This window comes from Phyllobates terribilis, unplaced genomic scaffold, assembly GCF_046119375.1.
Source record: "Phyllobates terribilis strain yellow unplaced genomic scaffold, ASM4611937v1 Scaffold_11__3_contigs__length_659146591, whole genome shotgun sequence".
Taxonomy (NCBI): domain Eukaryota; kingdom Metazoa; phylum Chordata; class Amphibia; order Anura; family Dendrobatidae; genus Phyllobates; species Phyllobates terribilis.
This window is the reverse complement of record NW_027362771.1, coordinates 163,069,132-163,316,936: the sequence shown is the minus strand read 5'-3', so window position 1 is coordinate 163,316,936 and position 247,805 is coordinate 163,069,132. Positions and strand designations below refer to the sequence as shown.

General features: G+C 43.6%; 2 protein-coding genes across 7 annotated transcripts; one reads left to right on the top strand and one right to left on the bottom strand.

Annotated features, from left to right (window-relative positions):
* Positions 1-7,937: 7,937 nt before the first annotated feature.
* Positions 7,938-184,236, bottom strand: CPM (carboxypeptidase M). Of its 3 annotated transcripts, none has more exons than XM_073651763.1 (9): positions 184,214-184,236; positions 95,056-95,215; positions 35,922-36,019; positions 30,745-30,917; positions 28,209-28,393; positions 24,294-24,434; positions 13,754-13,906; positions 8,536-8,684; positions 7,938-8,316 (listed from the first exon to the last, which is right to left on the bottom strand). In XM_073651763.1, the coding sequence occupies exons 1-9, from the start codon at positions 184,214-184,216 to the stop codon at positions 8,089-8,091; spliced, it is 1,290 nt and encodes a 429-aa protein (XP_073507864.1). In that variant the 5' UTR covers positions 184,217-184,236; the 3' UTR covers positions 7,938-8,088. The 3 variants fall into 3 exon arrangements, with proteins under 3 accessions (XP_073507864.1, XP_073507863.1, XP_073507865.1); XM_073651762.1 differs by lacking the exon at positions 184,214-184,236 and adding an exon at positions 110,723-110,921; XM_073651764.1 differs by lacking the exons at positions 95,056-95,215; positions 184,214-184,236 and adding an exon at positions 40,402-40,506.
* Positions 184,237-184,292: 56 nt separating this feature from the next.
* Positions 184,293-226,364, top strand: CPSF6 (cleavage and polyadenylation specific factor 6). Of its 4 annotated transcripts, none has more exons than XM_073651759.1 (10): positions 184,293-184,480; positions 188,445-188,654; positions 192,268-192,371; positions 192,749-192,894; positions 194,391-194,561; positions 210,168-210,654; positions 210,729-210,844; positions 212,592-212,745; positions 213,166-213,359; positions 225,983-226,364. In XM_073651759.1, exons 1-9 carry the CDS (start codon positions 184,421-184,423, stop codon positions 213,353-213,355), a joined length of 1,638 nt encoding a protein of 545 aa, XP_073507860.1. In that variant the 5' UTR covers positions 184,293-184,420; the 3' UTR covers positions 213,356-213,359; positions 225,983-226,364. The 4 variants fall into 4 exon arrangements, with proteins under 4 accessions (XP_073507860.1, XP_073507858.1, XP_073507862.1 ...); XM_073651757.1 differs by having other exon boundaries at positions 194,388-194,561; XM_073651761.1 differs by having other exon boundaries at positions 184,294-184,480; positions 213,169-213,359.
* The last annotated feature ends 21,441 nt before the right edge of the window (positions 226,365-247,805 follow it).

Below are 247,805 nucleotides of genomic sequence, written 5' to 3'. Positions count from 1 at the left end.
CCTCTTAAAGGGGCTGTGCGTGCCGTCCTAAGGAGTCCCCGGCCAATGGCCGGAGGATCTCTCATATAAAAGGCATCTCCAAAATGGAGGTGCCAGTGCAAGGTTGTAGCTTTGTGTGTAAAACTCTGCTTCAGCCCTCGGGTCCAGTCCGCCAGCCCGACTACCAGTCCTGTCCGCCAGCCCGACTACCAGTCCTGTCCGCCAGCCCGACTACCAGTCCTGTCCGACAGTCTGTCTATGGGCCCTGCCCGCCTGCTTACCTGGAAGCACATGCCTGTTACCTGCCGTGCCTACCAGCCAGCCTACCTGGAGGCTCCTGCTTGTTACCTGCCGTGCCTACCTGTCAGCCTACCTGGAGCCTCCTGCTTGTTACCTGCCGTGTCTGCCAGTCCGTCGACCCGGATCACCCGTCGAGCCTGCCTGCCGTGCTCATCTGCTGTACCGGTCAGTCCCTGCCTTCTGACCCATGGGAGTCACCTGCCCTCATACAAGGTCAGTCCCAGAGTAACACCTGGTCCCTCTGCTCGGTCCCTCCCTGGTCACGGAGTCGATTGAGCCGCCGTATGACCTTGGTCGGTCCGAGTTGACACCTAGATACGCCCCTCTGGTCCCTCCTTGCACCACAGCACAGAGGTTCCACCACCCGGATCCATAACAGTCTGCAGTCACTGTGGTTGACTGCAGACCTTTGAATCCCCACAGCACATGCACTGCAAGGATTTGGAGGTTTCTGAGCCAGGAACGGCAGTGATGCATGCAATATGCATACTCCCAGCCAGAACTCGACTAGTTGACGCGACCTCACTCCATACACTTGACAGCTTCTGCCCTGGAGTATGCATATCACATACAGTACAGACCAAAAGTTTGGACACACCTTCTCAGTTAAAGATTATTCTGTATTTTCATGACTATGAAAATTGTACATTCACACTGAAGGCATCAAAACTATGAATTAACACGTGGAATTATATACTTAACAAAAAAGTGTGAAACAACTGAAAATATGTCTTATATTCTAGGTTCTTCAAAGTAGCCACCTTTTGCTTTGATGACTGCTTTGCACACTCTTGGCATTCTCTTGATGAGCTTCATGAGGTAGTCACCGGAAATGGTCTTCCAACAATCTTGAAGGAGTTCCCAGAGATGCTTAGCACTTGTTGGCCCTTTTGCCTTCACTCTGCGGTCCAGCTCACCCCAAACCATCTCGATTGGGTTCAGGTCTGGTGACTGTGGAGGCCAGGTCATCTGGCGTAGCACCCCATCACTCTCCTTCTTGGTCAAATAGCCCTTACGCAGCCTGGAGGTGTGTTTGAGGTCATTGTCCTGTTGAAAAATAAATGATGGTCCAACTAAACGCAAACCGGATGGAATAGCATGCCGCTGCAAGATGCTGTGGTAGCCATGCTGGTTCAGTATGCCTTCAATTTTGAATAAATCCCCAACAGTGTCACCAGCAAAGCACCCCCACACCATCACACCTCCTCCTCCATGCTTCACGGTGGGAACCAGGCATGTAGAGTCCATCCGTTCACCTTTTCTGCTTCGCACAAAGACACGGTTGTTGGAAACAAAGATCTCAAATTTGGACTCATCAGACCAAAGCACAGATTTCCACTGGTCTAATGTCCATTCCATTCCATTGTGTTCTTTAGCCCAAACAAGTCTCTTCTGCTTTTTTCCTGTCCTTAGCAGTGGTTTCCTAGCAGCTATTTTACCATGAAGGCCTGCTGCACAAAGTCTCCTCTTAACAGTTGTTGTAGAGATGTCTGCTGCTAGATCTCTGTGTGGCATTGACCTGTTCTCTAATCTGAGCTGCTGTTAACATGCGATTTCTGAGGCTGGTGACTCGGATAAACTTATCCTCAGAAGCAGAGGTAACTCTTGGTCTTTCTTTCCTGGGGCGGTCCTCATGTGAGCCAGTTTCTTTGTAGTGCTTGATGGTTTTTCTACTGCACTTAGGGACACTTTCAAAGTTTGCCCAATTTTTCAGACTGACTGACCTTCATTTCTTAAAGTAATGATGGCCACTCGTTTTTCTTTACTTAGCTGCTTTTTTCTTGCCATAATACAAATTCTAACAGTCTATTCAGTAGGACTATCAGCTGTGTATCCACCTGACTTCTGCACAACACAACTGATGGTCCCAACCCCATTTATAAGGCAAGAAATCCCACTTATTAAACCTGACAGGGCACACCTGTGAAGTGAAAATGATTTCCGGTGACTACCTCTTGAAGCTCATCAAGAGAATGCCAAGAGTGTGCAAAGCAGTCATCAAAGCAAAAGGTGGCTACTTTGAAGAACCTAGAATATAAGACATATTTTCAGTTGTTTCACACTTTTTTGTTAAGTATATAATTCCACATGTGTTAATTCATAGTTTTGATGCCTTCAGTGTGAATGTACAATTTTCAAAGTCATGAAAATACAGAAAAATCTTTAAATGAGAAGGTGTGTCCAAACTTTTGGTCTGTACTGTACGTACCCTCCGTTCCCAGCTCACAAACCGGCAAATCCTTGCAATCAAAAGTCTGCAATCACACAGAGTGAACAAACCCTTTAAAATGTCGATTGAATAGTTTATTCCGGCAAACAAAAAAAAAAAAATCATTGACCGCTGTGAGGCAGTGACGGGGATCATATACGAGGGACGTTATATATCCCCCAGAATGTCTACAGAGACCTATTAAATCCATTGGAGTGCATTGCAGTCACACACACAGCTGCGGCTGCAATGCAGGAATGAAGGTGAGCAATCACCTGGTCAGACTACCTGGCTAAGGCAGATTAAGTAAAACTCGGCAGGGTCTTCATTTCTTGGAGGAGGTCACAGGAGGCAGTGGGGCGGCCTCCTCCCTCCAACCCGGATTTTCCAGTGGCTCTTTCCACAGGTCCATTAACACTCCTTCACTAAGGTTTAGTGTTGTTCTATGTTGGAACCTGCTAAGAACATAGCAGGAAAGCTCAGCAGGATTGAGACTGGCTGAACCCTGCCTGGGAAGGCTCTGCACCTGTCAGGCTCTGATCGGCCCGGCGTGGCCCTTGTCCCCGGCAACCATTGTATTATGGACTCATGTTAACCCGGCTGCGAACCGGAGGACTTTCTGTTAACCCGTGAGTTGCTGAATAAAAGCTGTTTATGTTGGACTTGCTTGGGTCACTGCCTCAGTTACTGCACGGTGTGAACACCGCCGCCTTACACCGCACATTGCCTCATGTAAACAGGAGATGTGCTATCGATAACATGATAATGAATGGGGACAGAACGATCATATTTGTAATGGTTCTGTTCCCATTATTAGTTTACACAAATGAGCACTAGATAATTTGTTATATAGTTGATGTGCATGTGTTAAAAAGAACTTATCAGCAAGATTTTGTAAAGTATAGACATGGCTTTAATACTGATTACATTGATACCTTTAGTGAAGAAATCCGCTTTGTGGTTCTTCTTTAATCACCAATTTACATTTTCTGCTAATTAGGCTTTGGTGCACAGGGGCCGGAGTGTGCACTGAGTCTTCTCCCTGTCTTTTCCCCTCGCTTGCCTCCTCTGTTTAAAGAGGATATTTCATACAGGAGGCACGTTACTGAAAAAGCAGTGACCCGTCCTTCAAAGACTGGAGTGGGGGGAGGGCAGGGAATCACAGACAGGGAGGAGAAGACCCAGTGCACAGTCAGGCCCCTGTGCACCGAAATCCAATTAGCAGAAAACTTCAAATGGTTAAAGAACCACAAAGCGGATTTCTTCACCAAAGGTATCAATTTAATCAGTATTACAGCGCCATTAGATATGTCTTGCGTTATATTACAAAATCGTGCTGACAGGTTCTTTTTAAGATGCATTAATGTGCCAATATTGTCAAATTTTATTATTTACATTCACATGTACTTTTGGCCTGAAAGCAGTCCGTGCAAAAAACTGACATCACGTGGACAGCATTAGGACCAATGTAATTCAATTGGACTATCTTAAATTACAGTCATGGCCAAAAGTATTGAGAATGAGACAAATAGTAATTTTTCCAAAGTTTATTGCTTCATTTTTTGTAATGGCAATTTGCATATACTCCTGAATGTCAAAGAGTGATCAGCTTAACAGCAATTACTGTACTTGCAAAGTCAATATTTGCCCAGAAAATTAACTTTAACCCCCAAAACACATTTCAACATCATTGCAGTCCTGCCTTAAAAGGAGCAGCTAACATCGTTTTAGTGATTGATCCATTAACACAGGTGTGGGTGTTGATGAGGACAGGGCTGGTGATCAATCAGTCATGATTAAGTAAGAATAACATCACTGGACACTTTAAAAGGAGGCTGGTTCTTGGTATCATTGTTTCTCTTCAGTTAACCATGGTTATCTCTAAAGAAACACGTGCAGCCATCATTTCACTGCACAAAAATGGCCTAACAGGGAAGAGTATTGCAGCTACAAAGATTGCACCTCAGTCAACAATCTATCGCATCATCAAGAACTTCAAGGAGAGAGCTTCCATTGTTGTCAAAAAGGCTCCAGGGCGCCCAAGAAAGACCAGCAAGCGCCAGGACCGTATCTTAAAACAGTTTCAGCTGCGGGATCGGACTACCAGCAGTGCCGAGCTTGCTCAGGAATGGCAGCAGGCTGGTGTGAGTGCTTCTGCACGCACTGTGAGGCGGAGACTCTTTGAGCAAGGGCTGGTTTCAAGGAGGGCAGCAAAGAAGCCACTTCTCTCCAGAAAAAACATCAGGGACCGACTGATATTCTGCAAAAGGTACAGGGAGTGGACTGGGGCAAAGTCATTTTCTCTGATGAATCCCCTTTTCGATTGTTTGGGACATCTGGAAAACAGCTTATTCGGAGAAGAAGAGGTGAGAGCTAACACCAGTCTTGTCTCATGCCAACTGTAAAGCATCCTGAAAACATTCATGTGTGGGGTTGCTTCTCAGCCAAGGGAATCGGCTCACTCACAGTCTTGCCTAAAAACACAGCCATGAATAAAGAATGGTACCAGAATGTCCTCCAAGAGCAACTTCTCCCAACCATCCAAGAGCAGTTTGGCGCCCAACAATGCCTTTTCCAGCATGATGGAGCACCTTGCCATAAAGCAAAGGTGATAACTAAATGGCTCATGGAACAAAACATAGAGATTTTTGGTCCATGGCCTGGAAACTCCCCAGATCTTAATCCCATTGAGAACTTGTGGTCAATCATCAAGAGACGGGTGGACAAACAAAAACCAACAAATTCTGGCAAAATGCAAGCATTGATTATGCAAGAATGGACTGCTATCAGTCAGGATTTGGTCCAAAAGTTGATTGAGAGCATGCCAGGGAGAATTACAGAGGTCTTGAAGAAGAAGGGGCAACACTGCAAATATTGACTTGCTGCATTAACTCATTCTAACTGTCAATATAACGTATTGGTACTCATAATATGATTGCAATTATATTTCTGTATGTGATATAAACATCAGACAAACACTAATAAAAACCAGAGGCCAGCAGATCATGTGAAAATATAATTTTGGTGTCATTCTCAATACTTTTGGCCATGACTGTACACTTTCAGATTGTCCACGTGAAACAAAGAAGCATGCACTAGTGTCTTGTGTATTTTGGATGAGACTAGCCTATTCAAGTCTGAGTGAGCAAATAAAAAAAACGGATCCCATATGGATCAACCGTTAACAATCTGATTTATTTATTTTTTCCGGATAAATTTAAATTTTATTCTCTGCTGAGGTTTTAAAAATAGATGACAATGCAGATGAAAAATTTGGCTATTTTTTTTTTTTTTTTTTTCAATAAAAATGGGATGATTTTTTAATCTAGTCCTAATGAACTTGGCTAAAGAGTGATAAACAATGTGGGAATAGACAGCTCTGGAATGACATGATTGAGATCCCAAAGCAACACTTGCAAAGAGATAATCTTCCTTCATTTGAAATAAAAAATATAAGGATATGTTTACACAGTTGTTGAAGCCACTTTACTGTTTATATCAGGAGTTTTGAACACTTTCTCTCCTGAAGAAATTTTGAAAAAAGTTCATGTTTCTTGAAGGTATCCGCGGCAAACTAGGCACTGTTAAATGTAAAGGCGGAAAAAAAAATAGTCTTGAAAATTGCTTCAAGAAAAACTTCCCCCAAAAAAGACGCACTTCCTGAAGGTGATTCAACTTTAAAGACTCATCATTTTTGAGCAACTCAAAAAAACTATCTGATCATTGCGTAGTGTATGAAAATATAAAAACAAGTTAAATTACAGCTAATTAGAACTGGTAATGGCTCCTGGTGCTGCCAGACAACCACTGTTATTGAGACTGGTGAACAGCTTACTGTCAAGGAACATTTCCTTTTTAAAAGGAAGCAGTCAGCAGATTTCACATCCCAAACTACTTCTGCCACGTGCAAAGGTTGAGTATTTGGTCAGTATTTTATTTCCAGTATTTGTAAGCCAAAATCAGGAGTGGGTGATAAATACAGAATTGGTGACTTATTTCTATTATACTTTTCCTCTGATTGTTCCTCACCTGGTTTTGTCTTACAAATACTGATGTAAAATACTGACCAAATACTCAAGGTGTGCACGTGGCCCTATATGTTCATGTAGCTCTTTCAAAGTCCAGCAATACCTTTACATGGCCATTCCATTCTTCTGTTACTGAGAAATCAGCAATTTAATTGATATGCAAATGAGGCTGAAGAGCTATGGTAGATCTGAAGCCTCTTTCACCCCCCACTCTATTCCCCACTCAGTTCTGCCTTGAATGATGACTCTTGCATGAAGCCACACAGCACAGAGGCGGTCAGTCAAGTAGGAGGAGGCAGTGCTGGGCAGGGAATAGAGCTGGAGTGACAGAGACTTCAGATTGACCATAGTTCTTCAGAATCATTTGCATTTTAATTCAAACACTGATTTCTCAGTAACAGAGGAATGGACTGGCCATGTATGGCTGTGTGCTCACAATGAGCTTTTGGCGCTGCATCAGAATAACAGCGTCTTACATTTCCAGCAAAGTGGATGTGATTTAGGGTATGTGCCCACGGTCAGGAGCCGCTGCTAGTTTGACGCAGCATGTCTATACAGCGTCAAACCCACAATGGCCAGATGTTACAGCATAGTGGATGGATTTGTAGAAATCCCATGTCTACTATGTATCTCTGGGCACCTGCGGATCACCCACGGAAACTGACATGCGGCGCGTCTTTACAGACCTGCAGCATGTAAATTTCTTTTGCGGGTACACATATGGACTTTCCCCATAGACTAACATCTATGAGAAAAAGCTGCATGTGAAAAAAAAAAATCACGTTGCTCATTTGCACAATGAGGGCGAAATCCGCGCGGCTATACAGCAGTGTCGGGGCCGCTGGCGTCTCCTGACCGTGGGCACATACCCTTATAGATCTCTCATGCCCCTGTGCTGATTTTTTACTAGGCATAAGCTGACCTGTTTCAAATCCGCGTCAATTTCTGTTGTGAGTACGCCGAGTTCTATGTGGCACATTTTCCCCAAAGAATTGCATTAGATGCGAAAAATCCATAAGTGAAAACACATGCGATCCGCACATGACTGTAGCAATAGTTTTGTCAAAGCCAAATACCAGAAAGTATCAAAAACAAAGCAGCGTAATTTAAATCATAACATAGCAGACAGGCAAAAATGCACTGAAAACCGCAATGAAAAAAATGCAAGTAACCTAATTTACATAAGTGCAGAAAATCTGCATAATCAAAAGCTCATTGTGGGAACGTAGCCTAAAGGTATTGCCGGATTTGTCTTTGAAAGAACTACATGAACATATAAATAGTTCTGGGGTGAAATCCTGCTGATAGTCTGCTGCGGTTTGGCAGAGATCCACATGGTCAGACCCCTAGGGATCAAACATTTAGAGCTTATTCTAGGGAGACAGCATTAATGGGAAAGAAAAAAAAATCACACACATTAGTACAGAATATATAAAATATATTTATCCCTGGTCATAAACACAGAATAACATTCCTGCACAGTAGTTTTGTGGCTTGTCTGACAGTTGTCATTTTTTAAGTGAATTCCATCCAACACATTCGGGACTTTCCTCCAGACGGTCTTTTGGCATCCTAAAGTGTGTTATGTAGGAGCACCAACACCGTTCTTAACAAGACCATCAGCAGGCATACTTGTAATGTGCTGCCATTGTTACTGCCTCCAGTGAGAGTACATGATCCTGTTGCTGGCATAGGACTGCTTGTCGTTTCAATGAACTGGAAGTTGTAGGTCATGGCAGATAGGGTCGATGACTGTTGTATGGTGATTGTTTTTTGTATCGATTTGTCCGACATCTTAACCTGAATTATGAAAAGGGAATCTCAGATAAGAGTACAATCGGTGCAACATGGAAGAAGAAGTATAATCTATACATTCTAGACAGCACGGACTAATTGCTGGCTATCATTCTATTGCCTGTCCTATATGCACCCACCCAGAAAGTCCATAATATTACTCCTCAGATTACTGTAGACGACATTAAATATTCAATACATATACAGTACATCGTTGTTACTTACATCGAATGTGTATGTTCCTGGAAGAAGCAGAAGGTAATATTCCCCATTTTTATTAGTTCGGTACGGACATATGCGTTGTCTGCCCTGGACATCCACTACAGCATTTTCGATGGGTACTCCATTTGTGTCTAGCACTTGCCCTTTTATTCCTGCCAGGTCATTGAGAGGGAATACAGAGTACAAATCTCAGAAGCCTACTCAACAACGAACGTGTTTGCATAGTTTCACTGAGTTCACTTAATGATCTCTATACCATTGACTATGGCGTTTGGAAAACCTTTAACCCCTTCATTTAAGTCACATGTCGTGCCTCTGACTTTGATGCTGGCTCAAAGTCATCATCTTAAGTCAGGCATCATCTGCCTTTAACCTGTTAAATGCCGCTCGAGGGTCGGACTGACCTGGCGGGGTATCAAGGAATTCCTCGGTGCGCCCTTGCTGCAGAGGAGACGGGGAAGAAAAAAAAAAAAAGCCTGCAGTTTTTAGGGACACGGGCCCTTTAAAAGTGTAGGCAGTGTATGTGCTGGGGCACATGCATGCAGCGTTCATTACCTGAACCGCCGCGTCGCACATTCCAATGAGCACTGACGATTGTGCGTCTGACGTCGCCGGCATATGACGTCACTGTCATGTGCCGGCTGCCACAGGCGCACTCATGTCAGCCGGATCTGTAGAGAAAGACTCCGCATGGCGCAGGAAGGTAAGAGCAATCTTTTTTTTTTTTTCCTTCTGTGGAAGCAGCATGACGCGGGGGCCAGGACAAGGGACAAGGATGCACATATGGTGGGGGGGGGGGTCAAGACAAGGGACCAGGATGGATATATGGGGGAGCCAGGACAATGGACAGATGGGGACCAGGATAGCTATATGAGGGGGGGGGGCAGGACAAGGGACCAGGATGGATATATGGGGGCACTAGAACAATAGACATATGGGGACCATTATGGCTATAAAGGGGGCAGGACAAGGGATATGGGGGAAGGATGGCTTTATGGCGGGTGCCAGGATATATGGGGACCAGAATGGCTATATGGGGGGCAGGACAAGGGATATGGGGGCCAGGGTGACTATATGGGAGACAGGATGGCTTTATGGGGGGAGCCAGGACAATGGACACATGGAGACCAGGATGGCTATATGGGGTGGCAGGACAAGGAGCATATGGGGGCCAGGCTGGATAAGGGTTATACGGGCCAAGGCTGGACATATGGGGGCCAGGCTGGACATGGGACATATGGGGGCCCAGACTTGACAGAAGGGGACATATGGGGGCCAGGATGGACAAGAGACATAGGGGGCCAGGCTGGGGGACATTATTAAATAAAGGGGATCAGAATGAGGGACTTATTTACTTTTTGGGGGGCAGATTGAGGAACATACATTATTAGTTTATGGTAGCAAGTGAGGAACTTAATTACTTTTTAGGGTCCAATTTAGGGACATTATTACTACTATAATATAATTTACTTTTTAGGAAACTGTTTTCCATGGGGGTGAACATAAAGGGGGTACTATTACTGTGCAGGGCGGCACTATGTCACTTTTTTTTTCAACTGGAGTAGTGTAGAAGTTGGGGAAAAAGTGGGGAATGTGCTCCAGAAGAGATCAGCTATTGATAACTGTGTGTTATTTTTCTGCAATGACGGGTCCTGCCTGGAAGAAGTGATGGCGGTCTGTGCTAGATGCAGAAGAAAAGCGAAGATGAAAGGCTTCACCTAGAGACATCACTGGTGAGTCAGTGTGTTACATGTGCACGCACACTATACATTATATACAGAGTTCCCCTGTATAATGTCACTAGTGATCACTGTATTACCTGTACACTATACACTATATACAGAGCTCCTGTGTATAATATCACTGGTGATCCCGGTATTATGTGTACACTGACACTATAAACTGTATACTATATACAGAGCTCCTGTGTATAATGTCACTAGTGATCCCTGTACTACCCATACACTATACCCTATATATAGAGCTCCTGTGTATAATGTCACTGGTGATCACTGTATTACCTGTACACTATACCCTATATATAGAGCTCCTGTGTATAATGTCACTAGTGATCACTGTATTACCTGTACACTATACACTATATACAGAGCTCCTGTGTATAATGTCACTAGTGATCCCTGTACTACCCATACACTATACCCTATATATAGAGCTCCTGTGTATAATATCACTGGTGATCACTGTATTACCTGTACACTATACCCTATATATAGAGCTCCTGTGTATAATGTCACTGGTGATCCCTGTATTACCTGTACACTATACCCTATATATAGAGCTCCTGTGTCACTGGTGATCACTGTATTACCTATGCACTATATACAGAGCTCCTGTGTATAATGTCACTGGTGATCACTGTGTTACCTGTACACTGACACTATATACAAAGCTCATGTGTATAATGTCACTGGTGGTAATAACAGTGTTGTTAGTATCGTGGTTTGTATTCATGATTAGTATTGTAGTAGTTGGTCACTTTGTGGGGGTAATATGCTGTCTGACCAAGGTGTGGCGGTATTTATTCCTTGTATGTAATATTATTCAGTCACTATGTGGTCTGGTCATGGTGTGATGATGGTATTTGTCCCTTGTATGTGGTATTATTCGATCACTATGTTGTGGTAATATGAGGTTTGGTCATGGTATGGTGGTATTTGTTCCTTGCATGTGGTATTATTTGGTCACTATGTGGTGGTAATATGTGGTCTGGTCATGGTGTGGAGGTATTTGTCCCTTGTATGTGGTATTACTTGGTCGCTATATGCTGGAAATATGTGGTTTGGTCATGGTGTGGCGGTATTCTCCCTTGTATATGGTATTATTGGTGTTGGTATAGTGGATTGTGTTGTGTATGGCGTCATTTGTTTTCTCTGATATTAATTAGGAGACGATTCTTTATTTCCATTAGCGATACTTAGAACACAGGTAGAGATGCACTTACAGGGCTTCTCCGGTGAAAAAAGTAATCACCTCTCCACAGGATAAGTGATAAAGTATTGATTGGTGGAGGTCTGACTGCTGGGACCCAAGCGGCAAAATTTGGAGCTTTTCTCCCCATTAGACTGGAGCGGCATGTGCGACTTAACCACTGATCCATTCATTCCCTCAGTGGCTGCGAGCGCTGCGCTTTTTTTTTTTCTGGAAGCCCCAAAGAGAATGAATGTTGCTGCGGTCAGACATCCCACCTGCCGCTCCACTATAACTGGGATAACCACTAACAGATATTTGCATATAGCTGTAGGATGGACCCTTAGAGTCAATTCCCCTGTGGGCCCCAGACACCCCAATCAATGCAACCCTCTTCTCCCACTCTTGACACACTGATAGCAACACCGCAGAAGAAATGCTAGCACAGGCTTCCAGTATCCGTTGTTTCAGATGCTGCACATCTCGCATCTTGATAGTATGGTGTGGTATATGGGGTACAAAGATAGTGGGGGCCATTCTTCATCAATAGAAACCTCAATGCCACTGGATATCTGAAATTGTCTATGCTGTGAAGATACGAGATGTGCAGCATCTGAAATAACGGATACTGGAAGCCTGTGCTAGCATTTCTTCTGTGGTGTTGCTATCAGTGTGTCAAGAGTGGGAGAAGAGGGTTGCATTGACAATCCAACACAATGGGCAGCACTTTGATCACATTTTATAAGTGGTCATAAACTTGTAAAAAACTCATGAAAAAATAAAGTTACATTAAAACCAAGCACACTATTTGTTTTTCTTATGAAATTCTCAAGAAGTGTGATGAGTCACATGACCCTCTTCCCTTTGGAAAAAAAAAAGTTGGATCCAAAATGTCCGACTTCAAAATGGCCGCCATGGTCACCACCCATCTGGAAAAGTTTTCCCCCTCCCATATACTAATGTGCCACAAACAGGAAGTTGATATCATCAACCATTCCCATTTAATTTAGGTGTATCCATATAAATGGCCCACCCTGTATATTTTATTTACTTTTTTTTTTTTTTTTTTAAAGAAATTTCTCAATTTATTTCACCATTTTAAATAAAAAAAAACTATACGTGTTTGGTATTGGTGTAATCATACTGCCCTGGAGAATCATATTGCCAGGCCAGTTTTACCATATAGTGAACATGGTAAAGGAAAAAAAAAAAGAAAAACAATTGTAGAATTGCACTTTTATTGCAATTTTAACCCTTTGAATTTTTTCCCCACTTTCCAGTACATCACATGATAAAATGAATAGAGTCATTCAAAAGTACAACTCATCCCGCAACAAACAAGCCCTCATACAGCTATGTGGACGGAAAATAAAAAAGTTATGGCTCTTGGAAGAAGGGGAGGAAACAACGAAAACAAAAATGGAAATTGATCGTTGTGTGAAGTAGTTAAATTAGCTATGAAGTTAGATGTTCCAAACGCTTGTGGGATTTAATTTTTTATTTTAAATTAGCCATTAGCAATGGCAGGTGAATTTAATATTGATAAATGTAGAGTAATGCAGCTAGGATGGAGTAATCCTACTGCTGCATATACATTAAATTATGTATGTAACTAAATCTGAAAGTATTCGGATACTGTTGTGAATTTCATCTCATTCATTGTAAAGGGTGATATTGCCAGTGAAAACGGCACAAATAAGGGGCATGCAGTGTATTTGTACAGTACGCAACACCGCTCAATTTCCATACGGAAATAATCCGCAGTGTGGGAATGAGATTCTTGAAGTCTAATTCACTTTGTTGCTACTTAATTATGCTGTGAATTTCCCGTCTCTAAATCTGGACGTAAAATCTGCTGCAAATCTGCAATGTGTGAACAAGCTCTTAGTTTATTAACTACACTTTTCCTTCTTTTCAGATCAATTGCTGATTTCATGCGGATTTTGCTGCAGATTTTATCTCAAATTTCTATTGCAGAGTGAAATCCGCGCACAAAGATTTTGCATTTAAAAGCCTGCGCAGAAATGTTGAGCCACGTTCGATTTGATAAAATGTCATCTGCAAATTCACAACGTGTGAGCTTCCCGTAAATGAACGCCTACAGAGAAGCAACACCTACTATCTTCATTCACAGCTGAATTTCCATGCTGTTCCATTTTGTACATTTAGTCTAAATATGCCACATTCCTGCAATTTACGATCAGTTGATTGCTTCTTGTTTTTTTCTCTTAATGATATTTTAAGTCACTTTGATTTCTTTTCTCATCATTAACTTAGATGATTAGTCACGTACCCATATGGACTTGCTTCATGTAATCCATAACCGACACTTTGTTGTCATTCCAAAACCCCTGAAGTGCGGAGGCATCTGGATATTTACAGCATGACACCTCGAGGGTGATTTCCATGCACTGTCTGAAGATGTAGTTATAATCTTGCATGCCACCTGGAATCATCAAGGGTGTAGGTCACATATGTCTAACCACACAGGTGAATATAGAAGTATCATGCTCAGAATACACCAAATATTAACTCTCAGTTTCATTATTAGTTACATAACCTCCAACTGTAACCTCCGTCCAACAAGTTCTAAGAATTTCTAGTCAATTTAACATGCAAGAGAAAAAAAATGTAATGACGAACTGAAGAATATACATGAGTGGGAATGGCATGTAACATAAAATGGAGGTTTGTGTTTCATGAGCACACAGAAATATGTGCGTACGTTTTATAATTAGTAAGAACCTGTCACGTGAATAAATGCTATTAACCGGCAGATATAGGGTTAATAGCATTCTGAACTTGCCCGGCGCTCACACTTAGATCCCCGGGACAAAATTAACTTTATTTTCCCCGGTAGTCTTCTAGTTTCAGTCACGAGCGGCGCTGGTGCGTGGGTTTAGTCACCGCTCTGTGTATAGTGGGCAGCGGCTGTAACCGTGCCCCCTGCTCTGACTGACAGCGGGTCCTAATGCTGATCAGTCAGTGTCCGTCAGTCCATTTAAAGCTGCAAACATTTACGTTTTTCTACAGAATATTCTGATCACCATTAGACTATGTTCACACTATGTTTTTTGAAGATTTCAAAAACTTTAAGTTTTTAAAGCAGAAATCGTTTCAGGAAACTCCTTTTTTGGGGGGGTGTTTGAGGAGTTTTTGTTTTTCTGTAGAGTTTTGGAAGTGTTTTTTTCCCAAACCATTTTTTTTCACAGCCCTTTAATTGGACAGTGCTCAGTATGGAGAAGTTTCCTTTGGGGTCTGCTTCAAAGAATTGACACTCGCTTTCGTTTTTCCGTTTGGTGTTTTTCAAAACCTCTTCAGAAAACAAATAACCTCATATAATAGCAAAGTGGATTATCCCTTGAAAATGAACAGTGTTATAAGCAGTTTTTGAAGAGGATTTTACAGCTGATCCACTCCTCAAAATACTATGTGAACATAGCCTAAGAGTGTGTTCACACTGCATTTTTTCAGGGTTTTTTTCCCCACAGAAAACACAGCAAAAAATGCTTTCCAAATACGCCAATCATTTAAAAGAAGTGACATGTATATTCTTCTAGCGTCTTGCGCTATGAAGACACTCAATACATAATAATAGAAGTCAATGGGAAAACTAAAAAGATGCCCAGAAGACGCCAGACGATTTTCTGAGCATTTTCCACTGGAAAAAAAAATGCTAACATTTTCTTGATCACTTAATGGAGTTCAAAACAGTCCAGAAAATGCAAAAAAATACAGCAAAAAAGAACTAGTAAAAACTTTTTAGAATTCAGAGAAAATAAGTTTCCTGAAGCGTCTTCTGCTTGAAAAACGAACATCTTTAAATGGCAGAAATAGAAGCAGTGAGAAACCCTTAGGGCATATATTTCAAACTCTGGCCAGTGGGCGGCCAAATCTGGCCCACAGGGTGATTGTATCTGACCCACGACACCAGAACCACCACCCCTATGTGGGGTCATTATTCTGTATCGAGTACCTTGTGGGGTCCATTATACTGTATAGAAGGCAATGTAGGGTCCAAAATGCTATAAGGACTATGTAGGGCCCAATTATACTGTATGGATGACTATGTGGCGCCCATTATACTGTATAAAGGCCCATGTGGGGCCCATTATACTATATGGAGGCCCATGTGGGGCCCATTATACTGTATGGAGGACCATGTGGGGCCCATTATACTGTATGGAGGACCATGTGGGGCTCATTATTCTGTATGGAGGACCATGTGGGGCCCATTATACTGTATGGAGGACCATGTGGGGCCCATTATACTGTATGGAGGACCATGTGGGGCCCATTATACTGTATGGAGGACCATGTGGGGCCCATTATACTGTATGGAGGACCATGTGGGGCCCATTATACTGTATGGAGGACCATGTGGGGCCCATTATACTGTATGGGGGACCATGTGGGGCCCATTATACTGTATGGAGGATCATGTGGGGCCCATTATACTGTATGGAGGACTATGTGGGGCCCATTATACTGCATGTAGGACTATGTGGGGCCCATTATAATGTATAATGGGCCCCACATAGTCCTCCATACTATATAGAAGGCAATGTGGGCCCATAATACTATAAGGAGGACTATGTGGAGCCTATTATACTGTATGGAGGACTATGTGCGGCCATTATTCTGTATGGAGGACCGTGTGGGGCCCAAAATACTATAAAGACTATGTAGGGCCCATTATACTGTATGGATGACTATGTGGGGCCCATTATACTGTATAGAGGCCCATGTGGGGCCCATTATACTATATGGAGGCCCATGTGGGGCCCATTATACTGTATGGGGGACCATGTGGGGCCCATTATACAGTATGGAGGACCATGTGGGGCTCATTATTCTATATGGAGGACCATTTGGGGCTCATTATACTGTATGGAGGACCATGTGGGGCCCATTATACTGTATGGAGGACCATGTGGGGCCCATTATACTGTATGGAGGACCATGTGGGGCCCATTATACTGTATGGGGGACCATGTGGGGCCCATTATACTGTATGGAGGGATCATGTGGGGCCCATTATACGGTATGTAGGATCATGTGGGGCCCATTATACTGTATGGGGGACCATGTGGGGCCCATTATACTGTATGGAGGATCATGTGGGGCCCATTATACTGTATGGAGGACTATGTGGGGCCCATTATACTGCATGTAGGACTATGTGGGGCCCATTATAATGTATAATGGGCCCCACATAGTCCTCCATACTATATAGAAGGCAATGTGGGCCCATAATACTATAAGGAGGACTATGTGGAGCCCATTATACTGTATGGAGGACTATGTGCGGCCATTATTCTGTATGGAGGACTGTGTGGGGCCCAAAATACTATAAAGACTATGTAGGGCCCATTATACTGTATGGATGACTATGTGGGGCCCATTATACTGTATAGAGGCCCATGTGGGGCCCATTATACTATATGGAGGCCCATGTGGGGCCCATTATACTGTATGGAGGACCATGTGGGGCCCATTATACAGTATGGAGGACCATGTGGGGCTCATTATTCTATATGGAGGACCATTTGGGGCTCATTATACTGTATGGAGGACCATGTGGGGCCCATTATACTGTATGGAGGACCATGTGGGGCCCATTATACTGTATGGAGGACCATGTGGGGCCCATTATACTGTATGGAGGACCATGTGGGGCCCATTATACTGTATGGAGGGATCATGTGGGGCCCATTATACGGTATGGAGGATCATGTGGGGCCCATTATACTGTATGGAGGACTATGTGGGGCCCATTATACTGCATGGAGGACTATGTGGGTCCCATTATAATGTATAATGGGCCCCACATAGTCCTCCATACTATATAGAAGGCAATGTGGGCCCATAATACTATAAGGAGGACTATGTGGAGCCCATTATACTGTATGGAGGACTATGTGCGACCATTATTCTGTATGGAGGACTGTGTGGGACCTATTATACTGTATGGAGGGCTATGAGGGGCTCATTACACTGTATACTGGTTGACCCACAGTTTAGTCCAAGTTTTTCATTTTGGCCCTCTGTGTGTTTGAGTTTGCCATCCCTGCCTTAGGGCGTTTTTGAGGAATCTTTTGGAGTTGATCCTCTCCAAAATCTTCTTCAAAAACTTGGAAACTCTTCCAATTCATTTCTATCAGAAATCCACTTTGCTGTTCATGTGAGGTCTTTTTTTAGTTATTTTTTTTCCTTTAAAGGTTCTGAAAAACGCGTGGTGGAAAAAAGAAACTGCACATCACTCTTTGAAACTAATACTGAAGGAAAACCTAAGTTCTGTTTAATCAAAAAGCTGCTAAGAGCTAAAAAAAAACAATTTTCCAAAACCTTTAAAACCTCTTCAAAAACACTTAAGGAAAAGAAAAACTCCCCCCCAAAAAGAAGAATTTCCTGTAGCTGTTTCTGATTGGAAAAACTTGTGGTTTCTGAATGTCTCAAAAAACTTGGTGTGCACATACCCATATCTAAATTCTGTTTAAAAGAATTGCTGATTTTCAGGTATTGCAGCTGTAATATTTAACGTAAATGCATTTCAGCTTATTGAAACCACGCTGAAGGCCAGTTTCCCACTGTTGATATTTATGGTCCAAGTGTAGACTAAAATGTCCAGAAATGCTAAGGGTCTTTTGACTCAAAGTCAACAAGTGCATGTATGTATATGAAGCTGTCACGTTCGGGTCAGGAGCCAAGTGGCTGGTTTAGACATATATACAGTGGGTACGGAAAGTATTCAGACCCCTTTAAATTTTTCACTCTTTGTTTCATTGCAGCCATTTGGTAAATTCTAAAAAGTTCATTTTTTTCTCATTAAAGTACACTCTGCACCCCATTTTGACTGAAAAAAAACAGAAATGTAGAATTTTTTGCAAATTTATTAGAAAAGAAAAACGGAAATATCACGTGGTCATAAGTATTCAGACTCTTTGCTCAGACACTCATATTTAAGTCACATGCTGTCCATTTCCTTGTGATCCTCCTTGAGATGGTTCTACTCCTTCATTGGAGTCCAGCTGTGTTTAATTAAACTGACAGGACTTGATTTGGAAAGGCACACACCTTTGGCTGAGCTCCAGAGATGCAGTAGGGAGGTGGGAGAAAGTTCCACAAAGTCAACTATCAGGGCAGCCCTCCACCAGTCGGGCCTTTATAGCAGAGTGGCCCGACGGAAGCGTCTCCTTAGTGCAAGACATATGAAAGCCTGCATAGAGTTTGCTCAAAAACACATGAAGGACTCCCAGACTATGAGAAATAAGAGTCTCTGGTCTGATGAGACAAAGATAGAACTTTTTGATAATAATTCTAAGCGGTATGTGTGGAGAAAACCAGGCACTGCTCATCACCTGCCCAATACAATCCCAACAGTGAAACATGGTGGTGGCAGCATCATGCTATGGAGGTGTTTTTCAGCTGCAGGGACAGGACAACTGTTGCAGTTGAAGGAAACATGAATGTGGCCAAGTACAGAGAGATCCTGGATGAAAACCTCTTCCAGAGTGCTCTGGACCTCAGACTTGGCCGAAGGTTCACCTTCCAACAAGACAATGACCCTAAGCACACAGCTAAAATAACAAAGGAGTGGCTTCAGAACAACTCTGTGACTATTCTTGACTGGCCCAGCCAGAGCCCTGACCTAAACCCAATTGATCATCTCTGGAGAGACCTGAAAATGGCTGTCCACCAACGTTCACCATCCAACCTGACGGAACTGGAGAGGATCTGCAAGGAAGAATGGAAGAGGATCCCCAAATCCAAGTGTGAAAAACTTGTTGCATCATTCCCAAGAAGACTCATGGCTGTACTAGTTCAAAAGGGTGCTTCTACTCAATACTGAGCAAAGGGTCTGAATACTTATGACCATGTGATATTTCAGTTTTTCTTTTTTAATACATTTGCAAAAATGTCTACATTTCTGTTTTTTTCATTCAAGATGGGGTGCAGAGTGTACATTAATGAGTAAAAAAATGAAATTTTTAGAATTTACCAAATGGCTGCAATGAAACAAAGAGTGAAAAATTTAAAGGGGTCTGAATACTTTCTGTACCCAGTGTACACTACTCAACGCATCAAGAAGGAATAATCAAGGAATTATGCAAATCACAGGATGGATGGACATGTTAATGATTTGCAAATGATGACAAAATGAAAACATTTTCAAAACTCTTTGATGTTGTGCCACTCTAAATGCACTTTGGCATGTAAATCATTAAGATCCACTGCCAGGAGCTGCCTTTGCAATTGCCAACCAATGACATTCCACGTGTGCTGGGATGTCATAGGTTACCTTACTGAATACTAGTATGTTGCATATAACAGGAATGATCAAATCATACAAATAAAGGATATTTCAAATACTCACCATTGTCTGAGATTCCCATCAGCCTGCATTATGTGAATGAGACATACAATAAAAGTTGTAATCAAGTAGCCTGTAATCTGCTGACAGGAAAAGCTGCAGGAGCTTATCTACTATTTATAAAAGTATGTGCAAACAGATATTTTATTAGGCGGTAAAAAAAAAACGATCAATTTTTTAATGGAAAAAGCTTCAGGAAACATTCCTCCTTTCGGGAATTTTTATTTTTCTGAAGCAGTTTTGAATAGTTTTTAAGCGTGTTTTTTTAGAATTTTTCTTCTAAAACCTTTTTTTGCAGCATTTTGAACGGACAGTGCCTTGTATGGATTGTTTTCCATCAGAAAATGCTTCAAAGAAGTGACATGCACTTTCTTTTTTCCCACCAGGCGCTTTTTAAAACTTGAAGTGGAAGAAATACCCTCAAAACAGTGAACATACAGTACAGACCAAAAGTTTGGACACACCTTCTCATTTAAAGATTTTTCTGTATTTTCATGACTATGAAAATTGTACATTCACACTGAAGGCATCAAAACTATGAATTAACACATGTGGAATTATATACTTAACAAAAAAGTGTGAAACAACTGAAAATATGTCTTATATTCTAGGTTCTTCAAAGTAGCCACCTTTTGCTTTGATGACTGCTTTGCACACTCTTGGCATTCTCTTGATGAGCTTCAAGAGGTAGTCACCGGAAATGGTCTTCCAACAATCTTGAAGGAGTTTCCAGAGATGCTTAGCACTTGTTGGCCCTTTTGCCTTCACTCTGCGGTCCAGCTCACCCCAAACCATCTCGATTGGGTTCAGGTCTGGTGACTGTGGAGGCCAGGTCATCTGGCGTAGCACCTCATCACTCGCCTTCTTGGTCAAATAGTCCTTACATAGCCTGGAGGTGTGTTTGGGGTCATTGTCCTGTTGAAAAATAAATGATGGTCCAACTAAACGCAAACCGGATGGAATAGCATGCCGCTGCAAGATGCTGTGGTAGCCATGCTGGTTCAATATGCCTTCAATTTTGAATAAATCCCCAACAGTGTCACCAGCAAAGCACCCCCACACCATCACACCTCCTCCTCCATGCTTCACGGTGGGAACCAGGCATGTAGAGTCCATCCGTTCACCTTTTCTGCGTCGCACAAAGACACGGTGGTTGGAACCAAAGATCTCAAATTTGGACTCATCAGACCAAAGCACAGATTTCCACTGGTCTAATGTCCATTCCTTGTGTTCTTTAGCCCAAACAAGTCTCTTCTGCTTGTTGCCTGTCCTTAGCAGTGGTTTCCTAGCAGCTATTTTACCATGAAGGCCTGCTGCACAAAGTCTCCTCTTAACAGTTGTTGAAGAGATGTGTCTGCTGCTAGAGCTCTGTGTGGCATTGACCTGGTCTCTAATCTGAGCTGCTGTTAACCTGTGATTTCTGAGGCTGGTGACTCGGATAAACTTATCCTCAGAAGCAGAGGTGACTCTTGGTCTTCCTTTCCTCATGTGAGCCAGTTTCTTTGTAGCGCTTGATGGTTTCTGCAACTGCACTTGGGGACACTTTCAAATTTTTCCCAATTTTTCGCACTGACTGACCTTCATTTCTTAAAGTAATGATGGCCACTCGTTTTTCTTTACTTAGAATTTGTATTATGGCAAGAAAAAAGCAGCTAACAGTCTATTCAGTAGGACTATCAGCTGTGTATCCACCAGACTTCTGCACAACACAACTGATGGTCCCAACCCCATTTATAAGGCAAGAAATCCCACCTATTAAACCTGACAGGGCACACCTGTGAAGTGAAAATCATTTCTGGTGACTACCTCTTGAAGCTCATCAAGAGAATGCCAAGAGTGTGCAAAGCAGTCATCAAAGCAAAAGGTGGCTACTTTGAAGAACCTAGAATATAAGACATATTTTCAGTTGTTTCACACTTTTTTGTTAAGTATATAATTCCACATGTGTTAATTCATAGTTTTGATGCACTGAATGTACAATTTTCATAGTCATGAAAATACAGAAAAATCTTTAAATGAGAAGGTGTGTCCAAACTTTTGGTCTGTACTGTATGACGCGCAAAGTGGTTTTACAATAAAAGTGAATAGGAAATGTATTTCAAGTATTTTTTTTTTAGCGAGTTTTCTTGCATCTTTTGGATAGTAACCGTTCCAAAAAGCTCTGTGCACATACCTTAAAACTATATGATGATACCCAAAGGTGAACCAAAGCAGATTTTGCAAGAAATAATCCAGTAGACAATATTCCTATGTTTGGTATAATAGACCAATAAATCTGTCACTTTAAAAGAAAAGGACACCTTGTAGGGGTGAGAGGGTGTATTCTTTTTCTTAAAAGTCTGTGCTTGTGGCTTTTTTGAAGCTTAGCTTCATTAAAATGTTGCACTGTTTGCCTTATGTAGTCTCTGTGTTGTTTTGTCTACTGCTGGCTGCAGAATGATTTAATTGAAAATCCATCAGTGAGCCAAATACATGCGTTTAATTTAATTAAAAAGTAAAAAATGCCATTGAAGGTGTACATATCCTTTAAGAGTATGCTGTAATTAAGTTTTTCAAGCAGGATACGTCAGCAAACATTGACATTCAAGGAAGAGACTTCAGTAAACTCTTCTTTTGTCTGGTGTTTTATAATCCTTAAGCTTTTTTTGGGGGGTTTTTCACTAGCATTTTTTATCAGCGTTTTTTAAGCCTCTATTGGTTGACCTTGCAATGGGGTTTGCCCCTTTTTAGAAGTTGCCCTCCTTCTCTCCATGTGACTCTGATGTCAGTAACCTCTTGCTGCTTCCTCATTCTGTATGTCAGCTGTGAGTGCAGGAGATATTTATCTATGTTGACTCCCTTGTTATGTCCATCTCCTCCTTCATGAAATGGAGACTGACTGTGTGTGTTTAGATTAAGAGTCACATGCATTGCTTTGTCTAACCTGACTTAGAGATAACACATAAGAAAGTACAAAGGTAAAAGAGTAGACACACCTAAGACCCTTAAAGGTGGGTGTAAATGATATTAACTGTAGCCAATGAGACGTATGTAAAGATAAGCTGAGCCTATTATATCTACATTGTATGTCCAGAGAATGCCAGATATATGAGTGACCATGATGTAATAAACAGAGATCTGCCTTGGTGCTCAATATATCAGATGTGGCTCTTCCGTGCATGTATTTGAACTTTACAATTTAATTTGGAACAGGTACGTCCAACACTAAGTGGCGACTATACAGTTATCTTAAGAAGTGCATGTGTCTACATCTCTGTTTCAGAATAAGTTCTTTTTACCTACTGTATTTATACATAACTACGAGAATTCAACTGGAAAATAAACCTTCCTCTGGAATCTTCACGTGTCTCCTGCGGTTGAGTCAAGCTATCTGATGATATATCTAAGTGTAAGTAACAGTACGTAGAGGCAGCCTAGAAACGGTGTCTCAAGCGCCTTACACACCAGTGAGAATAACCACTCAGTCCGAGGCAAAAATCTGACATGTGAACAGCCCCATAGACTATTATAGGTACGAGTGCTATCTGTGAAAAAAATGAATAGCACTCGCACGTAAAAAACTAACGTGTGAATGAGCCCTAACAGTTAGCCATATGATGCTTTACTAGTGGATCATGTAATTTATACTAGAGCATAGACACTGAGATGTAGGACTCAAGATGGTGTCTGATGGAAAGAAAACAAGAGACTGTACTACATGGAAGTGAGCATATTATAGAAAAAAAAGAAGTGCTGAGTGTAAAGGTGCTGTGCTGAAAAAAAAGCTTCTTTATTTTAGACAATGTGGCTTATAATGTTCCAAATTAAGCCAACATTTTGGCACAAAAAGCTGGTCTAAAGTAAGTCAATCGGGAAATTCTGTAATTTGTATAAGGTTAGTCTGAATATAGGCTAAATTTGTCATCCAACATGAGTCCCCATGATAAATTTGCTGCATCTAGTCTAATGCTATCGGTTTTAATACATCTCCCATTACGTCTTGGAGATCTGCGTATCTATATGTCTTTTAATATCAAAAGTGGGTTTCGGTCATTAAAGAGGATAAATTCACAAAAGTAGAAAATGTTTTTCTACTCTTTTGTACTAGGATTCATTCTTTCTTTTAATCTAAAACGGAATACAGAATAATAGATCTCCTAAATATAATGTAAATGTTGCCTAAAACTGTCCATAGACATAAAATGCATAAGATCCTAAAGAAAATTTGATGTGCATTGTAAATATCCCACAATGACAAGTGTTAGTACAAAAGAGGATTGGGCATTATAAATTATAAGAAACTTTATCCTTTGTTACCTGCAAGCCAACTAAGAGCGTCTTGTGTATGGGCAACTTCAGACCGATAGTCTCAACCAGTTTGTCAAAACTTCCTTTAGTACTTTACACAAACATTATTTAAAGAGTATACAATGCTATATAATAGAAAGGCTTTCAGCCCTGCATACATGAGTGTCCTCACCTTTAATTTCGTACCAGGTAGCACCATTGGTGACGCCATTATTAAAAACTGAGCTAGAACAAGAGTGTCCACTGTATATATTGGCATTATTTTTGGCATAGAGCTGAGCTAGGTAACTCAACACATCATTGTCTGGGGGTGCTGTATAAAAAAAGATGTTAAAATTAGTGAAATGTTCTAGTAAGGTCCCATTAGTACTAAGGTCTTAGCAATGTACACATGACACAGAAACATATCTTTCATTTAGTACCTTTTTGTCTAAGGCCATGTTCACATAATGTTTCACTCCACATTCAGTGGCTGCATCTGGGCTTATGTTCAAACCCCCCAAAAATTGGATTCAGGCTTATGCACTAATGGGGCCATTGATGGTAATGATGCAGACTGAGTTACAGTGTGGTCAGTCATTCATAATTTTCGGTCGTATATATGCCTATTGGAGGCGGGCACCAAAAATGTAGTAGACTATGTCTTTCTGCCAGCCTTACAGAGAACTTGTCACCAAAAATCTAGTTTTATTAAAAAATATAGTTATATGTGTGTGTATTATTATTATTTTAGATATTGACTGCTTTAAAATTCAGTATTTACCTAAAAATCTTTGTTTTTTTGTACCTATATTTCAGTGGAAGCGCTCTGCCTTCTTGTGGACTGCATGGTCACTCAATGGTCCCTCTGCACCACGCATGTTTCTAATGCACATGCAAAGGCAGAGAATGGAAGCACGCTTCCCCCCAGTCCATACTACTACTTTATTAAAGACCTTTCTCAGCGTACCTGCAGCTTCACTACCTACTAATGACACAGTGGTCTGTGCTCTGATCGGAGTGAGAACGCTTTGATCGGAGCAAAGACGAGTGTGATAGTGATAGACAGAGAAGCTGCTGACAGGCAGGGACAACTGTAATATACTCATGGCTGGTGGGGATCGATCTTTCCGGAAGCCGCAAGTATGAGAACACTTCCTGGCATCTCTCTTCACTAAGCAGTAAGATCTCACCAGTTATCGCGCGATTACACTGGTCTTAGCTCTGATCAGATTGTTTTCACTGGCATTAGAGCACACACCAGTGTGACAGTGATAGGTAGTGAACGGCAGACACGCAGAGAAAAGTCTTCTAATAAAGCAGCAGTATGTTCCTGGGAGCTGCACTCACTGAATACACAACACTGAAGATGGTATCTGCTCAGAATAGCAAGACCAACGCTGCTCAGAACACATACACACGTGGTCAAAATTGTTGGTACTCCTCGTTTAATGAAAGAAAAACCCACGATGGTCACAGAAATAACTTGAGTCCGACAAAAGTAATAAATTAAAAATCTATGAAAATGAACAAATGAAAGTCAGTCATTGCTTTTCAACCCTGCTTCCACAGAATTAAAAAAAAAATTAAACTCATGAAATAGGCCTGGACAGAAATGATGGTACCCCTGAAAATAATGTGACAAAAGGGACATGTTAAATCAAGTTGTGTCCACTAATTAGCATCACAGGTGTCTACAATCTTGTAATCAGTCAGTGGGCCTGTATATAGGGCTACAGATACTCACTGTGATGTTTGGTAACATGGTGTGTACCACACTAAACATGGACCAGAGAAAGCAAAGAAAGAGTTGTCTCGGGAGATTAGAAATAAAATTATAGATAAGCATGTTAAAGGTAAAGGTTAAAAGACCATCTCCAAGTAGCTTGATGTTCCTGTGACTACAGTTGCACATATTATTCAGAAATTTAAGATCCATGGGACTGCAGCCAACCTGCCTGGACGTGGCCGCAGGAGGAAAATTGATGACAAATCAAAGAGACGGATAATACGAATGGTAACAAAAGAGCCCAGGATAACTTCTAAAGAGATTAAAGGTGAACTTCAAGGTCAAGGAACATCAGTGTCAGATCGCACCATCCATCGTTGTTTGATCCAAAGTGGACTTCATGGGAGATGACCAAGGAGAACACCATTGTTGAAAAAAAATCATAAAAAAGCCAGATTCGAATTTGCCAAACTACATGTTGACAAGCCACAAAGCTTCTGGGAGAATGTGCTATGGGCAGATGAGACAAAAATGGAAGTTTTAGGCAAGGCACATCAGCTCTATGTTCACAGACAGAAAAATGAAGCATATCAAAAAAAGAACACTGTCCCTACTGTGAAACATGGAGGAGGCTCTGCTCTGTTCTGGGGCTGCTTTGCTGCATCTTGCACAGGGTGTCTTGAATCTGTGCAGGGTACAATGAAATCTCAAGACTATCAAGGGATTCTAGAGAGAAATGTGCTGCCCAGTGTCAGAAAGCTTGGTTTCAGTCGCAGGTCATGAGTCTTGCAACAGGATAATGACCCAAAACACACAGCTAAAAACACCCAAGAATGGCTAAGAGGAAAACATTGGACTATTCTGAAGTGGCCTTCTATGAGCCCTGACCTAAATCCTATTGAACATCTTTGGAAAGGGCTGAAACATCCCGTCTGGAAAAGGCAACCTTCAACACGAGACAACTGGAGCAGTTTGCTCATGAGGAGTGGGCCAAAATACCTGTCGAGAGGTGCAGAAGTCTCATTGACAGTTACAGGAATCGTTTGATTGCAGTGATTGCCTCAAACGGTTGTTCAACAAAATATTAAGTTAAGAGTAACATCATTTCTGTCCAGGCCTATTTCATGAGTTTAATTTTTTTTTAAATTCTGTGGAAGCAGGGTTGAAAAGCAATGTCTGACTTTCATTTTTTCATTTTCATAGATTTTTAATTTATTATTACTTTTGTCAGATTCAAGTCATTTCTGTGACCATTGTGGGTTTTTCTTTCATTAAACGAGGGGTACCAACAATTTTGACCACGTGTGTATGTCACTTCCATGCTGTGGAGTGACGTAGCGCCACTACGTAGGTTGCAAAATGGCAGTGACTTTTTACTGATTTGCTGAATTAGCATATAATTTACATATTTTTCCTCACTGCTCTTTTAATTCTTATATTTAGAATTTAGTTTATTTTTTACTAGTAATATATTAAAATAAAAAACTCAGAGGTAATTTTTGGTGATGGGTCCGCTTTATCTAGGAATATACGACACTTAAAATGATGTATGACAGTGCAGACTGTGACTCTGTCAGCATAATTACAGTCAATGACACTGTGCTTGACTGATACATTCACTGCAGGGAAAAGTCAAAAAAACATTTGGGAGCCTGTCTGGATTTCATTCCGCGAGCAATTCAGGCTGCATAAAACAGCTGACGGTCCCCTTAATACAGAATTAGTAGAAGCAGCGCCAGCTTCTTCTCTAGTGCACTCCCAGTTAGTACAGATACTGAACAAGAAACTCATCTTATTTTACAGCCTTGAAGAAAACACTCTTCTATGGAAAATACAAATGTTTACACTGAGTATTTTTTTTTAAGATGTATACTACAAAATTTCTTAAAAAATCAAGTTGTTTTTTTTTTAGTATAAATAAATATACAGTACATATTGTTTGTAGCAACATGGTGCAGCATTTCACTGCAATACTACTGATCCAAGTAACATGCTCTAAAACAAGATATTTGGCAGGATGCACACAGAGGTGCGCGCTACTCGTCCGATGCTGCTGATTTATGAAGAGACATGCTCCTCTTCAGGATACAGGGGCATATGACTCCAGCCCATCTCTTCATCAAGATCAATGTGAACAATGCTGGTCTTGATGAATCAGGCCCTATGTTAATAGCTGAGGACAACTCCTTCACTTTTCCTCTGCATAACCGCAGAAGGAATCATTAGAGACATTCTGCGGTTTATAGGTTTTGTTCGTATCTAAAACCATTCTATTTTCCTGCGTTGAAGGCATTCACATTATATAACAAACCCAATGTGCTAATTGTAGATCTGTCTCCCTGTATATCAGAGATCTGTGAGACATAAATAGAATCTTACTAGTATACGAGTTATCATACGGATAGCTGGCGACCATAGCACCACCATGGAAATTAGCAGACAGCACAAAACTTTCATTGGTAATCCAGTCCATAACTGCTTTTGTTTCTGGCTGAATCGGATCCGTGTTCTCTTCAAATGCATCAGGAAAATTCCTGTTCAGATCATAGCCGTTTTTATTCATCCTGAATATTGAAATTGGAAGGTATAAATTGAATGTGAATTTACAAAATTTCTTTAGATGTGCAAAAATAATGACACTAAGTATAGTACATTTCTGGTGCAACATACTGCTTATATGACATAAAGACAGGGAATTCCACAGCAATACATTTCTTCTGAAGTCTAATCACTTTGTATGATGGGTCAGTACCCTATAAGAACAGTGAAAAGGTTGTGCATTCATATAGCGCACCAGTATCATAAAATCATCATTAAGTTCATATATGATACCTAGTGTTACCTTGTATAATAAATTCTTATTCTAGCAGGTGTTTCAAAGACTGTGGGCAGATATGATTGGAGGGGTATTCCAGTCTTAGACATTTATGCCATGAATATCTAATACAGGCTGGTCCAAACTCTGGGGCTTGCACTTATTTCCAGAATCATGGTTTCCAACCTCTCTGTAGAGGAAACTGTTTGATATGCTTCCAGCTGTAGAGTACACAGAAAGGTGATCACACATGTGCTGGGTCTCTCCATTCATTCTTAAAGCCCCACTCCAATGGGTTTTTTTTTCAGCGCTGGAGTGGCGCTTTAAATGTAAGCCTTTTACTCCTTTTCTTATACTCACCTTCCGGTGGCTTCACCTTTTACCGACGTCGCGGCGTCATCTTGTGCCTGTAACTTCTGACTTGGCAGAAGTCAGAAGCTACGTCACAAGAGCTTAATGCAAGTCTATGAGAGCTAGAACGAGGTTCCCATGGACTTGTATTGAAAAGTCACCTCTGGCATGCTCCATGAAACACTGCAGCTGCCGGCAGGGCACTTTTCGCCGGAGACCAACGGGAGCAACATGGGAAAAGGATGAAGACAGCGGAAGATGAGTATATGACCAGGGAAAGGGGAATTACATTTGAAGCACCACTCCAGCGTTGCAATAAAAAAACACTGGAGTGGTGCTTTAAGGGAGGTACAAAATCAAATAGGTCTTCTTGCTTGGATATTTTAGTTTTTTTCATAGGTACAGGTCTGAGATGTGAGATACTTACCTATTAGACATTTATGGCTTGTGGATATATCCGTCAAATATTTTGCATATTTAAAACCATTTGGGAGGCATCATTATCTCAGACCCAGAAATATTGCTAGAAGTGCACTAGCCAAGGTAGAGTGGCTTGTTAGCTCGACCTGGGGTACCCGAGAATATGCTCACCAGCTCTACCTATGCTCACTTCATCAAGCATACAAAGGTTGTAGAGTAACCTATGGATGCACCTTGGTTAAATTAGAAAGAGGGTGCAGGAGTTATTTGAAAGCTGTAACTAGATAACCTAGCTGTATTAGTTTTTGTCAGAATTTAACACTATTGTATTTTTCTCCAATCTTTGATTTCCTAAATATTGGTAGAACTGAGCTACTTATTATACTTCTATTTACATCAGTGTTACCGTATATCTTTTTACTCTCCCAAATCCTTTACGGTATATATTATAAATAATAGAAATAATTATCTTTGATCATCATACAAAAGTAATTGAGTATCTCTTTGAAAAAAACATATTTAATGTGTAACAGTTGTTTTAATTTTAATTTTTATAAATCAATAGTACACCTAAAAATAGGAAATAATATTATAATATATCTTATCAAAGAAATTTGATTCTTTCTTCTAGTTCTTTCACTTTCAAAATTCTCAATTCAAGTGTAAAATCTGTATTCGGTGAAGACAAATGATTACGTTACTGAGATAGGAGATTGCAGTTGCTACTGAAAGATTCTATCAGAGGGGAGGAGCTAGAGCACCTCCCCCTTCCTTCTACATAGAATCGTATCAGTAGCAACTGCCAGCTCCTATCTCAGGGATCCAGAGGGGTAACTTTTCTCCTTGTGGAGAGTGACATGTCAAGCCTGACATGCCAAGGTGAGAAGACTTTTAAGCCTCTGTGAAATATGCAAATTGTCTCTTCAGGGAGGAAAGGACTAGAACTCTAGTGCCACCTATAGGAAGTAGCAATCCTAAAAGTCAATAACGACTCTCTAAGAAGCTTTGTCACATGACTTAGGATAATGGCCAAAACCAAAATCTCAATTTGCAGACACTGTGTTTCGAGGTACTGCCCATCGTCAGTGCAAAGTGTGAGATCTGGTTTGGCTGGGTCTCAGTAATGTAATAATCTGTCTTTACCGAATACAGATTTTACACTTGAATTGAGAATTTTGAAAGAGAAAGAACAGTCCAGGAGGAGAAAGAAATAGATTTCTCTGATAAGTTATATTACAAGTTTTTCATTTTCGTGTGTACTATTGATTTATGAAATGAAAATTAAAATGACGGTTACTCTTTAAACACTAGAATGTTTGGGTTACTTGCCTGCCATTAAGAGAGTCACAGTCAGGAGGCGTTGAAGCTTCAAAGCCATCTGGGTTCATTGATGGCATAATATGTATTCTGGTATTGGTTATCAATTGTGTAATATCGGCATCACTTTGATAATTTGTCAGTAGGTACTCAATCAGATGGAGAAGTATCTCTCTCCCCACTGGCTAGATTAATCAAGACAAGAACATATATTTAATACTCCTTTATCACTTTATTTACTTATTTCTACCAATTAGTGTCATTTTAATCAAGGTTTTATAAAGAAGTTTTCTACTTCACACAATCAGTGTATATGGGTGGGGTAGGATACTGTATGTAGAAATATATGATTTATGGGAGTGTGACCATGAAGACTAGGAGAGTTGACTCTCCCTTAAATGAGTTATGTCATGAAAGTAACTCCTTTCCATTTGTTCTTTAAGACATATGCTGTATGAGTCATAGTATACAGAAACTTATCAGTGGTTCCTGCTCTGTTTCAGCTCACTCATGTAGAGACTGAAACAACTAATGAAGCTGGTCACAGATGAAACTGTTGATGGTTTCAAATAAGGCTTAGATGCTTTTTAAAAGAAAATAACATAATTAATTATGTACATAAGTAAAGTTATTTTCTGAACGTTTGGTCTAGTGGATCGACAATTGGGATCAGGAGGGAAATATTAGTTCTTCTGGGATGGACCAGATCATGCCTTGTGGTTGTACCAGGGACATACATATCACTAGTGCAACATGTGCAGTCGCATAGGGGCCCAAGAGGCAAGGGAGCCCGTTACCACCTCAAAAGCAGCAAGCAGCTTCTGTCACAGGCACATTACTGGACCGCAAAGTACCCATATACTTTTCTTGCACAGGTGATCTCTTCTGTCTGTGTTCTTCCCTAGCATGTAGATATACCCCTTCCTTTTATCCTTTTTCATCCTTTGGTTGAACCAGTATGGGCATTTACTTTTTTTCACAACCATATTAAAGTGAATCAGTCAGCAGGATATCAGCCCCAAACTATTAATATGCGCATGTTGATCTTTCAAAAGTAAGTACAGGAAAACCTTTACATGGCCAGTCTGTTCCTCCATTACTTAGAAATCAGCGTTTCAACTGATATGCAAGTGAGACTGTAGATCATCTGAGACCTTTGTCACTCCGGCTCTATTCCCCGCCCAGCACCGCCTTCTCCTGCATCACTGACAGCTACTTTGCCTGAAGTCACCCAGCATAGAGGCTGTCAGCCAGGCAGGAATAGGCAGCTCTGGAGGTGGGAAAAAGGAAATAGAGCTGGAGTGACAGAGGCTTCACATCTACAGCTTCATTTACATATTAGTTCAAATGCTGATTTCTCAGTAAAGAGGTATATACTGATCACTTAAAGGTATTGCTAGACTTATCTTTGAAAGAACAACATGTGCATATAAATTGATTGGGGGTGAAACCCTGGTGACAGATTCCCTTTAACTATGTAACTAATAAAGTGTACAGCTCATTGCAAGAGAGAGCAATGTACTAGTGTAGGCTTCATATAATTGGATAAGACCTGGGCAAAGTGCTGCCTGAGACAGCCAAAGGGCTGAAAACAATGGCCCACGGGTCGCACCATGCCCTCCCCACTCGCCACCTCCCCGATATCACCATAAGGCCACGGCCCCACTATCAGTATTTGGTCAGTATTCGGTCATTATTTTTTCTCAGAAGTGGGAGCCAAAACCAGGAGTGGGTGAAATGCAGAAATGGTGCATTTGTTTCTATTATACCTTTTTGTTCCTCACCTGGTTTTGGCTCCCACTCCTGAGAAAAAATACTGACCGAATACTTACCAAATATTGATAGTGGGGCTGTAGCCTTAACTGCAACCTCAGGATGCAGACAGCGGTGAATACATTGGTGGAGGACGGAGCCGGCTCCTTTTTCTACCAATCAGCATGTGCCAGTAGACACGATGACGTCACTATATCGTTTCTGCTGTGAGGAGAGTCAGTGCAACGGAGACCAGAGCAGAGAGCCGGGGGAATGGGAGCGAGGTGAGTATGCGTTTTTATATTTATATATACAGTATATATATATATATATATATACATATATATATATATATATATATATATACAGTGGTGGCCAAAAGTATTGGCACCCCTGCAATTCTGTCAGATAATACTCAGTTTCTTCCTGAAAATGACTGCAATCACAAATTCTTTGGTATTATTATCTTCATTTAATTTGCTTGCAAGGAAAAAACACAAAAGAGAATAAAGCAAAAATCAAATCATTGATCATTTCACGCAAAACTCCAAAAATGGGCCAGACAAAAGTATTGGCACCCTCAACCTAATACTTGGTTGCACAACCTTTAGCCAAAATAACTGCGAACAATCGCTTCCGGTAACCATCAATGAGTTTCTTACAATGCTCTGCTGGAATTGTAGACCATTCTTCTTTGGCAAACTGCTCCAGGTCACTGATATTTGAAGGGTGCCTTCTCCAAACTGCCATTTTGAGATCTCTCCACAGGTGTTCTATGGGATTCAGTTCTGGACTCATTGCTGGCCACCTTAGAAGTCTCCAGTGCTTTCTCTCAAACCATTTTATAGTGCTTTTGGAAGTGTGTTTTGGCTCATTGTTCTGCTGGAAGACCCATGACCTCTGAGGGAGACCCAGCTTTCTCACACTGGGCCCTACATTATGCTGCAAAATTTGTTGGTAGACTTCAGACTTCATAGTGCCATGCACACGGTCAAGCTGTCCAGTTCCAGAGGCAGCAAAGCAACCCCAAAACATCAGGGAACCTCCGCCATGTGTGACTGTAAGGACCGTGTTCTTTTCCTTGAATGCTTCTTTTTTTTTCCTGTTCACTCTATGTTGATGCTTTTTCCCAGAAAGCTCTACTTTTGTCTCATCTGACCAGAGAAAATTCTTCCAAAATGTTTTAGGCTTTCTCAGGTAAGTTTTGGCAAACTCCAGCGTGGCTTTTTTATGTCTCGGGGTAAGAAGTGGGGTCTTCCTGGGTATCCTACCATACAGTCGCTTTGCATTCAGACGCCGATGGATAGTACGGGTTGACACTGTTGTACCCTCGGACTGCAGGGCAGCTTGAACTTGTTTGGATGTTAGTCGAGGTTCTTTATCCACCATCCGCACAATCTTGCGTTGAAATCTCTCGTCAATTTTTCTTTTCCGTCCACATCTAGGGAGGTTAGCCACAGTGCCATGAGCTTTAAACTTCTTGATGACACTGCGCACGGAAGACACAGGAACATTCAGGTCTTTAGAGATGAACTTGTAGCCTTGAGATTGCTCATGCTTCCTCACAATTTGGTTTCTCAAGTCCTCAGACAGTTCTTTGGTCTTCTTTCTTTTCTCCATGCTCAATGTGGTACACACAAGGACACAGGACAGAGGTTGAGTCAACTTTAATCCATGTTAACTGGCTGCAAGTGTGATTTAGTTATTGCCAACACCTGTTAGGTGCCACAGGTAAGTTACAGGTGCTGTTAATTACACGAATTAGAGAAGCATCACATGATTTTTCAAACAGTGCCAATACTTTTGTCCACCCCCTTTTTTAGGTTTGGTGTGGAATTATATCCAATTTGGCTTTAGGACAATTCTTTTTGTGTTTTTTAACTGAAGACAAATTAAATGAAGATAATAATACCAAAGAATTTGTGATTGCAATCATTTTCAGGATGAAACTGAGTATTATCTGACAGAATTGCAGGGGTGCCAATACTTTTGGCCACCACTGTATATATATATATGTGTGTGTGTGTGTGTGTGTGTGTTTATGGGATATATGCCTGTACATAGCACCTATGTAAAAACTCATATTGTAGAGGCCATGTGGGGGCTCACACTGTATATAGGGAGCTATGTGAGGGCTTTTATTGAATACAAAGAGGCTATGTGAGGGATCACACTGTATACAGGAGGCTATGTGAGGGCTCATTTTGCATATACAGAGATTATGTGGGGCTCACAATGTATATAGGGGGCTAATTTTGTATATAGAGAGGCTATGTGGAGCCTCACACTATATAGGGGGCTATGTGGGGGCTCATACTAAATATAGGGAGGCTATGTGGGGGCTCATACTGTATACAGGAGGCTATGTGGGGGCTCACACAGTATATAGCAGCTATGTCAGGGCTCATACTGTATATAGGGAAGCTATGTGGGGGCTCACACTGTATATAGGGGGATATTTGGGGGCTCACAATGTATATACAGAGGCTATGTGGAGGCTCACACTGTATATAGGGAGGCTATGTGGGGGCTCATACTGTTTATAACAGGCTATGTGGGGGCTCACACTGTATATAGGGGCTATGTGGGGGCTCATACTGTATATAGGAGGCTATGTGGGTGCTCACACTGTATATAGGGGCTATGTGGGGGCTCATACTGTATATAGGGAGGCTATGTGGGGGCTCATACTGTATATAGGAGGCTATGTGGTGGTTCACACTGTATATAAGGGGCTATTTGAGGGCTCATATTGTATATAGAGAAGCTATGTGGAGGCTCACACTGTATATAGGGGGCTATGTGGGGTTTCATACTGTATATACGGGGCTATGTTGGGGCTCATACTGTATATAGGGTGCTATGTGCGGGTTCATACTTAATATAGGGGGGGTATGTGGAAATGGTATGAAATTGAGAAGTTTATAGTATGAAATTGAGAAGTTTACTAGAAATTTTCATTTTACAGGTATGCAATATTTATTTACATTAATAGTGTGTTCCTTCTTGCCGCTAACTTTCATTGTGAAAATACAATATCTACCTATTTGTTTTAATATATTATGTACCATAAGGCATTAGCATGTGACATTCTAGTGTTATACAAAGATATACAGTGTATTCTACCAGCTTTCCACTAGATGTCACTGTTACTAGATGGTAGTCTAGCTAGATTGAAAAAGAAGCCCTTGTGATCTAACTAACACTACTGTTACTAACCAACAGCTTCCTTGGCAATGCACAGACATGTTATAACCATTAGGCCAACTGTAACAAATACAATAAAAAATTAATATATTTCTGTTTATTAATTTCAGAATTGACCAAGTCAGAATTTTCATCACTTACCTAGTATCCAATTTTCCTGTTCCAAATAATGACATTTAAAGTGAAAAAGGGTTATTTATAGATATAGGATCCTTACAGGAGACACATACCTCATTTCCATGCATATTTGCAACATACTTAAATTCGGGAATTCCAATTGTATGCTTGTTTGGGTATTTCCCCACAACCAAAACCCAAAGATCTCTACCTATAGAAAACAATACATAAAAACATATTAGAAATACTAAATATTTAACATTTATTGTAATAATAATAATAATAATAATAATGTAACCATAGTTTACTAGAAAAGAAGTGAGAGCTTACCCCAGACAGTGCCAGTGCAAGTAAATCAATACTTAGGGGCATAGTTGTAAAGCTTGAGGCTTGAATATAAATTCCATTAAAGTCATCTGAACTTGTCAATTATGGCAGCACTAGATGAACATGTAATGTGTATTTTCTTGGGAGACTAAATGATTGGACAATTTCATTTTTGTTCATCTGGGAGATAAGCCACCACTAAAAGTGTCATAAATATTCGGCTGAGCATGAGAACACACCCTTGCACCTCTTCTGCTTGTGCCTATTGCACAGGCTCAGTTGAATGCCCAAAAAGCTGAAGTCAGAGACTATCATACTATTTGGTACTTTATGGACTGGAATCAATACAGATGAGCCTATTCAGAAAGCCTGACAGCATGTATACTAAACTATTTTAGAGGGGTTACCCACTACTTGGACAACTCCTTTTTAAATTTCTCTATTAATCATTGTAAAATAAAAGCGGCCGCTAATGGGCTACTTCGCTCACACTTCCCTTGGACAAAACCTGGACATCCAAACAGAGGCATACATAGATATCATGGGACCCCATAGCAGAAGTTTTAATTGCCCCCTCCCAAAAAATAATTAATATTCAGTGAGGTCACAGCATATCTAACAACGTTGCAACCTTTACAAAGTAATTTTCCTTCTACTGAAGCCCAAGATTCCCCTCTTATTGCACCCATAAAGTATGATGCCAACAAAAGTGCTCCTCAAACACTATATGATACCCCCACAATTAATTCCTCCACATTACCCTCCATATGCACAGTATGATGACCCTACTGTATCCCCCTTTAACTTACCCCGCAAAGTATGGTGACCCCAACACAGTATGATCCCCCAATTGTGACCCTCCACACAGTCCTCTATGCAGTATAATGGGCCTACATACAGTATAATGGCCCCAAACCTCTCCACACTGTATAATGGCCTGCACTATCCCTCTAAACAGTGCAATCGAATCACAGACAGCCCTCAACACAATACGATGGACCCCACACAATCCCCCACATAGTCCTCCATAAAATATAAAGGCTTCCACATATCCCTCCAAATATTATAATGCCCCCCATGTAGCCTTCCAAATATTAGAATGTCCTCCACATAGACCTCCAAGCTTTATAATGGCCCCCACATAGCCTTCCATATAGTATAATGGGCCTCAAATAGCCCTCCATATAGTATACTGGGCCCCACATTAACTTCCATATAGTATGATGCACCCCCTGTAGTCCTCCATATAGTATAATGCACTCCCTGTAGTCCTCTGTACAGTAAAATGCACTCCCCATAGTCCTTCATAAGGTGTACTGTACCCCATAGTCCTCCATGCAGTATACTGTACTTCCCATAGTCCTCCATATAGTATACTGCACTCCCTAAAGTCCTCCATACAGTATACTGCACTCCCCATAGTCCTCCATACAGTACACGGCACTCCCCATAGTCCTCCATACAGTAAAATGCTCTCTCCATAGTTCTCCACACAGTATAATGCTCTCCCCATAGTCCTCCGTACAGTATACTGCACTTCCCATAGTCCTTCATACAGTATAATGATCTTCCCATAGTCCTCCATACAATATACTGCACTCCCCATAGTCCTCCATACGGTATACTGCACTACCCATAGCCCTCCATAAGGTATAATGCACTCCCAATAGGCCTCCATAAAGCATATTGCACTCCCCATAGTCCTCCACACAATATAATGCACTCCCCATAGTCCTCCATACAATATTCTGCACTCCCCATAATCCTCCATACAGTATGCTGCACTTCCCATAGGTCTCCATACAGTATACTGCACTCCCCATAGTCCTCCATATTGTATAATACACCCCTCATAGTCCTCCATACTGTATAATGCACCCCATAGTCCTCTATATAGTATACTGCACTCCCCATAGTCCTCCATATAGTATAATGCACCCCGTAGTCCTCCATACAGTATACGGCACTCCCCATAGCCCTCCATATAGTATACTGCACCCCCCATAGTCCTAGATACAGTATACTCCACTCCCCATAGTGCTCCATACACTATACTGCACTCCCCATAGTGCTCCATACAGTATACTGCACTCCCCATAGTCCTATATACAGTATACTGCACTCCAAATAGTCCTCCCTATAGTGTAATGCACTCCCATAGTTCACCATACTGTATACTGCCCTCCCCATAGTGTTCCATACAGTACACTACACTCCCCATAGTCCTCTATACAGTATACTGCACTCCCCATAGTCCTCCATACAGTATACTGCACTCTCCATAGTCCTCCATACAATATTATGGCCAACACTAAGAATTCACTGATTTAGAAAAAAAAATACAATACTCACCTCTCCTCCTCATTCCCCAGCTGCTCCAGTCTCTGCAGCGAGTGCTCTGAAGCACCACATACCTCAGCGCAGCGGGCGCCATGTAGTGACGTCATTGAGCCCGCTGTGCTGAGATGTCAGACACTAAGAAAGAATGATGGAGGAGGAAGCGTCAGCTGACGAAGCCACTGCATCCCAAGGAAGTGTGAGAACTGTAACTCACTAGCGAAAACTGATTGGCTGCAGCGCTCATGTCGTATAGCAGAGAACTGGAGTCGACACTGCTGGAACCGCACCAGTGTGAGAGGTAAGTACCTGTTATTTTTATTTTACAATGGGGAATACAGTATTTAAGTTTGGACAACCCTTTACAGATACTTTATGGCTAATCAGAAAATACCTCTTTATAAACTAGGAGAGGATACCCATCCAGGACAGCTGCATGCTAATTTACACCAACTTTGAGACTATTTTATCATAGACTACTGAATAGTGGACAACCCCTTCTTAAATACTACATTCCCCAATGTAAAATTAAAACACCTTGCACTCACCTTCTGTACAAGCGCCATTCTATTGATATCGGCGCCATGTCACCTGAGGCTTATGTTACATTTTTAAGCCATGTGAGCTCTGTAACCAATCAGCGACCGTTTTTGGGCTACTGTGATCTCACTTCCTTCGAACAAACCGCAGACATCTGAAGGATGTGAGAGCACAGCAGTCCAACTGCAACGTCAACCGAGCCTCAGCAGACATCACAAGAGTGGCGCCGGTACTGGAAGTGAGAATAAGGTGTTTTTATTCTACATTGGGGATTGTATTAATTAAGAAGGAATTGTCTGAGAAATAGAAAATCCTTCTAAGGGTATGTGCACACTGTCCGGACCTGCCTGTGGCTCCTGATCGTGTGCACGTACCCTAATATGGGTTTGATTAAAAAAAGGTTCAGGCCTGTGATCCCTTATCCATTCACGTTGTCTCAATTCCACCATCCCCTATCAATAGTCACATATTGAGTGACATATGTAGCTTCTATTGAAATGTTGGGACAGTATAGTATGTATATAGTAGTACATCACATACATTATTTGACAACGACTATTGTAAATAAAGCAATTTTAATCAAAATCAGTGATGTCTACAGATGGGTGTCTGGATTCACAGATAGCCCTAGTTCATTTTTAAGGTTCTCTAATGGGCTGGCTTATGTGACAGTTTCCTGTAGGTGGCACTAGAAAGCCAAATTTCTTCCTTCTCGAGTTGAATTATTTTGAACGCTAATATTTTTTTTTATTTTAAAGGGGTTGAGAAAAATTTGAGGCATTTTTGCAATTATATTTCATTACAAATTTTGGTCCATTTGGCTTTTACAGGCTCTTTGTTTCCTTGTACATTCAACTCTTATTTAGTTTGTGGCTGCATTTCTCTTAGCGGAGGCTGATGGACTGGTCTGGTCACATGTTCTTCACCAGCAGCTATTTTTTAGACAGAAGTGCTGGTCGGTTTTCAAGGAAAGCTGCACTAACAAGTAAAAGTGTCCGACCTCTTTACCTGAGAATCCATCATTGAGCTCGTTCTCACAGTCTAATAGGAAAATTTGTAACTTTTTTTAATCTTTATTTTTCTGAGCTCCTCAGCTGATGTATGGCCAAAGACTATATTGAAATTGAATGTGCAGAGAAGAGTCTGTAAAAGCAAAATGGTGCACAATTTCTAATGAAACCCAGTAGCAAAAATTATTTTTAGCCCAAAATACATGTATATAGTTTAAATGAAAAAAACTGCCCCAAAGGTGTGCTGCTTCCTGTTTGCTACATTAGACATATGGAAGCACATTCCATAGCCTGACTAACTGGTTAAGTCTGTTATGATAAAAATACACATATGGTTTGTTAAAGGGAATCTGTCACTGTGACACTAGTCACTACTCACGGGAGGCTGGGTAGTCAAGAGGTCCAAGGTCAAAAAGCCAAGAGAGTACGTCATTGACAGAGGAGTGAGATGAATACGTAGTCAGGAAACAGTCTGAGGTCAATATTCCAAGAAGGTAGCAGATCACGACAAAAGGGCAAGGCAAACAGATGGTCAAGACAAATCCTAGGTCGAGCAGCAAAGATCAGAATACCAGATAAGAGCAAGCACACACCTCATGAGCAAAGCTACAATTGGCAGCAATCAAAGGCAGAGAGCTGGTTAAATAGCCAGGTAATTATTCTGGACAAGAGACACATGGATGAAGACCCAGAACACCCTCGTCCTGATTGGACAGCTAAACTATCACTCCGGACAGTGACAGGTCAGCAAGCCCCATTCCTAGATTGGACAGCAGAACAGTCATTCACTGTGTCCAGACATTCAGATAGGAGGAATCTTGACAGTCATCAGGTTTTTGCTACCCCACCTGAAAGCAGCATAATGTAGGAAAAGAGAACCTTATTCCAATGATATATTACTGAGTTTACTGACTTGAACTGAGTTTTTAGATGTAGCATGTAGCAGAGCTCAGAAAGCTATCCCATCTACACCCTTGATTAGCAGCCTTTTGGGTACATCGTACATCAGGGGTGGGGAACCTTTGGCCTGTGGCCTGATTACCTTTTCTGAGGCCCTCGGGCAGATTTCCGGGGACTGCAGTGCTCGGGCCGGCAGCCAAGCTTTGCTAGCTGCAGGCCCGTTAAACCCCCTGCTTGCACTGCGCGCACGCAGAATTCACTACTGAACACTGAGTGCGCATGCACGGAAGGATTACATCCTCACGTTGGCCAGTGCCAGTGTGAGGACTTACTTTGTGGGTGGAGATAGCGGGCGATGCGCTCCCGTTCAACAGATGAAGAGAGCGGCAGCCCCACCGTCCCCAGTGATGTCTATGCCTCCCAGCCCTCCTCAGTGATGTACAAAAAAATAAAGGGAACACTTAAAAAACAGACTATAACTCCAAGTATATCAAACTTCTGTGAAATAAAACTGTCCATTTAGGAAGCAACACTGATTGACAATCAATTTCACATGCTGTTGTACAAATGGAATAGACAATAGATGGAAATTATTGGCAATTATCAAGACACACTCAATAAAGGAGTGGTTCTGCAGGTGGGAACTACAGACCACATCTCAGTACCAATGCTTTCTGGCTCATTTTTTCGTCACTTTTGAATGTTGGTTGTGCTTTCACACTCGTGGTAGCATGAGACGGACTCTACAACCCACAGAAGTTGCTCAGGTAGTGAAGCTCATCCAGGATGGCACATCAATGCGAGCTGTGGCAAGAAGGTTTGCTGTGTCTGTCAGCGTAGTGTCCAGAGGCTGGAGGCATTACCAGGAGACAGGCCAGTACACCAGGAAACGTGGAGGGGGCCGTAGGAGGGCAACAACCCAGCAGCAGGACTGCCACCTCTACCTTTGTGCAAGGAGGAACAGGAGGAGCACTGCCAGAGCCCTGCAAAATGACCTCCAGCAGGCCACAAATGTGCATGTGTCTGCACATACAATTAGAAACCGACTCCATGAGGTATGAGGGCCCAACGTCCACAGATGGGGGTTGTGCTCACAGCCCAACACCATGCAGGACAGTTGGCATTTGCCACAGAACACCAGGATTGGCAAAGTTGCCACTGGCGCCCTGTGCTCTTCACAGAGGAAAGCAGGTTCACACTGAGCACATGTGACAGACGTGACAGAGTCTGGAGACGCCGTGGAGAGCGATCTGCTGCCTGCAACATCCTTCAGCATGACCGGTTTGGCAGTCGGTCAGTAATGGTGTGGGGTGGCATTTCTTTGGAGGGCCGCACAGCCCTCCATGTGCTCGCCAGAGGTAACCTGACTGCTATTAGGTACCAAGATGAGATCCTCAGACCCCTTGTGAGACCATATGCTGGTGTTGGCCCTAGGTTCCTCCTAATGCAGGACAATGCCAGACCTCATGTGGCTGGAGTGTGTCAGCAGTTCCTACAAGATGAAGGCATTGAAGCTATGGACTGGCCCATCCATTCCCCAGACCTGAATCCGATGGAGCACATCTGGGACATCAGGTCTCACTCCATCCACCAACGTCACATTGCACCACAGACTGTCCAGGAGTTGGCGGATGCTTTAGTCCAGGTCTGGGAGGAGATCCCACAGGAGACCATCCGCAACCTCATCAGAAGCATGCCCCGGCATCGTAGGGAGGTCATACAGGCACGTGGAGGCCACACACAATACTGAGCCTCATTTTGACTTGTTTTAAGGACATTACATCAAAGTTGGATCAGCCTGTAGTGTGTTTTTCCACTTCAATTTTGGGGGTGACTCCAAATCCAGGCCTCCATTGGTTAATAAATTTGATTTCCATTGATGATTTTTGTGTGATTTTGTTGTCAGCATATTCAACTTTGTACAGAACAAAGTATTCAATGAGAATATTTCATTCATTCAGATCTAGGATGTGTTATTTAAGCGTTCCCTTTATTTTTTTGAGCAGTGTATATGACCCCCAGCCCTCCTCACTGATGTCTATGCCCCGAGCCCTTCCCAGTGATGTATATGACCCCCAGACCTCCCCAGTGATGTCTATGCCTCCAGCCCTTCCCAGTGATGTATATGCCCCTAGTCATCCTCAGTGATGTATATTACCCCCAGCCCTCCCCAGTGATGTCTATGCCCCCAACCCTCCCCAGTGATGTCTATGTCCCCCAGCCCTCCTCAGTGATGTCTATGCATCCCAGCCGTCCTCAGTGACGTACATGCCTCCAGCGTCTACTGTGATGTATATGCCCCCAGTGTCTCCTTTGATGTATATGCCCCCAACATCTCCTGTGAAGCATATGCCCCCAGTGTCTTCTGTGATGTATATACTGCAGTCCCAGTGTCTCCTATGTGATCTACATGCTTTACAAAACTTATTACCACAAAGAGTTGACTGCTCTCCAGACCGATGCAAACCTGAAAAGGCATATGTGAGAAGCAACATGCTTAATATCACCTAACATCAAAGCCGCACCAAAGAGAAGCAGTGCCAGCCGTCACATTAGGGGTGAGTTAATCAATTGTTTAACCAAATATAGGGTGATTTTTCAGTTTATAATTTTGAGCAGCCCCCAAATGATGGTAAAAATTTCCAAATGGCCCTTGGCAGAAAAAAGGTTCCCCACCCCTGTTATACAGTAGTATTCAAAATAATAGCAGTCCAATATGACTAGCAAGATTAATCACTGTTTTTGGTATAAATTATATTACCACATGTCAAGCAATTTACCAGTTGGTGCAGTAGATTCTAAGAAAACTAACAGACTCGGCATTCATGATCTGCATGTTTTTGAGTCTGTGTATTTGAATAATTACTTGAAAGGGGATGTGTTCAAAATAATAGCAGTGTGGAGTTCAATTAGTGAGGTCAATCATTCTGTGAAGAAACAGGTGTGAATCAGTTGGCCCTTATTTAAGGGTGAAGTCAGCACATGTTGTACATGCATTTCTCCTTGAAAGCCTGAGAAATATGGGTCGTTCGAGACATTGTTCAGATGAATAGCGTACTTTGATTAGAAAGTGGATTGGAGAGGGTAAAACTTATAAAGAAGTGCAGACAATGATAGGCTGTTCAGCTAAAATGATCTCCAATGCTTTAAAATGGAAAGCAAAACCAGAGAGAGACGTGGAAGAAAACGGAAGACTACCATTCAAATGGATCGAAGAATAGCCAGAATGGCAAAGGCTCAGCCAATAATCAGCTACAGGGAGATCAAAGACAGTCTCAAGTTACCTGTGATTACTGTGGTAGTTAGAAGATGCTTGTGTGAAGCTAGTGTCTTAGCAAGAAGTCCTCGCAAAGTCCCACTGTTAAACAAACATGTACTGAAGTGGATACAATTTGCCAAAGAACAGATCAACTGGCCTAAAGAGAAATGGAGAAACATTTTGTGGACTGATGAAAGTAAAATTGTTCTTTTTGGGTCCAAGGTCCGCAGACAGTTCATTAGACGTCCCTCAAACTCTGCATTCAAGCCACAGTACACTCTGAAGAGAGTGAAGCATAGTGGTGCAAGCATCATGATATGGGCATGTTTCCCTTACTATGGTGCCGAACCTTTTTACTGCATACCAGGGATCATGGACCAGTTTGCATATATTAAAATACTTGAAGAGGTCATGTTGCCTTACGCTGATGAGGATATGCCCTTGAAATGGGTGTTTCAACAAGACAACGACCCTAAACACACCAGTAAATGAGAAAAATCTTGGTTCCAGTCCAATAAAATTGAGGTTATGGAGTGGCCAGCCCCATCCCCGGACCTTAATCCGATAGAACACTTGTGGGGTGACATCAAAAATGCCGTTTCTGAAGCAAAACCAACAAATACCAAAAGATTGTGGGATGTAGTTAAAGCATCCTGGGCTGGAATAACAGTTGACAGGTGCTAGAAGTTGGTTGACTCTATGCAACATAGATGTGAAGCAGTTCTAAAAAACTGTGGGTATACAACTAAATATTAGAATAGTAATTCACGGGAATGCTAAATCCTCAAAAAAGAGTACAAATTGTGAGTTTGTAAAAACAAATGCAGACACTGCTATTTTTTAGAACAGCCCAATGTTCATTTTTTGTTATTTTCTGTAGTTAAAAATTATATACATTTCTCTTCATGTTTTGAATTAGAAAACAGTGTGCAATGTTCCCAATGCATGGAAATAAATACTAGTATAAAGATTTTGTCTTAACTCATGTTTTTGAACACACTGCTATTATTTTGAACACTACTGTACATTGACAGTAAGCTGCTAATCAGTGCTGGGGGCCAGGATTTATGTAAACTGTAGACCTATCGTTTTAATCACCTGCTGATTGTATTGAAACAACAGCACACAGCCTAATAAGTGACACATCTGTGGAATCAGTGTCTCACCCCCTATATCATGCTGTCTCAGGTTAAATAGAAAAAACTTGCTGAAAGATTCCCTTTACCCTCAGGTACCATCAGCACCCACATCAGAACAATTTCACTAACATTAATTTGTTGAAGACAAGGTCATTTTTGGCCTGTGGTCACACTGTTTTTGTAGACTTGTCCTACCGTACATGATCATGTGACCAATGAAATAAAATCCCTGGCCTTTGCTAATCCCTGCATGTACAGCAGAAGACAGCGGAAACCAATGATTTGTGGCAGAAGTCACATGTGCATGTACAGCACATCACAACTGCAGGACAAGTGAAGACTGTCATAACCACTGGAGCAATAATGTCAAAGTGGCAGGATGAGTATGTTATCTTAGCATATACCCTGTTTTCAGTATTTTTTATTTTGGCCAACCACTTAAAGAGTAAGTAACTCTTGTATAATTCTCTATATGTTTAATTCTGTGCAGCTCATTAGGAGTCCAGATTGTAAGACCCTCACCGATTGCCCAAACAACCCATTAGAAGTGCTCAGCTCCTGCCTGATCGTGTACTCATAGCTGAGTACGGATGCAGTAAAAAGCATAACTACTGCATCCGTATTCTGAATCCGTATTCTGCTGTGTGTACTCCAGTCTCCTGAGCTGCGCACTGCTAAGAGCTCTTTTAAGTGATCAATGGCAGTATCTAGACCTCCACCAATCGCACAAAATGGTTAAAAAACATATTATACAAAAGTATATTTCCTTTTTACAAAAGTCTAACAATTTTGTTAATGCAAGCTACACACACACAAACGCATTACAGTTCTAAAAAAAAAAAATATGGATAGTAACAAGTCTATGATCTCGGTTATGCTGGTGGAAGTGTCCAGTTCCACTCGGTGGGTGCCCAAATAAAAGCATGGCATATGTTATGCATTCTGAACACATGGTAAGGATTTTATACTAGAGGTTAGGATCATCACAATTGGGTATACCTTGACGCTGGTAGGATGGCTTTTATCCTTTTTGTTTAATCAAAAATAGTGTTTACTAAGTACCCTGTGTTATTTATATGCACTATTGCTTTTTTACTTACTTACAGCAGGGTATATGCTTTGTTTTTGTATCTTAGGTTATGTCTGTTTAGTAGCCAATGTGAACATGCTCCTACACGCTGTATGTATACCAACTTATGCTCCAGTACATTTCTTTGTTCTTTTTTTTCCCCCAAAATATGAATTAGCAACATCTGAAATATTCCCAGCAATAAATCTACAACTATAATCCAAGTAACTAAATCAAGCTCATAATGAACAAATCATATGTCAATTAGTATTTTAACAAGCATTGTAAGGAATAATTAAATCAGTGTTGTGGGGTGTGGGGCTACCACTCCTCACTCATAAAAAAACATTTACTCAAGTTCTTTTCTGTCATTACCAGGTATTGGGTCTACTTTCCAGACAGTTGTTTAATGTAATACTGTATATATTGTAACAACTCATTTGTTGGATTTATTTATAGGTTTGTAGATGATAACTAATAATGCTTCAACATCCTAACAGCAACAAATAATATGCTATAAATGACTACAAACACCATGAAATATTTACTAACAATGCTCCCAGAGCCACTGTGCTGTATATTACCCTTAGGGCTTGTGCAGATGACCGCAGTTTCGGTCCAAGTGTGATCCGTCAGAACATTGGCTCGAACTAATGTTATTCTATGAGGCCATGCACATGTCCTACTTTTTCCACGGACCAAGTGGTCCGAGGAAAAAAGTTGAAGTGAATCCCAGCATTTCTGCTGTAAAAAAATGCAAAAAAACCCCACAGCTTCAAATCTGTACCAAATGCAGAAAAAAAGAGAAAACAAAAAAATAGCAGCAATCAGAGCAGATTACTTTTGCGTATTTTGGTGCTTACATCTTCAACAAAAAAAACAGCAGCATTTTTTCACATGGGAACATAAACATAGTCTCTAAGTACTCAACAATTTTTAAGAATATTGGTCCTACTGGACAACGTCTGTCCATATGCTCCACTCACTTGTGGAGGTTAAAGAAGTTATCCACTACTTTTTACGATTGCCCCAATGTATTTACCCTGTATTTTTGTAATTACCTTTGGTAGTCTTTATTGCCTGTGGCGGCGCTATTGTATGCCGCTCACAGGCATCATGTGACCGCTGGCGGCAGCCGGTTCTTCCTTCCGCTGATGTCACGTCAAGTGAGACGTGACATCAGTGACGCGGTCCCCAATGTGGATGCTGGACTGTAGATGGGGTTACCCCCCGCATCACACCCAGCATCCATCGCGCGCTTTCCCAATGAATGAGGAGAGAGAGAGCGCACGGTGGATGCTGGGTGTGATGCACGGGGTAACCCAGCCCACAGCCCAGTAACCACCGTGGAACGCACAAGTAGGTCACCCCCGGCTGCATCCGGAACTTGACGTGACATCAGCGGATGTCGGAGCCGGCTGCAGCCGGGGTCATGTGATGCTTGTGAGCGGCCAGTGATAGCGCCACTCACAGGCAAGAAGGACAGCAGAAGGTAATTACAAAAAGACTTATAATCACAGGGTAAATACATTGGGGCAATCGTAAAAAATAGTGGACAACTCCTTTAAGGTTACAGCTCCATCTCTAGAAATCTGACATGAGAGCATGAGTATGTACCAATCAGCCATAACATGAAAAATTCTGACAGGTGAAGGTAATAACATTATAATTGTATAACAATGACATCTATTAATGGCTCAAATATATTCAGCAGAACATTCAATACTTGAAGATGATGTGCTGGAAGCAGGAAAAACTGGGTGTTAGGATCTGAGTGACTTTGACATGGGCCAAATTGTGTTGGCTGGATAACTGGGTCAGGGAGTAAAAAAAGACATGTGGATGTTCCCAATATACATTAAAGGGACTTTGTCAGCACAGAATGACCAGGGCCTCCATCAGGAATTTTTGGGGCGCCATACTACTGGCAACATTTTCGGGCCCCCTTGAGACTCCGCCCAGGCTCCACCCCAGCTCCGCCTCCATCCCTCGAACCTTCCACAGTCCCATCGCCCATTCTTGGAAAAACTCTACTTTCTGCGCCACGTCTTCACCAATCACACATCAACAGTTCCCATCGAACACCTTATCACACACATAGCCAGCAGCTTTTGTTTTGGCCAAAAGATTTTTTAAGCCACCACCACGACAAGGAGACTCTTCTGGCCGGACCCTACTCTTCTCTAACCTATTAAACATTTCTTATCATACCCAATACTCTTTTAGGTATATTTTTATTTATGGGAATGTGTCACATACATTTTTTAAATTTACCAATAATACCACATACAAGGGACAAATACCACCACACTATGACCATATCACATATTACCACCACATAGTGACCGAATAATACCACATACAAGGGACAAATACCACTACACCATGACCGGATCACATATTACTACCACATAGTGACCGAATAATACCACATACAAGGGACAAATACCGCTACACCATGACCAGACCACATATTACCACCACATAGTGATCGAATAATATCACATACAAGGGACAAATACTGCCACACCGTGACCAGATCACATATTACCACTAGTACCCTACAGTAATAATGTCCTACATCCTGCCCTATGTCTCCATCCTGCCTCCATTGTCTACATAATTAGCCCCTATAGTAATAATGTCCCACATCCTGACCCCATGTCTCCTTTCTGCCCCCCATGTTTCCATTCTGCCCCATGTTTCCATTCTGCCCCCAATGTCTCACATTCTGCCCCCATGTTTCCATTCTGCCCCAATGTCTCACATTCTGCCCCAATGTCTAACATTATACTCCCAATGTCTCACATTCTGCCCCCAATGTCTCACATTCTGCCCCCAATGTCTCACATTCTGCCCTCAATGTCTCACACTCTGCCCCAATGTCTCACATTCTGCCCCCATGATTCCATTCTGCCCCCAATGTGTCACATTCTGCCTCCATGTTTCCATTCTGCCCCCAATGTCTCACATTCTGCCTCCATGTTTCCATTCTGCCCCCAATGTCTCACATTCTGACTTCATGTTTCCATTCTGCCCCCAATGTCCCCTATTTTACCCCCATGTTTCCATCCTGCCCCATGTTTTCTGCCCCCAATGTCCTCCATATTTCCATCCTACCCCCCATGTTTTCTGCCTCCAATGTCCCCCATCTTTTCTTCATGCCCTCATGTATTCTGCCTCCAATGTACCCCATGTTTTCATCTTGCCCCCATGTTTTCTGTGGCTGCCCCCATGTTTTCTGCCCCCAATGTTCCCCATCCTGTACTGGTGCGTCTTAAAAAAAAAAAAAGTCTCATCTTACCTTGGTCTGAGGTCGCACACTCACTGAACCGGCAGAATGCTGCCGCTGGGGCCCAGTGAGCAGGAAAACCAGGCCCCGACTGGACCCTCTCTGCTCACCGGGCCCCATATGCCAGTAAGGGCAGTAATGCCCTGATGGCAGCCCTGAGAATGACAAACCAAGTACAGGAGCTCAGTGTACCATGACGTGGCCAAATATTTAAATACACCTTCCTACCTGCTTGTTTTCCCTCTATCTCCACCCCCTCTTTTTTTGATTGACAGTTATGACTTCATAAAGCAAGAGAAGGGTGGAGACAGATAGAAAACATGAATTGGGAAGGGGAAATTAAATGGAAGGTTTGTACTTGGTTTGAACTGTCATTCTGTGCTGTCAGATTCTCTTTAATGAGAACCTATCAACAGTGGTTCAATGAAGATCAATCAATGAACAAACATTAGAGTCAGGGCATTCAAGGCTCGTTGATGCTCATGGAAAAAAAGACCAGCCCATCAAATGCAAAAGAAGACCTACTGTAGCTGCTGAAAAAGTTAATGCTGGCTAGTAATGTGTTAGAGCGCAATTTATTATAATTGTTGAATATGCTGTCAAAATATCCAATATGGTCTCATGTTAACTTCTAAAAGCACGCAAAATAAGCACAAGAGCATTGATATAGAACAAAGGAAGATGGTGATCAGATTAATCAGTTTTTGGTTGGGATTAAAGTACATAATAGAGATACTCACTAGCCTCTGAATTCTCATCTTAATCTGATTGAGTAACTGTGGGATGTGTTCAAAAAACAAGCCAGCTCCATGTAGGTCCCACCAAAACTAACAGCACTAAAAGAATATGTGGCTAATGTTTTGGTGCCAGATATCATAGGGCACTTTTAAAGGTCTTGTGGTGTTTATGGCTAGAAGGATCATAGTAGTTTTGGTGGCCTGAGTGGGATTTACAAATTCTAAGACTGCTTTTGATTAGTGTATATTACATGGTTGGACAATAATTTCAACATGCACCATTGTAATACTGTGCGGCGGCTGCCTGCAACTTCCCCAGCAACTACAGATATTCATTAGATGTTTCAGAAGCCAGACCAAAGTTGATCAGCTGATTACTTGGATAGTATGTCTTTAATGACGGTGTTATGAAGATCATTGACTCTAGAGCATTGAAGCCAGCAGGTGCCTAAACATCCTTTCTTCCTATATGAGGAGAGGAGAAGGCCATGTTGCAAGTTCCGCATTTGGGCCCACATGGTCCAGGATTGATGTCTCTGAGCTTTATAGAAACAGTTATACATGCAATTTAGCTAGCTCCTTCATAATTGTCTAACTCAAATAAAATATGTTCTATTGTGTGAAAATAAAACACTCTCTAATTTTCAAAATGTCACAGAGCAACAGATTTCATCCACGTCCTCTGGTCCCAGAAATGTGGGGCTTCTGCCATAAACTTTAACCATGGAGTTTCCTCCAGCCTCGCTGTCTAGTTCATTAGCTAATCCAGCCCCCTTCTCCCTCATGGATTATGTTCATAAAGCTATAATGCCTATATCTTTTTTTCTTAATAATATTATTCATTAATGTTTCTTTTTTTAACTTCTTACATTATTAAAACCATATAAATGATAATGTATCTAACTGGCCTATAGCAGGCAATCAGAGGGCAGCTTTCAGTTTGTCAGAGCAGTTTGAAAATGAAAGCTAAACTCTAATTGGTTGCTATGAGAAATAAAGGGTATTACTTTTAGCCAGTTTGCTGAATAAGTTATTTTGACATTGATTCATTAAGTCCGGTATTTTGTCTGCCAGTCTTAATGAGGGTCGTGCAGGAATAAGGTGCACCAAAATCATTACAGGGGTTTTCCACTACTAGGATAATTCCTTCTCCGTATATTCGTCCCCAGTAAGATACCATTTATACTCCCCTCTGGTACTGGTATCGTTCCAGCAGTGTTGGCACTGTCTCTCCAGGGGAGCACGTAACAGTGTCATGTTACGAGAGCCCTGAGGCCAATCAGTGGCCGCCTTCAGACAAATCACTTCCATTCGGAGAAAGTAATCTCTGCTGCTCTTGTGCTGATTTTATTAAGTGGCATACACCTCTTAAAGGAGTTGTCCAGTGCTAAGACAACCCCTTCTCAATCAGCATGTTTTCCCCTAGTAAAATAACACTTATACTCACCTATGGTGTCTGCGCTGTTCCAGCAGTGTTGGTGCTGTCTCTGCCAGAGCTTGTGTAACAGTGTTACGTCGTACAAGCCCTGCATCCAATCAACAGCCGCTTCACTCTGTCCACCTTCAGACATGGTCATGGTTGATGGGCACACATAAATTGGCCAAATTATGCGCAAAAAAACTTCATTTTTCAAAGTGACATTAGTCTAGATACAATATTTCTTATCTATTCATGTATGGAGTGCCGAAGTTCTTTTTGCAATTGAGATTACTTTTTTCGTCAGAGCACCCGAATAGACCAGTGAGCGACCCCTCTCTTTTTTCTATTAATCATTTTTGGGATCCCGCTCCTGGAACATTACAGCAGGTACGTGTTCACACTATTAGAAGTTTGACAGCTTTTTTTTTTTTTTTCTGACCATGTGTCCCTCCCATTCAGTCACAGGTGGTTTTAACTAGCTCTACCAGCCCATACATTGTAGGTTAAAAGCCCAAGCAGAGACATATTGTTTATACAGGCTTACAGCCCAAGAGTGGCATATCCAGTGGTAGCGTAGCGTAGTTTCCAATCATACGAAGGTGACCTTATCGTGGTTGATGGGCACACATAAATTGGCCAAATTATGCGCAAAAAAACCTTCATTTTTCAAAGTGACATTAGTCTAGATACAATATTTCTTATATATTCATGTATGGAGTGCCGAAGTTCTTTTTGCAATTGGGTTTTATTTAGTTTGCAGAGATTGTTCCCAATTTTTACTGGGAATTAGTGAGATCATCTTTTGTTTCGTAAAGAAATAAGGAACAGGAAGTTGACTGTTCCTCAGAACTCAACTGAATAAACTTTACATCTTCCAGGTTGTGAGTTCTTTTAATGTTGGCAAGACTACTTTATTTATCTTTTATAAAAGACAAATATGGCGTGTATAAAATCCTTAGAATACCCCATTTGTCCTGTACAAATTGCTTTCTGGAAAGCAGCCAACTTCCCTGAAGACGCATATTGGAGCACCATTGTCAGTATTACTCACTAGTAAAACATGTCCCACCACAATAAGGATTAATAGAAAATTAAACTACTATTTTAAGAAGAAATATAAAAGATTCTCTGAAATCCAAAGCTTATTTTTCCATTTATGAATAACTTCATCAAACCACTTTCTGTAGAAAAGTTGATATTGAATTTTTTTTAAGAGGATGATGACATGTATTGTGCAGCTGGCCAATCACAGCTGAGGGTTTGTCACTTTGGGTTTTTCAAGGTGCCATTGTTCAGCAAGTTCAGTCAGTTTCTGGCCTTACGTTATGCGTACCTGCATTTTATGTACACATATAAGTAACATTATTAATCCTACTGCTTTGAAACAAATCTGGAACACCCATGTCATAGATTGTTCTAGTCTGTAATTACCACTCCCGAATTTCTTCTAGATGCTATAAAGCAGTAACAGAATCCCACCCAAACTAATCCTGCTAATAATCCTGTTATAATATAATGCATTTGTAACACTTGAACTCTCCATCTGAACATCCTTTTGTTTTCATAAAAGTACAAATGTGATTTTTACTGACTAATATGGCAGGTTTGGTAAAGTGCCTCATACTGTTTATAAGTAAGAAAAAAACGCTTCTAACCTGATTTAGCATGTCAGCAGTTGAAATTAAGTGATGTTAAAGTAAATCTGTAAGTGCGTCATGACAAGGAAGAATACATAACTGCGTATGTTCTATCCTGAAACTATCAGTATTGGGTAACACATGTTGTTCACCTACCCAATTTTACCTAAGCAAGTCGAGCTATGATGATTATAGCCCTCAAGGGGAAATTCTATATACAGGCAGGGCCGGCTCCAGGTTTTTCTGGGCCCCGGGCGAAAGAGTCTCAGTGGGCCCCTTTAACACATACCACGATTCATGATGCAGAGATACGGCGGAGAAATATATAAATATATATATATATATATATATATATATATATATATATATATAGTACAATGCAAAGATTTCACTTCTTACATTACATGAGTGATATCTATTGTAAATTCCACAATAGCTCAGAAACCGGTGAATCGCTCCACACAGAATGCTGCCCCCCATATAAGGCTCCATACGGAATACTGGCCCCCATATAACGCTTCATACGGAACACTGGCCCCCATATAAGGCCCCATACAGAATACTGGCCCCCATATAAGGCTCCATACGGAATACTGGCCCCCAAATAAGGCTCCATACAGGATACTGGTCCCCTTATAAAGCTCCATACAGGATACTGGCCCCCATATAACGCTCCATACAGGATACTGGTCCCCTTATAAAACTCGATACAGGATACTGGCCCCCTTATAACGCTCCATACAGGATACCGGTCCCCTTATAACGCTCCATACAGCATACTGGCCCCCATATAATGCTGCATGCAGGCTGTTACCCCCCACATAATGCCCCATACAGGCTGTCCCCCCCTTATAATGCTCCATGCAGGCTGTTACCCCCCACATAATGCCCCATACAGGCTGCCCCCCCCCCTTATAATGCTCCATGCAGGCTGTTCCCCCCCACATAATGCACTATGCAGGCTGCCCCCCCCCCTTTATAATGCACTATGCAGGCTGCCCCCCCCTTTATAATGCCCCATGCAGGATGTCCCCCCCCTCTTTATAATGCCCCAGGTAGGCTGTCCCCCCCTCTCTTTATAATGCTCCATGGAGGATGCCCCCCCCTTCTCTTTATACTACCCCATGCCTCCATACATTAAAAAAAAAAAAATCAAATACTCACCTCCCTTCTCCTCACCTGCTGCCTGCTGCCCGCTGCTCGGGTCCGAACTCCAGCGTTGTCGGCGTCTTCCCGCTCAGCGCTCCCTGTGACGGCTCAGGGGAGGGCGCGGTGTAAAGACGTCACCGCGCCCTCTGACCTGAGACGTCACAGGGAGCGCACAGCAGGAAGACAGCTGATCTGCGGAGGCACGGGGAGAGGTAAGTATCCGGCTGCCGGGGCCCTGAGCAAGCGGCGGAGAAGGGCGGGCGCTGACACCGCTCTCCTCCGCCCATAGCCCAGCGGGGTGCGTGACCGCCAGTGGGCCCCTCTGCCTGCTCAGGGCCCCGGCATTTGCCCGGGTGCGCCGGGTGCTGACGCCGGCCCTGTATACAGGTATATAATTCGTTGTCGAGTTCAGGTATTGAGACCTATGGCTAGTCTGTACATCGCAGTGCAAACACAGTCCCAGAAACTAGGGTGTCATAGTAGACCAGCCTTAGGCCACGGCCCCACTATCAGTATTTGGTCAGTATTCGGTCAGTATTATTTCTCAGGAGTGGGAGCCAAAACCAGGAGTGGGTAATAAATGCAGAATTGGTGACTTGTTTCTATTATACCTTTTCTCTGATTGTTCCTAACCTGGTTTTGGCTCCCACTCCTGAGAAAAAATACTGACCAAATACTGATAGTGGGACCATAGCCTTAGAGAGGTTTACAATGTGATGCTATGATCCTGGCAACATAATAAGAAGCAGAAAGCATTTTAGCTACAGAATGTCACCCAATTACTTATTGAATGGCTAACAACGGAAGACATCTAAGGACCGAATTGTCCTCAGGACTGTAGAATGTAGCTGCTGGGTGTGGGCTGTGATCTAAAGATCTCATAATGATACACCACAGAGAATGAACAGCAATTCAGACTTTGGGATGCAAAAATAAGTAGGTAGTTATTGGGTCATCAGAGTTTTTTCACACAAGAACAGGAGTAGCAATGTTTCTAACAATTTGGGTTTCTTTGGGTTTCATAGTGGCTGACGGAAGACAAGGTAAAATCCATGCTGTGGGAGTGTGCTCCATCAGCTTCTTCCCAGACTGAAGAAGAGCATAATTTTCCAAAATTATGTAATTGCAAAGTCTGAAACACTTTAAATTCTGCTTGGTATACCATGATTAACAATCTTCTATTGGGGTTCACATATCTATCTATCTAGAGCAAAAATGGAGGCAGCACATCCTTCAATATAATTTAGAAAAATAATTATTACGTTTCTATTTAATAGCAAACTTTGGGCATGGAATAAATATTTTTCTAAGTTTTATTGAAGGACGTGCTGCCTCCATTTTTTCTACTTGTATTTTAGGATTTGATTGCCAGCGGATCCGGAGGTCTGAGCCTGCATAGGTAGATCGGTGCTGCTTTGTTAATTTCATATATACATGTATATATATATATATATATACACACATTTATGATGGACCTTTTTGACGTACTCTTTACCATTAGAAATGATGAAAAAACAATGACCCCAAACACAAATTAAAGTAACTCAAACCTGCAGATTTCAGTAGGATCTGCCTACTCTACTATATCCAGACAGTTTACGGTATGTCATGGAAAAAGCGCTCAAGCATACTGGATTACAAAACCCAATCCTTCTGTTTTCCAAGAAGATAAGAGGTGTCTGGCAGTGGTTTACTCCACTTTCCAGATTGAAAATAAATGCCTGAGTGTGCACATGTATAGGGAATTCAAAAGAAATAGCTATTAGGAAAACATTCATTCTAACGTGTTTGGGCAATATACCAAAAAAACAAAGCAAAAACAAAAGTAGCCTCCACATTATGTATTCATAACACAGACATCAGACAGTGGTAGGCCAAACACACGCTTGACAAACAGCTGATCCTCTCGACTTCCCTCCAACAACCATACACATGCACATTTGGCGGGTCTCCGATGGGTTAGCATGACACCCCGGGATCTGCAGGAGACCCCTGCGGTTGTCATTGCCAGGATGCTATTTCCTTGTAGAATGTAAGCTTGCGAGCAGGGACCTCACTCCTAATGTAACTGTTTAAACTGTCTTAAATTGTATTGTCTTTATTGTCTGCACATGTCCCCGCTTAATTGTAAAGTGCTGCGGAATATGTTGGCGCTATATAAATAAAAATTATTATTATTATATGAGCGCCGCCCAGCGGTGGGCGCTGATAGCAAGTGAGCATTTCTGCTACACCCAGCAGGGCTGAAGCCCTGCTATGTGTATCACAGGCAGTCGGATGATCGCAGCTTATAGTCTCCCATGGAGACTACTGAAGCCAGTGTAAAATGAAAAAAAAATGTTTTTAAAAATACTAAAAAAATTAAAAAAATATAAAACTTCAAATCACCCCCCTTTTGCCCCATTCAAAATAAAAAATAAAACAAATCAAATATACACATGTTTGTTATCACCACGTTCAGAATCGCCCAATCTACGAATATATAAAAAGAATTAAACTGACCGGTAAAAAGCGTGACGAGAAAAAAAAATCAAAATGCCAGTTTTTATGGTCGCCGCAGCATTGCAATAAAATGCAATAACAGGTGATCAAAACATTGTATCTACTCCAAAATGGAATCAATAAAAATGTCAGCTCAGCGCGCAAAACATAAGCACTCACCCAGCCCCAGATCCCGAAAAATGGAGACGGTACGGGTCTCAGAAAATGGACTTTTTTTCACCACTTAAATAAAAAATAACCGATACATGTTTGGTATCTGTGAACTCATAATGGCAGGTAAGTTTTAACATTTACTGAACATGGTAAAAAAAAACAAAAAAAACAACTGTGGAATTGCAATTTTTGGCAATTTCACCGCACTTGGATTTTTTTTCCAGTTTTCCAGTACATGATATGGTAAAACTAATGGTGTCGTTCAAAAGTACATCACGTCCCACAAAAACAAGCCCTTACATGGCCATATTGATGGAAAAATAAAAAAGTTATGGCTCTGGTAAGAAGGGGAGCAAAAAACAAAAGCGCAAAAAAGGAAAAGGGTCGTGGCATCAAGGGATTAAACAGGTTGTCCAATACAATCCAGCATCCTCAAGATAGGTTATCAATATCAAATTGATGGGGGTGCGATCAGTTGCAGAGCAGAACAGCAATGCTCCATGGCCAGGTATGGAACCTCTGTCCCTATTTGAATAAATAAGGGTGGATCTGCAGTACCCCGCTGCGGCCACTATATAGTTGGTAGAGCTGTGCTGTTCTGTTCTGCAATTGATCACATCCAGCTGCCACGATTACCAGGAGCAGCTGATCAACGGGGGTACCGGATGACATGATGCACTTCCATCGATTTGATATTGATGATTTATTCTAAGGCCACGTTCACACGATCAGTATTTGGTGAGTTTTTTACCTCAGTATCTGTAAGCCAAAACCAGGAGTGGGTGATAAATACAGAAGTGGTGACGTGTTTCTATTATACTTTTCTTCTGTTCCCCCCCAGCTTACAAATACTGAGGTAAAATACTGACCAAATACTGAACGTGTGAATGTGGCCTTGAATATAATAGTACTGGACATTCCTTCTAAAAAATTATACACCTGATCATTTTTTTTCTCCTGACATAATAGATAGATAAATAGATAGATAAATAGATGGATAAATAGATAGATAGATAGATAGATAGATAGATGGATAAATAGATAGATGGATAAATAGATAGAGAGATAATCAGATAGATAGATGGATAGATAATCAGATAGATAGATGGATAGATAATCAGATAGATAGATGGATAGATAATCAGATAGATAGATGGATAGATAGACAGACAGACAGACAGATAGATAGATAGAGAGATAATCAGATAGATGACAAGAAACATAGGTGCAGTGGTTTGAGGGGACACAAAAGTTCTAGCAGCAGTTTCTTTTAGTTTCTTTTAGTCACAGAACAAGCAGCTAAGAAATGGGTTACAGCACAAAGCTCACTTTGATACATTGATCAAGCTAAAGGTACAGGTCAGATTAATATCTGCCATACTGAATGCGAACAAAGGTCTAGAGTTTACTTCCCTCATTAAAAGGTAACTTATACGACAGTGTGAAAGCAGAGCAGAACTTCAGCTACTGTACAACATATTACAGTGTAGTTACCTCTGCAAGACAGAAAATACTTTATTTAGAATAACCATTTAGGGTGCTTTCACATTGCATTTAGGCAACCATTCATTGGCCCTGTCAGGGCTTATGTCCGAACCCCCTGCAAAATGGGATTCGGACATAATCGCCGATGGGGCCTCCAAACGGGTGCCTGAACGCAATGTAAACGTACCCTTAGTGTCACATAAAGTGACCGCAGACTTTTTTACAAGACATGACAACCCCTTTATCTTCTCGGACTACTCTCTGGACAACCCAAGAATATTAGTGAACTGAAGGAATGGGCTAAGGTTCCTCGGGAATATTATGTGACTGCAGAGCTCGGAATCCTGATAGCATGCATTTCACACACTGTCAGGATTCCCCAGCATTACCAGTGATAGCGGGCAGTCACGTGGCTGTAAGTATGGGCGATTTGCATACCTCCAGCAATATTCCCACTAGATGTGCTGCTTCTTCAATACAAGTAAATTGAGAAAAGCCGAGCACATATGGTCTGCACGTGACCAGATGTAGGCAAATTGCATACTTGTGGTCACATGACTACCTGCTCTCACCGAAAATGTTAGTGAGAAATTCTGGGTGTTTTTTTATTTACATTTTGACTTATAGACGCCCCTCCATTACTAACCCCTGAGCTTGATGTCAGCTGCCAATACAAAGCTATCAAATAAAGTAGCACTCTGCAACACTAAGTCTGCATAATCTTATAAGTATGAGATAATCTTATAAATGTGCCCCTGCTGTGTACTGTGTAATGGTCGTGTCTGACCATACAGGAACATGGTCTGATCATACCACATCTCCTAGGCAGGGGAGGAAGCAAAAGATTATACAGATATTACAGCACGGGATCAGAGATGATTCTTTTTGTGAGGTAAAACATTTCTCTGTCTGTTTTTAAACAATGTTTTACCTCACAGAATACGCTGCTGTCCCATGCTGTCTCGCTGTCCCTATATTCTTTTGCTTCCTCCCCTGTCCAGGAGATGTGGTATGATCAGACCATGTTCCTGTACGGTCAGACACAGCCATTACACAGTACACAGCAGGAGCACATTTATAAGATTATCTCAGAACAGGAACATTTTATTTAAACGCATCCAATTGTGGAACTTATTATTATTCCAAGATCTAGTGAATACAATTAACTTTAATTTGTAGGGAAACCCCTTTAAGTGATTTAAATTGTTCTTGTAGGATTGATTGATTGATTGATTGGTTGATTGATTGCAAATAGCAGAAAGTTTTTACATTTTGCTAATCAACCTAATTTACAATGGGGCTTGAATAACTTCTATTTTGTTTGTATGGGAACAGTTTCTGCATACAAAACTGGGAAAATTAATGGCCCTAAATAAAATGTAACATTAGTTTTAGTGAACTTACATAAAAACATGACACTGGTTTTAAGTCACTGCTGCTTTGATTTTAAAGGTTTGTACCGTTAGAACAAAACTTATTAATTTGACTTAAGAATATCACACAGTCCCTCCTTGAACAGGACCCCCTCTATTAGCCAAAGAAGAATGCTAATACAATGGACAGTTCTCATTCTGGAGAACTCAAAGTAAACATGCATTATATACTACCACATATAGCGTAAATGAAGGGAATGAGTGGGATGGAACTGGGGGGATGACCTGGAAAGAGCATTGTGAAGACAGAAATTAGCCGACTCCACCCCCAAGTCTGTTCGCAGGTCTCAGGGAATGGGAAAAATGCAAACTGCCATGAGAAATAGCGGCAGGGGAGACAGTCAGAATCCTGAGTCCAGGTTTCAGTGAGGACCAGCAGATTGACAGAGTTGGTCAGAAAGTAGTTGTGCAGGAAAGGAAGCTTGTTGCATACAGACAGTGGATTCCAGAGTGCACAGTTAAAAGAGGGAGATGAAGGAGTACAACTGATGTTAATAAGGTTAGCAGGGTTTCGATGTGAGGTGGGGGAGGGGTTGAGGTTGGCGGAGGTTGGACCGGGAATAGGAGAGATATCCCCTGAAATAAGTAGTAGCAGTAAAAAAAGAAAGAGCAAATCGTTTTTGGATTTGTGACATGGTTTATTGTGCAACTTCTTTGAATAAGATAGAGTGAGATTTGTGCCAATGTCACTGTGCAGAGTTTTTTCTGATCCAGTGTTATCTATGTGTAGTTGCAGATATTACCTTACACTGCGAGAACTGCTGAAAAAATCTCTACAGAACAGGAAGTGTCAGTCTAATAATATGGTCAGAGTGAAAACAACATTTCAGGATTATTTTTTTTTAATAGAGATCGTGACTTGGGAAATTAAAAGTACAGGTCACCAAAAAGTCTTAGAAATATGTTTAACATAAACACTTGCCACTCAAACTGCCTCAAAGTGACATTCTCACTAGACAAAATGTTACATTTTAAGGGTAAATTTGCAGGGCATTATTAAAGGTTTATTCTCATGACTGATTTTCAGGAGCACCCCTCCACTGCCTCCCGACTTCCTGCTTGCTCCGGAATGATTGTCAGTTGACTGCTAGCCCAAACTGTGCACTCTAGAATGCGAGTAGCAGGCAACCTTGCCTATGCAGCATCAGAGGAGCACAGGGGCACTGATGTCCAGCAATCAGATAGAGCAGAAGGTTGTATTTTTTAATTACATTCATTAAGATATTGGCATTTTTCTGTGGTAGTAACGTGGCTTCCTTCTTGTTCCACCTTTACGCCCCCTGTACTCATGATCTATTGATCTATTAGGCCACACCGATAGAGAGGGAGATGAGGTATCCTTTAACCATGACACCCTTTATGTGTTAGTCCTTATGAGTTATGATGTACAATACAAAATTATATTATGGTACCGTGTTAGCCAGAAAAATCTATGTAAATACTTTAATGCCCAGAAATGATAAAATATTCTCGGAGTGATGCCTTTATTTGCTAACCAGAAAAAAAAAAAAAAAATATATATATATATATATATATATATATATATATATATATATATATATATATATATATATTGCATGTATTTTTTTCCCAGTTAGCCAATAAAGGTATCACTCCAAGAATACTTTTGTCATTTCTGGGCATTAAAGTATTTGCATCCTTATGAGTTAGTAATAGTCTTACTACTTAGCATAGTTAGTGTCAATTAAAAAAAAAAAAAGAAGAATTACTGAATTATTCTTTACCATTACTAGTGCAAAATGAACGAATACAAGAGACCCCTCTGTGTGTAACCAGATAATGAAGTGGAAATATCTGTGAGATGTGTTTTCATTAGACAATGTCTAACAGTTCACACTAGTGAGCACAGACCAAACAGATTTGGGAGCAGAATTACGGTGTTTACATTGAAAGAATATGGGATATACAGAATCACATATTTGTCTTCAAACTGGATTCAGTCATGGTAAAGCCTGCAGAGAACTGAATTCCTATAATTTTATCATTTAATAGCCTAGCATTTATATAACAAGGACTGTATGCAGATATGCAAAACCAGAAGCAATCCCTCTCACCTGATGCTATAGTCCTTCCTATAAATCTAGATGCATCACAAGGGGTGCCCGTGGCATGGGATGCATGCATGTGTCCTCTTCAGCAAAGTGCCCTATTCGACAAGTGTCACTGACAGTCATTTCAATGGCAGTTATTAAGGGCAGGAGTCAGGTAACCCACACTTTGTACTCTCTTCTATGTACTTTATTCCTGCGTCCATATTCCTGTGTGCTTTTTTCATCCACACTTAACCTCTTCCTAACACGCCATGATTACTCCATTATTAAAAAAGCCCTCACTTGAACCTTCCTTCACAAACAACTACAGACCAGTCTCCAATCTCCTCTTCATCTCTAAACTCTTGGAGTGCCTGGTCTACTCCTACCTTACACATTACCTCTCCATTCCCTCTCTTCTAGACCCATCACAGTCCGGCTTCCGCCCCCCACATTCTACAGAAACTGCACTCATCAAAATAATCAATGACCTTCTGACAGCAAAACGTAACAGTGACTACTCTCTGCTCATTCTTCTTGACCTCTCTGCAGCTTTTGACACCATTGACCACCACCTCCTACTCTCTATGCTCTACTCAATCGGTATAAAGGACACTGCTCTCTCCTGGATCTCCTCCTATCTATCTGACCACTCTTTCATTTATAGTTTGCTCGCTCCACTTCTTCTCCCCTTCATCTCACTATTGGGGTTCCTCAAGGTTCAGTCCTTGGCCCTCTTCTCTTCTCTCTCTACACAGCCCCAACTGGACAGACCATCAGACAATTTGGCTTTCAGTACCATCTTTATGGTGATGACACACAACTATACACTTCATCCCCTGACCTTACCCCCACTGTGCTACAGAACACCAGTGACTGTCTGGCCGCAGTTTCCAACATCATGTCCGCTCTCTATCTGAAACTCAACTTTTTCAAAACTGAACTTCTTCTGCTCCTGCCGGCTACTCACCTCCCTAAATCCGACATCTCCCTCTCCGTGTATGGCACCACAATAACGCCGAACTAGCAGGCGTTGTGTTTGACACCAATCTTTCCTTCACCTTACATATACAATCTCTTGCCCGATCTTGTAGCTTGCACCTGAAGAACATCTCTAGAATCCGCCCCTTTCTCTCCTTGGAAACAACAAAAAAAAACTCATTGTTGCCCTGATCCATTACCGTCTTGACTACTGTAACTCTCTATTAATTGGCCTCCCCCTCGCTCGACTTTCCCCTCTCCAGTTCTTCCTTAAAGCAGCAGCCAGGGTCATCTATCTGGCTAATCGTTACTCGGACGCTTCCGCTCTGTGCCAGTCATTTCACTAGCTGCCCCTACATTATAGGATCCAATTTAAATTGCTTGTTCTCACCCACAAAGCTCTCCACAGCGCGTCACCCCCCTACATCTCCTCCCTCATTTCTGTTTATTGGCCTACCCGTTCCCTACGCTCCGCAAGCGACTTTCGACTAACATCCGCACTAATCCGTACCTCCCACTCCCGGCTTCAAGACTTCTCCCGAGCTGCACCTATTCTTTGGAATGCTCTACCCCAAGAAATTAGGATGAACCAAAACTTACACAGTTTTAGGCTCTCCCTAAAAACACACCGGTTTAGGGTGGCCTTTCACGTTCCCTAATCTAAGTCCTTTTATATTTTTATAGCCCATTCATTATTTCTCCAAACATAAGTCTCCACCAAACTCCACCGCACCCAAAAGCACTACAAATACTTGCTGGTGACGAGCTCCTGCAGCCTTTATCTATCCCTCATCCCCTCAAGATGGCTGGACCTTCATTGTAAATAAGCACATGTCACCCCCACCTCATTGTAGATTGTAAGCTCTTACGAGCAGGGTCGTCATTATTTTTGCTTTAATTATTGGATTATCTTTAGCTATGTTACTTATGACTGTTGTATATGAACCTTTCAATTGTAAAGTGCTGCGGAATATGTTGGCGCTATATAAATAATAATTATTATTATTATTATTATTATTATGGGCTCTCTTAAATGTACCATCCTCAATGACAACCTCTACTCTGGACGAAGACTTTCTACTGATCAACTGATGGAAGTGAACGGTTGACTAGCTAAGTCACTATCAGAGAAGTAGCTGTCTCTATGCTGTAATAGGGTGCATAAACTTGGTTAATATTCTTTTCTCATTTACAGAAAAATAGAGTGATAATGGTGAAACTCCAACTCTGTCCTGATACATGATGAAAAAAAAAATTAAGCAAAACCTATTTTTACAATGTCATCTTTCCCTCAAGAAATGACAATGATCTAAGCACACAGAGAAAATTGACAGGCACATGACTTCACAAGACGAAACTCCCTTCTACTGTTGTATGACATGAATAATTGAGCTAGAGAAAAATCTACTGTTTCTAGCAACAGTATTCAACAATCCTGCCGCATGCTGTAATCAAGACTCATCTCAGTAGTAATGGTGTATTCACTATTCCTTGGTTCGGTTTGTATTTGCAAATAAAACAAATTACTTTTACATCAAATAATATCAACCAGCAAATCAATAAATACAATGAAAAAAAAATCTTTATTAAAAAGCTTCACCCTTTCCTTCCTGTTTTTCTTCCTTTCCACCCTTTTTTCTTCTTTACACTTTACTATCCTTTGTAATAATCTGTATGTAGTATACATTTTAATTACCTTATACTATTTTTTTTTACCATGAGTTTTTGAATTAATCGATCTGTATAATTAATAACCTATAAGATTAATTTATTTACATCTTAATGTCTATGAATTAATTTATCAATATGATCTTTTTAAATATAAATGATCATTTTTTTTTTAATTGATGTTTAATAAATTCTCTGTTGGTGTATTACTATTGCTAGAAACAATTATCGGTGCATCTTTTATATATGTCAAGATTCTCTAACCTATTATCTGTCATACTAGGTCCGTACAGCACTAGCATGCTAGCATTCATGCCTTTCTATTAGAATTTGGTTGGGGGATTTTTGAGAAATCTCTTTTTCAAGTTTTACTCTCAAGTGCATCAGGGTGGGCACTTCACCCATAAGCTCCACTGGACAATGCAGTTCACCGCCAGCCTGCGTTTGTTGATTGACAGGTCACTCTTCCCTCGGTGACCTGTTTCCCCTGTGCAGGCTCCATCATTGCCTGGGTTCAATTTTTCCGAAGGGGCAGAGCCTGTGCAGGGAGCTCCAGCTAACATTGCGGGATCAGTGTACCAGCTCTCACAATGTCATTAGGAACTCACAGAGCAGGTGCTGTCATTGTCATGGTTCATTGCAATGATGGTGCCTGTTTCACGATTGATAGACATGTTAATTATATGAAAATGATGAACAAATGGAAACAAAATTTTCAAAACAACTCTTTATTCAGTATTGAGAAAGAGCACCACGCGCAGAAATACAAGCATTTACACATTTTGGCATGCTATCAATGAGGTTATTAATGGCTGTCTGAGGAATGTTCTGCCTCGCTGAATGTGCTTGATCGCACAAATCATCAAGATCCACTATTGTTGGCTCCGTTTGCATTTGCTGATCAATGACGTCCAGGATGTGCTTGATGTGAGACAAGTCCGGAGATGCTGCAGACCAAGGTAACATATTTAGCCCACGCAACCTGCTCACAGTAGCACGAGCAAAATGCGGCCTGAAATGGTTGTGTTGGAAAACAGCTCCTGGGACACTTTTACATTCTCTCGTAAAGGCCTCTTCGTGGAGTTTCCCATGTGGTCTCAGGCTATCTTTGCTTCCAAAACAAAAGTGGGACTCATTACTGAAGATAGACCTCCAATCCAGCCTCCATCACCGTCTTGGTTTGCACAATAGGCTTTGAGAGCGATGGTGTGAGATTAATAGAACACATGTAGCTGAATATCTGCCTTTTACTTTAATGTCATGCAAATGCTTTCTGATGATTTGTAGAGACACTTTTTAAAATCTTAGGTTTAGATATGTGAATTTGAATTTCACTTGCAGTACAGAAAGTGTCTTTACGTGCAATTCTAATCTGACGAGATCACTTGGGAAATGCCATGAAGAGGCCTTCACCAGGGGAAATCACACCGATCCTGCTCCTGGGATTATGGTGAGGGGTGGTATAATGTATGGTAGCCACATCCGTCTAGCCTTCATTCCAGCTCAGTGTTAAGTTGATTTGATTGAGAAACTAATGATACTGCAATTTCTCCAAAGTGTCTCAGGAGCCACTTTTCAACACAATAACAGCAAGCCGCTTCTTGCTTGTCTGGTGAGCAGCTTGAGTAATGTAAATGTGCTACCATGGCCTGCAGTGTCTCCAGACTTGTCTCCCATCTGGAACATCATTTGTGGACAATTTTAAAGGGAGCTGCCAGGAGTGGATCTTGATGATTCGTGTGCCGAAGTGCACTCAGCGTCACAGAACATTCTTCAGGCAACCATTAATAACCTCACTGATAGCATGTAAAAGCTAGTAGGTGCTTGTATTTCTGAGCGTGCCGCTCAGACATACTCAATACAGAATAAATTGAGATGTTTGAACATTTAGTTTAATTTTTCATCATTAACATGTCTATCCACCCTGTGATTTTAATAATACCACATTTTTTTCTTCTTGGTGTTGCAATTTCAATGCTGAGGAGTGACTGTATACATACAGTACAGACCAAAAGTTTGGACACACCTTCTCATTTAAAGATTTTTCTGTATTTTCATGACTATGAAAATTGTAATTTCACACTGAAGGAATCAAAACTATGAATTAACACATGTGGAATTATATACTTAACAAAAAAGTGTGAAACAACTGAAAATATGTCTTAAATTCTAGGTTCTTCAAAGTAGCCACCTTTTGCTTTGATGACTGCTTTGCACACTCTTGGCATTCTCTTGATGAGCTTCAAGAGGTAGTCACCGGAAATGGTCTTCCAACAATCTTGAAGGAGTTCCCAGAGATGCTTAGCACTTGTTGGCCCTTTTGCCTTCACTCTGCGGTCCAGCTCACCCCAAACCATCTCGATTGGGTTCAGGTCTGGTGACTGTGGAGGCCAGGTCATCTGGCGTAGCACCCCATCACTCTCCTTCTTGGTCAAATAGCCCTTACCCAGCCTGGAGGTGTGTTTGGGGTCATTGTCCTGTTGAAAAATAAATGATGGTCCAACTAAACGCAAACCGGATGGAATAGCATGCCGCTGCAAGATGCTGTGGTAGCCATGCTGGTTCAGTATGCCTTCAATTTTGAATAAATCCCCAACAGTGTCACCAGCAAAGGACCCCCACACCATCACACCACCTCCTCCATGCTTCACGGTGGGAACCAGGCATGTAGAGTCCATCTGTTCACCTTTTCTGCGTCGCACAAAGACACGGTGGTTGGAACCAAAAATCTCAAATTTGGACTCATCAGACCAAAGCACAGATTTCCACTGGTCTAATGTCCATTCCTTGTGTTCTTTAGCCCAAACAAGTCTCTTCTGCTTGTTGCCTGTCCTTAGCAGTGGTTTCCTAGCAGCTATTTTACCATGAAGGCCTGCTGCACAAAGTCTCCTCTTAACAGTTGTTGTAGAGATGTGTCTGCTGCTAGAACTCTGTGTGGCATTGACCTGGTCTCTAATCTGAGCTGCTGTTAACCTGCGATTTCTGAGGCTGGTGACTCAGATAAACTTATCCTCAGAAGCAGAGGGGACTCTTGGTCTTCCTTTCCTGGGGCGGTCCTCATGTGAGCCAGTTTCTTTGTAGTGCTTGATGGTTTTTGCAACTGCACTTGGGGACACTTTCAAAGTTTGCCCAATTTTTCGGACTGACTGACCTTCATTTCTTAAAGGAATGATGGCCACTCGTTTTTCTTTACTTAGCTGCTTTTTTCTTGCCATAATACAAATTCTAACAGTCTATTCAGTAGGACTATCAGCTGTGTATCCACCTGACTTCTGCACAACACAACTGATGGTCCCAACCCCATTTATAAGGCAAGAAATCCCACTTATTAAACCTGACAGGGCACACCTGTGAAGTGAAAACCATTTCCGGTGACTACTTCTTGAAGCTCATCAACAGAATGCCAAGAGTGTGCAAAGCAGTCATCAAAGCAAAAGGTGGCTACTTTGAAGAACCTAGAATATAAGACATATTTTCAGTTGTTTCACACTTTTTTGCTAAGTACATAATTCCACATGTGTTAAGTCATAGTTTTGATGCCTTCAGTGTGAATGTACAATTTTCAAAGTCATGAAAATACAGAAAAATCTTTAAATGAGAAGGTGTGTCCAAACTTTTGGTCTGTACTGTATATTTATATATATGTATATTATATTACATATATATATTATATTACATTATATTATGTATATATACAAATAAAAATACAGAATATGTGTGTATTGTTTTGAAGCAAAAAGTTAAATAAAATGTACCAGAAAAACCTTTAGTCTTCCTTGGATAAAAGAGAATGAATGGGCCTAGAGCCATTCCAATGCTACCGGGAAGTCATTTTGCTAAACATTCCTATAATGAGCTTTGGTTCCACAATAATGTGACTATGCCAATAGGCTGTGATCAGTGCTTTTACACTTTTAATTGTTGGGAAGTATGAAAAAGAATCTACAGATTCTGGGAGCAATTCATTCTAAAGCCAATATACCTGATTAATTGTCCAGACCTCAAGTTATAAATAGGAAATGCAATCCAGGATCCTATAGGTGAGATAAGATTGATGTATTGAAAAAAAGAATGATAAAGGAAAGGAATAAATATGCAAAATGCAGCGTGGTAATTGTGTGCCACAATATAAAATTATTTTATTGAAACCAATCATTTTAAAAATGGTCTATTTCTTGTCCCAGTGCTAAAGTACGGGCAAAGTACAGTAAAAGTACACATCAATCTCTTACTAATCCGTTGATGCAAGAAGAAAAGTAAACATCAGACTGGTCAGAAGTTTTAGTTACAAGCACTTCATCTGAAAGAGGGAAGTCTGAATTTCATTTTTTCTCTGAGAACTGATGCGTTGGTTGGTAATATTGGATTTTTAATTTCTTGCTGGAAGGCAATAGGTCTCAGGGGCAATAGCAGAAATACCATTCTGTCTCAATAAACAATGATTGGTGCTAATCAGTGGGGATCCTCCTTTATGTCTGTCATCTGTATTAGTGTTATAGTCACATCCCTGGGCTTTTTGTAGCTGCTCGGAATAGTGAACAAGGGAAAGACACTTCCACACTGAACTAAATATTACAACCCATTCTGGATGCAATATATTACTGTAATTCCTGTTCAAAGGCTTTTCACTACTTTCAAAAGATGAAGATATCTGGAAGTAATTTACTACAAAAAGGTAAAACAGGTTAAATTAAAATACAAAAAGCTTAAATACTGATCTGGGAAGAATCAGAACAAAAGCATTGTTTTAACTAAAGACTATGCACTTTTTCTGCATCTCAATCCATGTCCTTCATTATTAAAAAGAAATGTGTTTAAAGGAATTTTAATTCATTTTTTATGTTAAATGCATGTTTTAAAATTGTGTGATATCTTGTTAAAAATTTCCCGTATCGCTAAATTAAAACAAACAAAAAATAACATAAATCTTGCAATTTTCACACTGGCCACTAAAACTAAAATTAGACTCACACTTCCTTTTCTGTTTAGCAGCCACATAGGCAGCAATAGGCTGGCTTTAGCTCATGGACTGATAGGAGAGTTTCTCTAAACATGCTGATTTGGGCAGAGGTAATTGTAAATGGAGAATGAGGTGCTGAATTGCGGTCATCGCCTATTGTAAACGGAGGATCCTGTGTTATACGTTATCACTGTTATCTGTCAATGTAATTATGCCTGTAATATAATGACTGCTGAAAACTGTTTGCACAGAACAGGAGGCATGAGTCTAGCGTTAGGCTTAGAGGCCAGTGAGAAAATTGCAAGGATGTAGATTTTTTTTAACATAGATAGTGATATGGAAAATTAATACAAAACATTATTTTCGAAAATATGTTTAGCATACAATAGATGCACAATCAATGAGCACCGTATACTGACTGCATCTGCAAATGATTCTCATTGTTATTACTCTACACTGTCACACGGATAGGTCCAGCCCTATAACATTGGAAAATAACTTTTAATTGCACACATTTTTTTTACTACAAAATGCTGCAAAAGTATCACCAAACCACTACATCCGCCATGTGATGTCATCATCTTCATGACCGTTCCCTTTGATTCAATGGATACTTTTGTGATGCCTTTATTCACGTGAGAAAACCTGTAAAATCTCAATGCTTTGTTGGCCACTCTCTAATAGGCCTATCTATCACACTAATTGTGTAAGGTGTTTATTTTTTACTAGACAGTTGATCGCCCATGACAGCTTCTCTATTATACCAGCCCCTTTTAGAACCCTGTTACGTTTATATATTTGCTTTGAAAATTCTGTATAATAGCTTTCATATTACGCAATATTTATACTCTACGTATATTGTGTGGCATTCGTGTTGACGCCAGTTTTCTGATGTGGTGTTTCCATTCTATCCACTGCAGATGTGCTGCGACAATAGGTGATACTGACAAAGAAACAAAAAATTACTAAAGAATAAATGGTCTCTAAATGAGTATGCACCTAACTCAAAACTTGCAGTGAATACATTTTAATACAGTGAAATTGAAGTGTTGTTGTATCTACATAATTTTACATATAGAAATGTCATCGTATTTCAACATATTTCCATCAATTTAGGGAAATTCTACTTTTTTTCTTTATGGAAATATCGTTCCATAAATATAATTTTTTTATATGTTTTAAATGTTATGCTGATCAATTTTGTAATGTATATGTTGTAAGAAAGCAGGAGGTAAGGACCTGGATGGCATATATGTGTCACCCAGGCCGCGTTGGCCCCAGAGACACTAGGTTATACAGACAGTTTTAATTTGACTGGATTTTGAGTCCAGGATTTAGAAGCAAAGAAAAGAGCCTGGGTGGGAAAGATCATTTTGATAATCCCACCCAGGGCTTGCAGGCCTAATAACAGCAGCTGAGTTAGCTCAGCAGAGTGGAACTGTGCTGGAGCTGAAAGGAGGGATGCTTTTTGGTGAACATGTTTAAAACTGCCTGGGATACTGTGTTTGGTGAGACTGCTACATGTACTTTGTTGCATTGGGCTGAAGAAAGGACTGTTTATTGTATGCATTTGGGTTGAAGAAAGGATGTTTTCACTTTGGAGTTACAAGGTTTATGAAGGACAATAAAATTTATTCTGTTTTGAAATAAAAAGCCTGTGCCTGTGTGTATCCAAGTGGCTACCAGAGAGCTGAAACCCCTACAATGTATGCAAATATTAATACAGGATAAATATACACATGTTAATACTGGATCTGCATATGGAGTTCATACAGAGCTACAAATCCTTTTTCACATAAATTTTAATGTTGTATTGTTTTTTTGTTACATGGAAAAATAGGGAAATATATAGTTGTTATTATTAAACATTTTGTTGCTGTAAAGTCTAAGCAATTTCTTTAAATAGCTGGCTGTACTGCTACTTCTGAAAGAAATGTCAACAGTTCATGGCTCCTTACTCCTGTTATGCTAGGTGAAACAGGAATGAAGCTTCAGTATATGATGAGCGCTAGTGCAGACAACAGCTTTCTGGATTCCTAGAACATTTGTTAAGGATGTATTAAGCTGCTTTTACGCTCTGTTTGCATAGTTTGTTGCTGCATGCACCGGGAAAGCTTGCAGTGCATTCATTACATTTATTCATAGCTCACATTTAATTAATTGGCAGATATTTGTCACCTAGGTATAGCTGTGCAATACTAAGGAAATTCTGAAAACATAACCTGTTGGTGGCTCTTGAGGACCGGAGTTATGAACATTGGGTTAGGGGATAAGTTGGTGATTGCTGGGATCTACTCTGATCATTAAAATAGGAGTCCGAAGTCACCTTTCTGAATATAGTGGCAACGTACATACCAAACACTTGATTCAAAACAAGGGATGCCATTCCTAACATTGGTGGAGGCAGGGTTGGTCTGGCCTGGCGGGAAATCGGGAAATTTCCCGGTGGGCCCCGATATGAGAGTGAGAAAATTGGTGTAGGGGGCCCTTTAAAAGCGCAGCTGAAGCAAATGTAGCATTGCCACACGGCACATTCATTGGTGACAGCGGGCCTGCAGTGAAGTGCATGCAGCATACTTACCACGTGAGTCCCTGATACTAAGAGGATGGATTCTTTCTGGGTGGTGACACGCACTGCGCTCTGCTTTCCCGCTGGCTGGCAGATTGTGGTGTGGTGTCAGGTGACACTGACGCCGCTTTCTTCTGGCCTCTGATACGCCGCAGCCGCGCTCTGCAGTGCTTTCTCTCTGCTCCGGGGCTGTCCTATGATACGCCGTTGCCACCGAACCCGACGTCTCGCTCTGCTCTCCCTGCTCCCGGGCTTCTGATACGGTCCCATCCTGGCTCCTTACCTGCCCTGGCCTGCTCCCCTGTAGTAATACCGGCTCCGGACCGGGTGGTGGCACCGGCACCGGAGCACCGCCCCCTTCTCTCCTGCTCTGATGCTGGGCTTTTTTATACCGGCTCCGGGGCTGGCTATGTGGACGGTGACCGTCCTCTACAGTTCAACTCTCCAACCTGGCCTGGAATTGGAAACAAGGCTGCAGGCCTACAGCTCTCACTGCTTCAATTTCATGCCAAGGGCACTGTGCCAAATATTCAATAAAGTTTTTATGGGTGAGTGTTCCCAGCATTGGCCAACAATAATATAATTTACTTTATACATTATGCATTGCACTCTAGGCCTCCTATATGAAATGTAGATCATACTCTTGGCCTCCTATATGACATATACAGTGTATATGCCATATAGGAGGCTGAGAGTGCGATATACATTTTATATGAGGCCTAAAGTGCGGGCCTACATGATGTATAACGCACTCGGCCTCCTATATAAAGTATAGACTATAGGAGGCTGAGAGTGCGGTATACATTTTATATGAGGCCTAAAGTGCGGGCCTACATGATGTACAACGCACTCTGCCTCCTATATAAAGTATATACTATAGGAGGCTGAGAGTGCGGTATACATTTTATATGAGGCCTAGAGTGCCGGCCTACATGATGTACAATGCACTCGGCCTCCTATATAAAGTATATACTATAGAAGGCTGAGAGTGCGGTATAAGTCATATGGGGCCGCCGCCTATATGATCTATATTTCGCACTCTCTACCTCCTATATGAAATATAGATCACACTCTTGGCCTCTTATAAGACATATACAGTCTATAAGGGGTTTTTAACACATCCGTGTTTCTAGTTCCATGTGGTGACAGTTTCCACACGTACCGGAGACACATACACACGTAGACACATTCAAATGAATGGGTCTGTGCACATGTCAGAGTTTCCACGGACCGTGTGTCCATAGGCAAAACATGCTGTCATGTCCGTTTTTCATACACTGCACGGGCCGAAAAACGACCCACACACGTGCACACAGATGACATGCGTGTGTCGTCCATGTGACACATACCGGCACCTGGGAATCAGCGGTACAGCTCATGCTGTTCCCAGGTGCTTAAGGAAACAGCGATCAGCGCTAGCAAGGGACAATGTTGAGAGTAGTAGGTTCACCTCCCGATGTCGCCAAAACCTGTACATATAAGAAAATAAAAAAAAACATATTCACCTGGCTTGAGGCGACCACACACGCCTGCAGCGAGCAAGCTCCTACGCTCACTGAGCTCAGCATAGGTTGGGGGACCGCTCACTACATCAAGTCATTCTCCTCCGCTCCTCAGCGTGTGTGGTCACTTCAATCCAGTTGAGTATATTGTTTTTTTTTATTTTAGTATTATTTTTACAGGTTTTGGAGACATTTGGAGGTGAATACTACTCTCAACATTGTCTCTTCATTGTACCTTGCTAACACTGATTGCAGGGGACAATGATGAACAAACTGTACCGCTGATTCCCAGGCACCGGTACGGTATGTGTGATCCTGATGCAGCACAAGTATGCCACACAGACACGGATATCTCCGGTACTGTTTTCTCCAGTACCGGAAATATCCGGATGTGTGAAACAGCCCTATGCCATATAGGAGGCCGAGAGTCTGTATGTCACATAGGGAGAACAAGAGTGCGGTATAAGTTTTATATGGGGCCTATATGACATAATAGATCACACTCTCTACCTCCTATATAAAATATAGATCACACTCTTGGCCTCTTATGAATTATACAGTGTATATGTCATATAGGAGGCTGAGAGTGCGGGTCTATATGAAGTATACAATACACTTAGGGTATGTGCCCACGTAGAGTTTTACAAGCATATATGCTGCGGAATTTCCGCAGCGTAAACGCTTGTGAAACGCTTGTTAATCCGTCCCCCATGGTCCCCAATGAGAATCCGCAATTTCAATGCCCATGCTGCGGATTTTTCCGCAGGGTTTATGCTGCGCTCAAAAGTCCACAGCATGTCCATTAATTTTGCGGACACGCATGCAGAATTGCCTTGTCAATGCAATAAAAAACACAAGGCAATTCCGCATGTTCCAAACGCATCATAAACGCGCGAAAAACGCTTGCAAAATTCCGCAAGCATTTTTCTGGGAGAGGACATGCCGAAATGAAGCAGAAATGTTCTGCTTCATTTCTGCAACGTGGGCACATAGCCTTAGCCTCATATATAAAGTGTATATTATAGGAGACCGAAAGTGCGGTCTGTACGTCATATAGGAGGCCGAGAGTGCGATTATATGCCATGTGTGGGACCAACATGATGTATACCAAATAGTACTGAAGTATGCCGGCACCAGTTCCCAAATCTTGCCTGTTTAGTCAAAAAAACCTCTCTGACGGGTTTTTCAGCCCTTGGCTATCCACATCAGGAGGTGCAATGTCTGAATAAGCAGTGCTAATCAAACATCCAAGGAAGTATGAAAAAGACAGCACTCACCAATGTATGCCAAAAAAAGATTCTTTTATTTCAGATCCAGCATAGAGACGTTGCGGCTGGTTCAGGGGTGCGGGGGTGAAAAAAGGACGACGGCCGCTTCGCGCACAAGCAGCGCCACCACGGTTCCAGTATAGTTCACCCCCGCACCCCTGAACCAGCCGCAACGTCTGTATGCTGGATCTGAAATAAAAGGATCTTTTTTTGGCATCCATTGGTGAGTGCTGTCTTTTTCATACCTCCTATATGATGTATAGATCGCACTTTCTACCTCATATATGACAAACAGACCGCACTCTCTGCCTCCTATGTGACATATACAACGCTTTCGGCCTCCTATATAAAGTATATATTATAGGAGACTGAGCATGCAGTCTGTATGTCATACAGGAGGTGCTGCATACATCATATGTAATCTCGCTCTCTCTGTCTCCTGTATGACGTATAGACCACAGTCTCGTTGTTCCCTATGTAATGTATACAGCACAATAAAGTGTATAGTATGGTGCTGTGTTTATATAGTATATTATGTAGAGTTGTGTATATAATAATAATAATTTTTATTTCTATAGCGCCAACATATTCTGCAGCACTATACATTACAAAAGGGACTTGTACAGACAATAAAGGCATTACAGAATAAACATAACTCAGATACCAAGAGGAGTGAGGGCCCTGCTCGTAAGCTACAATCTATGAGGAAATAGGGAGACACGACAGGTAAATGATAAAATGTGCTTATATTGAACCATTATAAACTAAATACGGTCTGCACATAATGCTGCATATAACCGGTCACCAGCCAGTATGTGTACAGTACAGACACAGAAGGCTATTAAGTGCATGGATATAAGTACACAAATTAGGACAACTAGGTTCATCACGGTTATTCAAATCAGTACACATAAATAATGAGAAAAATCCAAAACTTCATAGACTAATTCTCATTCCCCATCACAGTAAATCAAATACCAAAAAGTTCAATAATTAAATTAAATTTTATTAATTACAACATTTATTCAACAAACAACAGACAGCCCAAAAAAATGCCCCTAAAAAAAGACCCATTTAAAATTTGAGGCAATGCGGTCCATGGTATGATCTAATACATCCAGTTATAATAAATACATGGACATGATCCAAATTAAGAGTAGCAGATCTATAGATATACAAAGAATCCAGCGATAACATGTATGTATGGTTATTATATTTTAAATCATATACATCATTGATAACAGTCTCCACCATCAGGAGATTTAACAACCAGTTTCTAAGTTGATGGTAGCAATATAACATACATATTTATCACAATGTGTCATTAGATTAGTTCGTTGTATGGTAACCTATCTGAAGTAGGTCAGAGAGATGAAATATAAACAATTATATCATAGACCACTATATAAATATCTGTACACATAAATATTATACAGACCATGTGCCATTGCTCATAGACCTGCACTGCCTCGTACCCCAACGCGCGTTTCGCGTTCTGTACCCCCCGACGAAGCAGACTTTATCACCTCTAATATTAGCCTGATGAAGAGACCTGCGTAGTCTCGAGAGCTTGCTATTTGTTACCATCTTTTCAGTTAGCCATTAAAAGGTATCAACCACTGAGGACTCTCAAATCTGAATATTTTACTATCTATTCCTAAATGCTATCCAGTCTGCTTTATGTTTATAGATGTGACGGTATAACAAAGGGCTGTGGTTATGTCAATAGACTGTCATAAAGCATTACACCATATCCTTGGTCATATGGCAAGCAACTTACATAAGATCAATAGAGAAAAAACGCTTAACAGAGGAAAGATGAACACATGCTTGAAATTCATTGTTGTCAAAATCCCCTCTGATCTATGACTCGGTCAGTATATGTCACGGTTATACAGGTGTGCACCACCAAACAAATGTCAAAACATCGAAAGAGAAGAGAGGGTTAAAAAATCTGAAATGCATAACCTTAAAATATTACTTTTATTATGATTCAACTAGAACAGAGCAAAAAGGGGATTCAATCAAAGGTTTAACTTAATATCAAGTATGACCCACTAATAGAGAAAAAAACAAACCACTCCGTTACTTCTCTACTTCACTTAGGCCGTGTGCACATGTTGCGTTTTTTGTCAACCAAACCTGAAGGTAATCCTAATGCCAGCAAAGTGAATGAGAATCTGAAGTGTCATGCACACGTTGCTTATTTGTGACTTGCAGATTTGGGGCAGAAATAGTCTGCAGCATGTCAATTCTTTCAATGTTTTTGCAGCGTTTATCCACCCACTGACTTCAATGAAGTACAAAAACGCAGGTATAAAAATGATTGCAGACTTGTTGTGTATTTGCTGCGTTTTTCTAGCGTTTCTGCTTGCGTTTTTAGACAGCAGTGAGTGCTATAGAAGTAAATAATAATAACCTATTTGACAATATGTCAATATGAGAGTTAAATGTTCTCCCATGGGCGTCTCTGGGGCACTATTCTCCTGCATTGTTTACAGGTGCAATTAAACATATTATGGTTATTTGTTGCAGTTATTTCCTCTGCCCATTTGTTTGCACTGGCTAAGTTCTCCATTTGTGAGACTCCCATACTGTCCCACCTTGGAGCATTATTTGCACATGTATATTCTATGTTCGTATACCTTTCCATCTTATATTTACAACCAATGTGTTTTTTTATATTGTGCCCATGGTTTGTTTTTTGCATTCTACACAATCCCCTATTTTCTCTTTCAAAATGGGTTTAATATGTGTATCTCTTTGAATTGATGTACCAATAAAGGATTTTTACATTAATCATTGGAGCAGAGAATATCTTTTTTCTGTCGGATCTATAGAGCTAGATAATAGATAGAGATAGATAATAGATATAATAATAGATAGATAGATACATTAGATTGATAGACACAGAAATATAGACAGAGCAATAGACATATAAACAGAGCGGCAGACATATAATTGAACAACTCCCCGACATATAAAGTTTCACCCTGCGGAGCTTATTGGATAGCTTTTTACTAAATAAATGGAAAAAAAAAAGATGTGGAGTTATTTTTGACAACCAGCAAAGGCAAAGCAGACAGCTGTGAGCTGATATTACCAGGCTGGGAAGGTCCATGGTTATTGGGCCCTTGCCAGCCTAAAAATACCAGCCCGCAGCCGCCCCAAAAGTGACGCATCATATGATATGCGCCAATCCTGGCGCTTTTCCTCGCTCTTCCCAATTGCCCTCTTGCAGTGGTAATCTGGATAATGGGGCTTAGGGCCGATGTCACCTGTGATATCTTTGTCACTAAATTATCCCTAACCCAAAATGCCATTTGTGCTGAGGAAAACATCCAGACCTTTTTTAATGTCATTACAGCATCTGCCATTACTACCTTTTGCAGTAGTACATTCCACAGTCTGACTGCTCTAACTGTAAAGAACCCTTTCCTATTTAGATGATAGAATCACTTAAACTCTACACGTAATGAATGACCCCTGGTCCTTTGTAAGATCATTGGAAGGAATAAGCCATGTGCCAGTCCTTTGTATTGATCACCCACATGTTTATACATATAAATGGGATCTCCTCTGAGACATCTTTTTTTTCTAAACTAAACAAGCCCAACTTTTCCAACCTCTCATCATATGGGAGGCCTTCCATCCCTTTTAATAATCTTGCAGACTATAAGACACACCGGGCCATAAGACGCACCCCAATTTTTGGGGAGGAAAATTTAAATAGATTTTTTAATAAACCAGTGGTGTGTCTTATAGTTCGATTTTACGGTAGCTTACTGGGGAAGGAGGCTGCAGTGGAGCGGAGTTACAGGAGGCAGGGTTGCTGCTGGTGGCGGTGGCAGGAGTGGGGCAATGTTATGAGCCAGGGCCTGGGAGGAAGGGGTACTCGGCAGTGCTAGGCTGCGGTGGGCCCCGGGCTTTCAGAAAATGTCGGCGGCGTCCGCGCACTTCCCTTTGTTTTCACTGTGGTGGACTTCGGGAAATGGCAGCAGGAGGTGGCAAATGTGCAGATTGAGATCTCGGGAGCATCTGGTGGCCGAAGTGAAACCAAAGGGAAGGACAGGGACTCCGTCAACATTTTGTGAAAGCCAGGGCCTGCTACAGCCTAGCACCGCCAAACACCCCCTCCTCCCAGCCCGCGTCCCGCTGCATCACCCCACTCCTGCCTCTGCCACCAGCTTCCTGCAGCAGAATTTTTTCTAACGAAAATGTTAATGTAGCCCCAAATTTTGCATTTTTACAAGGGTATCAGGAGAAAATGGACTATACAATTTATTGCGCAATTTCTCCTGAGTACACCGATACCGCATATGTGATGGAAAACTACTGTTTGGGCGCATGGCAGGGCTTAGAAGTGAAGGAGCACCATTTGACTATTGGAATGCAAAACTGGCTGGAATAATTAGCGGACTCCAGAGCCCCTGATATGCCTTAACAGTGGAAACTCCCCAAAAGTGACCCCATTTTGGAAACTACACCCCTCAAGGAACTTATTTAGAGGTGTGATGAGCACCTTGAACCCACAGGTGCTTCACAGAATTTTATAATGTTGAGCCGTGAAAATGAAAAAATAATATTTTCCTGCAAAAATGTTGGTTTTGCCCCAAATTTTTCAGTTTCACAAGGGTAACAGGAGCAAAATGGACCATACAATTTGTTGTTGAATTTCTCCTGATTACACCAATACCCTTTACTGTTCTGGTTTGCAGGTGCCAAGACCCACTGGAAGAGCCAGAATAGCAGACTACCCCCCCCCCATAAGTGACCCCATTTTACAAACTACATATCTCAATGGATTCATCTAAGGATGCAGTGATCATATTGACACCATGAGTGTGTCACCGAATTTTATACCATTGGACAGTGAGGGAAAAATAAGGACATTTTCACAATAACAATTTTGTTTTAGCCCCAGATTTTACATTTTCACATGTAGTGCCCAGTACGTTATAATGCCCAGTACATTGTGCCCAGCTCATGCTTCTAGAGACATGCATCCATAAATTAAGCGGGCTCTCATCACTACAGAAATGCCAAACATGTGAACGCTAAATGTGGTTTAGACACACTGCGGGGCTCAGAAGGGAGAGGGGGATTTGGATTTGAGAGCCCAGAATTCGCTGTATTTCTTTTTGGGGGAGCCATTTCGCTTTTCCAGAGTCTTTGTAATACCAGTAACGTGGAAGCCCCCTATATTTCTGTTAACAGATGACGGACCTGAGTTGGGACTTGCATTTTTGGTGGATTGAATTCAAACTTTTATTGGGAACATTTTACGTAATGTTTGATCACATTTATCCTACGCTCTTCACTGAGCACTTACATGAGAGTTTCCATCTAAATCTCCAAATGAAGTGATTCATATGCAATCGCAGAGGGATCCATTCACGATAATGAGTCAGCAGAGTTACTATGGACTCTGTCTGGCCTCTGTTCAGTGGTGTCCTTTTCAGAAGTGCACAAAACTGTGGCCGATCGCACTTTTACGCACGCTTAAAAAGATGGACACCGCCGGATCACAGGCCAGACAGAGTCCACAGTACCCCCATATTCCTCATTATAGGGAATTTTCCGCTGGGTGTTCTGTCTGAGTCACATATTTCAGAGATTTACAGAAAGAACAAATCAATAGTAGGTCAAGAATTGGTTTTATTTATTTTTTGCGCTGTTCACCATGCGGTATAAGTGATTTCACAACTTTATTCTTTGGATCGGTGCAATTACAGTGATACCAAATTTTTTCTGTTTGGCTGCTGTCAAACACTAAAAGACGCTTTTTTTTACAAAGACAAGTTTTTGAGAGGTATAATTTTTCATATTTCTGCCGACAGAGTCATGTGAGGGCTTGTTTTTTGCAGGACTAGTTGACATTCTTATTTGTACCAATTTCAGTCACATAACATTTTTTGATTGCTTTTTATTCTTATTTTTCGGAGGCAGAATGAACAAAAAAACCAGCAACTCAGGAATTGTTTATTTTTTTTTATGATGCTCCACATGTGGTAAAATTTATAAGGCAGGTTTATTCTTCGGGTCAGTATGATTACAGAGATACCACATTTATATAAGTTTTTCATGTTTTGCGGCTTTTACACAATAAAACCTCTTTTATAAAAAAAATAATTATTTTTGCAACGATTTATTCTGAGAGCTATAGCTTTTTTTACTTTTCCACTATTTGAGCTGTATGGCGGCTTGTTTTTTGCGGGACAAGATGCCTTTTTCAGTGATGCAATTTTTATTTACATTCATCTTTTTGATTGCGTTTTATTCCACTTGTTTTATTCCACTTTTTGTTCATTGATTTAATGAAAAAGCATAATCTTTTGCCTCGTTTTTTTTTAATGATGTTTACTGAAGGGGTTAACTAGTGTGATAATTTTATAGGTTGGATCGTTCTGGACGTGGCAATACCAAATATGTGTACTTTTTTTTGCCATAAAAATACAAATTTATGTGTATAATATATATATTTATTGTTATTATTTTGTGATTTATTTGTATTATTATTTTTTTTTCCTTTTTTAATTAATCCCTCTAACTTTTTTCACTGTGATTGCTGGTATAATGCATTGCAATGCACCAGCAATGCAATGCTTTATACCTGTCAGTGCTGCACTGACAGAAGCCTGTTGGACCATGCTTTGAGTATGGTCTAACAGGCTTTCGATAGCTGGGTAACCCGGATGTCATCATGACTACCTCGGGTTGTCATGGCAACGATCTGGGCCTCGCGATGACATTGCGGGGAGCGCTGATCGGATGGGTGAGGGGGGCATATATATATATACACTGTGGCTGGTGGGGGAGCGGCAGTGGCGGAGGAGCAGGGCACAGGAGGCAAGAGCTGCCTGTTGCAGCATACACTTTGCCCACTTCTAAAGAAAATGAATATTCAGTGCTCCCCACACCCATGGGTGTGGGGAGCACTGAATATTCATTCTCCTTAATATCGCGCAGTGTAGCTGCAGCGTGGCTCCTGCTGTGGCCGGGCGATTGCGTGTGCCCACTATTAAAGAGCATGAATAATCACTCCTCTCCACGCCCATGGGAGTGAAGAGGGGTGAATATTTATGCTCTTTAATAGCGGGCATACACGATCGCCCAGACGCAGCAGGAGCCACGCTGCAGCTACACTGTGTGCCGGCTATTAAGTAGAATGAAGTCACACAGTGCTGGTGTCGGGAGCAGTGACTATTCCAGCAGCTCATCTCACCTTTGAGGGCGAATGGCAGTAGTGCCATGTGAGGCTCACATGGTGATATCATTGCTGCCACAGAGCAGGATGCAGCGCTGGAGCAGAGGGAAGAAAGGTGAGTAGAAGTGTTTATTTTTTTGTGTGCAGCGTGATGGGGATTAGGGGTACCATGCATACCAGGATGAGGGGGGCCATGCATACCAGGATGAGGGGGGATATGCATAACAGGATGAGGGGTGCCATGCATACCAGGATAGGGATGAGGGGTGCCATGCATACCAGGAAGAGGGATGAGAGGTGTCATGCATACCAGGAAGAGGGATGAGGGGTGTCATGCATACCAGGAAGAAGGGTGCCTTGGATACCAGGATAGGGATGAGGGGTGCCATGCATACCAGGATAAGGATAAGGGAGGCCTTGCATACCAGGATAGGGATGAGGGGTGCCTTGCATACCAGGAAGAGGGATGAGGGGTGCCATGCATACCAGGAAGAGGGATGAGGGGGGCCATGCATACCAGGATAGGGATGAGGGGTGCCATGCATACCAGGATAAGGATGAGGGAGGCCTTGGATACCAGGATAGGGATGTGGGGTGCCATGCATACCAGGATAAGGATGAGGGAGGCCTTGCATACCAGGATAGGGATCTAGGGGGGCCATGCATACCAGGAAAGGGATGATGGTGGGTGCCATGCATACAAGGAAGAGGGATGAGGGGTGCCTTGCATACCAGGAAGAGGGATGAGGGGAGCCTTGCATACCAGGAAGAGGGATGAGGGGTGCCATGCATACCAGGAAGAGGGATGAGGGGGGGGGCATGCATACCAGGAAGAGGGGAGCCTTGCATACCAGGATAGGGATGAAGGGTGCCATGCATACCAGGATAAGGATGAGGGAGGCCTTGGATACCAGGATAGGGATGAGGGGTGCCATGCATACCAGGATAGGGTTGATGGTGGGTGCCATACATACCAGGAAGAGGGATGAGGGGTGCCTTGCATACCAGGATAGGGATGAGGGGTGCCATGCATACCAGGATAAGGATGAGGAAGACCTTGCATACCAGGATAAGGATGAGGAGTTCCATGCATACCAGGGTGAGGGGTGCCTTGCATACCAGGATGGAGATCAGGGGTGCCATGCATATCAGGATGGAGGGGTGCCATGCATACCCGGTTGGAGGGGCGCCATGCATACCAGGATGAGGGGTGCCATGCATACCAGGATGAGGAGTGACATGCATATCAGGATGAGGGGTGCTTTGCATATCAGGATGGAGATCAGGGGTGCCATGCATACCAGGATGGGGATCAAGGGTGCCATGCATACCAGGATGGAGGGGTGCCATACATACAACAGCATGGGGATGAGGGGTGCCATGCATACCAGGATGGGGATGAGGGGTACCATGCATACCAGGATGAGGATCAGGGGTGCCATGCATACCAGGATGGAGGGGTGCCATACATACCAGGATGGGGATGAGGGGTGCCATGCATACCAGGATGGGAATTGAGGTGCTATGCATACCAGGATAGGGATGAGGGGTGCCATGCATACCAGGATGGGGATGAGGGGTGCCATGCATACCAGGATGGGGATGGGGCCCATGTATAATAGGAAGGGGGGCATATATACCAGGATGGGGGATATTAACATATTTGAAGTTACCCCTATAACAGTATCAGCAGCAGACCCTCTCCCCCTTAACAGTGCATCATGACCACATCTTTAACTTAAATTTTTTTTTCTATTTTCCTCCTCTAAAACCTAGGTGCGTCTTATGGTCCGGTGCATCTTATAGTCCGAACAATGCGGTATTTCTTTACTTAACCATACCGGAAAAACACTGATGGTAAAAATGGAGACATGGATAACACGCTGATGGTAAAAACGGACACACGCATGACACACTGATGGTAAAACCGGACACATGGATGTCACACTGATGATAAAAACGGACACACGGATGACATTGGTACCGTTTTTTTCACGTACAGTACAGACCAAAAGTTTGGACACACCTTCTCATTTAAAGATTTTTCTGTATTTTCATGACTTTGAAAATTGGACATTCACACTAAAGGCATCAAAACTATGAATTAACACATGCGGAATTATATACTTAACAAAAAAGTGTGAAACAACTGAAAATATGTCTTATATTCTAGGTTCTTCAAAGTAGCCACCTTTTGCTTTGATGACTGCTTTGCACACTCTTGGCATTCTCTTGATGAGCTTCAAGAGGTAGTCACCGGAAATGGTCTTCCAACAATCTTGAAGGAGTTCCCAGAGATGCTTAGCACTTGTTGGCCCTTTTGCCTTCACTCTGCGGTCCAGCTCACCCCAAACCATCTCGATTGGGTTCAGGTCTGGTGACTGTGGAGGCCAGGTCATCTGGCGTAGCACCCCATCACTCTCCTTCTTGGTCAAATAGCCCTTACACAGCCTGGAGGTGTGTTTGGGGTCATTGTCCTGTTGAAAAATAAATGATGGTCCAACTAAATGCAAACCGGATGGAATAGCATGCCGCTGCAAGATGCTGTGGTAGCCATGCTGGTTCAGTATGCCTTCAATTTTGAATAAATCCCCAACAGTGTCACCAGCAAAGCACCCCCACACCATCACACCTCCTCCTCCATGCTTCACGGTGGGAACCAGGCATGTAGAGTCCATCAGTTCATCTTTTCTGCGTCGCACAAAGACACAGTGGTTGGAACCAAAGATCTCAAATTTGGACTCATCAGACCAAAGCACAGATTTCCACTGGTCTAATGTCCATTCATTGTGTTCTTTAGCCCAAACAAGTCTCTTCTGCTTGTTGTCTGTCCTTAGCAGTGGTTTCCTAGCAGCTATTTTACCATGAAGGCCTGCTGCACAAAGTCTCCTCTTAACAGTTGTTGTAGAGATGTGTCTGCTGCTAGAACTCTGTGTGGCATTGACCTGGTCTCTAATCTGAGCTGCTGTTAACCTGCGATTTCTGAGGCTGGTGACTCGGATAAACTTATCCTCAGAAGCAGAGGTGACTCTTGGTCTTCCTTTCCTGGGGCGGTCCTCATGTGAGCCAGTTTCTTTGTAGCGCTTGATGGTTTTTGCAACTGCACTTGGGGACACATTCAAAGTTTGCCCAATTTTTCAGACTGACTGACCTTCATTTCTTAAAGTAATGATGGGCACTCGTTTTTCTTTACTTAGCTGCTTTTTTCTTGCCATAATACAAATTCTAACAGTCTATTCAGTAGGACTATCAGCTGTGTATCCACCTGACTTCTGCACAACACAACTGATGGTCCCAACCCCATTTATAAGGCAAGAAATCCCACTTATTAAACCTGACATGGCACACCTGTGAAGTGAAAACCATTTCGGGTGACTACCTCTTGAAGCTCATCAACAGAATGCCAAGAGTGTGAAAAGCAGTCATCAAAGCAAAAGGTGGCTACTTTGAAGAACCTAGAATATGACATATTTTCAGTTGTTTCACACTTTTTTGTTAAGTATATAATTCCACGTGTGTTAATTCATAGTTTTGACGCCTTCAGTGTGAATGTACAATTTTCAAAGTCATGAAAATACAGAAAAATCTTTAAATGAGAAGGTGTTTCCAAACTTTTGGTCTGTACTGTATGTGTATACAGACGTGTTAAGGAGGCCTATGGCATACCAAACGAGAGTCAATGTATGTGCAGCTCTCTTGCCCTTATTCAAATGTCAGAGCGCTTTCACATAAATAACAGTGTAGGTGTAAAGTGTCACGGCTCCCCTACACTGCACACACCCCGTCTGCTGGACTGTATACTATACAACAGAGCAGGGAATTCCCCAATCACTATGCACACAGGCTCTGCGGTCTTGAAGTTTAATCCAGCTGGCACTATTGCAGCATGAACATCAGAGAACACGTTGTGCAGTGAAATATAAGAACCAATCTTAGGCTGTACTGGTAAGACAATAATTATAATAGCTGCCTCACCTTTCTCCTAATCCCAATGCTTACATATTGTGTTATCCCTTACTTCCATGAAACCCTTGTGATTTTTATGATAAGATGACTGTGCCCTTATTAGTTGAGCACAAGTCTACAGGGAGATCAGTTTAATAAATTACATAAAGTGAACTAGAGAGGTGACGTTACTTGCAGGGAAGGCGCTCTGGGCTCTGCAAACTGGGTATTCATCTTACAACGCACACTGACAGTGTGATCTGTTGCCAGCTCATTATTACTGATCTGATCCAGCAAGAGAGCGCAGTATCATTGTGCACATCACACAGTGGACATCGCGCAGGTACTAGCCCAGCCCCTGAAACAGAGGTCACTGATGATGCTTCGTGTCAGGGAGGGGCTTAGGCTGTAGCAGTAACTAGTGATGAGCGAGTATGTTCAGTTAACCCTGTTTGACAGCTTTAATACATGTGAAGAATTCTTTAGAAACAAGTATTCCTCACATGCATTTGTAGCGCCCCGAGGGTTCGGCCGCTACAGGGGTATTGCACCTCTGCCAGAGGTGTGATATTCCACTCCCAGGTAAGGATGGAATGTGGACCAGGGCTCAGTTAGCTGCATACAGCACACTCACCCCATTTCCGAGGGACAGTTCAACGGTGCTCCCATTAGACAGAAATGCAGGCACGACAGACCATGTCCCTGGCTGGAGTGGGGAGGCGGGAGGAATACCCAGTGATGTAGGAGCAGATAGGGGTTGGGTTTCTGAGCACAGATAGGAGCTCATTGGTTGCTGGTCACCTGAGCTCACACACTAGGGGAAGGTATATAAGGTGGGCACCATCTTAGTTCTGGGAGAAGTTCAGTCAGGAGGAGTGAGAGAAGGAGTTCAGCCAGAGAGGGCTGACAGGGAGCTGTGGCTCAGCCTGGGCCCAGCTTCACGAGGCAGGCCTAGGGTGAAGGCCGGAGCCAGAGAGGAGAAAGGAACAGGAACAGAAAGGAACAGCAAAGAAAAGAGAAGTACCCAAAGTGTAGAAGGGCTCAGAAACAAGAAGGCAGAAGGGACCCTAAGAGCCCATGAGAATACCGGGTGAAGGGTCAGGCAGATTAAGGGTACCGGACCCCAAGTTGGTGGAGGAGAAACTACCCTCAGCCAAAGACCGGAGGTCGTGATCATTTATTGGTGCGACACCTCACCAAACCTGCTAGGAAGGCACCATATAGGACAGCAGGGAACGGGGCCCACGTTTACCCACGCAGATCCGCGGTAGCTGGACAAAAGTTGGTCACTGGTGGGGCAGGCCAGAGAAAGGATGGAAGGGGGTCCTGTGCCATATTCCTGAACTGCCTGGGGGTTGACCGAGCCCCTCACCTGGTGGATGCAGCACGGCTCGGGCGGTCATTGCTGACAGAAGTGACTGGGAATATACGAACTGTGAGTAAAAGACCCTGGACTGCAACACGTTGTCTTTGTGCTTTTTGCTTCGCCAGCACTAACGGTACTGGGACTCCCTGCACCATCACTCCCACCATCCACTACACTGCCCAGGGGCTGCACTCTTCCCATGGGGAGTTACACTACCTCAGCTGCATACACCATCAGCCCCAGCGGTCTGCCTTGCAGCGGCGGTTCATAATAGCCGCAATCCACGGGTGGCGTAGTCGGACATTACTTAAAACTTATAAAGGACTACCACTGGTCTGACCACCCTGAGCCACGGGACCGGGTTGCCACTACTACCCCCATCGTCTCCCCATTGCCCGGTTCCGAGTGCCCCACGGCCCAGGGGGCGAGTCACATTAAAGCTGTCAAACAGTCGCAAATCATGCACAAGGGAGTGATTCAAACATATTACCGAGTACGCTGAAGATACTCGGTACTTGCCCGAGCATACTCGCCGAATGGGTTAACCGAACATACTCGCTCATCACTAGCAGTAACCAGTGGCAAAACTAGAGTCCGATGGGCCCTGATATAAAATTTAGACCTGGGCCCCGCTGACCTCGCATGTTGGTCAGATTTATGGTCCCTTATAACATTCTAAATCCTATAAGGACATACAGTGGCATGTAAAAGTTTGGGCATCCCTGGTCAAAATTACTGTTATTGTGAACAGTTAAGCAAGTTGTAGATGAAATGATCTCTAAAAGGGCTAACGTTAAAGATGACACATTTCCTTTGTATTTTAGGCAAAAAATATATATATATATTTTCATCTTTTACATTTTAAAAATTGCAAGAAGGAAAATGGGCAGATGCAAAAGTTTAGGCACCCTGCATGGTTAGTATCTAGTAGCACTCCCTTTTGAAGGTATCACAGCTTGTAAATGCTTTTTGTAGTCAGACATGGGTCTTTTAATTCTTATTTGAGGGATTTTCATCCATTCTTCCTTTTGGAAAATTCTTCCAGTTCTGTGAGATTCCTGGGTTGTCTTCCATGCACTGCTATTTTGAGGTCTAGCCACAGATTTTAAATGATGTTTGTTTAGGGTACTGTGAGGGCCATTGTAAATCTGTCAGCTTGCGCCTTTTGAGGTAGTCTATTGTGGATTTTGACATGTGTTTAGGATCATTATCCATTTGTAGAAGCCATCCTCTTTTCAACTTCAGCTTTTTTTTAGATGATGCTATGTTTGCATCAAGAATTAGTTGAAATTTCATTGAATCCATTCTTCCTTCTACCTGTCAAATGTTCCCCAACCCTAAAGCATGATTGATCCACCCCCATGCTTAATGATTGGGGAGATGTTCTTTTCCTGAAATTCTGTGCCCTTTTTTTCTCCACATATACCTTTGATCATTGTGGCCAAAGAGTTCTATTTTAACCTCATTGGTCCATAGGACTTGTTTCCAAAATACATCAGGCTTGTTTAGATGTTCTTTTGCATACTTCTGACGCTGAATTTTATGGTGAGGACGAGGGAGAGGTTTTCTTCTGATGACTCTTCCATGAAGGCCATATTTGTGCAGGTGTCTCTGAACAGAAGAACAATGTACCACAAATCCAGAGTCTGCTACATCTTTCTGAAGGTCTTTTGCAGTCAGTTGGGGGCTCTGATTTGCCTGTCTAGCAATCCTAAGAGCAGCTGTCACTCAAATTTAGCTTGGTCTTCCAGACCTTATCTTGACCTTTACTGTTAACTGCCATTTTTTAATTACATCTTGAATTGTCATTTACTGTCTCTTAATAATATTATAGCCTCATTCCCCTGATGACGCCGCATGGTGAAACATGTTGGGGAGGCTAATGGCTGCTAAATTTTAAATAGCATGTACTAAGCAGTGTGTACAGTGGATTGAAAAGACAGATAGCTTTTACAGTGGGTCTTAAAGAGACAGTAAATGAATAGAGAGGCAGGGCTCATCTGAATGTATTAGTACTTTAAAAATAGAGAGATAATATCTAGCAAATTGATTTATTAGATACTCAGTAAGCTGGTAGTTAGCCAGGAATTGAGACTATTACTGATGTGTGCTGATATACTAGCGACTAAGATTTTCCTTAAAGTGAGACTGCACGCTTGATTAAATTACCATCAAGTAAATAAAATATACATACAGTTATATGAAAAAGTTTGGGCACCCCTATTAATCTTAAGGTTAATGTTTTATAAAAATTGGTGTTTTTGCAACAGCTATTTCAGTTTGATATATGTAATAACTGTTGGACACAGTAATGTTTCTGCCTTGAAATGAGGTTTATTGTACTAACAGAAAATGTGCAATCTGCATTCAAACAAAATTTGACAGGTGCATAAGTATGGGCACCCTTATCATTTTCTTGTTTTAAATACTCCTACCTACTTTTTACTGACTTACTAAAGCACTTTTTTGGTTTTGTAACCTCATTGAGCTTTGAACTTCATAGCCAGGTGTATACAATCATGAGAAAAGCTACTTAAAGTGGCCACTTGCAAGTTGTTCTCCTGTTTGAATCTCCTCTGAAGAGTGGCATCATGGGCTCCTCAAAACAACTGTCAAATGATCTGAAAACAAAGATTATTCAACATAGCTGTTCAGGGGAAGGATACAAAAAGCTGTCTCAGAGATTTAACCTGTCAGTTTCCACTGTGAGGAACATAGTAAGGAAATGGAAGAACACAGGGACAGTTCTTGTTAAGGCCAGAAGTGGCAGGCCAAGAAAAACATCAGAAAGGCAGAGAAGAAGAATGGTGAGATCAGTCAAGGACAATCCTCAGACCACCTCCAGAGAGCTGCAGCATCAACTTGCTGCAGATGGTGTCACTGTGCATCGGTCAACTATACAACGCACTTTGCACAAGGAGAAGCTGTATGGGAGAGTGATGCAAAAGAAGCCGTTTCTGCAAGCACGCCACAAACAGAGTCGGCTGAGGTATGCAAAAGCACATTTGGAGAAGCCAATTTCTTTTTGGAAGAAGGTCCTGTGGACTGATGAAACCAAGATTGAGTTGTTTGGTCATACAAAAAGGCGTTATGCATGGCGGCAAAAAAACACAGCATTCCAAGAAAAACACTTGCTACCCACAGTAAAATTTGGTGGAGGTTCCATCATGCTTTGGGGCTGTGTGGCCAATGCCGGCACCGGGAATCTTGTTAAAGTTGAGAGACGCATGGATTCCACTCAGTATCAGCAGATTCTTGACAATAATGTTCACGAATCAGTGACAAAGTTGAAGTTACGCAGGGGATGGATCTTTCAGCAAGACAATGATCCAAAATACCGCTCCAAATCTACTCAGGCATTCATGCAGAGGAACAATTACAATGTTCTGGAATGGCCATCCCAGTCCCCAGACCTGAATATCATTGAACATCTGTGGGATCATTTGAAGAGGGCTGTCCATGATCGGCGACCATCAAACTTAACTGAACTGGAATTGTTTTGTAAAGAGGAATGGTCAAAAATACCTTCATCCAGGATCCAGGAACTCATTAAAAGCTACAGGAAGCGACTAGAGGCTGTTATTTTTGCAAAAGGAGGATCTACTAAATATTAATGTCACTTTTCTGGTGAGGTGCCCATACTTATGCACCTGTCAAATTTTGTTTGAATGCAGATTGCACATTTTCTGTTAGTACAATAAACCTCATTTCAAGGCAGAAACATTACTGTGTCCAACAGTTATTACATATATCAAACTGAAATAGCTGTTGCAAAAACACCAATTTTTATAAAACATTAAGCTTAAGATTAATAGGGGTGCCCAAACTTTTTCATATAACTGTAGTGTGGTTGTATCAAGCAAGACAATATAAAGTGGTAATAGTTGTCAGATAGTTCGCAGTATTGAATAAATGAACTGATTATTCAGGAATGCATTCGATTTTCTGCATTTATATTGAAGCTGCATTTGCTAAAGAAACTGCCAACAAGTAAAAGCACAAGCATTTTATATATACGAAACTAGGATTCATTCACTGAATAATTTTCACTTTCTAGTACTATGTGTTTTTAAAGAGTGTGGTTCTTTTCCATTGTTTACATATAAGAATTAAGAGTTACTTTTTATTTAAGGACTTTAATAAGGGATCTTTATTTGCCTATAGCAATTTGTGTGGACATCCTGGCACATGTCCCCCATTCTGCTGCTGTTCTTCAATGCTTAGAAAAAAAAAATATTATACTCACCTTCCCACCGCTCTTCCCGCATTGTGGTGGTCCTCTTCTGAAGCCGGCAGCTGACTTCAGCATGCAGGTGACGGGAGTGCATGATGTCACTGCCATTTCCCCCCTAGTCACGTGCACACCAACGTCAGCTGCTGGCTTCTGATTAGCCAGCAGTGTGTATTGTAGTGCAAGGACCCGGCGGGTTCCCTATGCGGCAATACAATTCAGCTGTATGTGAGTCCGAGGACGTACATCCAGCTGAAGTTTGCGCTGGCGTCGGCGGGCCACCTACCTGCACGGAACCCGTCTCGAGCTCTGCAACCACGATCGTTAAGTCCCTGGAAGTGATCACAGCCTCTGTCCCCTGATAACGCTTTGTTTGAGCATGTAGGAATTCTCAAATGAAGCGTCAGCAAAAATGAAGTTGTAAAAAAAAGAAAATCAGTTGGATTGTGTAGTTAGGGGAGGATATGCCATTTTTAATTACATATGTTAGAAAATAGATTCGATTATGACATCATATAGATCGGGATTTAGGATGAAAATTAATTTGTATTTTGAACCACCCCTTTAAGTCAGACATTTTAATGAATCAATTTTTGCACTGTGGCATTATTTTTATTGAATAACAATAAGGCTGCGTGCCCACTATGTGTTTTTCAAGCGTTTTTGCTGCGGAATTTACACATTGAAAAAGCTTAAAAAATGCTTGGTTATACGTGCCTCATGGTCCCCAATGATAATCCGCATGTGCTGTGCACATGCTGCGGAAATTTCCGCTGTGGATTATCATTGCGGAAAAATACGCAGCATGTCCATTATTTTTGCGGACACGCGGCGTAATTGCCGCCATTGACTTGCGTTGAATCGCTTAATATCCGCATGACTACATGTGCACATGTGGATATTAAGTGATTCAATGTGCGGATGGTACCCGGGTATGGAGAAGAGGAGACTCTCATCCAGACCCGGGTACTAAAGTACCTGTTAAGAAATAGAATTAAAAAAAAAAAATCTACGTTATACTCACCTTCTGATGGCCCCCAGTCTCCTGTCCGGTGCGTCCTGGCTCCCCGACAGCTCGCGATGGTGTAAAAGGACCTTCCATGACGTCGTTCAGTCATGTGACAGGTCACGCGACCACTGACGTCCGCGGTCGCGTGACCTGTCACATGACTAAACGACGTCATGGAAGGTCCTTTTACACCACTGCGAGCCGTACAAGAGACCAGACGTACCGGAGAGAAGACCGCGGGCCATCAGAAGGGGAGTATAATGTTTTTTTTTAATTTTTTACCATTTTTATTATTTTTTTAACTATTAACTTAAAAAAAACACTTTTCCAAGTGATGCTAAAATCACGTGGAAAAGCGCTTGACAACCCGCATGCAGAAATGCATGCAAAAACGCTTGACAAACGCTTCTACCTGTCAGGAAAAACGCATGTAAAATCCGCATGCGTTTTTCCTGCCAGGGAGATGCAGAAAAAATCAGCAGCATTTCTGCATCGTGGGCACTTAGCCTTACAGTTATATTTTGTTGTTATACATCTTTCCTTTCTTAACCCTATTTGGTGGAGCACACCTGTATAACTCTGACTCGTATTGACCAAGTCATAGATCATGAGGGATTTTGACAACAATTAATTTTGGGCATCTAATATACATTACAACATGCTGCTTTAAAATAAGGGAATATCGACATCACAAGGGGGTACTTTGAGATACCATGAATTAGGCCATGGCCCCACTATGAGTATTCGGTCAGTATTTGGTCAGTATTTTTTCTCAGGAGTGGGAGCCAAAACCAGGAGTGGGTGATAAATGCAGAATTGGTGACTTGTTTCTATTATACCTTTTCACTGATTGTTCCTCACCTGGTTTTGGCTCCTACTCCTGAGAAAAAATACTGACCGAATACTGACCAAATACTGATAGTGGGGCCGTGGCCTTAGATAAAGCATAGAGCGCTGACAGCATATAAGGGCAGCATGCTATGCTACAACCAACATGTGCACAGCTCAGAGGCGACCTCTATGTGTTTTTGTCATGAAAATTGCAATAGTAGTAATTAAAAATGTAGGGTAAATTGATTGCTTATTTTTGGTCCGACAGTTGGGCAAACACCACAAAGTCATTAACAGTAAGACAGTGTGACTCTAATCTAATCCAACAAGTGGGATAAATAAATGGTCAGACAGAACTTGCCCTGGCAATAAAAGCTGAATCTCAGCGACTTTCAACCAATTACACAATTTATATCAATAAAGATTTTCAACTTGAATATTTCATTCATTGAGATCTTATATGTGATTTAAGTGTTTATAGCAGTGTGTACAGAAAGCAATTCTATACATGTCCCAGGTTAGCCGCTATTTCCCTCTTTCAGATCAGGTCAGACTAGGCTCTGCCCAAAAGACAGCTGGGTGCAGCAGAAGTCCAGTCCCACTTATATTTATGCAGTAAAAGATCAGAAACTCACACCCGCCTTATTGAAGCCATTTGTCAATAGCTTGCTAGCTGAAAAAGGAAGGGGTTAAAAGGAATCTGTCAGCAGGATTTGCTATGTAATCTGACAGCAGTATGAGGAGGGTACAGCGACCCTGATTCCAGCGATGCATGACTTAGTTTACTGTGTGCAGCCGTTATGATAGAATCACAGTTTTATCTGATGCACATAACTGATTAGCATCTTTCTGAGCACACTGTATAGTGATTGAGATCAGCTAATCAGTGCTGGGGACATGGTTAGAGTATGATGCACAAGGCCAATTGTCCAGTTACGATAATCTCCTGCAAAACACAGCCTAGTAAGTGACACAACACTGTAATCCGGGTCTCTGCTCCTATATTATGGGGCTATCAGATTACATGGCAAAAACCGAATAACTGATTCCCCATATGGGGAAATTAACGCCTCAGTTAATGATGTATTTATGAGACAATTTTATGAGTAGGCAAATTTCGTAATATGGACAAGTTTGAATCATTAATTTGTAGTGATTTCTCCAGTCTTTCTCCGAGCAAACATTTGTCTGACAGCTTTTAAAGGTGTATGGGCATCTATACTTACTGTATTTCCTCAAGCCAAACAATGACAGAAAAGAGGGATCTTACCTTCCACTGACTTCCCAATACTGTGAAGATATGTTATTGCCGGGTAATTTGAGTTGAAGTTCTTTAAAACAGTTTCCAATTGTCCAGAATTGTGGTAGGAAAAATCTAACGTTTGTGCAAATAAAGGGAGAACTCCCAGCCACATGAGGGTCACCGCAGCCTGGAACAGAGAATGGACAGTGCTTCAGTGTACAGTTAGTTGCAGTTTTTATTTTTTAATTTAAAGGGAACCTGTCATCAGACTCATGCTGTCTGAACCACGGGCAGCATGAATCAGAAACTGGCTACATGAATGCAGTCAGGGATGCTTTACTCTGAAAAGCCGTGAGGCACATAGTCTCCAACTAGCTTCTCCCTGCCCCACTAGCCATGGCTGGCAGGTGTCTCCCTATGTACACACATAGAGACCTGTCAATCTACTGGAATGGGGCAGGGACAAGCTTTTCAAAATATTCTTTTTCAAAAAGTGAAACATACCTGGCTGTAATCACTCAGCCACTGTCTGATTCCTGTTTCTGCAGTTTGGGCAGCATGATAATGTATGTAAAGCGCTGTGGAATATGTTGGCGCTATATAAAAATAAAGATTATTATTATTTATTATTATCTGATTACAGATTTAATGATTTGTTGAATGTCAACATTTAAATTAATGAATATACTTCACTTTTCCAGCCAAATCTGCTGTAAGCTGAAATTGGATGTTCACTTTAAAGGGGGATTCCAGTTTTAAAAAATGATCACCTGCGCTGGATAAGTGATAATAGATCATGTGAGTCCCACAAATCGAAGTGCTGGTCGCACAAAACTGCTACTGGTCTTTTCAACTCTATGGGCCTGCCAGAGATAGCCCATGCATGAATGGCCACTCTACTCAACAATCCTGGCCATGGTCTTGTAGCCAGGAGAGAACCAGGGACGATCCATGGGCTCACCAGCAGTTGGACCCAGATGGATCAATCAATTATGACTCTTCAGTGGGTAGGTGACAATTTTGACAGACTGTAATGCCCCTTTTAGCAAGACAAATACTGTAAATCTTATGCAGATGAGTTATTTCAATATGCCGTAATAGTCTGTGTACATGAGCCCTATGGCTACTTTACAATCATAATCATTGTCTTAATGGTGTCGGGATGGTGCCCTATAAAAGAAGCACTTCCATCAAAGCTTTTATCCCCTTACTATATTGCAGTCATCATATTATATAGCACTGTGTACTTACAATTGCTCATTTTGCCCTTCTACCCAGCTAATCATTCTCTTTGTCTCTGCTTTATATAGAAACAGGAAGTCTCTTGTCCCTGCATTTATCATTCCCCTCTTCATTTGCTGACCCAGCTATTACCTCCTCCCCCATGCCATGACTCATATAGGGAAAATTGACCCCCTGTTTCTACATAGAGCTTAGAAGGATTCAGCTAGTCAGTTATTAATCAAGTGATGTTTTGGAAAACAGAAGAATTAGCTAGGTAGAAGGGCAAAATGAGCAATTGTAAGCACACAGTGCCATATAATATGATGACTGCAATATATTAAGAGGATAAAAAGTTTGATGGGAGAAGTGCTTCTTAAAAGGCTATACCAAGAAGTTTTACAAAGCAAGCCTCTGCCTTAGTCACATATATTATATGAAAATGGAAATAAAGTATGAAGCTGAATAAAGCTAGAAGAGTCATGTAAGTCATCTTTTCATGTAAAAACGTTTTGTCAACTTTTCTATGATACTCAAACTCATACTGCATTTGTTCAACAACTCAAACCAAAGTCATGCCCACACAGATGCTACCCCCTCTCCGCAACCATAAATTTACATTTGGAGAAAGTGATGTGTAGATTTATATCCTTTCAGACACAAAAGGAAAATAAAAGCAAATAATGTCATCAGCATTCCTTCCAGTTCAATCCAATAGTGTTTGGCAGGGTTGAGATCAGTAAGGGTCTTCCATGCCAAACTCAAAAAACACTTTCTTATGACAGGAGCATTGTCACATTGAAATAGGAAAGAGTCTTTTCCAAACTGATGCCAATAAGGAAGAACACACTTTTCTTAAACATTACAGAAAGCTAAAGCATTGATATTCCATTCTCTACTACTAAGGAACCCAGCTTGTTCCATATAAACAAGGTCATGATCGTAACACATGGTGGCTCAGTGGTTAGCACTGTAGCTTTGCAGCGCTGGGGTCCTGAGGTCAAATTCCACCAAGGACAACATCTGCAAGAACTTTGTATATTCTCCCTGTGTTTGTGTGGTTTTCCTCCGGGTACTCCCGTTTCCTCTGAAAGGCATACTGAGAGGGAGTTTAAATTGTGAGCCCCAATGAGGACAGAGAGGCCTTCAAAATGCTGTGGAATATGGTGGTGCTTTATAAGCAAGCATATAAAATAATAATAATAATCATTTTTATTTATATAGCGCCAACATATTCCGCAGCACTTTACAATTAAGTAGGGACATAAACAGACAATATAAACAATACAATGTATCACATTTCAACAGTTACATGAGGAGTGAGGACCCTGCTCGCAAGCTTACAATCTACATGGAAATGGGGGGACACAATAGGTAGAACATGGTCATCAGTAAGTATCTGTCTAAGTGCAGTTACCGTGTGGTATTTGGTGCATGGAGGATGTGGAGACAGATGAATAGGCAGGAGCAGATTAAGAATAACATTTAGGAGGGAACAGAGGAGAGTTAGGTTGGTGAGTTGAGGTGATAGGCTTGTCTAAACAGATGTGTTTTTTAAAGCACGTTTGAAGACATGGGGGCTAGATATCAGTGGGATCGTTTGAGGCGGTGCATTCCAGAAAACTGGCGCGGCACGAGAGAAGTCTTGGAGATGGAGAGCTTTATGGGTGAGAGATATGAGTTTGTATTGTATTCTGTGGTGAATGGGTAACAAGTGCAATGACTGGCACAGGGTAGAGGCATTGGTGAAGCGGCCTGATAGAAATACGACCCTGGCTGCTGCATTCAGAATGGATTGGAGAGGAGAGAGTTTGTTTAGAGGGAGACCGATTAGAAGAGAGTTGCAGTAGTCCAGACGAGAGTGAATGAGAGTGACAGCAAGAGTTTTTGCAGTATCAAAGGTGAGAAAAGGTCGGATTCTGGAGATGTTTTTAAGGTGCAGATGACATGAGTGAGTGAGTGATTGAATATGGGGAATAAAGGAAAGTGGTGTGTCAAATATGACTCCAAGACAGCGAGCTTGCTGCTTGGGAGTTATGGTGGCGCCACTCAAGGAAATTGAAAAGTCAGGTATAGGTAGGTTAGTAGAGGGAGGAAAAATAAGGAGTTCAGTTTTGGAGAGATTCAGTTTCAGATAGAGGGAGGACATGATGTTAGAGACAGCGGAGAGACAATCACTGGTATTTTGTACTAGAGTGGGGGTGATGTCAGGTGAAGAGGTGTATTGTTGGGTGTCATCAGCATAGAGATGATACTGGAAACCAAATCTGCTGATGGTTTGTCCAATAGGGGCAGTATACAAAGAGAAGAGGAGGGGGCCTAGGACTGATGCACCAAACCACAGTTGGTAGCAGTCATGGCTCCATTATACGTGGAAACCATGATGTTTGTGTCAACAGAAACTTGTTAACTCATACTTTGTGATGATAAAAAAAAACTAAAGAAGTATTGGCACGATACTTTTATTGGCTAGCCAGAAAAGTTTGCATGCTTTCTCATATAACTAATTCTGCTAATGCTTAAAAGGGTTTTTCGACCTGAACATACTGTAAATTGTTGCAGTCATTGAATGTGAATGCTGATTTCCGAATCCTGACAGTGTGCAGTGTGATTTTCATAGTTCTGGACACATGCCGGCGGACAATTTTGCCTGCTTTTCTCAATATGCTACTGAGAGAAGAGGATGAAAAGCTAGCTGGCACTTGACCACAACTGTATAAATTGCATAATTGCAGTCACGTGACGACCGCTCAAGCTGGTAAAAGAGGGGAATCCTGACAGGGTGCATACCTGGAGTACATTGTGCCCACCAGAGAAAATCATTCTTGAGGCCCACTGTGTAGCTACATAGAAATAAATACAAAAGCACCAATTGTGGATCAAGTCAGTGGAAAAGGTGCATCAGTAGCAAACATGTCAATATCTGCACAATATCTGTGTGGATATTACCGCTGTTAATTTGCTGTGGGATTTCCATTGTAGAAATTAAGCAGCAAATACATTGTGAATGTACCTTCTAATAGTGGTGGGGCCCCTAAATCACTGATGTATGACACTGGAGTAATATTGAAAGAGCTTTCTTTCACATCACCCATACACTTTTTACGGAAATCTCTCTGCCACATTTAAGGCCATAACTTTTTATGAAGGGCCTCATTTTGTTAGTAGTGTGGACAAAAAAAACTTTTAATCAGACAAGGGTGATAGAGGGAGAGGGGGCTCAGTAATGGGTGATACAAGGAGAGGGGGCTCACTGAGGGGTGATACAGGGAGAGGGGGTGCAGTCAGGGGTGATACAGGGAGAGGGGGCTCAGTGAGGGGTGATACACGGAGAGGGGGCTCAGTCAGTAGTGATACATGGAGAGGGGGCTCAGTCAGGGTTGACAGAGGGAGAGGGGGCTCAGTCAGTGGTGACAGAGGGAGGGGGGGCTCAGTCAGGGGTGACATAGGGAGAGAGGGCTCAGTCAGGGGTGACACAGGGAGAGGGGGCTCAGTCAGGGGTGACAGAGGGAGAGGGGACTCAGTCAGGGGTGACAGAGGGAGAGGGGACTCAGTCAGGGGTTACAGAGGGAGAGGGGGCTCAGTCAGGGGTGATACAGGAAGAGGGGGCTCAGTCAGGTGGGTAATACAGGGAGAGCGGGCTCAGTCAGGGGTGATAAAGGGAGAGGAGGCTCAGTGAGAGGTGATACAGGGAGAGGGGGCTCAGTCAGGGGTGACAGAGGGAGAGGGGGCTCTGTCATGGGGTGGTACAGGGAGAGGGGGCTCAGTCAGGGGTGATACAGGCAGAGAGGGCTCAGTGAGAGATGATACAGGGAGAGGGGGCTCAGTCAGGGGTGACAGAGGGAGAGGGGGCTCAGTCAGGGGTGATAAAGGGAGAGGAGGCTCAGTCAGGGGTGACACAGGGAGAGGGGACTCAGTCAGTGATGACAAAGGGAGAGGGGACTCAGTCGGGGGTGACAGAGGGAGAGGGGGCTCAGTCAGGGGTGACAGAGTGAGAGGGGGCTCAGTCAGGGGTGATACAGGGAGAGGGGGCTCAGTCGGGGGGTAATACAGTGAGAGGGGCTCAGTCAGGGGTAATACAGGGAGAGCGGGCTCAGTCAGGGGTGATAAAGGGAGAGGAGGCTCAGTGAGAGGTGATACAGGGAGAGGGGGCTCAGTCAGGGGTGATAGAGGGAGAGGGGGCTCTGTCAGGGGTGGTACAGGGAGAGGGGGCTCAGTGGGGGGTGATACAGGCAGAGAGGGCTCAGTGAGAGGTGAGACAGGGAGAAGAGGCTCAGTCGGGGGGGGTGATACAGGAAGAGGGGGCTCAGTTGGGGGTGATACAGGGAGAGCAGGCTCAGTCAGGGGTGATACAAGGAGAGGGAGCTCAGTCAGGGGTGATACAGGGAGAGGGGGCTCAGTCAGGGGTGATACTGGGAGAGGGGGCTCAGTCAGGAGTGATACCGGGAGAGGGGGGCTCAGTCAGGGGTGATAAAGGGAGAGGGGGCTCTGTGAGACGTGACACAGGGAGAGGGGGTTCGGTGATAGGTGATACAGGGAGAGGGGGTGCAGTGAGAGGTGATACAGGGAGAGGGGGCGCAGTGAGAGGTGATACAGGGAGAGGGGGATCTGTCAGGGGTGATACAGGGAAAGGGGGGGCACAGTCAGGGGTGATAGAGGGAGAGGGGCCGCAGTCAGGGGTGATATGGCGCAGAAGAGGTTGCTGTCAGGGGTGATGTAAGGGGATGGGGATCAGTCAGGGTTGATATAGGGTGATGGGGTGCAGTTAGGGGTGATGCAGGGAGGGGGCTCAGTCAGGGGTGATATGGGGGAAGAGGGTGCTGTCAGGGGTGATGTAATGGGATGGGAATCAGTCAGTGGTGATATAGGGTGAGGGGGTGCAGTTAGGGGTGATGCAGGGAGAGGATGCAGTCAGGGGTGATAAGAGGGATGAGGGAATAGGGCCCTCATTCATCCCTAAGTAACTTAGCCCCTTCCCCCTCTATCACCCCTGACTAAAGGCCCTCTATTTCACTTACTATTAAGCTGGCAGGGGGCCTCCTTTAATCACTGCAGCTGTATCAGGGAGTCGTGGATCTCCCTCTGCTGCTGACACTGTGGGGGAGGGGAGCGGGCACTGTGTGAATCACAGGCTGTGCTGTACAGCTGGGGAGGAAGGACACACACAAAGCTAGCGCTGATTAGCTGCGCTGCGGCCAATCAATGTTAGCTTTATCAAGAGCTGCACCGCTCTCTGCTTGTTCAAGGCGGTGACATAAGAAGCTATCAGGGTGCATCAACAGTCTGTTACTTACAACTAGCATTCTGCAACAAGGGAGCGTGTCCTCAGTGTTCAGTGATGCGCACTGTGCTCTCCCGCCGGGTTGTGTAAGGAGCTGTGAGGAGTAATGACGTCCTGCTGGCGGCTCCTTCCAGAGTAACCTGGGAGAGCACAGCGCGCATCATTGATAACACTGAATACAGTGTTATGTCACCTCTCTTCCCACTTAGACAACCGGGAAGAGCGGTCAGTACGCATCGCTGGCACGTGTGACGTATGATCACTGTGCCATCAGATGTCAGTGCCTGGGCCCACCGGAGAATCATCCGGCCCCCCGGTGGGCCAGTCCGACCCTGCTGCACACTATCAGGATTTGTCAATATGCATTCACATACAGTCACTGCAGAAATTTATGTTCAGCCTGGAAGCTACCCATTAGAACACTGTGATCACTAAAGAAATTTTTACACTAATTAATAAATTAGTGGCATTGCCACGTACCCTCCTTGATACACTACTTAGTTAAGGAACACTGCAAGCAGACAAGTAAGTGAGTTTGAAAAGGGTGTGCAGATAGACCTGAATTTTCAGGCTTTGTAAGGAGGTTAAAAGTAAACACGTGAGGTTTTCTATAGCAAGATTTTCTATTCCTCTAACCACAGGAGTGCACCTTAAAGCTCCTGGGCCCACCCAATGCGCATTGTGTAGTGATGCCTCCCAATTACATACAGTACAGACCAAAAGTTTGGACACACCCTCTCATTTAAAGATTTTTCTGTATTTTCATGACTATTAAAATTGTACATTCACACTGAAGGCATCAAAACTATGAATTAACACATGTGGAATTATATACTTAACAAAAAAGTGTGAAACAACTGAAAATATGTCTTATATTCTAGGTTCTTCAAAGTAACCACCTTTTGCTTTGATGACTGCTTTGCACACTCTTGGCATTCTCTTGAATGCAAAAATTCTACACACCCCTGTTAAAAAGCCCAATTTTTGTCATGTAAAAAAAATTATACCAAGAAGAATCATTTCAGTACTTTTTTCAATCCTAATTTCACCTATATTCTGTACAAATTCATTGAGAAACAGACTGAAACATGGGGGAAATAAAAATAACTAAACTAAAATACAGAAGCTGCATAAGTGTGAACACCTTCTTATAATTGTTTGTTCTAGTACGGCCTGAGGACGAGACAGTAAAGGGTTGAAAACAGTGGTCCATGGGCTCCACCATGCGACCGCCCTCCTCCATCCTGAAATTATCCTTCTTGGTATGAATTTTTTACATGACAAAAACCTGTAATTTTAACGGGTATGTAGACTTTTTATATCCACTATAATTAGAACAGAGTAGAGGTTCCCAGCCCCGTTACATTTTATGAGCAACAAAGATTCATTTACTATTCCTTATGTGTATCATATTGGCTTGTTTTCATCTTCTGATGCACTTTAAACTTAAAGGGGTAATAATAATAATATTAGCAAATACCTACAATTAGAAATATGGTATAGTTCTCCTGATTAGCTATGTCTCTTTCCTCATGTGCAGGAATTGCAGGACCTTAGGTATCCATGGCTACGACCACTGATACAGTGACAGTAAGTTAGCTAGTTGCTAGTGGTCGTAACCACGGATACCTAAGGTCCTGCAATGCTTGCACATGAGGAAAGAAACATAGGGAATCATAAAAACTATACTACAAATCTAATTGGAGGGATCAGTTAATATTATTATTATTACACCTACTACATATTGGGATAGGATCTTGGAGATGGGAATCCTCCTTTAATACAGCAAGCCACGGAAAAGCTTTGATCAGTATGTATATTAAAAATAAGAAATTGCGCAAAAGAAGGAAGACAGTAACCATATGAATTACAAAAGTTTTCAATCTTTTATAAATTTGACAAACAATAAATCACATGCTCCTTATGACTTGGCCTATGTTACTGATGGTTCTGTGCGCATATTAGCGGTGTATCTAAACAGGCTATAAACAACCAACAACAGGCAAATATGTACTGATCAGTGGTCGTTTAACGCCAGTGATCAAATAGTATAAACTCACTTTTACATTACTGACAATCTTGATGACACCTGCCAGGTTTGCTCTATAGATGGAGATTGGATAGTTTACTTATTTAGTCGATTGCAGTTAATCATTGTTCTATCCTTCCTGTATGGAAATTGGCTTTCCTTGCACCCACTTATTGGTGAGCTTACAGTGTGTGCCCATACATGTCATGTCATGAGGCTTTGTGACTTGGAAGATCTTGTGAAACTACAAGTGCCAATAGTCTACAGCTTGCATGGTATGTCAGGACTTATAGCTTTGGCCGGAGACCCATAAATTGAAGACCACTGTATATGAAATTACCATAATCCACATTTTCAGGAAGCCAAAATCATTCTACGCACTGCTCAAGCCATATAACTAGTCCTTGTTACTACTTCATCAGGGCCTGCATTAAGTTCATTCAGGGGAATTGCTAAGTAGTTGCATTATGTAGCTATCCCATCAAAATTTATTCTGAAATTAAGTAAGTAAAATGGTTTTTAACAAAGGGGGATATTGTCAAACTATAAATTCATATGTAAAGATATACATGCTTTAAAGGTGTTTTACAATATTACCTATCTTCAGGGTAGGTCATCAATATCAGAGCGTGGAGTGGGGGTAGGGTGACACTGGTCAGTGGCTAAATGTATATAGTCAACAGTGCTGACAAAGGGTTTTTTGGCCTTATGATATTGATGACCTATCCATAAGATAAGTCATGAATATCAGATCGGTGGGGTCTGACGACCAGAACTCCCACGATCAGCTGTTATCAGCTCCGGTAGCATTTGGCTGAACAATTTTGTAGCATCTGCTACCAAGAACTGCAGCTCAGCTCCTATTCTCCTCACTATGAGCAAAGCTGCAGTTCCTGGCAGTGGCAACTACACAGAGAACAGCGCTGTGCTGTTCAGTCAATTGCTACCGAAGCAGATAACAGATAATTGTAGAGGTACCAGGTGTTGAACCCCCACCAATCTGATCTCCTATGAATTGGTCATCATAACGAGACCAGGAAATCCCTATATATATTTCACCACATTCTAAATCTCATGTTTAAACCAGAATATAATACAAAAGGAATCCGGCACTGTTTTTATGATATGATTTATTGTATTCAATGGATATATCATGCATGAAAAAAAATGATGTTTCGGTCCCATTGACCTTCATCAGACATACACAAAGAGCATACTCAATCCGGTTACTTTAAAGCAAAATCATAGTGCGTTTCTAAGACTCAACCAATATGAGGATGCAGCCAGGGGTACTTGTGATGTGAATCGATGGGGGAGTTGTGCTGCTTTAAAATAACCGGATTGAAGATGCTCTTTGTGTATGTCTGATGAAGGTCAATGGGATTGAATTGTCATCTTTTTAATGGACCATTTATGCACTGAATACAATAAATCGCATCATAAAAAATAGTGCCGGATTCCTTTTGCATTCTATTCTGGATTGGGACCCTATCCGTGCACTTACCAAAAGGAGTGCCGTGCTTCCCATATTGTCATGTTTAAACCAGACATCCTACATGTAATGTGGGCATCTAACAATACAACCCTTCTAATGTTATATTGGCGTATGTGGGAGGAATTGCTTCCCACAGGCGCCAAAAGATGCCGACTCATAATACACATATTAAATGAGAGAGAGAGAGAGAGTTTTTAGAGTTTTTACGGCATAAAAAATGTATAAATTTTATTACATCATTAATCCATATAAAAATATACAAACAGTAGTAGAAATAAAGTGCATAGGGATAGCAGCAATAACCACCGGTGCAAATGGTCCTATATTTAGATAGAGCTCATATGTTCCATGAAGAGTGGGTAAAGAAGGAATATGGCTAAGCTATATTAAATAACAATTGGGTCAGTCTTAGACTCACTGTATAAATTATTGGTATAATTGTCGCTAAATAGCCTAGATTTCCAACATATAATTAACCCATACACTATACAAGTGTTAATACATGGCAGATAAGAGATATTTATAGCGAATAACTGACCTATGTGTCACACAGTTTTAGTGCACAACATAAGAGGGATATATATAGCAATTTAGGCAATACATCGCAAGTCTTTCCAGGTGGATGAAAACACAGGCACCAGCGGTTGTGAAAGCGCAATGGCGTGCCCCGTCGCGCGTTTCGCGACCACCAGGGGCCGCTTCCTCAAGGGGAGTGAGAAGAGACGGGGGAACAGATCTAATAAATCCCATCGCGTCGGTCACGTGTGGCCTCACGTGACCGATCACATGGGGTGTATCAAGGAGGGACATGATGCCGATACATGGCGCGTGCGCAGCCGTACCCACTCTAGCCGCCCGTCCAGGCCGTCAGGATCTAGTGTGCAGGCGCGGGCGCGCGGCACAATAAGTGCCTGAGCACCCGCGCGTGCACCAGCCCCTCAGAGACAGCCGGGCGCGCGCACCAGCAGCAGGGACAGCGTCGTACGCGCACCACATCACTAGGTGCCAGCAAGCCAGATAAGTAAAGAACAAGTGCGGGACCAAAAACAGCTGATTAGTAAGTACATGTGGAATGAAGAAAGAAATATATGTTTTAACACAGTATGTAATTATCAAATCTTGTTCAGTGTTGTAGTTCTGTTATTGTCCCGCAGATAGTTGGCCTTCCATTGTTGGAAAAATCTTGTCCTATCCGGGTCAGTCAAAGGCACACATACACAGCATGGCAGCAGTTCGGTCCACAATACATATAATAAAAACTGAAAAAAGGTGCAATGAGTAAAAACAATAGGGAAAGGAGACCAAAGAACAAGTTAAAACCAAAGAACGCCAATGCATATACGAAATTGCAGAAACAAAGGGGGGGGGGGGAGGGAAGGACCATATTTACTTTTCTTTCTTGAGGAGATCCATAGTAGTGATCACTCAAATGGAATGGGATCACAAGAAAGAAGAGAATGATAAGGATTCATTTAAGCCTTCTGGTGATAGGGTACCCAGCGTAACGATCCACTTGGCCTCTACTTGGGCCAAGATTTTCCTTACATTGCCCCCACGGGCACCCATGTGGATTATATCAATTCCACAAATTTTTAGGCCCCCAGGATCACAATTATGGACCATCCTGAAGTGCCTAGGGATGGTTTTAAGTTCTGCTACTTCGGCCACCGTCCTGGCCGCAACAATGTCCCGCATATGCTCACGCACACGTACCCGGAGTTCTCGAGATGTAAGTCCAATGTAAATCAATGAGCAATCACATGTTGCGTAGTAGATTACATTGCTGGTACTACAGGAAATATGATGTCTAATGTTGAATTCTCTTTTACCATCCGAGGACGTGAACGTGGTGCAGCGCAGGACATTGGTGGGGCCATGAGAGCCAAAGGGATTGGATTTCGCTGGAATGTAGTGGCTGGAGACCAAGATATCCTTTAAATTGTTGGATCTTCTAGGAGTCATAAGGGGATAGTTCCCAAGAATTGGTCCCAGGGAGGTATCGGTCGTCAGGATGTCCCAGTGTTTGGTCATTATCTTTCTCATGTTCTCCCACTCATGATTATAGGTAGATATGTAGCGTATCTTCCTCTGCCCAAAATCAGAATTCTTTTGTGTATTAGGGTATAATAGATGGTTTCTTGGGGTTCGTCGTGCTCGGTCATAGCCCTGCTTTATGCATCTTTTACTATAGCCACATAACTCAAACCTATTCCTTAGGCCAGTGGCATGTTGTTCAGATTTAAGGTCTGAAGAGCAGATCCGTCTCGCCCTCAGGAACTGTCCAACCGGGACGGCCCTGATGGTTGTTGGATGATATGCGCTTGTGGCATGAATGAGGGAATTGACTGATGTCGGTTTCCTATATATGTCTGTCTGGAGGTGCCCGACGCTGTCCACCTCAAGACAGACATCCAAAAACTCAATCTTGTGTCTATCAAATTTGTACGTCAGTCGAATTCCCCACCGTGCACGGTGCCACGCCAAAAAAACAAAATATCATTGATATAGCGAAGACAGCAGAGGACATGGTCCGCAGTCCCAGCACCCTTGTCGCCAAAAACCTGTCTCTCCCATGCGCCTAGGAAGAGATTGGCCTACGAGGGCGCGCAGGCCGCCCCCATGGCCGTGCCACGCCCCTGCAAATATATCATGTTTTTAAACAAAAAATAATTGTAAGTACAAAGTGCAGCAACTCGAGAATTAGTTCGCACAAAGGACCGTCCAGGTTGGACGCCCCGAGGAAGAGACGGACCGCGTCCAAACCAATAGTATGCTCTATGCAGGTATATAGAGTGTCGACATCTGCCGTGACGAGCAGGACCCCATCATCCAATCGGACGCCGTCGACCCGCGTGAGGACGTCCGTAGTGTCCCTTACATATGAGGGTAATGTCTCTACAATAGGTTTAAGATAAAAATCGATAAATTTGCAGACCGGTTCACATAGTCCATTTATGCCGGACACTATCGGACGGCCAGGCGGGTCAACGGCGTCTTTGTGGATCTTGGGCAGAAGGTAGAAAGTTGATGTTTTTGGGAAGCGTACTGTAAGTGCTTCTACTGTTTTTTTAGATATAAAAAACTTATTGTGCCGCGCGCCCGCGCCTGCGCACTAGATCCTGACGGCCTGGACGGGCGGCTAGAGCGGGTACGGCTGCGCACGCGCCATGTATCGGCATCATGTCCCTCCTTGATACACCCCATGTGATCGGTCACGTGAGGCCACACATGACCGACGCGATGGGATTTATTAGATCTGTTCCCCCGTCTCTTCTCACTCCCCTTGAGGAAGCGGCCCCTGGTGGTCGCGAAACGCATGACGGGGCACGCCATTGCGCTTTCACAACCGCTGGTGCCTGTGTTTTCATCCACCTGGAAAGACTTGCGATGTATTGCCTAAATTGCTATATATATCCCTCTTATGTTGTGCACTAAAACTGTGTGACACATAGGTCAGTTATTCGCTATAAATATCTCTTATCTGCCATGTATTAACACTTGTATAGTGTATGGGTTAATTATATGTTGGAAATCTAGGCTATTTAGCGACAATTATACCAATAATTTATACAGTGAGTCTAAGACTGACCCAATTGTTATTTAATATAGCTTAGCCATATTCCTTCTTTACCCACTCTTCATGGAACATATGAGCTCTATCTAAATATAGGACCATTTGCACCGGTGGTTATTGCTGCTATCCCTATGCACTTTATTTCTACTACTGTTTGTATATTTTTATATGGATTAATGATGTAATAAAATTTATACATTTTTTATGCCGTAAAAACTCTCTCTCTCTCATTTAATATGCAATGTGGGCATGTAAAACCAATACATTTTGGGGGGGTTCTAGTTAATTTCATAAAAAAATTATCAGGCCCTATCTTGAAATTTCATGACACTATATTCTCTCTAGCGGCAATAGTGTGCTTAGTAACTGCTTTCTGACGTATTTCCTGGGGCATGTCAGAAGACCTCACTGGCAAACTAGGGAACACTGATTAGTAGCCTAAAAAACATTTTCTATGGGGTTAACATAAAGAGTAATGGCTCGTTCAGATGTATTTTTGGTCACTGTGCTGTCCGTGTGCTCATCTGAGAGCACACAGCTCCAGTAGTAAACTGTGCAGGGACCACCAGATCTCAGCATGCACTACTAGGGTCCGAGTTACAAACCAGACTATTGTATGTCAATAACAGGCAAGCACTTGTGCTCATCCACCATGCGGATGATCACACAGAGCTAAACATGGAGCCAGTCACATTGGACAATTGTGGACATGCGTGGCCCAAGCTTAGTAAGGCCGCCTGACCCTGGCTTAAGACATAGGTGCAAGGATCAAGTAAGTACATTGAGAAGAAGATGTACATAGATTTCCTGACTAGATGGGCAACAGGGGCGAGGGGAGGTGTCTCACTTTTATCAATTTAATTATGATAATCAGATGTTTTCACATCTAACGTCTTATCAGGAATGTCAGCACAAAAGTGAAAACGCATAAAAGAGTTAATTCTATAGTCTTACAATGTGTATCTTGTTCTAATATGCTTATATTCTATTCATACCAATAGCCATTAAGCCTAGTATTAATACCTAAAGAATGCAGAAATATAAATGAAATAAATTGAATGGGAAAAAATCATCTTTACGTAACAGAACTCCAAAATAAGTCATTAAGAAACGCTTTTATTCTTCAATGACCCATACTGAGAAACTATGTTAATGTGAAGAAGAAGAAACTAGTTATACACCTATTAAAGCTTTTAAGACAACCATCCAGTTTGGATAAAGGGGGTTCTCTTCTGGAGAGGTTTCACTGTATTATATTATTAATTAAAACACTATCTATCCATCCATCTGTATAATCTATCCTCAGAATGCTATCCTTTTTTTAACAGACCCATTGATGAACATTGTTGAGTTTGATTCATGAACATGTCTCCATTTTTTTTGCAGACTCTCGTCTCCAAAAATTATGCACGTGACCCCACCCTATAGCTATTATCTATCTGTCTGTATAATGTATCTTTTATATATTATATTTCTCAATCTTTAGCTATCTAATAACTATTTCATATCTATTATCTATCTTTCCAAGAAGTATTTCATATCTATCATCTATCTATATATTATCTATCTATTATCTATCATCTATATATTATCTATCTATCATCTATTTATATATTATCTATCTATATATTATCTATCTATTATCTATCATCTATATATTATCTATCTATCTATCATCTATTTATATATTATCTATCTATATATTATCTATCTATTATCTATCATCTATATATTATCTATCATCTATATATTATCTATCTATTATCTATCATCTATATATTATCTATCATCTATATATTATCTATCTATCATCTATTTATATATTATCTATCTATATATTATCTATCTATCAATCTATTATCTATCATCTATGTATATATTATCTATCATCTATGTATATATTATCATCTATTTATCTGTCTATCATCTCTCTCTATGGTCTATCTAGCTCTGTCTATCTCCTGGATATCTGCACCCATTGTATGTCCCTGCTGTCAGTAACAGCACTTCTCCAAGTGACAAGTAACTTCTTAAGTACAGTACCAATTTCTAGAAAGTGACAAGATTCCACGCCGCGATATAAGAGGTGATTACCGTTGCCATCATTTCCCGGAGCTTCCCCGTCGGGCAGGGCAATGCCAGCTCTGCTGTAGCTTTCCTTGATGCCAGGCGGTCCCTCTTGCCCCGGCTGCTGCTCCTGCCACCCTCCCGGTCACCTCTCCAGCAGAGTACTGTGCACTTCTCCCCCGTCCGCTTCCTGGGACACTGTGAACTATCGCCGCCTAGCGGCCGTATCCCTGCACTTCTGGATTTATGACACTACATAGTTTAGTAGGGTTGGGTGACAGACAGCCTGTAATGTGAATGGGGGGAGGATTACACACATACAAACACAGCACAGGATGACTGCCTGTGACTCCATGTAATAATGATTCCATGTAAACTAGACTTGTAAGTTTAAACTTGTTCTCTAGGGGGCAACACAACATACCTATGGATATTTGTCTATGGACATCCACTGTCTGTAGTGACAGCTGCTATCAAACTCCACTGTAGACTGATACTCTGCCCAATGAGTATTTTTCTAGTAAAACTGAAACGCTTTTCACAACGTTAATCAAGTTTTCTTCATACTATGCAGGCTGTGTAAGGAAATAGTACTGGGGTCCCAGAAATGCAGTGCCCCCTGCTTCCCAAAAGCTTGAAGGTTCCCGTAGACCTGTTCGGATCTCAGATACAGGACTCTTGCCAACTAGAGGTGTTGGAGATTGTTAGTACCCCTGTCCAGGCTCATAGATGGCCAATCTAAATTTATGCCTCATTCAGACATCCGTTTTTGTATTTTCTTTGGGCTCCTCACCCCCAATATTTTTCATCAATTTTCATCCATTTTTGGTCTGTGTCCATTTTTACCATTAGTGTGCCATCCATTTTTGCTTTTTCATGCAAAAAAAATAAATCACCAAGCTTTTCCTTTCTATTAAACAGTAAGAGTGCTTTCACACTGCGTTTAGGCACCCGTTCGGTGGCCCTGTCGAGGCTTACGTTTGAAACCCCTGCATAATGGGATTCGAACGTATGCGCCGACGGGGCCATAGACTACAATGAATGGTGCCAGCAGAGCGAAGGTGCGCCCTGACGTACATCATTTTCACCCGTGTACGCCTACTGGACTCAACTATGTCTGAATATCAGCCTCCAGTAGGCGCACACGCCCAATAATGGTGCATGGCAGAGTACACGTTCGCTCTATCAGCACCGTTATAGTCTATGGCACCGTTGGCGCATACGTCCGGATCCAGATTTGCAGGGGTTTCAAACGTAAGCCTCGACAGGGCCACCGAACGGGTCCCTGAACGCAATGTGAAAGCACCCTAAAAATCACATGCCACTTGGATGAAACATGAATGGCGTCCGAGTGTTGTTCATTTTTCTTACTGACCCATTGAGTTGTGTTGCCGGGGTTGGATCCGTGACTAGGATAAAAAACGGAAGTTTCCTTTTTTATGTGTTTTTTTGGTCCACTAAAAAACATGCACATGTGAACAGTCCCATAGACTATGATAGGTAAATGTTCTATGCATGAAAAATGCGAGTAGAACACATACATCTGAACAATGCTTTACAAGTACGAATTTGTTACAGATCCTAAATACAGCTATGTTCACACTACCTTATTAATATACTGTTGGCTATATAACGTCTGTAAAACGCTGTGGAATTATTGGTGCCTCATAAGCAGGTAAAAGAAATATGGAACAGGACAGATTCTTCTTCACATTGCAGTTCATAGTGACCATCAATACTTGTCTTCTGTCAGTTTGGTTTTCCCTTCCTGAGGTCGGTATCCCACATTTCTCAGTGGATCTCAATGACTCACTGTTAATAAGACACTTTCCAATATAAACATTTATATGTTAGGTATAAATATTTAAGAAAGCAGTGACTGCAAAGAATTCTACTTGGATGGATTCATTTCTTGTAAAAGGTGGTTAAAAGAAAATCCTATAGGCTCATATTAAGGATCTTGTGGTGGGCAATGGGGCTGCTGAACTATTAGACTTTTGTCATCCTGCCATAACTTCAAAGCATATATTTTAAAGTTTACAGCATCTCATATCTTGATTGATCATGGTCCATCCACAGGACCACCCATCGTTCTGAAGAATAGTGTCCAGTCTGTGTTAGGAGTCCACAGCTTTTGCCACTCAACTGGAAATATACAAATACAAAATCAAAATACAAGCACTATAACTTGATCTTCAACCTCAGGGTCCAGTTCAAAAGCTACCATACTAATGTACAGAGCCCAGAAGCAGACACCAGAGGTCCCAGTCAGAGCCGAAACAAGGTATTTTGGTGCTCTAGGTAGATGAAGCCAATGGTGCCCCTCTCCACCCCCACCGGCCAAGAAGCAAAGGATTGGGTCTTAGACTAAGGCAACAGGACCCCTAACGCACCCCCCCTCCGATGCGTAAGGTAACAAGCTCTGAAGACTACTTCCACTAGGATTGTTACATTTTTCACCAAACAATACCAGCAAAGTAAAAAAGTGGTGTACTTTAGGGATGTGTTTTTTCAAAGTTAGATATAGAGTCAGTCATTGTTTGCAGACCATTTACACAACACCAGGGACAAACAGCAACATTCATCCCTGAAGTCCTATATTTTAAATGCCAGACCCAAGGATAGTTATGGAAACTAATATAATTATAATGGGGGTCATTTGGTTTCAATTAAGGTGTCCAGCATTTGGTGCATAGGCAGACTTGATGATTTGCGGGATTTATTCATTGCCAAAACCATCATCAGTACATGAATGTGAAACCAAAATCATCATCAGCACACAAATAGAGTACTAGAACCATCAGTAGTACGTGAATATGGCACCAGAACTATTATCAATAAATAAATATGGCAACAGAACCATCATTAGTACATGAAAACAGCACCAGAGCCACCATCAGTACATGAATATGGTACCAGAACCACCATCAGTGCATGAATATGTCACCAGAACCAGTATTAGTACTGATACAAGGACTCATTCAGACAGGTGTATTACAGGGAATCTGTCAGCAAGTTTTTGCTATATAATCTGACAGTAGCATGAGGTAGGGACATAGCAGAGCTCAGATGTTGAACTGTGGATAATCCTGCCCACACCATTTATCTGTGAACATTTTATAGTGACAGAGATCAGCTAATCACTGGTGGGGGCATGGTTGGACTAGGAGGCACGAGGCAGCTTGTCCTGTAGCGGTAATCTCCTGCTGATAAAACACTGATTGTATTGAAACAGCCAAACACAGCCCAGTAAGTGACACATCACTGAACTCAGGGTCTTTGCTGCTACATTATTGTGCCCTCAGATTACATAACAAAAACCTGGTGACAGAGTCCCTTTAAATGTCCACGTGTTATCTGTATCCAAATGGGTATCATATGGACAGCACAAGTAGCGATGCTAGTCAATGTTGTAGTTCACATGAACATTTTTACACATGAACTAACGGTCTGAGTGTAAAAAAATTGCAGCATACTTTGATCTATATTTTATATCAGACTTTCCCATTATAAGTCATCCGCATGTCATACGCCTTTCACAGATCTATTACAATTATTTACATAGGAAACTGTATTTGACCTTTATTGTTTATTGAATTGTTCATGTAAAAAACGGATGCCATAAGGATGTACAAAATGGACACATGGGTGTAAAAAACAGACATACGGATTGCATGTGAACATAAATATCAGGTATACAAATTGCATATGGATGACAATATGGAAGAAATATTGTCTGTTTTTTTCTGGATGAAAAAATAAACTTTCTGCAAATGCTCATCAGAACCCGGTCTTATCCTCACTTTTGTGCTATTTTGTACCAGTGAATTTAAAGCACCACTCCAGCGTTTTGTTTTTTATTCAGTGCTGAAGTGGCATTTTAAATTTAAGCCCCATCCCCCAGTCATATACTCACCCTCCAGCGTCTTCACCGTTTTTCGGCACCACTCCAGTCCCGTGACGCAATCTTGTGAGAGCAGTTCTGACTGTCCGGAAGTCAGAAGCTCCGCTCAAAAGCTCTCAATACAAGTCTAAGAGAGCCAGAACGAGGCTCTCATAGACTTGTATTGAAAAGTGACCTCCGCCCAGCTCCATGAAACACTGGAACTACCGAAAGGTTACTTTTCGCCAGAGACCGACAGGAGCTATGCTGGAAAACCATGAATGTGGCGGCAGGTGAGTATGAGACAGGGGGCAGGGGAATTACATTTAAAGCTATGTGCCCACGATGCAGAAATGCTCCGGATTTTTTCCTGAGCGTTTCTGCATCTCCCTGGCAGAAAAAACACATGTGGATTGTACATGCGGATTGTACATGAGTTTTTCCTGCCAGGGACAAGGGGAAGTGAAGCGTTCTTCACATGCATTTCCGCATGCGGGTTGACAAGCGCTCTCCAAGCGATTTTCGCATCACTTGGAAAGTGCTTGACAACTTGGTCACACTATATAAATCCATGCAAACGGTATGGATTTATATAGTGTGACCGTAAAGAATGGTAACAAATGAAAAATAAATATTATACTTACCTTCTGATGGCCCCCGGTGTCTTAATTTGATGCGTCTCAGCTTGCCGGCAGCTCGCGGTACACTGAAAGGACCTGCCAACGTCAGCGGTCGCGTGACCTGGTTCTATGGTGCCCGGGTCCGGAGGAGAGTCTCCTCTCCTCCAGACCCGGGTACCATCCGCACATTGAAACGCATGGATTCCGCATGTACAGATCCAGTGATGTGGATTCCAAGCGTTCCAATGCAAGTCAATAGCAGCGAAAACGCCGCGCTTCCGCAAAATAATGGGTAGTGCTGCGTTTTTTTCCGCAATGATAATCCGCAGCGGAAATTTCCGCAGCATGTGCATAGTACATGCGGATTATCATTGGGGAACATGGCAGACCTTCTACCAAGCGTTTTTTAAGCGTTTCTGCAGTGGAATTGGGATGGGAGGGTGAGGGAACAGTATGGAGAGGTGAGAGCTTTGGGAACAATATGGAGAAGTGGGGGCACAGTATGGAGAATTTGGATTCATGTACTGACCGTGGTCCTGATCGTGTACAAATGTACCAATCCATAACTGATCAGAGGTCGTCACCCAGCTGAGGTGGTCACCTTTCTGCCACTGGCTCCCTATTGTGGCGGTCACCTTGCTGCCACCGTCACCGTGCTGCCGCCGTCACCCTGCTGCCGAAGCGGGAAAGGTTAGCGCCTTATAGAGCTGAAAATTACAGGGTCTTTTATTGTATATGAGGGATATTAATGTGAAGGCACAGTATCTTGTGGGCAGTTTGCAAAGGAGGAAAACTGTGGTTCTAGTGCTGTATTCATCTACTGACGATAGTTATGGCACTGCATTCATTTACCAATAGTGGTTCTGGTGCTGCATTAATGTACTGACGGTGGTTCTGTGTATATGGCAGCTGTGGGTCCACCATACTGTGTATAGGGAAGCTGTAGGGCATTATATTGTGTATAGGAGAGCTATGGGCCCATCATACTGTATATAGGGGAGTTGTGGGGACATCATACTCTGTATAAGGGAGCTATAGGTCCACTATACTATATACAGAAGAGCTGTATATTGGGGGACCCAGTGGACATTATTAAATGTCAAGTGGGCACTTAAGAAGCATTATTGTTGTAGGGGCACTCAGAGTATTGTAACCATCAAAGGGGCAAAATATGGACACTTTCCTAGGGCATTTGCACAGTTCATTAATCTTTTCAAGGGAGAAATTGTACCATGTAGAGGGCACAAGGGAGGCAATATTACTTTGCAAGGGGCACAGTGGTGGGTATTATTATGTGGGGTACTAAGAGGAGCTCTGTTTTTATGCCACACAGCAGGTACAGTAATAGGAGCACATACGGCAACATTGGGGTTATCAGGAGGATGAGGAGTTTGTGCAGGTTGGGGATAGATAGGGACGGGGCTAGAAATTTAAGAAATCAAAGGTGTTTTCGTTGTAATCTCTGCAGATGAGTCCTGGCTGGAAGAAGTTGTCATGTTGGTCAGGGCCAGATGGAAAAGACGGGAAAATCAACTACTCCACCATAAAGAACGTCAGATGTAAGCTAGTTTCTATATATAACTGTACTGTGATTACTTGTATGGTCTGCAGCATTGGTATCCACCACTATATGGTCACCATATTGTGGTAATATCAGTGTTGGTCTTCGTGTAGAGATTTATTTTCAGTAACAATGCGTTCATCTCCTGAGGTATACCCACGATCAAAGTTCACCACTAGTTGTACCCACAGTTACCTGGTTAGGGGCCCACTCACATGTTTCGCCCTCCCCGAGCTCAACCCCTACATACGCCTCTGGCTATGACATACTATTGAATTTGATTCCAGATTAGCCATTCTCCAGCCCTATGTTAATCTGATTTTATATGATGTCTTCATAACTTCTTGAGGACACCAAACAGTGAGTCCTTGATTTAGAAGTCTGCCTACTTCCATAGGAGGAAATAACCAGCCTCCTGCTATGTAAGGGCAAAGGGAGACTTCTAAACCTAGAACTCATTGGTTTCCTGAAGATGTTTACTGCATTGTTATCAGAGAAAAACAATGAAGAATAAATCCGAACCCCCAAATTAGTTACATCAAATTAATAAACATTTCAAGAAAATTGGTCTGAGTTTTATCATTGTATTTGACCAGTTTCATCAGAGCTTGGTCAGGGTGTCAGTTTTTACCTTCAGAGTTTGGTTTCTAAAGCCTCAACTATTAAATAGTCGGTGAAAGATGGACAGAACACAGAACAGAACACAGATGGCATCTGAGTGCTGTCCGATCTTTTCACGGACTCATAGGCTTGCATTGACAAGTTTGATCCGAGACTGATGAAAATTGGACATGTCCCTGTGATTTTGGCCATGTTCACACATTCAGTATTTGGTCAGTATTTTACATCAGTATTTGTAAGCTAAAATCAGGAGTGGAACAATCAGAGGAAAAGTATAATAGAAACACGTCACCACTTCTGTATTTATCACCCACTCCTGGTTTTGGCTTACAAATACTGGAGGTAAAAAACTGATCAAATACTGATCGTGTGAAAGTAGCCTTTGTGTGAGCATCTCGATCTGCAAAAATACACGGACATGTGAACAGCTCCATGAACTATGATGGGTTTGAGATATATTTGTGAAAAACACAGAGAAAACTCATACGCGAAAAAACTGACGCCTGAATTAGCTCTTCAAGTCAGTTTATTATGAGGAACACCTTTGAGGGGTTTATTCAGATTTCAGTTCTGATTTCAATGGTTCCCTGTTCCACCATTATATTCAACTATATATAAATTCTGAGGATGCAGATAAAGAGACGCTGGGCAGGGGTGGAAGGGCACAGTCCAAAAAGTCACTGTTTCCAGCCCTTTAGCTGTCTTGGTCTGCGGTCTAGACAGGAAGAGCCGTGGCTAGCGGGCCTCAGTTAGCACAAATTTGGACTCTACACTGTCAGCTAGACTGTATTGCCATTTTCCTTCTACACACGCATAAGATATTTAATGGGGCATTAATACTAACAGCTCCATATTGGGGACACACATCTTTAATGTATTGCCTATACAGAGTGAAATAGAGTTTGTGTGCTTTATGGCAACTGTAATAAATGATAGTAAAGTTCAATAGACTTATACAATATCTGGGAAGATATGTGTATAAACATCTGTACTGCAGTGTATGATGTTCTTAACTTAAAGGGAACCTGTCAGACGATTTATGCTCCCCAAACCATGGGCAGCATGAATCACAGCCTGGCTGCATGATTGTAGCCAAGTATTTTATTCCCTGAAATGCTCCAATGTCTCAGCGCAAGTATACTATGAAGATCTGGTCAGGGACCATAGCCAGGGGCCAAACTAATCCAGTACTAACCCCGGACCGCTCTTCTTAGCTCCACAGCTGCAGATTGACAGATCTCTCCCTATGTACACACGAGGGAGACACTGGCCAGTCACCTGGAGTGGCGCTGGGAACAGCCGTCCAGGGGTAGAACTGAACCTTCAAAGTATATTTCCTCTGAAATACTGGAGCGTATACTAGCTGCAAATGTGCAGCCAGGATCTGATTCATGCTGCCTTGGTTTGGGCAGCATGAATCACCTGAAAGGTTACCATTGAAATATAACTATTCTGTCCTTTTATTGCTACAAGTAAAAGAATTCAAAATATTTTCAGAATGGAAAAACATTGTACAGAAATCTATGATGATGAAATAACTGTTTGGATGGACTGGAACAAGTTAAAGGAAATTTCTGTCTCTGAGGGATCCATGTATATACAGTAACAATGCATAGTAATTAGGCATTACTTATATAGTCAGTTGCTAAGAAGCAAATGAAAAATGTCAAATGACGATACAGGAAGCTTCTGGAAAACCAAACTAATGCTGGAAAAAATGACACTCTTGGGACAGCACAATGCACTCAATTTCTTTACACAATTGTATTCAATGACCAAATCAAGAGTATTTTAATTCACAAAATTTTTCCAATCATAAAAGTCAAAATATCTTCCTTTCCCATTCTGGACAGTTATACATGTAATTGTTAATTGAGCCACATCCTTTTCAATCCATTACTTTGGCACATTCCCCCAGGAAGTTCCCACACAGTGCTTAAATATTTTAGTAAACAAGCCATTTGAGCTGTGCGGAGTCTCAATGAGAACTTGTCAATCCCGTGAGAATTGAGTTACATTTTAAAAATTGTAGACGTCATTATTGGCAATGATTTTCTTTAAATCCCAGAACCACTGATATTTTATTCATGCATAAAAGAATAATATGTTTCGTAAATACAAGATGTGTGCATGTATATATATATATATATATATATATATATATATATATATATACATATATATATATATATATATATATATATATACACTGCTCAAAAAAATACAGGGAACACTCAAATAACACATCCTAGATCTGAATGAGTGAAATATTCTCATTGAATACTTTGTTCTGTACAAAGTTGAATGTGCTGACAACAAAATCACACAAAAATCATCAATGGAAATCAAATTTATTAACTAGTGGAGGCCTGGATTTGGAGTCACCCCCAAAATTAAAGTGGAAAAACACCCTACAGGCTGATCCAACTTTGATGTAATGTCCTTAAAACAAGTCAAAATGAGGCTCAGTATTGTGTGTGGCCTCCACGTGCCTGTATGACCTCCCTACAACGCCTGGGCATGCTCCTGATGAGGTTGCGGATGATCTCCTGTGGGATCTCCTCCCAGACCTGGACTAAAGCACCCGCCAACTCCTGGACAGTCTGTGGTGCAACGTGACGTTGATGGATGGAGAGAGACATGATGTCCCAGATGTGCTCAATCGGATTCAGGTCTGGGGAACGGGCGGGCCAGTCCATAGCTCCAATGCCTTCATCTTGCAGGAACTGCTGACACACTCCAGCTACATGAGGTCTGGCATTGTCCTGCATTAGGAGGAACCCAGGGCCAACAGCACCAGCATATGGTCTCACAAGGGGTCTGAGGATCTCATCTTGGTACCTAATGGCAGTCAGGCTACCTCTGGCAAGCACATGGAGGGCTGTGCGGCCCTCCAAAGAAATGCCACCCCACACCATTACTGACCCACTGCCAAACTGGTCATGCTGAAGGATGTTGCAGGCAGCAGATCGCTCTCCACGGCGTCTCCAGACTCTGTCATGTCTGTCACATGTGCTCAGTGTGAATCTGCTTTCCTCTGTGAAGAGCATAGGGCGCCAGTGGCGACTTTGCCAATCCTGGTGTTCTGTGACAAATGCCAAGCGTCCTGCACGGTGTTGGGCTGTGAGCACAACCCCCATCTGTGGATGTCGGGCCCTCATACCACCCTCATGGAGTCGGTTTCTAACCGTTTGTGCAAACACATGCACATTTGTGGCCTGCTGGAGGTCATTTTGCAGGGCTCTGGCAGTGCTCCTCCTGTTCCTCCTTGCACAAAGGAGGAGGTAGCGGTCCTGCTGCTGGGTTGTTGCCCTCCTACGGCCCCCTCCACGTCTCCTGGTGTACTGGCCTGTCTCCTGGTAGCGCCTCCAGCCTCTGGACACTACGCTGACAGACACAGCAAACCTTCTTGCCACAGTTCGCTTTGATGTGCCATCCTGGATGAGCTGCACTACGTGAGCAACTTCTGTGGGTTGTAGAGTCGGTCTCATGCTACCACGAGTGTGAAAGCACAACCAACATTCAAAACTGACCAAAACATCAGCCAGAAAGCATTGGTACTGAGATGTGGTCTGTGGTCCCCACCTGCAGAACCACTCCTTTATTGAGTGTGTCTTGATAATTGCCAATAATTTCCATCTATTGTCTATTCCATTTGCACAACAGCATGTGAAATTGATTGTCAATCAGTGTTGCTTCCTAAGTGGACAGTTTAATTTCACAGAAGTTTTATTTACTTGGAATTATATTCTGTTGTTTAAGTGTTCCCTTTATTTTTTTGAGCAGTGTATATATATATATATATATATATATATATATATATATATATATATAATGTATATATATATATATATATTTATTTATATATATATATATATATATATATATATATATATATACACAGTACAGACCAAAAGTTTGGACGCACCTTCTCATTTAAAGATTTTTCTGTATTTTTATGACTATGAAAATTGTACATTCACACTGAAGGCATCAAAACTATGAATTAACACATGTGGAATTATATACTTAACAAAAAAGTGTGAAACAACTGAAAATATGTCTTATATTCTAGGTTCTTCAAAGTAGCCACCTTTTGCTTTGATGACTGCTTTGCACACTCTTGGCATTCTCTTGATGAGCTTTAAGAGGTAGTCACCGGAAATGGTTTTCACTTCACAGGTGTGCCCTGTCAGGTTTAATAAGTGGGATTTCTTGCCTTATAAATGGGATTGGGACCATCAGTTGTGTTGTGCAGAAGTCTGGTGGATACACAGCTGATAGTCCTACTGAATAGACCGTTAGAATTTGTATTATGGCAAGAAAAAAGCAGCTAAATAAAGAAAAACGAGTGGCCATCATTACTTTAAGAAATGAAGGTCAGTCAGTCCGAAAAATTGGGAAAACTTTGAAAGTGTCCCCAAGTGCAGTTGCAAAAACCATCAAGCGCTACAAAGAAACTGGCTCACATGAGGACCGCCCCAGGAAAGGAAGACCAAGAGTCACCTTTGCTTCTGAGGATAAGTTTATCCGAGTCACCAGCCTCAGAAATCGCAGGTTAACAGCAGCTCAGATTAGAGACCAGGTCAATGCCACACAGAGTTCTAGCAGCAGACACATCTCTACAACAACTGTTAAGAGGAGACTTTGTGCAGCAGGCCTTCATGGTAAAATAGCTGCTAGGAAACCACTGCTAAGGACAGGCAACAAGCAGAAAGAGACTCGTTTTGGCTAAAGAACACAAGGAATGGACATTAGACCAGTGGAAATCTGTGCTTTGGGCTGATGAGTCCAAATTTTAGATCTTTGGTTCCAACCACTGTGTCTTTGTGCGACGCAGAAAAGGTGAACGGATGGACTCTACATGCCTGGTTCCCAACGTGAAGCATGGAGGAGGAGGTGTGATGGTGTGGGGGTGCTTTGCTGGTGACACTGTTGGGGATTTATTCAAAATTGAAGGCATACTGAACCAGCATGGCTACCACAGAATCTTGCAGCGGCATGCTATTCCATCTGGTTTGCGTTTAGTTGGACCATCATTTATTTTTCAACAGGACAATGACCCCAAACACACCTCCAGGCTGTGTAAGGGCTATTTGACCAAGAAGGAGAGTGATGGGGTGCTACGCCAGATGACCTGGCCTCCACAGTCACCAGACCAGAACCCAATCGAGAAGGTTTGGGGTGAGCTGGACCGCAGAGTGAAGGCAAAAGGGCCAAACAAGTGCTAGTTTTGATGCCTTCAGTGTGAATGTACAATTTTCATAGTCATGAAAATACAGAAAAATCTTTAAATGAGAAGGTGTGTCCAAACTTTTGGTCGGTACTGTATATATATATGTACAAACACACATATATATATATGTACACATACAAAGGGGCATGTAAAAGTTTGGGCACCCCTGGTCAAGATTACTGTTACTGTGAACAGTTAAGCAAGTTGAAGATGAAATGATCTCTAAAAAGCCTAAAGTTAAAGATGACACATTTTTTACATTTTAGACAATAAAATATATATGTTTTTTCATCTTTTAAATTTTAAAAATTACAAAAAGGAAAATGGTCGGATGCAAAAGTTTGGGCATCCTGCATAGTTAGTATCTAACAGCACCACCTTTTGAAAGTATCACAGCTTGTAAACGCTTTTTGTAGCCAGCCAAGAGTCTTTCAATTTTTGTTACAGATGGTGTTATGTTTGCATGAAGAATTTGTTGAAATTTCATTGAATCCATTCTTCCCTCTACCAGTGAAATGTTCCCCATGCCATTGGCTGCAAAACAAGCCCAAAGAATGATTTATCCACCCCCATGCTTAATGGTTGGCGAGATGTTTTTTTTCCTGAAATTCTGTGCCCTTTTTTCTCCGCACATACCTTTGATCATTATGGCCAAAGAGTTCTATTTTAACCTATCGGCCCACAGGACTTGTTTTCAAAATGCATTAAGCTTGTTTAGATGTTCTTTTGCATACTTTTGATGCGGAATTTTATGGTGAAGACGCAGGAGAAGTTTTCTTCTGATGACTCTTCCATGAAGACCATATTTGTGCAGGTGTCTCTGAACAGTAGAACAATGTACCACAACTCCAGAGTCTGCTAAATCTTTCTGAAGGTCTTTTGCAGTCAAGTGGGAGTTCTAATTTGCCTCTCTTGCAATCCTACGAGCAGCTCTCTCTTAAATTTTGCTTGCTCTTCCAGAACATATATTGACCTCCACTGTTCCTGTTAACTGACATTTCTTAATTACATTTTGAACTGAGGAAAATGCAACTTGAAAACGCTTTGCTATCTTCTTCTAGCCTTCTCCTGCTTTGTGGGCCTCCACCATTTTCAGTTTCAGAGTGCTAGGCAGCTGCTTAGAAAAACCCATGGCTGTTGTTTTTTGGCACAAGGTTAGAGGAGGCTGGGTTTTCATAAAGTTGGTAAATTTGCATCACGTGGCCTTTCCTAATGATGATAGTGAACAAGCCAAAACCCTAACAGGCTAACTAATGTCTGAAACCTTGGTCAAAGTTATCTGAGCACACAAATCTCCAAGGGTGCCCAAACTTTTGCATCGGCCCATTTTCCTTTTTGTAATTTTTAAAATGAAAAAAATGTATATACAGGTGCTTCTCACAAAATTAGAATATCATCAAAAAGTTAATTTATTCAGTTCTTCAATACAAAAAGTGAAGCTCATATATTATATAGAGTCATTACTAACAGAGTGATCTACAGTTAGGTCCATATATATTTGGACAGAGACAACATTTTTCTAATTTTGGTTCTAGACATTACCACAATGAATTTTAAACAAGACAATTCAGATGCAGTTGAAGTTCAGACTTTCAACTTTCATTTGAGGGTATCCACATTAAAATTGGATGAAGGGTTTAGGAGTTTCAGCTCCTTAACATGTGCCACCCTGTTTTTAAACGGACCAAAAGTAATTGGACAATTGACTCCAAGGCTATTTCATGGACAGGTTTGGGCAATCCCTTCGTTATGTCATTCTCAATTAAGCAGATAAAAGGCCTGGAGTTGATTTGAGGTGTGGGGCTTGCATTTGGAAGGTTTTGCTGTGAAGTAAACATGCGGTCAAAGGAGCTCTCCATGCAGGTGAAACAAGCCATCCTTAAGCTGCAAAAACAGAAAAAACCCATCCGAGAAATTGCTACAAAATTAGGAGTGGCAAAATCTACAGTTTGGTACATCCTGAGAAAGAAAGAAAGCACTGGTGAACTCATCAATGCAAAAAGACCTGGGCGCCCACGGAAGACAACAGTGGTGGATGATCGCAGAATAATCTCCATGGTGAAGAGAAACCCCTTCACAACAGCCAACCAAGTAAACCACACTCTCCAGGAGGTAGGCGTATCAATATCCAAATCTACCATAAAGAGAAGACTGCATGAAAGTAAATACAGAGGGTTCACTGCACGGTGCAAGCCACTCATAAGCATCAAGAATAAAAAGGCTAGACTGGACTTTGCTAAAAAACATCTAAAAAAGCCAGCACAGTTCTGGAAGAACATTCTTTGGACAGATGAAACCAAGATCAACCTCTACCAGAATGATGGAAAGAGAAAAGTATGGCGAAGGCATGGCACAGCTCATGATCCAAAGCATACCACATCATCTGTAAAACACGGCGGAGGCAGTGTGATGGCTTGGGCATGCATGGCTGCCAGTGGCACTGGGTCACTAGTGTTTATTGATGATGTGACACAGGACAGAAGCAGCCGAATGAATTCTGATGAATTCAGAGCCATACTGTGTGCTCAGATCCAGCCAAACTGATTGGTCGTCGTTTCATACTACAGATGGACAATGACCCAAAACATAAAGCCAAAGCAACCCAGGAGTTTATTAAAGCAAAGAAGTGGAATATTCTTGAATGGCCAAGTCAGTCACCTGATCTCAACCCAATTGAGCATGCATTTCACTTGTTAAAGACTAAACTTCAGACAGAAAGGCCCACAAACAAACAGCAACTGAAAACCACCGCAGTGAAGGCCTGGCAGAGCATCAAAAAGGAGGAAACACAGCGTCTGGTGATGTCCATGAGTTCAAGACTTCAGGCCGTCATTGCCAACAAAGGGTTTTCAACCAAGTACTAGAAATGAACATTTTATTTACAATTATTTAATCTGTCCAATTACTTTTGGTCCCTTTAAAAACAGGGTGGCACATGTTAAGGAGCTGAAACTCCTAAACCCTTCATCCAATTTTAATGTGGATAACCTCAAATGAAAGCTGAAAGTCTGGACTTCAACTGCATCTGAATTGTTTTGTTTAAAATTCATTGTGGTAATGTCTAGAACCAAAACTAGAAAAATGTTGTCTCTGTCCAAATATATATGGACCTAACTGTATTTCAAGTGTTTATTTCTGTTAATGTTGATGATTATGGCTTATAGCCAATGAAAACACAAAAGTCATCATCTCAGTAAATTAGAATACTTTATAACACCAGCTTGAAAAATGATTTTAAAATCTGAAATGTTGGCCTACTGAAATGTATGTTCAGTAAATGCACTCAATACTTGGTCGGGGCTCCTTTTGCATCAATTACTGCATCAATGCGGCGTGGCATGGAGGCGATCAGCCTGTGGCACTGCTGAGGTGTTATGGAAGCTCAGGTTGCTTTGATAGCAGCCTTCAGTTCGTCTGCATTGTTGGGTGTGGTGTCTCTCATCTTCCTCTTGACAATACCCCATAGATTCTCTATGGGGTTAAGGTCAGGCGAGTTTGCTGGCCAATCAAGCACATATATATTATATACTGTTGTTTTTAAACCAGGTATTGGTACTTTTGGCAATGTGGACAGGTGCCAAGTCCTGCTGGAGAATGAGATTTTCATCTCCAAAAAGCTTGTCGGCAGAGGGAAGCATGAAGTGCTCTAAAATTTCCTGGTAGATGGCTGCGCTGACTTTGGTCTTGATAAAACACAGTGGACCTACACCAGCAGATGACATGGCTCCCCAAACCATCACTGATTGTGGAAATTTCACACTAGGCCTCAAGCAGCTTGGATTGTGTGCCTCTTCACTCTTCCTCCAGACTCTGGGACCTTGATTTCCAAATGAAATGCAAAATTTACTTTCATCTGAAAACAACACCTTAGACCACTGAGCATCAGTCCAGGTCTTTTTCTCCTTGGCCCAGGTAAGACACTTCTGGCGTTGTCTATTGGTCATGAGTGGCTTACCACAAGGAATGCGACACTTGTAGTCCATGTCCTGGACACGTCTGTGTGTGGTGGCTCTTGAAGCAATGACTCCAGCAGCAGTCCACTCCTTGTGAATCTCCCCCAAATTTTTGAATGGCCTTTTCTTAACAATCCTTTCAAGGCTGTGGTTATCCCGGTTGCTTGTGCACCTTTTTCTTCCACACTTTTTCCTTCCACTCAACTTTCCATTAACATGCTTGGATACAGCACTCTGTGGACAGCCAGCTTCTTTAGCAATGACCTTTTGTGGCTTACCCTCCTTGTGGAGGGTGTCAGTGACTGCCTTCTGGACATCTATCAAGTCAGCAGTCTTCCCATGATTGTGCAGCCTACTGAAACTGCTGAATTTTAACCTTTTTAAACGCTTCACAGGTGTTTTTTGTTAAGTATTCTAATTTACTGAGATAATGACTCTTGTGTTTTTATTGGCTGTAAGACATAATCATCAACATTAACAGAAATAAACACTTGAAATAGATCACTCTGATTGTAATGACTGTATATAATATATGAGTTTCACTTTTTGTATTGAAGAACTGAAATAAATTAACTTTTCGATGATGTTATAATTTTGTGAGAAGCACCTGTATATATTTTTTGCCTAAAATACAAAGGAAATGTGTCATCTTTAAATTTAGGCCTTTTAGAGATCATTTCATCTGTTCAAACACAAAAGTTTACCTAAACTAGGAGTTCAGCTTTGGAGGGGGAGAGGGGGGTGGGACCCCCTAACCAGGTAACCATTGTGACAAAGTTACTGGTAAAGTACTGGAGGGGAGATATGTATCACTGAGGTTGTTGGCTTCAGTGATGTGAACCTAAGGAAAATGCTCAAGCACACTAAGTGCTGAGAGGCGTTAATCAGCCATGTTTAAGGGTTAGGTTTATTATGGACAGCTAAAGTGTGGGGGGAGGCTGTCCACCATATCTACACCCCAGGGTGGCAAGAGCTCCAGAGCTTTGTTTATGTAAAACTGAACTGAACGCTGTTGTGGTTCCTGAGCGGGCGGATACCCGCAGCCATATGGACTGTGCTACATGTTTTTTTTTATTTTCATGTTATGCCAGAAAGGCCATGTTTATTTTGTTGAACCCTGCACTAGTTTATGCTGTGTTTTAAATAAACCAGCAGAAGAAACGTTCCTGTGTCTAGCTCTGTGAGCAGCCGAGTGAGCCAATCTACCACACCATGTTTACAACTACGGTGGCGCACCCTAAAAGTGAGTTTAGGTGCGCCTCATAATAATTGTGAAGAATATTGAAAACATAATCCCATGTCACGCATGGTGCCCTGTTTGGAGGGGGATTATAGAGGTCTGCAAATGCCAAACTGAAACCGGACACTTCAGCAGCAAGAAGAATGGAGGGGGCTGAGAGGCAGGGAGTGACAAATACCTCACAGCAGCTGTGAAGCTGCACAGGAAGACCCCTGTGAAACCCAAGTTATGTGGTCTTTTGTGTCAGACAATTATAATTCAACACCGAGTTATGGGAATAGGATATATCCCAGTGATACACCAAATAGTTTTTTGGAAACACCCAAACCGAGGGAATGTCACCCTGGCTTCCAGCGCTGTCTAGCGCATATGGATGGGGAGATACATGGCACAGCCTTTTCGGGAGCCCCTAGGGCCACTGTGCTTCGTCTCCATGCGTAGCAAGGGCCTGCCTGGATCTGATGACACCAGAACAGGCTCCTTAGGACTGTCCAGTAAGGAAGTATAGCCCATTTTAGTTTTTGGAGTTTTTAGCTGAGAGAGACCAGGGGTGGAGATTTAGGTTCAGCTAGGAGGCCGGAGGGGGAGTGACTCAGTGAGGTTAAGAGCTCCAGCAGCAGCTAGCTCAAGGTCTTTGTCCCTAGGAGGTCATGAGAATACATCATGTGGGTGAAGTCCTGCAACAAAGAGAGAGGACCCCACAAGCCTCCGTTGTGGCAGCCCCTTCCCCACAAGCCAGGCCTTTTATCTGACTGGTAAATGATTCTTAATAACTGCTTTATAGCTTTTGTACCACTACTATTCTGTTTGCATCTCTGATCATTATGTATGTATAACCCTTATGTATATAGTGTAATGTCTAGTGTGCCCTTACGGCGATTAAATATATAATTTAACCTTGGGCTGCTCTTTTATCTCGATCCATTAACCTACACGTCCATTGTTCGGCTTAATCCTCATGCTATTGGGGCTGGTTTCTGGCCCGATATAACTCCCGTTAATGGACCGGGGGGGGCTTATATCTAATAGAAACTGGTGGCAGCTCTACCAGGCCGACAAGGTTCTGCTTCACTGGGGATAGTGAAGGGACCTCTCTGCCTGTCAGGGGTGTGAGTGAGTGTGGTGCCACGTCAGTGACTGAGTGGGCCACCTCTTCTCACTCCCGGTGCCTTCCTGTAGCCCTGTTAGAGGGGGTGTCTGTATAGAACTGTACCAATCTGACCTTACGCGTCCCCAAGGTGGTGCGGAACGTCACTTTGGTGCAAGGGGCAGAACCATATCACGTGTTCCGTCTGACGTAACTGTGATGTGAGGCGCGGTGTGGATCCGTTACAAGTGGTAGCAGCGGTAGGAATCTGCGGGATCTCTCTGGTGCCAATTCTTCACAAGTGGTGGCAGCGGTGGGATTCTGCGGGGTGTCATTCGTCACATTGGTGGCAAGCGGTGTGTGATAGAGATAATAGTGTGTGTGAGTGTGGAACGCATACTCACAGACACTAAGGACTGCCAGTAGTAGGTTTTGCTGCTGGAGTCTTAATATCAGCTCAGCACTAGATAGTCAGAGTGCAAATACTGTAAGGTGTGTAGCTGAATCAGGTTGCAGTTCGGTGTCAGTGACCGTAGAGTGCAAGGATGGCCAGCAGCACCAGGGGCAGAACCAAGGAGATATCCAATGCTCCGGATGGTAGGGAGGAGGTGGAAGACGATGTCGCTCCAGAAGAAGGGGAGACCCGCCCAGGCTCCCCAGAGAGAGAGTCGCCGGCGGTCATTCCCGCAGTGGGCCACCCACCACCTGCCCATCCCCCAAGCCAGGCAGGCTTGGATGACCTTGTGCAAACTGACCTGGCCAGTCTCAAGGCTGGAGACAAGGCCACCTATGAGACCCTCACAGCTGCAGTGGAACGTCTCGAGGCAGCAGCAGCACATTGGGAGGCAACAGCCACAGCAGAATGTCAGCGGGAGCGCGAGCATCAGGAAAATATGCTTTGGCTCCAGCTCTGGCTGTCAGTCCCAGCCAGTCCCGAGCCCCCTGAGATCCGAGTCCCGAAGCATCGGGCGGAGGAATTCCCCCTGCTGGACAAAGGAGGGGGCTTGGACACTTTCTTGCTGGCATTTGAGAAAACCTGCCATCAATACCATCTGCCTGACTACCAGTGGGCCCAGTTCTTAACTCCTCGCCTCAGGGCTAAGGCCCTGGAAATCTTTGGGTACCTGCCCAGTGAGACCACCCTGAGCTGAGGGTGTGTGAACAGAAGCTACAAGAGTCCTGATTTTGAAGAAAATTTTGTACTGGCAAAATGGGGATAGTTAGATAAGTGAGATGAGGCAATGGGCCAGTCTAAATAAATGAGTTTTTAGGCCACGCTTAAAACTGTGAGTATTGGGAATTAGTCGATTTGTCCTGGGTATTGCATTCCATAGAAATGGCGCAGCACTTGAGAAGTCTTGGAGATAGAAGTGGGAGGTTCCGATTATTGAGGATGTTAGTCTTAGTTCCTTAGCAGAATGGATGGCACAGGTAGGGTGGTAAACTGAGACGAGGGAGGAGATGTAGGGTGGTGCTGAACCGTGGAGCGGTTTGTAGGTGAGACTGATAAATTTATATATTGGACTCTGTAGCGGATGAATAACCAGTGCAACGACTGGCACAGGGTAGAGGCATCAGTTTAGCGGTTGACGAGGAATATGATCCTAGCTGCTGCATTCAGGACGGATTGGCGAGAGGAGTGTTTTGTAAGAGGGAAACCGATAAGTAGAGACTTGCAATAGTTCAGACGAGAATGAATAAGAGCAACCGTAAGAGTTTTTGCAGAGCCAATGGTAAGAAAAGGTGGAATTCTAGAGACGTTTTTAAGGTGTAGGTAAAATGAGCGAGCAAGTGATCGAATGTAGAGGGTGAATGAAAAATCTGAATCAAATATGACTCCAAGACAGCGGGCATGTTGTTGGGGAGTAATGGTAGAATTACACACGAAAATTGCAATATCAGGCATAGGTAGGTTAGTGGAGGGAGGAAACACAAGGAGTTGAGTTTTTGACAGATTCAGTTTTAGATAGAGGGAGAACATAATATTAAAGACAGCAGAAAGAAAATCTCTGGTATTTTGTAGTAATGCAAGAGTGATGTCAGGAGACGATGTGTATAATTGGGTGTCATCAGCATAGAAATGGTACTGAAAACCAACTACTGAGGGTTTGTCCAATAGGAGCAACATATAAGGAGAAGAGAAGGGGACCTAGAACTGAACCCTGATGTACCCTTACAGTAAGGGGAAGGAGGATCCAGCTCTTCCTCTCCTCTTCCCCTTACAGATACAGTAGATACAGTAAAGGAGCGGTCAGAGAGACAGGAGGAGAACCCGGAGAGAGCAGTATCCTTGTGGCCGATAGAGCAGAGCATAGCGAGGGGGAGCCGGTGATCCACAGTGTTTGAATGCTGCAGGGAGATCCAGGAGAATCAGCAGGGAGTAGTGACCATTAGCTGTTAGTAGATCATCAGAGATTTTAGTAAGGGCAGTTTCAGTAGAGAGTAAAGAGCGGAAACCAGGTTGTAAAGAGTCAAGAAGAGAGTTATCTGAGAGATGGCGGATTATATGGGAGTGAACCAAGCTTTCCAGGAGTTTAGAGATGAAGGGAAGACAGGTCTGTAATTAGCAGCGCAGTTCTGTTTAAAGGATGTTTTTCTAAGTAATGGATGTATTGTATCAAGGTGAGTACTATGGTGTTTTTTTATTTTTTACAGTGGACAAGGGCTTCAGGTGAGTATAACTGTGTTTTTTTTATTTTTATTTCAATATGTATTTATTTATTTTAACTTTTTTTTTCACTTTGAGCATAGGCGCCGGCTGATGACTACTCCCATCAGCGTCACCTGCTCTCTCTGTGATCAGTGACAGCATGCGTAGGCTGATGGGAGTAGTAGTATTACTCTAATCAGTCCACGCCTGTGACCAGTGGTAAGCTTTTTATCGTGGGTCACAGTGACAGCTGCGAACTCTGATTGGTAGTAACAATGTTACCGCCAAGCAGAGCGCCTGTTTCCCGCACTACCACGCAGATGACAGCTTGGAAAACTGTTATGATCTGCAACAAGTACTAAGGAAAGAAAGGGGAAAGCTATCCCTACAGTAAGACTAAGCTGAATCCCTACGATGTAGCGGGCTGCCTGTTCCTTGTGAACAGACCCGCCTTAGTCCTCGGCTAGTCTGAACGAAGACCTATAGCATAAAGGGAAGTGGTTCCTAAAAGAACTAAGGACTGGAACAAAAATGGGACACCTCCTGAACAGAGAAAGTTGTTGCAGAAAACAAAAGATAAACAGACAAAAAGGTACTAGAGGTCCCAGAAGAACCAAACGAACTGACAGAGATAGGCACAGAAGCACCTGGCTAGCAAAACAGTCAAACAACACTGAAGTCCAGCACAGCCAAAAAGGCGGAGCTGGAATATAAAGGCAGATGGTCACGTGACCGCAAAACATAAGATGGAAAAAACAAACAGGAGGGTTCTAACAGTACCCCCTCTTTTATGAGGATCCTTCGGATCCTCCAGGCCCAGACCTATCCGGAAACCTCTTGTGGAAAGCTCTAACAAGCCTAGGAGCAGAGACATCATTCGCCCTTACCCAGGAGTTATCTTTGGGACCGAAACCCTTCCAGGAGACGAGATACTGTAAACTCCCTCTATGCCATCTAGAATTCAAGATACAAGAAATTTCATATTCGCCGTCTTCCACCACAGGAGGAACTGTGACAGTGGCATCCCTATCTGATACATCAGCCTTTTTCAACAAGGAAACATGAAACACAGGATTAATCTTCCAGGAAGTAGGGACATCCAACCTAACCTGTAGCATCGGCGTCTCTGCCTCCTGCTAGGCAGAGATGCCGTCCCTCTCACCTTCCTGTTCAGCGCGCGGCGTCCTCCAGTGCTCCTTCCCTCGCTGCTGCCGGCGCGCGCTCCTTCCCGGGCACTGTGCTTAGGGCGCGCGCGCACTCCCCCTCTCTTAAAGGGGCCACGCGCGTCGTCCTAAGGAGTCCCCGGCCAATTCCCAGAGGACTTCCCATATATAAGGCACCTCCTCTAAAATGGAGGTGCCCGAGCAATGTTGTTTGCACTGTGTCTGATCTGTGCTTCAGCCCTCAGGTCCCGCTGCTACCCTGACTTCTCGTCCTGCCTGCCAGCCTGTTATCTGCCCGTTACCTGCCGAGCCTGCCAGCCTGCTCACCTGGAGCGCTCACCTGTTACCTGCCTGCTACCTGCCTTGGCTATATGTCCGCTCACCTGGGAGCATCCACCTGCCCTGTCTGTCAGACCGCTCACCTGGGAGCGTCCACCAGTTACCTGCCTGTTACCTGCCTCGTCTGTCAGACCGCTCACCTGGGAGCGTCCATCAGTTACCTGCCTGTTACCTGTCTCGTCTGTCTGCCTGCTCACCTGGGAGCGTCCACCAGTTACCTGCCTGTTACCTGCTGTGTCCGTCAGCCCGCTCACCTGGGAGCGCCCACCAGTTACCTGTCAGTTACCCGCCTCGTCTGTCTGCCCGCTCACCTGGGAGCACCTGCCTGTTTCCTGCCAGCCTGCCTGGAGACCCTGCCGTCACTTGCTGTAACCACCTTCCTGGTAAACCTAAAGACTGCTACTTGCCCTGCTTTCTCGAACTGTGACCACCTGTCAGCTACCAGAGACTTCCGCCTGCTTGCTGTGTCCATCCGCCATACCGGCCAGTCCCAGCCATCTGACCCGTGGGAGCCACCTGCTCTCTTACAAGGTCGTCCCCAGAGTAGCACCTGGTCCCTCAGCCCAGATCCTCCCTGGTCACGGTGTCGTTAGCTGCTGTACAACCAGGGTCGGTTCGGGTGGATACTTAGTCACGCCCCTCTGGGTCCCTCCTTGCACCTCGGCACAGAGGTTCCACCACCCGGACCCGTAACATAACCGCAGACGGGTTAACAACCTGAAGCACTTTAAATGGACCCACAAACTTAGGACCCAGTTTTTTAGAGGGAATCCTCAACCGCAAGTTCCTTGAGGACAACCAAACCATGTCACCCACAGTAAACAAAACCTTCTTACGTTTCCTGTCAAAATACTTCTTGGACTTCTTGTAAGCCTCTTGAAGGTTGCAACGTACATTAGTCCAAACTCTCTCCAACTCACCGGAAAAATTCTCCTCCTCCGGCACCGCCGACCCCAATTTGTAGAACGAACCAAAAGACGGATGTCTCCCAGTACAACAAAAAAAAGGAGAACACCCAGCTGAGGTGGATGTATGATTGTTAAGAGCAAATTCTGTGAGAGGCAGAAACTCAGACCACACGTCTTGATTGCCAGCCACAAAACAACGCAAAAACTGTTCTACATCCTGGTTCTTTCTTTCAGTCTGTCCATTAGACTCAGGATGATACCCAGACGAAAATGACAAATGGACTCCCAACCTGTCACAAAAAGCACGCCAAAAGCGAGCCACAAACTGAGGTCCTCTATCAGAAACAATATCTGTGGGAACGCCATGAAAGCTTGACAATCTCCTTAACAAACGCCTTAGCGAGTGTCTTGGCGCAGGGCAACTTAATGAATGGAACCAAATGACACATCTTACTAAAACGTTCCACGACCACCCAGATGACAGTAAAACCCTCGGACACAGGCAGATCAGTAATAAAATCCACTGTGAGATGCGTCCAAGGCGCACTAGGAACCTCCAGAGGGTAAAGCAACCCCGCAGCAGGAGTATGTGAAGCCTTTGACCTAGCACACACAGTACATTGACGCACCCACTTGATGACTTCTTTCTGCCATCCAGGCCACCAAAAACTGCGACTGATAAGTATCTTAGTCTCAGAAATTCCTGGATGACCTGTCAACCGAGACTCATGACACTCCACAAACAAATCTCTCCTAAAGGTTCTAGGCACGAACAACCTCCCATGGGGAGTGTTAGATGGAGCATCATCTTGAGCTTTCAGAATCCCATTCTCCAAAACGGAGTCCAATGCCGCCACCACAACTCCTTTCTGTAAAATGCTCTCCTCCTCCTCGGCACCTACCGTAGGAGAGAAGCTGCGAGATAAAGCATCGGCTTTAACATTCTTAGTACCAGGGATATAGGTAACAGAAGAATGAAACCAAGAAAAAAAAGTGCCCACCTAGCTTGACGGGCATTCAAGCGCTTGGCAGCATCCAGATAGATCAAATTCTTATGATCTGTGAAAACCTGAATAGGAAATCTAGCGCCTTCCAAAAAATGACGCCAATGTTCAAACTCGAGTTTTATAGCCAGCAACTTCCGATTTCCAACATCATAATTCGGTTCGGTTTCCGAATTTTTTTTTGAAAAGAAGGCACAAGGATGTACTCCATCCCTGTTCTCCTGAGACAAAACTGCTCCAACCCCCACCGATGAAGCATCGACCTCGACCAAAAAAAATCTTGGTCTCATCAGGCTGCATAAGGATAAGGGCAGAACTGAACCTCTCTTTGAGATACTTAAACGCTTCAATGGCCTCAGTAGTCCACTGGACTGTATTCGCATCTTTCCTGCTGAGATCGGTTAAAGGCTTAACAATTACAGAAAAACTCTTAATGAATTTCCAGTAATAATTGGCAAAACTCAAAAATCTCTGTATAGATTTCAAACCAATAGGCCTAGGCCATTCCTGCACAGGAACCTTCACCGGGTCCATCTCAAAGCCCTCGCTGGAGACAATGTAGCCCAAAAAACTAATTTTCTGCACAGCGAACTGACATTTCTCCAGCTTGGCAAAGAGTGAATTATCACTCAATAACTGCAAAACTTCACGTACACTCTGCCAATGGGACTCCAGATCTGGCAAATAAATCAAAATGTCATCTAAATACACAACCACATTCTTACCAATCAAAGGTCTCAGGATGTATGTAATAAGGTTCTGAAAAAATGCAGGTGCATTGGTAAGACCAAAGGCATCACCAGATTCTCAAAATGACCTACCGCAGTGTTAACAGCAGTTTTCCATTCATCACCCTCCTTCACTTGTAACAAATTGTATGCCCCCCGGAGATCAATCTTAGAGAACCACTTGGCCCCCACTAACTGGTTAAACAAGTCAGGAATTAACGGCAATGGGTAGGAATTGCGTACGGTAATCTTATTAATTTCACAAAAATCCAGACATGGACGTAAACTGCCATACTTTTTTTTTAACAAAGAAAAATCCAACTGCCACAGGCGACTTAGAAGGTCTAATGTGACCAGCAGCCAGGCTAGTCTGTATGTACTCCTGCAAGGCCTTTCTTTCAGAGACAGTCAGATTAAACAAGCGACTCTTGGGAAGAGTAGCTCCCGGAACAAACTCAATGGCGCAATCATAATCCCTATGAGGGGGTAAAACTTGCGACTCCTCCTCTGAAAAAACCCTCCAAAAATCTTGAATAAGTACAGGTAATTCCCCTTTTTCCACAGCCGCAATGCGACCATTACAACATTTATCATAGCACTTCGGACTCCAAGACTTTATCATATTAGTAGACCAGTCCAGCAAAGGATTGTGCCGTTTTAACCAAGGCAATCCTAGAACGACCGGAGAGGGTAAATTATTTAATACAACCAAGTCCAAAATTTCTTGGAGAAGTCCATTAATAGTGAGAGAAAATGCAGCAACCTTGTGAGTAATACATTTCAAGGGAGTGTTATCAATTGCAATCACAGAAATAGGTGATGACAAATGTTTGGATTTCAATTTAAGGTTTTCCAAAAACCCTTTATCAATCACATTAAGTGTTGAACCACAATCCACAAATACCTGAAATTCAATCAAATTTTCCTGCAAAGTAGTACTCCCTGAAAGAAATACTCCTGCAGAGCGCAAACAAGCTATACGGGCGTACCTGACCTTTTTTTTTTCTTTACTTAAACGAAGCTCACAATACTTAATCAAATGGTCAGCTTTACCACAATAAAGACACAATCCCTCGGCGAACCTCCAGTCTCTTTCCTGAGAGCGGAGTGACATCGCCCCAACCTCTATCGGTTCTCCGCCGTCTGAGCAGATTTTCTGGGGACTAGGACCTGACATTACAGGAGTCTTTACCTCATTCTGCCTAGATCTCAGCCTCCTATCCACACGAACAGCTAATTGCATGGCATCCTGCAGAGTCTCAGGTGCGGGAATGCAATTAGTAAATCCTTAACCCTTTCACTCAGACCAGCAAGAAATAGACATTTCAGAGCAGGATCATTCCATTTGACTTCTGAAGCCCACCTTCTGAAGTGTGTGCAATAATTGTCAAGATCACCTGACCCCTGATTCAAATGCCTGAGTTCTGCCTCAGCAGATGAAATTCGATCAGGATCGTCATATAATAGACCCATAGCAGAAAAAAATTCTTCAACCGACCTTAAGCATGTATCATTAGGTTGGAGAGAAAAGGTCCACCCTTGTGGTTCATTGTGGTAACATAATAAAACCAATGCACTGTGATTCATTCCCAGAGGACCTTGGTCTCAAACAAAAATATAACAAACAAGCATTTTTAAAGGAAAAAAAATCTTGCTGTTTACCATAAAAAACATCAGGCAGTCCTACTTTTGGTTCAACAAAATGCGCTCCAGAACAGTTACTCACGTGTTGCTGGAGCTTGGCCACCTCCAGAGACAATCCCTGCAAGCGTTGAGCCAAATCCTGGACGGAAGCCATACTGATCCCGAATTTCTTTCCTTTTAGTTTTTTCGGCTGGACTTATTGTTATGATCTGCAACAAGTACTAAGGAAAGAAAGGGGAAAGCTATCCCTACAGTAAGACTAAGCTGAATCCCTACGATGTAGCGGGCTGCCTATTCCTTGCGAACAGACCCACCTTAGTCCTCGGCTAGTCTGAACGAAGACCTATAGCATAAGGGAAGGGGTCCCTAAAAGAACTAAGGACTGGAACAAAAATGGGACACCTCCTGAACAGAGAAAGTTGTTGCAGAACACAAAAGATAAACTGACAAAAAGGTACTAGAGGTCCCAGAAGAACCAAGCGAACTGACAGAGATAGGCACAGAAGCACCTGGCTAGCAAAACAGTCAAACAACACTGAAGTCCAGCACAGCCAAAAGGGTGGAGCTGGAATATAAAGGCAGATGGTCACGTGACTGCAAAACACAAGATGGAAAAAAACAAACAGGAGGGTTCTAACAAAAACAGCTGGTATTCGGGGTGCCAAACCCCAACAGTAACACAGACTTCCTGAGGAAGTCTGTGTTCGGAGTGGACCTCGAACTTTACTGTTCGGGTTTGCCCATCTCTACTCGTTAACAATCAATCAACTAGCTTAAGAGAGCAGGAGACAATAAAATGCAGAGACAAACAAACATACTTGCAGGCTAACATGGATCATAATCTCTTTGAGCAAGTGAGATGACCTCCGCAGATGACCATGCTGTTACTGAAAATTAATCTCTCTACAAAGGCCAATGCTGACTTTATCACCATTTGGTGACAATATACCATATAGTGGTAGATACCAGTCCTGCAGAACATATAAGAGATTAAAGTGCAGTTATAGATAGTGACTTACAGATGCCATTCTTTATGATGGAGTCATTCACTTTTCCATCTTGCCCAGACTGACATAACAACTTATTCCAGCCATGAATTGCCTGCAGAGTTTACAAAAAAAGACACATTTGACATTACTTTAGACACTAAATCACATTACTTTAGACCCAAATTTTTTATTTTTGCAAGCGTAGCAGGAAAAAATGGACAGCAAAATTTGTTGTTCAATTTCTGCTGAGAACGCCGATACCCCATATGTGGGTGAAAATCACTGGGAAAGGAAGGAGCACCTTTTGACTTTTTGAATGTAAAATTTGCGTGAATAATTAGTGGACCCTATGTCGCATTTGGGGAGCCCCTGATGTGCCTAAACAGTAGAAATCTCCTACAAGTGACACCATTATGGAAACTAGACGCCTTTGGGAATTTATCTACAGGTGTGGTGAGAATTTTAACTACATGGGTGTTTTACAGAAACAAGCAGCAGTGGATGTTGCTCAGTGAAAATTGCAAACTGCCGCTGTAGTGACCAGTAAGTTGTGCCCAGTGTTAGAACCCTCCTGTTTGTTTTTTCCATCTTGTGTTTTGCGGTCACGTGACCATCTGCCTTTATATTCCAACTCCGCCCCTTTTAGCTGTGCTGGATTTCAGTGTTGTTTGACTGTTTCTCTAGCCAGGTGCTTCTGTGCCTTTCTCTGTCAGTTCTTTTGGTCCTTCTGGGACCTCGAGTACTTTTTTTGTCTGTTTGTCTTTTTGTGTTCTGCAACAACTTCTCTGTTTAGGAGATGTCCCATTTCTGTCCCAGTCCTTAGTTGTTTTAGGGACCCCTCCCCTTATGCTATAGGTCTTCGTTCAGACTAGCCGAGGACAAAGGCAGGTCTGTTCGCTAGGAACAGGCAGCCCGCTACATCATAGGGATTCAGCTTAGTTTTACTGTAGGGACAGTTTTCCCTTATCTTTCCTTAGTACAAGTTGCAGATCATAACAGTAAGTTCAGCCCAAAAAAACTAAAAGGAAAGAAATTCGGGGATCAGTATGGTTTCCGTCCACGATTTGGCTCAACGCCTGCAGGATTGTCTCTGGAGGTGGCCGAGCTCCAGCAACACGTGAGTAGCTGTTCTGAAGCGCATTTTGTGGAACCCAAGGTAGGACTGCCTGATGTTTTTTATGGTAAACAGCAAGATTTTTTTTCCTTTAAAAATGCTTGTTTGTTATATTTTTGTTTGAGACCTAGGTCCTCTGGGAATGAATCACAGCGCATTGGTTTTATTATGTCACTTTTGCGCAAAGAACCACACGGGTGGGCCTTTTGTCTTCAACCTAATAATCCATGTTTAAGGTGTGTAGAAGAATTTTTTTCTGCTATGGGGCTATTATATGACGATCCTGATCGAATCTCATCTGCTGAGGCAGAACTCAGGCGTTTGAATCAGGGGTCAGGTGATGTTGAAAATTATTGCACACACTTCAGAAGATGGGCCTCAGAAGTGAAATGGAATGATCCAGCTCTGAAATGTCTATTTCGTGCTGGTCTGAGTGAAAGGGTTAAGGATTTACTAATTGCATTCCCCGCACCTGAGACTCTGCAGGATGCCATGCAATTAGCTGTTCGTGTGGATAGGAGAATAAGATTTAGACAGAATGAGGTAAAGACTCCTGTAATGCCAGGTCCTAGTCCCCAAAAAATCTGCTCTGACAGCGGAGAACCGATGGAGGTTGGGGCGAAGTCGCTCCCCTCTCAGGAAAGAGACCGGAGGTTCGCCGAGGGATTGTGTTTTTTTGGGGGTAAAGCTGACCATTTGATTAAGTGTTGTGAGCTTTGTTTAAGTAAAAAATAAAAAAAAGGTCAGTTACCCCCATATAGCTTGTTTACACTCTGCAGGAGTATTTCTTTCTGGGAGTACTACTTTGCAGGAAAATTTGATTGAATTTCAGGTATTTGTGGATTGTGGTTCAACACTTAATGTGATTGATAAAGGGTTTTTGGAAAACCTTAAATTGAAATCCAAACCTTTGTCATCACCTATTTCTGTGATTGCAATTGATAACACTCCCTTGAAATGTATTACTCACAAGGTTGCTGCATTTCCCCTCACTATCAATGGACTTCCCCAAGAAATTTTGGACTTGGTGGTATTAGATAATTTACCCTCTCCGGTCGTTCTAGGATTGCCTTGGTTAAAACTGCACAATCCTTTGCTGGACTGGTCTACTAATGTGATTAAGTCTTGGAGCCCGAAGTGCTATGATAAATGTTGTAATTGCGGCTGTGGAAAAAGGGGAATTACCTGTACTTATTCAAGATTTTTGGAGGGTTTTTCAGAGGAGGAGTTGCAAGCTTTATCTCCTCATAGGGATTATGATTGCGCCATTGAGTTTGTTCCTGGAGCTACTCTTCCCAAGAGTCGCTTGTTTAATCTGACTATCCCTGAAAGAAAGGCCTTGGAGGAGTACATACAGACTAGCCTGGCTGCTGGTCACATTAGACCTTCTAAGTCGCCCGTGGCAGTTGGATTTTTCTTTGTTAAAAAAAAGGACGGGGGTTTACGTCCATGTCTGGATTTTTGTGAAATTAATAAGATTACCGTAAGCAATTCCTACCTATTGCCGTTAATTCCTGACTTGTTTAACCAGTTGGTGGGGGCCAAGTGGTTCTCTAAAATTGATCTCCGGGGGGCATACAATTTGTTACGAGTGAAGGAGGGCGATGAATGGAAAACTGCCTTTAACAATCCGGTAGGTCATTTTGAGAATCCGGTGATGCCTTTTGGTCTTACCAATGCACCTGCGTTTTTTCAGAACCTTATTAATGACATCCTGAGAGCTTTGATTGGTAAGAATGTGGTTGTGTATTTGGATGACATTTTGATTTATTCACCAGATCTGGAGTCCCATTGGCAGAGTGTACGTGAAGTTTTGCAGTTATTGAGTGATAATTCACTCTTTGCTAAGCTGGAGAAATGTGAGTTCGCTGTGCAGAAAATTAGTTTTTTGGGCTACATTGTCTCCAGCGAGAGCTTTGAGATGGACCCTGTGAAGGTTCAGGCTGTGCAGGAATGGCCTAGGCCTATTGGTTTGAAATCCATACAGAGATTTTTGGGTTTTGCCAATTATTACAGTAAATTCATTAAGAATTTTTCTGTAATTGTTAAGCCTCTGATCGATCTCACCAGAAAAGGTGCGAATTGTAACGGGTCTGGGAGGTGGAACCTCTGAGCAACTATACAAGGGGGCGGTCCTTGTAAGGAAGCGGGTGGCTCCCAGGGAAGACGGGCAGGTAGTCACGGCAAGTGACAGGGACAGTCTCTGGGTAGAAGGGCAGGTAGTCACGGCAAGTAACAGGGACAGTCTCTGGGTAGAAGGGCAGGTAGTCACGGCAAGTGACAGGGACTGTCTCTGGGTAGAAGGGCAGGTAGTCACGGCAAGTAACAGGGACAGTCTCTGGGTAGACTAGCAGACAGGTAGCAGGTGGACGCTCCAAAGTGAGCGGGCAAGAGTCTCTGGACTGGCAGGTGGTCACGGCAAGTGACGGCAGAGCCTCCAGGTAGGCTAGCAGGCAGGTAGCAGGTGAGCGCTCCCAGGTGAGCGGGCAAGAGTCTCTGGACGGGCAGGTGGTCACGGCAAGTGACGGCAGAGCCTCCAGGTAGGCTAGCAGGCAGGTAGCAGGTGAGCGCTCCCAGGTGAGCGGGCAGGCTGGTCCATAGACAGACTGACAGGTGTCGGAAGGCAGACCGTCGGACCGCAGGCTTGCAAGCAGGAAAGCGGATATCAGGCAGGTATCAAGCAGGAATCTGGCAGGTGACTGGCAGGTAACAAGCAGGAATCTGGCAGGTGACTGGCAGGTAACTGGTAACGGGACCTGAGGGCTGAAGCAGAGTGAAGGCTTTGCAACAACATTGCTCGGGCACCTCCATTTTGGAGGAGGTGCCTTATATATGGTGAGGTCCTCCGGCCATTGGCCGGGGACTCCTTAGGATGGCGCGCGCGGCCACTTTAAGAGAGGGGGAGCGCGCGCGCCCTAAGCACAGTTGCCGGGAAGCAGCGCGCGCTGCCAGCAGAGCGGGAGGAGGACGCCGGGCACGGAGCGGAGAGGTGAGGGGAACAGCTTCCCTGCCTAGCAGGAGGCAGGGACGCCGACGCTACAGTACCCCCCCCTTTAGGCCCCCCCTTTTTTAGGCCAGACAGAAATTTATCAAGGATGAGAGGGGCATGGATGTTCTCCCGGGGCTCCCAAGTTCTCTCCTCAGGACCAAACCCCTTCCAATCCACTAGAAAAAAGGTCTTTCCTCTTACCCTTTTGGTGGCCAGAATGTTCTCTACCTCAAACTCGTTTTCAGCGGAAACCGGAGCAGGAGGCGTACCTGTAGACTTGGAAAAAGAGTTAAGTACCACGGGTTTGAGGAGAGATACATGGAAGGAATTAGGGATCCGCAAGTTGGCCGGGAGTTTTAATTTATAGGCCACCGGGTTGATCTGTTTGATAACCTCCAGTGGGCCGATGAACCGAGGCCCTAACTTGTAGGAAGGAACCTTGAGCCGGACATACTTGGACGAGAGCCAGACTCTATCTCCAGGACGGAATTGTGGAGGATCCAGGCGTTTTTTGTCAGCGTGTTTTTTCATCCGCTCGGACGACTGAAGGAGTGCGGATCGGGTACTCTCCCAAATGGAGGAGAATTCGCTAATGAGAGATTCCGCAGCCGGATTGTCCACCGAGGTGGAGACGGGAAATGGGATCCGAGGATGCTGACCGAAGACTACAAAAAACGGGGATTTGGAGGAAGATTCGCTCTCGTGATTATTGTAAGAGAATTAGGCCCATGGCAGGAGATCCACCCAGTCTGAATGGTGGGCATTAACGAAGTGCCGGAGGTAACTGGTCAGGATCTGATTGATCCGCTCCACTTGACCATTGGACTGTGGATGGTATGCGGAGGAGAAGTCCAGGGTGACGTCTAGCAGCTTACATGTGGCTCTCCAGAAGCGTGAGGTGAACTGAACCCAACGATCCGACACGATGTGGAGGGGCAGGCCATGGAGACGGAAGATGTGGCGGATAAAGTCTTTAGCCAGCTCGGGTGCAGACGGGAGGCCTGGCAGGGGAATGAAATGAGCCATTTTGGAAAAGCGGTCAGTGACCACCCAAATGACCGTACAACCGGCAGAGACAGGGAGATCTGTTATGAAGTCCATAGCTATATGCTGCCAGGGGGCAGCAGATACTGGAAGAGGAAGGAGGCGACCGGATGGCAGGTGTCTCGGAACCTTGTTGCGGGCGCAGGACACACAGGCAGAAACAAAGTCTATTACGTCCTTGTGCAGGGTAGGCCACCAGTAGTGCCGGGTGATAAGCTGGAGGGTCTTTTCTGACCGGTGTGGCCAGCTAGCTTAGACGAGTGACCCCAGTGTAGGATCTTCTCCCGATCAGGTACCGTTACGAACGTCTTACCGGGAGGGAGACGATTTAGACTCACGGGGGCCACCTGCATTACTCTGGCGGGATCGATGATGTGTTTAGGTTCCTCCTCAAGATCAGACACCAGGAAGGATCGGGACAAGGCGTCAGCTTTGATGTTTTTGTCAGCCGGGCGAAAATGAAGAACAAAATCAAAGCGAGCAAAAAACAAGGACCACCGGGCTTGGCGCGGGTTAAGTCTCTGCGCACTCTGGAGGTAAGCCAAGTTCTTGTGGTCCGTGTAAATTATTACCGGGTGAAGAGCCCCCTCGAGCAGGTAACGCCACTCCTCCAATGCCAGCTTAATGGCCAATAACTCTCGGTCTCCTATTGAATAGTTGCGCTCGGAAGAGTTTGGAGAAGAAGCCGCAAGTTACCATTCTCCCGGAAGACTATTTTTGGGTAAGTACCGCTCCGGCTCCAGAGGAGGAGGCGTCAACTTCCAGGAAGAATTGCTTGTTGCCGTCCGGGCGATGCAGCACCGGGGCGGAAGAGAAAGCCTGTTTTAAGGAAAGAAAGGCTTCCTCTGCTTCGGGCGGCCATTCTCTGGGATTAGTGCCCTTACGGGTGAGCGCAGAGATTGGGGCAGTCCGGGAAGAGAAGTGCGGTATGAAGAGGCGGTAGTAGTTGGCGAAGCCCAGGAACCGCTGAATAGCCTTCAACCCCTCTGGTCGAGGCCACTTCTCGATGGCAGACAGTTTCTCAGGATCCATTTGTAGGCCGGTCTGAGAAATTATGTAGCCCAAAAACGGAAGCGAGGTCTGCTCAAAGAGGCACTTCTCATATTTAGCGTAGAGGTGGTTCTGCCTGAGCCTGAGCAGAACCTGACGAACATCCCTCCGGTGTGTGGGGAGATCCGGAGAGAAGACCAAGATGTCGTCCAGGTACACCACTACGCAGGAGTAGAGAAGGTCCCGGAAGATGTCGTTGACCAAGTCTTGAAAGACGGCGGGAGCGTTACAGAGACCGAAGGGCATTACCAGGTATTCATAGTGGCCGTCCCGGGTGTTGAATGCCGTCTTCCATTCATCCCCCTGACGGATACGGACCAGGTTATACGCCCCATGGAGGTCCAGCTTGGTGAAGATTCTAGCCCTCCTCAGACGGTCAAATAATTCCGGAATGAGCGGAAGGGGGTATTTATTCTTCACCGTGATCTGGTTAAGGCCTCTATAGTCTATACAGGGACGGAGTGAGCCGTCCTTCTTTTTGACGAAGAAGAAGCCTGCTCCCGCCGGGGAAGTAGATTTCCGGATGAATCCCCGGGCCAGATTCTCCTCAATATATTCTGACATGGATCGGGTCTCAGCAGCGGACAAAGGGTAAATGCGCCCACGGGGAGGAGTAGCGCCGGGCATCAGGTCGATTGGGCAGTCGTATGGTCTATGAGGGGGTAATGTCTCTGCCTCCTTTTTATTAAAGACGTCCGCATAAGACCAATAAGGAGCCGGGAGACCAGGTAGATTGGCTGGAGTAGGAGAAGGACGGACAGGATGGACGGGAACTAAACAAGTCTTATGGCAGTCCTGTCCCCAGCGTAGGACCTCTCCGGTCTGCCAATCAAGCACGGGTGCATGTCTCTGAAGCCAAGGTAGGCCTAGTAAGAGGGCGTGAGAGAGTCCAGGCAGAACATGAAAGAAGATGCTCTCAGAGTGCAGCATTCCCACCTGCAGGGTTATGGATTCGGTGATGAGTTGGATGGGATGTGGTAAGAGGCCCCCATCCACGGCAGAGACAGATAAGGGTACAGCTAGAGGTTTGGTGGGAATGCGGTATTTCCCTACCAGAGACTGAGAAATGAGATTTCCGGCAGCTCCAGAGTCAAGTTGGGCTAGTTCAAAATAACGCTTCTCCCCGCAGATGATAGAGACCGACAGCAACAGAGATGGAGAGGGTTTACTCTTGTCTAAGATGACCTCTCTGAGCGATCCAAGACACAGGCGTTTCCCGACCTCTCTGGACAGGAACGGATCCGGTGCTCCTTACTGCCACAGTAGAAGCAGCTCCCCTCGGCACGGCGTAACTCTTGACGAGTTTTGACCATCTTGGTCTGGTCGACCTGCATAGGCTCAGGTGAGTGCGCCTGGGTAGTAACGGGAGAAGTGACAGGTTTCTGGAAGGTAGGGGCTAGACGTGGAAACCTCCTCTCACGGGTGACCTCTTTGGCGCGCTCCTGGAACCGGATGTCAATCCGGGTGGCAAGTGTTATTAAGTCGTCGAGAGTGGTAGGAATGTCCCGACCGGCGAGTTCATCTTTAATACGGCCGGACAGACCCTCCCAAAAGACAGACACCAGGGCATCGTTATCCCAGGCCAGCTCCGAAGCAAGGGTACGGAACCGTATGGCATATTGGCCCACGGTGAGATTTTCTTGATGGAGGCGTAGCAGAGATGATGCGGATGAGGTCTTCCGTCCGGGTTCGTCGAAGACTTTTCGGAAAGCCGTGAGAAAGGCTGGCAGGTCGGACACTAGGGGGTCTCCTCTCTCCCATAGAGGATTTAGCCAAGCCAGTGCCTCCCCCGTGAGATGGGACATAATGAAGGCTATTTTGGCCCGGTTGGAGATAAACTGGTGGGACAGGAGTTCAAAGTGCAGGGTGCACTGGTTTATAAAGCCCCGGGCTTGAGCGGGATCGCCTCCGAAGCGAGGAGGTGCAGAAAGCCGGGGTCCGGGGCAGGATACCATGGTATTGGTGGGCGAGTCATGACACTAGCGGTGGTTACTGGTGGAGCAGTCAGGGTGTCCAGGCGAGAGTTGACATTCCGCAGGTGACTCAGGATGGACTCCTGTTGGGACCTCTGCCGGGACAGTTCATGACATAGGTCCGAGAGCGAGGGAGCTTGGGTGCCACCGGGTTCCATGGCCCGAGCAAACTGTAACCGGTCTGGGAGGCGGAAGCTCTGAGCAACTATACAAGGGGGCGGTCCTTGTAAGGAAGCGGGTGGCTCCCAGGGAAGACGGGCAGGTAGTCACGGCAAGTGACAGGGACAGTCTCTGGGTAGAAGGGCAGGTAGTCACGGCAAGTAACAGGGACAGTCTCTGGGTAGAAGGGCAGGTAGTCACGGCAAGTGACAGGGACTGTCTCTGGGTAGAAGGGCAGGTAGTCACGGCAAGTAACAGGGACAGTCTCTGGGTAGACTAGCAGACAGGTAGCAGGTGGACGCTCCAAAGTGAGCGGGCAAGAGTCTCTGGACTGGCAGGTGGTCACGGCAAGTGACGGCAGAGCCTCCAGGTAGGCTAGCAGGAAGGTAGGAGGTGAGCGCTCCCAGGTGAGCGGGAAGGCTGGTCCATAGACAGACTGACAGGTGTCGGAAGGCAGACCGTCGGACCGCAGGCTTGCAAGCAGGAAAGAGGATATCAGGCAGGTATCAAGCAAGAATCTGGCAGGTGACTGGCAGGTAACAAGCAGGAATCTGGCAGGTGACTGGCAGGTAACTGGTAACGGGACCTGAGGGCTGAAGCAGAGTGAAGGCTTTGCAACAACATTGCTCGGGCACCTCCATTTTGGAGGAGGTGCCTTATATATGGTGAGGTCCTCCGGCCATTGGCCGGGGACTCCTTAGGACGGCACGCGCGGCCCCTTTAAGAGAGGGGGAGCGTGCGCGCGCCCTAAGCACAGTGGCCGGGAAGCAGCGCGCGCTGCCAGCAGAGCGGGAGGAGGACGCCGGGCACGGAGCGGAGAGGTGAGGGGAACAGCGTCCCTGCTTAGCAGGAGGCAGGGACGCCGACGCTACACGAATACAGTCCAGTGGACTACTGAGGCCATTGAAGCGTTTGAGTATCTCAAAGAGAGGTTCAGTTCTGCCCCTATCCTTATCCAGCCTGATGAGACCAAGCCTTTTTTGGTCGAGGTCGATGCTTCATCGGTGGAGGTCGGAGCAGTTTTGTCTCAGGAGAACAAGGATGGAGTACATCCTTGTGCCTTGTTTTCGAAAAAAATTTCGGAAACCGAACTGAATTATGATGTTGGAAATCGAGAGTTGCTGGCTATTAAACTCGCGTATGAACATTGGCGTCATTTTTTGGAAGGCGCTAGATTTCCTATTCAGGTTTTCACAGATCATAAGAATTTGATCTATCTGGATGCTGCCAAGTGCTTGAATGCCCGAAAAGCTAGATGGGCACTTTATTTTTATCTCGGTTTAATTTTTCTGTTAACTATATCCCTGGTACTAAGAATGTTAAAGCCGATGCTTTATCTCGCAGCTTCTCTCCTACGGTCGGTGCCGAGGAAGAGAGCATTTTACAGAAAGGAGTTGTGGTGGCGGCATTGGACTCCGTTTTGGAGAATGGGATTCTGAAAGCTCAAGATGATGCTCCATCTAACACTCCCCATGGGAGGCTGTTCATGCCTAGAGCCTTTAGGAGAGATTTGTTTGTAGAGTGTCATGAGTCTTGGTTGGCAGGTCATCCAGGAATTTTGGAGACTAAGAGACTTATCAGTCGCAGTTTTTGGTGGCCTGGATGGCAGAAGGAAGTCATCAAGTGGGTGCGTCAATGTACTGTGTGTGCTAGGTCAAAGGCTTCACATACTCCTGCTGCGGGGTTGCTTTGCCCTCTGGAGGTTCCTAGTGCACCTTGGACGCATCTCACAATGGATTTTATTACTGATTTTCCTGTGTCCGAGGGTTTTACTGTCATCTGGGTGGTCGTGGAACGTTTTAGTAACATGTGTCATTTGGTTCCATTCATTAAGTTGCCCTGCGCCAAGACACTCGCTAAGGCGTTTGTTAAGGAGATTGTCAAGCTGCATGGCGTTCCCACGGATATTGTTTCTGATAGAGGACCTCAGTTTGTGGCTCGCTTTTGGCGTGCTTTTTGTGGCAGGTTGGGAGTCCATTTGTCATTTTCGTCTGGGTATCATCCTGAGTCTAATGGACAGACTGAAAGAAAGAACCAGGATGTTGAACAGTTTTTGCGTTGTTTTGTGGCGGACAATCAAGAGGTGTGGTCTGAGTTTCTGCCTCTCGCACAATTTGCTCTTAACAATCATACATCCTCCTCTGCTGGGTGTTCTCCTTTTTTTTGTTGTACTGGGAGACATCCGTCTTTTGGCTCGTTCTCCAAATTGGAGTCGGCGGTGCCGGAGGAGGAGAATTTTTCCGGTGATTTGGAGAGAGTTTGGACTAATGTACGTTGCAACTTTCAAGAGGCTAACAAGAAGTCCAAGAAGTATTTTGACAGGAAACGTAAGGAGGTTTGTTTACTGTGGGTGATATGGTTTGGTTGTCCTCAAAGAACCTGCGGTTGAGGATTCCCTCTAAAAAACTGGGTCATAAGTTTGTGGGTCCATTTAAAGTGCTTCAGGTTGTTAACCCATCTGCTGTTAGGTTGGATGTCCCTACTTCCTGGAAGATTAATCCTGTGTTTCATGTTTCCTTGTTGAAAAAGGCTGATGTATCAGATAGGGATGCCACCGTCACAGTTCCTCCTGTGGTGGAAGACGGCGAATATGAAATTTCTCGTATCTTGAATTCTAGATGGCATAGAGGGAGATTACAGTATCTTGTCTCCTGGAAGGGTTTCGGTCCTGAAGACAACTCCTGGGTAAGGATGGATGATGTCTCTGCTCCTAGGCTTGTTAAAGCTTTCCACAAGAGTTTCCGGATAGGCCTGGGCCTGGAGGATCCGGAGGATCCTCATAAAAGAGGGGGTACTGTTAGAACCCTCCTGTTTTTTTCCATCTTGTGTTTTGCGGTCATGTGACCATCTGCCTTTATATTCCAGCTCCGCCCTTTTGACTGTGCTGGACTTCAGTGTTTGATTGTTTCTCTAGCCAGGTGCTTCTGTGTCTTTCTCTGCCAGTTCTTTTGGTCCTTCTGGGACCTCTAGTACTTTTTTTGTCTGTTTGTCTTTTTGTGTTCTGCAACAACTTCTCTGTTTAGGAGGAGTCCCATTTTGTCCCAGTCCTTAGTTCTTTTAGGGACCCCTCCCCTTATGCTATAGGTCTTCGTTCAGACTAGCCGAGGACTAAGGCGGGTCTGTTCGCTAGGAACAGGCAGCCCGCTACATCGTAGGGATTAAGCTTAGTTTTACTGTAGGGACAGTTTCCCCTTATCTTTCCTTAGTACATGTTGCAGATCATAACACCCAGCTCTTGCTTCTGGAGACATGCACCCGTAAATTAGGCGGGCTCTACAGAAATGCAAACGTGTATGCTAAATGCAGTTTAGGAACACTGTGGGGCTCAAAAGGGAGGGGGTATTTGGATTTAGGATCAAAGAATTTGCTGAATTTCTTTTGAGGGGCAAGGGCCATTTCACTTTTCCAGAGCCTTTGTGCTACTAGTAACATGGAAGTCCCCTATATTTCCATTAACTGATGACAGACTTGAGTGGGGACTTGCTTTTTTTGTGGATTGAGTCGAAGCTTTTATGTTATGCAAAAATGTTCCCAGTTATCCTGTGCTCTACGCTGAGCACTGATATCGGGGTTTCCATTTAAATATCCGAGTGACATAATTCAGATGAAACCCCCGAGGGATCGATTCACTATAATGAGGCAGCAAATTACTCTGGACTCCATCTGGCCTCTGGTTAGTGGTGTCCTTTTTTCAGAGGTTCACAAAACTGTGTCTGACGGTACTTTTATGCACGCCTAATAAAAAGACGGACACCGTGGGATCACAGGCCAGATGGCATCCACGGTGCCTCCATCTGCCTCATTAGAGGGAAATTTCTGCTGGGGGTTCTGTCTGAATCACATATTTCAGAGATTTACATGGAAACCCCGGTGTAAGCGCTCAGCGCAGAGCACACGATAAGCCGAGCCTTACTGCGATCTTTGGGAGGTAGAATGAACAAATCACCAGCAGGTGAAGAATTGGTTTTATTTATTTTTTTACGCCGTTCCTCATGTGGTATAAGTGATTAGACGGCTTTATTCTTCAGGTCGGTGCGATTACAACAATACCAGATTTATATTGGGTTTTTAACCCCTTTACGACATAGGGCGTATTAGTACGTATCTGTGCCCTGGGACTTATGGACCAGATACGTATTTATACGCCCTAGCGATTTCGCCCACACACAGGCTGTGCGGGCACGATCGCCGCCGGGTGTCAGCTGATTGTCACAGCTGACACCCAGTACTATGTGCAGGGAGCGGTCCCGCACCGCTCCCGGCACATTAACCCCCGCAATGCTGCGATCGAAGTCGATCGCAGTTGATCGCAGCATTGCGGTGGCAAGGGGAGGTGATCGCCGATACTCACCTCCTCTTCTGGCCTCCAGCGCTGTCTGCCGCTGCTTCCAGGATGTTGCCATGACGACCCGATGTCGTCATGACAACATCCGGGTCACCAGACAGCAGGAAGATTTTTTGGACATGCGCAGTGCATCTCCAAACTATCTTCTCCCTGTCCAGCGCTGACAGCCTGCATGGCACAGGGATGGTGCTCCATTACTGTGCCATGCAGGCGATCAGAGAAAAAAAAGTGAAAGTCCCATAGTGGGACAAAGTAAAAAAGTAAAAAAAGTGTCATAAAGTGAAAAAAAAAAAAAAAAAAAATTGTAAAAATATTAAAAAAAAAATAAAAAAAAATAATCCACCAAAAATAAAAATATAATGTACCCATCAATAAATATTATTATAAAAAAAAACAAATCCACGGTGAGATTTTCTTGATGGAGGCGTAGCAGAGATGATGCGGATGAGGTCTTCCGTCCGGGTTCGTCGAAGACTTTCCGGAAAGCCGTGAGAAAGGCTGGCAGGTCGGACACTAGGGGTCTCCTCTCTCCCATAGAGGATTTAGCCAAGCCAGTGCCTCCCCCGTGAGATGGGACATAATGAAGGCTATTTTGGCCCGGTTGGAGATAAACTGGTGGGACAGGAGTTCAAAGTGCAGGGTGCACTGGTTTATAAAGCCCCGGGCTTGAGCGGGATCGCCTCCGAAGCGAGGAGGTGCAGAAAGCCGGGGTCCGGGGCAGGATACCATGGTATTGGTGGGCGAGTCATGACACTAGCGGTGGTTACTGGTGGAGCAGTCAGGGTGTCCAGGCGAGAGTTGACATTCCGCAGGTGACTCAGGATGGACTCCTGTTGGGACCTCTGCCGGGACAGTTCATGACATAGGTCCGAGAGCGAGGGAGCTTGGGTGCCACCGGGTTCCATGGCCCGAGCAAACTGTAACCGGTCTGGGAGGCGGAAGCTCTGAGCAACTATACAAGGGGGCGGTCCTTGTAAGGAAGCGGGTGGCTCCCAGGGAAGACGGGCAGGTAGTCACGGCAAGTGACAGGGACAGTCTCTGGGTAGAAGGGCAGGTAGTCACGGCAAGTAACAGGGACAGTCTCTGGGTAGAAGGGCAGGTAGTCACGGCAAGTGACAGGGACTGTCTCTGGGTAGAAGGGCAGGTAGTCACGGCAAGTAACAGGGACAGTCTCTGGGTAGACTAGCAGACAGGTAGCAGGTGGACACTCCAAAGTGAGCGGGCAAGAGTCTCTGGACAGGCAGGTGGTCACGGCAAGTGACGGCAGAGCCTCCAGGTAGGCTAGCAGGCAGGTAGCAGGTGAGCGCTCCCAGGTGAGCGGGCAAGAGTCTCTGGACGGGCAGGTGGTCACGGCAAGTGACGGCAGAGCCTCCAGGTAGGCTAGCAGGAAGGTAGGAGGTGAGCGCTCCCAGGTGAGCGGGAAGGCTGGTCCATAGACAGACTGACAGGTGTCGGAAGGCAGATCGTCGGACCGCAGGCTTGCAAGCAGGAAAGAGGATATCAGGCAGGTATCAAGCAAGAATCTGGCAGGTGACTGGCAGGTAACAAGCAGGAATCTGGCAGGTGACTGGCAGGTAACTGGTAACGGGACCTGAGGGCTGAAGCAGAGTGAAGGCTTTGCAACAACATTGCTCGGGCACCTCCATTTTGGAGGAGGTGTCTTATATATGGTGAGGTCCTCCAGCCATTGGCCGGGGACTCCTTAGGACGGCACGCGCGGCCCCTTTAAGAGAGGGGGAGCGTGCGCGCGCCCTAAGCACAGTGGCCGGGAAGCAGCGCGCGCTGCCAGCAGAGCGGGAGGAGGACGCCGGGCACGGAGCGGAGAGGTGAGGGGAACAGCGTTCCTGCTTAGCAGGAGGCAGGGACGCCGACGCTACACGAATACAGTCCAGTGGACTACTGAGGCCATTGAAGCGTTTGAGTATCTCAAAGAGAGGTTCAGTTCTGCCCCTATCCTTATCCAGCCTGATGAGACCAAGCCTTTTTTGGTCGAGGTCGATGCTTCATCGGTGGAGGTCGGAGCAGTTTTGTCTCAGGAGAACAAGGATGGAGTACATCCTTGTGCCTTGTTTTCGAAAAAAATTTCGGAAACCGAACTGAATTATGATGTTGGAAATCGAGAGTTGCTGGCTATTAAACTCGCGTATGAACATTGGCGTCATTTTTTGGAAGGCGCTAGATTTCCTATTCAGGTTTTCACAGATCATAAGAATTTGATCTATCTGGATGCTGCCAAGTGCTTGAATGCCCGTAAAGCTAGATGGGCACTTTATTTTTATCTCGGTTTAATTTTTCTGTTAACTATATCCCTGGTACTAAGAATGTTAAAGCCGATGCTTTATCTCGCAGCTTCTCTCCTACGGTCGGTGCCGAGGAAGAGAGCATTTTACAGAAAGGAGTTGTGGTGGCGGCATTGGACTCCGTTTTGGAGAATGGGATTCTGAAAGCTCAAGATGATGCTCCATCTAACACTCCCCATGGGAGGCTGTTCATGCCTAGAGCCTTTAGGAGAGATTTGTTTGTAGAGTGTCATGAGTCTTGGTTGGCAGGTCATCCAGGAATTTTGGAGACTAAGAGACTTATCAGTCGCAGTTTTTGGTGGCCTGGATGGCAGAAGGAAGTCATCAAGTGGGTGCGTCAATGTACTGTGTGTGCTAGGTCAAAGGCTTCACATACTCCTGCTGCGGGGTTGCTTTGCCCTCTGGAGGTTCCTAGTGCACCTTGGACGCATCTCACAATGGATTTTATTACTGATTTTCCTGTGTCCGAGGGTTTTACTGTCATCTGGGTGGTCGTGGAACGTTTTAGTAACATGTGTCATTTGGTTCCATTCATTAAGTTGCCCTGCGCCAAGACACTCGCTAAGGCGTTTGTTAAGGAGATTGTCAAGCTCCATGGCGTTCCCACGGATATTGTTTCTGATAGAGGACCTCAGTTTGTGGCTCGCTTTTGGCGTGCTTTTTGTGGCAGGTTGGGAGTGAATTTGTCATTTTCGTCTGGGTATCATCCTGAGTCTAATGGACAGACTGAAAGAAAGAACCAGGATGTTGAACAGTTTTTGCGTTGTTTTGTGGCGGACAATCAAGAGGTGTGGTCTGAGTTTCTGCCTCTCGCACAATTTGCTCTTAACAATCATACATCCTCCTCTGCTGGGTGTTCTCCTTTTTTTTGTTGTACTGGGAGACATCCGTCTTTTGGCTCGTTCTCCAAATTGGAGTCGGCGGTGCCGGAGGAGGAGAATTTTTCCGGTGATTTGGAGAGAGTTTGGACTAATGTACGTTGCAACTTTCAAGAGGCTAACAAGAAGTCCAAGAAGTATTTTGACAGGAAACGTAAGGAGGTTTGTTTACTGTGGGTGATATGGTTTGGTTGTCCTCAAAGAACCTGCGGTTGAGGATTCCCTCTAAAAAACTGGGTCATAAGTTTGTGGGTCCATTTAAAGTGCTTCAGGTTGTTAACCCATCTGCTGTTAGGTTGGATGTCCCTACTTCCTGGAAGATTAATCCTGTGTTTCATGTTTCCTTGTTGAAAAAGGCTGATGTATCAGATAGGGATGCCACCGTCACAGTTCCTCCTGTGGTGGAAGACGGCGAATATGAAATTTCTCGTATCTTGAATTCTAGATGGCATAGAGGGAGATTACAGTATCTTGTCTCCTGGAAGGGTTTCGGTCCTGAAGACAACTCCTGGGTAAGGATGGATGATGTCTCTGCTCCTAGGCTTGTTAAAGCTTTCCACAAGAGTTTCCGGATAGGCCTGGGCCTGGAGGATCCGGAGGATCCTCATAAAAGAGGGGGTACTGTTAGAACCCTCCTGTTTTTTTCCATCTTGTGTTTTGCGGTCATGTGACCATCTGCCTTTATATTCCAGCTCCGCCCTTTTGACTGTGCTGGACTTCAGTGTTTGATTGTTTCTCTAGCCAGGTGCTTCTGTGTCTTTCTCTGCCAGTTCTTTTGGTCCTTCTGGGACCTCTAGTACTTTTTTTGTCTGTTTGTCTTTTTGTGTTCTGCAACAACTTCTCTGTTTAGGAGGAGTCCCATTTTGTCCCAGTCCTTAGTTCTTTTAGGGACCCCTCCCCTTATGCTATAGGTCTTCGTTCAGACTAGCCGAGGACTAAGGCGGGTCTGTTCGCTAGGAACAGGCAGCCCGCTACATCGTAGGGATTAAGCTTAGTTTTACTGTAGGGACAGTTTCCCCTTATCTTTCCTTAGTACATGTTGCAGATCATAACACCCAGCTCTTGCTTCTGGAGACATGCACCCGTAAATTAGGCGGGCTCTACAGAAATGCAAACGTGTATGCTAAATGCAGTTTAGGAACACTGTGGGGCTCAAAAGGGAGGGGGCATTTGGATTTAGGATCAAAGAATTTGCTGAATTTCTTTTGAGGGGCAAGGGCCATTTCACTTTTCCAGAGCCTTTGTGCTACTAGTAACATGGAAGTCCCCTATATTTCCATTAACTGATGACAGACTTGAGTGGGGACTTGCTTTTTTTGTGGATTGAGTCGAAGCTTTTATGTTATGCAAAAATGTTCCCAGTTATCCTGTGCTCTACGCTGAGCACTGATATCGGGGTTTCCATTTAAATATCCGAGTGACATAATTCAGATGAAACCCCCGAGGGATCGATTCACTATAATGAGGCAGCAAATTACTCTGGACTCCATCTGGCCTCTGGTTAGTGGTGTCCTTTTTTCAGAGGTTCACAAAACTGTGTCTGACGGTACTTTTATGCACGCCTAATAAAAAGACGGACACCGTGGGATCACAGGCCAGATGGCATCCACGGTGCCTCCATCTGCCTCATTAGAGGGAAATTTCTGCTGGGGGTTCTGTCTGAATCACATATTTCAGAGATTTACATGGAAACCCCGGTGTAAGCGCTCAGCACAGAGCACACGATAAGCCGAGTCTTACTGCGATCTTTGGGAGGTAGAATGAACAAATCACCAGCAGGTGAAGAATTGGTTTTATTTATTTTTTTACGCCGTTCCTCATGTGGTATAAGTGATTAGACGGCTTTATTCTTCAGGTCGGTGCGATTACAACAATACCAGATTTATATTGGGTTTTTAACCCCTTTACGACATAGGGCGTATTAGTACGTATCTGTGCCCTGGGACTTATGGACCAGATACGTATTTATACGCCCTAGCGATTTCGCCCACACACAGGCTGTGCGGGCGCGATCGCCGCCGGGTGTCAGCTGATTGTCACAGCTGACACCCAGTACTATGTGCAGGGAGCGGTCCCGCACAGCTCCCGGCACATTAACCCCCGCAATGCTGCGATCGAAGTCGATCGCAGTTGATCTCAGCATTGCGGTGGCAAGGGGAGGTGATCGCCGATACTCACCTCCTCTTCTGGCCTCCAGCGCTGTCTGCCGCTGCTTCCAGGATGTTGCCATGACGACCCGATGTCGTCATGACAACATCCGGGTCACCAGACAGCAGGAAGATTTTTTGGACATGCGCAGTGCATCTCCAAACTATCTTCTCCCTGTCCAGCGCTGACAGCCTGCATGGCACAGGGATGGTGCTCCATTACTGTGCCATGCAGGCGATCAGAGAAAAAAAAGTGAAAGTCCCATAGTGGGACAAAGTAAAAAAGTAAAAAAAGTGTCATAAAGTGAAAAAAAAAAAAAAATTGTAAAAATATTTAAAAAAAAAAATAATAATAATCCACCAAAAATAAAAATATAATGTACCCATCAATAAATATTATTATAAAAAAAAACAAAAAAAACAAAACAATAAAAGTACACATATTTGGTATCGTCGCGTCCGGAACGACCTGACCTATAAAACTGTCCCACTAGTTAACCCCTTCAGTGAACACAGTAAAAAAAAAAAAAAAAAAAAACGAAGCAAAAAACAATGCTTTATCACCATGCCGCCAAACAAAAAATGGAATAACACGCGATAAAAAAGACTAATATTAATAAAAATGGTACCCCTGAAAACGTCATCTCGTCCCGCAAAAAACAAGCCGCCATACAGCTTCATCAGCCGAAAAATAAAAAAGTTATAGCTCTCAGAATAAAGTGATGCTAAAAAATAATTTTTTCTATAAAATTGCTTTTATTATGTAAAAGTGCAAAACATAGAAAAACTATATAAATGTGGTACCGCTGTAAACATACTGACCCGAAGAATAAAGCTGCCTTATTAATTTTACCACACGCGGAACAGAATGAAAAAAAAAAAAAGAAACAATTCCTGAATTGTTGGTTTTTGTTTATTCTGCCTCCCAAAAATCGGAATAGAAAGCGATCAAAAAATGTCACGTGCCTGAAAATGGCACCAATAACAACGTCAACTCATCCCGCAAAAAACAAGCCGTCATATGACTCTGTCTGCAAAAATTTGGAAAAATTATAGCTCTCAAAATATGGCGATGCAAAAACTAGATTTTACAAAAAATGCGTCTTTTAGTGTGTGACAGCTGTCAGTCATAAAAACCCCATATGATTCTGGTATCGCTGTAATCGCACCGACCCGAAGAATAAAGTCGTCTAATCACTTTTACCGCACGAGGAACGGCGTAAAAAATAAACTCTCGGGTTAGGTTTGTGCTAGGGTTAGGGTTGGGCTAGGGTTAGGGCTGGGTTTGGGGTTAGGGTTGTGATGGGGTTGGGATTTTTTTCAAAAGTAAGAAAAAAAGATGACGATATGGCGACTAGTGTTGAGCGCAAGTGCTCGCTACTTGAGTTTGCATCGGGTGCTCTGGTATGCATTGAGTATCGTGGGTATTTGAGTGACATGCTCGAGTCTCCGCCCCATATGCTTCGCGGCCAAAAGAACTTTGCGGGGATTGCCTGCCATGCACGAGCGATCCCCGCATGTTTTTTTTGGGGTGTCTAATAACCCTGAAACATGCGGGCAGGGACTCGAGCATGTCACTTGAGCACACGCAGTACATGGTGCATACCTGAGTACCCGATGCAAACTCAAGTAGCGAGCACTTGCGCTCAAGACTAATGACAACTTATTCAATATGATGACCTAATGTTATCAAATTCTGTGTCGTACCTCTGGGTTCAAAATGTTCACTATACCCCTTAATAAAATCCTTGAGGGGTAAAGTTTCCAAAATGGGGTCACTTGTGGGGGAGCGCCACTGTTTAGGCACATCAGGGGCTCTCCAAAGGAAACATGGTGTCTGCTAACAAATTGAATGGAAAATCGGCTCAAATGGTTAGCGGACGCCATGTTGCGTTTGGAGAGCCCCTGTGTGCCTAAACATTGGAGCTCCCCCACAAGTGACCCCATTTTGGAAACTAGACCCCCCAAGGCACCTATTTAGACGCATAGTGAGCACTTGGAACCTACAGATGCTTCACAAATTGATTCGTAAAAATGATAGTGTTTTTTTTCCCACTCTTTCATTTTTACGAATCAATTTGTGAAGCACTTGGGGGTTCCAAGTGCTCACTATGCATCTAGATAGGTGCCTTGGTTGGTCTAGTTTCCAAAATGGGGTCACTTGTGGGGGAGCTCCAATGTTTAGGCACACAGGAGCTCTCCAAACGCGATATGGTGTCCGCTAACAAATTGGAACCATGTCGCGTTTTAGAGCCCCTGTGTGCCTAAACATTGGAGCTCCCCCACAAGTGACCCCATTTTGGAAACTAGACCACCCAAGGCACGTATCTAGATGCATAGTGAGCACTTGGAACCCCCAGGTGCTTCACAAATTGATTCGTAAAAATGAAAAAGTGAAAAAAAAAAACACTTTTTCATTTTTACGAATCAATTTGTGAAGCACCTGGGGGTTCCAAGTGCTCACTATGCATCTAGATAGGTGCCTTAGGGGGTCTAGTTTCCAAAATGGGGTCACTTGTGGGGGAGCTCCAATGTTTAGGCACACAGGGGCTCTCCAAACGCAACATGGTGTCCGCTAACAATTTGAGCCGATTTTCCATTCAATTAGTTAGCGGACACCACTATGCATCTAGATAGGTGCCTTGGGGGGTCTAGTTTCCAAAATGGGGTCACTTGTGGGGGAGCTCCAATGTTTAGGCACATCAGGGGCTCTCCAAACGCAACATGGCGTCCGCTAATTATTCAAGCAAATTTTACAATCAAAAAGTCAAATGGCGCTCCTTCCCTTCTGATGCCCTGCCGTCTGCCCAAACAGTGGTTTTTCCCCACATATGGGGTATCTGCGTGCCCAGGGGAAATTGCACAACAAATTTTGAGGTCCATTTTTTCTTGTTACCCCTGTGAAAATAAAAAAAATTGGGTCTAAAGTAACATTTTTGTGAAAAAAGTTAAATGTTCATTTTTTTCTTCCACGTTCCAAAAATTCTTGTGAAGCACCTGAAGGGTTAATAAAGTTCTTGAATGTGGTTTTGAGCACCTTGAGGGATGCAGTTTTTAGAATGGTGTCACTTTTGGGTATTTTCTGTCATAAAGACCTCTCAAAGTGACTTCAAATGTGATGTGGTCCCTAAAAAAATGGTTTTGTAAATTTTGTTGGAAAAATGAGAAATCGCTGGTCAACTTTTAACCCTTATAGCTCCCTAACAAAAAAAAATTTTTGTTCCAAAATTGTGCTGATGTAAAGTACACATGTGGGAAATGTTATTTATTAAGTATTTTGTGTGACATATCTCTCTGATTTAAGGGAATAAAAATTAAAATTTAGAAAATTGCAAAATTTTCAAAATTTTCGCCAAATTTCCATTTTTTTCACAAATAAACGCAAGTGATATCGAAGAAATTTTACCAAAATCATGAAGTACAATATGTCACGAAAAAACAATCTCAGAATCAGGGGGATCCGTTGAAGCGTTCCAGAGTAATTACCTCATAAAGTGACAGTGGTCAGAATTGTAAAAATTGGCCTGGTCATTAACGTGCAAACCACCCTCGGGGGTAAAGGGGTTAATTTGGCTACTGCCACACACTAAAAACACTCTTTTTTTTGCAAAAACTAGTTTTTGCATCGCTATATTTTCAGAGCTATAATTTTTCAATATTTTGACAGACAGAGACATGTAAGGGCTTGTTTTTTGCGGGACAAGTTGACTTTTTTATTGGTACCATTTTCGGGTAGGTGACATTTTTGATCGCTTTCTATTCCAATTTTTGAGAGGCAGAATAAACAAAACCCAACAATTCAGGAATTGTTGTTTTTTTCCTTTTATGCCGTTCCGCGAGTGGTAAAATTGATAAGGCAGCTTTATTCTTCAGGTCAGTACATTTACAGTGATACTACATTTATATAGTTTTTTTATGTTTTGGCGCTTTTACACAATAAAAACTATTTTATAGAAAAAATACATTTTTTTGCATCGCTTTTTTCTGAGAGCTATAACTTTTTTAGTTTTCGGCTGATGGAGCTGTATGGTGGCTTGTTTTTTTGTGGGACAAGATGATGTTTTCAGCGGTACCATTTTTATTTACATTCGTCTTTTTGATTGCGTTTTATTCCACTTTTTGTTCGGCAGTATGAGGCTATGTGCCCACGATGCAGAAATGCTGCATATTTTTTACGCTTCTCCCTGGCAGGAAAAATGCATGCGGATTTTACATGCGTTTTTCCCACCAGGTAGAAGCGTTTGTGAAGCGTTCTTCACATGCATTTCTGCATGCCGGTTATAAAGCGCTTTTCCAAGCGATTTTAGCATCACTTGGAAAAGTGCTTGACAACTTGTTCACACTATATAAATCCATGCAACCGGCATGGATTTATAGTAGTGTGACCAAGTTAGTTAAAAAAAAAGAATAAGAATGGTAAAAAATAAAAAAATAAAGTTTATACTTACCTTCCGATGTCCTCCCGGTGTTATCTCTGCCGCGTCCGGTCTCTTGGGCGGCTCACGCTGTTGTGAAGGACCTGCGGTGATGTCATTGAGTCATGTGATGGGTCACATGACTCAGTGACGTCATGGCAGGTCCTTTACAACAGCGCGAGCCGCCCAAGAGACTGGACGCGGAAGAGATAACACCGGGAGGACATCGGAAGGTGAGTATAAACTTTATTTTTTATTTTAAATTCTTTTTTTTTACAGTTTCTATGGTACCCAGGTCTGGATGAGAGTCTTCTCTCCTCCAGACTTGGGTACCATCCGCACATTGAATCGCATATAATCCGTGTGTACAAATGTACTGACACGGATTATATGCGTCTCAATGCAAGTCAATGGCGGCGATTACGCTGCGTGTCCGCAAAATTATTGGACATGCTGCGGATTTTTGAGCGCAGCATAAACGCTGCGGGAAAAATCCGCAGCATGGGCATTGACAGTGCGGCTTGTCATTGAGGACCATGGGGGGCGGATTACCAAGCGTTTTTGAAGCATTTACGATGCGGAAATTCCGCAGCATAAACGCTTGAAAAACGCATAGTGGGCACACAGCCTGATAATAAAGCATTGTTTTTTGCTTTGTTTTTTATTTATTTTTTTACCATGTTCACTAAAGAGGTAACTAGTGGGACAGTTTTATAGGTCAGGTCATTTCGGACTCGTCAATACCAAATATTTGTACTTTTATTGTTTATTTGTTTTTTTTTCATAATAATATTCATTTATGGGTACAATATATATATATTTTTTTTATTAGTTAGTGATTTTAGAAAAAATATTTGTACAACTTTTTTTTTTCAGTTTTTTACTTGGACCCACTATGGGACTTTCACTGTCTGCAGACTGATCGCTTGCTATAAGGCACAGCAGCGCAGGATCACTGCTATGCCTTATGACCTGTCAGCCCTGCAGACACAAGATAGTTAGATCATCCAAAGATTAGAGGAAAAGAAAATAAGGGGCACATCCGTCCAACAATGAATAAAAATTATTTCATGCTTTATTGAAGATTCATTAAAAACTAGTCTATCCATGACAGGACATTTTTGTACCATGTAATATAGCATTGATAGTTTGATACTAATGTAGCCATATAAAAAAAACTAAAATTTCTTATAGATAGATTTATATAGGCTGTTTTGTTGATGTATATAGCACGTGTTTCCTTTGTAGATTGGACCCATGTGACTTGTGGTTAACACCTGTGTTTCATTTTCTTAATGGTGTTTTACATTCCTTGTGATTGGCTAAAGTTGCTTTAAATAGCTTACTCAGTATACTCCACTATATCCTATGACTAAGGGCGCTTGGACGCCAGAAACGCGTCAGGTTTTTATACACTTTTTGGACTCTATGTTTTCAATGAATCTTCAATAAAGCATGAAATAATTTTTATTCATTGCTGGACGGATGTGCCGCTTATTTTCCTTTCCTCTAATCTTTGGCTGAACTTCACCAGCAGTACCGGCACCCGACAAGCAGTCTTTCAACTTCAGCATTAGAAGACATAGCGTGGTGACATCATAATCCCCTCTCTCTCTTATCATAGTTAGATCATATCAGAATCAGATGACACCTGGCGGCGATCGTGCACGCACAGCCTTAAATAAAAAAAAAACAACTATATATCTTTGGTACCTGAATACTCATATTGACCTGGAGAATCATATTGTCAGGTCAATTTTACCATATGGTGAACATGGTAAATAAAAAAATTGTGGTATTGTACTTTTTTTGCAGTTTTTACTGCACTTGGATTTTTTTCCCCAGTACACTATGTGGTAGAATGAATGGTGTCATTCAAAGTACAACTTGTCCAGCAAGAAACAAGCTCGCATGCATCTATTTAATGGAAAAATAAAAAAGTTATGATTCTTGGAAGACGGGGAGGTAAAAACGAAAACGAAAAAACAAAAAATTGCCCCGGGAAGGACAACCACTACTAGCCACTACTAGGACAACCTCTTATTGAACTAAATGTTTGGCCCCGATTGGGCGCCTGTCATCACGTGCCATTCCACCACACGAGAACCCCAAGATAGCGAGTGCTGACACCGCTGGGACAGCGCCAGCACAGGAGGTGAGTATAGGTTTTTCTATGTTATTGGGGCCAAACATTTAGTTCAAGAAGGGGTTGTCCTAGTAGTGGACAACCCCTTTAAACACCAAGTTACTAGGATGGCTGATCATATTTAACATGATAACCAAGTGTAATGTTAGCTAGCATTACTACTGCAGTAAATGTGGGCAGGATATGCTCATAGGTGTCTGACATCACGCCTTCCCTCCCCTTCTGGGTGTTTGCAAAATGATAAGGGAGGCAAAACTTTACCATCAAATTGTTGGCAGTGTCAACGAGGACTGCTGGTAGGGTAGATTCTAGCTGTCATGCTGAGGAGAAATTGAAACGACACCTATCCCTGCAGTGCAATAAAACATGCATTCAATATATGCAATTCCTTCATTGTTTTGGACGGTTTTGTTTATGGCGTTTAATGTGTGGCAATAATGTCATAATAATGTGATCCCCCAAGTCAGTATTATTACCAGCGAAATCAAACTTTCTTGGATTTTTTTTTATTTTAATGTTAAGAAAAAAATACTAAGTTTAAAAAAAAAATTGGTCCATCAAAGTCCCCTGCAGCTGCAAGTCAGGACCAAACCTAAAATAGTTATTATCAAGTACATACTCTAAGATTGAGACCAAGAATGAAATCTTGGGAATTAGTATTCGGTATTAGGATTTTCACACATTGATAACTTCTTCAATGGGGATGTTATTATATAAGATCCGTATGTAAAAACAATAAAACCATGTAACTTGGGAGACATCAATAAGTGATATCATACATAGGAAATCATTTATGTCTCTAATGCAATTTAGCAAACTTTTTACAATATTTTGCAAAAAAAAATGTAATCTTGTTTATTACTAAGTCATAGGATAGTTTGCATATGGTCTTTTGATATATGTGTCATTAAAGATATTTTTATATAGTTCAGTGTCAGATAAAAGATATGACCTATTTAATGAACAGCACTAATAAAATTGATAATATACACTGCTCAAAAAAAATAAAGGGAACACTTAAACAACAGAATATAACTCCAAGTCAAAAACACTTCTGTGAAATCTACCTGTTCAGTTATGAAGCAACACTGATTGTGAATCCATTTCTCCTGCTGTTGTGGAAATGGAACAGACAACTGGTAGAAATGATAGGCAATTAGCAAGATACCCCCTATAAAGGAGTGGTTCTGCAGGTGGTGACCACAGACCATTTCTCTGTTCTCATCCTTTTTGGCTGTTGTTTTGGTCACTTTTTCATTTTGCCATTACTCTCAACCCTAGAGGTACAGTAGCATGAGGTGGTGTCTACAGTACAACCCACAGAAGTTGCTCAGGTAGTGCAGTTCCTCCAGGATGGCACATCAGTGCGAGCTGTGGCAAGAAGGGTAGCTGTGTCTGTCAGCACAGTGTCCAGAGCATGGAGCAGATACCAGGGAGGGAGTCATAGGAAGGCAACAACCCAGCAGCAGGACCGTTACCTCCTCCTTTGTGCAAAGAGAAACAGGAGGGGCACTGACAGAGCCCGGCAAAATGACTTCCAGCAGGCCACAAATGTGCATGTGTCTGCACAAACGGTTAGAAACCCACTCCATGGTATGAGGGCCCAATGTCCACAGATGGGGGTTGTGCTCACAGCCCAACACCGTGCAGGACGCTTGGCATTTGCCACAATACAACAGGATTGGCACTGGCGCCTTGTGCTCTTCACAGATGAAAGCAGTTTCACACTGAGCACATGTGACAGACCTGACAGAGTCTGGAGACGCCGTGGATGGCGATCTGCTGCCTGCAACATCCTTCAGCATGACTCTTTTGGCAGTGGGTCAGTAATGGTGTGGGGAGGCATTTCTTTGGAGGGACGCACAGCCCTCCATGTGCTCGCCAGAGGTAGCCTGGCTGCCATTAGGTACCGAGATGAGATCCTCAGACCCCTTGTGAGACCATATGCTGGTGCGGTTGGCCCTGGGTTTGTCCTAATGCAGGACAATGCCAGACCTCATGTAGCTGGCGTGTGTTAGCAGTTCCTGCAAAATGAAGGCATTGAAGCTATGGACTGGCCTGCCTGTTCCCCAGACCTGAATCCGATTGAGCACATCTGGGACATCATGTCTCGCCCCATCCACCAATGTCACGTTGCACCACAGACTGTCCAGGAGTTGGCGGATGCTTTAGTCCAGGTCTGGGAGGAGATCCCACAGGATACCATCCGCAACCTCATCAGGAGCATGCCCTGGCGTTGTAGGGAGGTCATACAGGCACGTGGAGGCCAAACACAATACTAAGCCTCATTTTGACTTGTTTTAAGGACATTACATCAAAGTTGGATCAGCCTGTAGTGTGTTTTTCCACTTTAATTTTGGGGGTGACTCCAAATCCAGGCCTCCATTGGTTAATAAATTTGATTTCCATTGATGATTTTTGGGTGATTTTGTTGTCAGCACATTCAACTTTGTACAGAACAAAGTATTCAATGAGAATATATCATTCATTCAGATCTAGGATGTGTTATTTGAGTGTTCCCTTTATTTTTTTGAGCAGTATATATAAACTTAAACATTTATATATTTTTTTAAATAAAAAAATAAATAAGTTTACATCATAAGTAAGATAATTATAATATACTAGATGGTGGCCCGATACTAATGAATCGGGTGTTCTAGAATATGTGTGTGGCAGACCGGGCGCAATCAGCAGAGCGGTGTTTAAATTTGGCGCCAAAATCGCTGATTGGTCGCGGCCGGCATCCGCGACTAATCAGCAAAGTGGTGTTGAAATTTGGCGACTATATCGCTGATTGGTCACGGCCGGCGGTCGCGACTAATCAGCAGAGCGAGGTTTAAATTTTGCGCCAATAATGCTGATTGGTCGCGGCCAGCGAACGTGACCAATCAGCAGAGTGGGGTTTAAATTTTGCGCCAATAATGCTGATTGGTTGCGGCCGGCGGTCGCGACCAATCAGCAAAGCGGTGTTTAAATTTGGCGCCAATAATGGTGATTGGTCACGGTCGCGACCATTCAGCAGAGCGGTGTTTAAATTTGGCGGCAATAATGCTGATTAGCCGCGGCCGGCAATTTGGCGCCAACAATGCTGATAAGTCGCGGCCGGCAACCGCGACCAATCAGCAGAGCGGGGTTTAAATTTGGCGCCAAAATCGCTGATTGGTGGCGGCCGGCGGTCGCGACCAATCAGCAGAGTGGGGTTTAAATTTGGCACCAATAATGCTGATTGGTCGCAATCGCCGGCCGCGTCCAATCAGCAGAGCGGTGTTTAAATTTGGCGCCAATAATGCTGATTAGTCGTCTCCGGCATCAGCGACCAATTAGCAGAGCGTTGTTTAAATTTGGCGCCAAGCTCGCTGATTGGTCGCGTCTGGCGTCCGCGACCAATCAGCACAGCAGTGTTTAAATGTGGCGGCAAGATCGGTGATTGGTCGCGGCCGCTATTTAAATGTGGCGCCCAAATCGGTGATTGGTCGCGAGCAGCAGCCGCGACCAATCAGCAGAGCGGTGTTTAACTTTAGCGCCAAGATCACTGATTGGTTGCGTGCGAAGAGCGCGACCAATCAGCGAATCGTATTGGTGAGGACCGGGGAGCAGAATCGTATTAGTGAGGATCGGGGAGGGCCGCTGCCTGTGCGGCTACTTCTGCTGCGAGAAGCCGGGAGATGAGCGACTGCTCACAGCAGAAGTATCCTGACCCGCAGCGCCGCTCCCCGGTCCTCCCTTGACACCCTAGCCGCTGATGTCCCCACAGTATCAGCATGGTGTTACAAAGGTCCGGACATTTGTGTTAAAAATCGCAGATTGGTCGCTGGCGCTGCCTGCGACCAATCACCGATTTGGGCGCCAAATTTAAATATCGGCCGCGACCAATCACCGATCTTGGCTCCACATTTAAACACCGCTGTGCTGATTGGTCGCCGACGCTGGGCGCGACCAATCACCGATTTTGGCGCCACATTTAAATAGCGTCCGCGACCAATCAGTACAGCGGTGTTTAAATGTGGAGCCAAGATCGTTGATTGGTCGCGGCCGATATTTAAATTTGGCGCCCAAATCGGTGATTGGCAGCGTCCGCGACCAATCAGCACAGTAGTATTTAACTTTTGCGGCAAGATCAGTGATTGGTCGCGGGCCAAAACCGCGACCAATCACTGATTTGTGCGGCACATTTAAATAGCAGCCGCGACCAATTGGATGTCAGCGCCGCTCCCCGGTCCTCCCTTCACACCCTAGCCGCCTGGATGTCAGCGGCGCTGCCTGTGCGGATACTTCCGCTGCGAGAAGCCGGGAGATGAGCGGGCGCTCGCAGCAGAAGTATCCCGACCCGCAGCGCCGCTCCCCGGTCCTCCCTTCCGCATGGAGGTCAGTGACGCCGGCGGTCCTTCCGCTGCTACCGGCCGGGGGATGAGCGTCTCGCGCCGGTCATCTCCCGGCTGCATCTCCGTCCTGCAGATGGGTCCGGCGGTCGAGGTCCTTCTGCTGTTACCGGCCGGGAGATGAGCGCCTCGCGGCGCTCGTCTCCCGGCTCCATCGCCGCTGAGCTCCGTCCCGCAGATGAGCCGCTAACGGCCGCCATCTTTTTTCAGAAATCCCGCGGCGCTGATTGGCCACTGCCGGACCAATGAGCGACGCGGGATTTCCAGGACAGACAGACAGACAGAAAGAAAGACAGACAGACAGATAGACAGACAGATGGGATAAGACAATTATATAGTAGATTGCTGCACTAGAGATGTTACTGTTACAATATATTGTATATAGCATAGAATTTGTATGTATATTAAAAGTGATACATTCCAACATTTTTATTGGTGGATGATGTCAAGTGGTTTATATGTTTAAAACCAACGATGAACAAGGAACCACAAGCTTGAGAAAGGGGAGTGTCCAGAAATGTCGCTACAGCTGTGGATCATAGTCAAATACTCAAATTCAGCATCCCTGCTAGCTCTTGTGCCCAAAAGACATGAGCTGAAATGATCATTGTTATAGGCATGCACTAAGGTTATTATACGTTTGCACTCTAGGATGTCTTTTAATTGCCTGTTATTATTGACACGATTTGAGAAATATAAAGAAATGTTTAAAACATGAGGATTTTTGTACTTATAGTAAAATCTATTTCTTGTTTCTTCATTGGGGGACACAGGAACCATTGGTGTATAATGCTGCCATCAGGAGGATGACATTAAGAATTACAACTAAAAAGATGTTTCTTCCTCAGCAGGCTATCGACAACCAAGTTATTCAGTTAGTGACAAAAACAGCAGAAGAAGCACAAATAATTTTTTATTAATAAACATACACGAACGCCCAAAGAAGCGACATGAACAAAAATGAAGATGCTATGTCCCCCAATAAAGGCTATGAGAAAGAGATTTTAGAGTGCGTACAAAAATCCAATTCACCCTGGTGCTTCATTGGTGGACACAGGAATATCAAATGTCCAAAAGCAGTTCCTAAGGTGGTAAAAATGTATAAATATACGAATGTATAAATGTGTGAGACAAATCCCTCAGGAGGTAACCCAACGGGCTGACACTTGTAGCAGATTTCTACCCAAACTCGCATCCGCCGAGGCAAAAGCATAAACCCTTAAAATTTAGAGAAAGTGTGAACGAAAGACCAAGGAGCAGCCTTACAAAGCTGCAAGGTCGATGCCTTATGGTGAACAGGCCAGGAAGCCCCCACTGACTGAATAGAATGAGTCTTGAACTCCGGGGGCCCGCTCTTCTTGGCTTCCAGAATGGCAGAACGAATCCAGTGGGCAATGGTCTCCTTAGAGGCAGAGAGACCTCAGCGAGGTCCATCTAGAATGATAAACAGGGAATCTGAACATCTGAAGGAAGCTTTCACCTTCCAGGACTGATGAACCACTCTAACCAGATCCAAACAGTGAAACAGTGTATTGATTTTGTCCGCAGGATTAGAAGGAGAAGGGCAGAAGGAAGGAAGAACGATCTCTTTGTTAGGATAGAAGAGGAAGAAACCACCATGGAAAGGAACGGAGGCATTGGTTGAAACATTATCTTGTCCAGGTAAAGGACAAGAAAGAGAGAGTGGCAGGACAGGGCTGCCAGTTCTGATACTCACTGGTTGGAAATGACAGCTATTACATACCTGTCTCAGATATCCCCAGCAACTCTTTTTTCCCTTGGGTCCACTGCCCTCTGTGTTTTGCAAGTTGCCTGGCGTGGATTAATGACATCATTTCCCCAAGGCCCATTAAGACACATATCTATGTCTTGGGATTGAGACTCTAATCCTATGGTTGGTGTCCTCCAGCATCTGTGTTTACACTTGCATTCATCCCTGCTGGGTTCCACTACCTGTTCTGCTGCTCCTGAGATTCCAGTGTGTGCCAAGTTCTCGCTGCACACGTGCCTTCCTGTTGCTGCATCAACGTCCAGAGTCTGTGTGCCCACCCGGACCTAAGGCTTAGAGAATCCACCTCACCTGCTGAGGATAACAATAGAAATCAGGAATGCCACCTCCCAGAAAAGCCAGTGTGGATAAGTGCTGTGGATTGATTCAAAAGAAGAAAGAAAAATACTGACTTGAGGTTTTGAAGCCAGGACCTTCTGAAAAAGAATAGATAGGGTTGAGACCTGGCCCTTGAGAGAGCTGAGGGCTAAACTAGACTCAAGACCCGACTGAAGGAAGGGAAGCTAGAGAAAAAAAACATAGGAGACAACTCATGATATTTGCACTGTGGGTAGAAGGCCTTCCAGGAAATATGGTAGATACGACGCGAGGATGGCTTCCGAACCTTGATCATGGTGTGTACATCCTGATTGGAAAAAACTGAAGATCTAAGAACAGTGTCTTCAACTGCCACGCCATTAATTTGAGCAACCAAGAATTTGGTTGGAAGAGGGGACCATAGGTTGGAAGGTCTGGTCGATCCGGACGTCTCTACGGAACATCTGCGAGAAGGTTAACCACTTCTGCATATCATGATCTCCTGGCCAGTTCGGGGGGTACAAGGATGATAGGAATGCTAGCAGAGGTAGAGGCAGGATGAAATAAGAAAGGGAAAACTGAGAACAAGGGATCGCCAGAGTGTCAGATGGAAGCGCAAGAGGATTGCAAGCTCTGGACATAAACCAGGGCACCTTGAGATTGTGTCTGGATGCCATTAGGTCGACATCTAGAGTGCCCCACTGTAGACGGATTTTTTTGAAGATGGTCAGATGCAGAGACCATTATCCCATGGTTAATATAACGGGTCTGGGAGGTGGAACCTCTGAGCAACTATACAAAGGGGCAGTCCTTGTAAGGAAGCGGGTGGCTCCCAGGGAAGGCGGGCAGGCAGTCACGGCTAGTGACGGGGACAGTCTCTGGGTAAGAGGGCAGGAGGTCACGGCAACTGACGGGGACAGTCTCTGGGTAAGAGGGCAGGAGGTCACGGCAAGTGACGGGGACAGTCTCTTGACAGGCGGGTGGTCACAGCAAGTGACGGCTGAGCCTCCAGGTAGGCTAGCAGGCAGGTAGCAGGTGGACGCTCCCAGGTGAGCGGGCGAGAGTCTCTGGACGGGCAGGTGGTCACAGCAAGTGATGGCTGAGCCTCCGGGTAGGCTAGCAGGCAGGCAACAGGTGAGCGCTCCCAGGTGAGCGGGCGAGAGTCTCTGGACAGGCAGGTGGTCACAGCAAGTGACGGCTGAGCCTCCAGGTAGGCTAGCAGGCAGGCAACAGGTGAGCGCTCCCAGGTGAGCGGGCGAGAGTCTCTGGACAGGCAGGTGGTCACAGCAAGTGACGGCTGAGCCTCCAGGTAGGCTAGCAGGCAGGTAGCAGGAGGACGCTCCCAGGTGAGCGGGTAAGAGTCTCTGGACAGGCAGGTGGTCACAGCACGTGACGGCAGAGCCTCCTGGTAGGCTAGCAGGCAGGTAGCAGGTGAGCGCTCCCAGGTGAGCGGGTAAGAGTCTCTGAACAGGCAGGTGGTCACAGCACGTGACGGCAGAGCCTCCAGGTAGGCTAGCAGGCAGGTAGCAGGTGAGCGCTCCCAGGTGAGCGGGCAGACAGGTCCATAGACAGACTGGCAGGGCTGGTAGGCAGACTGTTGGACCGCAGGAATGTCAGCAGAAAGACACGTATCAGGCAGGTATCAAGCAGGAAACTGGCAGGTATCTGGTAACGGGACCTGAGGGCTGAAGCAGAGTGATATGCTATGCAACAACATTGCTCGGGCACCTCCATTTTGGAGGAGGTGCCTTATATATGGAGAGATCCTCCGGCCATTGGCCGGGGACTCCTTAGGACGGCGCGCGCGGCCCCTTTAAGAGAGGGGGAGCGCGCGCGCGTGCCCTAAGCACAGTGGCCGGGAAGGAGCGCGCGCTGCCAGCAGAGCGGGAGGAAGACGCCGGGCATGGAGCGGAGAGGTGAGGGGAACAGCGTCCCTGCCTAGCAGGAGGCAGGGACGCCGACGCTACAGTACCCCCCCCCCCCTTTAGGCCCCCCCTTTTTTAGGCCAGACAGAAATTTATCAAGGATGAGAGGGGCATGGATGTTCTCACGGGGCTCCCACGTTCTCTCCTCAGGACCAAACCCCTTCCAATCTACTAGAAAAAAGGTCTTTCCTCTTACCCTTTTGGTGGCCAGAATGTTCTCTACCTCAAACTCGTTTTCAGCGGAAACCGGAGCAGGAGGCGTACCTGTGGACTTGGAAAAAGAGTTAAGTACCACGGGTTTGAGGAGAGATACATGGAAGGAGTTAGGGATCCGCAAGTTGGCCGGGAGTTTCAATTTATAGGCCACCGGGTTGATCTGTTTGATAACCTCCAGTGGGCTGATGAACCGAGGCCCTAACTTGTAGGAAGGAACCTTGAGCCGGACATACTTGGATGAGAGCCAGACTTTATCTCCAGGAAGGAATTGTGGAGGATCCAGGCGTTTTTTGTCAGCGTGTTTTTTCATCCGCTCGGACGACTGAAGGAGTGCGGATCGGGTACTCTCCCAAATGGAGGAAAATTTGCTAACGAGGGATTCCGCAGCCGGATTGTCCACCGAGGTGGAGACGGGAAATGGGATCCGAGGATGCTGACCGAAGACTACAAAAAACGGGGATTTGGAGGAAGATTCGCTCTCGTGGTTATTGTAAGAGAATTCGGCCCATGGTAGGAGATCCCCCCAGTCTGAATGGTGGGCATTAACGAAGTGCCGGAGGTAACTGGTCAGGATCTGATTGATCCGCTCCACTTGACCATTGGACTGTGGGTGGTAAGCGGAGGAGAAGTCCAGGGTGACGTCTAGCAGCTTACATGTGGCTCTCCAGAAGCGTGAGGTGAACTGAACCCCACGATCCGACACGATGTGCAGGGGCAGGCCATGGAGACGGAAGATGTGGCGGATAAAGTCTTTAGCCAGCTCGGGTGCAGACGGGAGGCCCGGCAGGGGAATGAAGTGAGCCATCTTGGAAAAGCGGTCGGCGACCACCCAAAGGACCGTACAACCGGCAGAGACAGGGAGATCTGTTATATAGTCCATAGCTATATGCTGCCAGGGGGCAGCAGGTACTGGAAGAGGAAGGAGGCGACCGGCTGGCAGGTGTCTCGGAACCTTGTTGCGGGCGCAGGACACACAGGCAGAAACAAAGTCTATTACGTCCTTGTGCAGGGTAGGCCACCAGTAGTGCCGGGTAATAAGCTGGAGGGTCTTTTTCTGACCGGCGTGGCCAGCTAGCTTAGACGAGTGACCCCAGTGTAGGATCTTCTCCCGATCAGGTACAGTTACGAACGTCTTACCGGGAGGGAGACGATTTAGATTCACGGGGGCCACCTGCATTACTCTGGCGGGATCGATGATGTGTTTAGGTTCCTCCTCGATATCAGACACCAGGAAGGATCGGGACAAGGCGTCAGCTTTGATGTTTTTGTCAGCCGGGCGAAAATGAAGAACGAAATCAAAGCGAGCAAAAAACAAGGACCACCGGGCTTGAAGCGGGTTAAGTCTCTGGGCACTCTGGAGGTAAGCCAAGTTCTTGTGGTCCGTGTAAATTATTACCGGGTGAAGAGCCCCCTCGAGCAGGTAACGCCACTCCTCCAGTGCCAGCTTAATGGCCAATAACTCTCGGTCTCCTATAGAATAGTTGCGCTCAGAAGAGGAGAAGAGTTTGGAGAAGAAGCCGCAAGTTACCATTCTTCCGGAAGACGACTTTTGGGTAAGTACCGCTCCGGCTCCAGAGGAGGAGGCGTCAACTTCCAGGAAGAATTGTTTGTTGCCGTCCGGGCGATGCAGCACCGGGGCGGAAGAGAAAGCCTGTTTTAAGGAAAGAAAGGCTTCCTCTGCTTTGGGCGGCCATTCTCTGGGATTAGTGCCCTTACGGGTGAGCGCAGAGATTGGGGCAGTCCGGGAAGAGAAGTGCGGTATGAAGAGGCGGTAGTAGTTGGCGAAGCCCAGGAACCGCTGAATAGCCTTCAACCCCTCTGGTCGAGGCCACTTCTGGATGGCAGACAGTTTCTCAGGATCCATTCGTAGGCCGGTCTGAGAGATTATGTAGCCCAAAAATGGAAGCGAGGTCTGCTCAAAAAGGCACTTCTCATATTTAGCGTAGAGGTGGTTCTGCCTGAGCCTGAGCAGGACCTGACGAACATCCCTCCAGTGAGTGAGAAGATCCGGAGAGAAGACCAAGATGTCGTCCAGGTACACCACTACGCAGGAGTAGAGAAGGTCCTGGAAGATGTCATTGACCAACTCTTGAAAGACGGCGGGAGCGTTACAGAGACCAAAGGGCATTACCAGGTATTCATAGTGGCCGTCCCGGGTGTTGAATGCCGTCTTCCATTCATCCCCCTGACGGATACGGACCAGGTTATAGGCCCCACGGAGATCCAGCTTGGTGAAGATTCTAGCCCCCCTCAGACGGTCAAATAATTCCGGAATGAGCGGAAGGGGGTACTTATTCTTCACCGTGATCTGGTTAAGGCCTCTATAGTCTATACAGGGATGGAGTGAGCCGTCCTTTTTAACGAAGAAGAAGCCTGCTCCCGCCGGGGAGGTAGCTTTCCGGATAAATCCCCGGGCCAGATTCTCCTCAATATATTCAGACATGGACCGGGTCTCAGCAGCGGACAAAGGGTAAATACGCCCACGGGGAGGAGTAGCGCCGGGTAACAGGTCGATTGGGTAGTCATATGGTCTATGAGGGGGTAATGTCTCTGCCTCCTTTTTATTAAAGACGTCCGCATAAGACCAATAGGGAACTGGAAGTCCAGGTAGATTGGCTGGGGTAGGAGAAGGACGGACAGGATGGACAGGAACTAAACAAGTCTTATGGCAGTCCTGTCCCCAGCGAAGGACTTCCCCGGTCTGTCAATCAAGCACGGGTGCATGTCTCTGAAGCCAAGGTAGGCCTAGCAAGAGGGCGTGAGAGAGTCCAGGCAGAACATGAAAGAAGATGCTCTCAGAGTGCAGCATTCCCACCTGTAGAGTAATGGATTCGGTGATGAGTTGGATGGGATGTGGTAAGAGGCCCCCATCCACGGCAGCGACAGATAAGGGTACAGCCAGAGGTTTGGTGGGAATGCGGTATTTTTCTACCAGGGACTGAGAAATGAGATTTCCGGCAGCTCCAGAGTCAAGTTGGGCTAGTTCAAAATAACGGTTCTCCCCGCAGATGGTAGAGACCGACAGCAACAGAGATGGAGAGGGTTTATTCTTGTCTAGGACGACCTCTCTGAGCGATCCTAGACACAGGCGTTTCCCGACCTCTCCGGACAGGAACGGATCCGGTGCTCCTTACTGCCACAGTAGAAGCAGCTCCCCTCAGCTCGGCGTAACTCTTGACGGGTTTTGACCATCTTGGTCTGGTCGACCTGCATAGGTTCGGGTGAGTGCGCCTGGGGAGTAGCGGGAGAAGAGACGGGTTTCTGAAAGGTAGGGGCTAGACGTGGAAACCTCCTCTCACGGGTGACCTCTTTGGCGCACTCCTGGAACCGGATGTCAATCCGGGTGGCAAGAGTTATTAAGTCGTCGAGAGTGGTAGGAATGTCCCGACCGGCGAGTTCATCTTTAATACGGCCGGACAGACCCTCCCAAAAGACAGACACCAGGGTGTCGTTATCCCAGGCCAGCTCTGAAGCAAGGGTACGGAACCGTATGGCATATTGGCCCACGGTGAGATTTCCTTGATGGAGGCGTAGCAGAGATGATGCGGATGAGGTCTTCCGTCCGGGTTCGTCGAAGACTTTCCGGAAAGCTGTGAGAAAGGCTGGCAGGTTGGACACCAGGGGGTCTCCTCTCTCCCATAGAGGATTTAGCCAAGCCAGTGCCTCCCCCGTGAGATGGGACATGAAGAAGGCTACTTTGGCCCGGTTGGAGATAAACTGGTGGGACAGGAGTTCAAAGTGCAGGGTGCACTGGTTTATGAAGCCCCGAGCTTGAGCGGGGTCGCCTCCGAAGCGAGGAGGTGCAGAAAGCCGGGATCCGGGGCAGGATGCCATGGTATTGGTGGGCAGCGGCGCTGCCGGGCTGCGAGTCATGACACTAGCGGTGGATGCTGGTGGAGCAGTCAGAGTGTCCAGGCGAGAGTTGACATTCCGCAGGTGACTCAGGATGGACTCCTGTTGGGACCTCTGACGGGACAGTTCATGACATAGGTCCGAGAGCGAGGGAGCTTGGGTGCCACCGGGTTCCATGGCCTGAGCAAACTATAACGGGTCTGGGAGGTGGGACCTCTGAGCAACTATACAAAGGGGCAGTCCTTGTAAGGAAGCGGGTGGCTCCCAGGGAAGGCGGGCAGGCAGTCATGGCTAGTGACGGGGACAGTCTCTGGGTAAGAGGGCAGGAGGTCACGGCAAGTGACGGGGACAGTCTCTTGACAGGCGGGTGGTCACAGCAAGTGACTGCTGAGCCTCCAGGTAGGCTAGCAGGCAGGTAGCAGGTGGACGCTCCCAGGTGAGCGGGCGAGAGTCTCTGGATGGGCAGGTGGTCACAGCAAGTGACGGCTGAGCCTCCAGGTAGGCTAGCAGGCAGGCAACAGGTGAGCGCTCCCAGGTGAGCGGGCGAGAGTCTCTGGACAGATAGGTGGTCACAGCAAGTGATGGCTGAGCCTCCAGGTAGGCTAGCAGGCAGGCAACAGGTGAGCGCTCCCAGGTGAGCGGGCGAGAGTCTCTGGACAGGCAGGTGGTCACAGCAAGTGATGGCTGAGCCTCCAGGTAGGCTAGCAGGCAGGCAACAGGTGAGCGCTCCCAGGTGAGCGGGCGAGAGTCTCTGGACAGGCAGGTGGTCACAGCTAGTGACGGCTGATCCTCCAGGTAGGCTAGCAGGCAGGTAGCAGGAGGACGCTCCCAGGTGAGCGGGTAAGAGTCTCTGGACAGGCAGGTGGTCACAGCACATGACGGCAGAGCCTCCTGGTAGGCTAGCAGGCAGGTAGCAGGTGAGCGCTCCCAGGTGAGCGGGCAGACAGGTCCATAGACAGACTGGCAGGGCTGGTAGGCAGACTGTCGGACCGCAGGAATGTCAGCAGAAAGACACGTATCAGGCAGGTATCAAGCAGGAAACTGGCAGGTATCTGGTAACGGGACCTGAGGGCTGAAGCAGAGTGATAGGCTATGCAACAACATTGCTCGGGCACTTCCATTTTGGAGGAGGTGCCCTATATATGGAGAGATCCTCCGGCCATTGGCCGGGGACTCCTTAGGACGGCGCGCGCGGCCCCTTTAAGAGAGGGGGAGCGCGCGCCCTAAGCACAGTGGCCGGGAAGGAGCGCGCGCTGCCAGCAGAGCGGGAGGAAGACGCCGGGCACGGAGCGGAGAGGTGAGGGGAACAGCGTCCCTGCCTAACAGGAGGCAGGGACGCCGACGCTACAGTTAATACTTCACGACTTAGGAAGTGTGCAGCTCAGTTGTCCACACTCGGGATGTGGATTGCTGAAATAGCTGGGATTCTTTGTGCTGTCCAGTCGAGAATCTGTGATATCTCTGCCATTGCTTGAAGACTCTGAGTCCCTCCTTGATGGTTGATGCAGGCCGTGGCTTTGTCAGACTGGATCCTGTCACGCTGGCACTGTTAGTAGTCACTTGGCAACTCTAAAATGGCTACTATGAACAGGCTTGGCGCAAGTTACTCCGTTCCCCAGAGCCCAGGGATAGCCCTGGCCTTCAACCTTTAATCCCTGTTAAACTTACTTACACAGGGGTCCCTGGGCAAGAGCCACAGACTCAATTGCTGTTCGGTGGTGCAATCTGGCAAGCAGGATCATGTCAAGGACAAAATCATAAAGAAAGCTGCTAATCAAAAAACAATTCCAAGAAAGGGTGATGGGATGTGTACAGACAGTATGGGGAGTTGGTGGGATGTGTGAGGAGGCAGTATGGAAAGTGAGAGGGTAAATATATGAGGAGGGAGGGGGGAAAGTGTGAGGAGACTATTGAGGGAAATAGTGCAATGAGACAGTATGAGGGAAGAAAAGTGTGAGTGGGCCCAGAATAGTTACCGAGTAGTGTGAGGGGAGTAGCATTGGGCGACAGTGTAAGGGCACAGCCTGGAAGGGATTGTAAGCCAAGGAGGGGTAGTGTGGTGAGTGGCCATAGTATAGAGACTGAGCCCTATAGTGGGGACACAGTGTGAGAGGACAGTGTGAAGAGGGGGCCCAGTATGAAAAGGAGAGAGCAGAGTGGAGAGCATGTACTATAAGAAGGACAGTGTGGGGGTCATATTTTGTGCAGGGAATATAGTGAGGGGCAGGGTCGGACAGGGACTTAAATTCAGCCCTGGCATTTGAGAGCACTGAGGCCCACTTGCTGTGAAGTGAATGTGATATATGTTTGTCGATTTTTGTGGATCGATCAAGATATATATCACATTTACAGAATACAAACTGCTGTGAAGTCAGAATAACACTATGTGAAATTTAAAGGGAACCTGTCAGGCCAGATAGCTCTATTTACTTTCAGATATAGGGTTAATCTGCAGGTTAATAGCATTATGAAAGTGCCTAACCACTGAACTGAAAGTGCAGCACCCGGGACAAGATAAACTTTATTTCTCCCAGGAGCAACCGACCTTCAGTTATGCAGGCGTGCCCTGTGCAATTACAGTCACCGCTCACAGCAGTGAGAGCAGCAGTTGTCAACACTCCCTGGCACTTTGACTGACAGCCGGCTGTGCAAGGATGCACACCTGGCTGTCAGTCAAGGAAAGAATGCAGAAAGCAGGGAATAGGCCCACCCACAAAAGTGACTTCACTATCAGGGGCAGGACTGGTCTTTGCTGTCCCTGTTCGCTCCTTACAAGTGTATTGAGTGAGGCCACACCCACTAGACGGGTTCTGGCTGGGAGTATGCATATCACATACTTGACTGCTGTTACCACTGTGGTAAAGTGACTTGCTCGGCTCTCCAGAGGCAGACACAGGAAACACGGTTCGGGTTAACTTCCTGTTGGTTTATTCTGTGGCATTAACTCCAGCAGTGTCCCATAAAAATAAACAGACCATCTTGGGGTTAACGGGAAAAACAAAAAGATAAGGTATGACAGAGTCCAATAGTAAGCGAGGCTCTGCCCGCTGCAGGTAGCACAGTGAAGTCTTCAGCAACACCAGTCCTCCGATGTTGCTCTCTGGTTTCACCCAAACACAGCCTGGAGACTTCCCTCTCCAGACCACACACTCCAGAGAAACAAAGCTGACTGAGCATTTAACTCTGCTCAGCCACACCCTGAGGGGAGGTAGGGGAATGGCCTCCCACTCTCATTGCCATTCCCATAAACCACACCCTTTTAAGAGAGTTAACCCCCCAGCATATAACATGCTGGCAGAAATTCTGTAGGTTTCAGTTCACACAGGAGAGCATCCTGAGTGACACATACCTCCCCTCGTACATCAGACCAGTGACTCTGTCACACCACGCAGACACCGGCGAATCCTCAAAGCGCACATTGCATGTGCTGGAAGGATTCACAAGTCTGCAGTCACACAGAGTGACTGCAGACTTTTCTTGCTAGACCAGACAACCCCTTTAACAGCAGTGATCACCACTATTGTTGATCGCTGCTGTTAACATCTTAAATGGCTCCCTCAATCACTTACAGAAGCATTTAGGCACCGTGGATCCAGCCCTGGCACCAATCACCGTCTTCCCTCCCGGCATATTGATGTCAGGGAGCTGATGAGTTGCTATGACAGTCAGGTGGCGGCTGATGGAACCCACGCCTGTCATGTTATTTCTCTTGTGACATCCATCCAGAATCAGGTCATTATAGGAGACACTGATTTTCACAATATATAGCAATACTGTAGTATTGTGGTATCTAATGGAAATGCTCAAACGATTGCAGGTTCAAGTCCCCTAATGGGACTATAAAATAAAATAAAAAGTAAAAAAACAGTTTTTTTAAAAAAAAAAATTCAACCCCCTTTTCCCAAGTTAAAAATAAAGAAATGTAAAAAATTAAAAATACTGTGGTTTGCCCTGATGAAGAAGTTTGTAACTTTGAAACGCATTTACTAATAAACCACATTCCTGGACATCACTGCCTTTTTTCATCATTAATACTGACAGTGCAGGATTAACCCCTTCGCCCAAAAGCCTGTTTTCACCTTCCTGACCAGACCAATTTTTTGAATTCTGACCAGTGTCAGAATTTGTGAAAAAATCTGAAATTTGGCGAAAATTGTGAACATTTTGCAATTTTCAAACTTTTAATTTTTATGGCCTTAAATCAGAGAGTCATGTCACACAAAATAGTTAATAAATAACATTTACCACATGTCTACTTTACATCAGCACAATTTTGGAAACATAATTTTTTTTGTTAGGAAGTTATAAGGGTTAAAAGTTGACCAGCGATTTCTCATTTTTACAACAAAATTTACAAAACCACATTTGAAATGACTTTGAGGGATCTATATGTCAGAAAATACCCCAAAGTGACACCATTCTAAAAACTGCACCCCTCAAGGTGCTTAAAACCACATTAAAGATGTTTATTAACCCTTCAGGTGCTTCACAGGAATTAATGGAATGTGGAAAGAAAAAATAAATATTTAACTTTTTTTCACAAAAATTTTACTTTAGACCCAATTTTTTTTACTTTCACAAGGGCAACAGGAGAAAATGGACTGCAAAATTTGTTGTGCAATTTCTTCTGAGCACATCGATACCCAATATGTGGGGGGAAACCACTGTTTGGGCACACAGCAGGGCTCAGAAGGGAACGAGCGCCATTTGACATTTTGAATGTAAAATTAGCTGGCATAATTAACGGACGCCATGTCGTGTTTGGAGAGCCCCTGATGTGCCTGAACAGTGGAAACTTCTAAGTGCCACCATTCTGGAAACTAGACGTCTCAGGGAATGTGTATAGATGTGTAGTGAGCACCTTGAACCCCCAGGTGCTTCACAGAAATTTATAATGTTGAGCCATGAAAAAAAAAAAAAAAATCACATTTTTCCCACAAAAATGTTTTTTAGCCCCAAATTTTTAATTTTCACAAGGGTAACAGGAGAAATTGCAACATGCAATTTGTTGTGCAATTTCTCCTGAGTACCCTGATACTCCATATGTGGGGGAAAACTACTGTTTAGGGGCACGGCAGGGCTTGGAAGGAAAGCAGCGCCATTTGACTTTTTGAATGTAAAGTTTGCTGGAATAATTAGCAGATACCATGTTGCCCCTGATGTTCCTAATCAGCTTAGCCATACAGCGAGACTTGGGAGGGACGGAGCGCTTTTTGCCTTCTGGAGCGCAGATTTTCCTAGAATAGTTTGTGGACTCCATATACAGAGCCCCTAAGTGCTAGAAGAGCAGAATCCTCAGAATCCTCTCAAGTGACCCCATTTTGGAAATTAAACCCCTTTGTGAATTTATCTACTGGTGTAGTGATGATTTTAACTCCATGAGTGTTTTCCAGAAACAAGCAGCACTGGATGTTACTGAATGAAAATTGCAAACTGCCATTATAGTGACCAGTACGTTGTAGTGACCAGTACGTTATGCCCAGCTTCTGGAGACATGCACCCAGCGTGGCAAATCAGGGATGTTCATGGGCGGAGCCGATTTTTTGGCACAAACAAGTTAGAACCCCGAACACGAATTTGAAATGCTGAACAAATTCGCTCAACACAAATTAACACCACTGGTGTGTCACAGAATTTTATACCATTGGGCATTGAAGAAAAAATAATTACATTTTTACCACAAATATTTTGGTTTAGCCCCAGATTTTACATTTTCACATGGGGAAATTGGTAAAAAAAAATGGCACCAAAATGTGTCACACAATTTCTGCTGAACATGGCAATACCCCACATGTGGCTGTACAGTACTGCTTAGCCACACGGTGAGACTCAGGAGGGATGGAGCGCTATTTGCCTGCTGGAGAGCAGATTTTCTTAGAATAGTTTGCGGACTCCATATACAGAGCCCCTAAGCGTTAGAAGAGCAGAATCACCCCTCAAGTGACCCCATTTTGGAAATCATAGCCATGCCAAACATGTGGACGCTAAATGTGGTTTAGACACACTGTGGTGCTCAGAAGGAAGGGGGGATTTGGATTTGGGAGTGCAGAATTTGCTGAATTTCTTTTGGGGGGGCGAGGAGCCATTTTGCTTTTCCAGAGCCTTTGTACTACCAGTATCGTTGAAGCCCCCTATATTTCCATTAACAGATGACAGACCAGAGTGGGGGCTTTTTATGTGCGGCTTTTATTGGGAACATTTTACATAATGTTTTGGATCACATTTATCCTGCGCTCTACGCTGAGCACTTATATCGGGGTTTCCCTCTAAATCTCCGAACTAAATGATTCAGATGAAACCCCCGAGGGATCCATTCACTATAATGAGGCAGCAGAGTTACTCTGGACTCCGTCTGACTTCTATTCAGCTTTGTCCTTCTTTTCAGAGGTGCACAAAACTGTGGCTGACCGCGCTTTTATCTACGCCTAAAAAGACGGACACTGCCGGATCATAGACCAGACGGCATCCACAGTGCCTCCATCTGCCTCATTATAGGGAATCTTCCGCCAGGGGTTCTGTCTGAATCTCTTATTTCAGAGATTTACACGGAAACACCGGTGTAAGCACAAAGCGCAGGATAAATGTGCACCGAGCCTTACAGCTATCTTAGGGAGGCAGAATGAGCAAATCAACAGCTGGTGAACAATTGGTTTTATTTATTTTTTACGCCGTTTCTCGTGCGGTATAAGTGATTAGACGACTTTATTCTTCGGGTTGGAGCGATTACAGCAATATCAGATTTATATTGAGTTTTTATGACTGACAGCTGTCACACACTAAAAGAAGCTTTATTTTGCAAAAACTAATTTTTGCATCGCCATATTTTAAGAGCGATAATTTTCCCATATTTCTGCGGACAGAGTCATGTAAGGGCTCATTTTTTGCAGGACAAGTTGACGTTTTTATTGGTACCATTTTTGGGCAAATTACATTTTTTGATTGCTTTCTGATTTTTGGGGAAGCAGAATGAACAAAAACCAGCAATTCAGGAATTAGTTTTTTATCCCCCTTACTTGTGTGGTAAAATTGATAAGGCAGCTTTATTATTCTGGTCAGTACGATTACAGCGATACCTCATTTACGTAATTTTTTCTATGTTTTTGAGCTTCTATATAATAAAAACTTTTATAGAAAAAATAATTATCTTTGCATCGCTGTATGCTGAGAGCTGTAACTTTTTAATTTTTCGGCTGATGGAGCTGTATGGCAGCTTACATTTTGCGGGACAAGATGACGTTTTCAGCGGTACCATTTTTATTTACATTTGTCTTTTTGATCGCGTTTTATTCCACTTTTTTCCAGCGATATGATGAAAAGGCATAGTTTTCCATGTGTTTTATTTCTTTACGCTGTTCTGGACCCGGTGATACCAAGTATGTGTACTTTTTTTGTTTATTTTTATTTTTTTACATAAAAATGTGTATTTATTAGTGTAATATATTTTATTATTTTTTTTTACTTTTTTACTTAGTCCCTTTATGTGACTTTCACTTTTTTTCACAGGTATAATGTATTGCAATGCACTAGCATGGTGAGCATGGTGTCAGAAGCTCTCCGTAGCTTGGTGACCCGGGGGTCGTCATGAGGACCCCAGGTCACCATGGCAACTGTCGAGCCCCTGCGATGATGTCGCGGGGCGCTGATCTTAAGGCAGAGGGAGCTCCAGTCCCTCTGCCTGCCTCCTGAATGCTGCGATCGCGGCATCTAGGTTAACAGCCAGGGGCGGCGCTGACACCACTCCTGGCTGTTAGTGCAGGAGCTCCGTCACCAGCAGTGCTGAGCTCCTGCTGTGATCGGGCAGGAGACTCTGATATTTCAGCTTCTCCTGAGCGATGGTGCTGTACAGCGATCTGGGTGCGAGGACCGCCTGCATGGGTCCCTGAACCTCTTCCCCTGCTGCTCAGCTATCACAGACAGCTGTCGGCAATGAATTGTCACTGAATGTTTACACGCAGTGACAGTTCAAAGTCATGACGGGGTTAACCCGTCCTGGTGTGCGAACTAGCATCCGGCCATGACAGGTTATCCCCGTCATTGGGCATTATGGGGTTAAAAGGGCTGTCTGGTCCAAATTGATAAGTCCATAGTCACCCTGTGTGACTGCAGACTATGTATCCCCCCAGTTCATGCACTGTGCGCTGAGGGGATCCGCCGGTCTCTGACCCGGGACCGGAGGGTATGTATTAGTTATATACACGCCCGGCCATTGGGCGCCGCCTTGCTCCATACACTTGTATTGAGTAAGGCCGCGCCCTGTCTAGTGCGGGAGCCAAGCAGTGGGCGTGGCCAACTAGAGGGCACGGCCTTGTTCCATACAAATGTATAGAAGTGAGGCTGTGTCCACTGGCCGGGAGTATGTATAGCACATACATATCCACCGGACTCGGCTAAGAAACCGGTGAACACCGCAGCACACAGTGCGTGTATGGGGGATGCATAAGTCTGCAGTCACACAGAGTTACTACAGACTTATCGATTTGGACCGGACAATCCCTTTAAGTTGATTGAGGATTCTCCGATGTTGGAGGTGACACAGAGAGGTCATGTGTGTATGCAATATGCAAACTCCCTGCTACAGTCCGACTAGACATGGGAGCCTCGGTGAATACACTACCATTGAGGGAGGAAGCGCCCGTCTGGTCGGAACATGCATATCACATACTTGCGGTCACATGACCTTTCGATCTCACCACTGGTAAAGCCTAACAGCACACACCGAGTGTGAAATGAGGACTCACAAGTCTGCAGCCATATAGTGTGACTGCAGACTTTGGTGAAAACCCTGGTGTACTCATTTAAGTACTTCTATCTTACTTTGCTGCAGAGACTCTGCTACTGAACTCTGCAACATATCCTGTGTGAACTAAGACTTACCATGACGCACTATGTATCCTAACAGCTATGCGACTTTTCAATAAAGATTTGTTTATTCAAACATCCCCCTCCTTGCTTTCGAACCACGCACGTCCTGTCTCTGAGCCGGAAGTGACGCACGCTTTTCCGCTTGGTTCTCCTTGCCCCCTCTAGTCGCCCAGCTCGCGGTGCTCCGCGACTGGCTTGAAGGGCGAGTTGCGGAGGAAGATGGCGGACGGAGTGGATCACATAGATATTTATGCGGACGTAGGAGAGGAGTTCAACCAGGTTCGAGCTTTTTTTTATTACGTTCCGCCCGCGTCTATTGTGTATGCGAGGGCGATAACCGCGTGCGGTGCGGCTCTTTTGTGAACGGTGTCCGTGTCGTGCTGCGGTGTGTGACTGAGCGCTCGCTGGGAGCAGTGTGGAGCGCTGTGCGCAGACATTGGCTTCCCTTTGTGCAGGCCTCGCGTGTGAGCAGGCCTCGCGTGTGAGCAGGCCGCGCGTCCTGCGCTCAGCCCCGCCCCCTCCGCCGGGGCTCTGTACTCACAGTGCGGCTTCTGCTCTGGACGCCCGTGCTGCTTGTGCGAGTCCTAGCTGCACCCGGGAAAATCCACTGCACGGCTTTGTATTCTTTACATGTAATGTGCTAGTAAAAGGGTCATGGCGTGCATGTGTCTAGGCCCCTATTGATTTTAAATAAAGGGGTTGTTCAACTCCAGGGTCAATTTTTTTTTAAATGCATGTATTTTGGTCTAAAGACAGTGTTTGCATTTGGGTTTCATTAACTTTGCACTTTGGGGCTTTTATGGGATCTTTTAGTTCCCTGCACATTCAACTCACTCAACTGCTGATCTCAGAGGCCACATTCACACGTTCAGTATTTTATAATCCAAAACCAGGAGTGGGTGATAAATACAGAAGTGGTGACGTGTTTCTATTATACTTTTCCTCTGTTCCACTCCTCATTTTGGCTTACAAATACTGATGATCAAAGACATACTAGTTACAAATTCTCCCAATTGCATCATCAGCATAAGCTCACTGATAGATGCTCAGTTTCCTCACTCAGCAACACAGGCTATAGAAGGCAATTGGTGCAAAGCGTTTAAAGCACCAGCATTTTTATTTTATTTTCCTGCTGGAGTGGTGTCGCTAATCTAAGTTCTCTGTCCCCAGTACTATACTCATCGGCCGCTGTCTTCATCTGTTCTTGGTGCAGCTCCAGGCGTCTTCTGCAGTTTGTGATCTGCAGGATCACTCCTGTGTTCAACTGGGCACATCGGAAGTCACTACTCAATGTGAGTCTATTAGAGCCAGAACGCATCTTTCATAGACTTGCATTGAGAGCTTGTGACTGTTTCCCCTAACTTTCAGTCAGCCAAAAGTTGGTTTCACTAGATGGCGACACGGGACCGGATCGGCGTGGTGAAGAGCTGAAGACAGCGGCTGGTGAATATAATAGCATCACTACAGCATTATTTTTTTTATTTCAGGGCTGCAGTGATGCTTTAATGAAACCCAATTGCAGAAATATTTTTATACAAGTGTACATGTATTTCTTTTTTAATCTTTCCAGCTATTAACTAATAGTAATGTGTATGCAGAGGTTGTCCTGCAATAATCACCAGTGGCCATCTGCTGTTTTGTCCGCTGTTTGTGGTCCACTCCGGTGTTACGTGACTGCATTTGTGACCTGCCGAACCACAGTGTCCTCTGTGTGCAGCAGAGAGTAATTTTTACATTTTATTAAAGGGGTTGTCCACTATTGGGACAACCCCTTTTTGAGCTAAATGTTTGTCCCTGATAAAATAACAAACTTTATACTCCTGTCCTGTGCCGGCGCAATTCCAGCGGTGTCAGCACTGGCATTCCCTGGTCTCTCGTGCTTTTGTGGTGACACATGAGGCCGGCGCCCAATCAGTGCTGGCGTCACTGTCCCTGCCGCCTGTCAAATTGAACATGAAGAGGAGGTCCGTGCTGCGGTTGATCTCTCACTTCCTCTTCATGTTCAATTCGTACGAATGCGGGGACAGTGGCGCTAGCACTGATTGGGCGCTGGACTCTCACGTGTCATAACAACCGCATGAGAGACCCGGTAATGTGAGTGCCAATACCGCTGGAAAGGCGTCGGCATCGGAGGGGAGTGTAGACTTTTTTTATTTTATCGGGGACAAACATTTAGATCAAGAAGGACTTGTCCTAGTAGTGGACAACCCCTTTAATGTCCTTTTGTGAGACTCAAAATGAGGCTAGAGAGCCTTGTTCTGATTTTCAATGGCTTGCATTGAAAAAGTAACCACGGTTCCATACAGAAGACACTGGTTACAAATACGGTCAGGTGACGCTGGAGCACTGCTGAAAATGATAGATTATGGCGAGCAAGAAGTATTGCAAGACACTGCACACACATTACTAATTGCTAATAGGAGAATCAAAAAAATCACTGTAGTTCTCCATTAATTTAAAAAGTCAACCTCTTTAATGCATGTTGCACTCTGTATTTTGATTTTTTATTTTAAGTGGATCTTTTACTGTGTTTTTTTTGGCCAACGCTTCACATACATATACTTTGCTTGGAGAAAAAAAATAACATCTTTAATTTGATAATATTTGTCTACAAGTTTGACTATTTTGAAAGGAAACATACAGAATTTTGAATGCAGATCAAGCTGTAATTCCTTAACTTTTTTTTTTTGCGTTTTCTATCTTATCGATTTATGGAAATTGGTGCCATGTTAAAATAGTCACTCCCTAACATATACTGTAGAAGATTGGCCGATTTTTCTGGTGGTCACTTGCATTTAGATAGTGACCGTGTTCAATGACTGAGCAGCTATAGCTATAAGTGGGAGCATTCAGAGGCAAGAACATCTTTACACCAACATAAAGGGGGATTCTTTACTGTAAGAGCAGTGAGGCTATGGAACTAAATGCCATATGACAACATCAAGATAAATTTGCTAAAAGAATTCAAAGGGTGTCAGCGTGCCTTTCTTGCGATTGATGTTACCTCCGATTTTTGCGTTGGCAGTGGAAATTGTGAAATATGCAATTTTTTTTTTTAAGTGAAATCCTCCTGTGCTTTAACTGTTAATGTTGGGTATTTTGGTTCCGATTCTCCCTTTGGAAATCCAGGTGTAGATGCAACCCTTGGAGATACACACTTACTCGGGAAGAAATTTCCTGTCTTCGCTGGAGGAAAATTCGCTTATGCATCATGGAGATGGATTTGCCCTTCTGGGTTGACGCTGCTAAATAATAGATTGAAATGTATAGATTTGTCGTCTTTTTTTTTTTTTTATGTGGTTACAAATTCTTACCTTGTTTTAACTGGACAATCCCTTTATCACCTGATGATCGGTAGTTCATCCATTGGGAACTGCTACGATTGGCACTTTGGGAAACTTTTATCCATGTTTCAATTTCCATTAGAAAACTGATTTTTGAACACCTCAAAAAACTGTGCACATACCCTAGCAGTGCTCTTCAGTGATCTGGCTAGCTTCAAAACAGTGATTGACTTACTAAAGTAAAGAGCTTGTAAGGCTAAGTGCACACCGCGTCTGTGTACCTAGCCTACTGTATCGTTCAGGAGCTTTTCCCAAAGCGTAATGGAATATTGCCAGTGCCATAGGCCCCCATTCACCATACAAAGGTTAAAGAACGTTATTTCGGCCAAGATCTGGCAGGTATGTGTCTTCGTACCATTTTGTTGAACTGTACAGGTAAGCATAGCGTACTGCTTTCCTACATTACAGAGTGCCACTGGAAAGAAATGTAAATCCTGCGGTATACATATATATTTGTAATGGGTCTCGAATGGACGAATGCCTTGTCACCCATCCTGACGGTGTCCACTGTCAGGCACATGCCTCCTGAGTATATACAGCCAACAATAGCTACAAACACAATGTGTGCCTAGCCTTAGCCCTGGCTCCTTGTCTTAGAGACTGGCCACCGCTGTTGTGGCCGGTAACTTCACTTCCTGAGAACAGATTTGTTTAATAACCACTAAATTGCATAGTGGCTTGTTTTTACAAGCACTTTGCAATTTTACCTATTTATAATAATGAGAATAACCCTTTAATCCCTGCATTAAGCCTAGCCTAGTAATGGGGGAGCTAGTTCAATTCCTTTTTTTCTTTTGATCATTTGTTTTTTTTATTGCTTTCACTGTCCAATATATTTTAATTGTGTAAATCTACCAAGCCTCTAATTCACTCTAAATGTAAGTACTCTTTCCTTGTAGGAAGCAGAATATGGGGCACATGAGCAGATTGAGCTGTATGAAGATGTCATCTCCCCTTCTGCAAATAATGGAGACGCTCCTGAAGATCGAGACTATATGGACAACCTTGCAGCATCTGTCTCTGATGATGTAGTGAAAGGGTCAGCACCCAATATTGTATTTACTTATCCAGGAAAAAGAATTGCTCTGTATATTGGAAATCTAACATGGGTGAGTGTGTTTCTCATGAGCAATGACTTTTCGAATTCTTTTTCAGCCTCGATGGAAGTACAAGTTTGTGTTTAAAGGGAACCGGTCACCAGAAAAATGTGAACGTGCAGATATTGGGTTAATCTGCATGTTAATGCCATTATTGACCTGCCCGCGCTTAGCATATCTCAGTCACTTCTCTGAGTATACAGAGCAGCAGCTTTAACCATGCCCCCCGGCACTGACTGACACTGGCCCTGCCTGGTTACAGCTGCCACTTGGTGATTGAGCTGGCTCCACCCCCATGACTTAAACTGGATCACTGCTGGGTAAATAAAGCTAATTATCTCTCCCCAGCGTTCAGCTAAGTGCAAGCGCAGGTTAATAACGCTATTAACCTGCAGTTTAACCCCATATCTGCAGGTTAATAGCGTTTTTTTCTGGTGAGCTTCTTCTGGACTACAAACTCCAAGCAACAGCACCCTGCAATTGTTAAATATATGAATTTCACTTTTGGTACACATGTAAAAAAGTGAGGTTCGTGATCAAAGTGTGTGAGCCCAACTGCTACTAATGACAAAACTATTTCTGATGCGACCCTAAACTAATAACTCTCCTCTGTGCTTAGATCTTGACATTCAGATAAACTTTGCTATTAAAAACAGAGAGATGGTTGTATAGGGTACAAGGCCTTGGAGGTAGCCACTCTCTCCATGCACGATGCAGAAAATAAAGGGAAAATGCTGTATATTGTTAAGTTGGTCAGCACTAACTCTAGTACCAAATGAGTAAGCAGGTGCAAGTACATAAATGTACATATCCAAATTCTGTGTAACACCACTGTGCAAATATTATATACATCATTTCCTATATAAGTAAAATGTGAAATATTTTGTACCTAAAGCTGTCTGACTACCGGTGACAAACAGGAAGTTGATATCACCAACCATTCCCATTTTATTTAGGTGTATCCATATAAATGGCCCACCCTGTATATTGAAATCTCACCTTTTTATAACGAAATATCCTACAGAACGCCATTTTCTCAAGTGAGAGTACAGTATGTCTTGAACTTATCGCTGATTCCTGGCTAAGCATCTGCTCCCCTTCCAAGATTTGCAATGAAGCCAGTGCTGATCATGAAGTTCAATTAAATGGGTAGCTGCTTGCCTTCAATTATTTTGTCATTAGGGGTCATGTTGTCTTCCCACCCCAGTTCCGACCTATGAAAAAAAAAAAGTACTTTAAAGATCTGGCTGGGAACCATAGCTGGAGATTGGCCTAGTCCACCTCAATCTCCAGTTAGCTTTATCCAGCGTTGCCAAATGTACCTGAAATATCTCTCTCACTCTCTTAGGGTATGTGCACACTATCCGTATTTGCTGTGGATTGGACACAGCTCACTTGCAGCAGCCAGATGGTGCAGCATAGTGGATGAGATTTGTAGAAACACCCGCAGAAACTGATATGCAGTGCGTCTTTCCAGACCGCAGCATGTAAATCTCTCCGGCGGGTCCGCATGTTGGCTTTCCCCTTAGAACTAACCTCTGAGGAAAGTCCGCATGTGAATAAAAAAAAACAACTCTGTACATTAGCATATTGAGCGGAAGCCGCCGGCAGCGTCGGGGGCCACAGTCGGTGAGACATTGTGTGCACATACCCTTACTAATCTTGTATCTGTCTATACCTCTCAGCTGGATCTTTAACCCCTTAACTACCGGTGCCGTATTAGTACACATATTTGCGTACTGCCCGTTCAGTGAGGGCTGCTGCGCTGAGCCCTCACTGAACCGAGCACATGTCAGCTGATTTACAGCTGACATGTGCCCGCAACAGCCCCGGGTGGAATCGCGATCCACCCACGGCTGTTAACATGTTGAATGCCGCTGTCAATCTCCGACAGTGGCATTTAACGCGCGCTTCCGGGTGGCGCGTCATAAGCCCCGCCCACCGGCGACCCCGTCACGTGATCGCGGGTCACCGATGGGTGGGCATGACAGCCCAGGGTCTGCAGCAGACTTCTGTGGTTGTCATGATCTTGTCGCTATGAGCGCCACCTAGTGGTCGGCGCTCATAGCACAGGACCATTTCTGCTGCATGCAGGGGACCTGCTCGTCCCCTGTATGTAGCAGAGGCGATCGGACAGTTGCTGTTTCTAGTCTCCTATGGAGACTATTGAAGCACGCAAAAAGTAAAAAAAAAAAGTTTTTAAAAATATAAAAAAAATATAAAAGTTTAAATCACCCCCCTTTCGCCCCATTCAAAAAAACAAAAACAAAACATATATATATATATATACATACATACATATATATATATATATATATATATATATATATATATATACACATACATATATATATATATATATATATATATATATATATATATATATATATATATATATATATATATATATATATACACATACATATATACATATATAAAAAACCTACATACCCATATTTGGTATCGCCGCGTTCAAAATCGCCCGATCTATCAATATAAAAAAAAAGAATTAATCCGATCGGTAAACGGCGTAATGAGAAAAAAATTCTAAACGCCAGAATTACCTTTTTTGGTCGCCGCAAAATTGCAATAAAATGCAATAACGGGCGATCAAAACATCGGATCTACCCCAAATGTTATCAATAAAAGTCAGCCCGGTGCGCAAAAAATAAGCCATCAACCAGCCCCAGATCACGAAAAATGGAGACGCTACGGGTCTTAGAAAATGGCGCTAATTTTTTTTTTTTTTACCAAATTTTGGAATTTTTTTTCACCACTTAAATATAAAAGAACCTATACATGTTTGGTGTCTATGAACTCGTAATGACCTGTAGAATAAGAAGGGCAAGTCAAGTTTTAGCATTCAGTGAACGTGGTAAAAAAAATAAATAAAAAACAACTGTGGTATTGCACTTGTTTTGCAATTTTACCGCACTTGGAATTTTTTTCCCGTTTTCCCGTACAGGATATGGTAAAACTAGTAATGGCGTTGAAAAGTACAACTCGTCCCGCAAAAAATAAGCCCTCACATGGCCATATTGACCAAAAAATAAAAACACTATGGCTCTGAGAACAAGGGGAGCAAAAATGGAAAATGCTCCGGGGCTTAAGGGGTTAAAGTATATTTTCTTTGAAACGGCAGAGTGTTTCAGAATAACATGCCTGGCTGCAATCGTGCACCTAAAACTCTGACTTGTGCTTCCCATGGTTTGGGCAGCATGAGTTAGATGAACGGATTCCCTTTAAGGCCCCATACACATTAAAGTTATCTAAATTTACCAATTCATCTGGACTGGCCCGCCATCTGATGTAAATAGGGGACCTCCCGAATGTCTGCTGACAAACTGTCAGGGGACATGAGGGTCTGGTAGTTTGACTTTAAACTTTCCCCTTATTTTTGATTCTCAGGGGAAATAAATTGCTGCTAGAGGTGTTTTCTTATGCTGCTCTCTTACTTGGCCAACCTGAGCTTGCATATATATTAGGGGGTTAGCCAAATGGGTGTTCAGCCTCCAGCTATTGTGTGTGTGTGTGTGTGTGTGTGTGTGTGTGTGTGTGTGCACCTTTTACATTTGCAGTTTAGTTCTACTTGAATCTTAAGTTTTGTGCTTTTTCCGGTTTCTAGTGGACAACAGATGAAGACTTGACTGATGCTGTTCACTCTCTGGGTGTTACTGATATTTTGGAAATAAAATTTTATGAAAATCGTGCAAATGGCCAGTCAAAAGGGTGAGTTTAAATATTCTATTAAAATGAACAAAGAGATGAAAATTAATAAGGAATGTAATTTTCAGCTCTAGATAAAGATTCCTAAATTTGGCAATGACATTGTTTGGTGAATTGTGCCAACATTACACTTCTCAGGCTACACTGGCAACAGCATCATAGAGTCCTCACCGCGTACTGCTTGTGATGTCAGGATTCATAAGTCTGCAGATTTGTAGAGTGACTGTAGACTTTTGTAGCTTAAGATTTTAAATAAGAAAAATAAATAAAATGCAGTATACTTCCCTTTACTAGTCCATTATTCTAATTAATAGTGTTTCTTTGTGGATGTTATTATGCATAGTAATACTTTGTTTTTTTTCCTCAATCTGCTCATAAAGGTTTGCACTGATTTGTGTTGGTTCAGAGTCTTCATCAAAGAAGCTTATGGATTTGTTGCCTAAGAGAGAACTACATGGGCAGAATCCTGCTGTTACCCCCTGCAATAAGCAATTCCTCAGTCAATTTGAAATGCAGTCAAGAAAAAGTAAGTATCCTCGCTTCTACAGTATATTAAGTTACACAAATCATCCCCACTGCTCAAAGCCTTACTGGCAGGCTTTGGTTGGCCATGCTTTTTTTTGCAGGCTGGTCTGAGTTTAAAACCAGTTGTGAGACCAAAGCCATTAAAGGGAACCTTTCAAGGCTTTCCAATGTCCTCCAAAATGCAATCATGTATTTAATGCTACTTTTGTACCCTTTCTAGCAAGACCATTTTATTGTCCTATTGATTTCTGTATATGGCAAAAATTTATTTTATAACTGCAGTGGTGATAATGAGTTACTTATGGGGATTTTGTTTCCTCGAGATAAATCATCCCATTAATCATCACACCTCTGTGGGCACGTGTAATATAATTTGCAAGAGCTCTTGCAAATCTCTGCCTCCCTGATGATGCTCAATAAGCCGGTTGTTTTCGGGTTCATCGGTGCACTGCGCATGCCCAAGGTGGTAGTGATGCAGAACTTAGTCAGCCGTTACCACCAGCCTTGCACGTCTCACAGCTGAATGTGTCCTATGTTACCACTTCTTCACTGGGCATTCTTATTTTTTATTGATGCCATGTGGGGATAAATTATATTTTGATATCATGTGCACATGTAACAGCAGTATAGTCATTTAAAGGCTGGTGTTTCAGTTGGCATATGCATGTATGAAGCAGGTTCAGCTCCTGATTCTGATCCAGTCATGAAGGGGTTAACATGATTTTCATTTTCCTTTTCCTAGAAGGAAACGCAGAAACTGAATTGCATAATGCACGTGTGAATAGAGCCTAACCAAGATTTATACATATGATGACAGGGTCTACATTTTATTATTGTTAATACAGTTGCTTGCGAAAGTATTCACCAACCCCCTCCCCCTTGGCTTTTTTTTGTTTTGCTACCTCACAACTTGGAATTTCACGGTTTTTTTTGTTGTTTTTTCGTTTTGAGGGTTTGGGTTTGCATCAGCTCATGTAAACAACATGCCAACCTGGCAGGTTTGCTATGGTACCATGTTCATTTGATGATAATGGATTTGATGGTGCTCCGGGGGATCATCAGAGATTGGGATTTTTTTTATAAACCAACCCTGACTTGTACTTCTCAACAACTTTGTCCCTGACTTGTTTGGAGATCTTCTTGGTCTTCATGGTGTTGTTTGGTTAGTGGTGCCTCATGCTTAATGGTGTTGCAGCCTCTGTGGCCTTTCAGAAAAGGTGTGCATATACTGACAGACCATGTGACACTTAGATTGCACACAGGTGGGCTTCCTTTCACTAAGCATGTGACTTATGAAGGTAATTGCTGGCACCAGAAATTTAGGGGCCTCCTCGCAAAAGGGGTGAATACATAATGCACATGACAATTTTTAGTTATTTTGATCCCATAAATTTAAAAAAAGGTAAAAAGCCAAAGGGTGGTGAATACTTTCGCAAGTCACTGTGCATTCCATGTTTTGAAGTATGGATACTTTTTGTTGTATTTTAATTGTTGCAGCTACACAGGCTGGTCAAATGTCTGGCGAAGGAAAGGCTGGCCCGCCCGGCATCAATGCCCGATTACCTTTTCCACCTGGTGGCAGAGGCAGGGGTCGGTTCCCAACTTCAGGTCCTGGTGACAGATTTCCTGGACCTACTGGACCCGGAGGGCCTCCTCCACCATTTGCGGGTAAGCAAAATAGATCATGCATTTTAGCAAGAGGACAGATTTCCTGCAGATAGTAAAACAGAGTTGTGATAGAGGAATATTATCCCAAAATCATTGTTTGAAGGTATGTTTATGACTATTCATGAATTTTTCTGTACGTAGAAACCGTAGCCTCTAAATTTTCATAGTTTTCTTTTTCAAATTTGGAGTTGATTTTATTAGTGAAATATCATTAATATTCTGCTTTCATATAAATTTGAGTTGGATTTCCACTTGTGGAGTAGAGGTTAAACATTCACCGTAAATGCAGTCATTTAAAAAAAAAAAAAAAAAAATACGACATGGACAGGATTAACGGCTCTCTTCCCTAATTCTTGGTTGGAAAGCATTTGTTACTAATGATGGCCTCCATCCGTTTTTGTTTCCATCTTGAACCTGTCTGCGGGTAGTCTTCCACTACCATTCTGTCCATCTCCTGAATGTTTGCAGGGTTCCCTTTCCCAGTAGCATGTATTGGATTGAGATCAGGACTCTGCTGATCAGTTTAAATCTTTCAATTTTTATTCCTTCTTAACCATTCTTGTATATTATTAGATGTGTGCATTGCTTTTGGTCGTTATACTGCTCTAGGGCCCATTTTTGTTTGACTCAACTGGGTTTTCTTAAATTTGTGAGTACCTTTTTCTTTAAAAATCTGATAAACCTCTGATTTTATTGTTCCTGTATCAAGTTCATGACCTTCAATGTCAAAGGCAGCAAAGTAGCCCTAAATATTATGCATCCTCCACCATGTTTCTTTTCTCTAATCTGTTCATGTATACATATTGCCAAAAAGCTCTACTTCGGTTTCATCTGTCTTTAGAACATTTTCCCAGGATCATGATTTGTCTGTGTACGTTTTGGCAAAGTTTTCTGCCTTCCTTTAAAGGGGTTGTCCAGTCCAAACTCATAAGTCTGTAGTCACTCTGTGTGACTGTAGACTTATGAATCCCCCCATTTTCCGGTTTCTGAGCAGGGACCAGAGGGTATGTATGAGTTATACATACTGCTGGCCAGTAGGCACTTTTATGGAGCCACATTACTAGATGGGCATGGCCCAGGAGCCAAGAGCATGTATAACTCATACATACTCTCCGTTCCCGACTCAGAAAGCAGAGAGACGCTTCCACACTTACAGGTCTGTCAAGCAGACAATCTCACAGGTCAGCTGTGTGAGTGCAGGGGGAGGGGGTGAATCACAAACAGACATGCTCTGTGCTTACAGCAGGGAGCCTGCACAGTCAGACTTTTGACAGAGGATGCACGCTGAGGGTGGGGTTGCCTCTGCACTTATGATTGGAACTGAACAAACTCGACCAGCTGATCACCCACTGCCAGGTTGTAATGGAGTAATGCCAGGGGGCGACAGAAAGCTAAATCCAAAAAATAAAATCTTGGTTTCTTTTGGATGAAGCCTAATTTTTAATCACTATAAATTACAAAACTATACATTTCCACTTTTTATGGTTGGTTAACTGTATTCTTTATGGTGACACAACCCCTTTAACCCCTTAACATCTGACGTACTAATACGCGTCTGTGCCCTGGGACTTAAGAGCCAGACCCGTATTAGTACGTCATCGCGATCGCACGCGCACACAGGCTGTGCGGGCGCGATCGCCGCCGGGTGTCAGCTGATTGTCACAGCTGACACCCGGTACTATGTGCAGGGAGCGGTCCTGCACCGCTCCCAGCACATTAACCCCCGCGATGCTGCGATCGAAGTCGATCGCGGCATTGCGGGGGCAAGGGGAGGTGATCGGCGATACTCACCTCCTCTTCCAGCGCAGTCTGCAAAGGCTTCCCGGGTGTTGCCATGACGACCCGATGTCGTCATGACAACATCCGGGTCACCAGAGAGCAGGAAGATTGCTTGGACATGCGCAGTGCATCTCCAAGCAATCTTCACACTGTGCACTTCTGACAGCCTTCATGGCATAGGGATGGTGCTCCATTCCTGTGCCATGCAGGCGATCAGAAAAAAAAAAGTGAAAGTCCCAGAGTGGGACAAAGTAATAAAGTGTATAAACTGTGTGAAAGTGGGGAAAAAAAAAAAAAATGTGCAAAAATATTATAAAAAAAATAAAAAAAATAATACACCAAAAATAAAAATATAATGTACCCATCAATAAATATTATTATAAAAAAAATAAAAAAAAAACAATAAAAGTACACATATTTGGTATCGCCGCGTCCGGAACAACCTGACCTATAAAACTGTCCCACTAGTTAACCCCTTCAGTGAACACGGTAAAAAAAAAAAAAAAAAAAAAAACGAAGCAAAAAACAATGCTTTATCACCATACCGCCAAACAAAAAGTGGAATAACACGCGATCAAAAAGACGCATATAAATAAAAATGATACTGCTGAAAACGTCATCTCGTCCCGCAAAAAGCCGCCACACAGCTCCATCAGCCGAAAAATAAAAGTTATAGCTCTCAGAATAAAGCGATACTAAAAAATATTTTTTTCTATAAAATAGCTTTTATTGTGTATAAGCGCCAAAACATAGAAAAATGATACAAATGTGGTACCGCTGTAAACGTACTGACCCGAAGAATAAAGCTACCTCATCAATTTTACCACACGCGGAACAGAATAATAATAAAAAAAGAAACAATTCCTGAATTGTTGGTTTTTGTTTATTCTGCCTCCCAAAAATCGGAATAGAAAGCGATCAAAAAATGTCATGTGCCTGAAAATGGCACCAATAACAACGTCAAGTCATCCCGCAAAAAACGAGCCGTCACATGACTGTCTGCCAAAATCTGGAAAAATTATAGCTCTCAAAATATGGCGATGCAAAAACTAGATTTTACAAAAAATGCGTCTTTTAGTGCGTGACAGCTGTCAGTCATAAAAACCCCATATGATTCTGGCATTGCTGTAATCACACCGACCCGAAGAATAAAGTCGTCTAATCACTTATACCGCACAAGGAACGGCGTCAAAAATAAACTCTTGGGTTAGGATTGGGCTAGGGTTAGGGCTGGGTTTGGGGCTAGGGTTGTGCTGGGGCTAGGGTTGTGCTGGGGCTAGGGTTGGGGTTGGGATTTTTTTCAAAAGTAAGAAAAAAAGATGACGATATGGCGACTAGTGTTGAGAGCAAGTGCTCGCTACTTGAGTTTGCATCGGGTGCTCTGGTATGCATTGAGTATCGTGGGTATTTGAGTGACATGCTCGAGTCTCTGCCCCATATGCTTCGCGGCCAAAAAACTTTACGGGGATTGCCTGCCATGCACGAGCGATCCCCGCATGTTTTTTTTGGGGTGTCTAATAACCATGAAACATGCGGAGCAGGGACTCGAACATGTCACTCGAGCACACGCTGTACATGGTGCATACCTGAGTACCCGATGCAAACTCAAGTAGCGAGCACTTGCGCTCAAGAATAATGACAACTTATTCAATATGATGACCTAATGTAAACAAATTCTGTGCCGTACCTCTGGGTTCAAAATGTTCACTATACACCTTAATAAAATCCTTGAGGGGTATAGTTTCCAAAATGGGGACACTTGTGGGGGAGCTCCACTGTTTAGGCACATCACGGGCTCTCCAAACGCGACATGGTGTCCGCTAATAAATTGAATGGAAAATCGGCTCAAATTGTTAGCGGACGCCATGTTGCGTTTGGAGAGCCCCTGTGTGCCCAAACATTGGAGCTCCCCCACAAGTGACCCCATTTTGGAAACTAGACCCCCCAAGGCACCTATCTAGATGCATAGTGAGCACTTGGAACCCCCAGGTGCTTCACAAATTGATTCGTAAAAATGAAAAAGTGAAAAAAAAAACATTCTCAGAATCAGGGGGATCCGTTGAAGCGTAATTACCTCATAAAGTGACAGTGGTCAGAATTGTAAAAATTGGCCCGGTCATTAACGTGCAAACCACCCGCGGGGCTTAAGGGGTTAAAGGGGTTTTCCCATGAACAAAAGATGATTTTAATCAATAGATCTTGGAATAATAACTTTCACAATTGAATGTATTAAAATAAAATGTCCCTGTGCGGAGATAATCTTATAAATGTGCCCCTGCTGTGTACTGTGTAATGACTGTGTCTGACCGTGCAGGAACATGGTCTGATCATACTACATCTCCTGGGCAGGGGAGGAAGCAAAAGAGTATACAGACATTACAGCACAAGATCACAGCTGATTCTTTTCGTGAGGTAAAGCATTGTTTAAAAACAGGCAGTGAAAGGTTTTACCTCACAAAAAGAATCAGCTGTGATCCCCTGCTGTAATGTCTGTATAATCTTTTGCTTCCTCCCCTGCCCAGGAGATGTGGTATGATCAGATTATATTCCTGCACGGTCAGACACAGCCATTACACAGTATACAGCACATTTATAAGATTATCTCAGCACGGGAACATTTTATTTAAATAAATTCAATTGTGGAAGTTATTATTCGAAGATCTGTTGATTAAAATCAACTTTCGTCCGTGGGAAAACCCCTTTAACCTTTGCCAATACAACCTTCTAAAAATGTTTGGAAATACTTTCCTATTTATTTCTACCTGGAAATCCATTCTGCTATTCATATGAAAAGGTTTTTTTTTGTTTTTTTTATCCTGAAGTTTTGAAAAATGCCAGGTGCAAAAAATGCTTCAAGAAAAAAAAAAAAACTTGCAAAATTCATCAAAACAATTTTGGGGAATGATAAATTCCCTCAAACTCTCCCCGTAAGGCCATGGCCCCACTATCGGTATTGGTCAGTATTTTTTTCTCGGGAGTGGGAGTCAAAACCAGGAGTGGGTGATAAATGCAGAATTGGTGACTTGTTTCTATTATACCTTTTTCTCTATCGCTTCATTGGGGGACACAGGACCACGGGTGTATGCTGTTGACACTAGGCAAAAAAAAAGGAAAATAGCTCCTCCTCCGCAGTATGCACTCGCCTACAGGCACCAAGCTCACCAGTTTAAGCTTAGTGTCTGTAGGAGGTAGACCTGGATCTTCACAGATCCAACCCTGTTGTGTTTATTAACCTTTGTTTATTCGGTCGTCCATGACAGCACCACGTGAGAGAGAGGATCCGCCCATCAAGGACAGGAAACCTACAGGTTAAAAAGGGCGGCCCTCTCTTCCCGCCTCAGTTTAGGTTTCCTGTCCATGATGGGGGACCTTGCAGGCTTACCTGCAGAAGATGGACTCCTGTCCCAGAGAGGGCCACAGCAGGTGGTTGGAGCCGGTCCTCTGGAGACGCCACGGCAGGGCTCATGGGGACGCCTCCGTGAGCGTTGCGGCAGGCGCGACATCGCTTCCCCCCCCCCCCCCCGCTACCGCTTGCAGGAGATCCAGGTCGAGCCGGCGGCGCACGTGACTGGCGCGACCTTCTGACGCGACTTCCGGTGTGCCGGGCAAGAAGCCCTGTGACGTCACCGGAAGGGGCGGGGCTCGTTTGAAATTTTTGGCGCGAGCAGCTGAACGCCGGGGGATTGAGGACCTGGCGGCGAGTAGCCCACCTGGATCCCACCTGGACCTGGGGAGGAAGACCAAGGAGCAGGTAACGCCCTCCTGAGTAAAAAAAAAAAAAAAAAAAAAAAGGAAATACACACCCACACATGGTACCGGTATGGCCAGTGTATAAAGGGTCTGGTAACATACAGAGGTGCTTCCCAGCCCATTCTTACATTGTAAGCTATGGAAGATTCACAGGAGCTGTCACCTAGGCAACAATATCTGCTGCAGGAGCAGCCCTCTGGGGAGCCCTCACAACTAGTGGCGCAGCGTCATTCCCGGCTAGGGTCTGGTCGTACAACTAGAAGAGCTACCACTAAGAGCAGGAAGGACGGTCCGGTGCGGCGTGATTCCTCGCCATGCATGCTGGATTCTTCTGCTTCTACGGTACCAAAGGTTCTGTGGGGTGAGTGGAATCTTCGTGAAAGTTCTACTAATGTTTCCTCCTTCTTTCTATCTATGACTTTCTTTTAGAGCAAGAAATGTTCCTCGAAGTCCAAGCACAGAGAGTGTGCCTTATGCAGCTGTCCACTCCCTGATTCATATAGCAAAAGGTTATGTCAGCTTTGTATCAGCAAAATGATATCGGAGGAGACCCCAGATTTTTCCCTAGGCCTAAGAACTTTAATAAGGGAAGAAATAGGCAAAGCATTGCAAGGTTCAGAGTCTGGGCATATTGCTCAAGAAACTTGATGAGGGTAGCGAACGCACTTCTGCTGAAAGCCGAAGATCACTGTCTCTCTCTTTCGGCTACTCATCTAAAAGGCAAGGAAAACATCACAGCGGATTTCCTCAGCCGTACTTCTGTAAAAGAAGGAGAGTGGTCCCTAAATACACAAATATTCTCCAGAATCGTAGAAATGTGGGGCCTTCCGACTGTGGACTTATTCGCAACAAGAGCCAATCGGAAAGTGGAAAATTTTTGTTCCTTAGACCCCAGAGAAGGACCCCTGGCAGTGGACGCCTTTATGGTTCCCTGGAGATTTCCTCTGGCATATGCCTTCCCTCCCATGATCCTGCTCCCAGCGGTGATAAGAAAGATCAGGGCAGACCGGGCCAGAGTGATACTCATATGTCCCTTTTGGCCCAAAAGACCGTGGTTCCCTTGTCTCCGGAAGATGTCCATATCAGATCCCTGGGTTCTTCTGGAGATTCCGGACCTCCTCACTCAAGGGCCACTTTCCCATCCTCCAACCCCGAGTCAACATTTGATGGCGTGGAATTTGAGAGGGGGGGGGCCCTATTGGGAAAATTCTGGAATTTCTGCAGCGAGGCTTAGAATTAGGTCTCACTACCAGTACCTTGAAAGTACAGGTGTCGGCGTTGGGAGCTTTATTTTCTTCCAATATTGCAGATAACTATTGGAGAGGCCGTTTTATAAAAGCTTCCTTTAGGTGTAGACCCATTACCAAAGCAAAGATGTCTCCCTGGGATTTGAATTTTGTCTTAGATGCCTTGACCAGTCCTCCTTTTGAGCCACTAGATTTAGTCTCCCCCAAAATTATTTTCCTAAAGACAGTCCTGTTAGTAGCCCTAACTTCAGCCAGGAGAGTCAGTGACCTACAGGCCCTTTCAATATGCCCTCCATTCACGCAAATTCTGGACGATAGGATTATATTAAAAGCTGATACAGCCTTTCTTCCTAAAGTGGCCACTCGATTCCATAGAACCCAGGAAATAGTTCTCCCAACTTTTTGCTTTCCGCCCAAAAATCAAAAAGAGGAGAGACTTCACACTTTAGACGTTAGGAGGTGCGTACTAAGGTACTTAGAAGTATCACATGGCTTTAGAAAGGATAAATCCCTATTTATTTGCTATCAGGGGGCTAGGAAGGGTTGTAAGGCCTCAAAGGCTACAATCGCTAGATGGATCAAGGAGGCCATTTCCCTCGCATACTCCTCAGGGGATAAAGAGATACCGGAGGGATTGAGGGCGCATTCTACCAGAGCGGTGTCAACCTCCTGGGCGGAGAAGACAGGGCTTTCCATTGAGGAGATTTGTAAGGCTGCCACTTGGTCTTCTCCCTCTACTTTCTATAGGCACTATAGATTGGATCTGGGTGGCTCTGCAGATCTCACTTTTGGGAGAAGGGTGCTTCAAGCTGTGGTCCCTCCCTAATTTCCTTCGTCTCTGTAATTCTCTCACGTGGTGCTGTCATGGACGACCGAATAAAGCCTTAGTTACTTACCGGTAACGGGATTTTTCGGAGCCCATGACAGCACCTTTATATTCCCTCCCTTCACTGGTGTTGTGCACTCCTGTAGATTTGATTTCTTTTTGTGCACCCTTGTGGGAAATTGATGAAAAGTAATGTACTTAATGTGATTATGTTTTGTTATAACTAACCTTGGCGGTACTCTCATGCTCTGTTAACTAAACTGAGGCGGGAAGAGAGGGCCGCCCTTTTTAACCTGTAGGTTTCCTGTCCTTGATGGGCGGATCCTCTCTCTCACGTGGTGCTGTTATGGGCTCCGAAAAATCCCGTTACCGGTAAGTAACTAAGGCTTTTTTTTCTCTTTCAGATACAGCTCTTCAGGCTAACAGGGAACACTGCGTCCCCTGTTAACCCACGAGCGACCGAGAGAGCAGTGTGGCTACCCCCACATCGCCCACTCTCGAACCCGCTGGGCAGGACTTATCCCCTGTCACCTTAGGGTGTCTCAGGGTGATTTCGGTGGCCAGCCCTAGCCTGTTCCCCACCCCAGCCCCCTCCTCGGAGCGGCCTGGGAGGGAGACGGTGGTCCCTGCGGTTGACCTTCCCCCAGTTTTCTGGGGTTGACACAGTCTCCTGCACTGTCCAGGACCGGACAGTGCGGGAAGGAGGAAAAGACAGGACCCCCCCCTAGCCAGGACGGGATCCTGAGACCATCCTCAGAAGGAGAGAGGAAGAGACGACAGAGAGACGGCCGGAGACAGCTGGACCCACTTAGAGAGGTACTGTCTCTCAGCTGTAGGTCCCAGTCCCCCGGCGTTACCTGCCCCCCTCCTCCTCTCACCAAACATGGCGCTTAACAGCGCTTCCCTGGGCCACTTCCTCCTACTTCTTCCATTATGCGCGGCAGATCTGCCGCGCTTTTTTCTCCATCTGGGGGGCGTGTCCGGTGGGCGGTCCCTCTCCAACGGCTATATGCTCCCTGCTATTTCACCAACCAGGGCCGAGGAGCATAGTGACGCTTCAGTCACGCCCTCGAGCCTTCCGCGGACCTATCAACGGCGGGTCTTTCAAGCCTGCCCCCCCTTTCCATCCGCCTATCGGAGCCTCGATGTGCCCCGTCATCAAGGCAGCGTCCTCTGCTCCTTCCCCTACACCGACGCCATCACTCTGCGCACGCAGCTCCCTACTCCGTCGGCACTTGACTGTGACCCGCTCCAGCCTCACCTTCGGAGCCTTTCAGGGGTACACGGGACCGCTTCTCTGCAGGATCGGGTAGGCTCTGTCCTGACACGACCCACACCCTTTCCTGACCACAGGCGTTCTCCCTCTGTATTATCCCTGGCCTGGCACATATGCCCAAACCCAGGGAGCTCTCAGTCCGTCCCTCTCACATACTACGCCTGTACTCTTTGCGGTACTAAGTGGCCCGCGGATCTCACTACAGCCTTCTGCTCGACCTGCAAACCTCCCGCCATGCTGGCACCCCAGTATCCCCCCGCCGCCCAGGACAAAGGAACTCCCTCCCCTCCGGAGTGGGCTGTTGCTATGTCCCAGTCTGTCTCTGACCTCACCAAGGTCCTCAATCTCTGGTGGAGGTCTTAGAACGCTTGCCAGAACGCTTGCCTATGTTATCCACGGCCACCAGTGCTCCGAACGTCCCCACAGACGATTCGCAAGCACCCCTGCCTCCTCCTCACAGGGGCAGACTGACGGCACGTTCTCAGAAACGAACTCACACAAGCTCATCCTCCAGCTCTCCAGACACCAAGATGCTCCCTGCGTCTCACACCTCTTCCCCGGAGGTCGCCCTGCAATCTAACTCTGCATCGGATTCAGACTCTGGTTCCGACTCAGACCAGTATTCAAGGATCCAGGACATGATTGACAGCCTTATTACGGCCGTCAATCAGACTCTGCATGTTGGAGAAGACGAGACCCCTTCTCAGGACTACTCAGTTCCGTTCAAAAAAATTAAGCGCCCCGCACCCACTTTTTCTAACAATGCAGAATTTGACAGTGTCTTTCAGAAGCAGTGGGAGCATCCAGAAAAGTGCTTTACAGGAAAGAAACAGTTAAACATCCTATACCCCTTTAACCGTGACCTTGTCAGCAAATGGACGGAGTCCCCATCGGTGGATCCTCCCGTCTCTCGCCTTTCGGCCAAGACGGTACTGTCTCTTCCGGACGGTTCCTCCCTTAAGGATACCACGGATAGACAGGTTGAGGCCCTCACTAAGTCAGCCTTTGAGGCTGTGTGCACCTCCCCTTGCTCTTCCTTTGCTTTAACTTGGGTATCAAAAGCGGTGTCCGCATGGGCCAAACAGCTCAACAAGGCATCCTAGCAGAGGCCTCCCCAGATGATCTGGCCGACTTAGCAGATCAAATCGGCCACACAGGGAAATATCTACTTACGGAGTCCCTCGACTCCGCTGCATGCTCAGCCCGGGTTTCCAGCAATCTCGTTGCCTTATGTAGAATTCTTTGGCTTAAGGCTTGGAGTGCCGACCCTTCTTCCAAAAGATCTCTAACTAATCTTCCTTTTCAAGGCTCCAGGCTGTTTGAATCCATGCTAGACCAGATCATCTCTGATGCTACTGGGGGGAAGAGCACCTCTCTCCCCCAGCCCAGATCCAAACGCCCTTTTCCTAGCAGACGCCCCCTTCCGTTCCGGTCCTTTCGTCAGTTCTCTCAACCAAACCCCTCCTCTCAACAGGACCGTACTCTAGCACGGCGGGACAGTCGTAAGCCCTCCTTTAGGCCCACACCTAACTGGCGCCCAAAGGGTCGCTCCTCCAAGTCCTCTGGATCACGATCCAACAGGTTTTCCTCAGCATGACGGGTCACTCCCACCTGGGACCTCTCCCAGGGTGGGTGGCCGTCTCCTTCTGTTCCGAGATTCTTGGCTCTTGGCAATAGAGGATGCCTGGGTCAAGGAGATTGTTACTTCCGGCTACAAGATCGAGTTCAACTCCAGCCCACGATCGCGTTTTCTCAGGTCCTGCCCTTCCTCAACCATCTCTGCTTCCCGGTTTCCTTCAAGCCATCGCCTCCCTTCTGCGCTCAGGAGTCATAGTCCCGGTTCCCTTTCTGGAAAGGTTTTCTGGTTTTTACTCAAACCTCTTTGTCGTCCCAAAACAGGACGGCTCACTACGTCCGATTCTGGACCTCAAACCGCTAAACCGACATGTACGCATCCGACACTTCAGGATGGAGTCCTTCAGGTCGGTAATAGCCTCGATGGAAACCGAGGAATATCTATGTTCAGTGGACATTCAGGATGCGTACCTTCACATCCCAATCTGCGCATCACAAGGCTGGCTGATCAGCACAGACAAATCCTCCCTGGTCCCATCCCAACGCTTAACCTCCTAGGGATGCAATTCGACACGACTCGTGCCCGGGTCCTCCTTCCGAGGGAAAAGATAAACTCTCCACAGCAGGGGATCCACATCCTCTCCGATCCAAGTCCTCACTCCCTTCGTCTATGCATGAGTGTCCTGGGAAAAATGGTAGCAGCCATGGAGGCAGTTCCGTTTGCCCAGTTCCATACCCGGCCCCTTCAACTAGCCCTTCTCTCAGCTTGGGACAAGAATCCGTCATCTCTAGATCAACGCATCAGGTTACCTCGTCAAGTAAGACGGTCGCTAACCTTGTGGTCCCGCCCTTCTTCCTTCAGACCCGGGAGATCATTCCTTCCGCTTCGCTGGCAGGTGGTCACGACCGATGCCAGTCTCATCGGTTGGGGGGCAGTTTTTTTCCGCAACACACGGTCCAGAGCCGGTGAAGTCCCCACGAAGTCTTCCTATCCATCGACATTCTGGAGATAAGGGCGATTTACCTGGCGTTGCGTCACAGGCAGAAGATCCTGGCAGGGTTCCCAGTCCGTGTACAATCGGACAATGCCACGGCCGTGGCATACATAAACCATCAAGGAGGAACGCGCAGCAAGCCCGTTTTTAAAAGAGGTGGCAAGAGTGCTACTTTGGACCGAGAAGACTGTTCCAGCAATCTCAGCAATCCACATTCAGGGGTCGACAATTGGGCGGCCGACATCCTCAGTCGGCAGGGCCTCGCCTCAGGAGAATGGTCTCTCCATCCCGAGGTGTTTCACCAAATCTACTTACGGTGGGGCACGCCGGACGTCGACCTCATGGCGTCCCGGTTAAACCACAAGGTTCTGTCCTTTGTAGCTCGGTCCCACGATCCGCTAGCAATCGCCCTGGACGCGCTAGTCATATCATGGTCACAGTTCCAACTGCCCTATCTCTTTCCACCTCTACCTTTGATCCCTCGAGTCATCAAAAAGATCAAGACTGAGGGAGTACCAGTTCTCCTAGTAGCCCCAGATTGACCCAGACGCGTCTAGTACGCAGATCTGGTAAAATCTGCTCGTCGACTCCCCCTGGAGACTACCAGACCGTCCGGACCTCCTCTCTCAGGGTCCTATTCTTCATCAGAGTTCTCGTTCTCTGAATTTAATGGTATGGCCGTTGAGGCTGCGGTGTTGAAGAGGGCGGCCTTTACTGACAATGTCATTCAGACCCTAATTAACGCCAGAAAACCCGCTACCTCGCGCATATACCACAGAACTTGGAGAGCCTTTTTTCATCACTGCGAACAGGATCAGCTGGCTCCTATGTCTTTTTCTTTGCCAGTCATTTTGGCTTTTCTTCAGTCTGGCCTAGAGGCGGGACTCTCTCTCAACACTCTCAAAGGGCAAGTTTCGGCCTTGTCCATTCTATTCCAAAGTAACTTAGCTAGCCGTCCTCAGGTCAAGACGTTTCTACAAGGGGTGGCCGACCTGGCGCCTCCTTATTGCCCTCCAGTGGAACCATGGGACCTTAATATGGTCCTAAGCGTCCTACAACAGTCTCCGTTTGAACTCATTCAGGACATTCCAGCCTCTCTTCTTTTCTGGAAGGTTGCTTTTCTGGTGGCTGTTACCTCTATTAGAAGGGTTGCAGAACTCGTGGCCCTCTCTTGTCGGTCGCCTTTTCTGGTATTCCATCAGGACAAAGTAGTGCTCAGGCCAGTGCCTTCCTTTTTGCCGAAGGTGGTTTCCGCTTTTCACATTAATGAGGACATTGTTTTGCCTTCCTTTTGCCCGACTCCAGTGCATCCACGGGAGAAGTCCCTGCACAAACTGGACCTGGTCAGAGCTTTACGTGTGTACCTTTCTAGAACGACCTCCCTTCGGCACTCGGATGCCCTTTTTGTCATCCCTAAGGGCCATCGCAAGGGTCTTCCTGCTTCCAAGTCAACCATCGCCCGTTGGATACGTTCGACCATTTTGGAGGCATATCGCATCTCGGACAAACCTCCCCCTCCCGGAGTAAGGGCTCACTCCACCAGGGCGGTGGGGGCCTCTTGGGCGGTCCGCCATCAGGCTTCGGCCGCAACGTGGTCTTCACTCCACAGCTTTTCAAGGTTTTACAAGGTCCACACTTATTCTTCGGCTGATGCCAGTCTTGGACGGAAGGTCCTGCAGGCGGCAGTTGCCGCAGTCTGACCTAGTCTGTGACTATCTTCTGTTCTCCCACCCAGGGGACTGCTTTGGGACGTCCCATGGTCCTGTGTCCCCCAATGAAGCGATAGATTTTACGGTGAGTACCAAAAATCCCTCTTTCTTGGAGCCTTCATTGGGGGACACAGCACCCTCCCTGATTTTGGGCATATGTCCAGTTGGCCCTGTTGGGCATCTCATTCAGTTTTCACCTTTGTGCTCCGTTTGGGCATTGCATAGTTGTTTGTTTTATGCTTCTCCTACTGCTTTAGCCACTAACTGGTGAGCTTGGTGCCTGTAGGCGAGTGCATACTGCGGAGGAGGAGCTATTTTCCTTTTTTTGCCTAGTGTCAACCTCCTAGCGACAGCAGCATACACCCGTGGTCCTGTGTCCCCCAATGAAGGCTCCAAGAAAGAGATTTTACGGTGAGTACCAAAAATCCCTCTTCTCTGATTGTCCCTCACCTGGTTTTGGCTCCATAAGAGAAAAGGTATAGTAGAAACAAGTCACCAATTCTGCATTTATCACCCACTCCATGCTTTGGCTCCCACTCCTGAGAAAAAAATACTTATCAAATACTGACAGTGGGGCCACGAAGCGTTTCCGCAGCGGCAATTCCTCTGCAGAAACGCTTTAAAAACCGCTTGGTAGAAGGCCTGTCATGTTCCCCAATGATAATCCGCATGTGCTGTGCACATGCTGCAGAAATTGCTGCTGCGGATTATCATTGCGGAAAAATACGCAGCACTACCAATTATTTTGCGAAAGCGCTGCGTTTTCGCTGCCATTGACTTGCATTGGAACGCATGTAATCCGCATCACTGTATATGTAGATGCGCATTCCATGCGTTTCAATGTGCGGATGGTACCCGGGTCTGGAGAAGAGGAGACTCTCCTCCGGACCTTGGTACCATAGAACCTGTAAAAAAAAAAGAATAAAATAAGAAATGAACATTATACTTTCTTTCTGATGGCCCCCGGTGTCCTTGTCTCGGCTTGCCGGCAGATCGCGGTGGACTCAAGGACCTGCCATGACGTCATTTAGTTATGTGACGGGTCACGCGACTGCTGACGTCAACAGGTCCTTTAGTGTACCACGAGCTGCTGGCAAGCCGAGATGCATCAAATAAAGACCCCGGGGGGCCATCAGATGGTAAGTATATATTTATTTTTTACCATTCTTTCGATCACACTAAAAATCCATGCCAGTTGCGTGGATTTATATAGTGTGACCAAGTTGTCACGCACTTTCCAAGTGATGCTAAAATCGCTTGGAAAGCTCTTGACAACCTACATGCGGAAATGCATGTGAAGAACGCTTCACATCCGCATGTCCCTGGCAGGAAAAACGCATGTATAATCCGCATGCGTTTTTTCTGCCAGGGAGATGCAGAAACACTCAGGAAAAAATCCGGAGCATTTCCGCATTGTTAGCATCACTTGGAAAGTGCTTTACAACTTGGTCACAGTTTGCATGGATTTATATAGTGTGACCGTAGAGAATGGTAAAAAATAAAAAAATAAATATATACTTACCTTCTGATGGCCCCCGGAGTCTTTATTCGATCCGTCCTGGCTTGCTGGCAGCTCGAGGTACACTGAAGGACCTGCCGTCACATGACTAAATGACGTCGGCGCAGGTCCTTCAGTCCACTGCGATCTACCGGCAAGCAAAGACAAGCACACTGGGGGCCATCAGAAGGTAAATATAATATTTATTTTTTATTTTATTCTTTTTTTTACAGGTTCTATGGTACCCGGGTCTGGAGGAGAGTCTCCTGTCCTCCACACCCGGGTACCATCCGCACACTGAAACGCTTGGATTCCGCATGTACAGATGTAGTGATGCGGAATCCATGCGTTCCAATGCAAGTCAATGGTGGCGAAAACGCAGCGCTTCCTGAAAAATAATTGGTAGTGCTGCTTTTTTTTCCGCAATGATAATCCCCAGCGGAAATTTCCGCAGCAATTGCACAGCACATGCGGATTATCATTGGGGAACATGGCAGGCCTTCTACCAAGCATTTTTTAAGTGTTTCTGCAGCGGAATTGCCGCTGTGGAAACGTTTAAAAAATGCATCGTGGGCACACAGCCTTAGTCTATTTTGTTCTTTATTTGAAGTGGAGCTGTTATAGAAGACGCATCCTTCCTATGATTGTTAGAAACATCACCAGGCCGATTCCTTTCACTATAATGGGGTCTATTTAGTTTCCATTATAGAGGCAGCAATTTTAGTGGATAAAAGCACAGTGTGCTGTGTTGTTTTGATGCAGAAAATATTGGACTTGCAATTTTACCAAACACTGTATTTTATATAGCGTACTTACTAGGGGTGCCAATAATGTTGACAATTGTCCATGATTGCTGTAATATTTTAAATGTTTACTTGATATGAGGATATACAACACTTATTAAATACTGGACTCTTAAGATTTTATGTTAAATGTGTTTTTTAATTTTAGGCATGACTCCTCCAAGGCCACCTATGTGTCCACCTGGTCCTCCAGGGCCACCTGGTCCCCCGCCACCAGGACAACCACTTCCTCCCCCTATGGCTGGACCTCCTAATAGGGGTGAACGCCCTCCTCCCCCAGTGCTATTTCCAGGACAACCATATGGTCAACCACACCTAGTTCCTCTCCCTCCAGGTCCACCACCCCCTGTCTATGGCCCTCCACCTGGTCCACCGCCTCCTCAACAAGGTCCACCTCCTCCTCCTGGTCCATTTCCTCCACGCCCTCCAGGTCCTCCAATGGCACTTGGACCACCCCCTCACTTACCAGGCCCACCTCCAGGTGGACCACCTCCAGCTCCACATGTGAATCCAAACTTCTTTCCACCACCGGGAAATGCTGGTATGCCTACATCAGATAATAGAGGACCACCATCATCAGACCCATATGGTCGACCCCCTCCATACGACAGAGTAGATTATGGGCCACCAGGAAGGTAAGTCAATTAAATATTTAACTATCATATTGTCTTTTTTTATCTTGCCTACATTAATCATTTACTTCTTATAGGGACATGGACTCTGTCAGAACTTCATTAAGTGAAGCAGAATTTGAAGAAATAATGAATCGAAACAGGGCGATTTCAAGCAGTGCAATTTCTAGAGCCGTTTCTGATGCCAGTGCTGGTATGTCAAATCAGAATATATATATATATATATCCAAGCATCCATACTATGTAACTTTATAGTAATTTTCTGTTCCACATGCCACTGTACCATCGCTAAGTTGCAGAAGACTAACGTAATATGTATGTAAAAATGTGAGCATTTGTGCTTGCACAGTGTATATTCTAATGCTATTTACTGTTATTGCATAGCCCCCTTTAAACAGCTTGTAGAAATGGGCAAGGGAAGTAACTAACGTTTGGTAATTATTCAAATTGTTCACTTTACTGTCTCCTTGCAGAGACCAATAATGCAATGGTGACAGCGGGAAATGCAGCCGTATTGTTACTTTTTAATTTTCTTTTCAGAAACCAACATTTGGTATTACAGTACATATTTTCTTTCTTTATTGATACCAAAGTTTCAGTTTAACCATCAATTGCCAAGAAGGGTTTTTAAAGATGATCAGCAATATGGCTACAACTTTTAGTTTTGTTTTTGTTTTTATAAGTTTCCAAATTTGGAGTTAAAACCCTGCACATGCCCACAGAAATGTAGTGGCAGTAAGCAGGGGTACAGCAGTAACTGGGCTTTTATTTGTAAAATACAAAAATTTGGTGCATAGAGCCAATTCTTAGGACACAAACTTTAATCAATGAAGCCCATGCTTGTGTTTTAGATTTTTGGTACAAAGACAGGTACATTTAGAGTATGGTACTTTTGTTTAGATTTTTACAGTCCCAAAATTCTAAAGGCCCGATTCATGAAAGCCTTGACGCCAGTGCTTTGACATTAAAAGCTTAGAAAAGTCACAACATTTTGGAGCAACTTGAGGCTGCACTAAAATTTTGCATCTTTTGGAGTTCACACCGTCTTTGCCCAGCTACATCAAAGTGGAAGGAGCTGGGACGTGGTCGTTAAAATTCATGATGAGCAGTGGCCAGCAATGACTGGAGTAGGATTTGTGGCGAGATGCACAAGGAGGCGCATGCCACTTTTCCAGTGTTTCTGATTCATTAAAGCTTAACCGTCATTTTAATTTTTATTTCATAAATCAATAGTACACACGAGAATAAGCAACTTTGTAATGATAGGAGATGGCAGTTGCTTTGGATACAATTCTATGTAGGGAGGAGCACTGCCTCTAGCTCCTCCTGTCTTCATAGAATCTTCTCAGCAGCTGCCATCTCCTATCTCAATAATGGGAAAGTCTGTCTTCACTGAATACAGATTTTACCTCAGAATTGAGAATTTTGATAATTAGTGATCACCTCTGGCAGAGAAAGAAGCAGATCTCTGATAAGATATATTACAAAGTTGCTTATTTTCGTGTGTACTATTGATTTATGAAATTTTAAACCGCGGATACGCTTTAAGAGGTGTGCACTTTAATGAATCAGGAGCAGTCTGACTTGTGAACAGCGCCGGTCTTGATGAATCAAGTTTTTACTGCTTTTATTTTCAGATGCTTTTGATCAGGTGCCTTGTCATGATGACCATAGTCTCAGCATAGCTCTATCCTTATACAACGCTGCATCTTCTTTATTAAGTCCTTATGTACTGGAAGTAGTCTTGGTATGAGATTAGGCCTCACTAATGTGATAATTTTACATACATTATATGTCTGCTACATCAGATTAATTTGCCTTGACTGATTAATTTATACTGGCCTAATCAACATTTGAGGTGAAAAAGTAAGCTGTTAGGCTAGACACTGTCTGTTTTCTTGTTGTAGTTTTGTAATATACATATATTTTTTTTTGTGTAGGTGATTATGGAAGTGCAATAGAGACTTTGGTAACCGCTATTTCTTTAATTAAGCAATCCAAAGTTTCTGCTGATGATCGCTGCAAAGTACTGATCAGTTCTCTACAAGATTGTCTTCATGGAATTGAATCAAAATCCTATGGTTCAGGGTCTAGGTAATGTGCTCTGTCTTCATTCGTATATGCTTGTTAGTGTAGGAGTGCAACAAAAGTACATCATAATGTATGAGGAGCTTTTTTTAAAAAAAAAAATGTATCCCTTGCATTGGCTATTAAGGAATGGTTTTCTTCTCTCCTAGTGTCTATTTGCCAAAACATGGCTGAATACAAAAGGATGCATAATAACTTCCATCTAGTAAGACTTTCAGTATTGAGGAAGAGAGAAATTAATGGCATAACAAGCCTACGCTTCCTTAATGTGAAGATCATCTGAGACTTTAAAGAAATTAATAGCATTTCTTGTAGTGGAGACCTTCTTCTAGAATATATTTTTAATTTGTATTTTGGGAAAGACTGCTTAGTAATGGGAGAGAATGTTTTTAGTTTTAAGGGAAATTAATTGAGTATTTCCTTTAGAAGACGTGAGCGTTCAAGAGAAAGGGACCACAGTAGGTCACGAGAAAAAAGCAGGCGTCACAAATCGCGCAGCCGAGATCGCCATGATGACTATTACCGGGAAAGAAGTCGTGAACGAGAAAGGCATCGCGATCGGGAGCGTGATCGTGATAGAGAAAGAGACAGAGAGCGAGAATATCGTCATCGCTAAGCAGGTGGGTATATTTTAGGCTGGAGGATTTAGGCTCTGCAGAACAAGTCACCGATTGTTTAAATAAAGAAAACCCAAATCATTATAAAACGTTGGTGTTTTGGTAAGTACTTCTGGGTACAGTGCTTGGTTTAATGAAAATTATGTATTAAAGGGGTTGTCCACTACTAGGACAACCCCTTGTTAAACTAAATGTTTGGTCCCGATAAAATGTAAAAAAACTATACTCCCCTCCCGTGCCGGCTCCGTTCCAGTGGTGTCTGCGCTCGCGGTCCCAGCAATGTGAAGCAGTGGAATGACACTTGATGCCCTGCACCCAATCAGCGCTGGTATCACTGTCTCTGCCTTCGGACAAACTGAACATGAAGAGGAAGCCAGTTCTGCAGCTGATCCCAGACTTCCTCTTCATGTTCACTTTGTCCGAAGGTGGAGACCGTAACACCAGCGCTGATTGGGCGACAGGCATCACTTGTCATTCCACCGCATCACAGCCCCGGGACTGCGAGTGCCGACACTGCTGGAACGGAGCCGGCACTGGAGGTGAGAATAGTTTGTTTTTTTTATCGGGACCAAACATTTATTTTAAGAAGGGGTTGTCCTAGTAGTGGACAACCTCTTTAAATTTGCAATTTTTTTTTAGGTTTCTAAAGAAATTCGTAGGAAATATGAGAATTCCTGCTGCGAAAATAACACTTGGCAGGTGTTCTATGTCCTTCAGATTAATGCTGGGGATTAACTGGATGGCTTACAGTATTTAGTAATGTCATAAAACTGGTATAACAACAAATAACATACTAAAACAGAGGAGTGATTCATCTTGTCAGCTAATCTGATTTTCTGCTATTTCTAAATGGGTTCGCCACCTAAAGCTCCTAGTGACAAGATCATTTGGTGTAGAGAAGGCCTTTATTTAAAGGAGATAAAAAAAATGTGATTCTATTGATGTACCTTCAAAACTGTGAAGGCTTACATACATAGTGCTGATTTCAATAGTCCTTTTCTGTTTTTCAAAAATATTCAGTGTGATGGAGATGCAACTGCTGAGTGCTCCTCTTCCCATCTGGGACGTTATCTCACAGATCAAGGGGCATGGTCGTTTCCTGGCATTTATCACAAGCCAACCTCCAAATAACTGCTCCTTCCATGTAATCATGTATTAGGGGTGTGACTTATCGGCACACACCCTGAGTGAGCAAGAGTCTGTGCTTTGCCTTCCCAACCCCCATATCATCTGCCTGCTGTTAATTCATAACTTAAATGAGAGCCTCCCTCCAAACTCTTGTCACAAAGAGGCTGTGGAGAGGCAGCCTCCCTGTCCATAGTCTATTCCCGTCATTAATACTGCTCTCCCTCCTGAATAGTCTTACTGCATCACACGTGCCTCCCCAGCCTGGGAACAGTATTTATTACTGATATAGACCATCAAACCTATAACCGCAGCAGTTCTCCTTAGTTTGCACTATCCTCAGGCTGGTGAGGTATGTGTGATACAGGACAACTACTGAGAGAGGGAGAACAGTGCCGTACCGACGCATGTTGCCTCTGCACAGCCTCTTTGTGACAGGAGCTTGTACGCTAGCTCTGACTTCACAGCTATGAATTTGTCGCAGACAAATATGATGGTCGGGCAGGCAGAGCACAGAATCACTCTCTCAGGGGGCTTGGCTTGCAGTGCACGCATGATAAGTCATTCCCCTTACTATGTGACTGCATAGAAGTAGCGGTTTTCAGGAGGAAGGTTGGCTTGTGTTAACAGCTAGGAGCAGACCACACCCCTCGATATGTGACATAATGTCCCAGAGGGGAGGGGGAGTATTCAGCAGCTGCGACTCCATCACACTGAATAGTTCTTACTACCTGATATTGTGACGCGTGAAAGGAGCACTATGGATGTAAGACTTCATAGTTTAAGAAGTTATACAGATCGGAGAGGTAAAGTATACCTGAGTACCTCTTTAATGTTTGGGAAAGGTGAACAGATAGATGATAGAGATCTATGTACATATTTTATAATGCACTATGGGATCAATGAGCGATGCGCTCATCTTTTTACGAAATCTTCATAAAGAATTCATGGAGATGTGGTCGAACATGCGAAGATTCGCTCCATTCTAATTTGGGACAGAAGTGTCTCATTCTGCCAGTCAGAGCAGGTCCCAGCGGCTGGACTCCCACCGATCTGTTAGTTATGATCGATCATGTAGTTAGGTGATAATTTGTCTTTACTGAACAAGCCCTTTTAAAGTGGATTAATATTTTCAGTGTTTCCACTTTTTTTTACTCACTTATTTACATATCTCTGTAGATTAAGATTTACATAAAATCAAGCACACTTTGAAATATTTTGCTTAACTTTACTACATAATTGTCATTTGGCACGTAAAATTCCTATATAAATTGCATTTTCTATGCAAATTGGGCTAGTAATATTCCATCTTTTAGCCAAGCTTTTATATATTTTTGCATTTTCCTTTGGTATTGTGACTTCCTAGCATACAATACATACATGTGTTCACGCAGCCTGAAGCCAGATCCCACACATGTAATATTTAGTGCTGTTTTCTTGTAACCAAAACCAGGGACAAAGTCTCTTCTGTCAGATATCTGGGGAGAAAAGCATCTGGCCTATTGAATTTCTTTGTGCTCCTTAGATATGTGTCTGTCTCTTAGGCCGGTTTCATACCTCCTGATTTTCCCAGTACCGGAAAAAACAGTACTGGAGATGTCAGTGTGTGACAACCGTGTGCCACATCAGGAGCACACGTACTGGTGCTTGTGAATCGGCAGTACAGTTAGTGCTGTTCCCAAGAGCCGGGTGCTGAGCGCTGCCCTCATCATTGTCCTTTGCTGTCTGGAGATGTCCCCTGCTGTAATCCTTTGACCGCTGACGCAGAGGAACCTGGGAGAATGAGCCGCTCCAGCGAGCGGGCCTCAGAGCTGCGCTGAGCTCAGGAGTGGTGTCCTGTCACTCAGTGAGCTCCGCTCAGTGCAGGGCCCCGCTCAGCAGTTAGAGGATTACAGCGGGGGACATCTCTGGACAGGTGAGTATAAGGATTTTATTATTTTATTCTTATTTTTACACATGGACACTTCAAGAGCAGACTACTACTCCCAACATTGTCCCTTGCTTGTGCTTATCACGCAAGCAAGGGACAATGATGAGGGCAGAATTTAGCACCCGGCGCTTGGGAACAGCACTAACTGTACACTGATTCCCAGGCACTGGTACTTGTCACACTGATGACAAATGGATATCATCCGTGTGTGTTTAGCGTGGGATATTTTGCGGACCGTCCAGCGTGTAAAAAAACTTTAACATGTCTACTTGTGAAGCACACGTGTAAACACACTGACCTGTGCGCAGACCCATAGATTTAAATGGGTCTGCGTGTGTCAGTGTCTCCAGTTTGTGTGGAAACTGTCACCACACGTACCGGAAACACTGACGTGTGAAAATGCCCTTAGAGAGCACAGGAGGGCTTGGCTGAGCCTTCCAGGGTATGTATGTTGGTTTTGGGTTGTAGATAGCTGTCATTCTCATTAAAGTAAGTAATATGTATTGTTGCCTTTTGTTAAAACTGGTATGTCATTTTCCTATAATGTTTAAAGGGAATCACCAGGTTTTTGCTACCAAATCTGACCAAATGATGTAGAGTTAGAGACCCTGATTTCAGCGATGTCACTTACTGGTCTGCTTGCTGCAGTTTTGAGAAAATCCACTGTTTTATAAGCAGGACATTATCACCAGAGGACTAGCAAACCTGCTGCCAGGTAGTTAAAATTTTTCATGAGCTCTGTATAACTCAGACCCCTCCACTGATTGGCAGCTTTTTGTGTGCACTGTACATAGGCAAAAATCTGCCACTGGTGGGGAGTGGGGTTGAATTCTGCTTTCAGAGAACTGGTAGATCAGAGGCAGATACGTTATTTGATCAAAATTACAGCAAGCAGCCCAGTAAATGATGCATTTCAGGAATCCAGATCTCTGCCCCTATATTTATGCTGCTCTCAGATGGGGTAGCAAAAACCTGGTGACAGATTCCTTTTAAAGTGTAGCATAGTCTGAGGACAAGTTCACTGTATGGCTCAAAAAAAATGTTGCCTTTTGTCCAATATCTAACAAAAAAAATCAAGCCGACTTAGTTTATAGTATAGATTTCACACACGGTTTGCATTCAAGCTGTATAAACTATTTGGTAAATCTTCAAAAAAAAAAACCGTCTAATATAAATTTAGTAATTGATGCCTTTAAGTTGTAAACAATATATCACTCCAAAGGTCGAAAATGAAATGTATTGAATAAAATAAAAGTATTTTATATCTTATGCACTACATTTAATGCTAACACAGGAGACCCAAATACATGGCTTTGATATTGTTCCACAAGGATAGCTGAGTCAACAGATACAGCATGGGGCATCTACTATGTCATTTTATTTGTCTCGTGTAAAATGGTCAGTGCTGCAAAACAGTTCTATATAAGCCCAAAATTGTAAATATCCTTGACAACACTGTATGTGGGAGGTTTATCTATGTTGTAAAGCTGGGATTACTAGAATTTGTTTTAAGCAGAATAAGTGAAATATACTTTCAATGAGCCACTTAAAGCTAACATACAAACAACTCAAGTAGATGGGGATGTGCTGCAAGTCCAGTGGGTGGGAAAACTTGTGCAGGCAAAAACTTCACATGGGCTGAAATGCTTGGCTAACGCTGCACCTAGGCTGGACGATTTCGCAAAAATAAAATCTTGATTATTGAAAATGGTAATGATGATTTTCAACTTTAATTTAGTGGCAATGCGGGCCATTCGTAGCCCATCATATTCACTATAATCATACTATTATTATTTTTTTTATTTCAAGCTTCATAGGACTGGTCAGACAGGGAAATTGGGGATGGAGGTGAAAGCCTAGGGTTCAAAAATAATCCTTATTGCAGTTTATGGAGGGCTTAAGGCAGAGGTGAGCAGCCACGGGTGATCACAAACAGAAGGGAGCACATGAGGGGGTTATCCTTTTACCTCCTGCACAAGAAAGGAGGAGGGGAAAAATAGATGCAGGAGGGGAGGAAGAGGTTATTCCTCTTACACAGAATAGAGAACTGATTACAAACCTTAGTTCTGAGAAATGGAGGAGGCAGGGGTGGAGATTTCATGGTGTAGCAACAACTACTGAATTAAAATACTTTATTTCTATAGCGCCAACATATTCCACAGTTATTTACAATTCAGAGGGGACTTGTACAGACAATATCAGACATTTCAGAGTAACAATTCTACAGATACCAAGAGGAGTGAGAGCCCTGCTTACAATATATGAGGAAATAGGGTGGACACAAAATGTAAAAAGTGCTTGTATTGTATGGTCCAGCCAAACATAAATATAATAAGGTACTCAAATAACGCTACATGAACCGGTCACTAGCCAGTATGTGTACAAAAATGGACTGCAATTAAGTGAATGGAGGGGGTGTAAACAGGATACGATGGACCAGATTCTAAGAAGGATTTAGGAAGGACAAAAAGGGAATAATTAGGTTGGTGAGGTGAATTGCTGCTGTCCCTGCACCTACACAGCAATCTTTGTTAATTCTCTGCTACGTCGCCACCAAGCTTCCCAATACACAAGCCTTTTCCTTGGCACTCTCCCTACGCAGCTCCTGCTCATGTTTGAGTTGCTCTTCTCAGTCATAGTTCAGCGGTTCTCCTCTTTTTCCAACAGTGCCCACTCCACCAATGGTAAAGGGATTGTCCGGGGCTTTAGGATAGACACTCTGCATGATTGGTGGGGTTGTAACACCTGGCAGTGGCCGGATCTGCTCTGTTGTGGCGCAGCACAGCCCCCTCAACTGTATTGTGGCCGCAGCTGGGTACTGCATATCCGACCCCTATTCGAAAAAATAAGGGGCGAATGTGCAGTATGTATCTGAAGCCACTATTCCGTTGATGGAGCTATGCTGTGCAGCAACGCAACTGAGCAGTTTCGCCCTCCACAGGCTCCAGAAACAGCTGATCAGCGGGGCAGCCAGGGGTCACTACATTTATAACCTATTCCAAGGATAGGCCATCTATGTTAAAACCCCAGACACAGTGTTGCTGAGAGGAGAGTGGACTGAGTTAAAATCAATTTTTAGTTTCTGTGAAAAATGAAAACTGTACCACTAATGGCTTATTAATCGACTTAATTTGATTAACCCCCCCCCCCCCCTGTCCTAACTGTACAGTGTTGTTGGACTTCCACCAATCAGAAAGTAATGACCTTTTTAAAGAGAACCCATCAACAACAAAAAAAAACATTTTATTAAATAAAAATGATGTATCTTTGTTTACTTTATTTAGATTGATATGGACTATCAAATCAGCCGGTATCTATCTAAAACCTTGTTTACATGCCTAAAATTTGCTAGAAGCACGCTACCATCTTGTGGGTGACAGGGCTTCTAACTGATCACCGCTCTGCACTAACCAGTGTGATCTTGCAGTAAATGACAGATCTCTGTAATTGGTGTAGTGACTAATGTCTGCTTTGAGAAGGGAGGGGGTAACCCTCAGCATCCGTGTTTGTGGATTCACTGCCTGACTGTCCCCCAGCACTATACAGCTTGTTCTCACACTGAGAAGAGTAAATCCCTGCAGAGCATCTGTAAAGAACAACAGAGGCAAAGTGAGAATTATCCCCACCCCCCTTGAGCCCTGACATTGGTCACTAATCTTTGCAGTAATCACCGTTTAGTGCAGACATTAGTGTCTAATGTGACCAGTGATGAGGGAGCTACCTTTACTTTATCAGTGTATGTCTCACAGACCTCTCTGCAGTGCTTCCCTCTGCCTGTCTCCCTGCGTTCTCACACTTAGAGCAGAGCAACGTGCAGGCAGAGAACACAGTGAAAACATAAAAGGAATCTGTCACTGGGTTTTTGCTACCCTATCTGAGAGCAACATAATGTAGGTGCGGAAAACCCTCATTTCAGTGATGTATCACTTACTGGGCTGCTTTCTGTAGTTTTGATAAAATCCCTGTTTTATCTGTTGCAGATCTACCAGTTCTCTGTATGTTGAGCTCTTTATAACCCCACCCACACCACTGATTGGTATCTTTCTGCCCATGTACAGTGTAAGCTGCCAATCAGTGTTGGGGTTAAACAGCTCATGAACTGTAAGCTTATGATTATTGGCAACAAAGAGAGGTTTTTCTTTTAGACATTTGGTAAATTGGGCTTTTAGTGTCTTTCCCACTAGTTTCCTATTTCATAGTCCTACCCTATTCATGATAATTAAGGGAAGCTGTCAATCAAAGGATGCATCAAGCATATGAATAAGTCAGGTATATGTGCTTTCCTTTACATAATATATGCTGAGATGATGATGATTAGGACAGTTTCTTTTTGTTGTGTTTTTTTTCCAAAATTGGGCATTGAGTAGAGAATGTTATATAATAAACATTAGTTAAGCACTGAGCCCCTACCAATACCAGAAGTCATGAGGTCCTGTCCGCTATTTATGTGACTGCTTCTGGTAGTCACTAGCCTCACCAGTGATGTTTGCATGTACAGCCAGTGATTGAATGCAGTAGTCAGGTAAATGATGGATGGGGATATCATCCCATCCGGTTCAAGCCGTAATTTATCTTTATTTTATAACATTTTCTATTTGACCAACTTTTAAAATAAAATCCCTGAAAAAACCCTTTTTATGTTTACTGTTTTGTTTCCTGTAAATGTGTGCAAAACACTTGTTTGTAAACATCAATCTTGTTCAGAACCCGTTCATTATAAATATATATATTTATGTTGGATATTCAGAGATTTGTAATATTTTTATCTGATAACTCTTTAAAAATAAATTTTATTTCACCCCTTAAAACTTGCGTTTTGCCATGATTTAGTATCTTCACTCCCCAGCTTCTCTTGCCTTCCCTTTTTTAGGATGCCTAGTTGTCTCACAATGATAATGCGCTATGAGTAATAGTACACCCAATTTTACTCTAATAAATCCGCCCTTGGTTTTTAAAGGTTTGCATCAGCATTTGTGTTACGTGGGAATGAAAACTCATAGTAGTGTGTTTTTGCAGCCGTAATGTGTTGCTACGCTAAATAATTTTGTACTTGAGGATTATGTAATTTGAATTTCAGGTTTTAATAATAGTGTTACTCTGCCTATTAAACATACACTAATATGAAATACTGTCCTAAACCTAACTAGTAAATTAATTTGTTGTAATCCGTTGTAACTCTATTGCAATCTTATTGTACAGTGTTCCCAGTGAACTTTAAAGATGCAGCTATACAGCGATTTTGGCCGCTACGCACAATCAAAGATCGCTTTCTGCCTCTGCTACGTCGCAGTATAATGCAGGTAAATGGGGTTGCATTGTGACTGCTAGGGTACCCTGACAATCAGGTTGCAAAAAGTCAGGCCCAGTTGGATTTTTTGCAACTTGCTTGTCATGTTGGCCTGTGTCACATTATGACCCCATTCACCTGTATTACTCCACAATATATCAACGGCACATCTCGATCTTTGGCCGCAAGAGACCTGTGTTGTGGCCAAAATCGCAGTAAAACCACAATTTGCATTAGTACATTCTTATTTTATAAATGTCATATGTTTCCAATATAGAAAGGTGAAGTTTGCCATTTGCCTAAACATTTGTAGCAAAGTCCTGAATTTCCCTGTTCAGCAGTGTTAACACATGTAGTATTAAAAAAAACATTAGAAATTGTGTAAGGAATGTATACTTTAGGATGCATTTCAATATTCTTCTCTATCTTTATCATGGGAGAATATATTACATGTGATGCTCTAAACCCTTTCCTATTGCTGAAAATAGATTTACCAATATATGGTCTTTCTTTCGCAATAAATAACTGTGTATATAAAGTCAAATAAAAGCCCAGCCCCTAAATGTGTACATTGATTAGTGTACTGCCCAAATGCAAGTTAGTTTTTTTCTTGTTGTGTTTTTTTTTTATATATTCTTCGTTCCTTTTTAAATCACAAACCAAGTGTAATTGAAAAATTCCCTTACCGCAGTGCTGTCCATGTCTCATCGTTCTGCGACAACTAGGCGAACTCAGGTCCTTGCATTTTAAGGCTCCCTTATTTTCACTTTCTAGCTTAAACAACTTTATAATTTTGTAATATTTTACCTTAGTGATCTGTATCCACTAGTAAGAATACAAAAAACATTTTTTAGCTTTAATGGACACGCTACCTCTGTCTTGCACTGTGTTGCTATGTTTTTTTTTGTAGCTTAGAATATTGGATTCATACAAATCCTGTTATAAAGCCTGTACTTGCTGCATGATTATTGTACCTCTACCTACAAATCCTCTTTCCAGAAAATCATAGTTAATTGTCTGTCATGTTTGACTAATATTGGATACTGACACAGTTAAAGGTCCACCTTAAAGTGAATCCGTTACCAGGTTTTTGCTATGTAATCTGAGAACACCATAATGTGGAAACAGAGACCCTGATTACAGTGATGTGTCATTTACTGGGCTGTGTTTGCGGTTTCAATACAATCAGTGTTTTGCTAGCAGGAGATTATCATTACAGGACAACTGGCCTTGTGCCTCCTAGTCCAACCAGGCCCCCAGCAGGTCTGTCACTATATAGTGCACACAGAAAGCTGTGGTGTGGACAGGGCTATACACAGCTCAAAAACTGACCTCTGCTAGATCTGTAGTAGAGAAAAGTAAGTGATACATTGCTGTAATCGGGGTCTCTGTCCCTACATCATGCTGCTATTGGATTACATAGAAAAACTGCTGACATATTCCCTTTAAAGGTATAAATTTATTTAATTTTTAAAATAAATATATATATATTTTAGATAGGATCTTTGCCAGCTTAGGCTTAGTTTACAACTGTTTGTGCTTCACTTGACATATTGGCATCAAAGGGATATTGATATATTTGTGACAATTTGATGGCTGTAAAAAAATGCAAGAGTACAATAGGGTCTTATCCAGGTTACAGATTGATAAAAGAACAGTAGAACCGCTCACCTTGTGGAGTGGTGTGAGACACAACACCTAAAAAGCCTGGAATCCAGATGCAGCAGCTTCCATAAAATGTCATGCCAGGTATGGAAGCCACTTTGCGCCCTCCGGAGCCACGACAAACCAGCAGCCAGGCTAAAATGCCGGTCCACTGTCATCGAGTTTCACAATGGGGCGGTATTCCTTTGCCTTAGTGAGACACAGGTGCTGATCCGTTCACTGCCGTCATCCATGGTTGTTGGTTTGTCGTGGCTCCGAAGGGCGCGGAGTGGCTTCTATTCCCAGCACTTCATTCTGACAATTTGATGGCTAATGATCAGATAGCCCTCTGTCCCTTGAATCATTAATGTTTGGTGATCAGTCACATGTTTGGATTTTACAACATTTGTTACTTGTGAAATAAATATCTGGTTTATGATCTCCTGCGCCACAAGCAGCATTGCGGACATACTGATGTTGTAAAAAGAAAACTGCCTTATTAACTGCGGTGGGGATGTGGTTAAAACTAGAATAGAATTTTTAGCATGCTGTACATATATTGACTGGATATTGATTAATACTTGTAAATACCTGTATAAAACACACATTTTCAGTATTTATAGTTGGTGAGTTCACATGTAACCATTTGTGTTCTTAAAAACTTGTGTATTGCAGAAAATAATGCACCCCTCCTGGATAATAGTTTACACTTTGTTTCTTTGGCATGAATAGAAGGACTCTGATCTTATACTTTAACCTACTAAACACTTCGTTACATTTTTTCCCAGGATATGCAGAAGGGGTGTATTATTCCTAAAATGACTTGTAACCTATTCTCATGTAGTGCTATTTGTATATTTTTGGAACAAATCTCTTCATATTTGATATGTATGGCACAATTTGTCTGATCTATTTTCAAGTTGTTATAAAGTGCGCTTCCAGTGTTGCTGGTGTTATTCTCCTGACATAAGTTTACATCTGATAGCTGGAGGCGCAGCAAAGAGGTTTGAGAGACTTTGGAAATGATATCGGTTGATAAGGCAGCCAAGTCTCTGCTGTCACAGTCAGGGTGTATTTTCATTGGCCAATCGACTACATGCAAGCCGATCAGCAGTCATTTAATGGCCTGTTTAGACAGGCCGACCACACTTTCATATGCACGGAACGATCTTTAGTACAGTTTTTCTGTGAGCATACATATCCTTGTTCTCTGCAGCACATGACCTGTTTACACAGAATGATGTGCTGTCGAGAAAAATGATTTTTCTAAAGACTGCTTAGATAGGCTGCTATGAGCATTCCTGGGAATGTTTTGAGCTGATTGGCTAGTGTAATGCACCATTAAGCTTCTGTTTGGAGATTGATAAGTCAGCAACATTACAGCTACACTGTAAAGCTCATTTAACAAGGTTTACAAATGAACATTATAAGCTTAGTTCCACAATATCATGGTACTGCACTTGACTTGTAATGAAAAAGATAATATGAAGATATGTAATGACTGTTATAGCCAAAGCATGTGTTTTTGGTAATGTCTGGTTCAACCCAATAGGAACAATGAGGGATTTTGTAATTTATGGCTATTTTTTGTAACCCTCAAACAGGGTATGTTCACAAAGGTAAGATAAATCTGACCCATATTGTCAATGGCCAAAATCTGAGCCAACAATCGGGTTTCTGTTGTACCACTGTGCCACAAATTTGCAGTTTTATTTGCCACAGATCCACATGAATTTTAGTCACATTGTCATTGCGAGGGGCAATTTTTTTTCCTTTAATATGCTTCTTATTCTCGTGGTACCAAAGATCTGTGAATGGGATTGCAGAAACCCGATTGTGGTCAAATTTTGGTGAGGAATCTGCTCTGGAATCCATGTGATGTCTGACCTATGTGAACATAGTCTTAGTTTTTTTAATGTTCCATCTGAAAATATTTTCTTCTACTTTAGCACATAGCAAAAGGATGGCATTTTAATTTGAAAATTAGAATACTTCTGAAAACACTGCCCCCAACTCATCAAAACCGGCAACTTTTTTAGCAGGTCTTAATGAGAGGGCGTGCTGAAGTCAGATGCTCCTGATTCATGAGGTGGTGCACTCCTGGCTAGTGGCATGCACCTTGATGCCTTAAGCCAGAAATCTCATTCCAGTCATGAACTAAAAGTTCTGTGGTGTCACGTCCTAGGGGAAACTGGTTTAAATATGGTAAAAGTTGTAACATTTTGGCGCAACTCCCGAATTTTGTGCTGTTTCAAAGCTTTTATGCCATTTTTTGGGGTTTAAAAGCTTTGATGAATCAGGAACATTGTGTTAATGATCTAATGAAGTGTACATTTGTTGGTATTTTGTGTTATTATAAATGATACTGCTTAGACATTGTTCCCTATTTTTATAGCTTATACTTGTTTGTGTATATCACTAGTTTACATTTGTGTATGACTGTTTTAGTATCTGCTATAAATGTATTTGGCGAATAAACTTTATTCTAATACTACACAGTCATATATGCATGGAAAAGTTGGGTAACTACCCTTTTAAAGCTGTAATATTTATTGAGTTGTCAATGGTAGTGTTCGGACGAGAATTGTCTATGCCATGTCCTGTATCAAATCTACATCACAAAATTTTAACACGTTACAGCTGACAGAAGAGGAGCATCTTGAAAGATCAACACCTACTCTTCACAGAAGACACTTGGCCTTCAGTTTGCTTCACGACTCAGTTTCTGAGACCATATGGATTAAAATGAACAGATCTAGATGTGAATAAAGCAAATCTGCAAACATGGTAACCAGTAGATCTACTTATATTTTTAAGTTGCTTAAATGTTTTATTTGACTGAAACCTGTGTGACGTAAACATTAACAGCTCTTGCAACTTTGGGTATGCATTAAATTGCCAACTGCTAATGTCCAGTTCTTTCTTGTTTTTATAGTTGTTTGTTCCTGTTCATGTTCTAATGTTTGTACATCACACCACCTCGATTACAAGATGTGGTATTGTAATAAACTGTTTAATGGGGCTGATGTGTAAAGCTGTTCAAGTTATTTGCTGTTTACACCTCAGGGAAAGGCTTGTTTTAGCAATATGTTGATTTTATTTCTTTAACCACAATTTGCAATCATTGGGTGCCCATTATTCATGTAAATTGACTGACTTTAGATGTATTTGTTAGTTGGCTACATCACTGTTGGACAATTTTAGTCATTAATTTGTATATTACTATATTTGGTAGTAAATGGTGTAAACCAAATAATTAGTTTAGTCGGTGCATGCCATAAATGTGTATCTAATCGGCCACCATTCCATCTTCCATTTATGACTATGTATGGAAACTTGTGTTGGACAATTAATCACTAAGTGTCACCCCTGGTTTTGCAAATTTGCTTCTGTTTAGAAAATGTCAATTTTAAATTCCAGTGTAATTCCAGCAGTTATTGAATAGATTTTTACCTGTTCCCACTAATGCATCAACCTATGGCGGAATGACTAATTTATCTACTCAATACTAGTTTTCTTTCTGTGAAAGATGCAATGTAGATCTTATCTACTTCTTATATTGGACTGCTTTAGGATGCCAAGTTTTCAAGACCGTTGGTGACATGGTTACCTATACACTGCTTGAATACTGTTGCAGGTTCTTCCAGCAGTACTTTTTCTTCTGTAGTAAAATAGACTGCAAGCTGTATGCACAAAATTTGAGACTAAAGGGTCTTACTTAATAACACGCCAAGGAGTTTCCATTGCTTATGCCTTTTTATGATCAGTGGTTCAATTATCATGCAACGTGATATTGTATAAAGATTGTTTTTATAATGCGTTTGTCACCAAATTAGTGAAACAGAACCAGGTAAGTATTTTATCATGATTTTACCTTTCCCCACATGTGTTTTTTACAGTTTTTAGTCCTAGTGGATTGACTGGAAAACAGATTTCACTTTTAAAATTAAAAAATAAAATCTATCTCCACAACATTGCTGTCCCTCTGGGCTATTTGCCCACTGACTGCTTCTTGTAATAGACACAATCCCCTTCTAGCGCTCCTTTTTACTGCACACGGATGAGCAGTAGACTGATGGCCGAGAACCAATGGCTTTGGAACCATACTATTCTCCATTATAGGCTGTGGTATTAATATCACCTTTGTCTAACAATAAATGGAGATTCTCCTCTATCAGAAATAAAAGGTCTGCCCATCCACGCTTGAATAGCGCCAATGTCTGGTATATTAACTGAAACTGATTTGCTTTTAACTTGCAATACTAGACACAGTCCATGGATAATGATTTAAAATGAATTGATTGAGCTGCTATATCAGACACAGCTCATGGACGAGTGCCGCTGTTTCTGTAAACGGAGAAATAGAACCCTTTTAATTTTGTCTTAAAACCTCATCCTATTCAGGTATTTATATTTGTATATTTATTTCTTTTGTATAAAAAAAAAAGACTTAAACATTTTGTATGGACTGGCTATAAAGTGATTGCTTGGTATTACATCTTTGTCATTTCTAGTAAACTTTCTTACCATATAAAACTAAATTTAGACAGCGATTTTCTTCTGTACATACTCAACTCTTGTTCTCCTTTGTAGAACGTGTTCAAATAGCAAGTTTGCTTGTGGTTAAAGACTTGAAAGTATTTTTAATCTAGCTGTACTATATTTTTGCCAATATAGGTTGCTGATGTAAATACCACATGTATGTGGACATGTTAAATTTATATTCCTAGGATTGCTCATGTGGTACAGTCACTTAGCTAGGAACCTGTTCTTTTAACTGTGAAGTGTGTAACTTTGAAGTGTTTTTTTTACACTGCTTTGCTTATTAGTTATAGGTAAATCTTGGGTGTTTAAAGAGTATTAGATGCTTGATTTCGTGTCATCCAATGTTATAATGTTAATTGTTTGAAAAAAAAAAAAATAAACTGCTTATTGATCTTCGACATGAAAGCACTGTTTGAATTGGTTTTACAAACCAAGGACATCTAACTGTAAGTAAGGTTGGTTTCTTGTATTAACATTTGTTCTCACAAGTCTATAAAAGGTCTCAGCTGAAATAAAAAGGTGTTCTGAGGTTTGTGTTTAACATTTTTTTTTTTTGGAACATGGCCTCTTGAAAATACAATTCATAAGCATGTATTCTTAAATTGTCGTTCTGTTATTTCATAGAAACGTATGACTAAATTGACAACTGGGTGTTAGCATTCCCTTGGTGACACACCCCTTTAACTGGCAGCACTAATTGGGTGGTGTCAGTGGGTAAGAACTCCACCAGCTGGTAACACCCACATCTAGTAGGCATGCGAGATAGATTGTACAACTTGGTTATGAAAAATGAGTTGTTCATAATGCATTTTATTTTTTACTAGAAAAGATATCAGGATAGCGACCATGTCCACTTTTAAGATAAATCCATGCTATTTATTTAAAGATACCTTATCAATATACTTATTTTTTTCAATTATGTCTCCAGATTGCTTTTTCTGCATTTGGATAAATTACTATATAGCCACATGAACAAAATATTCTCCTCTGTGACTCCCACCACACACCTTACAGTAACTGTCCTGATAATTATTTTCATTTATAGGAAATCTGTCAGTATTTTTTTTGCCACCCAATCTGAGAGAAGCGTGATTGACTGGCAGAAACCCTGATTCCAGTGATGTCACTTACTGGGCTGCATGATGTAGTTTCATCAGCAATTGATTATCACTAGACTACCTTTTGTCTCATAGTACCCTGACTCCCACCACTGATTGGCAACTTTCTGGGTACATTATCCATTGTCAGAAAGCTGCTAATCAGTGGTCTGCGCTGCTAGATCTGTCGCAGATAAAGAGCCTTTATCAAAACTACTCCAAGCAGACCAGGAAGTGATGCATCATGCTGATTTCAGATTACATGGTAAAAATCTGCTGACAGGGTCCCTTTAACAAAATTGCTGCTTCTATTTATTAGAGGGTGTGCACACTTTTCCAGCCACATTAGAATGTAGGAGCCAGCCAGCTGGTTGTTGGATCAAGTATCCTTAGATACTATGGTTGGTGGCACTGAATATGATTGGAGTTAGACTTTCAAAGTCAGTTACTGAAAACTGGCAATGTAAAGATTAAGATGCCCGCAAAAGAATACATCAGAGACTAACATGAATTATGCCAGAAAAACAAGTGAAGTATGCAGTATAACTGCCTTTGTTTGCAACTATTAACTAGTAACAGTATGGCTGTGTTTAACAAGATGTCCATTGACTTGAAGAGGTTATCCAGCACTGTTCACTTCTGCATCATAGGTGAGTGGTGGCAGTGAATTTCGAGATGCATGCACTGCTGGCAGGAATCATGCTGGTTTCTTGTTCTAATGAACACGGCACGTGCACGAGTCTTAGTAGGTGTGTGGGTTTGTAACATCAGCACTGCTCACCTCCGATACAGAAGTGAGCTGCACCAGATAACCACTTTAACATAACTAATTCCTATGAGCCAAAACTCCATTAGCAATATTGATGAATTAGCCAAAGAATTACGGTGAGTGGCACAGTTGTTAATATAAATACATTCAAAAGTTGTGAAAATATCAGTAGTAATCTCTCCTATTAAATGTTCTTTTTTCAGTAGATGATGGTAAATAAATAAAATAAAAAATGAATGCACATTCTAATATACTTTAATACTTAAAGGAGTTGTCCTGTCAAAAGCGGTAAGTCTGCAGTCACTCTGTGTGACTGCGGAATTGTGAATCCCCCCTGTGCTCGCACTGTGCGCTGCGGGGATTTGCCGGTTTTAGACCCGGGACCAGAGGGTATGTATGTTCCAGTTGTATGGGGTGAAGTCACGCCCCGTCTAGTGATGCAGATGGCCAGTGGGAGTGTCCGAATAGAAGGCGTGGCCTCGTTCCATACAAGTGTATGGAGCGACGCCACGTCCACTGGCCGGGCGTGTATATAACTCATACATACCCTCCGATCCCGGGTCAGAACCGGCGAATCCCCGCAGCGCACAGTGCGTGCACTGGGGGGGGGGGATTCATAAGTCTGCAGTCACACAGTGTGACTGCGGACTTATCATTTTTGACCGGACAACCCCTATAATTACAGAAGTATAATTATACATGATTTCTGAAAACACTCCAGTTAGTAACTGAAGCAATACTACATAGTTTACCTCTTTCAGATGAATTTGTAAGCTGCTGGGGCCACCCTCAATCTTTTGCTTTAGGGTAGTCATATTAGCCAAGTATCTTGTTTCCAGTGCCCATTTTGCAGCTAAGACAGAATGTAAGTAAGCAAATTACTTGAGCACAAACGGTATGGTAGTAAATATAGAAAGTAAAATCAAAGTAATTTTAAAGTAATATAACTTAGTATTACATCAACACCATAGAGATGGGTACATGTGCTGAAAGGATCATTACATGCCCAGAAGTAACATTGGTGCAAAGGTGACTGTCCTAAATTGCACAGTTGTTTGGAGTAATAGAAATTACAACAGGGCCGTGGGTAACCTGTCACCTGATTCATGCTGCCCAAGTTACAGGCAGCATGAATCAAGTCATATGCTCTCTTTAAAGAGAATCTGTCACCCCCTAGCACTTTTCTGACCTCTAATATCGGCATACAGGTGATAGAAATGTAAATCTATACTAACCTGTATGCCTCATATTAGAGGTCTTGTGGCTGTGAAATTGCTTTTTATTTCTTCTGCATTATCAGGTGTTCCCCTCTGGGGGACGTGAAGAAATCCCGCCTCTACAATGGTACATAGACAGCAGGGTGAAGTGCGAAGGCATGGGATCTTGCCATAAAGACTGCACATCACAGGGCACTGTGATGTGCAGGGGAGGGGGGAAATCTTTAAATTAAAACAGGGATTTCTTCCCGTCCCTGGGACTGGAACACATGATAATCCAGAAGAAATAAAAAGCTATTTCACAGTCGCAAGACCTCTAATATGAGGCATACAGGTTAGTATAGATTCACATTTCTATCACCTGTATACCCATATTAGAGGTCAGAAAAGAGCCAGGGGTGACAGATTCCCCTTAAGGAGAATTCAAGATGAAAATTGATGGGTACCTTTTTTTTCTTTTTGTAAGGCTCGTAAATACATTCTTTGCCAAGGAGGAAATTTATTTTGTGGTGTTATGTCAGACATAGTATATTCACAGGAAGTACCGTATAATGCTCCCAGCACTGTAACTTTAGTTTGTCAAGAAAACTGGTTCCTTGACGGACCACTCTGCAAAGTAGTTTGAGAAAGTCACAGGCTGGGCTCTGTCGGGAATGTTTTCTTCCTCCTTTCTTTCCTCCATTTCTGTCTCCCCAACTCTTTTTTTTCTTTCCTTCCCTCCCTACCTCTCTCACTCACCATGTAAGTCTAAAGGTGTTCTAAAAAGAGTCAACAAATCCAAAAGCTTGATCTGTCACCAGACTTCAGATCTAACCTGCATACACAATTACATTTCTGAACCATTATGAGACTAATGTACTTAAAACTGTTACAATGGTTATAGATTCTTGATATCAAAATGCACATTTTTTTTAGTATTATGTGAAATCTGGTGACAGATCTGACTTAATAGGAACCTGTCATGTTGAAAATGGTATATAATCTGTAGGCAAGATGTTATAGAGCAGGAGGAGCTGATCAGATTGATATGCATTTTTGGAAGAAATGTTTCAATAAAACTTGCATTTTAATCAGTGACATCCATGGTGATTGTATGCAGAGTCCAGTCAGTAGGTTGTCCTATTCAGTGATTGACACTTCCCTATATGACACTGCATGCAAAGATAGCTGTCAATCATTGAATAGGACGCTCGCTGGATTTGCAAACGAACAAATACAAAATACTTATTTTCCCACAAACCTCTTTACTGCTCAGTTTTTTTCTTCTCTCCAAGATCGGAATGCATGTACAATGTGACAAGTTCCCTTTTAATAAATTAGAATGTAGAGCGATGCACATGCTTGTCACCTCTCCAAGCTTATAGCTCAATGCAGTCAGCTACTACTTGCATATCCTTGCTTCATATGGTGTAAATGAAGACATATCCAAACTCGTAAAATAAGAAGCGTCTTGTAAATACTATACCTTCTCCCCTTGATTACTAAGGGACTGTAATTCTTCCATTTCTGCTAGCTTGTAAATCACTTTTTTTTTTTTCCCCCTGGGACAAAGCTTTGACAAAATATGTTATCAGAATGGCATATCCAAATTGCCTCTTCAGAGAGGAAGAGGACTTTAAAGTGAACCTGTCACCAGGTTCTTACCATATGAGGTAAGACTACCTCTTTTCAGCCTTGAAATACAACATTCTATAATGCTGTAACCTAGTGATGGGTTCCCTTTAAGTCGTGTGCCACCTATTGGAAGTAACAATCCAAGAAAACAAAATATCAACCCTTTAACAAGCCTTGCCACATGACTTTATATAAAAGCCAAACCATAATCTCAGTTTGGAGACATGTGCTTTTGTGTGTTAACCCCTCAGTGCAAAGGATGAGATCTGATTTTTCTGCATGAGAGCCTGTGACTGGTGTCTTAAGGGGTAAGGTTTCTCCTTGTGGAGAGTGACATGGCTGATAGAGGCATGCCACTCTCTGCAAGGAGAAACGTTAACCCTTGTATCCCAGAATTTCATAGTCACCTGACTTTGTATTTTTGTAAAGGTGGGTGTCTCTTTAAATGACTTTTCCCCTCTTGTATAGTTTTATACATTTTCACACTACATTAATGATCACATATGCTAACAGATATTAAGAATGCAGCCCAGCTTTCCAAAATATAGATAAGTCCACTAAACCATATACTGTATTGCAATATACACTTATTTATCTGTTTTGGGTCTGTTCAGTTGAACAGTTGCCTCCATTGGTGTGTGTGTATATAAAGTAAGCCAGTGTTCAAAATATGCATTTGGTGTGTGCTGCTCGTAGTTTTGAAGAACGCAGATACTTTGTGCAAGAAACTGTCCCCAAATCATGTTCACATGTTGTTATTATTAATGTTTGTCTTTTTACACCTTTTTTTCTTAAATAAAGACTTTTACAAAATCAAGTTCAGCAGTTTAACAGAGTCCAATTTGTCTTTCATGCTTCCATTTCTGTGAAGCAAAGGTCCATTCTGGGATTAAGCCAAAATAACAATCATGCTCATACCATTTATATATGATTAGAGAAAAAAAACTCAGAAGAAAATTTTATATATACATAAGCAGGTAGTATATAATAACTTATTCACATAGATACAAGGAAAATTCCCTACTACCACAACATGTGTACATAGGATAAGGAATCAAGACTCACCGGCAAAATTACAAGAACTCAAAAAAAGAAAAACCGAGATTAGGAGCCTATGAGTGTGCAATATAATAATTTTATTGGTCAAGGATTACAATAAAGCGAGCACAATTCCAAGTGACAATCACAAAGTCGCTATATAACAGGATCACTATATATAACTATATAATATATTTATGGTGAACACCAAAGAACAGGATTACATTAGGATAAGAGACACGATAAATTATTTATAGGATTACGTGATTAGGATAAGACACTAGAAAATATATATATATATTCTCAGGTCTCTCATCCTAATGTAATCGTGCTTCGGATATACACTCACACCCACTCGCAACTCTGGGGGAAATAAGTATTTGATCCCTTGCTGTTTTTTAGAAGTTTGCCCACTGACAAAGACATGAACAGTCTATAATTTTGAGGGTAGGTTAATTTTAACATTGAGAGATAGAATATCCAAAAATAAAATCAAGAAAAACACATTGTATAAGTTAGATAAATTTATTTGCATTTTGCAGTGAGAAATAAGGATTTGATCCCCTACAAACCATTATGAGTTCTGGCTCCTACAGATCAGTTAGATGCTCCTACAGATCAGTTAGATGCTCCTACTCATCTCTTTACCTGCATTAAAGACAGTTGTCTTACATAGTCACCTGTATAAAAGACTCCTGTCCACAGACTCAATTAATCAGTCAGACTCTAACCTCTACAACATGGGCAAGACCAAAGAACTTTCTAAGGATGTCAGGGACAAGATTATAGACCTGCACAAAGCTGGAATGGGCTACAAAACTAAGGGCCCCGTCACACTAAGCGATGCAGCAGCGATCCCGACAACGATACGACCTGTCAGGGATCGTTGCTGCATCGCTAATACATCGCTGGTGAGCTGTCAAACAGGCAGGCTCACCAGCGATCAGGGGAGCAGCGATATCGTGGAAAGAATCGTTCCACGATGTCCTGCTCCCGTTACCAGCCTGCTGCAAGCAGGAGCAGGCTAGTAACTATGGTAAACATCGGGTTACTAAGTGCGCGTGTGCCCCTAGTAACCCGCTGTTTACCATGGATACCACTCTGTTACGGTGCGCGGGAGCCTCCGCGCACCGTAGCAGAGTGGTATCCATGGTAAACAGCGGGTTACTAAGTGCGCGCGTGCCCCTAGTAACCCGATGTTTACCATAGTTACCAGCCAGATCGTTGGTCCCGCTGGTCACACACAGCGATGTGTGCTGGCCAGCGGGAGCCCAACGACCAAAAAATGGTCCAGGACACTTTGCAACGATCAGCGACCTCACAGCAGGGGCCTGATCGTTGCAAAGTGTCACAGCGACATCGCTGGTGAGTCACCAAAACCGTGACTCAGCAGCGATATCGCTATGTGAGACGGGGGCTTTAGTAAGACGCTGGGTGAGGAGACAACTGTTGGTGCAATAGTAAGAAAATGGAAGAAATACAAAATGACTGTCAATTGACAGCGATCTGGGGCATCATGCAAAATCTCACCTCGTGGGGCATCCTTGATCATGAGGAAGGTGATAGATCATTCTAAAACTACATGGGAGTGGGGAATTTGTTAATGATCTCTAGGCAGCTGGGACCACAGTCACCAAGAAAACCATTGGTAACACATTACGCCTTAAAGGTTTAAAATCCTGCAATGCCCACAAGGTCCCCCTGCTCAGAAGGCACATGTGCAGGCCCGTCTGAAGTTTGCCAATGAACACCTGGATGATTCTGTGACTGTTGGGAGAAGGTCCTGTGGTCATATGTGACAAAAATTAAGCTCTTTGGCATTAACTCAACTCCCCGTGTTTGGAGGAAAAAAAAAGGATGAGTACAACCCTAAAAACATCATCCCAACAACCTCCTTCCCTCAGTAAGAGGAACTGCTGACACACTCCAGCCACATGAGGTCTGGCATTGTCCTGCATTAGGAGGAACCCAGGGCCAACCGCACCAGCATATGGTCTCACAAGGGGTCTGAGGATCTCATCTCGGTACCTAATGGCAGTCAGGCAACCTTTGGCGAGTACATGGAGGGCTGTGCGTCCCTCCAAAGAAATGCCACCCCAAACCATTACTGACCCACTGCCAGACCGGTCATGCTGAAGGATGTTGCAGGCAGCAGATCGCTCTCCACTGCGTCTCCAGACTGTCAAGTCTGTCACATGCGCTCAGTGTGAACCTGCTTAAATCTGTTAAGAGCACAGGGCGCCAGTAGCGACTTTGCCAATCCTCGTATTCTGTGGCATTTCTTTGGAGGGCCGCACAGCCCTCCTTGTGCTCGTCAGAGGTAGCCTGACTGCCATTACTGCCAGACCTCGTGGCTGGAGTGTGTCAGCAGTTCCTGCAAGATGAAGGCATTGAAGCTATGGACTGGCCCGCCCATTCCCCAGACCTGAATCCGATTGAGCACATCTGGGACATCATGTCTCGCTCCATCCACCAACATCACGTTGCACCACGGACTGTCCAGGAGTTGGCGGATGCTTTAGTGCAGGTCTGGGAGGAGATCCCACAGGAGACCATCCGCAACCTCATCAGGAGCATGCCCAGGCGTTGTAGGGAGGTCATACAGGCACGTGGAGGCCACACACAATACTGAGTCTCATTTTGACTTGTTTTAAGGACATTACACAAAGTTGGATCAGCCTGCAGTGTGTTTTTCCACTTTCATTTTGGGGGTGACTCCAAATCCAGGCCTCCATTGGTTAATCAATTTGATTTCCATTGATGATTTTTGTGTGATTTTATTGTCCGCACATTCAACTTTGTACAGAACAAAGTATTCAATGAGAATATTTCATTCTTTCAGATCTAGGATGTGTTATTTGAGTGTTCCCTTTATTTTTAGAGTTCTTGCATTTATATATGATGTATAGTATGTAATAAATCATAGTATGAGCAAGAAATTGCTGTTCTAGTAATTACATTTCATTTATACTAATGATGTAATAAAATAACTGCAAAAAAAAAAAAAACCTTCATACAGCTACAGAAAATTTTTGAAATGAAAACATTTAACTTCAGCGTTGCCTCTGTCTAACTCAATGTCAGCTAAAGCAGGAGCTGAATGTAGTATACTGTATGCCCCCAGTTGGAAAAATTCATTGTGGATCTTGTGGGGGCGGAAAAGTGTTCCTTGTTCTATGGTGTCAGTATGGCCTAATGTTAACCCTTCCTTGACATCATCTGTATATATAAACCTACATTGTTAATTACAGTATCAAATAGTTGCATCCATGTATGTTTCAAGTCTCCTTTGAGGCAAACGAACATGGTTTCTTCCCCATACTTGCCTATGACATGACATATTCTGAATCAAACACCGCACAGGCGTATGCAATTGGTTAGAGGTCAGAACAATATAGCATATGTATTGAAACATGAGCATGGGATGGTGACTATAAAATAAGCGCAAGTACCAAAATAGCCAGCACATTGAAGAGATAAGAACAAAAAAATCAAATACAATATATGAGAATATGAATAATTATTAGATCATGAAGCAAGACAAATCATAAGTCAGTGTGTTCTTTCATAATGTAGAGATTGGACAACTGCGACATGCAAACAGGTTGAACTGTATTAGATAAACTTTGACTGTATATAGGTAGCCAGTGCATATAGAACGAAGCTAGTAGGCGGGCATTTCTTTGCATCCCCCGGATGCGAAGCTTGGCAGAACGAATTTAGTAAAAAGGCATTACACAGCAATCAGACCACTAATATGGGCCATACAGGTATGTAGAGATTCACATTTCTATCACCTGTATGCCCATATTAGACGTCTAATAACTCCAAAGTGGTGACAGATTCCGTTTAATGTCATAATATTTTAGTGACCATACAAAACTTACTAATGTGTAACGTGTATACACCTGAATTTTAAATTGATAAATCCACAATGATAGGTTATTGTTTTATTTATAAACTTTATGTGTAATAAACAGAAAGGTGTGAAGTAGGAGATGTGAGTAGTGAAGAGCGGATCTGTGGATTTTCGGGTTCGTTGGGTTCAGCCAAACTGTAGTTCAAAGTTTTGTTCGGCATCCGAACTGAACATCGAACCCAATACACGTTAATGGGGAACCGAAGTTTAGTGCTTTAACATGGCTGGAAAATGCTCATAGTAAGGGCCAGGGGGCTACAAAATAGGGGTAAGAGCAGGATAATTGCCCTGCAGATAAATGTGGATATGAAAATGACTTGAAATAACATAGATTAAAAAATAATCTTGAACCAGGAGGCAGAGGTCCTAGTGTAGGTGGAGGAGGTAGCCAACACTACACTGTATTCCAAATTATTATGCAAATAATATTTTCTCAAATTACCTATATGAATTGCAGTCATTGTAATTTTCCAGTCAAATAACTATTAGAGTACAATTGAAAGGTTTTTGTACAAACTGCCTATGATAACAGTATATTTTTTTAAAAATAAAAAACTCAAACTGCACTCAAAATGCATGTTCTTAATAACTATGCACAGCAGAGTTTTCAACCTTTTCATTTTAATAAAGAACAAAAAAATGGTCATTTTTGAAATTATAAGCATTAGCAGGTTATTACAAACTGAAATCAAACAGTTTTCAACTCAAAACTTTATTCTAGGTGATGTTACATTTGCACATAGCACCGCTAAGCAACAGCTCTGGGAGGGTATTCTGTCCTCATGCAAAACAATTAAAGCAGAAACCATCCAAAACCTGACAAATTCAATGGACGAGAGAGTTCAGAAGCTCCTTTCAGACAAGCGGTCCTATGTGCGAATGTAACATCACCTAGAATAAAGTTTTGAGTTGAAAACTGTTTGATTTCAGTTTGTAATAACCTGCTAATGCTTATAATTTCAAAAATGACCATTTTTTGTTCTTTATTAAAATGAAAAGGTTGAAAACTCTGCTGTGCATAATAATTTGGAACATGCATTTTGAGTGCAGTTTGAGTTTTTTATTTTTTTTTAAAAATATACTGTTATCATAGGCAGTTTGTACAAAAACCTTTCAATTGTACTCTAATAGTTATTTGACTGGAAAATTACAATGACTGCAATTCATATAGGTAATTTGAGAAAATATTATTTGCGTAATAATTTGGAACACAGTGTATTTGTTATTTTATTGGGGTGGGGGGGTTTCTCTGCATACAGGCAGTGTAATAATCTGCTGGCCACTCTATAAAGGCGGTGTAATGCGCTGCACTTTCTTAGGGTGCAAAGAACGAGGAGAGCATCAAATAGGGGACGTGGCCATATTGCTGCTGGTAGTGGTGTAGCAGCTGCAGGGAGAGAGGATGTGTGGTTGATCTGTGCCTGCTACGCTCCCAAATGAAACCCTTTCCTCTGGTGCACGCAGGCGACGGGATGTTCTGCGTAATTTCGTAGGCCCAAGTAGCACTGGATGAATGGGGAGTCCAGAACAAGTAGAGGTGGTTTTAGATTGGATGACTGCGAGTGGTTTCAATTTCTTCGCTTTGTCTTCCCCTTGGTCCCCTGCTGAAAGCCCAGATTTTGCACCTGTGGCCCATGAGCATCTATCTTCCACCTCACCCCCTTGCAAATCATGCAAGCAGTCTGAGCCCCAAGTCATGTGGCAGTCACTTCTGCTTTTTGATGACTGCTAGCAGTGGCTCTGCCCCACAAATGGAAGAGATTGAGTGCACTCATGCCCAACCACTTGTTCTGTTTGCACTATCCCTCCCATGTACTCCTACTCGAACGGTAAGCGGACCGCCGCAGCACATCTCTGATGATGATGATGATGATGATGAAACAGGTGCCAACCACTGCGGCTTTCTGCTGGGTGTAGACCGGCAAGGAGAGCATGGGTGAGGACTGTGTGGAACATTTTGCGGGGAATTATTTATGTTTAGAGCACCAATGATTCTATGGTGCTGTACATGAATAGGGGTTACATACAAATAGAAATTACAATGAACAAACTAATAGTGACATATACAGAGGGGAGATGACTCTACCTGTGTGGCCTTATATTCTACAGGATAATGGGGAAGGAGACAGTAGGTTCAGGGTTGCAGCAACTCCCGTGTTGGTCAAGCGGCATCTTTGGTAGTGATGAGGTTGCAGCGGGGTCATTGCAGGCTGTAAGCTGTTCTGAAGAGATGAGTTTTCAAGTTCCAAATGAAGGGGATAATCGGGTGTGTTGGGCCACAGAATTCTAGAGGATGGGGGATACTTGGGAGAAGTCTTGCAGACGATTGGATGAGGAATGTACGATTGTGGAGGAGAGAAGGAGGTCTTGGAAGGACTGGAGATTACGTGGTGTGAGATAAGTTCAGAGATATATGGGGGAGACATTATGGAGAGCTTTGTAGGTTAGTGTTAGCTTGAAGTGGATATGTTGTGGAATTGGGAGCCAATGAAGGGATTTGCAGAGGGGGAAAAGTGAAGGCGTAGCGAGGACAGAGGTGGATTAGTTGGGTAGCAGAGTTATGGACAGACTGGAGAGGTGCGATGAGGGATCATGAGGTCCTAGACACCACATGAGGTCAAGGCCATTCGAGTGACGTGGGCAGTTTGGAGGAAGAGGTGGTGGTCACGCTGGCCCAGTTGCACAGCAAAAGAGGGAGCAGGGTGCAAAAGCACCCAGTCTGGCCCTTAGCCAGTATGTCACCTGTTACTGGCCATCCTGCCGATGTACTGAGCACTCCAAAGCCAGCTCAAAGGCGCTGACAAGACACGGGTGGTTTGCATGCTATGCCGTCTGAGACTGAAGTGAGGCATAAATATTCTTAACCTGAGCACCACCTGCATGAGGAGGTAACTGAATGCAAAGCACAAGTTGCAGAAGAGTACACACCTGAAAAACAAGGAAAGATCCGAGCCTCCTCCTGCTCCCTCTTCTGCAGTCTCGGCCTCTTCCTCCCGCTCCCAAGCAACACAACAGGGCTACCTGGCTCCGTGCAAAGAGAGAATGTGACAGCACCACCAACAGCAGTATCACCGAGCATCTCCACACCATCCCAGTGAAGCGTTCAGCTATACATACCCCAAACACTGGAACCCATATTCTACCTGTGACCTCACAAGTGATTTATAAAGGGCTAACAATATGTTGGGATAATGGGATCACCACTACTTTTCCAGGTGGGCCATCCCTGCCCTGCACAAACATGTTGCGGACAAGATTGGGTGTGAACTGCGCAACGCCATCATTGTCAAGCTTCACAAAACCACCGCTGCATGTACCAGTAAGCACGGGCAGGGACATTATATCTCTCCAGCTGCCCACTGGGTAAATGTGGCAGCTGGGCCTGAGGCAGAAAGCGTTTTGGTGCATGTCCTACCACCACTGAGGAATGCTGTTTTTTTTTTTTTTGGATGTTTCTCTGTCAGAGTTGCCTCCTACTCTGCTTCCTCCACCGCCGCATCAAGTTAGCGTAACACCTGCACAGCCAGGGGGACACGACAGCAGGCTGTTCTGAAACACATCTGTTTAGGGGGAAAATTCCACACCGTGCAGGAGCTGTGGACGGGGATCAAACAGACAGATGTGTGGGTTGTACCACTGAACCTCAAGCCTGGCCTGGTGGTGTGCTATAACTGTTGAAATCTTGTAGCAGCTCTGGCCCTAGCCGGTTTGATGCGCATGCCTGGAGCATGTGCTTAATTTGGCGATGCAGAGCTTCCTGAAAAATTACCCTGAGATGTCAGAGCTGCTGCAAAAAGTGTGGCTCGTCTGTGCGCGCTTTCAGCATTCTCTCCCTGCTGCTTACCTGTCTGCTCTGCAGCATCACTTCTGCCTTCCCCCTCACCATCTCATATGTGACATACCCACAAGGTAGAACTCCACCTTGCATATGCTGGAGACACTGCCAGCAGCAAAAGATATTGGAGTTTCAGCTGCAGCACGCACGGGTGACTCGCTCTGTGGAAAAACACTTCATCAACAACGAGTGGGCATCCATGTGGGACTTGTGTGCTGTGTTGCGCTGCTTCAAGTACTTCACCAACATGGTCAATGCTGTTGGCACCATCATCAGTGTTTCTACTGATTTCTATGCCTCCTTGAAAAAACGTTTAAGGTGATGGATGAGGTGGTGGCACAGGAGGAGGAACAAGTACCATTGACACAACATGTGGTTCGGAGGATGAGTTCCTGTACCAACAGAAGCCAGGTACACAACTGTCGAGTCAGGGTACATTTTTGGAGGAGTAGGAGGAACTGTGTTCACAGCAGGATGGAACTCAAAGCAGCTCATGGACATCACTGGAGCGTGGCTGGGGGTGATACAGAGGACCCAGACAATACACGTGCCACCGAGGACTGCTTGTCATTGCTTCTGGGTAGCCTGTGACACATGAGCTAATACATGCTGCTGTGCCTGCGCAACGACCACCGAGTTGCCCGGATTGTTACAAGTGCTGATTATTGGGTGGCCAACCTGCTGGATCCCTGCTACCAGCACATTGTGCCATCCTTCCGGCAATGGAGCGTGATCGGAAAATCGAGAATACAAGATCACGCTGGTAGATGCACTACTGACGGCGTCCTCAACTAACAGCGGGGGCTCAGTAGAATCTCAAGCTAGAGCAGGATAAAGTCACCAACACGGCTGGGGCACTGGCACCACCTCGGAAGGGAGGGTTAGCATGGCAGAAATGTGGAAAACCTTCCTCAGCATGCCACAACTATCTGATATGGTGGTCCGTATTAGCAGGAGGCAGGGTTTCTGTTATGCCTGTGTAGCAAGTTATTTGGGATTAATAGGTTATACACTAAACGCTACTGACCCTGCCAGTTCCTGTACAGACTAGATAGCCTGACACCGCATTCCCTAGTGCTGCCTGCGGCTACAGAGATGGCTCTAACCACATAACTAGGAGATGGCTACTCGGACCTAACCTGTCTAAACAGCCGTCGAGTTGCTTCGCGTTCCTAAAGAACGGGAGGGCAGTGCAGAGTATGAATTAACTACAAAAGGAGAAATGTGCTGAACAAAGAAAAGATGTTAGAGTGAGTAAAGTAAATAATGAAATACCAAAGAAAGAATAAAGCAATTACTGTTAACAAATATACAGCCTACTTACTAAAGATAAACAGAAGATAGGTGCAAAGTATAAGAAACAGCAAGGTGAAAATCCTTAACTGAAAGCTCACAGACTGGCTCAAAATGTCAATAGAATGTCAGAGCATCTAAATGAATCTATGACCGTCAGGATACACGCGCTGGGGGACAATATAAAGCTGCACCCAAAAAGTGATAGGCGAACAAATAAAAACATTTGTGTTAAGCTAGACAGACTGCAGCCACAAAACAACTCAAACACGCAGAGAAAAGGTGTGTCTCGTGGCTTGGCAGAAAGAGAAGCCAACTACAGAACACAGTTCAAGGGATCAAATCCATGAACATGACAGTTTCAACAACATGGTGGAAGAGTATGTGTCCACTAGTGATGAGCGAACGCGCTCGCCACTGCTCGGTACTTGCCCGAGCATCACTGTGCTCGGCGAGTATTTCCGGGTGGCTCGGGCGGGTCCCCTCCTTGCATATTTGGCGCTCTTGAACAAGAGCCAATGAACATGAAGGGATTGCTTGCCATGCATTGTAATGCTGTAGCCATGTTAGTTGTGGGCATTACAGTGATTGGCTGGCCGCACAGCATCATCAAGTGTATATAAGACCAGGCGCTGCCATGCTCGTCACAGTCTACTCCAGAAACAGGCAGAGTAGAGAAAACTGCTGCTGTGTCAGGGAGAGATTTGCTTGGTCATAGTTAGTATAGGTATTCCACAACATATATCTATATCCATCTGAACTAACAGTAATTCTAAGGACTAATCCAGCTGCATATAATTAGTGCTATGCAGGCAGGCAGTGTATGTGGCAGACTGCAGTGTATAATACAGCACAAGAGGGTCCATTGAACGTCCTGTCTGCTGCTGCAGTAATAATTACAGATATTTCTAGACATAGCCCCAGATATCAGGGGCCAGGGCAAGTTTTTTTTTATCTTAATCTTGGTTATTTGCTTAAAAAGCAATTCAGAGTACACCATTTTTCTGCTCACTGCAGAATAAAGCCAGATCTGTTCCATATTACCGCGATAAAAATCCAGAAATCTGAACTGAACGTGGAAAATATTGGCCTCCTTTTCTATTCTGTTGCAGTGTGTCGGTGAAGCTATTCACACTAGGGCTCCATGTAGAATAATATTAGTAAATTACAGGCCTACAATTTAAAGCCGTGGTTCTCTGTCAGACATATCACCGAAAAGACTTCTAAAATCATACATTTCTTCCATTTTCATTCCGTTGCAATGTGTCAGTGAAGCTATTCACACTAGGTCTCTGTGTAGAATAATATTAGTAAATTACAGGCCTACAATTTAAAGCCGTGGTTTTCTGTCAGACATATCACCTATAAGACTGTTCAAAAATCATACATTTCTTCCATTTTCATTCTGTTGCAGTGTGTCGGTGAAGCTATTCACCCTATACTCCCTGACAGAAATTATGTCGCTTATCCATGTTATGTAAATAAAAGCTTATAACCTGATGTTAAATTCATCCATTGGTTTTATAAATTACTCTTTTGAAAGCTGAAATCCTCCCAAATTTGGTTTAGGTTAATAAAATAAATTGCCATCAATGCTGAAATATTGATAATTTAATGAACACAGAATGGTCAAATGGTCAGATTTTTGCAAGACAAAAGTTTTGTCGCCTGGTCATATAATGCACCCAATCTTAGTTTACATCCTTACCAGTGCTCAGTAAATGATCGGTTAATTAGTGGGTATGTATAGAAAGAAACCCAGCACCCCAGACCTTCACTTGAACTGCAACTTGAGCTCTGACAACATGCCAAAAATCCACCCTGCGACCAAAGCCTTGATTATCAAGAGGCTGAAGACCAGATCCACTGCAGAGGTGGCTGGCACCTTTAATGTGTCTCAGCGTCAAGTACAAGGAATTAAAAAAAGATTTGAAGAGACTGGAGATGTGTTTGACAAGCCCAGGTCCGGCAGACCCCGCAAGACAACTGCTCAGGAGGAACGTTTGTTAGTTAGAAAATCCAAAGCAACCCCCTATTCCACTGCAGCATAGCTCCAACAGGCCTGGTCACCTCAAGTCCCTGAGTCAACTAGAACAGTTTGTAGGATTCTGTCTTGAAATGGCCTCCATGGTCGAATTAGTGCCCAGAAGCCAGCACTAAACAAAAAGCAAATAAAAAACCGTGTGGTATTTGCGAAGTCCCACAGCCTGCTAAACAGATGGACGCTGGAAAAGTGTCAGAAGTTGGATTTCGCTGATGAATCTTCAGTAGTATTACACCACAGCCGCTGCAAATACTGCGGGAGACCTGCTGGAGCCCGTATGGATCCAAAATACACCCAGAAAAAAAGTTAAATTCGGTAGTGGAAAGATCATGGTCTGGGGTTACATTCAGTATGGGCAGGGCCGGCTCCAGGTTTTTCTGGGCCCCGGGCGAAAGAGTCTCAGTGGGCCCCTTTAACACATACCACGATTCATGATGCAGAGATACGGCGGAGAAATATATAAATAAATATATATATATATATATATATATATATATATATATATATATATATAGTACAATGCAAAGATTTCACTTCTTACATTACATGAGTGATATCTATTGTAAATTCCACAATAGCTCAGAAACCGGTGAATCGCTCCACACAGAATACTGCCCCCCATATAAGGCTCCATACGGAATACTGGCCCCCATATAACGCTTCATACGGAACACTGGCCCCCATATAAGGCCCCATACGGAATACTGGCCCCCATATAAGGCTCCATACGGAATACTGGCACCCAAATAAGGCTCCATACAGGATACTGGTCCCCTTATAAAGCTCCATACAGGATACTGGCACCCATATAACGCTCCATACAGGATACTGGTCCCCTTATAAAACTCGATACAGGATACTGGCCCCCTTATAACGCTCCATACAGGATACCGGTCCCCTTATAACGCTCCATACAGCATACTGGCCCCCATATAATGCTGCATGCAGGCTGTTACCCCCCACATAATGCCCCATACAGGCTGTCCCCCCCTTATAATGCTCCATGCAGGCTGTTACCCCCCACATAATGCCCCATACAGGCTGCCCCCCCCCTTATAATGCTCCATGCAGGCTGTTCCCCCCCACATAATGCACTATGCAGGCTGCCCCCCCCCCTTTATAATGCACTATGCAGGCTGCCCCCCCCTTTATAATGCCCCATGCAGGATGTCCCCCCCCTCTTTATAATGCCCCAGGTAGGCTGTCCCCCCCTCTCTTTATAATGCTCCATGGAGGATGCCCCCCCTTCTCTTTATACTACCCCATGCCTCCATACATTAAAAAAAAAAAATCAAATACTCACCTCCCTTCTCCTCACCTGCTGCCCGCTGCTCGGGTCCGAACTCCAGCGTTGTCGGCGTCTTCCTGCTCAGCGCTCCCTGTGACGGCTCAGGGGAGGGCACGGTGTAAAGACGTCACCGCGCCCTCTGACCTGAGACGTCACAGGGAGCGCACAGCAGGAAGACAGCTGATCTGCGGAGGCACGGGGAGAGGTAAGTATCCGGCTGCCGGGGCCCTGAGCAAGCGGCGGAGAAGGGCGGGCGCTGACACCGCTCTCCTCCGCCCATAGCCCAGCGGGGTGCGTGACCGCCAGTGGGCCCCTCTGCCTGCTCAGGGCCCCGGCATTTGCCCGGGTGCGCCGGGTGCTGACGCCGGCCCTGAGTATGGGGGTGTGCGAAACATTTGCAAGGTGGAAGACAATATCAATAGCCTAAAATATCAAGAAGTATTAGCTACCTCTTACATTCCAAATCATAAAAGGGGTCAAATTCTGCAGCAGGATGGTGCTCCATCTCATACATCCATCTCTACAACAAAGTTCCTCCAGGCAAAAAAAATCAAGGTGTTCAAGGACTGGCCAGCCCAGTCACCAGACATGAACATCATTGAGCATGCTTGGGGTAGGATGAAAGAGGAAGCTTGGAAGACAAAACCAAAGAATCTAGATGAACTCTGGGAGGCATGTAAGACTGAATTCTTTGCTATTCCTGATGACTTCATTAATAAATTGTATGAATCATTGCTGAACCGCATGGATGCAGTCCTTCAAGCTCATGGAAGTCACACAAAATATTAAATATGACTCTAATAGCACCACAACTTCATTCACCAATGTTATGCAACATATATTTGTATTTTAAGATAATTATTTGTTTGAATATCACATTACTTTCTGTGGGCGACAAAACTTTTGTCTTGCCAAAATCTGACCATTCTGTGTTCATTAAATGATCAATATTTCAGCATTGATGCCAATTTATTTTCTTAACCTAAACCAAATTTGGGAGGGTTTCAGCTTTCAAAAGAGTAATTTATAAAACCAATGGATGAATTTAACGTCAGGTTATAAGCTTTTATTTACATAACATGAATAAGCGACATAACTTCTGTCAGGGAGTGTAGGTCTCCGTGTAGAATAATAAAAGTAAATTACAGGCCTACAATTTAAAGCCGTGGTTCTCTGTCAGACATACAGTGGCATGTAAAAGTTTGGTCACCCCTGGTCAAAATCACTGTTATTGTGAACAGTTAAGCAAGTTGAAGATGAAATGATCTCTAAAAGGCGTATTGTTAAAGATGACAGATTTCAGTTGTATTTTAGGCAAATAAATATATATATTGTCTTTTTTTTTTCATTTTAAAAAATTACAATAAGGGAAATGGGCCTATGCAAAAGTTTGGGCACCCTTTGTGTGCTTTGATAATTTTGACCAAGGTTTCAGACCTTAATTAGCCTGTTAGGGTTATGGCTTGTTCACTACCATCGTTAGGAAATGCCAGGTGAGGAAAATTTCCCAGCTTTGTAAAAACCAAGCCTCCTCTAACTTTATACCAAAAAAACAGCAGCCATGGGTTCTTCTAAGCAGCTGCCTAACACTCTGAAAATGAAAATGGTGGAGGCCCATAAAGCAGGAGAAGGCTATAAGAAGATAGCAAAGTGTTTTCAAGTTGCCCTTTTCTCAGTTTGAAATGTAATTAAGAAATGGCAGTTAACAGGAACAAGATAAGGTCCGGAAGACCAAGCAAAATTTCAGTGAGAGCTGTTCGTACGATTGCTAGAGAGGCAAATCAGAACCCCCACTTGACCTCAA

Bases quoted from the DNA above. Each gene is read 5' to 3' on its own strand.
- CPM (XM_073651762.1), bottom strand. The intron at 30,918-35,921 runs GTATGTGTCTCC...TGATTAATCTAG, and splicing joins CAAATATGCATGGAAATGAG to CCAGTGGGGAGAGAGATACT. The intron at 8,317-8,535 runs GTAAGTAACAAC...TTCATAATTCAG, and splicing joins CAGGAACATACACATTCGAT to GTTAAGATGTCGGACAAATC.
- CPSF6 (XM_073651757.1), top strand. From the start codon at position 184,421: ATGGCGGACGGAGTGGATCACATAGATATTTATGCGGACGTAGGAGAG. The intron at 184,481-188,444 runs GTTCGAGCTTTT...CTTTCCTTGTAG, and splicing joins TAGGAGAGGAGTTCAACCAG to GAAGCAGAATATGGGGCACA. The intron at 210,655-210,728 runs GTAAGTCAATTA...TACTTCTTATAG, and splicing joins GATTATGGGCCACCAGGAAG to GGACATGGACTCTGTCAGAA.